This window comes from Cupressus sempervirens, chromosome 6, assembly GCF_028749045.1.
Source record: "Cupressus sempervirens isolate cs-2001-9-10 chromosome 6, ASM2874904v1, whole genome shotgun sequence".
Classification (NCBI taxonomy): Eukaryota; Viridiplantae; Streptophyta; class Pinopsida; order Cupressales; family Cupressaceae; genus Cupressus; species Cupressus sempervirens.
In genome coordinates, this window is record NC_143123.1 from 3,547,591 (window position 1) to 3,835,948 (window position 288,358).

Below are 288,358 nucleotides of genomic sequence, written 5' to 3' on the forward strand. Positions count from 1 at the left end.
AGTTTGGTCATTGATATTTAAGTTTGTATTTAAATTGTACACTAAAGTTGTTCGTTTTGTGGATTAATTATCATATTAAAGTTTTTCTACAAAATAAGAATGATGTTTTTTTGCAAAATAAGAATGATATCAACAACATTCTTTTTGAAGGAAAAGCATAAGAAGTGCAGTTCAAGATTGTGACAAATGAGCAACCTCGTTCTTTATATAAATTCAACAAGAATCATATTTTATGCCAAGAAGAGGAATAGACAATATGAAGAGCAACCTTTTTTAGCATAGTTAAGCAACAAGCTTTTAATGGTATCATGTCCGAGAATTTTTTAGATATATTAACAAGCATTTTCATTATTATTAGTTCCTATCATAGGATTTTGTTTTTTTCTTCAACCAATCAAAATATAGTATTTTTGTCAATGTTTGTAATTTTATAATATTTCTAGTTTTCATATGTTTAGTGAAATTTATTAAAAATCTTTTATGTGTCTTTGGCCAATACAATAAATAGTCATGGTGGAACAGTTTTTTATATTTACTTATTTCAATGAAATACTTTTTTCCTCGATTTTAGGCTTTTCTATAAACTTCTAAAATTTCTAACATTGATTACTAGTTGTAATTAAATGCATATCTTTGAAAATATCTAATTTCTTTTCCTAAAAAATCATGTCCACATATTTTCTTCCCTTCCATCATATTCATATTTTTGGAATATTCAAGTAATTTAGTATGCACTTTATACTTTGCAGGGTGTTGAGGCAAAATGAGAAGATAATAGAGATGATGGCTTGCAATACCGAAATATTATCCTCCCTCCTCCATCTCTGTAATTTCAAATATCAGAATGCAAATCAAATCTTCTTTGCCTATTCATTCTTCACCCTCCAATCTCTGTTACTTTTTTTAAGAGGTTGATTGTTAGCTCTTGTTGAATTTGATGGCAGGTTTATAGTGTGTGAATTGGATTTTTTGGCTGAAATATTGGCTAACAGAGTTTGTCTGGGGTGTCTGGGTTTTGAGATTGAGTTTTTGTGCAAAACTTTGCCTAAATTTTTGACGGTAGAAGTGATCTGGCAAATGAAATTGGGAAGATCCAAATAAGTGGACAAGTAAAGAGGGAAAATATTTAGCTATTAGAATGAAATTCAGTAAAAATCTGCAGAAGTTGATTGAAGAAGCATTGCCAGAATGGCGGGACAAATTTATTTCATACAAAGACCTGAAGAAGTGTTTGAATGATATAGCTCCCAAAGTCCGAACCGAAGGGGCCTCTCAAGTGTCGCGCTAGCGGCAAAGGACCAAATCCCAGGCAACGAGTCATTCTTCCACCAGTGGGGGTGCTGAGGGTTTAAATTTGACATTCTTAAAGTAAAAATTGACCTCTAAGGAGACCGATTTCATTCGGCTACTGTGCCTCGAGCTTGAAAAGTCCAATCTCTTCTTCATGGAGAAGGAATACTTGTCTCACTGTATCCCCTCTTCTGCAAAACTTTTTTCTTTATTAGTTCCTGTGCACACATGAGATACTATAGCATTCAGTGATGTTTTTTCTTAACTTTTATTCAGGCAATCAAATTCTTGGTTTTTTAATGCTCCTATTCAAATATTATGTTTGTTTATATCAATGTCTATATTTATTTTTATGAAAGTCTATTTATATGTAATTCTATAAGTGTAATGTCCCCATTTTAGCAGTTGACCAAGTGTGTGCGCGTTAGCCTTGTTCTACATGGTCCCGAGGGCTAACGAAGGGTTTAATGGGATCTTGGAGTGTTTTGGCCTAGTCATTTCCAGTTTGGGCCAAAACGAAGTTGATTTACTCAGTTTCAGGCATACTTACTATTTTTAGTAAGTCGGCAGGACACAGTGCAGGTCAATTTTGGGGATTGGATTCGATACTCCTCGGTGAGAGCTTTTCGATGAGCTATCACTCGCATTATTCGGAGTCTGATTGCTAATACATTTTAATGCCTGAAGTTTTATTAAAGTAACGTCTAATTTAATTGTAAAATATTAAAGTGTTACTTTAATATTTATTTTATGGTGATGTGTACCCAAGGGAGACATAAGGGGTATTTTAATATATGTTTTATATTACACATCTTTTATCCCACATTGCCCATATGAGTTGAGGGGACCCGTGGGAATAGAATAAAAGGAAGCATTTGTGGCTTCATTAGACAGGTTGAATATGAGAAGAAATTGGTGTGTGAGTTGCAGCTTTGTTCTTGGCATTTGAGGACGTCTATCCTCTCTTGTAACATTCTAGACGTCATTCCCTTGGGGTTTGGCCTTTGAAATTCTTTCTTATTGGCTTTAGTATCAGGCAGTTTAGTTGCATTTCCGGCTACAGGCAGATTTGATATTTTGCTCATATCTTCTTCACTACTTGTCCGACGCTTATGCCGCTTGGAGGGAATGGTATTATGAAGGTAGTGGACTGATTGGAGGACAAAGTATTGTAGCAGCAAATTCGTAAGCATGGGCTGGAGTATTATGACAATATTTCTGAAGTAATTAGTGAGTTGATAAATCTGCCATGTATTTGGTTTTATGAATTCTGAAAATAACATTTTATTAGCAGCAGTTCATTTCCACTTTGCATATTGTTGTAGTTTCTCTCTTGTTTATGTTGTATGATACCAATTCCATGCACGAAACACAACAAACAAATAAACGTTTGATTTCCAGAGTTATAAGGGGTTTTAAGAGGTTGCATGCAAACTGTTTGACATAATTCCTTTCAGCAATTTGGTTTAGTTTTTGGGACATTCAGGGGTGCCCATTACAATGGTATCAGAGCTATAAGTCCTGCCATCCTGTGGAGGTCTTATAGGGAATTTGGAACAGCCGGATAGAGGGAAAAAGTAAGTAAAAAAAACACAGGCTAAGCATTTATATTTGAGCATGCGACAGGGGTCTTATAATTTCTGCGATACCAGAGCAAGACAAAATAGGATTTCAGACTTTCAAAGCAAACAGTCTAGTACATCCGTGCAGGGGGACATTGAATTCAACCATACAGACACAGAGGAGATATTCTGTGATCAGGACAATAATATGGGTGATCGAGATGACAGGAATACAGGATTAGGCGGAGGCAGAAATGTTGGTCCAGATCAAGGGGAGGTATTGTTCCGACAGTTACTGGATACATTAGAGCAGGGGCAGCGTATGCAGCAGGAGCAGAATAGGCGAATGGACATGATGTTGCAGCTCATGGCTAGACAGATGGGTGTCAATATTAATCCAGGTGATGCCAACATCAGAAACAATAACAACGAGGGAAACAATAACAACGGGGGAAACAATAACCATGAAGGCCAAGGCAACAACAATGGTCCTGAGAATAACATTAATGGTAATAATGGACACGGCAACAATGGAAATGAGGCTGATAACTTTAGACACATTGCACGCCCAGCACGGACTGTGAGCTCGAGACCTCTTCTACCCACTTTTCCACCCAGAGATCCGGTTCATCCAGTAAACGAACCGCAGATTATCGAGTTACAGGATCAGTTCAGGAGGGACTGGGAGGCTAGTGGACCAGAGTTTCAGGCAGATATTTCTCTTAGAGATTATATGGACTTGAGGATGAGACACATGCCTAAAGCAGGAGGGAGGAATCAAAACTTTGAGCTAGGAAGAAAGTTGGAAAACTTTCTTTACCTTATTATGATGCTTCAGGGAAGATGACTGCACGAGCTTGGGTGCAGAAGGTAGATACATACTTGCAGCTTAATCCTATGCCTGAGGAGGAGGCTATCAAGTATGCGGCTATGCACTTGGATGGCGTTGCACATGAATGGTGGCATCATGGCATGGTGACTTTGGGGCATAATCAGATTACATCCTATGAGGAATTCACCGAAACATTGATTGGGAGATTTGACACTAAGGATCCCGAGTTACATTTCAAGGAGCTAGCACAGTTAAAACAGTCAGGTTCTGTGGATGCTTACATTGCCGAGTTTCAGCGCTTGTCTGTACTTGTTACTGATATCTCTCCTAGGAGATTGGTGGTGTTATTTTGTGATGGTCTTGCTGATCCATTACGAGGTTGGGTGAAGGGACATGATCCACTCACGTTAGCTGAAGCAACTAAAAAGGCACGAGATTTAGCCCCTTCGGTATACAAAGGAAAAAACCATTCAACAGATTCTTCCTACCGCAAGGACAAAGACAAAAAATCATTTCAGAAAGAGTATAGCAAACCCAAAGAAGGATCAAAAGGACTAGACAATGAAACCTTGAATGAACTTCGAAAGAAGAAGCTGTGCTTCCATTGTAGAGAGCCTTGGGACTTATCTCATAAATGCTCTCTCAAGGCTAAGGCAAATCAAATGGAGTATTTTTCAGCAGAAGAGCCAGAGTCAGAAGGGGAGGATCAGCATTCCGATTCAGATGAGGGTAACACTATAGAGGAGAGCAACATTCCTAAGGATGATAGATCGTTGGCACGCTTGACAGGGGCCCAAAAGGCAATCACATTTAAGGTCAGGGGTACTATCCAAGGGCAGAAAGTGATATCTCTTATTGACACTAGGGCTACACATAACTTCATAGATGCACAGTTGGTAGCCAGGAGAGGGTTACAGACAGAGGAGCATGATGGGTTTAGAGTCATGGTGGCTAACGGTGATAAGTTATTATGCACTCGGAAGATATCTAATCTTCGCATCAGGTTTGGAGATGGCTACGAGTTGGAAGATGAGTTCTATGTTGTGGACATGGGAGATTATGATGTCATCCTCGGCATGACATCGATGGCTTCACTAGTTGAGTTCACACTCAATCTAGCGAAATTGGAGATGAGATTCCAGCATGAGGGGAGAACTGTGGTACTTAGAGGGCTTTCAGATGGAGGTTGCAGAATAGTGTCCTTGAGGAGAATGCAGAGACTTTTTCGTCATGATGACATAGAGTGGGCAGCAGAGTGCCACATTATGCCAACTTCACCAGAGCCACAAGAAAAGAGTCATCCACTAGATGTCCAGAAGATACTTGATAGACACGCTAAAGTATTTAGCGATATTCCTCATGGGGTTCCTCCTGAAAGAGGGATGGAACATGTTATTGAGCTCAAGGAGGGAGCCAAACCAGTTATGATTACTCCCTATCGTCATCTTAAGAAACACAAGGATGAGATACAGAAGGCGATTAAGGATTTGTTGGAGATGGGGCATATCAGGCCCAGTAAGAGCCCTTTTGCTTCAGCAGTAGTATTGGTAAAGAAGAAGGATGGGACAATGCGCATGTGCATCGATTACAGGGCACTGAATAAGAAAACAATTAAAAATAGGTATCCCATTCCTAGGATTGATGAGCTGATTGATGAGTTGCATGGGGCATGCTTCTTCACCAAAATTGATTTGCGATCCGGATACCATCAGATCAGGATGAGAGCAAAGGACATTGAGAAAACAGCCTTCCGATGTCACTATGGCCACTTTGAGTTCATGGTTATGCCATTTGGTCTAACCAATGCACCTGCTACATTTCAAAGTTGTATGAACCAGGTATTCAGGAAGCAGCTGAGGAGATTTGTCTTGATCTTCTTTGATGACATCTTGGTCTTCAGTAAGACCTGGGAGGAGCACTTACATCATCTGGAGGAGGTGTTATCTATTTTGGAGAGAGAGTCATTGTATGCCAAGGAATCTAAATGTGAGTTTGGCATGACTGAGCTCCTTTACCTGGGGCATATCATTAGTGCAGATGGCGTTCGGGTTGATCCCGAAAAGATTAGAGCTATTGTAGAGTGGCCTACTCCCACAAACCTTACACAGCTTAAGGGATTCTTTGGTTTATGTGGTTTTTATAGAAGGTTTGTTAAGGTATTCTCACAGATTGCTACACCCTTGACAGATCTTACCAGGAAAGGAGCCTTTGTGTGGACAGGGGCAGCACAGAGGTGTTTTGAGCATTTCAAGCAGGTAATGTCTTCATGTCCAGTTCTAGCTCTACCAGATTTCACAAAGCCTTTTGAGCTTCATTGTGATGCATCAGGTGATGGGATTGGAGCAGTATTGATGCAGGAGAAGCATCCCATTGCATTCGAGAGTAGGAAGCTCCGAGGAGTTGAGAAAAGTTATTCTGTCTATGACCGGGAGATGTTGGCCATAATGCATGCATTGGCCAAATTTTGATCATATTTGGTAGGTGGACGTTTTGTGATCAAGACTGATCACAACAGTATTAAATACTTCATGAGCCAGCGTGATCTTAATGACCGGCAACAAAAATGGGTGACTAAATTGCAGGCTTATGACTTTGACATAGAGTTTGTCAAAGGTAAGAAAAATGTGGTGGCTGATGCCTTATCTCAGAGACCTCACTTATGTGCTCTGGCAGAGATTTCAGGAGATTGGAGAGATCGGATTATAGCAGAGTATGTCGGAGATGCTTGGGCTTCTGGATTGATTTCAGGTACCATACAGGATGATCGCTATGAGGTGATAGATGGATTGATCAGAGTTCAGGACAGGGTTTATTTGATTCCGTCATCACATTTGAGAGAGGCGATATTGAAGGCATTTCATGATGCACCCACAGTAGGACATCCGGGGGTCTTCAAGACCTACAGGCAGATCCGAGAGCGATTTTCATGGAAAGGGCTCAAGGATGATGTTCAGAGGTATGTCAGGGAGTGTATGGTTTGTCAACAGAATAAGGGAGAACACACATTTTCTGCAGGCTTATTACAGCCCTTGCCCATTCCTGATAGGAAATGGGAAAGTATTTCGATGGACTTCATCACTGGTTTACCACGAGTGCAGGGAAGGGATTTCATCTATGTGGTGGTGGACCGCTTGACGAAGTTTGCTCACTTCTTTGCTATTCCGTCCACTTACACAGCAGCACAGGTGGAAGATCTTTTCTTTAAAGAGATATTCAGGTTACATGGGCTGCCCAGATTCATTGTCAGCGACTGGGATAGTAAGTTTATGAGTGTTTTTTGGCAAGAGTTGTTTAGGTTGTGTGGTACAGATCTTACACCTAGCACTAGTTATCATCCGCAAATAGATGGGCAAACAGAGATTGTGAATAAATGGGCGGAAGGATATTTGAGGAACTATGTAACTACACAACAAAAGGCTTGGATCAGATGGTTGCATATGGGAGAGTATTGTTATAACACCACCTATCATATGTCCATCAAGATGACTCCTTTCATGGCACTCTATGGTTATGAAGCACCTAGCTTCATGGATTTAGTTTTGGGGGACAGTAGAGTGCCCAAAGCCAAAAACTTATTGCAGGATAGTCAGGACATCCTGAAAGTGCTCAAAGAGAATATACAACAGGCCCAGAATCAACAGAAATTGTATGCTGATCAGCACCGAATAGAGCGTAGCTTCGAGGTAGGGGATATGGTTTACTTGAGGCTACAACCATATAGACAGTCATCGCTCAAGAAGAGCGGAGCTGAAAAGTTGAAACCTTGATTTTATGGTCCCTACAGGGTGATTCGCAAAGTGGGCAAAGTCGCCTATGAGCTTGAGCTTCCAGAGGGCAATCGAGTGCACAATGTGTTTCATGTGTCTAGGCTTAAGAAATCCATTGGTCAGAGTGTAGTGCCTTCTGCAGATTTACCCCCTTTGGATGAGGAGGGGAAGCTTGTGTTAGTACCTGAGGCTATTGTGGATACCAGAGAGAGGAAGCTTAGAAACAGGATAGTGAAGGAGTATTTGGTCAAATGGAAAGACCTGCCGGAGGAAGATTTTACATGGGAGAGTGAGCAGGTTATTCAGCAGGCTGGACTGAGATTGCTTGACGACAAGCAATTTCAAGGGGGGCGGACTGTAATGTCCCCATTTTAGCAGTTGACCAAGTGTGTGCGCGTTAGCCTTGTTCTACATGGTCCCGAGGGCTAACGAAGGGTTTAATGGGATCTTGGAGTGTTTTGGCCTAGTCATTTCCAGTTTGGGCCAAAACGAAGTTGATTTACTCAGTTTCAGGCATACTTACTATTTTTAGTAAGTCGGCAGGACACAGTGCAGGTCAATTTTGGGGATTGGATTCGATACTCCTCGGTGAGAGCTTTCCGATGAGCTATCACTCGCATTATTCGGAGTCCGATTGCTAATACATTTTAATGCCTGAAGTTTTATTAAAGTAACGTCTAATTTAATTGTAAAATATTAAAGTGTTACTTTAATATTTATTTTATGGTGATGTGTACCCAAGGGAGACATAAGGGGTATTTTAATATATGTTTTATATTACACATCTTTTATCCCACATTGCCTATATGAGTTGAGGGGACCCGTGGGAATAGAATAAAAGGAAGCATTTGTGGCTTCATTAGACAGGTTGAATATGAGAAGAAATTGGTGTGTGAGTTGCAGCTTTGTTCTTGGCATTTGAGGACGTCTATCCTCTCTTGTAACATTCTAGACGTCATTCCCTTGGGGTTTGGCCTTTGGAATTCTTTCTTATTGGCTTTAGTATCAGGCAGTTTAGTTGCATTTTCGGCTAGAGGCAGATTTGATATTTTGCTCATATCTTCTTCACTACTTGTCCGACGCTTATGCCGCTTGGAGGGAATGGTATTATGAAGGTAGTGGACTGATTGGAGGACAAAGTATTGTAGCAGCAAGTTCGTAAGCATGGGCTGGAGTATTATGACAATATTGCTGAAGTAATTAGTGAGTTGATAAATCTGCCATGTATTTGGTTTTATGAATTCTGAAAATAACATTTTATTAGCAGCAGTTCATTTCCACTTTGCATATTGTTGTAGTTTCTCTCTTGTTTATGTTGTATGATACCAATTCCATGCACGAAACACAACAAACAAATAAACGTTTGATTTCCAGAGTTATAAGGGGTTTTAAGAGGTTGCATGCAAACTGTTTGACATAATTCCTTTCAGCAATTTGGTTTAGTTTTTGGGACATTTAGGGGTGCCCATTACAAGAAGTTGGTATAGCCAACAATCATTGTTCAAATTTTTTGAAAGCTTTTATTGGTCAGATGATGAAACATTCATGCTTAGTATCTTTACTATTCCCTTCGTAATAATTTCTGACATTTCATAAGGTTTCTTGCTTCTTGCTTTTGAAGAGGTTTTTGGATTTTACTTTGTTCTCTAATAATGATTTTGTTTCAATTGAAACTGATTCCCAGCCACACCATATATAACTATACATCATGGTGTAGGGATAAAATGGTGGTGATTTTACCATCGTTATCCAAATCATCATGAAGGTTTTATTCCATATTCTCATGCTCTATGGAATGTAATTGATTTGTACAATAATGAATTATTCCATTCTTTAACAAAAGTGCTTCCAACAAAATCATGGAAGCTTGGTGATATTAACCTTAGAATGTATCCTCTCTTGATAACCGTATACTATTTACTTAAAAGGTTTTTCAAAAAATAATGTTTTATCTTTTATTTTAATTATAAATTATTTTAAAGAAATTATGTTGGTAATTTTAAACAAAGAAATAAGATTTCTTAATAGGTATAATTGAATTATATAACTATTATTAATATTAATATTCTTATGTTCAATAATTAATATAATAATTTTGATATTTATAATTAAATTGTGTATCATAAATATTATTAAATTAGGATATCTAATGGTTATTTTTAAAAGAGTTTTCCAGGTATGATTGATGAATTATAGAATAAAGGTAACATCAATGTTTTTTTTTTAAAAAAAATTTAAAAACAATAAGATATACTATCCCCTAGATCAAAAAGAATATTTTTTCCTTTAAAAAATTTGAAATTAAAAATATTATATTATCTCATTTTTAAAAACATGCTATTATAAAATTTAAAAAATTATTTTTGCTTACGACTTAAGGAAGAGTATTTGCTCTTAGAACAAATACAATATATCTTTTATAACATACCACTACTCCTCTAACCCTGGGGTCCCATGGGGGGCTTGGGCTCTATATTTTAGGAGCTGGAGGTCCCATGATAATATTTTGGGGGGGCTAAAGCTTAATTTGGAATCTTTTCCTATTAACTAGGAGCCCCTACTTTTTAGTTGAGCAGATGCAAAAGGGGGGGGCGGGGGGGCGCTTGGAAATAGCCCCTATTGTTTAGGGAAGATTTTTGCCACTTGACAAGAACCTACCCTTCATTTTCCCTCCAAATTGAAATCACCCTACCAAAAATTCTAAAAACAACAATTTATATTTTTAATATTTCCTTCAATTTAGGAGCTAATTTTTTAAAGCAGATTTATATGTAATGCCATGAGACCGCTCCCCTTTAAATGTTCCTAAAAAATTTCAGCGGCACCCGCTCTATTTTTAAGCAAGCGGGTGCCCATGGGACCCCAGCCTAAGTATATAACTTTCTACCCAAATACATAGGTAGGAACTAGATGTTATGCTCCTTGTTTTGAGAGGTAGCTTGATAATGTTACATTGTTCTAATCATAAATTCTATTAAACTTTTGTATAACTACGAGTAAGATTTTTGATTATTCAAAAGTTTTAGGCAAGCCATCCTTAATTCTAAAGGGATGCCAACGTTTAATGTAAATTGTAATAATTGGCTAGTATGGTAAGATGACAAATTTTGAAGAAAAAAGAATGTTCTATATAGGTTATTTCAGTAAATCTTATCACACTTAAAAGGATATGAAATTTGATCCTTCTAACAATTTGAATTTTAAATCTTATAATTTGTTTGATTGTTGGGTATTTCCCTATTTGATAACCTTCATTTTGTTATTTTGGAATCAATTTTTTTTTTTTAAAATATTTAGTTGGAATCACAAAGTTTCTAAATACAAAACAATATCTATTGACATAGTAAATCTAAAAAAATAGAAACTTTTATTTAATAACAAATTCTATTAGAAAGAATAAAAAATAGAATTTTTTTATTGAAAAACATTGTATTCGAAAGAATAAAAAGTCAAACTTTCTATTAAAATAAAAACTTGTGATGGACATTAAAAATAATTTCTCCAAGTATAAAACTATTCATATCATAGTTGAACTTCATATATGAAATTATTAGAAACTAAAAAAAAAAAAAGTTTCCTTTTGAAACTAAAACCTTAAATAGAAATATCTAGTAAAAATTGAAGTGAGAAGAGTTTCCATTCGTTAAAAAATGGTCTTATAAGATACAATTGTAACAACCAATGAAATTAGAGATAAATGAAGTTGTTAAAAAAAAAAAAAAACAATTATAAACATTAACTTTTGAGAGAAGTAATTTATCTTACAATAAATAATAAAAAACTATTTTGATTGGTGGAGATTCATTAATTAATTGACTACTAGCCAATACAATAGTATTTCCTTATGGAAAGTACTAATAACATATCGCAAATATAAACATGATCCTACATGGTATTTTGTATTGGGTTGCTCTCCCTGCTCTCCCCGCTCTCTCGCCCAGGCGCTTTTTCAAACTGGAAGATCTGCTATGACTCCCCTGTCTCCATCCTATTCCAGCGTGGCTGCTGGAGTCGCTCTCGCTCCTCCTGCGAGTGGGGCTTCTTTTGTGGGTGGGGCTAAGGCTCTTTCTGCATCTTGCCCGGCCTCTTCAGTGGATGGGGGTAGGGTCTCGTTTGCCCCTTTGTCGGCTTCTGGTTCTCCTGCTCCTGGTTCAGGCTCTTTTGGTTCCGGGGGAAGAACTTTCGCTGACGTTGCCGCCTTTGAGGCTGGGCTTCATGGTGCTTTCCCTCATGTTAACTCATCTGGCCCCTCTCTGGTTTCGCCTGTAAGTGCTTTAAAACCTATTAGGGTCCCTTTGGATCCAGATTTAGTTGAAGACATTTTCCAAACGGTAGATGACCTTTCTTCTTTTGCTGCAATTTTTCGCTTTCGTGGCTATTGGCCCTCCCTTGCTGATCTACATGGCTGGATCTCCAAGAACTGGTTGCCACTGATTGATAATAATGTTCACATATTTCCGTGTGCTAAAAGTTTTTTTATAGCTAAGTTTCAAGATTCTAATGACAGGAAGATTATTTTATGTCACAATTATTTCTCTTGGCAGGGCAGATTTCCACTTATGGCCAAACTGTGGCATATGGATTTTGATCCTCCCTTAGAATCCTTTAATAAGTACCCTATCTGGGTTCGGCTACCTAATCTTCCGATTCATCTTTGGCAGGATTCAATTTTTGAATCTATTGGGAACGCTATTGGGGATTTCTTATTTGTGGATGCTGACACTTCGGATATTTTCCACTCGACTTGTGCTCGCTTCCTTGTTGACTTGGATGTTTCTAAAGGTCTTCCTGAAGCGGTCTGTTTGGATTCCCCGAGGGGGTCTTGGTCTCAAATGTTGGATTTCGAGGGAATCCCTTTTCGTTGCAGGAAATGCCACTTGACGGGTCACGTTGATGCTCATTGTGTAGCTGGGAAATCCAAACCCAGGCGTTCCCCCTCTTAGTGGACTGGGGCCTCCTCTGAGCATTATACAGTGAAACAATCCTTGGTTGCTCCTGTGGTTTCAGAGATTGAGGCTAGTGTTCCTTTCGTGCCGGTGGTTGCGGAGGTTGCTTTGGCATCTCATCCTGTGGATTCAGTGGCTGTGGGCAACGTTCTTTCCAAGCTGGTGGTAAAGGATTTGGTCTCTCCCCCTGCTTCGGTTGACCCTCCTAGGGGTCAATTGTCGACTGTCTCTCATAGGGTTGCTAAGGCCTCTGCGTCCCCTGGGTTCCACGGGTCTTTTTCCTCTGAGGATTGGGTGACCGAGGCAGCGAAGTTTGAGGACGGTTGGATTGCGGTTAAAGGGAAGAAGGCTAAGCCTTCTGCTCCCCCTTTAGATATGACCCTTTGGTCGCGTAAGGGTAACCTCATTTTTAAAGGATAAACTTTTGTTCCCTTATGCTGACTGGTTCTTCTGGGTTGGTGTTATGGTCTTGTCATTGGTTTTCTGGTATCTGGTTTGGATAGCCTTCCTGGCTGCTTTGCTCCAGTCTGTTTGTCCTTTCAGATTCCAGAGTTTTTGGTTAATTTTACTGGTCATATCTGATGGTTTCAGGTCCTTGCAAAACCTGGTTTAGTTGTTTGGTTGGTTTCAGGTCCTTTTAAAACCTGGTTGTGCTTAATGTTTTATCTTTCTCTTTGATGTAATGGGTTTCGGGGCCCCTTCAAAACCTGCTTTTACCTTAATCTAAAACATATCGCAAATATATATTTATCAACTTCCCACTTGCATTAATAAATATATAATCAATTATGCAACTAATAGTTTAACTAGAATTAAGAAAACATTAATACTAACATTCACTTTAAAAATAAATGAGTAATATTTATTTAATTTTTGAAATTAATTTAAAAAAATTTTAAAAATGTATATTTTTTATTTTTTAAATTAATTAATAAAAATAAAAAGATTTAAATCATAAAATTATATTATATATTTTTAAAATACTAATAAGTATGCAATTATTATTTTCATATGTCTACGATCTTCTTAAACATGCAAGCATAATATACTAGTTTTCTATCTTGAATGTATCTATTTTTCACAAAGATTTTCAACTAATAATTTTATTGGTATACGAGACAAATATACGTTTTGTTTGATAAATCTTTACGAGGGTTGTGTTCAAATTTTCTAATAATTTATTTCAAACCCTAGATGATAATAATCATTTGCCTCAAAAATTTAATGCTAAATTTTCACTAGTTGCTCAAATATGGGTTCTCTAATCAATTTTTAGCAACATAATCCTACAGTTTACATTTGACTCATGTTTCCAAATAAGGCATGAATCATAATCTATTTCCTAATTGCAAATCAAAAATTATTTTACATATTCCATTCCATAACTTTCAACAATGTGGCAGACACAAGATAAACAGATATTCTAAAGTAATCTCTACAAGGGAGTTCTCAAACCCTACCTCAGTTTGACTATTGAAATTTTTGAATGATCTGGTGAATACATACAATCCAAATACTCTTAAGCTTTCGACAATTCTTTAACTTCAATTCCTAAATTGCTCCCCCAAAAGTTGTGTGTCCAAAAATGAACTACAAACCTTCTAATAAAGAGTCCTAACCTAAACTAGGGTTTCTATTCCCTAATTTTCTAAAATTCATTTTCTTTATCAAAATATAAATATTTTAGTTTCTTAATTCTTTCATACACACTTAAAGCCCTTGTTAATTAAAATATTTTTTTGTTTTCTTTTCTCCATTTAATTATTCATGCAAAGCACTTTTAAAAACATAAATTATTAATTTAATTTATTATTATTATTTTAAATCCTATTATTTAAATGCAACTCTAATTTAATCATTTTAATTAAATAATCACAATGAAACAATATTGAATCTTTAATATTTTAATTCTCTTCTTCAATTTCTCAAATTATAGACTTTTAAAATTAAAGTACATATTTAATTAATTTCCAATTAATTAAAAAAAATCATATTTTAATATTTTCTTTCTAATCATATAATATTTAGTGATTCTAGTATCATAAGATTAATTTAAGCATCATAATTAAAGAATTTATGAAGCAAATCACATAGTGAAACCCACATAAAAATAACATAAGCAAAATGTACCAAAGTCAAAATCAAACAACACACACAAAGAAAAAACTCACGAGTTTCAAAAAGGGTAGGCAGTCAAATACATGTCCTCCTTCTTAGGACAAGTAATTAGTACTTGGCTAGGATTGAACCTGAGCATTAGTTCTTCATTCTTACCACTGAGTTATTACGATAGGGCATGCTCATCCCGACAATTTAGGGAAGTTGATATTCAGTACCTGCAACTTGCATAAAATATGAGCATGTGTATGTGCATATATATCTAAACTAAATAGATAATGGCAAGGAGTGGTACATTGTGTAGATTCCAACTAGCAGGTGACTACAACTCCCTCTCTCAAGCACATCAGACATAAAAATAAAATAGTCACGCACAACATACAAATGCAAATATGAGGTAAGTATAATTAATAAATCATGAGTACAAGTAGCATTATATTCTAATATAAACAACTCATTATCAACAATTGAAGACATATCATATGACATCATTATAGAAGCAATTACATTTACTAAGTAAGAGTAATTTACTAAGGTAATCATAATCATCGAATAGACTCAAGAAAGTATCATCATTGTGAGTAAGTAACCATTACTATTTGGTGAAATGGTGGCACTTCTTTCCTGTAGGGCCTTTAACCAAGGTTCAAGTCCCCACAGGGCCATTCTCTACTGTGGATGTTAATTGAGAATGCTTTTTCATTGACCCTTGATGAAATAGTGGGGCTTCTTGCCTGTAGTGCTTACAACCAAGGGTTAATTAAAAAATTTTAAGGATGGCTCCCACTTGCATTCCTATTCCTGCCCAAGGGTGATTTCAAAATAGGTTGTCTAGTTTTCTCCTGCCATGGTTTCCTCTTCTGTCATGGATGCTCTTGTGGATGTTGTTGCGCTGGGTGTGGAGGGTGCAGTGGGGGGTGTTGTGTTTCCCTCTCCTTCATCTGTTTTCACTAGGTCTGGTGCAGTCGCTTCTCTTGTGGTGAAGGTTTCTTGTGTTGGGTCTACCTTAGGGATTTTTTTTTGTGTCTCGGGCCAAGGGGGTTGGGGTCTTTTGGTCCTACCTCTTACGTGGACATCATTGCTTTTGAGGCGGACCTTCATAGGTCTATCCCTTCTGTTGGTCATTCTTCATGATCTTCAAAGCAATGCGAGGCTACTCCTATAAGTGTGACTAAACCCCTTCGGGTTTTGTTAGATTTTGATACAGTTGATGAGATTCTCAAAACTATAGAGGTTTTCTCATCCCATGCTACTATTTTTTGATTTAGGGTTTTTTGGCCCTCCTTTCTTGCCCTTCATGATGATTGCCAAGTTCTGGAGGTCAATTTTATCTGTAGATATTCAAATTTACCTTGTTGCTAAGGGCTTTTTTATTGTCAAGTTTGAAAATGCTGAAGATAGAGGACTATCTTGTGTGATTACAACTTCTCTTGGGAGGAACGTTTCCCCTTGATGGCCAAACCTTGGCATAAGGATTTTGACCCACTTACATAATCTTTCGATAAGATCCTTGTTTAGGTTAGGCTTTTGAATCTTCCCATGCATCTCCAGTTGGCTTCTGTATGAAGGTTTCCCCTTTCAATGCAGGAAATGTCATATGATTGGCCATGTGGTGGCTTGATGTTCTTTTGACAAGGCAAGATCAAAGCAAACACCTACCTGGTGGGCGGGTGTTTCTGATAAGCATTACATTGTTACTAAATCTTCTTCTGTTCGAAAGCAAGTTGTTGAGGGGTCTCTTCCTTCTGATGGTTTAGAGGATACTACTCCTAATGTTTTGGATCAACCTATTTTGGAGGAGGCTCTTGCTTCCCAGACTATTGGTCCTGTTGTCTTGAATGCTAAGCCTTTTCAGTCTGTTATCTCTGGACTTGCAATACAAAATATTTTGGATTTGGGTTCACCCAAATTGGCCTTTCCTAGGGAGAGTGTTTTGTTGGATGATACTTCTTCTCCAATCTACCATGTGGATTCCTTTATTTCTTCAAGGGATTGGCAGAACAATGCGACTAAGCTAGAGGATGGATGGACAGCGGTAAAAGGAAAGAAATCTAAGTACTCCATCCCTCCTCTAAATAAGAACTTTTGATCCAAGAAGGGAGGCTCTAAATCTAAATCTAAATCTTAAGCTCCCTTTTTTAGGATTGATGTCTGTTGTGGTGAGAATTTGTTGGTTGTTCCCTATCTTTGTTTGGTGACTTACACTATTGTATTTGGGTCTTATATTGTCATATCTTTAGATTTGATGTACAAGATTTCGGGTCCTTTCAAAACCTATTTTTACCCACTCAAAACCATTACTATATGGTATAATCAATTAACCTATATATCAAAGTATTGTATTTCAAATATTAGTTAAGGGCTAACATGCCCACAAAAGAGTCAAATAGAACTTTAACAATGAAGTCTACAATGATAGTAAATGAGGGGTATTACAAAGCTTTTAAAGGAAGAAAATGTTTTCCTTTTTGCATGTCATGCAAATGGGGAGACAATTTGCAGAGATTTGTCTTTGCACTGATTCCAATGATTAACTTGAGTTGAGGCAATATTTATCTCTTAATAGATGTTTTCTACTACTAATGTGTGTGTACTAAAATATGTCATTTTTATAGGAAATTGACTATATAATACCTTTTGATTGATAACTAAAAATTGAGTAGAATATTTTGTGAAAGTTATTTTTTTCACATTTCCTACATATTGTATTTTGTTGCACTACAAAATACACTAATTTAAAAAGTGTCAAAAGATAGAGAGTCAATATTCATTTGTAAAATAATTTTAGGAGGTTTCAAAGGTTTATAAGGCCCACATTTAAGTGTCTGGTTGACCATACATAATGCATCCTAAAATCGATTTGTTAACTCCACACAATTAAAAAAATAAAGATTCAAAACACAACTTTTTAAGTCTAAATGGTTAATTAGAAACAAATGTGGACTTATCAAAATAAGGTAGATGAGGTAATTTGTATCATAGGTATTCCTATTTCTAATAGCTTTCAACTTCATAGTGATAGTTGTACTACTTCTAATAAAATGTGAGATAGATTTAATGATCTCTTTAGTACACTTGATGAGTTAAAAATATTACAAGGAGATGTTGAATTAACATCATTGTCTCCTAATGCCTTCCCTTCTATCCAAGACTTTTTTGTTGAATTTAAATTTTATTTCTACTCTCAAAGGCCATGGTAAGTTAAAAACTAAAAAGAATGTGTGTTTTTATCAAAGAACAAAAATCGTTATCAATTGTTTGCTTCTTTATTTTACTCTATAATGGATGATCTTGGAACAACTCATGTAATACTTTATTTTCAGTAAATTTTCAATAAATTTAAGAGGAATGCCCAAGTTAATATTTATAGATATTATTGCTTCTAAAAAATGTTAAGAGATCATAACCAAATAATCTATTTCTTTAAAGGGAAATTTTCTAATGAGATGCCCAAATGTACTTATTGTAAGAAACAAGGAAATGTAGAACATCAATTTATGGAAAACAATTGATGACTTGTGGCATTCTTCAATAAAACCAAACTCAATTACATGTAACAAGGAAAGGCAGTTCTTTCTCTTCTCCAACTACATCATCTACATTTTTAGGAACAAATCAAAGTAATTGTGTTTGGACTTATTAGTCGCATTGGCATGAAAAATGGAGACTACTGATGCTTAATCTATAGCATTTGATAGTGTTGTCATTGATTGACAACTGGTATATAGAGGAGGATGAAGATGTGGAGTCATATTTCCCACCAATAGAAACATACACCGATTAGACCAAGAAAAGAGTTAACATCTGTAATGGGCACCCCTGGATGTCCCAAAAAACTAAACCAAATTGCTGAAAGGAATTATGTCAAACAGTTTGCATTCAACTTCTTATTTCTTCGTTTAATGTTTTAAACCCCTTATAATTCCGGAAATCAAACATTTATTGTTTGTTGTGTTTCGTGCATGGAATTGGTATCATACAACATAAACAAGAAAGCAACTACAATGATATGCAAAGTGGAAATGAACTGCTGCTAATAAAATGTTATTTTCAGAATTCATAAAATCAAATACATAGCAGATTTATCAACTCACTAATTACTTCAGCAATATTGTCATAATACTCCAGCCCATGCTTACGAACTTGCTGCTACAATACTTTGTCCTCCAATCAGTCCACTACCTTCATAATACCATTCCCTCCAAGCGGCATAAGCGTCGGACAAGTAGTGAAGAAGATATGAGCAAAATATCAAATCTGCCTGTAGCCGGAAATGCAACTAAACTGCCTGATAATGAAGCCAATAAGAAAGAATTCCAAAGGCCAAACCCCAAGGGAATGACGTCTAGAATGTTACAAGAGAGGATAGACGTCCTCAAATGCCGAAAACAAAGCTGCAACTCACACACCAATTTCTTCTCATATTCAACCTGTCTAATGAAGCCACAACTGCTTCCTTTTATTCTATTCCCACGGGTCCCCTCAACTCATATGGGCAATGTGGGATAAAAGATGTGTAATATAAAACATATATTAAAATACCCCTTATGTCTCCCTTGGGTACACATCACCATAAAATATATATTAAAGTAACACTTTAATATTTTACAATTAAATTAGACGTTACTTTAATAAAACTTCAGGCATTAAAATGTATTAGCAATCAGACTCCGAATAATGCGAGTGATAGCTCATCGGAAAGCTCTCACCGAGGAGTATCGAGTCCAATCACCAAAATTGACCTGCACTATGTCCTGCCGACTTACTAAAAATAGTAAGTATGCCTGAAACTAAGTAAATCAACTTCGTTTTGGCCCAAATTGGAAATGACTAGGCCAAAACACTCCAAGATCCCATTAAACCCTTCGTTAGCCCTCAGGACCATGTAGAACAAGGCTAACGCACACACACTTGGTCAACTGCTAAAATGGGGACATTACAGTCCGCCCCCCTTGAAATTGCTTGTCCTCAAGCAACCTCAGTCCAGCCTGCTGAATAACCTGCTCACTCTCCCATGTAGAATCTTCCTCCGGCAGGTCTTTCCATTTGACCAAATACTCCTTCACTATCCTGTTTCTAAGCTTCCTCTCTCTGGTATCCACAATAGCCTCAGGTACTAACACAAGCTTCCCCTCCTCATCCAAAGGGGGTAAATCTGCAGAAGGCACTACACTCTGACCAATGGCTTTCTTAAGCCTAGACACATGAAACACATTGTGCACTCGATTGCCCTCTGGAAGCTCAAGCTCATAGGCGACTTTGCCCACTTTGCGAATCACCCTGTAGGGACCATAAAATCTAGGTTTCAACTTTTCAGCTCTGCTCTTCTTGAGCGATGACTGTCTATATGGTTGTAGCCTCAAGTAAACCATATCCCCTACCTCGAAGCTACGCTCTATTCGGTGCTGATCAGCATACAATTTCTGTTGATTCTAGGCCTGTTGTATATTCTCTTTGAGCACTTTCAGGATGTCCTGACTATCCTGCAATAAGTTTTTGGCTTTGGGCACTCTACTGTCCCCCAAAACTAAATCCATGAAGCTAGGTGCTTCATAACCATAGAGTGCCATGAAAGGAGTCATCTTGATGGACATATGATAAGTGGTGTTATAACAATACTCTCCCATATGCAACCATCTGATCCAAGCCTTTTGTTGTGTAGTTACATAGTTCCTCAAATATCCTTCCGCCCATTTATTCACAATCTCTGTTTGCCCATCTGTTTGCGGATGATAACTAGTGCTAGGTGTAAGATCTGTACCACACAACCTAAACAACTCTTGCCAAAAAACACTCATAAACTTACTATCTCGGTCGCTGACAATGAATCTGGGCAGCCCATGTAACCTGAATATCTCTTTAAAGAAAAGATCTGCCACCTGTGCTGCTGTGTAAGTGGACGGAATAGCAAAGAAGTGAGCAAACTTCGTCAAGCGGTCCACCACCACATAGATGCAATCCCTTCCCTGCACTCGTGGTAAACCAGTGATGAAGTCCATCGAAATACTTTCCCATTTCCTATCAGGAATGGGCAAGGGCTGTAATAAACCTGCAGGAAATGTGTGTTCTCCCTTATTCTGTTGACAAACCATACACTCCCTAACATACCTCTGAACATCATCCTTGAGCCCTTTCCATGAAAACCGCTCTCGGATCTGCCTGTAGGTCTTGAAGACCCCCGGATGTCCTGCTGTGGGTGCATCATGAAATGCCTTCAATATCGCCTCTCTCAAATGTGATGACGGAATCAAATAAACCCTGTCCTGAACTCTGATCAATCCATCTATCACCTCATAGAGATCATCCTGTATGGTACCTGAAATCAATCCAGAAGCCCAAGCATCTCCGACATACTCTGCTATAATCCGATCTCTCCAATCTCCTGAAATCTCTGCCAGAGCACATAAGTGAGGTCTCCGAGATAAGGCATCAGCCACCACATTTTTCTTACCTTTGACAAACTCTATGTCAAAGTCATAAGCCTGCAATTTAGTCACCCATTTTTGTTGCCGGTCATTAAGATCACGCTGGCTCATGAAGTATTTAATACTGTTGTGATCAGTCTTGATCACAAAACGTCCACCTACCAAATATGATCGAAATTTGGCCAATGCATGCATTATGGCCAACATCTCCCGGTCATAGACAGAATAACTTTTCTCAACTCCTCGGAGCTTCCTACTCTCGAATGCAATGGGATGCTTCTCCTGCATCAATACTGCTCCAATCCCATCACCTGATGCATCACAATGAAGCTCAAAAGGCTTTGTGAAATCCGGTAGAGCTAGAACTGGACATGAAGACATTACCTTCTTGAAATGCTCAAAACACCTCTGTGCTGCCCCTGTCCACACGAAGGCTCCTTTCCTGGTAAGATCTGTCAAGGGTGTAGCAATCTGTGAGAATCCCTTAACAAACTTTCTATAAAAACCACATAAACCAAAGAATCCCTTAAGCTGTGTAAGGTTTGTGGGAGTAGGCCACTCTACAATAGCTCTAATCTTTTCGGGATCAACCCGAACGCCATCTGCACTAATGATATGCCCCAGGTAAAGGAGCTCAGTCATGCCAAACTCACATTTAGATTCCTTGGCATACAATGACTCTCTCTCCAGAATAGATAACACCTCCTCCAAATGATGTAAGTGCTCCTCCCAGGTCTTACTAAAGACCAAGATGTCATCAAAGAAGATCAAGACAAATCTCCTCAGTTGCTTCCTGAATACCTGGTTCATACAACTTTGAAATGTAGCAGGTGCATTGGTTAGACCAAATGGCATAACCATGAACTCAAAGTGGCCATAGTGACATCGGAAGGCTGTTTTCTCAATGTCCTTTGCTCTCATCCTGATCTGATGGTATCCGGATCGCAAATCAATTTTGGTGAAGAAGCATGCCCCATGCAACTCATCAATCAACTCATCAATCCTAGGAATGGGATACCTGTTTTTAATTGTTTTCTTATTCAGTGCCCTGTAATCGATGCACATGCACATTGTCCCATCCTTCTTCTTTACCAATACTACTGCTGAAGCAAAAGGGCTCTTACTGGGCCTGATATGCCCCATCTCCAACAAATCCTTAATTGCCTTCTCTATCTCATCCTTGTGTTTCTTAGGATGATGATAGGGAGTAATCATAACTGGTTTGGCTCCCTCCTCGAGCTCAATAACATGTTCCATCCCTCTGTCAGGAGGAACCCCATGAGGAATATCGCTAAATACTTTAGCGTGTCTATCAAGTATCTTCTGGACATCTAGTGGATGACTCTTTTCTTGTGGCTCTGGTGAAGTTGGCATAATGTGGCACTCTGCCGCCCACTCTATGTCATCATGATGAAAAAGTCTCTGCATTCTCCTCAAGGACACTATTCTGCAACCTCCATCTGAAAGCCCTCTAAGTACCACAGTTCTCCCCTCATGCTGGAATCTCATCTCCAATTTCGCTAGATTGAGTGTGAACTCAACTAGTGAAGCCATCCATGTCATGCCGAGGATGACATCATAATCTCCCATGTCCACAACATAGAACTCATCTTCCAACTCGTAGCCATCTCCAAACCTGATGCGAAGATTAGATATCTTCCGAGTGCATAATAACTTATCACCATTAGCCACCATGACCCTAAACCCATCATGCTCCTCTGTCTGTAACCCTCTCTTGGCTACCAACTGTGCATCTATGAAGTTATGTGTAGCCCCAGTGTCAATAAGAGATATCACTTTCTGCCCCTGGATAGTACCCCTGACCTTAAATGTGATTGCCTTTTGGGCCCCTATCAAGCGTGCCAACGATCTATCATCCTTAGGACTGTTGCTCTCCTCTATAGTGTTACCCTCATCTGAATCGGAGTGTTGATCCTCCCCTTCTGACTCTGGCTCTTCTGCTGAAAAATACTCCATTTGATTTTCCTTAGCCTTGAGAGAACATTTATGAGATAAGTCCCAAGGCTCTCTACAATGGAAGCACAGCTTCTTCTTTCGAAGTTCATTAAAGGTTTCATTGTCTAGTCCTTTTGATCCTTCTTTGGGTTTGCTATACTCTTTCTGAAATGATTTTTTGTCTTTGTCCTTGCGGTAGGAAGAATCTGTTGAATGGTTTTTTCCTTTGTATACCGAAGGGGCTAAATCTCGTGCCTTTTTAGTTGCTTCAGCTAACGTGAGTGGATCATGTCCCTTCACCCAACCTCGTAATGGATCAGCAAGACCATCACAAAATAACACCACCAATCTCCTAGGAGAGATATCAGTAACAAGTACAGACAAGCGCTGAAACTCGGCAATGTAAGCATCCACAAAACCTGACTGTTTTAACTGTGCTAGCTCCTTGAAATGTAACTCGGGATCCTTAGTGTCAAATCTCCCAATCAATGTTTCAGTGAATTCCTCATAAGATGTAATCTGATTATGCCCCAAAGTCACCATGCCATGATGCCACCATTCATGTGCAACACCATCCAAGTGCATAGCCGCATACTTGATAGCCTCCTCCTTAGGCATAGGATTAAGCTGCAAGTATGTATCTACCTTCTGCACCCAAGCTCGTGCAGTCATCTTCCCTGAAGCATCATAATAAGGTAAAGAAAGTTTTCCAACTTTCTTCCTCAGCTCAAAGTTTTGATTCCTCCCTCCTGCTTTAGGCATGTGTCTCTTCCTCAAGTCCATATAATCTCTAAGAGAAATATCCGCCTGAAACTTTGGTCCACTAGCCTCCCAGTCCCTCCTGAACTGATCCTGTAACTCGGTAATCTGCGGTTCGTTTACTGGATGAACCGGATCTCTGGGTGGAAAAGTGGGTAGAAGAGGTCTCGAGCTCACAGTCCGTGCTGGGTGTGCAACGTGTCTAAAGTTATCAGCCTCATTCCCATTGTTGCCGTGTCCATTATTACCATTAATGTTATTCTCAGGACCATTGTTGTTGCCTTGGCCTTCATGGTTATTGTTTCCCCCGTTGTTATTGTTTCCCTCGTTGTTATTGTTTCTGTTGTTGGCATCACCTGGATTAATATTGACACCCATCTGTCTAGCCATGAGCTGCAACATCATGTCCATTCGCCTATTCTGCTCTTGTTGCATACGCTGCGCCTGCTCTAATGTATCCAGTAACTGTCGGAACAGTACCTCCCCTTGATCTGGACCAGCATTTCTGCCTCCGCCTAATCTTGTATTCCTGTCATCTCGATCACCCATATTATTGTCCTGATCACAGAATATCTCCTCTGTGTCTGTATGGTTGAATTCAATGTCCCCCTGCACGGATGTACTAGACTGTTTGCTTTGCAAGTCTGAAATCCTATTTTGTCTTGCTCTGGTATCGCGAAAATTATAAGACCCCTGTCGCATGCTCAAACATAAATGCTTAGCCTATGTTTTTTTTACTTACTTTTTCCCTCTATCCGGCTGTTCCAAATTCCCTATAAGACCTCCACAGGATGGCAGGACTTATAGCTCTGATACCACTGTAATGGGCACCCCTGGATGTCCCAAAAAACTAAACCAAATTGCTGAAAGGAATTATGTCAAACAGTTTGCATTCAACTTCTTATTTCTTCGTTTAATGTTTTAAACCCCTTATAATTCCGAAAATCAAACATTTATTGTTTGTTGTGTTTCGTGCATGGAATTGGTATCATACAACATAAACAAGAAAGCAACTACAATGATATGCAAAGTGGAAATGAACTGCTGCTAATAAAATGTTATTTTCACAATTCATAAAATCAAATACATAGCAGATTTATCAACTCACTAATTACTTCAGCAATATTGTCATAATACTCCAGCCCATGCTTACGAACTTGCTGCTACAATACTTTGTCCTCCAATCAGTCCACTACCTTCATAATACCATTCCCTCCAAGCGGCATAAGCGTCGGACAAGTAGTGAAGAAAATATGAGCAAAATATCAAATCTGCCTGTAGCCGGAAATGCAACTAAACTGCCTGATAATGAAGCCAATAAGAAAGAATTCCAAAGGCCAAACCCCAAGGGAATGACGTCTAGAATGTTACAAGAGAGGATAGACGTCCTCAAATGCCGAAAATAAAGCTGCAACTCACACACCAATTTTTTCTCATATTCAACCTGTCTAATGAAGCCACAAATGCTTCCTTTTATTCTATTCCCACGGGTCCCCTCAACTCATATGGGCAATGTGGGATAAAAGATGTGTAATATAAAACATATATTAAAATACCCCTTATGTCTCCCTTGGGTACACATCACCATAAAATATATATTAAAGTAACACTTTAATATTTTACAATTAAATTAGATGTTACTTTAATAAAACTTCAGGCATTAAAATGTATTAGCAATCAGACTCCGAATAATGCGAGTGATAGCTCATCGAAAAGCTCTCACCGAGGAGTATCGAATCCAATCCCCAAAATTGACCTGCACTGTGTCCTGTCGACTTACTAAAAATAGTAAGTATGCCTGAAACTGAGTAAATCAACTTCGTTTTGGCCCAAACTGGAAATGACTAGGCCAAAACACTCCAAGATCCCATTAAACCCTTCGTTAGCCCTCAGGACCATGTAGAACAAGGCTAACGCGCACACACTTGGTCAACTGCTAAAATGGGGACATTACAACATCAGGTCACACATACAAAACAATGAAGTGAATAGTCATAGGTGGTGATCAAGGAGGATGAATCACCATTAATGTAATAGACATCCAAGAGTGAAGTCTTGCAAATGAAAAGGAAAGAGGCTATTTCATAGTCTCACGGGGAGACTAGCAAGCCTCCTAGTCTAAACCCTTATTCATAGGTAGTCTAAACCCTTATTCATAGGTAGTCTCAAGTATTTTATGACTAGCATGTGTATGATATTCAAAATTTTAAATCTATTAGTTTGAGAAGGATTTTTCAATGTGGTTTTGGTGCGCAAGCATTGGGAAGTGTAAATAGGATTTGCACTTCATTGTTTTTAAGAGTTGAAGTATGAGTTGTGCATGAAGAGAAGTATAACAAAGTTGTAGACTAGAGAGATGAAAAACAAATTGGTGACTGGAGACATTGAAGATTAGGCAAGATAAGATAAGATAAGATAAGATAAATTTATTAATGTCCAACAAAAGACCACAATGTGGGTCTATGGGATTGGAAGCTTACAACAAGGAAAATGCAGACAAACGGAGCACCAAACAGTGTCCAAAAAAGAACAAGCACAACAAAAGAAGAAAGCAGGAAAAAACACGGAAAATATTAGGTATCCATCTTCACAGGGAAAAAGTCCAACAGTAACTGATCTGTGTGGCTACCAGAAGCCCTGTGATGAAGCTGAGTGCCACGAGAGGAGTGTCGCTGGAAAAAAGGTCCCGTGCGGGGTCTCACTAATCTAGAACAACCCGTGTTAGGGAAACTATACAGTTGCTTCACACCCTGAGCTAGAGTTAAGGGCGAGAAGAAGGTCGTAATAAGTTGTGCCTGGGTCTGACTCCTAGGAAATAAAAGCTATAAAGTATGGTCACGAAGCTGTAAGGACTTGCGGAGATAGAGTGCAATGCAACACTGATCGGTGTACCTAAAAAAATCCGAGAGGGATCTGCAATCTCTAAACAGACAGTAAAATCTCCCTCTAATTTCATAGTATATGGGGGATCTGAATAGAAAATGAATCTCAGATTCTACCTCTGCTAAGGTACAAAGTGTACACACTCAATCCTCTCTAGCAATATGGTGATCGACCTGAATCTGAAGTTTGTGCGAGCCCACCCTAAAGGAGCCAAGGGAGATACGCAGGGCGTGAGTCCAGTATCTATGTAAGTACTCAGGGCACACAATAATCCCATCTCGGATAACTAAGAAGTGCTTAGCGTAGAAAGCCATCCTTGGAGGTAGTCGCCCTGGAGGATCCACCCAGGTCTGTGTGATATACTTCTTGTAAATGTCAAGTCTGACATGCTCGTTCAACTCTTGCCGAGAAGGGAGTAGATGAGCAGGGGCATCCAATTAGAACTAGGGGAAAGGAAGATGATCAATGTCGATCCCCACTGAACTCAGTAGGATAGTAGCCTGAGCATACCAATCACAGGCTCTAGTGGCCGGATCGACATCAACAATAGCAACTGAGGAGCAATAGGCTAAATAAGGGTATCTGTGCTGGCCTTCCTCCGAGTCAGCAAAGCCACAAAGACGGTGGAGAAACCAGATCAAGTCAAAAATGGCTGCAAGTCTGAATGGGTGAGCACCGAACTTAGCCAAAATAATACTGTGGGGGGTAGAACCATGACATCTGATAATCCGATGGAGGAGCATAATCTGGGTACGCTCGATCATGGCCCAATCCGAGTCTAAAAGAGAAGGACCCCAAAACACTGAACCATAGAGCACTGTGGGTCTTACTAAGGAATCTAGGAGGGATGCTTAGACGATGTATCCTAAAAGTGGTGTCTAAAGCACTGTCTCTTGAGCATGGCAAGGGAACCCAACCCTTTACTGATCCGAGGCTGAATAGTTGATCTCAAGCTGAAACGAGATCCAGAAAACTTAACCCCAAAGTATGTGTAAGAAGATGTAATCTCAACTTCCTGACCCTGGAAGTGAAAATGGAGATGTGAAGTCTTTAGACCGTTGAAGACCATAACCCGAGTCTTCTCAAGGTTCACAACTAGTTGTCTCATATCACAAAAAGATGCAAGTCTATCTAAAAGCCTCTGAAGACCCTCAAGAGAGGAAGCAAGAAGAACCACATCATCAGCAAAGAGAAGGATGGAGATCAATACCTGGTGCAGATGACAACCATCGCCTAGAAGTGAGGAGTCACTAAGAAAAGCCTCGAGTTCATCAATGTAGATCCCGAACAAGGTGGGCAAGAGAGGGCAGCCCTGCTTCACCCCAATGGTGCTCTGGATAGGATCAGAGAGGCCCTCTGTGGTCCTGAGTCTACCAATCACAGTCTCATATAACCTCATAATAGCCATCAATAAGATCTCAGAAATACCAATATCTCTCAGTCTTTGAAAAAGGGCTGCTCTGGGATGGAATCAAAAGCCTTACGAAAATCCACAAAACAACAATAGACTTTCTTTGAGTGATGTCGAGCCTCCTCGATAATAGCTCGTAGTGTGAAGATATGATCTATTGTTTGGTAGTCTGTCCTGAATCCTACTTGACCCTTAGCCCTGCAATTCCTCCTATTAAGCTCACTGGATAAAATAGTATTCAAAGTTGTAGCATAAAGTTTGGCAAATGTATGCCCAATCATGATGGTCCTATAGTTTCTGGGATCAGAGGTTAGCCTAGACTTATGGGTCACGTGAATAATGTGTCTTGACCAAGAGTCTGGAAACCAAAACAAATCACTCTATTAAAGAGCGTAGAGAGATAAAGGCCCAAGATCGTGGTACCGAGTTTGAAGAGCTCCACTTGAAAACCCTCCTCATCAGCCGCCCTGCTGCATCTCATAAGTTTGATGGCCTCATAAATGCTGGAGGTGGAGAATAAGTGACAATGGGGGAGCGGGCTGGGAAGGGGGGCGAGCTGACCCGAGATGTCATACAACGTGGAGATATGGGAAGCAAGGAGATGAAGGTCGGGGGTGGACTGGGGTTGGCTATGCCTGGGGAACATGATGCGCCAAAACAACTTGGGATACTGAATAAGCATGTCTCAGAGGGATCTTCCCTGTGAAGCAATAAATAATTGCTTCTTATGGAAAAGAAAGCGTTTGTAAGAGAGTCGTAAATTGGTGAAAGCGGGGGAATGAGTATCAAAAGCCAAGCGCAAGGAGTGGTGGAAAGTTTTACATTCATCATCAAACCACTGATTCATGGGACAAGTATTTCGTTGAGCCGATTTGTGAGTGTTGGAAATGGAGTGGTGAGGGATAGAGAGGAGAGCTGACTCCCAAATCGCGGTAGCTAGTGAGTGAAACATGGTGGACACCTGACTCTAATCCGTGCAGAGGAATCTTCTCAAATGGAAAATGAAGAGGTCTTGATCACTATCCTCAAAATAGAAACGAGTGTGGGGGTGGAACTGGGCAGGGTGAGTAGAGACGGGTGATAAAGGGTGGGAAGAAACACAGACCGAAAGGCTAAGAAGGGCATGATCATCCAAGGGAAGACGGGAGATAGTAAAATTTTGGATGGAGGGGAGGAAGGAAGCAACAACGAGGATGTAATCCACCATGCTCGCACCCCCACTATGGGGCCAACTCGTAAAAAGCTCAGAACCCAGGAAACAAGAGAGGCCATTCAAAATCACCAAGTTGGAGGACTCACAGAGCTAGAGAAGGTGGCGACCATAACAAGTTAGAGGTCCACTATGATCCTCGGATAAACGCTGAAGCCCCATACTAGTAAGATCCCTCTCAGTAGTACAAATCAAATCAGACCCACGGTCATATTGGGGGGTCTGGAGATCTTTAGTTCATGCATTAAAATCTCCTAAGATGATGATGTCACCCATAGCCCCAAACTTGGAGATGCTCTCAAATAGGTCTGAAAAAGGGTTCGCATCCTCAACACTATGAATGGCGTAAGGTGAGGTAGTCGGCAGGAAGTAACAAACAGTAATAAAGATATCTTTCTGACGGTGATTGGTACCTCCAACTCGGATCCACATAAATCTGGCATAAGTGTCAGAAAGAACCAATGTGGTATTACTAAACAGATCATCTCTAATCAAACAAGCAACTGCACCGGAACCACACACACCACCCGAAGCTCGGACCTCCTCTCTGCAAACTGAAAGCCATTGATACCTTGTGTAACCTGGAAGGGGCCGAGCAGGACTCTCATGAGTCTCGGTAACAGCTAACAAATCATCATCCCCAATTGCATCATGAAGTAAGCCTGGCAAAGACCACAGGGAACCATTGCCCTTCCAACAGTTGACAAGAAAAGAGCCAATGGAGGGCTTAGACTTGCCAAACTGTTGGTGCTCATACTGTCATTTGGCTTGGGTATGTCTCTCATCCCAACCCTTGGGAGGTGAGTCACGAATAACTGCCTTTAGATTCCTTATAATTGCCCATTTCCCATTACTCCTTGCTTCTACCACAAGACTCCTAGAGTGCTTTAGTTCAGCTACCTGTGATTTTGTGAGGTCCTCATCAAGAAATATCTTTGTGGGAAGAAGGAAGAGCTTCTTCTTTGCCCTGAGAGCTTGTAGTCGATCAGCCAGTGAGAGAAACCTAAGGAAAAGGGTGCCGTCGTGTCCAAACCATGCTCTGTCTAATGTAATATTTGAAATACCCAGTTGCTTGTTGAGAAATGAGTAGCCTGTGGGGAAAGGATCAATGGAGGACAAAGGAAGACCTCTAACCCGAAGGTTGAGTTCCCTGAAGTGCCTAACTCGGTCTTCTACCAACTTCTCTTGGATAATTTTTTCAACCACTAGCAGAGGCGTAGTGCTGGAGTTTTTGCAAGTAGAGGCCCAAGTTTTAATTTGCTGCTCTGTTTTAGTCAAAAGAGATGATTGTTTTTTAACAAGCTCAGTTTGCTTATCCTTGAGGTTTCCAATGTCTCCGAAGTCTTCAATAATGGAGCTGATATCTTTTGTAATGCCTACCGTTTGTGTGGTAAAAGTTTTAGAAAGGTCCTGGATGCGTGAAGAATTAGCTACAACCTGCTGGTTCAAGTCATTTAATGATTGAGATAGGGAGTGAATAGTATCCTGGAGAGTTTAATTCAGTGATTCGAACTTCTGGAGCTACACTAAGAGACCTTGGGAAACTGGTGAGAGGGAAAGAGTTGTGACTTTCAGAGGGTTCAAAGTTCAAGCCAGAGCAAGAAGAGAAGATCACGAGATCTTCAAGATACACATAGTAGATCTACAAGGCAAGTTGTGCCACTCATTAGATAAACCATTATAGTTTGTTTTCTTATCAATGCATCTATTTTGTAATATCTTAACCAAGCATGCTTCAATAGCAAGCATTTGTAAATCCTCTCACAAGGTACGTCCTAGATAGAGTGTTGTAAATAATTTCACAAGGTAGTCTTAATAGACTTTTGTAATCCTCATAGATTATCAACCATCATAACTAGGTGTGTTATCAGAAAGAATAGTTATAGCCTCTAACTGGGCAACCTTTTGGTTGGAATAAAAGGTTAGTGGGTATATTACTCCCACTATGGTTTTCATCCTCTTATTGATTGTTTACACGTACAAAACTCATGTGTCATTGATGTATGCTTTATTGTGTGAGTTTATTTGGTTCTATAATGTTACTTTCATTATTGTTTTGTTGCTTAAACAAATAACAGTTCAAGTAATCAACAAGGTAGTTCAATTAACTAGTTTGATAATCTATATTGATTCACCCCTCCTCTCAGTACTGGTTTGGGACAACAATTGGCATTAGAGCTTAGGCCCTAGTTGCATCGAGCTTGCAAACTTAAGGGATGGTCAAATGGAAAGCTTTTAGACTGCAAAAACAACTAGATGACACCTTTATCACCATTGAGGGTTTAAAGGACAAATTAAGGGTTTTCTTGACTAAGAGAAACAAGCTTGTGAAGAAACTCAATGAGATTCAAGAGCTCATTGAAAATCAAAGACCGCAGTGGTTTAGATGAATCTAATGAAGTCATAATTAATCTCATTGCCAACAATGAGAAGATGTAAAAAACTATTGCATTGAGAAATAAGACACAACAATAGAAATGAGCAAAGCACAAGATGAAGAAGGTAATGTCATTTTGGCCAAGGAAGAAGAAGGTGAATCATTGAGAACAACCCTAGAGGCTAAGAAAAAAACTAAGTAAACAACAAGAAACAAGGATGCATAGATGATGCAGATGGAAGAGGATCACCACTACACAAGACATGAAAACTATGTCTTGCATGAACATGATCATGAGCACAAGGAGCAGATAGCACAACTGACTAAAGAAAATAGACAACCGGTTGAACAAGTACACAAGCTGACTATAGAGATGAAAATTAAAAATGAGAGGAATGGAAAAATGAAGAAGTTCAATGCCAACTCTGAAGAGATAGATGAGCAACTAAGAGCCTAAAGGAGAAATAAGAGCACCATCGGACTAGGATTTGAAGGTGAAAACAAGACTAAAAAAGGTGAGTAATTTGGAATGAAGGACTTGGACTTCAAAAAGAAAGGGAGTAGATCACCTAAAGGTACAAAACCCAACAAACCACACACTAATATAAAATATCATTAACATAGAATAAATTAAATAGACCAAGAATAAATTAAAAGATCATTTATATAAAATAGGATTAAAAACTAGATAAATTCATATATAAAATAATTTAAAAATCTATTTAGATAAAATAATTTTAAAAATCATTCATATAAATGAACTTGAAAAGACATTTGTGTAATTTATGTATATGTGTGTGTGTGTGTTTGCGTGTGCGCGCATGCGAGGAAGGGGGAATTGAATAAATAAAAAGAATTATGTAAAATAATGAAAATCACAAATTTGATAGTTGAACTATATAATACTATTTACATTTTTCATAAATTTAATATTATTGTTTTATCCATATAAAACTAGAAACTTCCAAACGCACTAATTTTGTACCTTTAATAATGCATTTACAAGGGAAGTTGAAAATCATTTATGAGGGAAGTTAAAAAATTATTAATTAAAGTGTTAGGAAATAATTTTTCTCCTAACCAAAAATAGTGGGAACCAATCACCAAATAAATAATTGTTATTATTTCAAATTTTTTAAAATATAAAGAACTATAGTGCACACTAATAAACTTTAAAAATACTTGAATATGTTTGGTTAATAGATTTAAAAAATTGCATCTAATGAATGCAATATTATCATGCCAAGTAAAAATTGAATTTGCCAAAAAGATAGAAGGGGTTGTTTTTCATAGGGAAAAATTTAGTATTACAGTTGGGGATGTTAAATGTTGATAGAGGGTCAAGTTCAAAATGTTCAGAAATCTCTAGAAAATTGATGTGCTCAATGACAATATACCTTTTTCTCCTTTTTAAAAAAATTGGAAAATGAGGCACATTTATATACAACTACCATTTATTAATTATTTTTGCATTTTTCCTAATTTATTAATAAGCCTTAACCTCGAGAAAAATGGAAACGACCAATCATAAATCTACAATTTTTGAAAAGAAATTAATTTATAAATAATTTGTACAATTTAGTTTCTAGGATTAGATTGTGTGAAAATTTTTAGCATCAACCTTTTGGATCATACTCTATATCCATCACCAAAATGAGAGTGCAAGAATGTAAAATGGAATAAGTTGCAAACCACAAACAATAAAAAGAAGAGTGGTGGGACAAAAGGACAGGGAGAACCACCATAAGAACAAATCAATAAAAGAAGAAGAAACAAACTAAAACTAAAATAAAATAGAAGAACTAAGAATTAAAAGAAAATATTATAATAATAATAATAACAAAAAGAGAAATAAGAATAATAAGAATATAAGAAGGGGACACTAGACACATAAGTTGAATCTACAACTTCAATTAACAAAAAGCAACAATAGAAACAACAAAGGCTAAAAATAAACCACCAGTAACTAAAAATAAGACAAAAGAAGAAATAAACACAAAAGAAATATATTTTTTATATAAAATTGAAAAGAAAGAAACAAATAAATATGTGTGTACGTGCACGGGCATGTGCAACAAATAAAACTACAAAAAAATAAAAATAAAGGAGTAAAAACATTGAAGCAAAGATAAGAACTAAGAAAATAACACTACACATTAAAAACACGAATAACCAATAATCAAATAATAATAATAATAATAATAATAATAATAATAATAATAATAAGAACAGAAAAGTAAGTGTGTGTGTGTGTACCAAGAAAATAAACAATACCAACAGGGCTAAAGAAAGGGGGGGGGGGGGGAGCGAGGAGGCGAAACAAAAGCCAAAAGAGAGGTGGTCTACAATACAACCACCACCCAACCAAAAGGAAGAGGGTCAAAGCAATGTGGTGAGGAGACAAGGAGAGAGGACCAAGTTGAAGGGGGAGGATCAACCAAAGAGGGATAAGGAAAGAGAGAACAACACACAAGGGGAGGCAGGCCAACACCAAAACAAGAGAGGAGGAGGAGGGGGAGGCAACAAAAGAGAAGAAGTGAAAACTAGGGGGTGGGGGGTGCGAGGGGTCAGAGAGGAGGTTGACGGTGATGCTTGAGGCAGGATAATAGAGGATACTAGTAAAGGCTAAGAGCTCACCCCTCATCATGGTTGAGATTGGAGGGGTTGATTGAAGATTGCGACAACTTCTTTCACCTTCCTCTTAAAGAAGGTATCCTCTTTGACGAGGATTTGAGTGTTTTCCAAACAAATGTGGTGTTTGGTAGAGGAAGAGTGCTTCGTCAAGGCAGAATTGAGAACCTGCTCATGCTTGATGTTGGCGCTATGCTCCTTGATTCTCGTGACAAAAGATTTTCTTGTTCCACCAATGTAGGGTGAACCACATGAACAAGAAACCATATAGATGCCAAATTCAAAAAAAGTATCCCTAGAGTCTTTAAGAGGGGGTAACTAGGTTGTAAGGGTGGATAAGGACTTAAATGCACATTGAACACCTTTTTAAAGAAGAATTTTAGAGATTTTGTGAGAAATGCCTTTGATGAAAGGGAGGAAAGCAATCTAGTGAGCTAACAACTGGGAGGAGATGAGCCTAGGGGAAGAAAGAAAATTAATAGCTTGCTGAAAGGCTCTAAATATTTGCTTATTGGAATATCCGTTGAGCTTGAAGACACAATGAAGATGGGTCAGCTCTTGGTTGATATTGTCATCATCACCTATATGAAGAGCTCTCAAAGCCAGGGTTTTAAGAATCCCAACTTTTTGGCATGGGTGATGATGTGAAGAGGCGTGAAGATATAAGTTGGTGTGGGTGGCTTTGCAAAACACTTGACAACCAAGCGAGCCATTAGCTTTTTTGAGGAGTGACACATTGAAAAACAATAGACAACCATCAACTTCAAGTTCCTTGTTGAAGGTGATGGAAGGGGACAAGTTATTAATGTGAGCATGAAACTCCTCAAGCTTGTCTAGGCCATGAGGTCAACACACATTGGTATCATCAACATGCACTTCCACCATTTCAACTTGAGGGGGAAGGAGTGCAAAGCCAAGGCTTTGAAGTGCTCCATGTAGAGATTGGCGATGACAAGGGAGACGAGTGAGCCCATTGCCATGCCACCTACCTACTCATCGATAACACCTTCGAAAGAGAAAAAGGTGGATCTTAGGGAGAGCTCCACTAAAGAGGTGATCTCATCAATGACTTTTCGTCTAACAATCTCAATGGAGTTCATAATCGATACTTTGGTGAAAAGAGAAACAACATCAAAGCTGACCAAAATGTCTCTGCTATCTAATTTGACATCATTGATGAAGTCAACAAAGTTGGAAGAATCTTTAATGAAAGAATCACAATTCCCCACTAAAGCCGAAATTAGATTAGCAAGGAAAGAAGCTAACATGTAAGTGGGAGAGCCAATGTTGTCAACGATGGGCTTAAGAGGGCCATTAGCTTTGTGGATCTTCGGAACCCCGTGGATGCAAAGGGTCCTCCTTAGAGGGAAGGAGACGCCTCTTTATGGCCTCGTCGAAAGAGGAACCACAAATGGCCACTTTTACATGCTTTAGGATCCTTATAAATAATTGTATACCAAACCTTATGCCAGGGAATTTTTAGGACACTAAAAATTAATTGCCATGGGGAATACCAGAACATTAGTTCCCTACCTAGTAAGGCAAGGACTAATATATATATATATATATATATATAATTAAAAATAAATATTAACAATTAACTATTATGTTTCTATTCAATAAAATTTAATTCTACGTTTCAAAATTAATTCTAAACTAAACCAATAAACTAATATAAATAAAAGAAAAATCCACAAATAAATATAAAATTGTGAACATAAATGTTAAATTTTTGAATTTTCATTGTATATGTTTACACAAAAAAAATGAATTTTAGGGAAATTTAGAACAAGAGATAAAATTACTACATAGGCAATTGAGTGAGAGTAGACTAGTAAAAACAATGATATGGTCATCTCATACTCTACTATACAGGATTTTCTGGGGTTTCCGACATTAATTTTGTCCTTCTTACCTTGTAGATATTTATAGTTTCATAACTAGCACTTGCATCCAAAGGTGATGCAAGGGGTACGCTGATAGTATCTAAAAAATGTGAAAGTTTATATAAAACGAAACTACATATGTTTTTATTTTTGAAATTTTATCTAACATCATGAATACTTAGTTTACTATAGATATTTTGAAGTCTTGAAAGGATTGAAATCATGCAAGCCATTGATTCTCTTTCTTAGAAACCATAGTCACAAATGGATAATGAAGGATAACGGTTGATTAAGTCAATCATTTGAATGCTAGTGGAAAAAGAGAGACATTTACATTCCATGTTATAGTTTCCATATTCTTTTAGGTTGCCAGTAATTTGGTGGTTGCATCATCAACTACCCTTAATTTGTGCAAGCTATAAGTCATCCATTTGAGGTGAGATTTATTTTGAGTTGTACATTCAAAAGGATTTTCAAGAATATTAAAAGGAGGTCTTCTAGGAGGATTCATTCAACGTTCTGCACATAAATCCCTAAATAAAAGTCTCATTTTGAGAACGTATGACAACATAATTAGGAACCTTTAGATATAATAGTTGTTATTTTGTGGTTAGGCATGATTTTTAAATCCAAACTAATTATATCTAATATGTTCTTGTAGCTATAGACATGGTAAGTTTGATGTTACGCATTGTTTACCTACTTAGAATAACAATCATGGGTATCAACATAACATATTCTTGAGAGTCAACTTGTAGCTTCCTCATGATGCTCCACAAGAAAGTGACACAATTAAATTGAAAATGCCATAAACCTCCCTTTATGAAAAACCATGCACATACCCAGAGAAAAAAGTATTATATGACAAGCTGAATAAATGTAATTCTCGAGCTCATCACGAGAATAAGGAATGGGCTTAGGGGTCCACAAATGACTAATTAATGAAAAAGGGGCATTGCAGGATAGGCATGCCCCAACACATGTTTTTCCAAACAAAGTAGACATTAAATATGTTGGCGCGACAATGGTGAGTGTGAATCTAGGGACATACAATACCCCAAAATTTATCAACATTTGTAAAATTGGTAACCATCAGGATCCAGTGATAGAGGCTGCAACATTCCACTGATACAATGCATATAGGGGAGAGAACCTAGTAGTTGAGCATGTTCCAATGGTTGTGATAGTAGTTGTTAACTTAACACCCATACTTGTTGATTTAATATCCAACATTTTTGACAAGATTGTACCAATAATTGTGATTTTAAAGTTGTTCTTGCTAATGATGACTACCCATAATTGAATGAAAAGTGTCCCTTTTCCCAAAAAGGGGCGAATAGTGTGATGCCACATCAGCTACACAAGTATGGGGGTCTCCAATGCACTATGATTGGTCTCACTTTTTTTTGGGCTGTTTTGGACACCTTGACAAAAAGCATGCTGATGTGGCATCATATTTGATGATGTGGCTCTAAAACCTTAGTTATAAGAAGGGGACTTGCCAAGTAAGCTACTATCAAAAAATGGGAGTGATTTGAAATTTCCAAATGGGATTTGGAGAAGCGTGAAGTTAGCATGCTCAACTATTGGGTCCTCTCCCCTAGCATGTTCTGAACAGTTGACTCCAACTAAAGTGGTACATATAGCCCCAATTTCTAATCCCCACTAGACATGGAATCTTTAAATTGCATAAAATATAGTATCCAACTTGAGGTGAAACTGATGAGTTCATATACATATCCTATGTGACTTTGACAGAAAAGGTGGCACTTCACTGTAGCATCAGGGTAACCTCACACAAGAAATAGAAAAATTAAAAAAGAAACTTTTGGAAATAGCTTAAAGTTGTGACAAAAGTTAATATTTTGAGAAAACTTGGTAGGACATTCCACATCCAACATGCAATGTTTTGAAGGACGTCAAAAATGAGATTACTCCTATAAAAATTTGTTTAAGATTTATCATTGAGAATTTGAGACTGGTTAAAATGACCAAGTTTAGAAGATTGTGCAAATGATAGGAAGAGCATAAATTAAACACATATTTCACTTATTGTAATAAGATTCAATAAATATCATTGGTACTTTTGTCTATACATTAAATGGGGAATGAAAAACAAATAAGATAAATAAAAGGCTTGATTCTTGGTTGTCAAATTAGAGCTTAAAGAAGCAAATATGATCCAAATAAAAAGCATAATTGTGTGCCATTAAATTGAGTTGATGACTCAACAATATCATTAGAAAACATATCATCATCCATAACAATGAATCCGAAAATGAGAATTTTACGAAACAAACTTGCTTATGGAACTCCCTTAAAATGGAGCGTAAGTAGAAATAAATTAAGTCATATGCACCTGTACAATGATTGAACCAGTAGAAAGAAACCAACACAATATTAAAAGGGACAAAGAAACAAATAGCTAGTGGTCAACATCCAGGACATACTCTCACTTCCTCTAGAACATGCCAAACAAGAATCATAAACAAATAAACATTTATCCAAGAAATCATCAAGGTGCATTTTCCAAACCTGCAATATTTTCCCGCTCTTCATGCTTGCCAGAAGTTTCTTGCATCAAACATTCTATAGTAGATTTTGCATTGCAGCAATTCACCCCAAATATGCTTGCATTATGAAACTCCATCTTATTCTCTGTCAGGGTGCCTGTCTTGTCAGAGAATACATACCTAATTTGACCTAAATCTTCATTTTTGTTCAATGAACGACATTGAAACCTTGAGTTTGAATTTCTATCATACATCTCCTGATCCCCAATCATGAAATAAGACTGTCCCAAATGGACTAACTCCATTGATATATACAAAGCTATCGGTATCATTATCTGGAAAACTATTACAGAACTCAGAAATGAAATTAAATCCTCCATTCCAACACCATAATAATTGTATTTTTCTCCACCCTCATTTTCATTTGTAAAAGTTATCTTCCTATAGTATGGAGAATAATCAAGTTCCCCACTGTGCTTGAGAAGCCACATAAGCATTCCAAATGCCACAACAACACACATAATAAATAGAAAGACAGATAACCATATTGTCTCTCTGTTCATGTGCCCTTCCAATCTACTTCATTTTGAAGGTGCTCCTGAGCTATTCAACATTGCTTTGGTCTCTTGACCAACATAAACAACCACACCAACTATCCATGTAGTATTTTTCAGCTGGCAACCTCGAAGCACAATGTTTGATGGCCCAAGGGGAATCATTTGGTCATCAATTTTCATATTTGCACTGAAATCATTTATGTTTCTATTTGGTTGTTCGCAGCAAATAAGTCCTGAAGGGGGCTCCTTCTCATGCCTCTTAACTGCAAATTTCCTATCTGGCATATCTTGTTTTCAAATTTGATTCTCCATCGAGATTAATTATCTGAACATACACAATTCCACTAGGATCACTCGTCTCTAACAAAACAATATCAAATGGAATTGTTTCATTTGCATGTATCTTCAAAACTTCACCTACTCTTATGTTCTTCCATTTCTTAGAGCTGAACAGGGCACCCTGTAACACTTGCACATCCCTTTTATTCTCCTTATCAGATCGATGTCGCCGCCAGTCCTCGTACCCATCCTTGATAGCTGTCACACACAGAAAAAATAGCAAAGGGAAAAGTGATACGGTTCTCCCAAAAATTGCAAGCTGCGAAAGCTGATTCAAGGCAACTACCACCAGGAAATAAATGTAAGCAAGCTGATGAAATTGAACAACCAGATTCTTCGGTAGGAATGTAATGACTGTATTTGCTGGTCCGAATCTCATTTCCAATAACCTTGTATTTGTCATTTGTCAGTTTGGGGTTATTGATATATATGAGCCTATCATTTTGGTTTTCACCATTTGTTGAGGAATGTTCCCCCTCCAAACCTCTAAAACCTTGCCCTTTTGAAGAATCTGTCTATCACCTCACATTCTCTACTTTCTGAGCCAAAGGACTGTCTAGCGTGTTAGAAATCTCAAACGTGTTTACACAATTACAAGTTTCTAAGGAATTAACCATAGAGGCATTCGATGGATACATGTTGTCAGCTGAAAAAGCCACAACCCGCTCTTCAGTCTCACTCTTCAAATTGGTTAATAAAATTTGATTTGAGATTCAATTTGTAAATCTAGTGAAATGATAAAAGATATCCCGCTTCGGATTTGGTAAATCAAATTTGATTTGAAATATGATTTGTAAATAGATTTGTAAATCTAGTGATACAATAAAATTTATTTTGCCTTTATTGCAAAAGATTACAATCGTGCAGAGTACTTGATCTTTCATGATATTGCATTTACTGAAGGAGATACATGACCCATTAATCCAATCTTACTACAAACCACTTCTGCCGGACTGGTTTTAATGAAATGCTCACCTATAATAGCCTATCAGCTAATTAATAATTAAAGTTCATGATATTAGTATGAATGTTCTATGATGTGGACATATCAGATTGATTGCAATCCATGAATCATCTTTCGGGAAAACAAGCATGAAAAGTGTGCAATTCTGTTTCTATGTGAAGTTTTAACATAATGTTTCAGATCATTCTCTCTGATCCATCATCAGGATGAGATCTATGTTATGTTAAAATTTCACACACAATCTTATTCTAGAAACAAAACTGCACATTTCATGGATTGTGAACATTTCCTTCCATCAAGCATGAAAAGATCAATGATATGAAATTTTGGATAAGCCATCATCATTGCTCCTTAAATTATTGGATGGATTCAGGAATTGTTTTCACAGCATTGCTCCCTCCATAGTGTATGCGTTCAGGAAATGCATATATGAAAAGATCAATGATGTGAGATTTTGGATAGCCATCCTCACATTGCTCCTTGAATAGTGGATGCATTCAAATATTTAAACTTATTTCTTCATTGCATTGCTCCTTGGATGGTGGATTCATTCAGGAATGTAAACTTATTTCTTGCAATAGTGAATGCATAGAAGACTGGAGTGTAAGTGATGGGTGTTCAGGAAATTTGTCAAATGCAACTCTATTCTCCAGATCTTATTTCTTTAAAAGCATCCTTTAACGAACTTTAAAAGCATCCCTTAATCAACTCTGTGCATTATCAGATGAAGGTTTCATCATGATGTAGTGTTGTGTCTAGTGGCAGCTTTGCACACCATCTTTTCAATTTTTCTGCCTAAATTGATAATACCAGAAGACTGAAATATCATTCCTATGGAAAAACCAAAACATTTAGGTTATATTGAACCTTAAACCCTAATTGATATATTGAATAATCACTTATGAATAGATTCTAACAGATACTATTGGGAGAAGACATCAACCAGATATAAACACAACTTGAAAAATGTCTGGTCCTCTCTAAAATGTTCTGATTCCGATGCTCAAGCAAGTATATGCTTGAGAAGTCAATTAAGTTACAATTGAGAATTTCTTTAAAACCAAAAATAGACGTATCCATGGCTTCTTCAGTAGATAAAATGTTATGACTCAACTCAGTTGATAAATAGACAAATAAAGCTTGACTCAAAATTAAACTCCAAGAGTACCCATATTTAATTAGAACCTTTGAGGCTTGGGCGAGCTCTTCCAATAAGAACATTCTCAAGAAATTTCAGAACTACTAACGGGTTAGGAATTCATGAAGAGCTTGGTTTCCTGGCAGTTCTTGCCCTCAAACGTTCTGCAATTCCACCTTGTGGATAAGTGTTGCGCCTTGATGGCTTTGTCTGGTTTTTATACTGTTTGGACTCCTGAACAGAAATGATTTCAACATCTCCCCAATCATTCTCTGATGCTGCTTTTGGTGCACCTATCTGGTTTTTATCATGTTTGGGCTTCTCAGTTGAAATGATATCCTCACCTGCATTATCATTCTGTGATACTTCTCCTTTTGTTGACTCTCTCGGGCTTTTATCTTTTTCAGGCTCCTCATTTGAAATGATTAAAACAGCTTTTTTTGAAGATTCTCTCTGGTTTTTATCCTGTTCAAGCTCCTCAAATGAAATGATTCCAACATCTTCATAACCATTCTGTGTTGCTGCTTTTGACAACTCTCTCTGGTTTATATCATTTTCAGGTTCCTCCTTTGAAATGACTTCAGCATCTCCACAATCAGTCTGTGATGCTGCTATTGGTACAATTTTTCCATCTGAATGATGCATTTTGATATCACAAACGTCTGGATCTTCAGCTGGTCCTAAGTCTCTCTTGTCACTCAATAAGTTAAAAGCAAACTCAAGAGATCTTTTTGCACCATTAAGCGATGTATCATCTTTATTATCTTCAATTTGGGAGCTAGAGGAAATAGCATCTGTGATCTCTGATTGTGTAGAAGCACGTCGAGTAAGAATCAAGTAGTGTGCAACTGACTTGAAACCTTGATTTTTTACCTGAACCAGAAAATTATTCATGTAAAACAATTTTGTATAGGTGCTAAAACAATAGTTGTAGTTAACATTGTCATATTTCCACAATCCATAAGAACTTACACAATCAAATCCAGAAATAAAATTACACACAATAATTGTAGATGACAGAATTCATCAGTGTTTTCTTCTAATACTGGACAAATTATTTAAGGATGCTTTTAATTGATAAAGAATAATGGGCAGCTTAAAGATTTGAATTCTGTAATACAGCAAATCAATTCTCTTGGTAAAGAACATACAATTTTTTTGCGTAACCAACTTAGTTCCATGAAAGATGGTTCAAAGTTCAAACTGTCCTACTCATCTCATAAAGCACTCATGATTAATAATTGCATATCACATCCAACTAAAATGAAGTTAGGTATGGTTAAGACAGCTTACCTTTCTATATAGATAACCAGTAGGTGCCCAGCCTTTCTTAATTCTACACAAGCTGCAGTTACAAATACCCCGACAAACCGGGCACACCCATTCTGGATTTTTGTTGACTTCCAAGACATTTTCTCCATATCTGCATTTAAAAAGTATCTGAAAAAAATGATCAGATGCTTGACACTACCATAATTATATGTAATTACTAATTATTAATTGATCAACTCTGAGATAACAAATTAAACACAAGGTTGTTGAGAAAGAGTAGGTTAATGCCCTATCCATCTACATAAGAGGAATAATGAGCAACACAAAACAATCACCAAATTACATTGGAACCGTATATATATTCTTTCCACTGGGGATTCCAAATCAAAGGTAATATTGGTCTAGTCTGATGGTTAAAGTTGTGGTGTGTAAATTTTATTTCTGGATTCGATTGTGTAAGTTTTTTAGCATCAACATTTCGGATCACACTCTGTGATTCCCTCATCAGGATGAGAGAGAGAGAGAGAGAGAGAGCAAAAAAACTTATGATGGATCATGGAAAGTGATTAGAAACGTTAATGCTAAAAAACTTACACAATCGAATCCAGAAATAAAATTTACACATTTCAAATGGATTGTGGAAATCTGATCATGTTAAAGATGTGGTGTTGTTAGTCTTGTCATTAAGGTTCAACCCTCATTGATGTGCTGTTAACTGTTTATATCAGGGATAATGTCCCCTATTTGTGAACTCACTGGTTTATAACTCTACGTCAAAAGTGTTCACCACTAGAAAAAACAATTATAATGAATGTATACACATATGTCCTGGTTCACATCTGTCAGCCAATAAAATTCTCAATTTCTATCTGCAAACCTATTTTCTGAATGGCAAAACATGATCCTCTAAATGAGCGGACCAAAAACCAAGCTCCCAAAAATCACAAGTTTGAAACATATACAATGTGGTGAAAACTAATTATTTCCATAAAGAAAATTTTGTCAAGATTGGAATGTGTAGATCCACCTATGTGTTGTTTCACATTCCCTACCAATTAAATCTTCAATTCCTATCAAAAAACTTATTTATTTTAGGAAAAAATGAATCTCAAAAACAGGGAGAAGGGAGGAGTAACCAAATTCTACGTATATCCCACCATATAAAGATTAACATCTTTTGTGGTTCTTGTACAGAAATAGTTCCAAACATATGCAAGTACAAATAGAAGAACACATATCTTGATTGTTTTCCAGTTTTCTCATCTAGATTAAATACAAGCAAATGGTTGTGGAAGCAGTCAAGGAAACTTATTCTTACATTTTATCTCCTTTGACCATAGCTAAAAGTAACATATCCAATGAAATGATTATGGAACTTAATAACAAGAATAATATATAATTTGTAGTACTGTACTACCATGCATAAAAAGTCAAGATTCCATTCTCCTTTGTTTGTTATAACAGGAAGAATACATTTCTAAATTTACCTCATAAACAGACAATCTCCACAAAACTGTCCTTGAACTAAGTTGCATGTGCTACACTGCGTCCGAAGCCCGAGTGTCTTCTGCCTAAAATCACAATACCAAAAATCAGTCTATGCAAGTTCTTCAAACATATATCTGCCATTAAAACAATTAACTGTAGGTCATAGGAATCCAAGAAGCATATAAAACAAACATTAAATTTTCTAAGCATATAACACAAACATTACATTATCTAAAGCCTCCCACAGTAACTTCAAGTGATGAGAAAACAATCATTCTGTTAACTTTAGTGAAGGTACAAATGTAATAGCCTAGGGGTAAATGGTAATAAAAATAATGTAATTGAAAAAGGTTTAGGCACAAGGGCATAGGTAGATTAAATTTAAACACGTTTGCTTACTTTGTGGAGGTTCAGACTGCCTCCAGAGGTAAATATCCATTATGAGAAATGACATTAAGAAATCACTGGTACCTGCATTGATGACATGTCTTTCCTTTCACAGAGTTGTAAATCCGAGTGCCATCAGATCCATATCCATCTTGAAAGAGAACCCATTCAGATTCACATGATCCAAGAAGCTTCTCGTGCTCTTCAGTATAAATTTCAGGTTTATAAATTGTTTCACTTGTTTCATTCGACTTTGGGATTTCTGAATAGCTGACAGGGGTTGCATTCTGCAGTCTGATTACACCAGAAAAGGGTTGTTATCCAGAAATAAAATTTAAAAATATAAAATTAAAATTCCAACCTCCAAAGACAAGTAATGAGAAGATCATTTTGAAAAGAGCAGGGACAAATTTACAAAAATATACATAAATTATAGGTTGATATTAAAGCTGCTCTGAATAAGCTAGAATATTGAAATAAAATAAATTTTTAGTTATGATTGACATGACATCCAAAACAATTCAAGTTAATATCCAACCCTAGATGATTAAACCTTATTTAAACTTTCATTCTAACAGTTTTATATAACTAACAGAAACTGCATTAAACAACAGGACATCCAAACCATTTGAAGTTAATGTCCACACCTAGATGATTTAAACCTTATCTAATATTTCATTCTAGCAGTTGTATATAAGTAACAGAAACTGCATTCGTTAGGTTGTTAATTGCACAAGAAAAAAGATAAATTTCAGGAAACAAAACCAATCAACACAAGCAAATTCCACCCTTCAAAATGATAATGAGATGTCTTTCACAGAAAAAATAAATCTATTAGCAGAAGATATACCAAAACATTAAGTTCAGACTAAAGCAACTTTTAAACAACCTGGAAAACTTTTCAACAGAAGCAAAATCCACCCTTCAAAATGATGATGGTCTTTATCAGAAAAAAGAGATCTATTAGCAGAAGATATATCAAAATATTAAGTTCACACTAAAGAAACTTTTAAACTAAGTTGCTGGTTCGGATGTAGGTTTGACATTTGGGTTCGAAATTCGATCAAAATTAATTTGGGCTGGGTTCGGGTTAGTTTTGGGTTCGTCTGTACAAGAATTTAAAAATAAAATAAAATAAAATTTATATATGTGTGTGTGTGTGTCTGTGTTTGTGTAAAAATATGCTGCAGCAAACTAGTTCATACACCACTATGCTAATCTATAGCAATTTAGCAAATTCAACCACCACATATATTAATGATTTTGTTTGAATGGCATGACAAAATGTCAAAATATACCACCATATGAATGTTTCAGTTCAAAAACTTTAAAACAACAATGTCAACATTACTAATCAGTAATCAATAATCAGTCATAGACTCATATGTGATCAAATATCAATGTATCATCAAAAATCATCAAAGAATCATCATCATTAGGCAATTGTTGATTAGATGTACAATTAGTGCCACTAGCATCAGCAGGCTCAACCATAGCATCAGGATTAGTTCCATCAGTACTATGTATCTCAGGATCACCATCTTCAATTGCAAGTGCATCAAAGTGGACTTCCAACTCCATGGCCTCTGGTTCAACATCCCGTTGTTTTGCCTCCCCCTTTTTGTATGTATTCTCTTTGTGAGTTGTAAGCCTCAAGTTTGAATGCACAAACACCAAGTTATCTACTTTCTTGGAGTTTAGTCGGTTGTGTTTTATTAAGTGGATGAAGGAGTATGTGCTCCAATTCCTCTCAGATGATGATGAACTAGCAACCTATCAAGATTTGCAAATTTACCAACAAGAAACTAAAAATTAGAATCTTAAGATTAAAAAACTTACCTCTGATAAAATTTTGATAGCAATGGGCTGCAAGTGTTGGTATCTTTGTCCATGGAAGTACCACCATTTATGAGCATTAGCATTGCTCTTGTCTTCAAGAGCATCAAGACCACAATCATCGGTGCTCGCAAAACTCATAAATTCAGACCTCATTGTAGGCCATAGGTGCTCAGGAAAGAGTCTTCGAAGGGCTACCTTGTACTCTTGAGCAACTTCAGGATCTCTGTATGGGGGAACTCTAGTGGTACTCCCCTTGAGGACCGATTGGCTATGGAACCCGGGGCTCAATTCAAAGGCAAGTAGATGCAAAGGGGTAGTCATTTTGTTCCATCTCTCTACCATAATTACCTGTAGCTCCTTGAAGAACATTTCATCAAGATCTTGCTCTTTCTCATTTATGATATTTCTAATGTCCTCAATCATGGAGTTAATGCCATCATATACCTCATCCAAGCAAGGTCTATCCATGTCAGTATCGGATAATGCTCAATATAGGCTCGGTGATCTTCAAAAGGTACTCGACATGATCCCACCAAGATTCATCTAGTATCAATCCCCTTATGGCAGTTGTCTTGGCACTATTAGATTGCCTCCATACGCTCCAATTAGCACTAGTTACCATTCTAGTCAATGTGTATTTATCCTTGATAAGACGCCTCCAAACAATAGTGTTGTTGGCAAAGCAAGTCTCAGCAACCTATTTTAAAATCAAAACAGTAATAGATTCAAAATTTGAAAACATAAAAAGTTTACTAAAGTAACTAGATTTCTAAAACATGTTTAAATTTTAAACAATTCGACTTACCTTCATTTTGAGAATTGTTTGAATATGGCTTGTGTCATATGGTGGTTTGCGAGAAACATTTGGATCTCTTGTGCCTCTTCATACATTTTTTTATCCACTCAACCTTATTGCCAATTATTTGCAGCATTAGGTTGAGTAAGTGCACATCACAAGGTGTCCAAAAAATGTGTTCATACCTTCAAGAGCTCCAATTTCAAGAATTGTCTGAATATGGCTTGTGTCATATGGTGGTTCGTGAAAAACATTTGGATCTCTTGTGCCTCTTCATACATTTTTTTATCCACTCAACCTTATTGCCATTTTTTTGCAGCACTAGGTTGAGTAAGTGCACAACACAAGGTGTCCAAAAAATGTGTTCATACCGCTCCTCAACCGATAATTTTTCACATTGTTGGTTACTACTTGAACAACATTCTAAGGGCCAACTTGCTTGATAGCTTGGATGAGAATGTTTGCAATGAAAGAACTATCCTTTACCTCTCCTTAACAATCCACAACTTTTAGAAACATTGCACCTCTTGTAGACACTGCAGGAACATTCCCCAAAGATCCTTGCATCTTTCCATCCACCTGATACTATTGTCACACATGTTTCGACCCATGAATCCTTGATGGGCAGCATGGCATTCTCTACACAGGCCACCTCATTATCCAATAAAGTGGTATGTACCTTCTCATATGCATGGCCCTTGAACTCGTTTGGAGCCTCATTAATTGCCCTCACCATGATACGGTAAGCGAATAACATCAAATGACAATCCATTTACATAAATGCATCTAGCTATGGCTTGATCAGCAATGCCTCTAGCTTCATTTTGGAATGATGGTTCCAATGGTCCTACTACTCTCTACCAATTTCTTGTTGATTAGGATGCAAGAATACATGGCCCTTTGCAGGTGGCTCACTAGGAGTGGTAGTTGAAGACATAGACGATGCTTTTCCTTTCTTTAAAGGCCTACTAGTTTCCAACAAATGTGAAGAATTTGCCCTCCCAACAACTTCCTCTACTTGCTTCTATCCTTAAATATATCTGTTTACGATGTATTTGGAAGGAAAGTTTTAGACTCTGTTTACTCTTGGCCTCCCAGTACAAAATTTGAAGCCTTTTTGAGGCATAAAGCGCAAACGTGATTTTACTCTACTATTGGAGCTACTAAATTTCTCTCTATAGTGGCTACAAATCCACACATAACATCCTCCGCTTGGCATCAATCGAATCATTTGCACGTGTCTCCAAAGTGGGGAACATCTGTCGATTTTTAAGTTGGGGTTATTGGCAACATATGCACTTGCAGCCATGATAGAAGCTACAAAAAAAATACACAAAAAATAAAACAAAAAATTAAAAATGAATAAAACTAAATATGGACACAAACTGTCAAAACTATAATAGATATTTAGCATATATCAGTAAGTTCAGAATGATCTCAAATTTGATTATCAGTTTAATCTCAATTTAATTAAAGAAATTAGATTGCTATCAAGTTGTAAGATTAAAGAAATAAGAATCTAAGAATGGTATCTACAATCAAATTATGATGTTTTAATAAGATGCATGCAATTTTTCCCTACCTTTTTTAATCTCTAGAGTTGGAGAAGAAACCACTGCCTTCGTTAATTGCTATGATGCTATCACACACAAACTGCTTCCTCGGCCTCGAATAATTGGTGCCTCAAGACTCAGTAGTAAAGGTTGCCTCTGTAATTGTTGCCTTTGAGTCTGGAATGAAGGCGAATGAGTGAACTCAATGAAGTGAAGAACACAAACAACTATAAACACAAACAGTTGCAAAGCTCCAAACATGAACACAAACAACTGTAAACACAAACAGTTGCAAAGCTCCAAACACAAACAACCGACGAATGAGGAAGTGCGAATACAGGTGTAATGAAGAAGTCCAAATACGGGCATAATCAGAAACTGTCGTCGAATGAGGAAGTGCAGGCATCATTTTAGGGTTGGTGTTGTTTTAGAGATAAAATAGATTATAATAGACTAGCAAACACCCTTTTAAAACATTCAACTCTTTTTTGTCGTATGCCCAAATTCGATGGCATTCCACCCAGGCTCTTCTGTCGACTCTTCAATTCGCTCTACATTCTCCAACATTTGTCCAGGGTGCAAAATGAAGAATCTACAATGAATTAATCAAACAATTTACAAATGTGAACAAAATCGAGATCGACTTCAACTTTCCTATGAATCGAATGTCGAATTTACCTATAAAGGAGCAAATATGGTAACTTACCTTTTAAACAACTTGGCAAACTTTTATTGTGTCTGATGAAAATAATTTTAAGGAATATCTAGCTCAGTAATTACATATAAACATAGTTACTGATTTGGATGCAAAAGCGGGAAGCGGATGCACAAATTTTTTTGGGGGGGTGCAAATGTGTGTGTGTACAAAGAAATGACAAAAATATACAAAATTAAAACATTTGATAGTATGATACTTGTAACTTCACTAACACATTCACTTTGAACTTCAAATATTCTATAAGATTATAAACCATATCACATACATATATGCTCATGATTCCAATGCAAATCAGCAAATCATTTCAATTACAAAACCAGAATATAGTTCATCATTCAATGCTCATCAATCCAAATCCAAATCATGTGGATTCGCTATAATCCTCATCATTTCGTTTAGGACCGTTTTAGGGTTTAGGAGCAAAAAAATAGGTTGAAAAATGTATTTCCCCAAGTGCTAATAAAGTGTTTTAAGCAGCAAAAATCAAAATAGGGGCTTTTCAGCTGTCTAGGCCCGCAGAGGCTGCTGGAGGCGTCTGGATGCGTGCGGAAGCTGGCCAGAAGCCACTACCTCCGGCTAGCAGGAAGTGGCTTCCAGCCAGCTTCCACCTGCCTCCGCTCTCAAATCCACCTCTGATTGCATCAGCTTCTGCCTCTGCAGGCAGCAAGCCTGAAACGGTATCCAAGCATATAAATGATAGTATATACCTAATGAAAACTTAACCAATGAGATAGGGCCTTACGACAACCACTTTGAGACATTGGCAATCTTGGTTAGTAGAAGCTTTGTTCATTGGTGTAAATGTATCAGGTAAAGAAGCATTGCAATGACACTGCTTCTAATCCCAAGCCCCGCATTGTATTATTTTTTCTATCCGGTTGGCAATTGAAGGCATAGAAGCATGCACCAAATCCCTCATACTGCAATAACCAATCAGGGAGCCCCAGTAAGTTTTTAATTAACAAACTGGGGGCACTTGACTGTGACACAAATTTAGTGGGTTCAACCATTGTGGTTGAGTTTGCTCCATCAGTAATATGAATATCATCAGAGCAGACTGCATAAGCCAAAAAGAAGAAATAAATCAAATTCATTTAAAACAGTCATAACCAGTTTCAGCTGAAGCAACATAGATACTCTTGTCCACATGCTGAAGGTAATATGATGTAATAGCAATAAGAAGCTCATGTAAGAGTGTAATTTGGATTCTATCCTCCTCACTGTAACAAGGTAACCTGTGAATCTGGCAAAAGATGTAGCCTAACTATGGTAAAACAACAATGTGTGCAATCAAACGTAAACTATGATTTCAAATTAAAAAAATATGGTCCAAGCATATCCTTCGGCTTGTTCATGACAATCAATATCCTCGGACCTCGTCCAAGGCAAATAATGGGATTGATTTGTCCATGACCCTTTTTGACCAATGAAATTCCAAGTTAAAGAGAATTTATGCTGTGAGTACAAGAGTTCAGAAATTGGGACATTAATGTTCTGTTTTAGCTTTGGAGGGAGGTTAGCAATAAAAGAAATAAAATAGTGATCAGGGTTCAATTTTCTTTTAGGCTGGGGTTCAATGGAGGGTGGCTTTCTATAAGATTTCAGTGGATGCTGCTGAGATTTTTTTGAATTATTTTGAATTAGATGGTCCTGTGAATTTTATAGTTGACTTTATGATTAAAAGTTAAGCTCAAAATTTATGGATGTTGATCTCGTGGAATGTGTTATTTAGCATTTGAATACTAATTTTTTTTTTTTTAAATCAGTTAAAAAATTGAAACACTTTATATAAGTGGCAGAAAAAAAAAAGCCCAGTCTAGTGGGCAATTTCAAAACCCCCATCTTCTCAACCCATCTAAAATTTGCAATTCTCAGAAGTGGGGGCAGTTATTTTTCAGAAAAAGATTCTAATTAATTCTGTTTACAAAATTACATTTTTTCTTATATTCAATGTGACCTAATCCTTAAAAATATATCCCAAAGCCCTTCCATAGAACACAAATCATTATTAAAAACCTTATCATCAAACACAAATCATTTTGCATAAACTTTATGCTACATGGATTCATGGAATATTCAGAACTCCAGACATCTTTCAGTGTGATTCAGACCCTGAAACCCCCACTTATGAGCCACATGTCTGCTGAGTACCTCACTATACCGATTGATGCAACCTCGGTGGTTGAAGGATGGCTAGAACATTGAATACAATTAGAGAAATGGATTTCCTAAAAAGGAATTAAATAAATAGCGCTGTTGAAAAAGCAATCACCACAAAGACCTTGGAAACTCACTGGTAGAATGCCAGATAATGTGAGGCGAGAAGTTATAATGCGAGTTGCAGCCTGCCATAGACAATAGATTTACTTAAAATTTTAAAAATTATAAAGAATTCTGAATAGCCAACAGAATTGTTAGTGTATCAGACTGTGATTTGAATAATATTCTGCACAGATCAGATTTAATAATGATGTATTTTATTTAGATGAATATTGAAGAATGCAGAGGAAAGGTGATACGCTGACCAAGGAACAGAAGACTATTTTAATTCTGTGTTAGATGTCTTTGGCAGCGATATTAATTAGTATATGTATAAGGGAGGGATGGACAGTGAGTCACAACTGATAGTTGTGACTCACGCTGGAGTCACGTCTATCGGGCGTGACTCAAAGTCATGCCCGATACCCTTTCAAATACTCTTTCACATATGGGGGCAGGAATAACATTACACTTTGTTAATTGCATACGATCAGTCACAAGGCCGATAGATTATCATTGCGTTTAAATATGTTTGCAAGATTATACATAATCATACACACACACACACACACACATGATTATATTTTGATATCTAAAACACATATGTCAGAAACATAAATAATCGCAAAATTTAGTATTAAATCTTTATAATTTATGTTTTAACTAATCTACACATTAACAGTCCCTCTTAGATTAGTAAGAGAAAAAAAAATACACAAAAGAAGTCTTTGATCAGAAGACTTCTTAATGTCAGATAAGAGTTAATTCATCAATGAAATGATCTTCATCAACTTATATTTGACATTATAATTTATGAGAGTTGGCCTATCAGAATATCTATCAAAGATATTCACCAAACTCTTGAGAGTAATGGCCTATCAGAAACATCAACTAAATGATGATCACCAAGTACTTAGTGTGGTATTGGCCTATCAGAACATTAGGGCAAGATACTCACCAAGTATTGAAAATATATCTATACAAGCAACTTGTAGATAATCAAATTAATGATATCAACCACCTAGTTGTTGATTTATAAGATAAAGCCTTTACATGAAACAATTTCGCAAAAATGAGTCATGCTACAAGTTATTGTAAGGACGTCACTTTACAAAAACTTCTCTTGATACAAGTGAAATCATTTTGAAGTAGTCACTTCTTAATGATTAACACAGGTTTTATAAATTTATAATATATAAAAAAATGTACAATAATCAATTTCTCTGAGACATCCTCAGATTTTACAATCATACCAAGTTCTTTACGAAAATGCTCCACTTTTGTTTTAGCAAGTGGTTTGGTAAGAGTGTCTGCAATTTGATCCTCTGTACTAATATATTCCAACTTGATTACATCCTTCTCAACCATATCTCGAACATAGTGGTATGGTATCTCAATATGTTTTGATCTGTTATGAAACACTGGATTAAGAGATAGCTTGATACAACTTTGGTTATCACAATAAATAATAGTAGGTGGAAGTGGCTTCCCAAATAATCCAAATAGAAGTTTCCTCAACCATACAACTTCTCTTGCTCCCATAGATGCAACTATGTACTCAGCTTTTGTAGAACTCTGTGCTACTGAAGTCTACGTCCGACTAAACTAGGATATCATTGCTGAACCCAAGGTAAAACAACATCCTGAAGTGCTTTTACGATTCTCTGAATTCCCTGCCCAATCAGAATCTGTATATCCTCTTAGATTTAGTTCAGTTTTAGTGTATTTGAAACCATGTCCAATTGTACCACTAAGATACCTGAGAATGTGTTTTGCTGCTACTAAATGAGTTTGTTTAGGTTTGCACATGAATTGACTGAGAACATTTACAGCATAACAGATGTTAAGTCTTGTGTTTACCAAATACATTAAAGAACCAATTATCTATCGATATAGAGTAGGATCAACACTTTCAAAATCTTCAGTTGCTGTTTTCGTTTCTGGAGGTTTGTTTCCATAGGAGTTTACATTGCCTTGTAGTCCAACATGCCAAATCTATTGAGAAGATCCAGAATATACTTCCCTTGATTTAAGAAGATTCCTTTAGAATGTTGCCATAATTCTAGTCCCAAGAAGTAGTGTAGTATTCCTAGATCTTTCATTTCAAATTCAAATATGAGATCTTGCTTACATTTTTCAATTAGATGATCTTCTCCTGTAATCAAAAGACCATCAACATATAGAACCATGATTAACATATCCCCCTGTATTACCTTGTAATATAGATTTGGATTTGCATTGTTTTGAGAGAAATTAAGTTTAGTTAGAGGCTGATCTATTCGTTCATACCAAGCTCGGGGAGCTTGTTTGAATCCATATAGTGCCTTTTTTAATTTGTATATATGAGTTTGTTTATTATGAACTTGAAATCCTTATGGTTGTTCAAGATAAACTTCCTCTTCTATGACACCATTCAAAAATGCAGTCTTTACATCCATTTGATGAATTTTCCATCCCTTGGATGCAACAATGGCTAAAACAGTTCTGACTGAGGTATATCTAGCTATTGGAGCAAAAGTTTTCTCATAGTCTATTCCTTCCTTTTGGGAAAATCCTCTTACTACAAACCTTGCTTTGTACTTGTCAATACTTCCATCTGCAACATGTTTAATTTTAAATAGCCATTTTGAGGAGACAACTAATTTATTTTTGGGTCTAAGAACAATATCCCAAACATCATTTTAAAGTATGGAGTTATATTCTTCTGCCATGGCATCTTTCCAATGTTGATGTTTTATAGCTTCTTTTACATCAAATGGTTCAAATTTGGAGATTTCACTCATTAATGCAATGTAACTTGAGTATATGTTAGTACGTTTTCTTTCCCTAATGAAGTATGAAGGAATGGAATTGTTTTCTTCAATTAGCTTCCTGGCCCATAGTGGTCTTTTCTTTTCCTCGGAGGTGTGAGCAATGTCCATAGGTTTAATTGAATTATCTTCCTCCATTAGGAACTCCCTCTCATTATCAGATTTTTGTTCTTTTAGGGTTTTTCCTGAATTTGATTCATATTCTTCTTTAGATCTTTTGTAGGCCAGATCTTCATCAAATATTACATCTCGACTTAGTTCAATATTTCTTTGTCCAGGGATATAGATACGAAAGCTTTGGAAGTTTCACTATAACCTACAAAGATTCCTTTCTTTGTTGAGGGCTCTAGTTTGGTTCTCTTTTCTTTGGGAATATGTACATAGACAGGGCAACCAAAAATTTTCAGAAATTTAAGATTAGGTTTCTTCCCGATGAATACCTCTTCAGGGGTCTTGAATTCAAGATAAGAGTGAGGACACCTATTTTGAAGGAAAACAGCAGTATTTGAAGCTTCATCCCAAAAAAAAGTTTCAAGATTTTGATCATGAAGCATTGCTTTAGCAAAATGAACTATGGATCTATTCTTTCTCTCAGCTACTCCATTCTGTTGGGGATTATAAGGAACATAACACTCCCTCTTGATCCCAACAGTTTTACAATAATTTATAAAGATATCAAAAATGTAATCTTTACCATTGTCTGTTCTTAATACTTTTATTTTCTTTCCAGAAAGGTTTTCTACAAGGGCTTGAAACTCTTTAAATTTAGTCAAGATTTCTTCAGATTCTTTACTTTTGAGAAAATAGATCCAGGTCTTCCTAGGGAAATCATCCACAAATATGATATAGTATAGAGAACCTCCTAGAGAGGGAACTAACATATGACCACATAAGTTTGAATGAATAAGTTCTAGAATTTCTTTGGATTTGGTTTGACTATTTTGGAATGTAGTTTTAATATTCTTCCCTAGAGCACAACCTTTACAAGTTCCTTCATGGTAAGGATTAAGTTTAGGTATACTTGTTACCATTTTTCCTATGGAAAGTAATCCTCAAAAATGAAGATGACCTAGTTTCATGTGCCAGATTTCATTTCTTTGAAAGAATCATGAATTAGAGCTGAATGAGAGAGAGAGAGAGAGGGAGAGTTAATCTGATAAAGACATCCATGTCTAGAGCCAATGTTTTATGCATTTTTTATGTTAGAATTCTTAGGCCAGCTAAGACCTTTCCTTCCATAAATGTAATTTTGAGTCCTTCATCTTCAAGAGCAGAGATAGAAAGCAAGTTTGTTTTTATGCCAATTACATATAGTACCTTAGTAAGTTCAATTGTTTTCCCTGATTTTAGATGAATAGTACATGTTCCTATTCCCATTATGGGGTAGCTTGCATCATCTCCAATGGTTACTTCATCAACATAGTCTTCTTGTAGAGAGTCTAACTATCCTTTAAATCGTGTGATATGTCGAGAGGCTTTGCTATAAATTACCCAAGTACTTGCTCTGAATGATGCTTCACTGGAGAGTGCTGCATAGAAAGCATTGTGTTCAGAATTTCCATTAGAGTTTTGAGTGGTTGCAAATGAAGCTTGTGGCTTAATTCTATTAGGACATTTAGATGCTGGATGTCCAAATTTATCACACCTATAACAATGCATTTTGGAGAAATCAGTGTGCTTTTCCCTTCCTTTGAATTTTCTCCTCTTCTTATTTACTTGAGTGGAGAGAACTCGTAACTCTTCTTTTGAGGAGGAAACATTTTGACCTCGAGCTACTTGCATACACTCTTCTTGTATACAGTCAGCTTTAAGTCTTTCAAATTTAGGTAATTTTGACCGAGAGCATACCCCTTGTCTAAAGGTATTGCATGATGATGGAAGACCTTTTAGAGCCATTATTGTTAACTCCTTTCCATCACAGATGTGTCCTATGGAAGAAAGTTGATTTTGAAGATCAATTATTCTCATAAAGTAAGAGGAAATTTTCTCTCCTTTATTCATTTTAATATTTGAGATTCTATCCTTTAATGTGATGATCTGAACAGCATTATTTATCTCAGACATATTTCCAAAAGCATTGTACATCTCATGTGCAGTGTCCAGTTCTGAAATTACAGGTAGAAGATGAGTTTTAACACCATCCACAATAAGTTTCATAGCTTTATTGTTGTCACTCTCCCATTTTTCCAGTTCATTAATTCCTTTAGGTGGTGGATCAGAATTTTCAATAAACTTATTTAGACCATGTTCTTTCAGTATAAGCTTCAATCGTAATTTCCAGCCTGCAAAATCTGAATCACCTTCTAATCTATCTTCCAGCCTCATACCGTTCACCATTTTAATCTATATTAAAATATTTTAAAATATTTTAAAAATCTGATGTCAGGATCACTACTTTAAACCTGCTCTGACACCATGTTAGTGTATCAGACTCTGATTTGAATAATATTCTGCACAGATCAGATTTAATAATGATATATTTTGTTTAGATGAATATTGAAGAATGCAGAGGAAAGGTGATACGCTGACCAAGGAACAGAAGACTATTTTAATTCTGTGTTCGATGTCTTTGGCAGCGATATTAATTAGTACATGTATAAGGGAGGGATGGACAGTGAGTCACGTCTATCGGGCGTGACTCAATGTCACCCCAATACCCTTTCAAATACTCTTTCACATACGGCAGCAGGAATAACATTACACTTTGTTAATTGCATACGCTGATAGATTATCACTGTGTTTAAATATGTTTGCAAGATTATATATATATATATATATATTTTTTTTTTTTTTTTTAAATTTTTTTTTGATATCTAAAACACATATGTTAGAAACATAAATAATCGCAAGATTTGTTATTAAATCTTTATAATTTATGTTTTAACTAATCTACACATTAACAAGAATAATTGAATGTGTTCTGTTATGGGAATAAATAGCATAAGATTACTTCAAAAACTATAAATAATAGTTGGTATATTAATGAGAATGAGTAGGTTTTGTCCATGGAAGCCAACATTACTTGCAATATAAAAGCGACCAGAATACTCACCAATAAGCAAGCCATTACAAAACATTGCTTCAAAGGCAATAAGAAATACACAAAATGCGAATGGGAGGTGTGAAGGTGAAAAAAAGATAGAATTACTTACAAGCAACCAGACCACTCATTAATAAAAAGATTCAATTCTGATTGCTCTGTTAACAGAAACATACCATAAAAAGCCAATAGAATATTTACCAATAAAAGTAATACAATAACTAAATGCTAAAAAAGCCATTAATGGCAGCTGGCTCAAACCCTAAACAATCCAGAAAAATATAGTCTTACAAGACTGCAACCAGAATGCTAATATCAAAAAACTCAGCCACTTGCTAATTAGAAGCTACAGATTGAACATCAACTGGTCCATCAAACAATAACAACACATAAAGCAGCCTGGACATTCATTTTAGAGTAATTTTTTTTTTTATGCCATGAGAGTAAAACAATGGTCACCAACTCATTAAAAGAGAAATAAGCTCATGAAAGGGAAAGCATTACTTTAAAATAACCAGAATGGTGAAAATGAAATTAGAAATGGAACATTCTATAAAAGTAACACACCCCACAAAAAGCAAAAGCATACCGAGAACACTGACGAACGAATGAACGTGAGTAAATACAAGTACCTGGAAGAACGTCTGGGAGGTAGCGGGGTCAAATCCCGGGGCGGTAATCTTTGGGCTTCTGGGCGAGGACGCTTCTTTCGAGCTTCTGAGACTTCTTTCGCCAGATTGTGAAGACCCAACTCCTGCATTCGCTTCTTGTTCTCCTCAATGCGCGCATTCCTCACTTGCTCATAATCTATTACCTCTGCATTCATCTCTGTCACGGTTGCCATTGTTATTTTTCTCTTTTTCCCGGGCATAATTGAAGCGAATGAAGTATATATGGCGGAGCTGTTCTGCTAATGGTACCAGTTGATCTGACTGATTGATTTTATTATTCCTATTGGAGAGGGGTGCTAGAGCACCGTGAAGCGACCCTCTCCAGAAGTCCAACGGTTATGTTTGCTTGGCATGCGCCGAGGACAGCCGGCATTGATGGACTTTTCCCTTTTTAATATTTCCAGAAGTGCGGTTTTCTTGGGCAACTCTACAAGGCCATAAAAATGGCGGACCGTATGTTTGTGTTGAAATCCCAAGGAGCGTAATTTATTTACTACAAATCTAAGTATATATTTTTACTCTTGATCTTTATCAAAAGTCGCACTTTATTAGCTCCTCCAATGGGAGAGAGCTATTCCTCCCGGGGCTCTTAAATAATGATTAATATTGAGAATAGGTGTCCAATCACATTGTATATTTTTACCTGTTTTTATTAACACTATACATATTTAGAGAAAAGATGCAAGTTTTTTAAATTTAAAGTTTATTAATAATATTTTTTATTGATTTGATTGGATTAAGTTTGGTGAGAATAGAAGGTCAAACAAAGAGAAGACACATTAATCTAAAATTCTTGTAGTGTGGGGCAAAAGTAGTTAGAATATCGATCGTTTTGTTTGGTTTGATTGGCATTGCAAATGACTCGAATCCATGAGAATGCACAACTCTAGAGGCTTGTGCAAGAGAGGCAATGTCTAAGGCTACCAACATCATTGTAGGCACAACTGGTATTCAGAGTTTTTGTTTTGGCATGTACGTGAGACATGTGCGCATAAGACCTCAAAAGTGTTTATTAGCCCTGCAATGTTTAAACACAAGAATAGGTGCTCAACCTAAGCATTACCCCATTTACTCTTATTTTCTTGGTGGGAGATGCTTGTCTGGTCATTTGCTCGGGCTCTGTAGTTTTAGCAAGTTTCTTCTCTCTCCCAAAGGATTCTCCATAACTTTCAGAAAATTTATTGAAGATGATGGAGTGACTAGAATAGGTTTTGTTATTGTAGTTGTTAGAAGTTTCACCGGGACTAAGTTTTTATTAATGTTTGAAAACTTGCAAACCCTACGAACATTGGAATCAAATTTTGAGTAATCGAGAAAAGTCAATATAATGTTAAGTAATGTTAAACTTAGGGGTTTTGTTGTTGAATGTGTTGAGGGCTTTGTGGGCACTGTAGTGGTAGATTGTCTAGAAAAAACTATGGACATTATAACTTCTTGTAAGATTTTTTTCTAATCTTTAAACCTTCCTCTGACGTTGAGGAATATGAAATAAGTGCTTGAATTGGCAATGATCACAGTTCAATTGGGTAAACTGATGACGAGTCTCAATCTTGGTACTCCAGGCATATATTGTTAGGGTTTGACAGATCCAGAAATATATTCATTTAAGAACACAGCTAACACATAGATTTAACACGGTTCATTGAAAACTTGGGCTACGTACACCTACACAACCTTCAACCTTTCTATTATCCAACAAAAACGTTTACCAACATTACAATGCATTATGCATCTCAATCGCTTATAACAGTGTTTTAGGGCAACCTCTAAAATCGACCATTTTAGGGTTTTTACAATATTTCTTGAAAAAGCACCCAAAAAATTAGTGCTACGTGCCAGTCGGAGGTTCGAGGCTATCGCCCCTCACCTCTAGCAACTACCAAAGAAGGTGCCACAACATATCACAATATCAACAATCTCTCACTTGGAGACTGATCAAGCTCCACACCAAACAATCTCCCACTTGGAGACTAAAACCAGACGACAATGTAGTACATGCAACTCCCACTGGATAAAAGACTTTGTTGTGTATTACCTCCATGATCATTAGTCAAGAAGACCAATAGAAGCTGAGCAAGAAACCAACTTCTCCTTGGGGACTGCCTTTGTGAACATGTCTGTAGGATTTTCACTTGTGTGAATCTTTTGAGGCCACAATTGGCCATCATTCAAAATAGACCTTATAAAATGGCACCTGAGCTATATGTGCTTTGTCCTTGAATGAAAAGCATAATTCTTTACAAGATGAATGACACTCTAGCTATCATTGTACAATGGACAATCTTCCTACTTTTGACCCAATTTCTCCAAAAAAATATTGTAACCAAATCATCTCCTTACTAGTTTTTGTAGCAGCTACATACTCAGCTTCAGTGGTTGAAAGTGCATTAACCTTCTACAATCTAGAAATCCAACTTACTAGAGTAGCCCTTACAGTGAAAACACACCTTATAGTACTCCTCCTTATATCAATATCTCCAGCTAGATCATAGTCAACAAATCCACTCAGAGCATAACTGGATCCTGTGAAACATAATACTTTTGTAGTAGTACCTTTCAAATATTGAAGAATTCATTTCACAACATTCCAATGTTCCATACCCGAATTGCTCATATACCTACTGACAACTCCCACTACATGAGCAATATATGGTTGTGTGCATACCATTGCATATATCAAACAGTCAATCGTTGATGAATACAGGATGTTAGACATCTTATCTACATCTTCATGTGCCTTTGGGCACATTTCCTTAGTCAATTTGAAATGACTACCCAAAGGTGTACTGACTACTTTTGCATCCTGCATATTAAATCTTTTTAACACCTTCTTTATATACTCACTTTGGGACAAATTCAAGGTTTTATTTTTCCTTTCCCATGTAATCCTCATACCAAGGATTTGCTTAGTACCACCCAAATTCTTCATAGCAAATGACCTTGCTAATTTATGTTTAAGTTCATTTATTTGTTGCATATTAGACCCAGCAACAAGCATGTCATCAACATAGAGTAACAAGATAATATAACTCTAATTATCCAATATCTTAAAATATACACAGTGATCAGAATGACATCTATGGTACCCTTGTTCAACCATGAAACTATCAAATTTTAAATACCATTGATGAGGTGCCTGCTTTAGGCCATATAAACTTTTCCTTAACCTGCACACCAAATTATCCTTACCCTTGACCTCATATCCCTTTGGTTGTTGCATGTAAATTTTTTCCTCCAAATTTCCATGGAGAAAAGTTGTCTTGACATCTAGTATAGTTCTAATTGAAGTCATTTTTACAACAAAGGAGAATATTTCATCAAAATCTATACCATTTTTCTGTGCAAAACCCTTTACCACAAGTCTAGTCTTATACCATTTCTTTCCTCCAACTTCATCCTTCAACCTATAAACCCATTTATTAGGCAAGGCTCTTTTTCCTTCTAGTAGAGGGACTAAGTCCCAAGTCTTATTTTTCAACAAGGAGTCCATTTCCTCTTTCATGCCCAGCTTCCATTGTTGTTTGGCATCCACCTACATTAGTTCATATTCTTTTGGTTTACCAGAATCAGTCAATAAAATGAAATACAAAGAAGGAGAAAACCTTTCAGGAGGTCTACTTGACCTTGTAGAACATCTAACACTTACAGGAGTTTGTGGGATAACCTGTTCTTGTTGATCATCAGGTGCTAGTGGCTTTTCAATTTTATGAGTCTCATCCAACACCACATATTCTTGTTTGACTTGTTCATGCTTCTTTTCTTGCAACTATTCTTTGTACATGACCTTCTCATTGAATATAACATCTCTACTTCTGATTATTTTAAGACTTTCAAATTCCCATAAGCGATAACCTTAGTCATCTACTCCATATCCAATGAAGGTACATTTTAGAGATTTAGCATCAAGCTTGGTTCTATTTTCTTTACCAACTTGGACAAAAGCTTCACAACCAAAAGTCTTCAGAAATAAATAATTTACCTTTTTTTTCCAATCCATGCTTCCTCTGGAATACCACCATCCAAAGGGGTTGAAGGTCCTTTTTTAATCAAATAAACAACAATGATTGCAACATCTACCCAGAAATGAAGAGGTAGACCAACATGCAATCTCATGCTCCTTGCACATTCCATGATTGTCATATTCATTCTTTCTGACACCCCATTTTCTTGTGGGGTTCTTGGAACTATCTTTTGCGTTCAAATTCCATTAATAGAATAGTAATCTTCAAAGCCTGTGTTGCAATATTCACCTCCATTATCAGATCTAAGGCACTTCAACTTCTTTCATGTCTCATTCTCAACCAAAGCTTTCCATTTCTTAAATATTTCAAAAACATGAAAAAAAAATTCAAGAAATACACCCATGTTTTCCTAGTTGAATAATCTATAAAAATAACATAATAACAAGAGCCACCAAGAGATGATACCTGAGTTGGCCCCCATACATCTGAATGCACTAGCTCTAACTTCTCACTCCTCTTTTCTTTCCCAACGTTGAAAAATTGGACTCTTTTATGTTTGCTATAAACACAATTTTCACAGAAATCTAAATCAATATTTTTCAGTCCTCGCAATAGATTTTTAGAGTGAAGGATTTTCATTCCTTTCTCACTCATGTGCCCAAGCCTATTGTACCACATTTTTTAATTTGTGCAACATCTATAGTAGTTTTCCCTACATTAACATTATTAGTAGCAGCTAAGGTAAAATAGGTGTTACTAGTACATAGATATAATGTGCCTACCTTTACACCTTTAGCTACTACAAATGAACCTTTAGTGACCTTCTAGATATTGTCTGAAAAAATGACTATGCATCCTTCACTACCTAGTTGTCAAGCATAAATTAAATTTATTCTTAAATTAGGGACATGTCTTACCTCCTGCAATATCTAGTCATTTTCGTTTGGCAACTTGATCTTTATTTTTCCTTTCCCAACAATGGGAAAAGGCTCATCATCGCCCAAATATACCTATCCAAAATCACCTTGAACATAATCTTGAAAATATTTTCTATGTGGTGTAGCATGGAATGAAGCCCCAAAATATATTACCCAAGAATCATTAACATTATCCAAACAGAAGATTAAAGCATCTTGTAAAGTATTACTTGCAACATTAGCTTCCTTACTGTCATCTTCATTTTTGTCTCCTTGTTTATTTTTTCGAGACCAACGGTCTTTCTTTGGGTGACCAGGCTTTCAACAGTAGCAACTATCTTTCTTTCCTTTAGATTGAGAACGTCCTTTCTTTGACTTCCCTCATGACTTGTCATGTGAAGGCCCTTTTCCTTTTTCCCTTGTTCTTCCTCAAAAAGTTTCACCTATGCTTTTATGCCACATTTCGTCGCTTAGGATAACACCAAGAACTTCATCAAATTTCAAAGTATTTGAACCAGAGATAGAGTTACTTACAACCATAACCAAGCTATTCCAGCTTTCTAGCATAGAACATAAGATTAAGAGAGCCCTAACCTCTTCATCGAATGAAATTTGTTTGGATGACAACTGACTGGTAACTATGTTAAATTCATTTAAATGATTTGTTAGAGATCCTCCCTCACCCATTTTCATATTAAGAAAATGCTTCATAAGAAATACCTTATTCGAAGCTAAGGGTTTTTTGTATAAAGTAGCCAATGTCTCCATCATCTCTACTATCATTTTTGCCTTTGATAAGTTGAATGTTACAGATGGTGCAAGGCATTGTTGAATTGATCCCAGTGCCTTCCTATCCAAGATCTCCATGTCTTCATTTGTGATGGTTCCCTATTTCTTGGCTTTTCCTTCTAATGGCTTCCACAGATCCTTTTGATATAGGTAATCTTCCATCTACATTTTCCATAACTAGAAATTTTGGCCATTGAATTTTTCAATCTTGAATCTAGAATCCTCCATTGCTCCCACTCAAATCTGAAAGTCCCGTCAATCTACAACAACAATCCTTGCTCTGATACCAATTGTGAGGGTCTGGCAGATCAAGAACAATATAAGAATAAACAGGTATATGTAGAAACAATAGAAAAAACACAAAGAACACATATAACACATAGATTTAACATGGTTCACCCAAAACCTATGCTACATCCACCTACACAACCTTCAACCTTTCTATTATCCAACAAAAATGTTCACCAACATTACAATGCATTATGCATCTTAGCCACTTATAACAACATTTTAGGGAAACTTCTAAAATCAACCATTTTAGGATTTTTACAATGTTGCTAATCTTCTTTTCCCAAAAAAGCACACAAAAAATTCTGGTGTTGTGCACTAGCTAGAGGTTCAAGGCTACTGCCCCTCACCTCTACCAACTACCGAAGAAGGTGCCACAACATCAACCCCCCACTAATGATCAATCACCATGATATCAACATAGATTGCATACATTTTATATTATAATGTGTTTGCTTACATGTGATGTTGTATCAAAAATGTCATTTTTATCGTTAGGGTAAGTCTTATAAATTATAGGCCAGGGGGTCTGATTCTTGTTCATGCTACCATCTATACTACACATGCCCCAACCCTTCATTCAATTCAGGTATATCGTGGAAGAACCTAAAAAAAATTGAATAGAAGGTAATGTCCACAAGAAAATAATCCCCCCCTTCATATTATTGGGTAGGTTCGAATAGGGGCCCTTCAAATTTGCCAAACAAATAATGGAATAACCATTCATTCTGAATTGGGACAAATCTTGCTTGCCCTTAGAAGAGTAGGGTATTCCATTCATTTTGAATTGGGACAAATCTTAAGGACCCAGCCACCCTTCACGTCAGGTCAAAATGGTTCGACTTCTGAATAATCTCCCCTCCCCTTCCCTCTATTTTAAGGTAAGGTAAGGTAAGGTGGGCCACTCGACTAGATTGAAGGGGGACTAGGGAATGTGCATAATGGATCGTGAGTTCAGTTTAGCTAGGCTAAGTGACCTTTTTCCTAGCTCAACTTTTATCGTCACGGGGAGGGTATCATTCTAGATGTAACATCCCCAACCCCCATCACCTAACCGATGATAACCCATCCCTTGGATTGATCGATATCTATATAGTGGTGATAGTTGCCCTAGCTAGTCAATATAGTATTGATCTGGCCCCCCACTCCTGTAACCATTCCAAGGGAGGGGTAGATTAGATCGATCAAGAATCTAGGTTGAACCCATCAAGGTTCTACTCAGCATGTGTATGAAGATCAGTTCAACTCCAACTTGTACAAAGCAACAACCACGGGGCAATGCAACTATCGTACTAATACCATATGGTATGGTCTTGTCATACTCTATGGTCTCCCCTACTATCTATAGGCAACATATGGGGATGCATACCATATGATCTTGTCTCGCATACTAGACACCAATCTGGGGCAAGTAATTCAACTAGATGATCTGACTTCCCAAAGAGATTGCATACTCCATCAAAGGATAATTTATAGATGGGGAATGGGCGAATCAATTCTATACGTACACATGCCCTCAATATTCCCTACTATTCTAATGGGTGTAGAACCACCCCCCTCACCTTACAATTATATGGGCCCTACCCCATTGTTTCTATAGGTAAGTGGTGGTGCCATAGAATAGTTTTCTTATGTGTGATGTTGTATCAAAAATGTCATTTTTGGTTTGTCTCAAATTTTTGGCTATGTTAAGAATATCAATTTTCCACGATCCATTTTGATTTATGTTAAGTGCTTCTGCTTGTGATTGTATGAGATTTCTTGAATCAACATTTTAGATCACACTCTATCATCCATCATAAGGGTACCACAATAATAGAGCATTAGAAAGTGATAAATGCTTACAAATCAAGCTAGGATAAAAAGAGAAAGAGCAATATAGGGATAGGGTGAATGAAAATCATGGAGGGAAAAGGAGGGAAAGAACCTAAATATGTTGAAGGCAAGAGGGGGCAGAACGCATGGGGATATTTAGTTGTGTTTAGGTGTAAAGTGGCGAGTAGAGATATCCTCTCACTATAAACTTGTAGCAAACCTTTTTCCAATCTCCAATATTGGGCCACTCCTCCATTAGGGAAGAAGGTTTCTCTTCTTTATCGTTCAATATTGGTGGGTGGTTTCTCTTCTCCAACCCCAATTGTTCTCCAACCCTTGCATCAGCCCAATAGCATGTTATCTCTTGTAGCATGTTGTAGAATAGTAGGGGTCACCCTCAACTTTGAGCTCCTATGAACCATCCTTTATTTTTTTCTCAACCAATAATCAGGTGGTTGCCCCTACTATTCTATGGGTCTAGATCGATGAAATATCTAAATAGCTGATAGGCTATCTACCTTGATATCTATTGATCAATTCTCCTACAATAAGGGGAGGGGATGACAATAGGGGCCTAGATCGATTCAAGATCCATTGATCGATCTAATTTTCGAATGGCATCAGTTCATTAAGAAGCTTGCTAGCCTTACAATAGAGAGGAAAGACTAATACATCAACAAAAACCTAATATATATATAGTGCTAAAATGAATATTGATGGTATTCCTATGGCAGAGTATATTAATGTTGTTGGAGACATGATTTAGAGCTTATGTGTTGCATTCATGACAAAGTTTGTTATTGATGTCAACATACTGATTATTCTATGAAGATTGACATAATAACAAAGAGAGTTTGGCTTCATGTAGTTCAAGAATTAAAGATCACCTTATGCACACTTGAGATTATGATCTAGAGTCTATTTAGATACTATAGTTAAGAGTGTGTATAGAAATATGAAGACTAAATAGAGTTATGTAGATTTTCGTGAACACAACTTTCATACAACATTTCTGGAAAGTGATTATTGTTGTTTGGATTTTATCTCTAAACTGAGATGGAAACTGGTTGAGTGAGATGAGATAAACATTTAAGACATGTTGAAGATGACTTGGTTGAGTTAGCATTATTAGATGTTCATCACATGTAAAGTTATGAAGACTATGAGCTGACAAATTGATTGTAATCTTGGTAAAATTGTAAAATTGTAATGTAACATGTATTGTAATATATTAATGTGGTCCTATATTATTATTGTAAATTGGGAAAGATGTTTTCCTTGATTGTAATCACCAGTGAGATCTGCTAGAGTAATAAAGTTTTTTCTTATTAATTAAATCATATTGATTCAATTATCAAGTCACTTATTATCTCTAGTTACTTAAAATAAACTTTGGCCATAGAATAATTAATTATTATCATGCAACCTAAGTTAGTTACCTATTAGGGTTTTGATATCCTTTATAAGGATGATCTCTTTTTATAATTTATTCATTCACTTTGATGATAGCAATTTCTCTTTTTGCTCGTTAAGAATTTCTCATCTCTGGATCTGGGAATTCCAGCCTCCATAATGCCTTTTGCTTCTCTCTTTTTGTGACGTGTTTGCATGTAGGTGATTCTTGGGAGTTATGGGGTTGATCTTTCATCAACTTCAACTTGGTATCAAAGCTCTAGATCTTCATGCCCTTGTTCTCTTCATGAGAGGTTTGGCTTAGTTTTCAAATTTGGATTTTATCTTTTAGAGGGTTTCAGTTTTCAAAAGTGTTTTGTATTGGATCTGGGGGGAACCTATTTTTCATACCACTTTGACCCAAATGGACATCATCGTTGAGCTTAAAGCACTCAAAAACTCCTATTTCCATATAAAATACATCCAACTTGGACGATGTTAAAATCTAAGGCAAAATTTTCTACACCCATGTTGTTCTAACCTAGGCATGCAAATCGAAGCAATTTTTTTTAATTTTCCAAGAAACAAATTTGAGGCTACTTTAAAAATAAAAAAAATTACAAACAAAATATTTTTGACTATTATTGGGGAAAGCGATTTGCTTTGAGAAGGTGCTCTTTTTATTGGATCATAGGCCCTGTGTCAAAATTGAGTGCCTTCATTGAAGGGTGCATACCTTTCATTTGGTCCTCAATTTTTCGAAAAGGCAGATACAGGTTTTGGCAATTTTTGGCTAGTGTATTATTTTTCGCTCCATGAACCCATGCCATATCTTTGAGAACAACGTCTTTGTTTTGGTGCACCTCTCTGCATTGTCTACCCCAAAAAGTTTATGGTTTGTGGACTACTAAAGGCAATTTATCATATGACATGGTGGCCCCACCAATGTTGAATGTAGTAGATGTGTTGATTGCATTTGAAAAATAGATGGAGAACCATTGATTTCATATAGACTAAGGTTTGTGCGTGGACCTCCAAATGGTGCCCAAGGATGCCAAATCAAATTTGTGCATGGTCTCCAAAAGCATGTACAAACTTGGGAGACTTCACGTAGTCTAAGACAAAGTCCTAGCCATGTAACTACACCATTTATTTTAATCAACCCCATGATTGGTGGTTCGAATAGGCCACATTGGACCTTTGGACACTCTAAGACCCATGACATCCTTTTTGTTGATTGTTTTCAAAGCATGATTTTGGCCCACGTGTTTTGAATGCCATGTCTGCTAGCTTTTTCAACCCCTATGCATACTCTTGCGACACAACTTTTTGATTGTTTTGTGGGAATTTATGGTTGACAAATTTGGGTTATGCAAGGTAACACACAATTTCTCATTTTTCCATAGTGGTGTAAATCAAGTAATTCTTGAACCATAATAGGCTTTTATTTTGATTGTTGTTTGGATACTCCAAATGACTTTGTTGGCCCTATACATACAAATGATCTATCTTCCATGAGTGCTTTGGGTGGAGTGACTCATTTTTGGGCCCTATGATTTTGTCTTCATCCCGCACATTGAGTATTTTGTTGGTGATTTTGTTTATATGTCACGCTACCAATGCAATTTGACTCCATGTCATTGTTTACTAGGCCCGAGCCTCTTGTGAAGGACGTTTTGGGAGGCATTTTTTTGGAGAAATGAGCCAATTTTATTTGGCTATGGCTCTTTGTATTGGACCCCATGCTTCATTTATTTGTAGGCTCCTCATACATGGACCATTTGACTTTACCTCTCTTTTCACTTGTTTGGTGGTTTGCCTAAATATTTAGTAGCATTCGAATGGTGGTTTGTCATTTTTTGGCAATATTATCACAATTATTTTTAAACACATGCTAGTTGGCCAGATTTTTCTTCTGGCATTAGCCCTTTGATCCAGCGTGTTTCCAATGATCGAATATTTTTTTGTAGTAGGGCTCATTTTTTTGGCATTTTTTTGCCTAACGATCATTTGACTATCAAATTTATGTTCGTCACTTGCTGACATTAGCATTGCATCAACATATCTTGTCACATCTTCAAGCCTTGTTTGGTCCTACCTTCCAATTTTTGCTCATATCTCAAGCATACAGACTCTGTTTTATGTAAATAAGATATCATCAAAAAGATGGTTTCGAGCCCGTCATAGTGGTATAGGGTTTTTTTTAGTTTTGATGCTTTTTATGGCTTTTTCAGCTATCAAAGTTAAGGGTTCTATTTCACACTCTGGGAGACATATCTTGAGCATATGATCTTTGATTTAAAAATTATTTATATTGTTGGAAAGGTATTTTAAAACTCTTTCTAATGATTTTGGTTTTTTTTAGATTCTTCTCTAGGCACATTCTATATAATCTTTTGCATTTTTTTATTCTAGTGGATATCTTGGTTGTTTCGAGTTTAAGGATTGATTTCATTGCTTTCGATGATTCATCATGGGTTCTACTATCTATTGTATTAGCCTTATGTCTCTTATGGTCTATTTAAACATCATTTGTATTCTTGCAAACACACTAAGATAAAGTGCCATATTTCATCTATATTTTCATTTCAATTGTTTTGCCTTCTTTTGCCTTCTGATTCGAGCAATATCATCTAAGAACATTTGTATAGATTATTGTATTCTTGGGATTCACCATATCTCATGCCTTAATGTACATGCACTACTCTGATCAAAGTTTCATCAAGGGTTGATGTTTTGCCTTTGTTTGTCATCTTCATTTTTCCAATGAGTGTCCCTTTTGTGACATTAGCCACATGACGTATCTGAGATTGATCACCTCAGTACACACATATGTACTTTTTTGTGCATCTTGCTCGTGGTTCCTTGACATGCAATTCTTTTGGCCCACTTTTCCAGTTGCCTGTCACCTCACTCTTGTCTACATTAGGGGGGTTATTCTATTGTTTCTCATGCTTCCTTGGTTCGATGGAGTGAGCTATGTATTTAGTATTTATTCCTATGTATTAGGCACATGTCGTGGCTAGGCACCTATGCATTTTAGTGAGATGGATCATTTACCATATAGACACGTTTCTTTTCATTCCTAGTTTGGTTGCATCCTTTCATGTTCAATTGATAAGCTCTTTAGGTTTTGGTATTTCGTGCAATTTATATCTCTGAATTCGGTAATTTTTCTTTATGTGCCTCCTGATTTGATGTAGATTATAGTCTTCTCTACCTGGACAAGTTCTATTTTAGTGGAGGTTCTTTAGATTAACAATTACTTTTGATAGAGCTTTGAAGCTGCTATATACTTCAGTGGTGTTCTTCATGATTGTCTTGTGTTCCTATCTTTTGGGACATTCCCTAGTTTGGTGGCTTCTCCAGTCTTTCGCTAGTTCTTTTCAGCATTATTTCCATCTCTTTTTGGAGTAGGATTTTTCCCACATGGTTTTCTATATTTCTCCTCTTTTCAGAGATTTGGTCGTGCTTGGGTACCTCATTAGATTTTGTTGTTGGGACCCAGATTTACTTTTAGTAGTAGTTTCTAGGTTTTTAGCTACTTCCTAAGTTTTTCTTAAGGTGTGAAATAGAGTAATAAAGTTTTTTCTTACTAATTAAATTACATTGATTTAATTATTAAGTCACTCATTATCTCCAATTTACTTAAGCTAAACTTTGGGCATATAATAATTAATTCTTGTAGTAATTATTCTCATGCAACCTAGGTTAGTTACATGTTAGGGTTTTGGTCTCCTTTATAAGGACAATCTCTCATTGTAATTTATTCATTCACTTTTGATAATAGTAATTTCTCTTTTTGTTCATTAAGAATGTCTCATCTATGGATCTGGGAATTCTAGACCCCAAAGCTTTTGCTTCTCTCTTTCTGTGACAGGTGTTTGCATGCAGGTGATTCTTGGGAGTTATGGGGTTGATCTTCCATAAACTTCAACAATTTTCATGTTATGCAAACTTGAGAGTGAGATCCAGTGTGGATATTTTGTAATAAGTAAGAATATATTTTCTATACCCTTTTTGCAAGCTTGGTATGCAGAGTTGTGAAGATCAGAGATCATGAATTGTATTCGGCAAGATAAATTGTTGGTTGGACAATTGTTATTTCACAATATATTATTCGAAAGGAATAATACAAAGGTTATTTGGATAGTGGGTTTAGTGGTCTTCGTTTCAACTCCTAACAGGGTTGACACAACTCCTAATAGAGTTGGAATCTCCTAACAAGGACTCATATGTAATGATTATATTGCATTGATTCCTAATAGGGTATATCCTCTTACAAGAAACTTTTATATTAGTACATCATTTTGTGGGTACCATCCCCACATGGTTTTCCCTCTTATCAAGGGTTCCCATAGTTTAACAAATCTGCTGATATTGTGTATGGTTATCTTTCTATGGTTGTTGTGTCTACTGTTACATATTTTTGAATTAATAAGCACATCGAGAGTAGTTTTAATTGCATAAGTGATTCACCTCCCAGAGAAGAAAAAATCTTTAAAAACTAAATGAAGAAGAAAGAAAGAAAGAACGAAAATAAGACACACACAGACAATATATATAATATTTAAAACCAAATAAACGAGCAAGCAGACACATGCTCACAAACAAACTTGATATAAAACCACCAAAATCAAAAATTGAAAAATATAATGAGTGTACTCACAATATAACCAAAATCATATATATATATATATATAAAAGTAAGGAAAAAAATTTAAAAAATATTACGGTAAAAAAAAAAAACAAAATACGACACATAATTATGAAAACAAATAAAACTAAAAATATACATGGGCACAAATTAATGTATATCGTGAAATGATTAGAGTGTTTGTGTGTATTGTCAATATGTGGTATGTATTAATTCAAGTGCACATATTTTTTTAATAAATATAGGCAAAAGAAACAACTAACAAATGGGGGCAAGGGAGCAAAACACAAGAGTTGACAACAAAAGAAAAATGTCCAAAAAACAACAAAGGGAACTAACATAAAGCTCAAAGAAACCAACAAGGAAAATAGATAAAATAAAACACACTAACATCACAGAAGGCACCCACAGGGTCCGACAAGAAGGAAAACTAAAGCCAACTCTAATACAGTCATGGAGCACAGGGAGGGAAACCATAAGAGAAAAGAGAAGAGAGGCCAACACCAGGAGACAAGCTAGGGGAATGGGTTGGAACTCCTAATTAGGAATGATAATAAGGGGATTCATGACAAACTTAACATCCTCCCTTCATTTCAATTGAGATTGGAGCGATGGTTGCTACTTTTGATGGCTTCCTTGATTTTTCACTTGAAAAAGTTATCTTCATTAGACATGATTTGGGTGTTCTCAATACATATGCGATGCTTGGTGGAAAATGAGTTTCTTGCTAAGGCAAACTTGAGGATTTGATCATGCTTAATCTCAACACCATGTTCCTTGATTCTAGTGCTAAATGACCTACCTGTCTTACCAATGTAAGGAACATCACAAGAGCACATGATTTTGTATACTCTAGACTCAAGAAGAATTCCTTTGGGGTCCTTAAAGGAAGGGGTTTGAAGCTTTAGGGTAGCAAAAGGTTTAAAGGTGACTTGAAGACCTTTCCTATGAAGTATCTTAGAAATATTTTGAGATAGACTTTCAATGTAGGGTAAGGTGATGCCACAGGTGGAGGAAGGAGGAGGAGGCTTAGAGTTTGAAAGGAAGTGGAGACAAGAATGGTTGATGGCCCTAGAAATTTGTTTGCTAGAGTAGTCATTTAGTTTCAAGATCTTGCACAAATGGCCAAGCTCTTCATTAATGTAATCTTCATCACATATCCAAAAGGCTCTCACAGAGAGGGATTTGATGACCCTGATCTTTAGACTGGGGTAATGATATGAGGAGGAATGCAAATATCAATCAGCATGGGTGGATTTATGAAACACCTTCCAACCAATAGATACATTTAATTTCCTAATGAGGAAGATATCCAACAAAGGAAGTTGGTTATTGGACTCCATCTTAATGGTAAACTTGATGCAAGGGGATATGTTATTGACGCAGTACAAGGTAGGAGTATCCCCAAAGCAGATGTCCTAGCCCCCAGAAAATAACCATATAGTGAAAACACAACATAAGATACAAGATCTAATACCAATTTACAATACTTGATTCATAAAATAATTAATTACATGCAATGTGTCAGGCTATAAGGACTTCCCAATTATGGCCAAATAAAAAGCAAGTAATAGTTATGCAAGATCCCTTAAGATCCAATCCAAACCCTAGCTATTCCAGATTCACACTCTGGTATAAACCTCCAAGGAAGATCTAAACTTGTGCTCACAAGCCCACCAAGCAATCTCCTTGTTTCCCAAGCCTCAACTACTAGCCCTTCTCAAACTTTACCCAAGATCCAGGTGTAAACTACCTCACATTCAGTGCTTTGTCTACAAACTTAGGAAATATTCACTCACTCAGCTATTGCATCTTCTCCATGTTGAATCCCACACTCAATAATGACTCAAGACTCCACAAGACCCCCTTCTTATACCCAACTAAGCAATAGGTTGGCCTAGTATGTTACAATTTAAATAAACCCTTGCATTAAATGCACACTTAAGCCATAAGTCAGCTTACAATATAAATTAAATATAACCAAATTAAATGCCAAGGTTGTCTCACACTAGAAATTGAATACAAACAACTTGGGAAAAGCCAGAACCAAGACATGATCGAGCATCAGAAAACCACTTCCGAGTATCAACAACTATCATGTTCACTCGGCACATGAAGGAACACTCGGTTAACACTGTGAACTCGGTTAACAAAATAACTCAATTAACATTGTAACTCAATTAACATGACAAGTTAATACTCAGTTAATAAGTTACAACTCGATTAATGTGGTAGGCTAATACTCGATTAACACTACAACTTGGTTAATACTATAGGTTAACATTGCAACTCAATCAACACAACATGTTAATACTCAGTTAACACTGCAACTTGGTTAACACGACAGTTAATACTTGGTTAACACGACAAGTTAATACTTGGTTGATACAACAACCAAGTATCATTGAGCTCCTAGTGCATGTCGAGTGCTTTCGATGACCGAGCACCTCTTTTTTGACCAAGTAACACTCCAAGTACTCTCCAAATCAACTACCAAGCATTCCTCCAAGAACTCCAAAGTAGTTACAGAGAAAACCTACGATGCTCCTACATTAGATTCCCTAGGTAAATAGAAAAGTGTGTCCCACACTTTGATGCCCAAAGAAAGATCTAATCCAATCTTCATCTTCACCAAAGGTTTCCACTCCATTAGGGATAAGAAAACCAATCTATAAATCACCCATATCTACATCATTCTGTCAAATACCAAATCCACATCAACAACATCAACAAAATGCCAAATTCCCAACACCAACAATCTTATTGCTCACAATAAGATCATCCACAATAATCAGATCATCCACAACCAAGTGCTCTATAATTTCCTTGTCAAACTCAACCAACCGATCATGAAAACCAATCTCCATCCCAACATCAACAAGGTTAGGAACCTTTTTAGTAACAACAACAAGTTGCTCTACAGGTTTCAATTCATACTCCACAAACTGATCAACAAAACCAACTTCAACCTTGCCATGCCCTTTTCTCTCTCGAACAAGTCTTCTAACCATCTAGACAACTCTCTTTTGGATTGGTAGACTCCATCTCTATAAACATCTATGAAACTCAACCATCCCTTAACTCGATCGATCAATGTAGCTTCCAACTGAGAAAACATCTTTGAAATTTTCTTCTCCACCACATCATGAAGATTCACAATCAGCACAGGGTCCAATCTTCTCGGAGACATCTTCCAAGATTTTTACAAAGCTCTGCAACAAATCCTTATCGTGCTCCTTATGACAAACTCAAGTTGTTTGCAAGTCAGATCACAACCTACCACCTCACACGAACAACCAAGAACACATCACAAGTCCAAGAATACAAATCTGCAATACACATTACACGAAATCTTTGTGATCATGCCCCAACAAGATCAACCTTCCATCTTTTCATCCATTAATTCATTTGTAAGTCCTCTACAATTGCAAGTTTGAACCATGATCTGCCACCTCACAACAATATATCTAGGACTCAAGAAACAACAATACATCACAATATTAACTAGATCAAGATCTTCTCAAATCAACTTCTCCCAACCCAAGGTCCTAGAGAAAATTGCCTCAACTTCAGCGATCTATCTACATGTTCAAGAACAATTTTGCTTTGTTACCATCTGAAGTAGTGTAAGGCAGGAGAATCCTTAAAGGATATGTCATAGCCCCCAACAAATAACCGCACAATGAAAATAACACAACAATGTAAAATGTGATACCAATTCACAACACTTGATTCATAAAATAACTGATTACATGCAACGTGTCATGTTGTAACACCTTCTCGATTACAACCAAATACAAAGCAACAGTTCTACATGATCCCTCAAGATTCAATCCAAACCCTAGCTAATCTAGATTTACATTCTGGTATAAGCCTCCAAGGAAGATCTGAAATTGTACTTGCAAGCCCACCAAGCAATCTCCTTGTTTCCAAACCTTAGATACTAGCCCTTCTCAAACTTCACCCAAGATCTAGGTGTAAACTGCCTCACGTTTGGTGCTCTATCCACACACTTAGGAAAACTTCGCTCACCTAGCTACTCCATCTTCTCCATGTTGGATCCCACACTCAATAATGACTCGACTCCACAAGACCCCCTACTTATACCCAACTAAACCACAAGTTGGCCTGGTATGTTACAATTTAAATAAACCCTTACATTAAATGCATATTTAAGCCACAAGTTGGCTTACAACAGAAATTAAATGCCAAGGTCGGCTCACACTAGAAATTGAACATAGATCACTTGGGAAAAGCTAGAACCAAGACATGACCAAGCATCAAAAAACCACTTCTGAGTATCAACAACTATCATGTTCACTCAACACATGAAGGAACACTCGGTTAACACTGTGAACTCAGTTAATACTAGAACCTAATTAACATTGCAATTCAGTTAACATGATAGGTCAATACTTGGTTAATGTGGTAGGTTAATACTCGGTTAACACTACAACTCAGTTAACACAATTGGTTAACAATGCAGGTTAACATTGCAAGCAAGGTAAAATGACATATTAATACTCGATTAACATTGTAACTTGGTTAACACAGTAGGTTAATACTTGGTTAACACTACAACTCGATGAACATGACAGGTTAATACTCGGTTAACACTGCAACCAAGCGTCACTGAGCTCCCAGTGCATGTCGAGTGCCTTCGACGACCAAACACCTCTTCTTTGACCAAGTAACACTCCAAGTACTCTCCAAAGCAACTACTAAGCATTCCTCCAAGAACTCCAAAGTAGTTATCGAGCAAGCCCACAATGCTCCTGCATCATTTATTGAGGTGCATAAGGAATTCTTCTCCTTTTTTTTGTCATGGGACCAACAAATATTGGTGTCATCTACATATCTTTTCCACTATTTTGGCTTGAGAGGGAAAGAATGAAGAAATAACTCTTCAAAGTGTTCCATATAAATATTAGCAATGATGGAGGAGAGTTGAGAACCCATAGCCACCTTGTCAACTTTCTTATATATAACCCCTTGAAAAGAAAAGAAAAAGGTAGACCTTTATTATTACTGCACAAGATTGGATACCTCGACACCCGATTTACATCTAAATTGGCTCAATTACATCAGGGATAGGAACCTTGGTGAACAGGGAAACCACATCAAGACACTAAGATATCAGTAGTTTCAAAATATTTTTCACTGACAAATTCCACAAAATGAAAAGAGTTCTCGATGAAACACTCATACTTCCCAATTAATGGGGAAATGATTTTGGCTAAGAAGGCAACTAACTTGTAAGGAGAAGAATCGATGGTGTCAAGAATAAAAGGAATGTTTAATGGAGTTTTCTTTTCTATCATTATTTTTATTTTAACTACAAATATCCTTAAGCACCAAGCATTTCAAGAAGGCGGGCAAGTGTCATACAAGGAAATATTTGAAACAATCATGTATACTTACATCATCTGGACAATAAACTTCCAAATAGCATTTTTCCTTAGTTACTTCACATGGTTACACCATCTATGAATATGGAGCAGTGTTTCCTTCTGGTATTTAATTATTTTTTGCCTGTGGTTCTACAAACCTACATTCTCTACAGCACCATACAAATTTCTTGTTGAAGCTCGTAGTCCTTGTCCTATGTATCGGTTTATCACACTTCCTGGTATAGTTTGTTTGGTTTCTTATTTCTCATGTTCATCTTTCCAAAGGAGATTTTTTTCTTTGTATCATATCATTATTAAATGGGTGAGACATCAGAGAAAAGACAAGGATCCAGATTGAAATGCAATGCTTCGAGCACCACACACGCATACAATTATTTTTGGTTTCATAAAAAGAATTGAATTAGGTAATTAATAGTTAAAGATTAAAAGTATTAAGAAACCAGAAAACATAAGTAGTGTTTCATAATCATACAAATTAAGCATATGTCGATTCTTGATCTTACAAATATATTACTTATTACTAGCAATTTTAAAAGGTTGCAGAATTCAAAAATAAATTGTCAATTTAAAATGACAGTGTCATGTTCAATTGAATCTACTGAAGGGAATAAAATATTAATTGGCAACTTTATTTGTAGTCATTCAATAGGTTTTTTTTGAAACTGGGGAGAAATTTAAAGATTTTATTTTGTCATCCTTGCCAAGTGCAATGACATTTTTTGCAAATAGGAGATACAACTAAATTTGAACCTTTTCATACCATTTTCAGTTCCTTGTTGACTGCAATATATTCATATGGTATTTTTAGCAAAACTCAGTTTGCACTATATTTATATGGCACTTTATTTTTGGCTTTGATGTTATTCTCTCAAAGCGCAATATATTTACAAACACAGAGAGAGAACTTTACGTCAATCCTAAAAATTCAATTGTTCGAGTTGGATGTGACAATATTAAATAGTTAGATTAAAAGGAAATAACAGCGATCTTTAAATCCAGAAGCTAACCAATTTAAATTTGTTTGTAGAATATTATTTCGAATGGTTACACTAAATGTTTCATTTGAGAAGTGATTTGTACATGTGCACATAATGCACAATAAAATCTCTTCTATACAATTAAAAAACTATATCTTTTTATTCCAATTTCAAAAATAATCAATGTCTCATTTCACTCCTATTCAAACAAAATCAAAATATTATCTCAATGTAATATAATTTGAAACGAATCATGATAGAACCATAACAGTTTTAACCAAGCAATGACAATTCTTCCAATCTTAGGCAGGAACTTTGTTACCTTTTGCAGCTCTTGTTTATATTAAGCTCTATAGATGTAAATTCTAACATTTCTACTGTTTTTAATATCAAAATTATTTAAAATAATGTCTTATAATCTAACATAGAGATGTTCGAGAGTACAAGGAGATGTAAATTTGATTTGTATTTCATGAGTAGTGGTTTACAAAAACTGATCTCTTGTGAGAATTAATGGAACATTTAGCACTACATCTAAGTGATGTTCGTAGTGGTGAAACATCAGGATTTCCAAGGAGGTCACCCATCCTAATACTACTTCATTGAAGCACGTTTAACTACAAAGTTAACTCCATTGATAACCTCACTTTGCATGCAAACCCATTTGCAAAAAAAAATCAAGTGTTGCTTCTTATGAACCATTCAGTAAAAAGACCTTAAACTCATTAATTGATAAGTAGAAGATATTCTCCATAAAAAGTCAAATTGTGATATTTCTATCACAATTCAATTATGTAGTGTTTGATTCAAACTCATTGACCCATGTTTCATGAGTAGCGGTTCACAAGAAACCATATCTTATGAAAATGAATGGAACACTTTGCACTCACTACATGTAGGCCATGCTTATAGAGGTGACGCCACAATATTTCATAGGAGTTTGCCCATCCCACTATCAATCTAGATCAAGCACACTTTAACTAGTAGAATTTCCTCTGTGATTAAGCCTACTTTTCTTATAGCCCCGTCTATAAAACCATCAATGAGTGTTGTCTCTTTAATGAACCATTGCATTTGAAAACCCCTTAAGTTCATTGATTGATAAGAAGGAGATATTTTCCATAGCAAATCAAATAGTGATATTGGTATCATGATTCAGTCATATAGTTTTTGTGTCAAAATCATTGACACATATTTCATGATTAGTGGTTCACAAGAATCCATGATCTCTCATGACAACAAACAAAATAGTTAGTGCTTATGCATTTAGGCGATGCTCAAAAAGGTGAAGCATCAAGACTTCCTGAAGGTCACCCATCCTAGTACTACTCCAGCTTAAGCACACTTAACTACAAAAATTCCTCCACAATTAAGCACACTTTGCTTGTAGCCCGATTTACAAAACCTACAAGTGTTATACCTTGTGAAACGTGCATTAGAAAGACTGAGAATACTCATTAATTGACAAATAGGATAAATTTTCAAAGCCAAGTCAAATTCTAACATTGATATTAGGATTCAATTTATAATTTTTGATTGAAACTTACTAATTGACCCATGTTTTATGAGAAGTCATTCAAAAGAGCCCATCTCTCATAAGAATGAATAGAACACATGGAACTTGTTGCATCTAGTTGAAGCAACATGACTTCCTAGGAGGTCACCCATCCTAGTACTACTACTACAACACAAGTGTGCTTAACCATAGAGTTTTCCGCATGGTTAAGTCCACTTTTTTTGCAACCCCATTTGTAAAACTTCCAACAAATGTTGTGCCTTATGAACCATTCATTAGAAATCTCCTTACACTTAAATATTGATAAGTGGGAGATATTTTCTAAAATAAGTCAAATTGTGATATTGCTACTAGAATCCAACTATGTACTTGTTGAGTCAAAAGCATTGACACATGTCTCATGAGTAGTGGTTCACAAGAACCCATATCTCATGAGAATGACTGGAATGTTAAAATTGAGAAAAGCTCAACCCACAACTCCCAATAATCACTTGCATGCTAACACATGTCACATAAAGAGAGAAGCAAAGCTATGGAGGCTTGAATCCAAATATTTGTGATAGATGAGACATTCTTGATGTGCAGAGAAATTGAATCAAAAAGTTTATTAAATTATTGTTAATTACAAAGAGAGATCAATCCTTATAAAAGGAGATCAAAACCCTAAAAGGTAACTAACCTAGGTTGCATTATAATAATAAATTAAAGAACTCATTATATATATGCCTAATGTTTAGCTTAAGTAAAATGAATATAATAAGTGACTTAATAATTAAATCAAAATGATTTAATTAATATGAAAATACCTTATTACTCTAACACACCCCCTTAAGATAAACTTATGAAGTAACTAACAACCTAGAAACTACTACTAAAAGGAAACTTGGGTCCCAAAAACAAGGCTTGATGAGGTACCCAATTACACAATCAAATCTCTATAAAGTGGAGAAATAGAGAAAAACTCATTGGAAAAACTCTACTCCAAGAAGATATGGAAAGAATGTTAAAAGAACTAGTGAAGGATTGCGGAAGCCTCCAAACTAGAGATTGTCCCAGAAGATAGGAACAAAAGGATAATCATAAAGAACACCACTAAAGTATGAAGAAGTTGAAAGCTCTATCATAAATATAATTGTTGATTCGAAGAACCTCCACTGAAATAGAACTTGACCAGGTAGAGAAGACTATAATATGCATGAGTGCCCTCATATGACACTACTCAAATTAGGAGGCACATAAAGGAAAACAATTGAACTTGAAGATACAGATGACATAAAATACCAAAGCCTGAAGAGTTGATCAATTGAACATGGAAGGTTGCATCGAAAAAATAGGAATGAAAAGAAAAGTGTCCATCTAGTAAATGATCTGTCTCACCGAAATGCATAGGTAACCAACCACTACATCTATCTAGTACATAGGAACAAATACTAAATACACAACTCACTTCATCAAACCAAAGAAACATAAGAACCAACAGGGGACCCCCCCCACCCAATGCAGACAAGGGTGAGGTGATAGACAACTATAAAAGTGAGCAACAAGAACTACATGCCAAGGAACCATGATCAAGATGCAAATAAAATACATAATAATGTCATAAGGTGATCAATCTCAGTCACATCATTGGGCTAATGTCATGGAAGGAATACTCACTCACAAAGGTAGATGACAAACATCAAATCCCTCCTACCTCACCCCCCCTCCATGGCACTTAATCAAAGTAGTGCATGTATAATAAGACACAAAATATGTTAGATCCCAAGAATACAATAATATGTATGAGTGCCCTAAGATGACATTTCTCAAATATAAAGGCAAAAAAATTGTAGCAAAAATAAAGATAAAAATATGGAACTTTATCTTAGTGCACTTACAAAAATTCTTACAAAAGATGTCAACAAAGATCAGAAGAAACATAAGGTTAGTACAACCCAAAATGAGTAAATCCCATATAACAAAAATGATCTCTAGACCTAAAATAGCCAAGATATCCACTAGAGTGCAAAAATGCAAAAAACTTAATAAAATGTACCTTGAGCACAATCTAGAAAAATAATCAATGTCACTAGAAAGAGAACACGCCAAGATTTCTAACGATATTTATAGTTTTCCCAAAATGGAGATCAGATGCTCAAGATATGTCTCCCAAAGTGCAAAATAAAACCTTACTTTGACATCAGAAAAAGCTATCAAGAAAGCATCAAAATTAAAAAATACATGTACCATCACACATGCTCGAAACCAACTTTCTAGTGGTATCTCATTTGCAAACAATGGAGTCTGTATGCCTGAGACATGAGAAAAAATTGAAGGTAGGTCCAAACAAAGCTAGAATAGCTAGAAGGCACGTTGATGCAGTCTTGACATCAGTAGATGATGAGCCCAAATTTGATGGTCAAATGGTCATCAAGGAAAAAAAAGTGAGTTTTAGAGAAAAACTCCAATAGCCATAAAATCGCCAACCAATCCAAGAAAGTGACATGAAGTTCCAAGAAATCACTAAAACCATCTTTCATGGGCCAAAAACCACCATAAAAAAGGAAAACCACTTGAGATCCAAAAAATCTAGCAAAAAATGAATAGAAATCATCATCCTTCCTTGATAAATTGCTAATGGTAAAATAAACTGCATGTGTGTCTCAAAAAATTGCCAACGTGAAACGACTTGGAAAATGGTAAACCATTGAAAAAATGTGTGGATCAATGGATACAACATTTCTATTATGTGGTGAGAAGGGTACAAGGGGAGTTGACAAATCACAAGTGGTAGGTGAGAGCGTAGTTGGGTGAGCTCGAATTGAGCTCCCACATACTTCCATGGGTTCTCTTGGACTAAACCTTTGACCTAGTCGATACTTTTAATGAGCCCTTATACAAGACAAGACAAATAATTTCAAAAAACATGGATGCATATGTCAACCCCTGCACATGATAGGATAAACTTGTTAAACAAGAATGCCATGGGGCTCCAAAGGTGGTAGGCAGCGTTGGAGGCTACAAACAATGAATGGAAATTTGATGGGGGCCACATCAGGTGATAGATGTGTCAGGGGGTCAGTTGGTAGCGATTCCAAGGGGCCCTTATGTATGGGGGCTACTAAGAGGTGGACAGATCAGTTGACATGTTTTTAGTGTGGAGCAAGATAGTCCTATACCAACAGAGGGTCCCTTAAAAATTGATCACACTTTACTTTTTAAAGCATGCACTCCTTGAAAAAAATGCATGCACCATTAAATTATTATTACAAAACAAATTATGAGGATGCTTTAAAACAATATTGTATGAAAGAGTTTTGATTATTTACTTTTTTTGAAAAAAGTAATAAAATCGACATCTTGATATTTGAGTGGCCTTGGGCCATTTTTTTGCCACAGATTGCAACGTCATCCAAACTTGACATATTTTATATGGAAATGAGGGATTTTTGGCTGAAATAAATAGATCTGAAGACCAAGGCAAAACCTCTTATGAAGAGAACATGGGTATAGAACTTTTGGGTTCTAATACCATGTTGAAGTTGAGGAAAGATCAACCCACAACTCCAAAGAATCACTTGCAAAAAAGCACATGTCACAAGCAAAGATATGGAGGCTTGAATTTAGAGATCCATGATAAAGGAGACATTCTTGATGTGCAAAAGAAAACTTGCTTAAATTGTTGTAAATTACAAAGAGAGATGAATCCTTATAAAGGAGATCAAAACCCTAAAGGGAAACTAACCTAGATTGCATTCTAACAATTAATAAAAGAATTAATTATTTTATGCCTAAAGTTCAGATTTAGTAAAATGGAGATAAAAAGTGACTTAATAATTAAATGAAAATTATTTAACTAATAAGAATATTAGACTAACATGGAACACTTAGTCCTTATTCAATCTAGGTGATACTCACATAGGCAAGCATTGGGACTTCCTGGGAGGTCACCCATCCTAGTATCACTCCAAATCAAGCGCACTAACTACAAAGTTTCCTCCATGGTTAAGCCTACTTTTGTTCCAATGTTATTTGCAAACCTTTAGCAAGTGTTGTTCTTTATAAATTATTCCCTAGAATGCCCATTAAGATCATCAATTTATAAGTAGGAGATATTTTTTATAGCAAATCAAACTATGTAATTGCTTTTAGAGTTTAATTGTTTACTTTTTGAATCAAGCTCATTGACCCATGTTTCATGAGTAGTGGTTCACAAGAATCCATCTCTCATTAAAATGAATGGAACACTTAGCACTCATTACATCCAGGTGATGCTCACATAGGTGAAGTACTAGAAATTTCTAAAAGGTTACCATCTCAATACTACTCCAACTTAAGCATGCTTAACTACACAGTTTTCTCCATGGTTAAGCCCACTATTCTTGTAGCCCCATGGCCAAAACCTTCAAAAAGTGTTGTGCCTTATGAACCATTCATTAGAAAGCCTCTTAAGCTCATCAATGGACAAGTAAGATATATTTTACACAACATGTCAATTTGTAATAATGTTATAAGGATTCAACTATACAGTTTTTGAGTCAAACTCGTTGATATTTGTAACATGAGTATAGCAATTCACAATAATCCATCTTTCATGAGAATGAATGAAATACTTTGCACTCGGTGCATCTAGGTGATGCTCACAGAGGTGAAGCACTAGGACTTCTTAGGAGGTCACCTGGATCCTAGGACAACTCCATCTCAATTACACTTAACAATGAAGTTTCCTCTATGTTCAATCCCATTGCAACCCAAACCTTTAAAAAGTATTTTTCCTTATGAAGAGTTTATTTGAAAGCCCCTTGAGATCATCAATTGATAAGTAGGAGATGTTTTCCACATAAATTTAAATTGTGGCATTTCTATCAGTGTAATCTTTTAGTCAAACTCATTGACTAAGAACTCATTGCATCTAGGTGATGTTGGTAGAGGTGAAGCATCAAGACTTCCTAGGAGGTTACCCGTTGTAGTACTAAACCACATCAAGGATACTTAACTATAGAGCTTCTTTTGTGGTTAATCTCAATTTTTATGCAACCCTATTTGCAAAGCCTTCTAGATGTGTTGTGCCTTATTAAACATTCATTAGAAATCCCCTTAAGCTTATCAATTGATAAGTAGGAGACATTTTCCACAACAAGTCAAATTAGGTTGCAAGAGAAGTGGGCTTAACCATTGAGGAAACTACGTATTTAAGTGTGCTTGAGATAAAGTAGTACTAGAATGATGACCTTCTAAGAAGTTTTAGTGCTTCACCTTTTTAAGCATAAACTAGATGCAATATGTGCTAAGTATTCCATTCATTCTCACGAGAGATGGATTCTTGTGAACCACAACTCATAAAATATGGGTCAATCAGTTTGATTAAAAAACTACACAATTGGTTCCTAATAGCGATATCCCAACTAGATGATGTCCAATTCAAATCTTCTATACTACAAAAAGAAATATTAAATTTACTTATATGATTATGAAAATTAACATATGTTTAGACATTGTTGGAGCATGATTCTTTTTGTAGGATATTTGAACAATGCTCCAAGCTAAAAATAATATCTTGCTTGAGAGATGTAGAAGTTTAATTATATATTTTTATCAAATTAAATTATAGTTCTAATTAATTAGAATATATTTAATTAAGTAAGATTTAATTAAAATATGACTTTTATGGTATGCTAAGCTTTCAATGTCCTTTCCTCATATCATATGCATGTAAAATATGTATAAACTTTGTTGAGAAATTTAAAGTTTTAAATATTCAACATCCATAAATAACAAAAAAATAGGACACTACTAAAAAAAATGAAAACAAATTATCATCTTGCAATAGCGAAATTGGATGGGGTCTTTGCAATCATGAGAAGCTAGGGCAGGTGTGTCCTAGCTCACTCTTCCAAGTGAATTTCCCTACAAATTCAATTTTTTGTTGACTGACTGTGTTGTGCCTAAGGTCAGTGGTGTCAAGGGTGCATTTGGTGTTTATCCTTCCTTTGCATGCATGTCGTGGTCAAATTTGGTGTGGAAGGGTTACGTGAGGGTTGGTTGGAGGATCAATGTTGTTCTTGACTAGGATTGGTAGTTTTAGATAGTGCACGAGGGTTTGGATAGTTGGTTGAAGGTGGCTGCAATGTTTGGGCCATCTTTGTTTCCTTTTATGGGACAACAGGGCTCCCCCTCCTTGCAACTGCTATTTGGGGACTAGGAGTTTGAGGAATCATCTCAGGCTATGCAAAATATTGCTAAAGTGCATGCTAAGCATTAAGAAAGTGAACAAGTGCCTAGAGAGATTAGAGGATCTAAGTAGTGTTGGTAATCTAACCAAAGAAATTATCTGAAAATGTTGAAGACTGGGGCAAACATGCACTCATTTGTAAGTTTTTAGGCCTCCACCTATCTCTTCCGGTATTGGAATTGTGGGCACATAAGATCTGGAACCCCAAGGGGAATATAGATATCCTCTTAGAAACCAATGATTATTTCATGGTTATTTTCTCAAATATGACAGATAGATATGAGATTTTTGAAGGGGTCCCTACTTCTTCAACCAGGTGGGACTTTTCATCAAGTGTTGGCATATAGGATTTAACTCTGTTGAGGATATCCCTTCACAAATATCTATGTGGGTTCGCCTTCCAATGCTACCACTGTTGTTGCTTGGGAAATCAGTTGGTTCAACTTCAGAGACTCGAGATCATAAGGTAATCTCTTATCCACACATCTATGTTGAGGTAGAATTAAAAAACCCTTTTCCAGATTCTATGAAATTTGTTTGGGTTTTACTTTTTGGATTCAACAATTGGACTACGAGACTCTACCATTTGGATGTAGGATCTGCCATGAATATGGACATTTATAGTGCAAGTGTCTCAAAAACAAATAACCCTCTAGCCCTTTTGTAGCTACTTCTACGGAAACTAAGGGTAAGACCCCTGTGGCTGATGGCCTTGCAAATAAGGAAGGATTTGTCCCAGTGAAGTCTTAGAAGAGAGGCAAAGGGAAAAAGAGAACTTAGATGGACATACAAAATGATGACACTTTTAACAAGTTTAACATTCTTGATGAATTAGTTCAGGACAAAGGTATTCTAGTTGAGTTGGCCACTGGGGGGAGGCTCAATAGGGGGACCAAGAAGAGGAGATAAGGGATCTAGTTCAACCACCACAAGGACAATAGGGGGGCTAAATGATTATGATTGAGTTGCCTCTGGAGCTAGATTGTGGTGTTCTTAGGGGGGAAAAACCCATGGGGGAGGAAAGTAATTCAACTTCTACTCTCCTTTCTCATAAGGTGACAACAGATATTGCAAGAGGTACCAAAGCTTCACCCACTTTAGGATTGTAACATAAGCATTTTAAAAGGGGCCGACAAAAAAGTCATCTAGGAGTGGAAGGAAGATTGATCAGGAGAAGGTCAAGATGATGGGGGAGACATTGTTTGAACCAGGGTTGGTTAAGCCCATTGAATCTCACTTCTCCCATCCCCCTAAATGATTATTCTTTCTTGGAACGTTAGGGGGTTGAATAACATCCCCAGAAAAAAGGGTGTTCACAGATTAGTTGAGTCTCAGTCTCCATATATTATTTTCATTTAGGAAACCAAGTTTACGATTGATGGTTTAGCTAATTGTGTTCCAAAGATGTGGCCCCAAGGTTTCTAGCAGGGAGTGGGTGCTCAAAGAAGCTTCGGTGGGATTGTTTGTCTTTGGAATTCAAAGAAGGTATCACCTTTGTGGTAAATTTCAACGAGGTCTTCTATTTCTCTAATTACATCTAACTTTGAGACTAGAGAAAGGTGCATGTTTTCTAATATTTATGCTCCTACTGATTTTGTGGATAAATCTGTTCTTTGGACCCACATCACTTTTGTTTGTTCCTTTTACCTATTTCTCCCATGGATTGTGGCTAGTGAATTTAATGTGGTTACTAGTTTGGAGGAAAAAAGAGGAGGGGTTTCTCCGTTGGACCCTTCCTCAAGTATGCTTAGGGATAACATCAGTATCTTGAATCTTATTGATGTAAAACCAAGGAACAATATTTTTACTTAGAATAATAGGAGGAGTGGGGCTAAGGCTATTTCTGAAAGGTTGGATAGGTTCTTAGTTTCTTGTTATTGGATGAATATCACGTGCTCTACTAGCTTGGAATTTCTTGATTGGAGGAGTTCCAACCATTGGCCTATTAAGCTATATGTCACTCCTTTCGGGGTTACCAATAATCCTTCCTTCAAATTTCAGTTGATGTGGTTAAGAGATCATTCTTTACGAGATCTTATGCCATTTTGTTGGCATGAAGGTATGACTACACATTGTACTGCCTTGTTCACCTTTGAGAAGAGACTTCAATATGTGAAATTTAGGCTGAAAATGTGGAACAAATAGTGTTTCAAGAATTTGCATATTCAAAGATGGAAGCTCAGTCTAGGTTGGATAGGGTCACCAGGTAGATTTAGGACTAGGGGATGACTTTTGATTTGAGTTCTGCAGACTCTTTGATGCTTAAGGAGTTATAGGAATGGGATCTTTAAGAGGAGATTTTTTGGAAGAAAAAGTCTTGTGTGCATTGTTTATAGGAGGTGGATAGAATATTGCCTTCTTTCATAACTTAGATAAGGCTAATAGGTTTGGGAACTCTATCTCTTCGCTTGTCTTAGCTAATGGAGCACAACTTTCCTCCTAGGAGGCTATCTCTAGGGAGGCCATCAGTTATTTCTCCACTCTTTTTTCCAGGGATGATCCCACTCCTATAATTGAGACAAGGGCTATCTTAGACTATAATCCTTGATTGGTTTTTGACAAGATGAATATGGATCTCCTACATACCATATCTTTACTTGAGCTGGAGAAGGTAGTGTTTGGGATGAAGAAAGGTAATGCCCCTAGCCTAAATGGATTCCCTATTGACTTTATTTAGTAATATTGGGAGATGATTAAATTTGATCTTTTGGAAGTGGTCTAGGAATCCCACAGGAATAAACAAATGCTCAAGTCTCTGAATTCTACCTTTTTGGCCCTTATTCCCAAGATTGATGGAGCCAATAGTTTAGATCAATTTAGACCTATTACTTTATGCAATGTTAGTTATAGAATTATCACCAAATTGATTGTTGAAATACTCAAGCTTCTTTTGGGTACTTTGATCTCTAAAGAATAGGGAGGCTTTGTATATGGTAGACAGATTCTTGACGGTGTTGTAATTACAATGGAAGTTATTCACTCTATGACCATATCCAAGGAAAAGGCTATGTTCATTAAGCTAGATATGGCTAAAGCTTATGACTGAATAAGCTAGAATTTCTTGATTAGAATTCTCTTGCCATTTAGTTTTGATGTGGACTGGGTAAATTTGATACTCATTTGTGTGACCTCTCCCTCCTCTATTCTTATTAATGGAGAACCTACGAAGCTATTTTCTACTTCTTGAGGGCTTCAACAAGGAGATCCTCAATCTCCTTATTTGTTTATCATCATGGTAGAGGGCCTTGGTAAATTTATTAAATCTCAGGTTAAACAAGGGCCCATCCATGGATGGATATGGAACAACAATCTCCCACCTTATTCTCATCTCCAATTTGTGGATGACATTGGATTGATGGGAATGTCTATAATTAGTGAGGCTAGGAATTTTAGGAGGGCCTTAGACACCTATTTGAAAGTATCTAGGCATAAAATTAATGAAGATAAATCATCTATTTATTTATTTAATACTCCTCAGCCCATTTAGCATAGGATTGCTAGGATTCTTAGATGTAGATTGGTTCTCTTCCTCTGATATACCTAGGAGTCCCCTTGGCTCTAGGAGCTCAACACAAGGAATATTGGAAGGATCTTTTGGATAAATTCAGGAGTAAGGTTAGTCATTGTAATTACAGGTGGCTTTCCTCAGCTAGGAGAGTGATCCTCCTCAAGGGAATTTTATAAGCTCTTCCTATTTATGAGTGTTTTGTGCAAGTTCACCCAATCTCTGTTATAAAAGAATTTGATGTTTTGTTACAAAAATTTCTTTGGTTAGGTAACCTTCTCTCTTCTAAGTGGAACTTGGTTAATTTGGAACAATTTTCATGGCGAGGTTGGTTGGCAGTCTGTCTTAGGTGTATGGCTCTTGTTGTCAAGGCTCTGATAGCTAAGTTATACTGGAGATGGTGCAATAATCAAGATCAAGATTGGTCCAAGATTCTTGCTCAAAAGTATTTTCCAGGGGTGACTTTCAGGAGATCCCAATACTTATGGTTGGGACAGGCTCTTGCATTTGGGACACTCTAAAAAAGGGAGATCAACATATAAAGGATGGCCTTTTTTGGATATGTAATGGGGGGCCATGTGTTGTGATATGAAAATACTCCTAGGATGGTTATCCCCCCACTTTTGAGTCATCCCTATCTCCAACCTCTTTGTCAAATTTTCAATGAAGATGGGTGGACTAAGGTGGAACACTTTAAGACTATCAAATATTGTGGACAAGTGGAAGCAACTTTTTGGAAGGATTCACAAGAGTGGCCTTAGGGTGGTTCTATGGAGAGTCAAGCTGAGCTTGCTAGCATCATTGAGGACAGGTTATGTAGTTCAACTAAGGATAAGGATATTCTTGTGTGGGGTTTGTGCCCTAAAGAAAAATTATCGTGGTTTAAGGATATGATTGGTTAGATAGACAAAGGCATGGATTAGTTGAAGTGCCTTGGTGGAAGAAGGTTTGTAATAGCTCTTCTTGGCCTAAGTGCAATTTTCTTTCATGGCTGGTTGTTCAGAAGAAATGGGAAAACCTTCAAAAGAGAGGATTTCAAAGGCCTTCTTTATGCTCCCTATGTAGGCATAATGAAGAGTGTGTCTCTCACTTTTCTTTTCTCTTTCCCCTTTTGAAGAGAAATATGACATATGTGGTGGGAGGCGTGGCATCTTGGGTGCATTCATGTTACTTCTCTAATTGAATTATGGGAAAACCTAGGGATACCTCCTACTAGAACTACTTTCCTCCGTGTGGCTTGGTCTATTGGGCCTATTTTCATTATATGGAACCTTTGGTTGGAATGAAACCGAAGGATTTTTTTTTACTCTAGTTTGGGAGCTACACAACTATAGAAAAAGATTATGGGTAGGCTTCAGGAGACTATCTCTTTCAAGTGTGATATGTCAGAAAATATTGACCCTGGAGATTATGGTATTGCAAGGAACTTGGCTTGGCGAACAAGAAAGTGGATAGGAGTGGTGGCAAGAGTCTCATCAGGTCAAGATAAAGGTTTGTAAAGATGGGAGGTGGTGACCTCCCCCTGTTGGTATCCTAAAAATTAACATTGATGGTTCCTCTCATGGGAATCATGGGCATGCAAGTATTGGTAGTATAGGCAAAAGCAAGGAAGGAGAGGATATCTTTCTTTTCTCTGTCTATAAAGAGGAGCATTCTAATAATTTGATGGAAGCCCTTTCTATTAAGACTTATATTGAGAGGGATTGTTCTTTGGGATGGAAGAGGATATGTGAGTCAAATTCTTAGATTGTGGTTGATATGTTAAATAACCAAAGTGTTATTGATGTTAGCTGGCAATTGGCCTCTGTGGTCAAAGAAATTTAGTATTTATTTAGGTTTGTGGATTTCATCTCCCTCTGTCATGTCCCTAGGGAATGGAATGGAGTGCCTGATATATTGGCAAAATAGGCATTGTGGAATGGAGCTGGTTGGGATATTGCAGGAAAGGATAGGCTTCTTGCTAATTACCTTAAGATCTTAGAGTGATCAGTGTGGGAGGATATGGTTGAATATGTGTTGGGGGTGCTACTCTTGTGTTGTTGGGCCTGGGTGCATTTGCAATTCTAATGTTTTGATTGAATAAATGTTTACCCATCTTTTCTCAAAAAAATTAAAAAATAAATGAAAACTATTAAACATGAGAGGATGGGTTTCAATAGTAAATCATATATATTTTAATTTTTTTTTTCTAAACTTATGGCCCTCAATTTAGATCCCCAACATCTCTCCAAAAGTAATGCTTCATAAACTCCTTCAATTTGGTATAATTTAAAAATATTTTCATACAAAACTAATCACAAACAATTCTTCTTTTGTACCTACCTATTTAAACCACCCTTTAAACCTAAATTATTGAATATCTAAATCCAAAATCCTTGCCTTCTTTTTTTATATAATTCCTCACAAAAAAAATTATACAAGACTATCTAAATATGAAATCTAGATATTTATTTTTTAATAACTTTTTACAAGAAAAATTATACAAGGATAGTTTCATCATATTTTGATGACTCTTTAGTAAAATAGCTCAAATTTGTACATACATAGTAAAACTTCCAACACAACACTTACACATTGTTAGACTCAAATATCTATAAGTTCAATTTCAAAATAATAATATATAGTTTTAGAAAGAAAGAAAATTTAAAAACAGGAACCACTTCATAAAAACTATAATATGCAATCTAAGCAACACAAAAATGGGGACATTACAAATGATATCAAAGCATGTTTTTACCAATCAAAAGAAACTAAAAAGAACGTGAAATTAAATTCCAAAGATTTGTGCATGACAGAAAATTCCTTAACAGAAAATTCCTTATCATATATGAACATTAAGAAACTAAAAAGAAAGTGAAATTGAATTCCAAAGATCTGTGCATAACAGAAATTTCCTTATCATATATGAACATTTTGTTTGGGCCTTCCACAATTTTCACTCAACAAGTACTAGTGTATAACACCCATTTATCCATTTATACCAAACAACAGAAAAACGTAAACCATTCAATGAGCAAGGAAACATTTAAATACTACTTGCCAACAATATTCAATCATGAAGGAGAGTACCTATAAAACTATAAGACAAATTGAGTTACTCTGAGGGTTATTGATTAAGAGAATCCCACTATTCTCTAAAGATTAATACATAGATCATTTCAAATGGCTATGGAAGTATGTGGTTGTTGATGTGTGTTTTATGACCCACCAAACAATAGAACAAAATACAGAATTATCTTATCCTCTGTTGAATAAAGTCTTGTTTATGCTAAGTTTGCTAGAAGATCATACAATGACATCAAGGTTCCTTCAATGTCAGGTCTTGACTGTGGATAAGATTAGTGGTTGATGTGATTTGCTGATGATCACAAGGGGCCTTACATGTTTATTCAGATTTATTTCAAGCCATACTGGATGTGGGAGCTATCTTAAGGTTTTGTAATGAAGTATTTTTGGAATTTTCACAAAATATGTAGAAATTAAATAGGATAGGGTTCATGAATTATATTCTAATCCTAAGGGTAGCAATGAAAATAAATAGTGCTCTACTTCACCAAGTTATACTACAACTATGTGTGAACTAGTGCAATCTTGAAAGGTTATGGCAAAGATTTTCATACCACCACATACACCATCATAAAGAACAATGTATACAAATGATAGAAGTTAAGCATATGCATGAAAGGGGGTTAGGATAAATTTTCACAATGAGTTAGAATCACTAAAACATCAAAAGTATGAACCAGAGGAATTCATCAATACGCCATCATATTCTTCATTGTAATCACCACACATTAACTAGGCTAAACTTAATCTAATTGAAGGAATTTAAGAGAGCAAGCAAGCACTAAGACACAACAAGTATTCACCAAGCTTCAATGAAAACTTTATTATCTCAGTAGCTCATAGCAAAAATCTCATAAAAATCCCCCCTTTACAAATGAGAAATGAGGCCTTGATATAGGTCCTCAATTACAAAAAGCAACCCAGATGATTATAATAACCGATGGCCAAGATCGTGCCACATCAACCCTAATTAGGGTTAGGGAAAAGAAAAGGAATATATATTAATGCAATAAGTAATCCACTACTGTAGTGGGTAATAAATTCCCACTATGCATGCTTGCACATAAAAATCGTGGGGTGCAATAAATATTCACTATGCATGTCCATTACTCGATAAATGCTTAGTCTTCCTTGAATACATTATTCTTGATTCCATTCTTTGAATGCATAGAAGTTTGACTTGGAGACCTTATTTCTTAATCAAAGATAATTGGATGCCATGAAATGATGATGGAGGCCATGTAAGCTTGAGTATTTTCCAACTACATAATTTTAACTAAGATCCAACTTTGATTGACTTTTCTGAAAATCTCTCCTCAAACATTCTCATCTTCCCTGTACTTGCTTGGAAATTTATCTCCCTAAAATGAATTGGAATCCCTTGTTGATGATTATGTTACTCTAGAATTTCTTCATATTGAACTTCCTTCACCATGTTCTTGGATTCTTGGATTTGGACTTCGATCTATGAACCTTGAATATCTAGGACCAGATCATTTAGTACTTTGAGCTTGGTACTAGAATTTTCGATTTGAGTATCTTTCTCTAATTTCTAGAACTAGAGCCTTTCTCCTTCTTTCTCTTCAAATGTTTTAAATTCATTGGTACGTCTTTTCTTACATTTTTGAAGAATTCCCCCTTTTTGTTTATCATCATCAACCATTTTTCTAGTCTTGGGTGCACACTTGAAGAGGGTGAATTTTGAGATATGGAGGAGAAATTTCCAACACTTAATCCTTTTTCATTTTTCATGAAGGATAAATTTCAAACACTTAGCCATTTCTCTTCTACAAAGGCAAAAAATTTCGAAACTTCGCCATTTTTTCTTCCACGGAGGAGAAAGTTCCAACACTTAGCCATTTTATCTTCCGTGAAGGATAAACTTCCAACACTTTGTCATTTTCCTTCCATGAAGGACAAAGTTTCCAACACTTAGAATTTTCTCTTCTATGAAGGAGGAATTTCCAATACTTAGCCATTTTTTCTTCCATGAAGGACAAATTTCCAACACTTAGAATATTTTTTCCAATGAAGGAGAAGTTTCCAACACTTTCCATTTTTCTTCCATGAATGATAAATTTTCAACACTTAGCATTTTTTTTTTCCATGAAGGAGGAATTTCCAACACTTAGCCAATTGTTTTCAAGATTTCTAATTTTCTTGTAGGCAGAAATTTTGAGTGGTCATGGATTTTGTCCATGATGGAAGAATTTTGCAGCAACCTTTTTTCTCCAAGGCGAGATTTTATGAGAGATCATGGATTTTGTCCATGACAAAAGAAATCCGCAACAACCATTTTTCTCCATGGTAGGATTTTTTGAGTGATTATGGATTTTGTCAATGATGGAAGAATTCCACAACAACCATTTTTCTCCAAGGTAGGATTTTCTGAGTGATCATGTATTTTGTCCATGATGGATGAATTCCACAACAACCATTTTTCTTGATGCTTTCATGCCTTTCCACTTTTGGATAATTCAAGGGTAATTCAAGACTTAACCATTTTTTTGATTGACTGTCATGCTTGCTCATTCTTTTGGATATAGAAACAGGTACCCTTTTGGCTCTTTATCAACCAAAGCTCACTGGTTGCCAAAATAGACCTGCCAAAATTAGACTTTCTAAAAATAGTAAGTTGTCCCAAAGTCAAAACAAGGTCAATCCGAGAGGTGTTGGAATTTACTAAAGATAGACTTACTAAAAATAGACTTGCTAAAAATAGTAAGTTGTTCCAAAGTCAAAACAAGGTCAATCTGGGAGGCAGTGAGACTTACTAAAAATAGACTTACCAAAATAGACAAGTTAAAAATAGTATGTCAAGAGGTTCAATTCTCAAACAAGCAAACAAATTCCATTCTAAGAGCCAAATGGACAACACTTTCCAGATTTGGCCGATTTTACCAATTCTCATTTGAAAGAGGGGACCTTAAAAGACCAAGCCCAATACTACCAAGGTCTAAAGCTAAAAGAACAAGACCAAGAGACAAAAGGGGGGCCCCATTTGTAATGAGGTGATGGTGTGAAAACCCCACAACATCTAGTACCCGCCCAAAGAAATGTTTTTTGAAAATTTCAAGGATAAAACTTGTGTAGAACCAAGAACCTATGACAGACTCCACTTATACCGATCCAAAAACTAGGAAATGCACTCAAAATGGAAGAAACCACAAATTGGGCTAAACACTTTCATCCTCGATTACATATGTGTGTGTAAGTGTATTCATTCCCCGCTCGAAAAGAACCTAGAAAGCCTCTCAGATCCATTGAACTTAGCTATTTTGATATGCTTACTTCAAAAGAATCTTGGATAGAGCCTTGTTGCTAGTCAAGCATTCATAGCCCCAATGAGGTTTTTGTTGTAGTTAACCACAAACATTGCTCTACCTTTGTGATTATTTTTATAGCATCAATAGAGATATCCACACACCCGGAGCCAAACAGCTTCATTTTAAAAAAATTTCCTTCTTTTTCTTTGTTTTCAACCCTTTGTTTGGCTTATGAGTAGTGAACTGCATAAAGGGATTGGAAAACCATAGTGGCACTGAAGCAGATGTATGATTTTCATTAATCCCAATTTCACCTTGAGAGCTCTCGAATCACTCAAAGCAATTAAGTGTGAGTAAAATGTTGTAATAGAAAACTTGAATGCCTCAAACCCAATGTGAATTCAATCCAAATTTAGTAAAAATCCTTTTTGAAAGATAAGATTATTAGGAATCCAATCTCCAATTCAAGGAACTCGACAAAGAGATATCCAAGAAATACACAAAACAAATTCACTTGGATAAATACCATAGTGTGTTGTCTAACACCCGACCTTTCTCACAAATTTGGATTCCCCTCACTAAACTAACCAAGAAGGAAACTGAACTAAAGGAGGCCAAACAACTAAAGAAAACAACAAGAAAACCACTTAAAGAAATCTCAAGTCAAATAACTTGGGGCAAATTAACTTCCTAGCTGGACAAGAAAACAACTATTCTAACCAACATAAAGGAAACCTTCTCTAACCCTCTTGAGCCAAGTGGTTCAAGACAAACCTACTCTAACTATGTACAAGAATCTTGAAGGGATGACACAAACCAAACTAATGTATACACCTGATTTAGCATGACTTCTCAAGATGTTCAAGAGTAGCAAGGATTGGGTAAGGGTTCTTAGTTTAGCATTTTTATCCTTGTACAATGAGAAAATATTTATCACCCAATTTTCAAAATTAGGAAAATTATCATGCAAGACCAGCAATTGAGGCAATTCATGTGGTCTATGGTCAATCTATGGTCAATCAAAATGCAAGTTTTATATCCTAAACCTCCATTATCAAAATAATAATTTTCAAAATTTTCAACATTAGAAGCAAGGAAAGAAATAACTTGGCATGTCTCAAGTGGAAATTCATGTTGAAACCCTTGTTGATTATTCACATCTTTAGGAGGACGCAGCTGGTGGTGGATTCCCCCTCTAGTGGCAACATCAAACTCATGGGTGTTCAAGATAGGGTACCTCTCAATTAATCCCTTGGAATACTACATTTGGTGGCTTTTCCTTATATAGTATGAACGACACATCCTTGTGCATATTACTAAGTGCATCCTCAAAAATCAAGGATTCTTTAATGAGGTCTCCTTCATATATGTTCCCAACTTGTTTGAATGTAATATCCAATTGTGACATCAACTCAAATTGTGCTTCATCATCCTCACCCATGGTGTTGTTTGTAGATTTCTCTTTAGGAACATCTTGCAATTCTTTATGTAGAATCTTATCAAGCATAAAATTCTCATGACTGAAAGGAAGATCATCTAATGACTTCATAAATTCATCATCAAATTCAATAACAGGTGGTAATGTTTCAAGAGGTCAAAGTTGATGGTGAACCATGCCAGTTGTAGTAACTTGATCATCTTGAAATACATTTGGAAATGAATCAACTTCCTTCATGATATTATTTAGCACCCCCTCAAAGGTTGTAGTATCTCTGATGGATTTTTCAACTTGTTCCCTATACCTTGATTCATCTATGATAACTTGTAATTTCTCGTTCATTGTGTCCACCTGATTGCCTTCTATTTCATGGTTATGTGAAATTTCTTTCAAGTCATCCTCAAGAATTTGACTTTGTAGCATGTGGGATAGTTCACCAAGGACCACATCCTCAAACTTGGGGTGATTATTTTCTAGTTCTTCATTATGTTGATCTTTTTCTTCTATGTCCCCCCTTCCTTTGATGAAATTGATTGTGTCCTTGATTTTGTTTTCAACAACTTATTGTGAAGTGATGTGTGAAATTTTTTCCTCTTGATTTTCATCGTCATTATACTCATCCATGCTTCCTTGATGCAATTGATTTCTTTCTTCAACATTTAATTCCCAACATGAGTGATGACTACTACCTTCCTTTGACATCCAACTTGGAATTTGGAAGAAATCCTTGTCACCCCCAAAAGATATCTCCTTGTACCAACCCATTTGGAACTTGATCAAGTCAATTATATCTTGGCAAGATGGATATCTAAATTCTGAATGTCAAAGACTATGCACACTACACCAAGTATCTCCTCCATATTCACTTCTTGGTTTCTTATTGATATCTTCTTTGAACTCAATGAGGTCTTCTTCTAAATTGACAAGCACCACAAGATCATACACTTGTGCAAAAGAAATCCTTCCTCGTAATGCCAAGTCTACCCTCAAAAGGAACACTAAACAATGCATCTCCTCATGCTCTGTGGTACCATGTATCCTACATTGTCCTGATGCTACAAGTTGAGATAAATTACGAGTATGCAGTCATTTGTTCAACTCAAACCAAATTGGGAGAAAATCAATCCGCTTATCCATTAAGAAATACTTTCTTCTTTTCTCAAGTTTTCTAATTTTTCACTCTTCTAGTTTTTTAAAATTTTCACATTTTTTGAATTTTTTCCTTTAAAGAGATCTCCTATCTCAGACATACTTGAAAGCTCACTACTATTGAAAATTCCATGAATACACTTTGTTCAGCCCTCCCTCTAGCACTAGTTTTTGTTGATGTGTGTTTTATGACCCTCCAAACAACTATGTGCGAACTGGTGCAATCTTCAAAGTTCATGCTAAAGATTTTCATACCACCACATATACCATCATAAAGAACAATGTATAGGAATGATATAAGTTAAGCATATGCATGAAAGGGGTTTAGGCTAACTTTGTGTAACATCCACTTTTTCTAGAGTCTTAATTAACAACTAACATACTCAAAGAAATACAATTATTACTTCATTTTCATAGGAAGACAGTTAAATCAGTTTGGTTCATATGAAAGAGATTGAGTGTCAAAATTAGTTAAACAAAATTTCTTAAATAAGAACTTAAAACACCTCAATGAATTTACTATAGAAATTAAAATCCACACACCATGGAATTTGAACCAAGAAGTCATTATAGGGATGCTTTTGCAACCACCCAGATTAATCCACAAATACCTCTACAACAATATCAAATAACAACTACCATCCAATACCGCTATATCAAAATCAAAAGATGATTATCATTAAATACCACTATATAAAATTAGGGCATCGATAAACATTGGATCATTTAGGGCTTCAGATACCACTGTATCACTTAGGGCTTCAATTACCATTGGATCATTTAGGGCATCAGATACCACTATTTCAATTAGGGCTTCATATACCACTGAATCAATTAGGGCTTCAGATACCACTATATCATTCCTTTCCTCCTGATTTCTTAACTGTAGCAATAACTCAACATTAGAAGATATGCTCATATTTGTTACTCATATAAATGGAAGATTGATATAAGAATCCATTAGATAAATCTATCTCTCACAACTAAATGTAAAATAACTGTAATGATGATATAAATTAATTAATCTTACCTTCGTCTTGCATATACATCATAAAAGTAAAAATACCTATTTCCGACAAACAATTAAATGTATAGATTATCTTTGTCTATAATACGTCTGACAACTTGGGGAGAGGTGAAACATTATCAAGGGCTTAACCACCCAACCTTAGACCATAACTTATCCCCACACAATCTTCAACAAGAAAGACCCTCCCTACCCAAAATATACAAGGATCATCTTCTCATTCACTGAACATCTTGGTATTTAACCATACCACTTGACTTGACAACAAAAGATTACAATAACAGGATCTTGCATGAGCTATTACATAATTCATATTAAAAAAATGATAAACATTGTTATGTCACTGATTCAGATTCATGTTATTGCAGATTTCTTTCTCTCACCTCTTCACACTTTTCCTTGGTTATATAGCCAGGTGAGTCCCAAGTGTTCGGAATTCTCAGAGCAATTGGTTCTTTCTGTTGATTCTCAATTGTTTCATTATTAACATATATTCTAGTTTATCCCAATCTATGATTTAAGAGATCATATTCTTTAAAGATTGTAGAATTGATTGTTTAATTCTAATATCTATTGGCATAATGATTTATGGATCCATACTATGGTTACTTGGTTATCACTTGCCATGAAGAAGGCTAAATTAAAAGTTCAATTTGTAATTTCAAACAAGATATCAAAGAAGATATCATTATGATAAATGTTGAAACTAGTTGCTATGAAATTCAATGTTATTGTACTTTTTATTTCAGGGTTTATTATTTTTGGAAAGTTCTCCCATAAAAGATACTATTCGACTCTTTAAATGATGATTCTGGAAACTATGAAAGTTAAAGAAGAGGACTGATAACAAAGGACATGGAATATGCAGCAAACTCATATTGTAACTTTGAAATAAATCTGGAAGGAAAAGAGTCGTGTGAGCCTAACTGGTTGCTTTAGTAATTGAATTAAACATTGGAATATCATAATCTAAAATGATAACTCATGACCTCATAAGAATTCAAAGTTGCCTGAAAAATTACATATTGATTTGAAATTAGTTTCCCTCTAGTTGCTTGAAGATGTTACCATAATGCATATGATCTTTTATTCTTAGCTAGAAATACTTGTACGACAAGGTGTATAAAATGAGTTGCTTCAACAGAGAGGAGTTTGGGTGTGAATATATAATATCTGTCTACTACACACGACTTCAAATATCACTCACGAATCTCTAGCAGAATGTCTGATTGGTATCAAATTGTGAGAAGATGAGTGTAGATTCATATTAGCAAAGAAAGTTGGCACATGAAATATAAGAACGGGTATTATGGCAAGGCATAAATGAATACTGGAAGACGTAGCCAAAATAGAGTAGTTTGTTATTTTGAAAAAGATCCATGCCTTCTTCTCAGGACTTCAATTTAAAGAATAAGTCAAGACTTCTTGGCTTCTGTAACACAAAAGATTTTTTGTCAATTCAAATTGCCAAGTGTTAAATCGGTTTCAAACAAAGAAAGGAATAAAAGATGGAAAAAGAGTTGGAAGGTTATAATTCGAATGTTATTATATTTTGAATATTATTATAATTTTAAATTTATATAAGTACATGTAAATATATTAATGGGGTGAAATCACTTTATTAAATTATTATAATATAATGGTGTCATTTCATTTTTATATCTAAATGTACGTATATAGATATATCTATTATAATAATAAGGTGAAAGATCATATTAAATCTTTTGAGGTACATTTTATAATCCAATTAAATTATTTTACGTTTTAAATTATTTATTTAATAGCTCATGTGTTTTCATCGATTGTATCCTAATGTTCAAGTCGCTAGGTCCTCAACCCATTTGCCCAGTGATGGTGATGCTCATGTGCCTAATTCTTTTTTGACCATGCTTCTGCCCCTTTGACGTGCTTCCTACAAGAAAATTCTCCACAATTAAATCATATTATCATAACAAGTTATTTAATCATAAATAATCATAACGACTAACCACCTATTCAATTCCATGAATTCGTGATAAATAATTATAAAAACTATCTTACCTTTTCGCAGGATTATAACAAATTTAACTAACAACTGACTTCATCTATACCTCAATGACTATATTTTAAATTAGGTCAAAAATTGGGATGTAACACTTTGCGCAACAAGTTAGAATCACTAAAATGTCAAAAGTATGAACCAAAGGAATTCATCAATACACCATCATATTCTTCATCGTAATCACCACACATTAACTAGGCTAAACTTAATCTAATTGATGGAATTTAAGAGAACAAGTAAGCACTAAGACACATCAAGTATGCACCAAGCTTCAATGAAAACTTTATTATCTCAGTAGCTCATAGCAACAATCTCATAAAAATCTCTCGTTTACAAATGAGAAATGAGGCCTTTATATAGGTCCTCAGTTACAACAGACAACCTAGATGATTACAATAACTAATGGCCAAGATCGTGCCACATCAGCCCTAATTGGGGTTAGAGCAAAGAAAAGGAATCTATATTAATGCAATAAGGAATCATCTACTGTATTGGGTAATAAATGCCCACTATGCATGCTTGCACATAAAGAGAGTGGGGTGCAATAAATATTTACTATGCATGTCCATTACTCGATAAATGCTCAGTGTTCCTTGAATACATTATTCTTGATTCCATTCTTTGAATGCATAAAAGTTTGACTTGGAGACCTTATTTCTTCATCAAAGATAATTGGATGCCATGAAATGATGATGGAGGCCATTTAAGCTCGAGTATTTTCTAATTGCATAATTTTAACTAAGATCCAACTTTGATTGACTTTTCTAAAAATCTCTCCTCGAACATTCTCCTCTTCCCTGTACTTGCTTGGAAATTTATCTCCCTAAAATAGATTGGAATCCCTTGCTAATGATTATGTTACTCTAGAATTTCTTCATATTGAACTTCCCTCACCATGTTCTTGGATTCTTGGATTTGAACTTTGATCTTTGAACCTTGAATATCTTGGACTAGATCACTTAGTACTTTGAGCTTGGTACTAGAATTTTCGATTTGAGTGTCTTTCTTGAATTTCTAGAACTAGAGTCTTTCTCCTTCTTTCTCTTCAAATGTTTTAAATTCACTGTTATGTCTTTTCTTACATTTTTGAAGAATTCCCGCTTTTTGTTTATCGTCATCAATCATTTTTCTAGTCTTGGGTGCACACTTGAAGAGGGTGAATTTTGAGATCTGGAGGAGAAATTTCCAACACTTAATCCTTTTTCATTTTTCATGAAGGAGAAATTTCAAACACTTAGCCATTTCTCTTCCACGAATTTCAAAAATTTTCGAAACTTTGCCATTTTTTCTTCCGTGAAAGATAAACTTCCAACACTTGTCATTTTTCTTCCATGAAGGAGAAAGTTTCCAACACTTTGAATTTTTTCTTCCATGAAGGAGGAATTTCCAACACTTGCCATTTTTTCTTCCATGAAGGACAAATTTCCAACACTTCAAATTTTCTTTTTTCCATGAAGGAGAATTTTCCAACACTAAGCATTTTTTTTTCCATGGAGAAGGAATTTCCAACACTCAGCAATTTTTTCCAAGACTTCTAATTTTCTTGCAGGTGGAAATTTTGAGTGGTCATGGATTTTGTCCATGATGGAAGAATTCCGCAGCAACCATTTTTCTCCAAGGTGGAATTTTATGAGAGATCATGGATTTTGTCCATGACGAAAGAATTCTGCAACAACCATTTTTCTCCATGGCAAGATTTTTTGAGTGATTATGGATTTTGTCCATTATGGAAGAATTTTGCAACAACCATTTTTCTCCAAGGTAGGATTGTTTGAGTGATCATGAATTTTGTCCACGATGGATGAATTTTGCAACAACCATTTTTCCTAATGTTTTCATGCCTTTCCACTTTTGGATATTTCAAGGGTGATTCCAGACTTAACCATTTTTTTGATTGACTGTCGTACTTGCTCATTCTTTTGGATATAGAAACAGGTACCCTTTTGACTCTTTATCAACTAGAGCTCATTGGTTGTTGAAATAGACCTTCCAAGATTAGACTTTCTAAAAATAGTAAGTTGTTCCAAAATCAAAACGAGATCAATCCAAGAGGTAGTGGAATTTACAAAAAATAGATTTTTCTAAAAATGGTAATTGTTCCAAAGTCAAAACAAGGTCAATCTAGGAGAACCTGAGACTTACTAAAAATAGACAAGCTAAAAATAGTATGTCAAGATGTTCAATTCTCAAACAAGCAAACAATTTCCATTCTCACAGCCAAATGGACAACACTTTCTAGATTTGGCCTATTTTACCAATTCTCATTTGAAAGAGGGGACCTTAAAAGACTGAGCCCAATACTACCAAGGACTGAAGCCCAAAGGACAAGACTAAGAGACAAAAGGGGCCCCCCTTTGCAATGGGGCGATGGTGAAAACCCCACAACAGTGGTAGCATAGGAAGACAAGAACTGCAGATATGCAAAACCTTCACCAAGTGGAGTTACAAGCAGAGTGGGTCAAACCATTGAGGAAACTCTATAGTTAAGTGCACTGAAGTTGGAGTATTATTGGGATAGGTGACCTCCCAGGAAGTCTTCGTGCTTCACCTATGTGAGCATCACCTAGATCCAATGAGTGCCAAGTGTTCGATTTATTCTCATGAGGGATGGGTTTGAGTGAATCACTACTCATGAAACATGGGTCAATGATTTTGACACAAAAACTACATTGTCAAATCCTAATAGCAATACCATGAACTAAATTTAGTAAATCATTTCTCTCACCCTAACTCATTACAAATTTGTAAGTTGTAGGTTTTAATCAAGGAATTGAATAATGAGTTAATTTTGTGTATAAGTCTTGTATACCTTGTGTCTGCATGCATTTATGTGTCTTCTCTATGTCTTCATGCATTCATGTGTCTACTTTGTGTTTTTATGCATCAACATATCTGCTTCATGTATGCTTTGTGTTTTCTTACATCATATATTTGTATATATTAACCTTACATGGAAAAATTTGTTTAAATTGTCATAACTTAAGGAAAGGCAATTTTGGGAGAGGAGGATAGTCATGTCCCCCACTTATCTGACCCTAATTATATTGTTCCCCTCTTAAGAAAAAGATTTAATAAATAATAAAAATAAATTAATGATATAAAAAAATTCAATATGATTATTATTAAATCCAATATATTTATATATATACACAAATATTCAAATATTATATAATATAATATACATATGTAATGATAATATTGATATAAGATATAATATATATCAATATAGATTATAAAATATAAATTAATTAAATATTATTATAGCTTAACTATAATAATTAGATTCATTATTACCTAAAGGTATGTGATCATTGGCAACCATTCACAAAGGATGAAAGATGGTATGGAGTAATGGTCATTTTGGAAAACTAGGGGAAAAAAACTTTAAATAAGCAACATGAGAATGGGGACATTACAAAAAATGAAGTTCAAATTAAGAAAAATGTAAACTGTCAAAAATTATATTCAACTTCAGTCCCTCCTCAAACCTTATGTCAAGGATCATCATCAAACTAGACTCACAGTAATTCTAGGAGTCTAGAAAAAAAAATAACAAAGTTTAACCTTTTGGTTTTTTTGTGAGAGCTAGATTGGTCATTGCAATCTTACCAAAGGAGGAGAAGTGGTTTATACGTAACATAAGGAGATAATGACTTGGGATTGACATCATATACCCAATTCCTTTGAAAGGTAAGTTGGTAGACATTAATTTATCAAACAATTTTAGACGAAATAATACTAAGAGAACTAGATTTAAGAATCACTTTACACTCTTAAAGGTAGAGAGCTTTCTAAAGTTTATTCCAAACCTATATAGAAATGTTTTTTTAGAAGGTACTTATGAGGATTCTTTTTTCATTCAAAATGAAGACAAGTATAGGTGTTAAATTAATATCCTTACCCAAGCTAGGTATGGAAAATGATTTAATATCAAGGAGGAAAGGTGAATTAAGAAGCATAAAAATGATATGAGAACCCACCATTCACTTAATTATAAATGAGGTGAAAAAGAAGATTTGTCTTAAGTAGGATATTCTTGAGAAATGGCATTCAAATAATGAAAAAACTATTCAAAGTGTTGCCAATGGGAAATTAATCGTTGGTATGGAGTTAATGTCAATTTTAGAAAAGGCAAATATTGAAGTTCAAAGTAGTGTTCTTATGGAAGAAATGGAGTATTTTTTGTCCAAATATGTTATGAGGAAGTTCAAGATAATCTTTTAGAGGAAATTAAAAATTATATGTTAGCTAGATAATAAAATAATGAAGATATATCAACCTATCCTTAGATGGTAATAGTAGGGAACTTGGTCTTAACTCCTACTAAGTTAGAGAGGGGAAGGTCAACAAGAAGTTCCAAAAGGAAAATCTTATAAATTAATTTTCTATAGAAAAAAATCAATTTTCAAAAGCTAGGCCTCAATCTAAGATGGAGGAATCCATTAGACTCACAAAGAAGGGAAATCTAAAAGGCTTGCAATCAATACCAATAAGGAAAGAGAAAAGGTTGGTATCTTCTCAAAATGAAGGTAAAAACAAAGCATATGCTAGATAATACTTTGAAGTAAATTTTAGTAAAGGAAAAAGAGTAAGGACCATTCTTCTCCTAAGAGTTTATACCAAAACAAATATAGAAAGTTAAATATAATAGAGGATGGCAATCCAATCTTGATGGAATTAGAAGTAGTGTGTGATATTTTAGGTAGCTCAAAATTACACATGGAGACAAATGAGGATGCTTAGAATGCAAAACAAGAATCCACACATTTACAATTTTAGAGGAAGAGCATGTGTTGATTCTTAGAGAATCCAATGATCATGAGATTAATGAGAGAATAGAAGAAAAAGTGACTCTGAGAATATTTAGGCTTCAAGCTAATCAAGACAAACCTAATAGAGGAAAAGTTATAGGAATAAAGAGAGGTAGGAAGTCATTAACTGGTCAATTAAAAATAGTGACACTACAGAAATCATTAGGGGAATGAATGCCCCTAATAAAGAACATTTGGTGAAACATTGTATTAAAGACAACAAGAATATTGATCCAAGAAAATAAGTTAGGCACAAAATAAATGTTATCTTTCAATAGAAAAGTTGGTTTGTGGAAGTAGAGATAGTAGGAGCTTTAGGAGGACCATCTATTCGTTGGAATCCAAAGAGAGTGACTTTTGATCCATTAACAAGTAGGAATCACTAGTAAGGTGACCTTGTGAAGATCATTATTAGAGACTAACATTCATGTTAGTGAATGTGTATGAGTACACCCCTAATAATGATAAAATTAGTTGTGTAGAGTGAAATAGATAACTTCCTACAGGATCATCAAAGTGAAAACATCTTTTTAGGGGAGATCCCAATAAAACCCTTCATTCATAAAAAAAAAAAGTGGGGCTATACAAAGGGAGCTTCATTCTCAAGTGGACTTTAGGAATTTGATTAGTAGGAGTTAGTTAAAGAAGGGAATATTCACTTAGAAAAATAAGAGACTAGGCTTTAGCTACATTGTTGAAAGGCTAGACACATTCTTTTATAAAGGATATCTTTCTACATCCCCCTTTGTATTTAAAGACTCAGTTAAGACTTTCTTAGAGCCATATCATTTCTAGTGTTGCTTGATATTTTGTGGGAGAAGAATCCTCAAAACTACCCGATTAAGTTTGAAAAAATGTGGATGAAGACCAAGGATTGTTTGAGACGATAGAGAGGTGGTGGAAAGAAGAATAATTTGAGGGCTGCAAGTCATTTTTCTTTGTATCAAAGCTGAAATCAATTAAGCAAAAGGTATTAAAATGGAACAGAGAACATTTTCCAATATCGTTTCAATCAATCCATGATAGAAGAAGCCCTGGAAATATTAAATTTAGAAAGCTTAAAAAATGAATGAATCGAAATAAATTTTTAAAATAGAAATAATTCCCAAAAGAATATGAAGAGGCGCTCACCTAGGAAGATATACTTTAGAGAAAGAAATCTAGGGAAATTTGGTTAACAAAAGGAAACATGAATTCAAAAAATAATAATACTTAGTACTAAGTAGAGCAAGTCCTTCAATAGAACTTATAAACTTCGAGATGAGTATAGAAACATAATAAAGGGTTCAAAGGAAATTGCATGAGTCAATTCTTTTATTTACCAAAATCCTAAACAATTAGGAATGATCAACCTATAAGAATCAAGATTCACCATTGCAAAATATTCCAAGATTGATTTTAAGAGTCACAAAATAAATTGGTGGTGAAATTTTTAGATTTGGAGATTGGAAAAGTGATGGAATCTTTTAACTAGATAAAGCTCTATGTTCGGATGGGTTCCCAGCAAGCTTCTTCCAAAACTGATGATATATTATTGAGAAGGAAATGAGTGCAGCTTTAAAATTATCAAAGAAATTCTTAAAGAGGTTTTTGTGAGAAATAAATAACACCTTCATAACTCTTATTTCTGAAAAAGAAAAAGCCTTGATCTAGATAAATTCAAACCTTTTGTAATACTATATATAAAATCTTGGCCAAAACTTTATCAAATAGATTGGAAAAGGCTCTCTCTACCATTATTTCATAGGATAAAACAGGTTTTTGCCACGAAAATCAATTCTAGATGAGTGTTTGTAGCTCAACAAATAATACATTCTATTCAGAACAATAAAAGGTCGAACATGATAACTAAGCTAGATGGATTTGAGGTTTTTATGCAAGTGTTTTGAGGCATGTGGATTTTTTAACATAATATATAGACTTGATCTTTTAACCAATAAAGGCCGGAACTAATAATAATAGTATACTGTAGAGAAGCAAAGACTTCAGCTTTTCCTATTCTTCTCCGTGGATCATTTATATTTTGCTGAATAATATACTGCAAAGAAGCCATGACTTCCAGGTTTTTCTATCCTTCTCCGTGGACCATTTAAATTTTGCTGTAAGGTAAAAGAAATCTCTTTGCAATTTAAAAGATAATTTGGACCAAGAAACTTTCATGGAAAAAGATGTGACTTTTTAATGTCAGCAAATGTAGTATAAAAGGCATTGGAAGCGTTTTTAAAATTCTCTACAAATAAGCTGCTGAAGAAATTCTTCACGGCATCATTCAGAATGACAGTGTCTTACTGATTTGATAGCTCAGTTCCAATTATAAGTCATATCTTGTTTGACCTTCAAGATATCAATTAATGGAGCATACCAAAATGGATTCCATGAAAAAGGTTTTGAATAGAAGGAAGATCATTATCAAATGTGATGTAAACTTCAATACCCACTCAATTTCTGCTAAAGAACATTTATGGTACTAAAATCTTGTGAACATGGCACATCTATATAAGACAGCAATACTTCTAAAGAAGAGAGATTCCTCGTAACCCCGTTGTTAGAATGTCTAAATCCTGTTCCGCGGGAAAATCTATGATGATCTGTTGCAAAACATTACAATACAAAATCACAGCAGTAGATTCAGCCATATGTGAACTTCCAGAGCAAAACCCTTAAGCAGAATGTAAATTAATTAAAACATAGGATATATCATTGCAAGAAATTGTAAAAGTAAGAATTTCAATTGCCCCATTTTACATTTCCACTTTAGGCACTTTCAAAACTGCATCTCTTGTGACTGCCGGCGACCCGTGGTTTGCTTGGACTCCATGTGATTCAGTTTTAAAATCCAATTTCCGGACTGGCTTGGAGGTTTTTTTCTCTCTAGTGTTATCATCAGTGGATTTTGGCTTTTTTGAGCTCACGCTGTTTTTTTCAGATTCCTCGATTTTTCGGCCTGTCCCTTCTACCTTCTTTGGGGGTATGCAGTCTTCTACAACCCTGTATATATGTACCTTCAAAATGAAATTTTTCTCATCTAGCAGTTCAAACACGCACACATCTCCCTCCTCTATATTATTAGCAAGTGAAAAACCCTTCCATCCACCACTAAGTCCGGGATTTGGACGGTCTCCGAGGAATTGCACAGGCCATTTCTTTCCACCGGGTCCCAAAAGAGTAATTAAAGTTCTATGAGCTGGTAGCCATCGTTTTGAGAAGTCCGTTTGCAAGCTCTGAAACATAGCATGAAGACTGTGAGGATGAATTGAGTCCTGACTAATTCAGACTATAACATGTTCTTTATGATGCAACCAAAAATAAACACGTTGTGCCAGATTAATGAAAAAATGGAGATACAATTGTTTAAATTCGGATATAATTAAAAAAACTATAAATGATATGATCTTTCAGCTGTGGACCTCAGAAGTTACCTTCACACATGCTTGGAAACGTATTAGAGAGTACGAATATTAAAAAAATCACATATTGCAGCTAGTTGTCATAAGTGAACTCCCATTTTAAAGAGTCTACATCAGAATAGGGACCTCAATCGATGATGTCCCATGTCTACATTAGAATAGGTATGGAATAGAACCCTTACTGTTATCAATCACCATGAGCTGACAGAAGGCCTAATAATGCCGATAGGTAGGTCGCCTAGGCTAAATGAGCTTGATTAGGCAATCCTGGGAGGGAGGACACCCAATCCTTTTTTATTGAAAGAAGAATTCATAGCTTACATGAGACAATTCAAGGTACATATACAAATAACAGATTGGGCAATCCTGGGAGGGAGCACAACGCATCTTTCAAGTGCAATTTTATTTTTTATCCAAAAACACACAAAAAGCTGATATCGAATACCATTCAAGATCACATGTACTTCTAGTGAGGTGGGATGGTTAGCTTTTTCAGCTAAAGAACAAGTAATCTACTAAGTTGCACAGGTATCTCCCCCCGCCCCACTGGCCCCCGACCTGCAGAAGTTTGAACCGGTTCGAAGTTTGAGTCCAGTTCGAACTCGGTTCAACCAGGGTTGCAATTTTTGCCTGCTGGTTCAATCTGGTTTGAATGAAGTTCAAACCCAAGTGAACCAGGCCAAAAAAATTAAACAAAGTTCGAACCCAGTTAGAACAACATGCTTTCTGAGCCCCACGGATGGCAAAAAAGTGTTTTTTTTGCAAAATTTATTAACTTGTTGGCATTCACAACCCTAAAAGGTTGTTATGAAATGCTTTTGGTGGCCTCTCATTGTCATTTTTTGAAGAATTTGATGCCAACGGCATTGTTGCTGCTGCTGATCCCATTGATCTTAACTCTATTGCTGAGTCAACTAATGCCAAAAAAGAAGAAAATGAAGAAGGAGAAGAAGATGAATATGAAGAAGATTGAAGAACTTAGAATAATTAGATTTTTATTCCATTAGTTGAACAATGAATGTGAAACAATGATACTTGAACTTGATGCTACCATTTATTTTTAATGTTTTGAAACTTTAATGTTTAACCATATGATGGTATGAGCACTATGACTATATGATGGTAAGATCACTATGATTACAAGTTTATGGTGTTTTTGTTATTTAAATGTGTTTATGCTACTATGCTACATTCTAATTCTAACTATACTTCATAAATATGTATATATACATATATTTTTTTAATAATTTTTATATGTTTTGTACTAACGAACCCAAACCCCTTTCAAAATTTTGACGAACTTGCAAACCGGTTCTCAAACTTCAAACTTGGAACCCAACCCGAACCGGTAACTTAGGTAATCTACTATGCTTTGCTCTAGGATATTAAAATGGTTGGGGTAATCTATCAAACTCTGTGCAAACAAGTGTAACTTCTGACAGAGGAATAAAGATCATTGATTTAATGCTCGTGGTGGGCCATAAAAACTAAAAAGCCTTGGAGGAACTTTTCCTAGGAGCTCGAAACATATCAAACAAAGGTAGTCCTATAAGCAGAGAGCAGACATTGACCATTAAAGTCATATAGAGTTAATTTGCAAATTAGGGATGTGGCCAGATGACATTTACTGTTTATCTGGAGACAAAAGATCCATCTTGTTGAGTGAAGATGCTTCAAATCCCTGCCCATTGATTCCACCACAATGATGAATATCAATTTTTATTTTTATCCAAAAACACACAAAAAGCTGATATTGAATACCATTCAAGATCACATGTACTTATAGTGAGGTGAGATGGTTGGCTTTTTCAGCTAAAGAACAAGAAATCTACTATGCTTTGCTCTAGGATAATATTAAAATGGTTGGGGTAATCTATCAAACTCTGTGCAAACAAGTGTAATTTCCGACAGAGGAATGAAGGTCATTGATTTAATGCTCGTGATGGGCCATAAAAATTAAACAAACCTTGGAGGAACTTTCCCCAGTACATATTGATCATTTACTACTGCAAAGTCCAATTTCCTAGGACCTCGAAACATATCAAACAAAGGTAGTCCTATAAGCAGAGAGCATACATTTGACCATTAAAGTCGTTTAGAGTTAATTTGCAAATCAGGAATGTTGCCGGATGACATTTACTGTTTATCTGGAGACAAAAGATCCACCTTGTTGAGTGAAGATGCTTCAAACCCCTGCTCATTGATTCCACCTAGAACTTCTATAGAAGCCGCTTTGATGCAGGGTCATCTCATGTGTAAGACTAAAGTTGCACCACCCAAAATCATTTTATTTTTACTCTCATTTGTTATTTGCATGTTTAATGTTCCAGTCATCACAAGATGATTGATCACCACAATTTGTGACTATCACAGCGAAAGCATAGCAAAGTTCCAAACTCGATGACACACATACCAAATACCACTGTTTTAGCCATGTGACAACTATATAAGCTTTGCAGCAACACTATTTTACATTTCTAAGTTCATCAGTCCGAGGAGGTTCATAATGTGAACCAGATTGAAGCCCATTGCATAATCTTACCTCACCCATTTAAAAAGGCTCCAAGGAGGTTCATAATGTGAACCAGATCAAAGCCCATTAGATATTCTTGCCTCACTCATATAAGAAGGATCCCAGCTATGTGTTACTAAGATAAACACTTTGTCTAGCATAGAGTTTTGCACTGCTTTGCAAAGCCCCACTATAAAAGTATCACTCATGATCATTCTAAGCTAATCAATTTTATTAGCAGATGAGGAATCAGATATTGATTAGAATCAGACACAAACAAAACCTTCATCGAATTCTATTGTTTGTCTTCACTTCAACCTTAATCCTAAAATGGGCATTGGTCCTAGGGTTATCAGTAGTCAGTTTGTGCCTACCTTCTTTCTTAATTAAGTTATATAATCATTAGTGTAGTCTTAATTAGTGTCATGTCCCCTTTTCAAAAATAGCCACTCACTTTTTACTTTAAGCTATCTACCCAGAAATGGTACACCAAAGCATTTGACAGTTTGAGAAATACTGATAAACTTGTGTTAAATAATGAAATACTAATAAACTTGTGTTAAATAATGAAGGATCTCTACAAATATAATGGATCTCTGCAGATGATAATGAATATAGAATGCATATAAATTAATTCAATACTAAAAACTGTTTGCCAGGTCTGAAATTATGATTTGATCACTGATTAGAAATCCCAACTGAAGAGATAGATCATTTATGAATTTTTTATAATAATATCTTTTGTTTGGATCCTTATTTATATTTGCTCCAAGGGACACAACATAGACAGTCAAGTCTATTCACCATTCATTAAGAGACGATTATATATAGAGTATTATTAAAGGACCAGATCCTAATTGGGTATGATTAGGTTAAACTAATCATTAGCAAACTTCAATCTGGAATAAATAATAATCATAACCACGATTTATTTACTTAATCGAACATGATCCAAGAGAATATATAATCTGAATGCTTCAGAATTCATACTTAGTTTGATAATGATGATTTGGTCAATTGCAAGGGTTTTCTGATGATAATGGCAAGGTTATATTACTGTCTATGTATATGTGTGTATGCATGTATATTAGTTCACATGGTGAACTGGTATACATACATGCACACACATAGGCATACAGATGCCAGGTCTTGTCCTTGACCTCTGACCAACGCTATCATATCTTTTAACACTCCCTCTTAGCTAGGGAAGATAACTAGGTATGAAGTGGTTTAGATATCACAAACTCGTGATATTGAAGGGTATACAAAACATCAAGTCTCATGACATTCATATATCCTAGTCATGGTATGTGCACTAACATCACGTTGCATGATGTCTACCATAAAATATCATGGCATGTCCATAAATATTACATCACATAATATCCAGCATGATTATCTTATAAAGAACATATTCATATACAGCCGATATCAAGTCCGCATGATATCTATCAATAAGGCCAAGAGATATTAACTATCAAAACATTTCCATGAATATCAAGTTAGTATGATATTCATCATGATAGTGAACATTGTAAAGTCGTCACCTTATGTAATGTTCCCTTCATAAAATAAATAATTAATCAAACCTTTGTTAATTTGTCGATTGATTTAGTATATCTCAAACCCATTTTATTTAATTGTTTCCGTAGGTAGGTATGGCCATCAGCTATCTTTGTACACCCTCAAAAAGGTTTCCCTGACGGGTATTTAAGCACGGCATGTAGGTAGTAATTGGTATGTGATTTTGGATTATTTCTTTGTATTGCGAATTCCTATTGGAGTTCTCTGTTGTTTGCCATTTCGGAAGTGAGAGATCTTCCCTATTTGGCTATTCCGCTTTCGGTGGGATTCAACCCTCACCCTATTCCATTTGTGTACTTCTTGGCTCGGATCTGGCAAATTGGAGCATCATTTGTATGTTGGAAATATCGTTACTATTCGGTAACAAGTGTGTATCTATTTGGTCTCTGGCTTCTACAAGTTATTTGTGTTTAACTATCAACTCAAAACATTTCCATGTATATCAAGTCAGCATGATATTCATCATGATAGTGAACATTGTAAACTCGTCACCTTATGTAATGTTCTTGTCATAATATAAATAATTAATCAAACCCTTGTTAATGTGTTGATTGATTTAGTATATCTCAAACCTATTTTATTTAATTGTTTTCATAGGTAAGTATGGCCGTTCGCTATCTTTGTACACCCTCAAAAAAGTTACCCCGATGGGTATTTAAGCACGACATGTAGGTAGTAATTGGTATGCGATTTTGGATTATTTCTTTGTACAATGAATTCCTATTGAAGTTCTCTGTTGTTCGCCATTTTGGAAGTGAGAGATCTTCCCTATTTGGCTATTCCAATTTTGGTGGGATTCAACCCTCACCCTATTCCGTTTGTGTACTTCATGGCTCAAATCTAGCAAATCGGAGCATCATTTGTATGTGGAAATATCATTACTATTTGGTAACATGTGTATCTATTTGGTCTCTGGCTTTTGCAAGCTATTTGTGTTTAATATATTGCATTTGCATTTCAAACGGCATTGCCGAATTACTCTGCATTCCCCCTTATCGTCATCACCTTAATCTTTCCGTACAACCTCTTGCTTGTACCACCATAGGGACGTACAACATCTTCCATCATCTTCACACCTTCGTACTACTCTTTCAGCCTCCATCTTGTCCTATCGTATAGACTGCACATATCATATCGCCTTCCTAGGCCATATCGTACAGACACCTACCCACACTGTATGACATAACCAGTCCGCTCCCAAATCACCATCGTACGGCCATACAAACATCTTTCTCCCCATACTGTGCGGTCATCTTCCTAGTCCATACGGTCATTGCACGAAGCTCTGTAGGATTCATAACTGTGCCCCATATCACCTTACAACTTCCATTAGGTTCCCTACCTGTCAAGAGCTAACGTACGAACTTTCATTGGTGCTCTTGGTGAACTATTGATAATCATTTCTGGTAGGAACATGACGGAGGTGGATCGAAACATTACAATGGTATCAAAGCTAACCATCCTACTAGCATGTGGACAGTGAATGAGAGTTTATAGCCACAAGAGAAGAAGACGTCATTCAATTGATAGAATGGTGGAGCAAGAACCTACTGCTGCCAAACTCATGGCACTACTAAGAGAACTTTCAAGGAATTAGACGTAGATCAATGATACTCAACGACTCATGGAAGAAACTCTCAAGAAATTGGAAGACAATAGAATATCTAGTGAACAAAATGGTCATAGCGCAGACTCGATGTCGAGTAAGGCAAACCCTCATCTAGCACACTCTCGACCTTTCAGGTTGTCTTTCCCTCCATAGACGGAGGTACCACACGGAGGAAAGCAAACAACCTTTGAGGAAGTTCAAGAATAGTTGAGAGAATACTGGAAGAATGCAAATTTGGAGGAGGATATATCCTACAAAGATTACGTAGAATTGAGAATGAGATATTTGGGAGGTGAAAACCAAGGATATTTTAACAATGATCTCCAAAAGAAGTTGAGTAAGGTAAATTTGTCATCATTTGACAGATCCAGATCCATATCTACTCAAGCGTGGGTAATGAAGGCCAATACTTACTTCCAACTTAATCCAATGCCAGAAGAAGAAGCAATCAAATTTGCAGCACTACACTTGGAGGGAGTGGCGTATGAATGGTGGCATCACGACACCATCACATTAGGGCATGACCAAATAAATACTTATGCAAAATTCATCGAAAGATTGATAACTTGATTTGATAGTAAAGATCCGAAACTTAATTTCAAAGAATTGGCACAATTGGATCGGTCAACTAGTACATCACAGAATTTCAAAAACTCTTTGTTTTGGTCATAGACATTTCCGAAAGGAGGTGGATAGTGCTCTTCATGGACGAACTAACAGAACCATTGAAAGGTTGGGTAAAAGGTTTCAATCCTGCCACCCTTTCGGAGGCTATAAATAAGGCACAGAGCATGGCATCATCATCGACATCATCTTCTCGAGGTTACTCACATTCCAAACCGTCGGTATTTCCTGAAGACAAAGATAACAAACCTCTACTGAAGAAACTTAAGTTGGACAAAGCCACTAGACAAGAGCTACAAAGGGAAAAATTATGCTTCAATTGCAAGGGACCAAGGAACCTTGGGATCCTGAGCACATATGCCTTGGGAAAGGAAAAATTCACTACATTGAAGTCGTATCCGATGATGAGGACAAACAGGAAGATCTACTTGTTAGAAAAATAGTCCACCAAGATAACTAAGAGAGGGGGGGTGAATCAGTTATCTAATTAAAGCAATTATCAAACTTAATTAATCTTAACCATTCAATCAAAATAAACAACAACCATAATAAGATGCACATACACAATTACACCAGATTTGTTAACTAGGGAAACCCTTGATCAGAGGGAAAACCCTGATGGGAATGACGCCCACAAAGATATATATATATATATTCCTTGTTAGAGGATGGACCTTGTTAGGAGTCTATAAACACATTCAATACATAATAGTCCTTGTTAGGAAACTTTCAATCCCTATTAGGGGATTCCAATGTTGTTAAGAGTTGTAGAAGACAGAAGGACCCACTGTTTAAACAGCTTCTGGGGCAAGACTACTAAGCTCACTGTCCAACTGATCTCTCAACTATTTCTTGCAGAATAATTGTTCATACTGTGCCTTAACCCCTATCAACCAGACCAATCACTGTCAAACCTTGTAGACCAGGTCACGAACCTTGGATCCAAATATCAATCCTTGGATCTCACAATAAAACCTCGGTAATGAAGTTCTCTCCAACTTCATTGTACTCTGCTTATTTTTGCATTCTGCTCTTCGTGCTTCTTGCAATTGTTCATACATTCATACATAACAAAGGAAAATGTCCTTCCTTTATACCAAATCCATAAAACAATTCCCTAAGTCGGCCATTACACTTTCTCAATTAATTATTATAGGACTTCATTAAGAACACGTTACACTTAGCGATAACATTAATCTGTCACCTTGTAACTTGAATAACTTTCCATACATGTACTATCATGGCGAGCAAGCTTAGCCACATCATCTCCAACATGTCTTCTACACACTTTAACCTTGCTTCTCAGAATAACAACTCTGTTAAGAGATATAACAAGTTTACCAAAACATGCTTCTGTAAACTCTATCTCAGAACAATCATCACCAAAACTTGCATAACTTCTTCCAGACTTAATATCTTATGCTTCCGAAGTTAGCTACATATACTAGACACTTAACAGTAGCTCCCTTTAACCTTGTTTAATGAAAGTACTCAATGATCTGTCCGTACCAACTTGATCTGTCCGCTGTTCTTTTGTCAGATACTAGAGAAAACTACTATGTTGACATTAATGACAAACACAGTCATGAATGTAACATATCACTATAATAATGATCTAATCATGTTTCTACAATACTACCCCATAGAAGTATCATCAACATTCATGCTTCCAACAATATCCCCCTTTGGCATTAATGGCAACATAGATGAAAAACATCTAGTTCCAAGAATACCAACATTAAAAGATTGTTATCCTTTCTTTTCAAATCCTCTTCATCAATCATTCTCCCCTATTGATATATCTCAATGTGTTCTATATCGATTGTAATCACTCCCTTCAATGTATTCTATATCAAACTGTTTTTCATGTTGTAATCTCTCCCCATTGACATCAATGTCAAAGGTTTCAGCAACCATTTATCTCTACAACAACTGTCTCTGACTTGCTCAAATGTCCAAAGACATTGTTCCAAACAACATCTATCAAAAGTTCTAGATGACTTTGTCCATCCCAGATACTCCCCCATACAGGAAACATTAGCATTCAGTCTAGACAAACAATAGTGCTCTGTAACACTAGACTGATGCACTCTTGCATCTTCTACTCTAATGTAGGTAGGGGCATAACCCCTAGCATACCTCACGAATACTCAAAAGTCACTTTAGGAAGAGGTTTGGTGAAAATATCTGCAATTTGCTCTTTAGTGCTTACATACTCCAATTTGATTTCCTTTTCTATAACTTTCTCTCTCAACATGTGATATTTGATAGAAATGTGCTTAGTCTTAGAATGCAATACTGGATTCTTTGACATAATCATTGTGCTTGTGTTATCACAATGTATGAGAACAGGTTCACTGTATTCTATCCTTATATCCTTCAACATTTGCTTCATTCAAACAACTTGATTACAATTGTTTGTTGCTGCAACATATTTTGCCTCTGCTATACTTTGTGAGGTATAGTCCTGCTTCTTTCTTAACCAAGAAACCAATCTTCCTCCAAGAAAGAAGGCTCCACCACTAGTGCTCTTTCTGTCATCCATATTGCCTACCCAATCAACATCAGTATAAGCATATAAAGTGAAATCATTAAATCTGTCATACCACAATCCAAACTTTGTTGTTCCCTTCAGATATCTAAATATCCTTTTAACTGCTGCATAATGTGCTTCTCTAGGATTTCTTTTGCTATATTTGGCTTTTTGTGAATTAAATATTGCAATCCTCCAATCATAGATCTGTACTTCTTTTGCTCAACAGTAGGTGTCTCATCCTTTGTAGATAACTTGTGTCCAGTTCCCGTAGGTGTTCCAACTAGTTTACATGTTTCCAAACCAACCTTTTCAATGGATCTTTCAAATACTTAGTCTGAGAAATAAAGGTTCCTTTTTTATCCTGCACAATCTGTAATCCTAAGAAGTATTTCATCTCTCCTATCATACTCATTTCAAATTCCTCTTCATTTCTTCTGCAAATTTGTAACTTTAATCATCATTTCCTCCAAATATGATATCATCAACAAATATTACCAAAATCATTAATCCATCATCTATCTCTTTCCAGTATAGATTACTGTTTGCTAAATCTAAGCTTTGTCAAATGCTTGTCCAACCTTGCATACCAAGTTTTGGGTGCTTGTTTTAAGCCATACAATGCTTTCTTCAATCTGCATACCATGTCCTTGTCATCTGTTAAAGAAAAACCTTCAAGTTGTTCTATGTATACCTCTTCTTCAAGTTCTCCATTCATAAATGCTAACTTGACATCCATCTGATACACTTTGAATTTCTTGAGTGTTGCATAGGCTAAGAATAACCTTACTGCTTCTATTCTTGCCACAGGAGCGTAGGTTTCGTCATAGTCTATTCCTTCTTGTTGTGAGTAACCTTTAAATACCAATCTTGCATTGTTCCTTACAACTTCACCTTGTTCATTCATCTTGTTCCTGAATACCCATTTTGTTCCTATTACATTCTTGTCTGCTAGTCTAGTGTGATATCCCAAATCTCAGAGATCAAATTAGTTAAAACAATGACACAATGATATTTAAATATAACAATTATTACTACAATAAAATAAGTAAATATAATAGTCAAATAATTAAATAATAATATTGCTACATAATATCATATGTAGTTAAAACAATACAATACAATCTATTACTAATATAATATTAAAGCCTTTATCACTTCTAAGAAAGAAACTATTTAAGATTCTTATATCTCTACAACTACTATATGATGTGACATGGTTCACGTATACACCAAATGAAATTATATTGCTAGCAAGTGAATTAAATCCCCATGCTGAACTAAGATCTAATAATAAATAATAATAAAGATAGATAAACAAATAACAATAAACTAATGATAGAAAATGTAACCAACCCATAATAATAATATGTCAACAATTTACAAACAAGATGATGAAATCGAATCAGCAATCTGTCCATTACACACAGATATCAGGAATAAACAAGTTGAAGGCAATTACATTGGTCACTAAAACTACTCACAGCCATATCTATGACAGAGAGCGCTTATGGCAAATGGTGACCCTCACCAATATCCACTACTAACTTACAAGGTTATCGATATTGTTACCAACCGCGAGAACTACTGAAAAGTCAATACTTCAACATAGGAACCCAATAGAGTCATGCCATCAGGCATCATTAATTAACTATTAGTGAGACATAACAAATTATAATAAGGACAATGATAAGGTTGGGTTAGCATATGAAAAGATATGTCTCTAACACCGTGAAAGATATAAGACAAAGGAAGAATATTAATTACAAGAAAGAGAATAGAAAAGAACTTTAGGTAGATAGAGAAAGTCTCAAAGCAACAAGGCATTGAGCAATTTCTTCCTTATTTCTTGTGGACGCCTGGAGAGCACAAATAGAAAAAAATATTTATGGAGCGATAAGCCAGTAGAAAGTTATAGATTTTGTGGATTGCCTTTCTCCATTCGTCAGCAATAATCATTAAACAACTAAGGAAGAAGATATTGATTCAAACGGGAAAGAAGATAATTGGAGAAGTCAAGGAAATCATTCCGAGATAAATAGCATCCAGACACAACGCTCAAGCAACACAAGCTACTAACTAGTGTCACTAAGGCAAGCATTGAATCTAAGTATTGGAAAGCTCACATCAGCAGATAAAAACCTATATAATCATATGAAAGCCAATATTCGAAAATTAAGAACTCTTCAGCGACTATAGGGAAAAAAATAAGACAGTTTCTCTCCAACGAACAAGGAAAGAGAATTAATTGGAGGGTGTTTTACAAACATCCCTATTACTACCGAAAGGAAGTGCTCGATAGATTGAAGAGCTCATGCACATGGATTAGCATTTATGTATTGAAATTATTATATTAAATAAGCATTTAGAAGAAGATACAAAAAAAAGCCCAATATATTAAGATTGCATCCTCCAAATCTACATATTGCTCACATGTTATTATAAGGCCCATGGAGATAAGATCATTCCCCTATATATTCATCATTGCAATTATAACATTTATCAATATAATTTTTGGGTCTATAATTACATTTTATATACATACGAAACCAGCAAGTCAAGGCTTATATTGTTTACTATCTACTTAATATCAAAACAACTATTAAGAATAGGAGTGTTAATAGGAAGAAGTCTCTCAAAATTGTGGTGGTCTAAACATGGACTCCATATTACAAATTTGATTTGACAAGGGGCATTACATCTGGGGATCAATTCCCATGTCTCATTCTTCACTATCTAATCCAATTCCTCTTTCATAGCTTGCTTCCAATAGTCATCTTTGAGATATCAGACATAATTCTTTATTGATTCTACTTCTTGTCATCACACCTTTTCTCTACTGCCAATGATCTGCTCGGGTGGATGATTCTTTGGCATATTCTTACCAAAAGTAGGAGTTGTTATCTCAACTCTTAGCTCAGTTCTAGGTTTCGAACTTTGTTTCTGCGTTAGCTCTCCTTCATTTTGCAAATCATTGTTAATCTCAAAGAATAATTCATCATTCCTTGGTTTAGTAACAACAACATTCTCATTGTCAGAATTGTAGTCAACTATTCCTTCTTGTATCCTGAATTTCTCATCAACTCTTACATTTGCACTTTCAAAAATAGTCTTAGATCTCAAATTATAACATCTATAAGCTCTATTTTTCAATGAATAACCAAGAAACATACCTTCATCACTTCTAGCATCAAATTTACCAACATCATCATCTCTTTTGATATAACATTTGCTACCAAAAATTCTGAAATACTTAATTCTAGGTGAGTGACCAAACCACAGTTCAGAAGGGGTCTTGTTTGTGTCTTTTCTGACTTGCACTTTGTTCGTAGTGTAGACTGTTGTATTCACAACTTCTCTCCAAAACATCTTGGATACATCATTCTCGGCTAACATAGTTCTTGTTGCTTCTCTTACTGACCTGTTTCTTCTCTCTGCAATGCCATTTTGTTCAAGGGTTCTTGGAGCTGATAGCTGTCTTTTGATTCCATTAGCTTCACGAAAGATGTTAAACTCATTTGAAGTAAACTCTCCTCCTCTATCTGATCTTTAATCTTCATACCTGATTCATTCTCAACTCTATTCTTGAATATCTTGAACTTGTCAAATGCCTCAGATTTTTCTTTAAGAAATGCAACCCACATCATTCTAGAAACGTCATCAACAATAATCATGAAATACCTTTCACCATATAATCCTTTAGTCTTCGTAGGACCGTTAAGATCTTTGTGTACAATCTCCAACTTTGTTGTAGTAGCAAACTTCTTGTTGGGAAAAGAAGTTTTGTTATGCTTTGCCAATACACACTCCTTGCAAATTGTGTTAGTAGGCTTTACAATCTTTGGAAAATCTCTAACTGCAAACATACTACTAGTTTTCACAATGTTGTCAAAGTTTATATGACAAAATCTCTTATGCCATAACCAACTGTCATCTACATTTGCAACGAAACATGTCATTTTAATGGGATTCAACTAAAATACATTATCTCTAGATCTGGTTTTTGTTCCAATTACCTTCCCATCTTTGTCTCTGATCATGCATGTCTTCTCTGTAAACTATAATTGATAACCTTTATCCGCTAGTTGTCCAACACTCAAAAGATTGTGTTTTAAACCATCAACAAAATATACATCCTCAGTGTTAGTCTTACCATCAAGAGTTATAGATTCAATACCTTTCACATGGCAAGCTGAATTGTTTCCAACTCTGGAAATGCCTCCATCATAACTTTTGAAGTCAACAAACTTGTTCATATCACCAGTCATATGATGTGAACAACCACTGTCAATTATCCAATCAAATTTCTTTTCAACCTGTGATACCAAAGCCATTTTCTCTGGACTTTCTTCTTTAATAGCTACAAATCCTATTTCATCATCACTACCACTTGCTACTTGTTCATCAGTATCATCTTCTTCATTTGCATATAAACAATCTCTATCTCTTATAGGTTTGAACTTTCCTTCTACTTTTTCTCTATTTTAGGACACTTAGATGCATAATGACCAAACTCATTACAAGTCCAACATTTAAAGATTTTCTTACCATCTTTTTCTCTTCTTACCAGAAGGGCTACTCCTTCTTCTATCTTTCTGTCCTCATCAGATCTACTACTACTAGCAAAATCTCCTCTAGCACTTGTGCTTCTTGATAAACTAGGTGGAGTGTTTAGGGCACTAAAAGTTGTTTCTGTTTTGGTCAATTCTCCAGACTATCTAAGCTCATTTTCAACTACTTCAAGTCTCCCAAGTAATGTTTCCTTTGTAAAATCTTTGGTACAAGAGATCAACAACTGTATCATTTGAACTACTTACTTAAATGGTGGTGTTAAGCTCTTCGATATCTTCCAGATCACCTCATCATCTTCCTTGGTTCCTCCTTGAGATCTGATGCCTGCAGTAATTTTTGATATTCTACCTACATATGTTCTTATAGATTCATCTTCCATCATTTTAGCATCTTGAAATGCACAAATCTAACTTTGTTGCCTCAATTTCTTAAAATGTTCATCACCTTCAAAACTATTTTGCAAAGCTTTCCAAATCTTATAAGAAGTATCAAGTGTTTTTACCTGGTTGTACTCAATTTCAAGAAGTGCAAACAATAGTGCTTCTCTAGCTCTCATGTCACACATGAAAGGTTCTCCCTCATCCTTGGTGCAAGTCTCCAAAGCACTTTCAACAATAATTCTCTTTTCTGATTTTGTCAAGATCCAATATCTTGGACCCATACACAACAAATGTGTCTTCATCTTTTCCTTCCAGCTGCCATAATTTGTTCCATCAAACATCGGACTATCTTTTATGAACATGTTCACCATGGATCTCCCAAAGTTGTTAAACTTTATCTTCAAGGACTTGATGCTCTAATACCAATTGTCAGAAACAACAGTCCAACAAGATAATTGGGGGAGGAGGAAGGGATGAATAAGTTATCTAATTAAAACAATTATCAACCTTAATTAATCTTACCAATTCAATCAAAGTAAACAACAACCATAACAAGATGCACATACACAATTACACCAGATTTGTTAACTAGGGAAACCCTTGATCAGAAGGAAAACCCTGGTGGGAATGATGCTGTAATATCCTCCCCTGATTTGAACTTTGACTTGTAGAAATTTAACTTAAAGAATATTGTCAAACACTTTGTATGCAAACTCATAAAGCTGATTTCCTCAATAAATTGCTTTCCAATGAGTAGATTTACGAACAACTATGAAGTGACACTAAAATGCATAATACACATCATAACATTTTCACAAACACTTGGCACACATTCAATAGTATATGAAAAATCTGGAAACTCTTTCAATCTGTTGATAAAGGGTGATTTTTAAATGTAAATGTGCACTTACAGCTGCCTTAAAGGCTGCAACAACTATTCAGACTTGTATTCAACAATTATTATGCAAAGTATCAAAATTTGACAGAAGAAACCTGGAATTAATTGCCGTAGTATTTTGCAAATGTAGTCAGCAGCGCTCCAAACTTCTAATCAGCCGGAAAAACAAGTAAACTTGATACCAACACTGTTCACGCCGTACTGTAGCAAAATACTGTTCATGCCAACTGTAGCAAAATACTGTTCATGCGGCACTATAGCAATAACTAACTTCAGATCTGCATCTCAAACCCTTGTAAATTTCTTTATGCGAACGCCCCAAATGAAACCCAGTGTGTTTCCTGAAGTGAAAACACCCTTGATCCTCCTGACTGTGTCTTCCAACAGCGAAGGGAATGCTAGCAAAGAGGGATTCCGTCCTCCAAGCCCGATAATCAGATATCCAACAACATAACATTAATCTTCATCTAAGCATACAAAAAAAAAGCTCTTCCATTTCTTTTATAGTGTTCTCACAAGAGCTCAATCCTTCGTTTTCTCAATGTGGGACAAAACATAACTCCCTTTATGTACCTTATGTCTCCAATGTGTTATAAAAATAAAAGGAACTCTTTTAATTTAAATATTTCCCACAAACTATAGTCTATGAATTAATAAAGTTAAATATCTAAATTTAACTTTATAAAATGGCTTTATCAATGCATAACAAATCTTATCAATGATAAATAAGTTTTCCTGTCGATTTTAAACAATTACCATCGACATACCACTATGACTGAATGTCCGGCCATGTCCAAGATGACTTACTATAAATAGTAAGTATGCCCAAAGTTGCCCCAGAACCCCTCAGAAAGACCTGCAACTGAAACTGTCTAGGCCAAATGGCCTCTAAGCCCCTTTAATGTCCTAGTTAGCCTACGGGACTGTGGGGAAATAGGCTAACGACAACATCATGCTATGAAGGCTAGAAAGGGGACATTACAGTCCGCCCTTCCCAAAATTGCTTGTCCTCAAGCAATTTCAGCTCTGGATGCTACAATATCTGCTCATTTTCCCAAGTAGCATCCTCGACAGGTAGGTTCCTCCACTTCACTATATACTCCTTGATAGTCCTCCTGCGAAGCACCCTCTCCCTGGAGTCAAGTATGGCCTCGGGAACCAAGATAAGCTTTCCCTCATCATCAAGAGGTGGCAATACTACTGAAGGCACCACATTGTGACCCAATGCCTTCTTAAGGCGTGACACATGGAACACATTATGCACTTTACTGTCTGCAGGCAACTCCAACTCATAAGCTACTTCGCCCACTCTCCTGATTACTTTGAACGGTCCATAGTAGCATGGTTTCAATTTCTCTGCTCCACTCTTCTTGAGAGAGGATTGTCTATACGGCTGTAACATGAGGTACACCATATCTCCCACCTCAAAAGACCTCTCAACCCTGTGCTGATCAGCATATTGCTTTTGCTAATTTTGTGCTTTTTGCAAATTTTCCTTCAAGGATCGCATAATGTCCTGGCACTCCTGCAAAGTATCTTTGGCCTTAGGCACCCTGCTGTCCCCAAATAACAAATCCAAAAAATTAGGAGCATCATACCCGTACAGTGCCATAAAAGGGGACATTTGAATAGACATATGGAAAGAGGTATTATAGCAGTACTCCCCTAGATGTAGCCACTTCACCCAAGCCTTCTGCTCTCCTGCAATGTAGTTTCGAAGGTACCCCTCAACCCATTTGTTCACTATCTCTGTCTGCCCATCAGTTTGGGGGTGGTAGCTGGTACTCGGAGTGAGCTCTGTTCCACATAACCTGAACAACTCCTGCCAAAAGTGGCTCATAAATCTGATGTCTCTGTCACTGACTATGCTCCGTGGTATCCCATGTAGTCTGAATACCTCTCGAAAAAATAGTTCTGCTATTTGTGCTGCTGAATATGTAGACGAAATTGCAAAGAAATGTGCAAATTTTGTCAATCTATCTACCACAACAAAGATACAATCTCGACCCTGTGCCTTGGGGAGGCCTGTGATAAAATCCATGAAAATGCTATCCCACTTCTTCTCTGGTATGGGTAGGGGCTGTAGTAAACCACCCGAAAAAGAATGTTCCTATTTGTTCTGCTGACACACAGGGCATTCCCTCACAAACTGAAGCACCTCTGATTTGAGTCCTTTCCAAGTGAAGCGCTCTCTCACTTGCCGATATGTCTTAAAGAATCTGGGATGTCTTGCCATTGGTGAATCATGAAATGCCCTCAAAATCTTCTGCTTCATAGCAGACCCGGGTACTAAATAAATCCTTTCCTTGTAGATGATCAGATCATTTACGACAGTGTATCGACTATCTTGAATAGCTCCCTCAATAATGCTAGATGCCCAACTATCCTTAGCATATTCTACCAAGATCATCTCTCTCCAATCATCCATGACTATCCCAACAGCAAGCAAATGAGGCCTTCTAGATAAAGCATCTGCAACAATATTTTTCTTCCCTTTGACATAGGCTATGTCGAAATCATAGGCCTGTAATTTACTCACCCATTTCTGTTGCCTGTCATTAAGGTCCTTCTGTCCAAGGAAATGTTTCAAGCTATTATGATCTATTTTTACTGTGAACCGGCTTCCCACTAAGTACTGCCTGAACTTAGCTAGCACGTGCATGATTGCTAGCATCTCTTTGTCGTAGATGCTATAGGTTCTCTCCACACCTAGTAATTTTCTACTCTCATATGCGATGGGATGTTTGTCTTGCATGAGAACAGCTCCTATGCCCTCTCCCGAGGCATCACACTACAGCTCAAAGGGCCTGGTGAAATCTGGAATGGCTAAAATAGGACATGTACTCATCAGCTCCTTAAACCTGTCAAAACAATCCTGAGCCCTCTCTGACCACTTGAAACTATTCCTTGCAGAATAATTGTTCATATTGTGCTTTAACCTCTTTTCTTTGTCCTTTCAATTGGACCAATCATTGTCAAACCTTGTAGACTAGGTAACGAACCTCAGATCCAAATTATCAAACCTCGGATCTCACAATAGTACCTCGGCAACAAAGTTCTCTCCAACTTCGCTCTGCCCTACTTATCTTTCCATTCCGCTCTTTGTGCTTCTTGCAATTGTTCATACATTCATATATAACAATGGAAAATGTCCTTCCTCTATACTGAATCCATAAAAAAATTCCCTAAGTCGACTATTACACCTCAATTAATTATTATAGGACCTCATTAAGAACACGTTACACTTAGTGATAACATTAATCTGTCGTCTTATAATTTGAATAACTTTCCGTACGTGTACTATCATGACGAGCGAGCTTAGCCACATCATCTCCAACATGTCTTCTACGCACCTTTAACCTTGCTTCTCAGAATAAAACTCTACTAAAAGATATAACAAGTTTACCAGAACATGGTTCTATAAACTTTATCTTAGAACAGTCATCATCAAAACTTGCATAACTTCTTCCAGACTTAATGTCTTATGCTTCTAAGGTTAGCGACATATACTAGACACTTAGCAGTATCTCCTTTTAACCTCGCTTAGTGAAAGTACTCAATGATCTATCCGGACCAACTTGACCTTTCCACTGTTCTTCTGTTAGAAAAAACAGAAAACTACTATGTTGACATCAATGACAAACACAGTCATGAATGTGACATATCATTATGATAATGATCTAATCATGTTTCTACAATACTCCCCCATAGAAGTATCATCAAAATTCATGCTTCCAACACTACCTTCTGAAAACAGCCATCCCTACAAGGACACAAAAATTGGTACGACGTGCAAGAACTATCGCCTTAGCCAAGAGCCCGAGGTGTACGGTGTTTCGTGTATAGGGAGTCGTTCAAGGACAAAGGGTCATAGTGATGCTCAATAGTAGAGCCACTCTAAACTTCATAAACTCATCTTTGGTGAAACGAAGAGGTCTACCTATTAAGACACATGCAAGATTCCAGGTCAAGGTCACAGAAGGGACCCTTCTGCCCTGTACACACCTTGTTCCCCAACTAAGTATCACCATGGCTAACCAAACTGTGACAAAGGATTTCTTTATAGTGGACCTAAATGATATGGAGGTTATTTTGGGCATACAGTGGATGCAAACACTTGATGAACACACTTAGAGCTTCAAACGAATGGACTTCACTTTTGTTGTCGATGGGAAGAAGGTTGTTCTTCGTGGAATGACCAATAAGGGACCAAAGGAAGTTTCAGCACATCAAATGAAGGCAATCTTCCAGCATGATGAAATTGCATGGGTTGCACCCTGTTTTGTTTTAGCAGAACCCATAAAAGGACAATGGACACCTCACCAGGATGACGATCTTTGGAATACCTTGAGTGCTCATGATAAAGTTTTTATAGACATTCCTCTTGGCATACCTCCCCATCGGAGGTTTGAACATACTATCAAGTTGGAAGCAGACGCCAAGCCAGTCATAACCACACCCTACCGCCATCCCAAGAAATTCAAAGATGAGATCGAAAAGACAATTCAGGACCTGTTTGAGAAAGGATGGATTTGTCCCAGTTCTAGCCCTTTTGCATCCTCAATAGTATTGGTTAAAAAGAATGGAACAATATGCATGTGTGTGGACAACCGTGTGTTGAACAAAAAGACAATAAAGAATAGATATCCTATTCCCAGGATCAATGAATTGTTGGATGAATTACATGGTGCGGTTTATTTTTTAAAAATAGATCTTCGTTCCTGATACCATCAAATCCACACGAGGGAAGAAGACGTAGAGAAGATGGCTTTTTGTTGTCACTACGGGCATTTTGAGTTTCCAATCATGCTATTCAAATTAACGAATGCCTCTGCTACGTTCCAGTCTTCAACAAACAATTGTGTAAGTAATTACTGATATTCTTCGATGATATCCTTATTTTTAGTAAGACATGGGAAGAGCACCTGAAGCATCTGGATGAGGTCCTAGGGATCGTGAAGGCTCAATCTTTGTTCGACAAGTGATCCAAGTGTGAAATTGGTATCACAAGAATATTGTACTTGGGGCACATTGTCAGTAAATATGGAGTACAGGTTCATTAGGAGAAGATTCAGGCTATCCTTGATTGCTCCCCCCCAAAATCTCTCTCTAAGTTGCAAGGGTTTTTTGGACTGTGCAGTTATTATCGGAGGTTTGTAAAAGGATTCACTCAGCTCAACAAACCATTAACAGATCTAATAAAAAAGGCCCCTGCAAATGGAATGAAAAGGTGCAACACATTTTTGATAAGTTGAAAGAAGTAATGAGCACTTGCCCAGTACTCGCCTTACTTGACTTCACTCAACCATTCATTCTGGGGTGTGATGCATCCAGAGAAGGCTTTGGTGCAGTACTAATGCAAGATTGACACCCCATAGCCTATGAGAATCAGAAGTTTACATAAGCAGAGCATCTATATTCTATTTATGACATAGAAATGTTGGCCATCATACATGCACTGACCAAGTTCTGATAGTATCTGGTGGGTGCCAAATTTGTCGTCCATACTGATCATAATAGTTTGAGATATTTTCTAGAGCAACAAGACTTGAACAAGAGGCAACAAAAATAGGTAAGCAAGATTCAGGCTTTTGATTTTGACATTGAATATGTGAAGAGAAAGAACAATGTGGTTGCAGATGTCTTGTCCAAGAATCATGTCATTTGCGTACTAACTCAAATTTCAGCTGACTAGAAAGCACATTTATTGGTGGAATATTCCAAAAACACATTTGCCTGTGAGCTAATGGATGACAACACTCAGGATGATCCGTACAAAATGGTGGATAACATCATTTACTATAAGAATCAGATATACTTAGTGCTTGAATCCAAACTGAAGCAGAAAATCTTGAAGGAGATACATGCCTCACCCTTGGCTAGACACCTAGGTTTCCTCAAAATGTATAAACAACTCAAGGAGAGGTTTTCATGGAAAGGTCTTAAAGTAGACGTATTGCAGTATGTACAGAGTGTGCAATCCGCCAGCAAAACAAATCTGAACATACTCTCTACCCGCAAGGTTACTACAACCTTTGCCTATACCAGAACACAAGTGGTAAAGTATCTCCGACTTCATTACTGGACTTCCCAAGGTGAACGGAAATGATTATATCTTCGTGGTGGTTGACAGACTGATAGAGTATGCACACCTCTTGGCCATCTCTTTAGATTTCCAGGCTACATAGGTAGCCAAATTATTTTTTAGAGAAGTCTTTCATCTACACGAATTACCCCAAAACATTGTTAGTGACCAAGATGGTCGATTTATCAGTATTTTATGGACAAAATTGATCCGGTTGGCAGGAACAAAATTGTTGCCAAGTACTAGCTACCACCCTCAAACAGACAGTCAGAGATTGTAAACAAGTGGCTAGAAGGCTACCTTCGAAACTACGTTTCGGCAAAACAACAAGCATGGGTCAAATGGATGCATCTGGGAGAATACTTTACAACACCACTTACCACATGTCGATCAAGATGGCACCCTTCAAAGCTCTATACAGGTGTGAACCTCTTTCATTTGTCGACATTGTGTTGGGTGACAGTTGTGCACCAAGGGCCAAGGACTAGCCTCAGGATGGGCAAGACACCTGAGATGTTTGAAAGAGAACTTACAAAGGGCGCAAAATCAACAAAAGATGTACGCCGACAGACACCGAATTGAGAGAAGTTTCGAAGTGGGAGACTTGGTCTATCTCAGGGTCTAGCCATACAAGCAATCCCCATTGAAGGCAAAGGGGAAAGAAAAACTAAAGCCACAATTTTATGGCTCCTTCATAAAGAAAGCTATGGGACAAAACATCACGGTAATTGCAGACCTTCCACCACTCAATGAAAAAGGGAAGCTCATTTTGGAACTAGCCGAGATCATTGATGTACACAAGAAGACCCTGCGGATCCGTACTTTGAAGGAATACTTGTTACATTGGAAACACTTGCCAATGGACGACGCAATTCTGTAGCATCCAGCATTGCATTTGCTTGAGGACAAGCAAAGTTTGGGATAGGAGGATTTTAATGTTCCCGTCATAAAATAAATAATTAATCAAACCTTTGTTAATGGGCCGATTGATTTAGTATATCTTGAACCCATTTTATTTAATTGTTTTCGTAGGTAGGTATAGCTGTCGGCTATCTTTGTACACACTCGGAAAGGTTTCCCTGACCTGACGGGTATTTAAACAGATGTAGATAGTAATTGGAATGCGATTTTGGATTATTTCTTTGTATTGCGAATTCCTGTTGGAGTTCTCTGTTGTTCACCATTTTGAAAGTGAGAGATCTTCCCTATTTGGCTATTCCGATTTCGGTGGGATTCAACCCTCACCCTATTCCATTTGTGTACTTCTCAGCTCAGATCTAGCAAATCGGAGCATCATTTGTATGTGGAAATATCATTATTATTCGATAACAAGTTTGTATCTCTTTGATCTCTAGCTTCTGCAAGTTATTTGTGTTTAATATATTGCATTTGCATTTCAAATGACATTGCCAAATTCCTCTGCATTCCCCCTTGCCATGATCACCTTAACCTTTCCATACAACCTCTTGCCTATATCATACGGACGTACAACATCTTCCATCATCTTCACCCCTTCGTACTACTCTTTCGGCCAACTCTACACACCATACAACCTTCCTAGGCCATACCGTATGGACACCTACCCACATAGTACAACATAACCAGTCTGCTCCCAAATCACCACTGTACGGCCGTATGGACATCTTTCTCCCGCATACCGTGCAGTCATCTTCCTAGTTCGTACGGTCATTGCAAGAAGCTCTATAGGATTCATAACTATGCCCCCATATCACCATATGGCTTCCATTAGGTTCCCTGCCTGTCAGAGACTAACATACAGACTTTTATTTGTGCTTTTGGCAAACTATTGATAACCATTTCCAGTAGGAACGTGACGGAGGCAGATTGGAACATTACACCTTACAATGTTGAATACAAGTGTATATTATCAAAAAGATTGTCACCTTTCAATAATGTAAAAAGGGGGGCCCATAAAGTCATGGAATCACCTTTCAATAACGTAAATAGAGGGGCCCATAAAGTCATGGAGTTGCACACATGACAATAAAAGATTTTACACAAAGTTACCACGGATTCTCTCACATGGTGTTGTCATATCATCACACGCACAACACGCACCATGAACCATATCAGAGGGTGGATTCACTATGGCTCAATTCATAGGGTGAAAATAATGACTTTCACCTCAAACTTCTCTCTCAAAAGAAAGAATATGCAAGGATACAAGTAATAGATCATTGATGTTGAAGTTCCCTTTCAATTAAGGCTTCATTCACCTACATATCAAGCTTGTTTCAAAAGTACACAACTTCTCTGTAGCACGAGGCTTGGTGAGAATGTCAACCATCTATTCTTCAATGATAATTTACCTCAACTAAAAGTAAGAAAAAAACATCTCATCATGGTCTATTCCCTCTAATTCAATATCATTGGATGCCAACAGATGTAGACCCTTAAGCTGCTCCTTGTCACAAAGGCATGTTCTATTCATATACTCCAATCATGGAAAATATCTTGTTCCAAAGGGCTCATCGTTAGGCACATTTATTACTTTTAATAAACACCACATTGTTCACAAGAGAAACTTTCCATACACAGATGTACTTGTCTGATTCTACAGTAACATGAGTGACTGTAATTATCTAAGGATTTATCCCCTAATTTTGCTACATCAGGCATTCATGATAATTTTGCTTCCTTCTAGAACTCCAACTACATTTATCAATCTCTTGACCTCTTCATCCAAGGTTCCTTCTAATGTAATGTTATTTTTCTTCTCCTTCAAAAATGTTTCAGCCATCAACTTAGTCACGTGACTGTAAGCATTTAAGTATCCATCTATCCCCAAAGATCAATTTAATCAGATCCTCTAATTGCTTCCTCTTGTCATAGAAAGATATCCAATCATAGAAGATAAATCACATCAAAAGTCTCACTCTATCTAGCATGATCATTAGATGACTAATAATTCTAGATTAAAGCTTCTTTGGAGCTACTGGCATAAGATTGAGTTTGGGACATTTGGTAGCCTGTGTAAAGTAGCAACCTTCTTTTCCTGCAAGACCAACCTCAAAGACAAAGGAAAAGATTAAAGCAAATGGCTCTTTATGGTACATATAGAAATATAATTAATAGAAAGAATACTTAAAGATGAGAAATACTTATTTGCACATGAGTGGAACATCTCCCCTTTAATGATGTTTCAAGTGGTAATGGAACATTGTTTATTATTCTGCCCCACAATGTGAAGTTCCCGATCTTATATTGTCGAACAATTTTGCATCATATTTAAGTATTGCAAACTTAGTTATTTTTACAGAGCACAATAAATTCATCTCAAAATTACTTATACATATGTAGTCATTGTTTGAGGTTTCACTATTATCATTATAGATGATTATGGTTCACTAATAGTGACTCTGAATCTGATTGCATTTCTGAGCATTAACTCCTGCAACAAACACATATAGGTCCCCAAACTATTTCCACAGTATTCCATCTATGTTACTTCTATCAATTTGTTTTAACTCCTATCAGTTCCTTATCTGCACTTAATAAGGTCACGATAGTTTCCTTGGAATACCAATGATCCACCCACTCCATTTGATGTGATCTTCTATCTCAATTAATATGAACAATGTGTTGCTTGGTCAGCATATGTGTTCTATTATGTTTCTAAAGCTAATGAGGCATCCCTATACAAGAGGTGATTGGATTATTTAAAACAAACACCATTGATTCCAAGTTCATTGACATATACCATTGGTTCCAAGTTTACTAACATGTCCCTATGTATTCTCATAATCGACCCTACTAGCAATTCCAGATGCCATTTCTATGTGTGTGATGATTTCCACAAATGCTGAATATTAGTTGTGAGGTATCTTATGCAAGCATAGCATTTTTTATATTTGAACTTTGTAGTTCTTTAGTGACTACATTACTTAAAATTTGTTGGACCTTTAGATATATTTATGTGGCTTTGTTTGGCTCGTCTTCGTGTATTTGTTGAATCTCTTAATGCTAGATGTCTACTCATAATAATTCTATACTCCACATATGTTGGAGTTTTCCTTCTTTGCTAATGTGTATATAGCAGCCCTTTTCAATGGACATCTTCCTCTACATGGTAATTGTATTTATTATATGTTTGTATGAATCTGTATGTATGCATAAAATTGAGGGAAAAACACCTCTACACAAGTAGCTCTTCAATCTTTTAATTATCATAACACCAAACTCTCTGCCATTACTAGAGCTGACAAGACTGCCTATATCAAAGGAATGGATTGAGAGACAATGCTTAGCACATGAAGACAAATCGATGGTAGTTGCTCACTTAGTCATTTTGAATACCCATTAACTTCTGAGCCACATAGTCTCCATTTGAAACTTCATCAATAAAAACAGAGTGGACAATCAATAGCGCCAAGTCATTGACTCAAGCACAATTTGAATCGATCATCACAAGCACATGATTTATCAAAAGTAATGCTCAATGTCACTTCAATAGCCGAAGTCAAGGAGCTCAAGAACGACACCCATAATGCTCTAGTGAACCATCGACAATGATAACACACATTGTATCTAGTCCACCAAAGATTACACAGGTTATGCAAATTATAACTCTCAACATAAGAAATAAACACGGTCACCAACTTCTTCATCTAAAACCCTTTCTGAAGAAAGGATGTGCAATAATAATATCCTATGGTAATAAAAAATTATCTACAATGCACATGGTAAATTCGATCTAATATCTATGTTCGATAACTCAACCTTTGGTTAGAGTTGGAGTTGAATTAATGGATCCACCAGCACGTCCTTCCCAAACACATGCAATTTGTGTCATTTCTATTCCACGTCCTCTTGCTCTTTCCTGAATGTTCTCCTTAGGTGATGACTAGGGTTGTTTTGAAACCGTGTAACTCCCTTACTGTAGTGGTTCGATAAGGAATTCTGCCTTCTGTTCTTACAGTGCTTGTTGACATATATATATATATATATATATATATATATATATATATATATATATATATATATATATATATATATATATATATATATTTATTTATTTATTTATTTATTTATTTATTTATTTATTGATGCCGGTGAGAATATGATGTTGGAGACTCGTTGTGGTTGTAATGAATGTATTGATAATACTATGATTTGACATCCTGCATTGTCACAGATGTCTGGCCCAAAACAATATTTCTTCAAGCAATTATTTTGTCTGGAATGGACTCAATTAATTGATAAGCCATATCATTTTAGGAAAGGGGACAACTTATTGTTGTCTGTGGTCATTAAGTGAATATGAACCGTGCCTCATAAGTTGTAGGCTATAAGTCTACGTCTTAGCGTCTCAAGTGCGAATTGATGCTACTGAACATTGTCCTCAGCTTATTCTCTAGCATAGTGCTCATAAAAGCATTTTCTATTATCCACTACCGCATCACATAGAGAGGGTTCTTTGCTCTCACTTAACAATACTCCGTCTGATGTTCTAATAATCCAGCATTTCCAAATTTGATGTTGTCTCCACTTATATTTGTATGATTGTTCAACGTCTTTTCTCTTTCTATTTTCTACATTTGCAGCCTAGCACAATGATACCATTTTAAATAATGAAGGGTCTCTACAAATATAATGGATCTCTACAAATGATAATTAATATAGAATGGATATGAATTAATTCAATACTAAAAACTGTTTTCCAGGTTTGAATATATAATCCGATCACTGATTAGAAGTCCCAACTAAAGAGATAGAATCATTTATGAATTTTTGATAATCATATCTCTTGTTCGGATCCTTTTCTCTATTTGTTCCAAGAGACACAACATAGACAATCAAGTCTATTCACCATAGGTCTCTTCATGAAGAGACACAATTATATATAGAGTATTATTAAAGGACTCGATTCTAATCGGGTATAATTAGGTTAAACTAATCATTACCAAACTTCAATCTGGAATAAATAACATATTACGGAAGTAATTGGTAAAATACTTGCTTGTTATTAATAGAGACCAAGAGGTCAATTTATACAAAAGAATAAAGCGATGTTTCCTTAGGAAACTATCAAAAAGAATAGAAATATTCTATTCTAACAGAGAAAGCTAAAAAAGTGAAAGCTAACTAAAGCTAACTAGATATTTACAATAGATAACCATTAACTAATAATAGACGACTTATCTATTATTGTAATATAACAATCATAACCACGATTTAGTTACTTGATCTAATTTGATCCAAGAGAATATATAATCTGAATGCTTCAGAATTCATATTTAGTTTGATAATGATGATTTGGTCAATTGCACGGATTTTTTGATGATAATGGCAAGGTTAATATTACTGTCAATGTATGTGTGTGTATGCATGTATATTAGTTCACATGGTGAATTGGTATATATACATGCACACACACAGGCATACATATGTCAAGTCTTGTCCTTGAATTCTAACGGACCCTATCATATCTTTTAACAACTTGGAATCTGATTTCTTCAAAAGAGGATATTTAATTAAATATTTTTATTCTTTGGGTGTGGGAGTTTGGGAAGTTACTCATGGCTCCTTAAATAACTTTTTGGTGGCATTTGACCATTGAAGAATTGCCAAATCATTGCTTGTGTAAAGATGTGCTATGACAATTGTCTTGGGAGTTACATGTATCTTTCAAGCTTGGCTCTTCGTCTTCCAAGGCATGGGATTTGGGCACCCAAGCTTGGTTGCTATGGTTTTCTTTGAGTAGGAGGTTTTGTCTTCCAAGCTCCAACGTTCCCTTTTTAGATTTTGATCAAGCTTTGCCTATTTTTCAGTGGTTGACAAACCAGTTGAGGATACTCTTTGAAGGAGATGCTCCTGGTTTCCAAATTAACATCGGGAAGCCAAGGCTCGTCAAAGTTATCTCACACAAGGATTACCTATAGGCTGATCAGTTACCTACGGTTTGTTTGCAAGAGGGGTTGTAATGTCCCCAATCCCTCTTGTTAAATATAAAAATTGTTCCTGCATCCATAGAAGATTGCATCCTCATATGCCTAGTTGATATGGTGAAAGCAACCATTGATTAGAGGCCCACCCCATCATCAACATTGTCTTACATTCTTTGAGTTGGATACGATTTCTAAACCCTTTTCCTTTGGAAGTCATTTATTTGGTTGGAAGTTATTGCAGTTGTTAAAGTAGTTGAATGAACATCATAAGTCCCTTTGTGATCACTAGCATATCACATCATAAAACTAAGTGAAAGTCGATGATTAAGAAGGAACATTGAGGTTGTCTCATTTGATCACACGATTCATTTACATTATTTAGCATATGAGCATCCTTATTCAAAAAAAAGTTGGAAATATGCTATTTCATCTTGGAATATCAAGTATTCGATTTTGTCTGTTGTAGTGGATTGAAACTCACATCAGCACGTCCACATTAGTTAAACGGAGAGAAAGCTTAATAGAATAGAAAAAGTTCTATAATGCATACAAGAATAATATACACTAAAATGGGCACTCTATAAGCATGGAATTGGACAAACTTAAGTAGTGCATACAATTTACAATACTATATTTACCCACCCACCCCCTAATAATTTGGAAGTCATTGGAGAAGCCAACCTTCCAACTCATATTGTTTCAGGAGTTAGGGAAGATACTTTCCAGGAAGCATTATGGAGGCCCCATGCCTCCTAGCATGTCATGTGCAACATTTGATTTTTTGCAACTTTGCACCTAGTTTATTGGTTGATTTTGTACGAAGTTAAGAACTAAATTGCAATTAACATTTTGACATTTGTTTCCATCCATGCTATTGCGATATATTTTGTGCATTGCAATCTATGTCACAAGGTTCGAGTTCAAGTTCATGTTCGGATACTATGAAATTCGGATAAAATTCGACAATGCAAAAAACATCGAAAAAAGTTCGACATGAAATTCGCTTATATAAAAAAAAAATTAAATATAAGTAATAAATTACAAAATAAATAAATATTATATAGAACAATCTTGTAATTTAAATAGATAAATTATATCTACTATTATTTATCTTATAACATAATATTATCTAAATATAAAAACACTATAAATAATAATAATTTTGAAAACATTAAAATTTGAAAAGACAAAACAACACAACGAATATCACCATATGAATTAAACAAATATTATTAACATATAAATTAATATTATCTAAACATTTTAAAATGCAATATAAATAAATATTATTTAGCACTAAAAATATTAATCAATGAATGGATTAACCCTATTTTGAAGTGCGCTAATTGGGAATAGACTTCAAAATTTGGCTGCCGGTCGACCCTGCTCAAGCTAGTGAATTTCCCAGAAGGGTTGTGTGTCTGTGAATGTGCAAAAGCACTTTGCATTTGGTGTACACGATCTGCGGTTGCACCTTACGATCTTCTCAGAGATGTTGACAATGACAAAAGACGCCTTTAGATTCGACCACAACGACCACCTCAAAATCTCGTGCGATCATTCGGAAAGCTCAAAGAGGCGTTTGAGTTAGACGAGTACACTGAACGACTGCTTCCCTTTTGTTCTTGCACGAATCCTAGACGAATTTCAACAAATTTTTTATGCTGTTTTGGAGTTCGCCAAATTTCGAACCTCATGGCCAAAATTTGGCGAACCCTGTGACTCAGATTGCAATCAACCATATGAATAAACACACAATGGAAATCTATTGTCTACAATTAATGGGTTGAACTCTATATTATTTTCTCTCAATAAATCTATGATATGGATGCCCTTTAATATTTTAATAAAAAAGTTTTCAATTGTTTCTCACTTTTTCTTCAACTTTTTAAATTTTTTTTGTAAAGCTATGTTTTCCCAATTTTTTCAAAAAATCCTACTACTTTGTGGTTTGTCAATTTACTCCCCAAACAATTTATGCTTCTATGATCTTATGTATTACAAATATGTGCATAAAATGACTGATACTTATATAGTTCTAATTTTATTAATATTAATCCAAGATACTTAACTACTATAAAGTGCCTTGAAATTTGATTTTGGTTTTCTTCTAGTTCCAATTCCTTTTGGATTCTTGATGACAAAGATCCATAATGCTTGTAGATTTCCACAACCCATGAAATATATGTTCATTTCTTTTGGATGCAATTATATGTGAGTTTTTTGCGTCGATGTGTCATATCACTGTTAGAGAACTAATAGTGGGGGAGTGAATCAATTATAACAAGTTATCCTACATGCCTTAAAAACACTTTTCACCAACTTAACCTTGACAAACTTTCAAATCACTTTGCATCAAACCGTCAACCCTTTGTTCCTTAATATACTAAGGATTAGAGCAAATATCTAGCTCATACCAAGTTGCAACATTAAACAGTTAACTTGAAATAAACATGCAACACAATAAGCATTTACACATTTTGACACAATGTGGCAACCCTATACAAGGAAAAACCAATGTGGCAACCCTGTACGGGGAAAAACCACATGAGAATCGACAACCCAAATATTTTCACTCTTTTAAAGTGAGCTTTGTTATATAGGGAAAAACCATCTGAGAGTCGGCAACCAAATATTTTCACTCTTCTGAAGTGAAATCTATTAGGAGCCAACCTTGTTAAAGGTTACATCCACATTATTAATGTGACCTTGTTAGAGGATTTACACCAAAGATCCTCTAGACCTTATCACTCCTTAACATTTCTAAAGAGTGGCTTGCTCTAAAGAGCTTACGAACATTACTATTGAATGTTACCATATAGGATTTCAAAAGTCAGTTAGGTCCACTTGGTTAAGAAATTTTTTTTGCTACAATGGTAAGAAAGCAACTATGAAATGATTTGTTAGATTCTAGCTCTACACCTTACTTGTTCAAATCTCTGCTTCGCTCAATCTCTTTCTTCTGATCCCTTTCTGGCTAACACACTTCACATTTCAACTTAGCACTTCCTCTTCTTGATCTTTCCAATACTGTTCTACTCGATTCACCTTAATCTTTCTTCTTCAACAACTTGATCAACAATACCATCATCAACAACAAAAAACATCTTGTTTATCCCTTTAAATAGAAAACTTTTTCTGTTCCAAAATCTTCCAAGTTTTGTTGCTTAATCACAATCAAAGATCTCCATCAAATTCAAATTCGTTGAATCTATACGCTTGGGAAATAGACTTCCATCTTGAACTTTGTGCTCTATTCCAACTTTGACCACACTACAATAAAACTGAAGTAATAAGATGATGATTAGAGCCAACTTGATGACTCACTAAACATAGTCAAGCATACATTTAAGGTACATAGACATCTTTTTTTAATTAATAATATACTTAAGTCCTCAAGTTAATTATAAACATTAGAAACCTAAATGAATATCTAAAATAATTTCATTTGAGTTGTGGAAAGCACTACTAATGTTGGAATCTAACTTTGACAACACCACAATGAAACTGAAGAAATAAGATGATGATTGAAGCCAACTTGATGTCTTACTAAAAATAGTCGAGCTCTCCAAGAACTGTGAAGAACATCCCAAGAGCCAAAAAACACTCTTAAGAGTGTCATTGCGGTCCAAACTACCAATTAGGCTCATTGCCTAAATAGACATCCTAAAATGTAGAATCTACATCCTCCACAAACATGGAATTAAAAAAAAGGAATTGCCATAGGTCAGCCTTTTGGAATTTTTTATCGGAGGGTTATAAATAAAGAGGTATTGAGGTCATTTGATCATAATTCACATATCATTTTTCTTCTGAGTTTATCTATTTTGGCTGCAATATCACTAGCTCATTTAAGGACAAAAACCCTCAAGAATTTGGTGATGTTGAGACAAATAGCTTTGGTTCAGAAAATTGCACTGATCTCATGAGACCGTACTCATGTATACATGTCGATATGCAAAATATCGATATGTATATGTACATGAATATCGTCTAAATAGCATTCAGAACTGCCGATGCATATTATTATTGAAGTAATATCTCAAATTTGAATTTAGGAAACAGTTGCATTTATACTAATTGTTATCAATTGCAAATAGACTTTGTTAAAATCTTAATGGCATTAGTTCTTGTTATGACTAATCATCAGGTGTGACCATTCCACCGAACAGGCACATTGGTGAATGGACATCTCTGCAAATGGAGACATATCCATTCACCCATCTACCTGTCCACATCATACTTAATGTATATGCCGCCCAATATTGCAAAATAGTAATTGATTAATGTGTGCAGATCAAAGGCTATACAGATGCCAATCTTGAATAAATATGTATCATCATTTGCATTGAGTTTTATATATACTGTGCAACACTTGTATACTTCATTGGCATTGACTGTACCTGCAGGAAATATACATAATTCAGCAGCAAAAAGGAAATCTATGAGTATATCAAAGCTTGGCTAAGGAAAGATCACACTAAGTTTATTGAATCAAATTTTTACTTTGAGACAAACAAACCTCTATCCCTTGAAGGTTATGTGTTCTCTACACGTATCATCAAAAAGGCAACTTCGATATCGTGTCACAAAAAATTGGTCTCACTTCAACCTCTCTGCTATCAGTATCTAGGTGTCTCTGGTTTTTTGTTCGCTCTGTAATATGGGGGGTGAACCGAGGAAGCAGGAACCCAAAAAATGTGATGATTGGAAGGCTAGGCAAGACATTTGGAAGATTCTCCAGAAAGGGAAGGTGGTCAGCTACCTGGAGCGGTTGCATGGATTCAAACCCCATGTCACCACCGCCTTCTTCAAAAACTGGGTGGACGACAAAGTTACTTTACATGGAATCTCTATAAAGCTTACTAAGGAATTCATTGCCAAGGTCACTGGTCTCCCCATGAAAGGTATCAAATTCTCAAAGCAGACCAGTATTTCGAATGCGGCCTACAAAAAATTCTCGAAGACGGATGAAGAGGAGATGCAATTGGAGAAGAATGGAGACTTCTTTGATGTGCAACAGATTAAAGGTATTTGGCGTGATGTGCTTGGTCGTATTCGTGAGTATTTTATCCTTGATGGAAGGAATAAAAGGGTGCACAAATTCCACTTTGTCTTTTTTAACCATTTCAGGTACAAGGACAGAATTTCCTTCCCTTTCTATTTGCAGTTTTCTTTGCTCCAAAGTTTGAATGCCCATAGAAAGAAACAATCTCGACCCATCTTACATGAAGGTCTGATTTTGCTCATTGAGGGTTTTTGTAAAAATAAATCCATTGCTTCGTCTCCTCCCACTGGCAAGCATAAGAATCCTAAACCCTGAAAAGGTAAAACTGATGAGAATGTTAAAGAGAAAGTTAAGGCTAAACTAAAACCCTCCAACTCTCGAAGACAAATTGTGGAAGAGGATACGGAGGTGGAGAGTACTGAAGGCTCAGATAAGGATGTCCCTGAGGAAGAGGAAGGGACGGATGCTGGGGAGTTTAGCTCTAACTTGGATAGTTATCCGGATACGAAAGACAAAAATGAGGAAGGGAGAAAGGAAGATACTACTGAGGATAACTCGAAACAGAGCAAGTCTGATAATGAGGGTACTCATATTGTGTCTGGGGGAGGTGATAAAGAGAAAGAAAATTTAATCGATGATCCAGCCATTTTGAGTGAGGAGGAAAACATGGGGATAGCTTCCACTCCTGTAAAGGAGATTGAGGGATAAGATAAGGAGGTCCCGAGCCATCATATCCCTACGGAGTCTGCTGAGGAGGAGCCGTTGGATGGGGAGGTACAAATTGATAAAGTTGGCCCCTTACCACACACCACTACTGATGATGCGGGTGACTCCTCGGTGAGGAAAACCAAACTTTCCTTCCTTCACTCTGCCAAACAAAAAGCTGACTCTTTCCTTCAGGTCGACTCCTGGATTTATAATGAAATAATGGGGCTGAAGAAGAAGGTGGAAACCTTGCAACATAACCAGGAGGCTGACCGGGCTATTATTCAACACATGGAGGTGCAAATGGGAGATATCCCAAAAAAACTTAAGGATTATGAGCAGAATCTTAGAATGCTCATCAAGTAAAGTGGAACAAAAATGGAGCAACCTCAAGCATCTGTGCAGCTATGGCGACATTGGGCAAAAGAGCAAATGAAGGAACCATATCTTCGGAGAGCCCTAGCAAGAGGACAAGACAGAGTTCGAGGAAGAAAGCTTTGATTGTTGTTGCTTCTTCGGCTGCTAACTCCATCCAGGACACAGCTCAAATTGGTAAGGAGGCAGTTAAGATGATTACGGAACTGCAATAGTTTCCTGGGTCTTCTTTTCTGGTTGGGTTCCTGTTCAGGTCCTGTTTGCTGGTTGTTACTTCTGGTTCCTGTGTTTGGTCCTGTTTTCTGGCTTTTAGTTTTTAAACTGTACTAATGGTTCCAGGTCCTTGTAAAACCTGGGTACTTTATTTGGACTTTGTTAGTGGTTTTAGGTCCCTATAAAACCTAATTTTGGTACTGCTTCTAGTAGGTATAAGGACTCTTTCCTAATGGATGGCTTGTTTTCTCCTTTTTTGAGGATGTGAAAGGGTTTTGAGGTCCCTTCAAAACCTGTTTTTACCATAATCTAAAACAAACCTCCCTCCCTCCAAAATGACAAGCACAAGGAGATTCGAATCCTGGAAACTTTGAGTAATGATGTTGTTAAAAGAAAACAAATTGGAATCATTTATAAAAGAGGACAAAGAGGAACCTAAAGATGATCCTGAAAAATCAGAATGGATTGAGAAAGTGAGAAGGCAATGAAGATAATTGTAGATACTATTTGAGACCATAAAGTACCTGTTGTGACAAAACATACCACAACTTATTGTATGTTTCGAGCTCTTGAAAATGCATTTATAATCAACAATACTGGCAGAAAACTTTCTCTTAAAAGGCAGATGAATAGTATAAGCATGAATAAAGGAGAAACTGCAAATTCTTTCTTTATGAGAATCATGGACTTAAGAGATCAATTATCTACACTTGGTTATGAGATTGAAAATCAAGAGTTATCCTTAATAACATTAGGAGGACTTCCAAACTCATGAGAATCCTTTGTACAAGGCATAAGTGCTAGGTCTAAAATCCCTAAAATGGATTGTTTAAGATTTGATTGTTTTCAATTAGAATCGAGATTAATGATTAAGGGAAAACACAAAACCCTAGAGGAAGATGTTCAAGTTCTTGATACAAATGCTCATAAGAAAGGAAAGAAGAAAAACAACAAAAGAAAAAGAAATTTTCATGAAAAAGGACAAACCAAACAGAAGAAAGATTTTTCCAAAATCCAATGCTTCAGATGTAATCTATATGGACATTATGCAAAAAATTGTCCCGATAGATCTAAACGTCAAGCATCTTTTGCAAAATTTGAGAAGTCAAATGAAGGAAATGAACATGAGAAATATGCTTTCTATTCTACATTATCCAGCCAAATATCAACTAAAAGGAATACATGGATAGTTGACAGCGGGTCTTCCAGACACATCACTAGATATCAGGATAACCTAGAAAGCATGGAAATACAAACAGATGAAGAAGTTACAATTGGTGATGACTCTGCACACTTAGTAAAAGTAATTGGGACCTGGACCATAAAATTGAAATCTGGAAATTCTATTCAACTTTCTAGTGTTCTCTATGTGAAAGATCCCTAATAGATGCCCTTGCTGATCTGCTGTAGTTTTTAAATTAATAAACTATATTTTCCTGTGATTTCTTTGATGGTCTTTGAGAATAGACAGAAGTTGCAGAAGGTTTTGTTTTTGTTTTGTGTTTTTTGATAGTTTTCACAACAGTAATGAATAATGAACAATAAACATGAGAGGAGACTGAAAATAAATAAGAACATAGAGCAAATCAGAATTGCTATAAATCGTACCAGGTAGATTTCTGATTTATAAAGCCAAATAATAAATCCAATGCAGTTCCAAGGAGCTTACATCCAACAATGATGCCAAACTGCTACAAATGGCAGTCGTAAGACGACAAGGAATCACGTCCCAGCTGAAAGAATCAATCTGTAACGCTGAAACCATAAATCTACAACCTGAATCCACAATAAAGAATGGTGTACTCTATCCCTGATAGCAACGCACACTATCTGAAGAATCCAATGCCAATAACTGTTGAGGGCTACGTCCCAGCCAATCCAAAACCTAAGGTTTGCGTCTCGGATGAAGAATTGCTCTCTCAGAGCCAATTCACAAAAACAAGTTTTTCAATATGCAAAAGATGATCTTAGAATGAAGCTTCCATCTCCTTATAACCCCCTCTCAATTGCAAATTGAACCCTAAGTGTCTCCAAGTGGCATTGTGTAGTGAAAATGTTATAATTTCTTATTTTAAAGTGGTCATGTTACTAGAAAATGACCTTTTTCCTCATAGATAGAATTTCATTCACTGAAATGCCCTGAGACCAAAGAGAAAGATTTAGAGAATTTTGAGACCTTTCCAACGAGCTATCACACCATAGGATGCACATCCAGATGAGGCCAAAAAACACCTTATTACTCCAAATGGCTAAAACTTAACCTTATTTAATTTATTTAATCACCAACTTAGGAAATATTTAAATATATTAAAATATTTCCCATATGGTCCCAAAAGGCCCAAAATGACCAATCAAACATGAATCTGATCTTGTCACCTATCTGTGACTGATGCCGAACAAGATGGGTCAACTGGCAGTCCATCCCTAAAATTTAGGGATGCTCCTAAAAAGTAGGAGATTGCCCCAATCAACCAAAATTGAGTCCCAATGAATCTCCCCTACTGTGTGCACCTCTGAGAGAACTGTCACTGTACTGGGAGTTCCTCCTAAAAAATAGGAATGCCTCCTAAAAAAATAGGAGATGCACTCTAAGTCTCCAAAACGTTCGCCGAGGTCTCCAAATGCCTCCTAGACCACTCCTAGTCAATCCCTACAAATTAAGAATCCCTCCTAAATTGTAGGAAACTGTTGTCTACTGCTCCAAAGTACTTGGGAATCTCACGCATGACTCTCAAAGCCCTTGGGTTGGTTCCCTCTATGCTCTATTGGCCTATGGGAACCAAATAATAGACCAACCTTGCTAGAAATGTTGTCACTAAGGAGGGGCAAAAATTGGGTACATGACAGTCCTCCCTTCCCAAAGATTGCTTGTCCTCAAGCAATGTCAATCCAACTCCACAAACATTAGGCAAGTCCATACCATAACCAAGAATGATCCCAGGGTCCCAAGCCATTTTGGAAGGTTTGTAGTTCCATCTTCTAGAAACACTGTCCTGCACTGCACCCAAACAAGTAACCTCATGAAAACCCCCTGTAGGAAGAGCAATCAAATACTGTACCAACTCTGTCAACTCCTCAATGAACTGCTCTCCGAAAGAACCAAACTGGAACACTAAAGGCAGAAACTCTAATAAGCCTACATTGGCTTCCACATCCTCAACTATTGAACTGCAAATCCAAGTGATTCCAGGATTCCAAATCTGCCTCAAAAGGGAACCACCATTCTGACGCTTCGTCACTCTGATATAAATATTAGTGAACCACAAGTTGTGAAGCAATTCATTAGGACCCTGAAGCACCAATGTATCAATGAGACCAAGGCCCGGATCCCAAACCAAAATACCAAATGTGCTGAATGAGATGAAGAAGTATCTCAACCGCACTCCATGAAACATACATACAATGAAGCAGACTAGCAAGGTGTGAAAGTGAACTCTCATAAACCAGTATTCCAACCCAAATGACACCTAACAATGCTGCTATAATTCTGACCAGCAACTTGAATGATATCATAAACGTCATCATACCAATGCCAAACAACAAATGTCCCAAAGAAACATTCCTCAATGCCCTCATACTGAATCATGGATGTAGTCAATGCCAAGTCAAGTAGTAAATGATTCCAGCTTGGACAGCCACTAGTCCATAAGGAATCGAAGACTATGGAGTCACCAATCAACAAGGATGCCACTGCCATATCAATGGATGTAGATGACAAACTCGAAGATGAAGTATGTATGCCATCATGAGAAAAACCAAAGCATGTGTCATTTGTACCCAACATTGTAGGATTATCAATTCTTGAATCCCATATCGATCTAAGAAATGTTGCTTCACCCAACCACTGCGCTACTCTGATGTAAACATCTGTATACCAAAAGTGAAGCAACTCAACATGAATCCACTGAAGAAATACCCAACACATGTTGATACCAAGATCCCAAATCTTTGCACTGACACATCCCTCCGGCATGTTGATACTCATTATGTTGTTGTTGTGAAACTGTACCTCATCTAACCAACTAAGAACTTCACTCCAAATGAAGTCACAATTACTACCAACGACCAATGCTGTTAGGAATTCACATATAAGCCAATCATCGGCAAGGAAAGTTTGTTGAATACTTTTCCAAGTCCTCCAAACAGCTGCTGCAACTTTACCTATATTTCCACAAATTAGTGTGCCTTCATTAAAGGTTGTTAAGTAAATGTTTTGTTTAACCATGTAACCAACGAAGTCCCTTATATTCTGATCTTGAAAGCCCAATGTAATATTTAAAAAGTCTGAATCTTCAATCAAAAGGTACATCTCTGCCCTATCATATGGAAGAGGTGATAAACCCATTGATGAATGAGAGTTGTTTCTAATTCTCAACAAAGACAGGCTCTTTGTGGCTGGTCCACTAGGTATGCAACTTAATATATCATCAACTCTTGGTAGGGAAGGATCAACTTCACACTTGAACACCCCAACTTGAATGTAAACAACCCAAGGTTCAAAGTTTGACTCATGAGATGAAAGAGAATTGTTGTTCAAAGTCAGAAAATCAGAAGTATGTTCATAACTTTCCACAATGTTTTTGCAATCTTCTCTTGCCTCTCTTTCCAAGGTAGGTGACTCCTCTAAAGGTGCTGGTCCATGGGGTGTGTTCAAACGAATATAACATGTCCCATTAACTGCCTTAGCTGCCCAAAATCTGATCCATACCTCTATCTCCATAACTGATAAGTTTTCCATTACTAACAAACTCCAAGGTGTAGTATGCAAAACAAACCAAACATTATCAAAATGCAATATCTTCTTAGTAAGCAGCCTCTTAGTCTCCCTAATCATCTCTTTAAGACAAGATGTTTCGTATGATCTTAACAATTGTCCTTCCATTGTAGATGATGCATGACTAACCAAATCAGAATCAATAATGTTCCATTCCACACAAATGAAAATAACACTTGTCGCTGGTCCATCAAGTGTGACACTAATATCATCATTGTTTGGAGCCTTTAAGGGGCTCTTTAAAAGAGGAACGTCATAAACTTCATGATGCAAACTAGACCAAACTGAGTTTTCTAAATCATAACTCTTTTCCTCTTCACACATCTCAACATGCTCTTCTTGTGGACTTACCTCAAGAAGCTCTTCCCTTGTATGCTCAACATCCTCACTTTCTTCCCTTAGAAGAAATAAGGATCTAATGTATGACTCTCTTTGTCTTCTTGCATTATCAAGCTGATTGCATCTTTCCTTGACCTTTTGTAAGTGTTCTCTTGCTTGGGCAGCAAGCATCTTGGCCTTCTTAGCTCTATGTGACCATCCATTGCACGTCTCTTGAGCCTTTTTCACATCTTCCAAGGTGGGGTAAACGCAATCAAAACCTTTGTGGTTTGAATCCACAATATAAATCTCATGTGCAACACACTTAACCTGAGTACCATCATAGGAAGACTCAACAACCTCATTACCTTCATGTGAAATGGATGATACCACATGATTAGAGCTACTATTGCAAAAATTAGAATAGGTATCAGACCTTGGAGACATGCTTTCAGCATCCCTAGTGGACTGATCCATGATTGTAATCTCTTCCATTTTGTGATCAACTTGATGAATCAATGGTGTGCTATGTGTCTCCTCCTGATCTAGAGTTATTTCTTCTTTAGGAATCCCACATGATGACTGATTTTTGTTTTCAATAGGCTGCAACTCAAATGATAACAAATCTTCATGCCTTTCTTTTGCATACCCTGCAAGTGACTGATCCATTATGGTGTTTTTATCATGAACATGGATAGGTTGACACAAATCTTCTTTCTCACTTGAAAACGTATCATCAACTATGGCATGGTATTCCTTTTTTGCAAGCTTAACCTTATGACAAATTTTTGGATGCATGTCAATGTAATCTTTGAAATGAAAGTTCTCCCTAACATATTGAGGAAGAGTATTATACTCCTCAAGTATGCTAATTACTTCCGTTTTCCTGTCTAGTGGCAATGAATTCTTTCTAGAAGAAGATGATGATCCACTAGCATGTCCAAATTTCCTTGACATAAAATCATTGAACTACTGCAATTGAAGCTTGAATTTTTGTTGTGATTGTTCCCATTCTTTCCACAGGGTTATATCTCTTAACAATTTTGCCATAATGAACTACCACGCTGACCAACTGAAACTAACATGTCAGAGCAAAAATCGACCCTGTACTGCTAATATGAATTATCAAAACTTTTGATCCAGTACCCAGATGCCAAAATGAATTATCACAATTTTTTAGCCAGTACCCAGATGCTGAAATGAATTATCAAAACCTTTTATCCAATACCCAGATGCCAAAATGAATTATCAAAACTTTTTAGCTAGTACCCAAACGCTGAAATGAATTATCAAAACTTTTTATCCAATACCCAAATGCCAAAATCTGTTGTGACAATTTCTCACAAACCCTACAGGCTGGCAAGATGTAGGCTCTGATACCACTGAAAGATCCCTAATAGATGCCCTTGCTAATCTGCTGTAGTTTTTAAATTAATAAACTATATTTTCCTGTGATTTCTTTGACGGTCCTTGAGAATAGACAGAAGTTGCAGAAGGTTTTGTTTTTGTTTTATGTTTTTTGATAGTTTTCACAATAGTAATGAATAATGAACAATAAAAATGAGAGGAGACTGAAAATAAATAAGAACATAGAGCCAAATCAGAATTGCTATAAATCGTACCAGGTAGATTTCTAATTTATAAAGCCAAATAATAAATCCAATGCAGTTCCAAGGAGCTTACATCCAACAATGATGCCAAAGTGCTACAAATGGCAGCCGTAAGACTGCAAGGAATCACATCCCAGCTAAAAGAATCAATCTTAACGCTGAAACCATAAATTTACAACCTGAATCCACAATAAAGAATGGTGTACTCTATCCCTGATAGCAACGCACACTGTCTGAAGAATCCAATGCCAATAACTGCTAAGGGCTACGTCCCAACCAATCCAAAATCTAGGGTTTGCGTCCCAGATGAAGAATTGCTCTCTCAGAGCCAATTCACAAAAACGAGTTTTTCAATATGCAAAAGATGATCTTAGAATGAAGCTTTCATCTCCTTATAACCCCCTCTCAATTGCAAATTGAACCCTAAGTGTCTCCAAGTGGCATTGTGTAGTGAAAATGTTATAATTTCTTATTTTAAAATGGTCATGTTACTAGAAAATGACCTTTTTCCTCATAGATAGAATTCCATTCACTGAAATGCCCTGAGACCAAAGAGAAAGATTTAGAGAATTTTGAGACCTTTCCAACGAGCTATCACACCATAGGATGCGCATCCAAATGAGGCCAAAAAACACCTTATTACTCCAAAATGGCTAAAACTTAACCATATTTAATTTATTTAATCACCAACTTAGGAAATATTTAAATATATTAAAATATTCCCAAATGGTCCCAAAAGGCCCAAAATGACCAATCAAACATGAATCTGACCTTGTCACCTGTCTATGACTGATGCCGAACAAGATGGGTCAACTGACAGTCCATCCTTAAAATCTAGGGATGCTCCTAAAAAGTAGGAGATTGCCCCAATCAACCAAAATTGAGTCCCAATGAATCTCCCCTACTGTGTGCACCTCTGAGAGAACTGTCATTGTACTGGGAGTTCCTCCTAAAAAATAGGAATGCCTCCTAAAAAAATAGGAGATGCACTCTAAGTCTCCAAAACGTTCGCCGAGGTCTCCAAATGCCTCCTAGACCACTCCTAGTCAATCCCTACAAATTAGGAATCCCTCCTAAATTGTAGGAAACTGTTGTCTGCTGCTCCAAAGTACTTGGGAATCTCATGCATGACTCTCAAAGCCCTTGGGTTGGTTCCCTCTATGCTCTGCTGGCCTATAGGAACCAAATAATAGACCAACCTTGCTAGAAATGTTGTCACTAAGGAGGGGCAAAAATTGGGGACATGACACTATGTACCAGGTATTAAGAGGAATTTAATATCTATATCCACTCTTGAAGATGATGGTTATAAAATTGCTTTCATGGAAGGGAAAGTACTAGCATGGCTTAAAAATTCAACCATTAAAAGGGCTCTAAGAATAGGCGTATGACAAGGGCTCCTATATGAGCTATGTGCTAAGACAAACCTTGCTCTTGTACATGAGACCTCTAATTCAAATGAAATATGGCACCGAAGACTAGGTCATATCAACTTCCATGCCCTAACATCAATGGAGAAGATAGTAACTGGAATGCCCAAGTTAAAACATATTCACAATGAATCATGTAAAGGTTGTGCTTTAAGGAAAAACACTAAAAGGCCATTTCCCCATAGTTTGAGCAAAACTAATGAAGTGTTGGAACTAGTACATTCTAATCTACGTGGGCCCATGTCTATACCATCTATAGGAGGATATTTGTACTATTTGATATTTGTTGATGATTTTTCAAGGAAGACATGGATATACTTCCTTAAATGCAAAGAATCTGAAGAAATTCTCTCTAAATTTAAAGAATTCAAAACAATCACTGAGAACTCCTCCGGTAAGAACATTAAAATTCTAAGAATAGGTAATTGGAAGAAGTATACTTCTGAAATATTTAAAGAGTTCTGCAAACTCGCTGGGATTCAGAGGGAGTTCACAATCCCTTACAATCCTCAACAAAATGGTGTTGCTGAAAGAAAGAACATAACTATTGTAGAAGCTGCTTGGGCCATGATTTTTTATCAAAACTTGAGTATGTCTTTCTGGACTGAAGCATCCAACACTGCAGTCTATATTCAAAATAGATGTCCTCACTCACATTTGGACAATAAGACTCCTAAAAAAGCATTTCAATAAGACTCCTAAAAAAGCATTCTCTGGAAAGAAACCTAACATCAATCACCTAAGGATATTTGGATGTCCTATATATGTGCATGTACCTAAGGAGAAAAGGACTAAGTTAGAACCTTCTGGAAGAAAGGGTATTCTCGTTGGTTTTAGTGAAACGGTTAAAAGATACAGAGTCTGCATTCCTAGATAGAAACAAATAGAACTAAGCAGAGATGTCATCTTTGAGGAAGACACATTGCTTTCAGAATAGCCAAAACCACCGATGAACTAGATACATTTGATATATCTCCAGAAGAGACCCTTGCTCCTGAGATTCAGAGAAAGTTTCCTAAAGAGACTACAACTGAAACTAAAATCCTTCCAGAGACTCGACAAGAGTCTTGATCACTCTAAAAGCCCACTTTGGGCAAGGAAAATTCCCACTTTGGGCATGGAAAATTACTCTAGAAGGAGATGGATTTGCAGCGCCTTCAGGAACCTTTCGAGAAAGCAAGAGACCTAGAAATTTGACATATAATGCTTTCAAATGTGAGAGCTTGAATCCTAAACCTTCTAGCACTTCCAAAGCACTTAACATCAAGTTTGGAAAGACACCATGTGGAAGAATACCAGTCTATACTGAAAAATGATGTTCGCGACATAGTTCTGAGACCTAAGGAAAAATCTGTTGTGTCTTTAAAATGGCTCTTCAAAGTCAAGTATGCTGCAGATGACAGCATTGAAAAACATAAAGCTCATTTTGTGGCTAGAGGTTTTTCTCAAAAGGAAGGAATTGATTTTGAAGAAACTTTTGCACCATTTGCCAATTACACTTCTGTTAGAGCTATAATAGCCATTGCAGTGGCCAAAAGTTGGAAAATCCATCAAATGGATGTAAAAACTGCTTTTCTTAATGGAAAGATAGAGGAAGAAGTATACCTGTAACAGCCAGAAGGATTTGTAACTCATGATGTTGTTTCTTATGTGTGTAAATTGAAGAAGACTCTATATGGACTTAAACAAGCTCCCTGAGCCTGGTATGAAAGGATTGTCAAATACCTCTTAAGTCTTGGATTCACCAAGAACGTGGCTGATCCAAATCTCTACTTCAAAGTAACTAAAGGTGATATGTTAATTCTAATTCTTTATGTTGATGATCTTCTAATTGCAGGGGAAGAACACCTTATTGATCAATGTATGAAAGATTTGGCTTCTAAATTCGAAATGAAAGATTTAGGAATTCTCCATTACTTTCTTGATTTGGAAGTACGTTAGAAGTCTGGTAATATTTTTCTACATCAAAAGAAGTACACTATTGACATTTTGAAAAGATTTGGAATGTGGGACTGTCAACCCATGTCTACACCTATGGAAACCAATCTTCACAAGCTAAAGGAAGCAAGTGTTGAATCCAGAGTAGTTGATCCCACATTATACGGACAAATAATTGGGTCCTTGATGTATCTTGTAAATACTTGACCTGATATCTGCTATGCAGTGAATGCATTAAGCCAGTTCATGTGTGAACCTCGTGAGATTCATCTTGTAGCTTTGAAGCACATATTGAGGTATCTTCAAGGTACTATTGGGTATGAACTTAAATATGAGAATACCAGCTTGGAATTACATGAATATACTAATTCTGATTGGGCCGGAAGTGTAAAAGAACAGAAAAGCACATCAGGATGTTGCTTCAGTTTAGGATCAGCGATCATCTCCTAGATATGTAGAAAGCAAGCTTTTGTTGCTCAAAGTTCTACTGAGGCAAAGTATATTGCAGAAGCTATGGGAGCTTGAGAAGCAGTGTGGCTTCGGAAGTTGCTTTCGAACTTGTTTGGTGAACCTTTGAAACCTACTACGATTCATTGTGATAATCAAAGTTGGATCAAGTTATCTGTGAATCTGATATTTCATGATAGATCCAAGCATATAGAGATCCCTTACCACTACGTGAGAGACATGGTGGAAAGAAGAGCTATTCAATTAGAATATATTAATATAGGTGATCAAACTACTGACATTCTCACCAAGGCTCTCCCTAAAGTGAAAGTTAATGTAAGTTTATGAGATTGAGTCTCAACTTTGTAAAATTTGTTTAATTAAATAAAGACGTTTAAAGTGTAAACTCTTTTGTCATATGTGTGACTCTATGACTCATGGACCTACCTTATGTTCATTACTTAAGGAGATAATCTTTTATAATGAAATATTGATTCTGATAATATAAGGTGACAACTTTTTTAGTTTTAGATTACTATCATGATGAATATCATGCGACTTGATATTCAAGGAAAGATCATGTTAGTTAAAAGAGCATGTTGATAGATATCTGTTGAAGATCCATATATTCAAATTCGTGGTGGATATTATGTGACTTAATATCTATGGATGTACCGTGAATTGGTATGATATATATCATGTGACTTGATATCTTTATATCACCATAACTGAAAGAATATCATGAGACTTGATTTTCTTATATATATCTTGAGGATATTACTTCTTATTATGAGAATATTCATATTTTGTCTTCCCTAGCTAAGAGGGCGTGTTGAGGCAAATAGCTTTGGTTCAGAAAATTGCACTGATCTCATGAGACCATACTCATGTATATACATGTCAATATGCAAAATATCAATATGTATTTGTACATGAATATCGTCTGAATATTTTTAATGAAGATTGCAACATTCAGAATTGCCAATGCATATTATTATTGAAGTAATATCTCAGATTTGAATTCAGGAAACAATCGCATTTATAGTAATTGTTATCAATTGCAAATAGACTTTGCTAAAATCTTAATGGCATTAGTTCTTGTTATGACTAATCATCGGGTGTGACCATTCCCCCATGTACCCATCCACATCATACTTAATGTATATGCTGCTCGATATTGCAAAATAGTAATTGATTAATGTGTGCAGATCGAAGGCTATACAACACCAATCTTGAATAAATATTTATCATCATTTGCATTGAGTTTTATATATACTGTGCAACACTTGTATATTTCATTGGCATTGACTGTACCTGCAGGAAATATACATAATTCAGCAGCAAAAAGGAAATCTGCAAGTAAACTTTACAGGTGAGATGGGCAAAACCCTAGTTCATCTTTGTTGAGGTTTCATCACGGAGACCTAATTGTGCTTCATTGGTATCATTTAGAGGAGAATAACTGTTGCATGTTCATATTTTTGCAGGATATATTTGGGGAGCAGCACCTTAAAAACTTCATGAAAATTGATGCATTTGATTTCACCCTACCTTGAGCTCTGCACTGGGGCAGATTTGGAATGCCCATTTTTAGGGCCCTTGTACTTGTTTGAAGGCGATTCGAATAAACGTAAGTGATTGATTATGGTTTGACAACTATTCTGAACCAATCTGATATTTTGGTATTATAAATCTGCAAATATATCTCTGTTCTATCTTGGATAATGTAAAGGAAATCGTAGTATCTCAGTTCTGAAACTTTTGAGTAAGGAGTTTTGGTTGCATTTTCCTAAGCTCAGGAATAATCTGAAATCTATATCTTTTAAGTACAAAAACCAGATCTAAAATTTGATCAGAATCTCAGGTTTGTAATGAAAATATCTGTGTTTGTCTGGGGTGTTTGACATCTTTCTCCCTTGATTGGTACCTTGTGCATTCTGGAAGCTAAGTGGGTCAACTATTCCTCCGTGCCCCCCTGGCTGGAAACTAAGTGGGTTGGCTATTCCTCTATGCTCCTGGTGGTTCTCTAGTACCATCTGACTAGCATGAGTCTTACCTTCTCTAACCTTCGTTGTATATACCTTGGTGCTACTGATACTCCCTCCTCCCTAGGGTCTCCAACTCTATTTTCCCTATTCTTACTTCGTTGGTTATGGCCATCCCTCTTATACAACATACCAAATTCTTGAGTAGGTCTGCTACCTCTGCTTCCAAACTTCTTTCTTCATCACTAGCTTCTGTGCAGTACTCTGATGGCTCTATTGCATCAAACCCACTTTCCCAACTATCTATGCCCCCCTTGTTTTGGGTGGTACCTAATAGCAACTTTGCCTTGGTAGTAGTGCCAAATGGCAACATTGCAACCTTCGTTGTCTTTCTATTTGTTAGATTCGAGGGATCATCTCACTCCTGTTTTGTTTTCCTACAATTGTGTCTCCTTATGTCATTATTCAGCAAGGACATTAATTGTTGGGGTTACCTAATTTGCAATGCCTATTTGCATCGCAAGGTTCCTCCTCTCGTCTGTTCCTTTCTTGATATCATTGTAGTATTTGGTGTCTTCGTTGTTCTTTTTAGGTTGCTTCCCGATATCCTACTTCCACCAGCCTGCATGCCAACAACCCCAAAAGGCTTCCCAAGAGATTGTACACCACCTTGTTCACCATGAGTTCGGCTCATACTGTACTAGTGGGGAGAGCCCTTTGCTCTACCTCTTGCCATACAAACTAGTCTATTGCTACGTCCCACGCCTAAACAAGATCCAATGTCAATTGATCCTCCCTGAACACTTCCTCCTCAACATCAATGTTTGTTATCAGTACTTGCTAGTTGAAAGTATGACCCATTATGCCTCTATCCTTGTACTTGTCTTCTCGAGACCTCCAGGTTCGTGCTAAGCAACAACGTCGAAAATATTATGTACTAAATATGGAAGCAATATTGCCACAATAAACATTAATAGTATTACATTCAAATAATAGAATATCTTTCTCATTAATTGTAATAGAGTCTTACATTATAGCACAAGCATAATAGTTCCAACATTCACCACCCCCTCACTTGTTCTTGATTCCATATAAATAGACTTGACACTGTTGGTTAAGTCTCCAGCCGTCACCAAATGACAACACAACTAGCACTCCTTCGGAACAATATTTATTAACTAACAAAAGTCTTATTAACTATTCATGGCATAATTGCCACCTACAACTAATATGGCATATGACGTGGAGTATGGATCTCATTGTAATGTACAAAGGTCCGAAGACAAGTGGCAAGTGATATGATTCTTTGGGCAATGTGATGCTATACATTTGAGACTACAGTGGAAGTTGTTTTGGTTATCGCGGATTTGGTATGGAGTTGTATAGGTTTCATGGTTCCTCTCTCTTGGAGTAGATCATGCTTCATACTTTTAGTCTAGCTATCGCTTTTGATGATTATCTCTTATCCAAATGGATTCATGTTATGTGTAACCTATAATATATTTACTACTTATCTCTTATCTAGATGGGTTCATATTGTGTGTGACCTATGTTTTGGTCTAGATGCTCTAGAGGCATGAATCTTGTTGTAATTTGTAGTTGACATGAGAGACTTGTAATTTTCTTTTAGTTTCCTTTTGGGATGAGCTTGTTGTAATTCTAGACCTATCTTGTATTTAAGTACAATGTGTAATTTGGCAATAGTAAGTGAGTGGTGTGCAAGCAAGTGAATATCTATGAGCAAAGTTTGGAAGAGCAAAACTCATTTTGTGTTATAGTTGTTTAAGATTGTGGTAGTTAAGTAAATGTAGTGATACTGTGTTATTGAGCTTGTGAGAGTTGTGTGTGCAAGACAACTGCATTATCATGAAAACTTCTTATCTATTGAAAAGAGTTATACGTAAATTGTCCCTAGGATAGTGAGTCTTGGGTGCACAAGTTCTTTTATGTATATTGCTACTTTGGTAGTGAGCCTTTGTTTGCAAGTTTGAAGCAGTGAGCCTCTGGTTGCAAGTCCAAAGTAGTGAGCTCCTACTATCTTTGTAATTAGACTATTGTATATCAGTGATTTATCTTTGCGAGCAAGTGGTCACTTTGAGTTTTCCTAGTTTGGTTTTCGACATAAAAATCTTGGTGTTCATTTTTCGCTTGATGTTTGTTTTATATGGTGACTATTCAAAGGAGTTTGATTACTTAAGTGGTTTTTGGTTTATGTTGATTCACCCCCCTCCCCCAGCATCTGGTGTGAGTTCAACATCATATAGAGAGATTTTATGATAGCGACTATCATCTATTCGCTAAGATTATATTTGAATCTTTCTTATCATAGCTCATCACCTCATTCTTCGCTCCTAGGTCCTCAGCCTGGGGAGCAAAGTGGCCCCTTTGCCACTCTTAGGGTCACACCAAGTGTGTGAGACCCTGCAAAGGTACACTCAACAGCATCAGTTGACTTCCACCGGCTCTTCAAGACAGTGTGGGGTTCACCCTCTCGTGGAACAATATGTAATATCCCTTTCGAATATTTTACCAAAAACTGTGATATATATTTGCAAATTTAAATCCGACCAGTGAACCAATATTTGATACAAATTCCAGAATCTTAATCCGACTTGTAACCCACAGATTTGCATACAAGGAAACTCAAAAAACTTTGTTTTATTTCATCAATATTCAGAAAGTACATATATAAACCAGGAATTAACACAAATAACCACAAATGCGTTACTGTATTATACAACAGCAATACAATAACATGTAACAATTCAAGTAATCCAATCTTATAAACAGAAATGACAGTCAGATTGGCAATGTAGATGAAACCTGTAAGAAGGCTAGGTTTGTGTCCAACCTTCAAATGCTTCTTCAAGGTTTTGCATCCTAGAAGAAATAACCAGCAATTGTTTCCAGCTCCTAGATTAATATTTGTTTTGAATATTATAATCTTCATATATGCTCTCATGTGGAGCTTGTTGTACCTTTATCACTTTTTCCAATGTAATGCATGCTCATTCAAGCAATGTGGGATAAAGCACCTTTTTTGTCTTTTAGTCACTTAAGTGAACATAGTACCTTTTTAAATAAAGTCACAAGTTAAATGAGCTTTAATAGTCAATCAGTAAACCATATAGTCATTAGGCATTAAAATAACTGGCCAAATAAACTTTGATAAGCATTTGCAATAGCTCGTTGGAAAGCTCTCGGCGAGACATTTCCAACCCAACACTAAGGTACCAAAAATACTGAGCTCTGATTACTTACTAAAAATAGTAAACATCTAAACAACCTGCCAAAACTGCTCTGATGGGTCTGGAATTGGAAATGTTTAGGCCAAATCTCGAACTGAACCCTGTAACGAACCTTTTCACCCCCGAAACCTAGGCGAAGCAAGCTGGCAACACAGAATTATAATGTCCCAAAAAAAGGGGACATTACAAAGCCTCCCTTCTCAAAGACTGCTTGCTCTCAAGCAATCCGCTCATACCTGCTAAAACCAAATGCCAAGATCCCATACTCGCCTCGAGAATGAGGTTCTACTCCTTAGCCGATGAACCCCAGCATGCATCTTCCCAAACTCAAAATGGTGAAACAGTACAATAGGAATCAATGTGCCAAATAATTGAATGCCAGGATCCCAAGTCTCACCATAAAGGGACACCAACTGCCATGTGTTGCTACCCTGTGTGCCACTACCCTCAGTCAGAATGAATGCCTCACTCCAAGAGTGACCCTGCAAGTCTACTATCAAGTGATGATGGGAGTTTGGCAATACACCAATATACACCCCAAGATGATAATGACCAAACTCTCCTCCTAGCTCCCCGATAAAAGGCAATGCTTAAGGATGCTCCCCCTCGATCCCAAGTGAGAACTCGTGCGCTAAGATACCAGCTCCCGTGATATCTGTACCACTGTACCACTCCTACAGTAACTGTGCCAATGACAATGACAGATCCAGCCAATCTGACTCCACCTCCATATCACTCTGGTGAAAAGGGAGTAATCCTAATCTCTGGAACTCTGACATGTGAAAAGGCTGAAACACACAGATCATAATCCTGTGACTGTGTAACAACATAGCATAATCCACAAGATATAAGATACTATTAACACCTAGATTCCTGATTACCCAATCAACATAATCCTGGGTAAAAGAAAGAGTGGTTGGTGGATCACCAACATCATGAATGCTAACACTGTCTCCAGTATACTGTTGGATAAGAAATGGAAACACCTCATGTGGTATGTAGGGTAATGTATGCTCTTCCCACTCATCTGCAAGTAACTCATTGACCAACGAAGGCCAAACAAAATCAGCGAATATACTACTAACATACACAAGCAAATCACTGATAGATGGTATGTACCAACAAGAAAGATCACCAATCAACAAGTAGGCCATAGCCACCTCGTAAGAGATGGGTGATAAATCTCTGGGTAAGTTGAACAACCTCTCAGAACAAGCCAAGGATAAATCCGAACTTCCTACTCCACCATAAGTATCCTCGCTCATGTCAAAGTCTTTGTAAAAGGAAGGTTCAACATTAATTGAAATTTCTGAATTATCCTCACTTGTGGGTATCACTAACCATGTGCTCATGTGAAAATGTACAGCTATTGTCACAAAATTCAGAATTTTCAAACTCGTCAACTTGTTGGTCCATACAATTTTTCTCATCATGAAAAGTCTCAAACGGAAAACATGTGATTAAATTACATTTTTTGCCTTCATATCTACCCACTTTATGAATTTCTTCAATGATTTGTGTGATTTCTTGTGCCCTTGAACCACGGTTGTCTTCTTCATAAGTGGCTGCCCCACTCATTTGATTTTCAGCTTTGTGGATGGAATAATGTGTTAAGCTCAATTGAAGACATAGCGCATTTATCTCACTCTCCTTGTCCCTTCCAAATTTTATTGCTAGATCTCTATCCATTAATAGTTTCAAGTACTCATATTTCATCATTTTTAGAGTTTCAAAAATAGTGTGTAAAAGAGGACTTGTGACACTGCATACATTCCCATGCCTCTCTTCTATCACAATCTTCCGCATGAGATCCTCAATCAAATTAGAAGAGTCATCCATCCTCATCAACACTCGGACAATCTTGTCCTCTTTGACCAAAACCATATCCAATAAGTCAAGGAGTGATAATGGTTTTTGACCATCTCCTTCAAACACAAGTGGGCTATTCTCCATAGAATTCTTTGATTTTTCATCACTCAAGGGAACAACATTTCCAGATATATCCTCTAACTCAACGTGTGCTAGATCATCTATTCTACCAACATTGCAGTCCATTTGCTCCTCAAAATTTGACATAATTTCCAACCTAGCATCATCATAAAATTCATCCAAGTTAATTTCCATGTCCCCAAACAAGATGCTGGTGTTTTCCCTGTCTAAATAAGATGGGAAGTTGCCAACATTGGCAGTTTGGTCAACTCTTCTACCTAGGCCATCAATATGCTCGTCAAAAGGACTAGTGTAAACAGCTCCATAAGACCACCAATTACCTGGTAGTATACGTGTGCCATTATTAGTATTTTGCATATTATCATGCAAAGGTTGCTCTTCTTTTTCAGTACTACTATCAAGTTGATTAATATCTCCCTTATACAAATTTCTGTAACTATCCTCTGCAAGGAGATCTCGAGCTTTGCAGTTCTAGCTGGAGGTCTACGTAATCAATGAAAGGAAATTCTTTTTGAAGCTTTGACGAAAATTTGTTATAATCATCGTATAGTCTCCTTACTTTAGTTTTAATATCGAGTTGAAAATCTCGTCCCACTTCCTTTGCCATGTAGCTTTACTAAATCTGACCACTGAATTCTGAGCCAAAATTTAATACAAATACAAGTTCTTTGCAAGAGTATTCCGTCAAACATATGCATGAGAATAGCAATCTGTGATAGCTACTTGAAGTGCAGAGATGCAAACACAAACACTAGGCAAACTAAATCAATCTTCACCAATTAAACTACAACTTCTTGGAGCAGTCTATCAAGCAGTTATTCTAAAAAACAAGAACCCATGATTGCAAGGAGTATTTTCACCACTGTAAGATGCAACCACCTTTTTGGCCAAAATAAATTTGTAGGGTATGAATGAAGTGTTCACTGTTTTTTCCTTAGTTTGAATACTTGGAATTTGACCCAATTTGTATTTCTGCAGCCACACATGAATTCGTTTATCTTCACAGTCTTAACAAATGACCAAAACTCATTCTATAGAAGTTGCTTTCTCTAGTCACATATAAGACAAATTGTAAACATAATATGTCCCACTGTTTCCATTGAAAGTTTCTACACTACTTCCACCAACTGTAATTTTGACCATTGATGTAAAAATTGCCTGAGGAGATTAATCGCCTAGGCCTGAAAAAGTTTAATCGGGAAAAATTGGGAAAAATTGGCAAAAAATCGAGGAAGAAATCGAGAACTCAAAAACCACTAAATTTTAATTAAAAAATTCACATTTTTTACAAAATTCAATTTTTTTTGCATCTAATGACTTTATTACTAACAATACATAAGAAACAATCATGTTTAGATATATATCAATGCAAAAAGAGTTATTAATCGGTAAATTACTAACAAGTAAGTAGTGACAAGTTGTAAATTACTAACAACTAACAAGTTCACAACACATGAGAAGTTGTATTCTCATAAATAAAGTGTCAAATGTAAAGAGTTCAAATAAGTACAAATGTCAAATACAGGACTACATCTTCCTCTTCCCAGTCGCTTTACTAGCGAGTGTGGGAGAGGGTAAAGCTCTAGAACTAGAACCCCGCAGGGTCTGTACCTGTGTTTGTGCCAATGCAGGAGATGGTGTAGCTATAGAACTAGATGTCAGTAGCTCCACATTCGCTGCGCGCAAGATGTCAAGGTCCTCTACAGTAAGCTCAATGTCATCATCCTCATCATCGCCCTCCTCGATGTCATCCAAATCGATGTCATATCCAGTTCCACCCCCTTCCTCCTCCGCAGCCTCCTCCGCGGCCTCCCTCTCCAAATTGGAGATGTCCTCTTGTGTAAATAAGGGAGCCTGCTCTTGTGCCGTCCAATCATAATAGGGATCTATCTCATCCAAATCGATTGGCCCAGGAGGATCTTGTTGTGCCCTTTTCATGCGCAATTTAAGATTATATTGCACATAGACCATGTCATTCATCCTCTTTTGGGACAACCTGTTTCTCTTTTTTGTGTGGATGGCCTCAAACAAACTCTAGCTGCACTCACAATGTGATGCGTTGCAAGGCTGTGATAGGATTCTAAGAGCAAACTTTGCAAGGTTTGGAGTGCTTGCACCCCAAGTGGTCCACCAAGCCACTGCATCACAAAAATTGTACATGTTAGAAAATACTAATGGACAACAAAAAGTGAAACATAAATGTTAATTTAGCGTTTGAGATTCAGAAGTTTGCAAATGTATTACCTGGGGTTTGTGTAAGCCTTGCTCTCTTGTAGAGAGGAGTGGAGAACACCTTGCCCCCTGCTGAAGTGAAGATCTCCTGCTCAGCAATGATTTTATCTCTTGTTTCCTCGCTAGTTACCATCTTTTGGATGCACTCACTTAGGTCTCTGATGACCTCTCCATCAGGATCTGCATATGTACCATCAGCCCTAAAACCAAAAACCAAAAACAAATAAGTCTTGCAATTTTAGTACACACCCAACACCCTACGAAAGAAAAATGAACTCAAGTCTTCGTTAACTTAAATTTGAGTAAGAATGAGCTTACGGTATACCTAAAACGTGGGTTGAGGAAATATCCTGCTGCATGAATGGGTTGGTGGAGCTGATTATTCCACCTTCTATCAATGATCTGCCAAATGGGTTCATATTTGATGCTTTCCCCCTTGTAGTAATTTTTGACAGATTCTTTGGCCTTGTCCATGGCCTCATATAGTTCACCCATTAACGTTTGGTCTCCATCAACCAAACGCAGAACTCTGACTAAAGGCTCAGACACCTGCAATATAAATTTGAAATTAGTTGACAAGTTACAAAATTATTATTTACTTGAGTTACAAACTTAGTATGTTATAAAGTTGTAAAGTGTAAACTAAAACTTAAAGTTTTGTAGTTACGTTTACTATTTCATCGGCCTTATCTGCAAAATATTTATCAAACACAATCCGCACAAAATTCTCTCCTTCACTCTTCTTTGAAAATGTGGAATCAAGCCATTTTTTGGAAACAAACATTTGCTTCAAAGAAACCAGATTATTGAGAATGCTTTGCAATGTCAAGAAAATCGTTGCAAACCTTGTGACGGTAGGCCTGACAATTTCTTTGCCATAAGTGTGCTCTCTCATCAGGCTAAGGACCCATGGGTGATTATCTATGTATTTTGTCACCCGCCTTGCATCCTCCACAATTGGAGTGACCCACTCAAGTTTGCCCATGTCCTCCAAAAGAAGGTCAAGGACATGTGCTGCACACGGGGTCCAAGAGAGAGTGGGGTGCCTCTGTTGTAGGAGTTTTCCTGCCAATTGTAAAAGCAAATACTAATTAGTTTCCAACTTTTCAAATATATCAAACTATTTTAAATTCTTGCTGTGAAATTCACAAGGCACATGCAACATAAAATTACGGTTTACCTGCTGATACATATGTAGCAGCATTGTCTGTGATGATTTGCACCACATTTTCAATGCCAATCTCTAAGACCATGTTCTCCAACATCAATGCCAATGTCTGAGCATTTTTTACCTTGCTAGAGGCATCGATTGATTTCAGGAACACCACATTATCATTACAGTAGGCCAAAAAATTAATTATGGTCCTGCTCTTCCCATCCGTCCACCCATCAGAAAGAATGGTGCAACCAAATTTTGTCCATTCTTGTTTCTGTTCCACAACAAATGCTTTGGCCCTCTCAACAGCAGTTCCAATAAGCCTACAAAAACAAATTTTAGTTATGTCTTAGATTCTTAGTAATTTTAAATTGATTTAGACTTTAGTAATCAGCATTCTAATTTCTAGATAAATTAATTAAAATTTAGAACTAAGTAAAAAGTTAAAAATTAAAAGCAAATAGAGTGTAATAAAATTATTCGCTTACCTGCCACCCAACACAAAATGAGAAAGGGGACTTGTACCCCTTTCCTGCAATTGTCAACCCTGTGGCCAAAGCCTCCCAATAGGGACTGTCAACAACACTAATAGGAAGGTTGTTGGAAACCCAAAAATCTACTAGTGCATTGTCCACCTGGTCATGGACCTCCTTATTCCATCTAGTGGCCTCTAATGAAGGTTGTGCACTAGGTGTGTGCCTCGGCACAAAATAGCTCCCTATCCCAGAAGCACCTGTTGATCCTGATGGTGCGAAAGTGCTAGGAGGTGTAGGAGTGGGAGTGGGAGTGGAACTCATGAAAGAAAAACCACCCTGTTTGCAGACACGCAGCCCACGATAAGAGCCGGCCATGCTCTCAATGACTGCCTCCTCCTCCTGAACATCAACGAAACTACCCTGGGTCTCTGCTATGGCTGCCCTGACATGCAATTTATTCCGCTCTCTTTGCAATTTTTGTTGCTCTCCAGCTGCGAGCAAGACATTTGCAAACCTTTGTATTTCTTCTGTTGTACTCTCACAAGGATTTGTATCATGTTTTGAGATCCCTGCAATGTGATATTTGAACCGGTAAATGCCCCCGAATATTACTTTTTCACATCAAATGCAAATCACTTTGGTTGGTTCATCGGGTGCTTCATAGGCATATTTCCATGCCTGATCTCTCGCATTCTTTGGCTTGGTGCCAATGTAGCCTGAAGGGCATGGAGTCAATGGCCATTTGTCTGCCATCTAAAACTACTGCGGGCTGCCTTACGCATACAAATTTTTTTTTTTAAAAACTATAAATAAATTATAACAAGATCAAAGTTAATAGTTAAACAAAGAATTCAAGCAACATTCCAATAACAGTGCCAATAAATTGAAATCCAAATAACATTAAAACAAACTAGCTGCTAGGGTTTCAAATTTTTCAAAAAAGTGCAAATGTCTAACATAAATTCGATCTAGAATGGAAAAAATGCAAATGAATGCATTTAATCTTGCTTACATTCATCAAATGCGTTCCTAACTAATTAGGAATGTATTTTTATCCATTTACATGCAAGAAAAAAGAATACAATCTCTTGCAAAAATAAAAAACAAAGATTCAAATCACTTACCTAGTAACGAAGAAATCAAATCAAAAGGCCTCCAAATGCACTCAATTCCACCTCTTGCTTGCCAAGAACTCCTCCTCTATCCTCTCCTCTCCAAAATGCCCTAAGCAATTTAAAAACCGAATGAAAGAAATATGTTTTTTCGTCACTTTATGTGACTGCAGGGCACGAGCGATTTTTTTCCAAGAAATCACGATTTTTAGGCGATTAATCGCCTATTAATCTACAATTTTTTTGAAAAAATCTGCAAATAAAATCACGATTTTTGGGGCGACTAAATCGCTGGCCCCAAAAAATCACAATTTTTTCTAGTATCGGCGATACTTACATCTATGATTTTGACAAACAGTTGCCTGCAATGTTGGATGTTATTTTGTAGAGTTTGTAGAGATTTTGAAAATTCTTTGCCTGAGATTCCTCAGTACAGTTTGATAGTCAAATATCAATATCAACTATACAAATAATCAAATGAAGATATCTACTGAAACCTTGAAAACTCATACAAGTTTTTGTGGCAGAGCAGGAATACACGTCTGTACACAAGCTTTGGAACCAACAAATTGTGTTTCTTTCTCGTAAAACATGAAAAGACTGCACACAAAGATGAGATATGAACCGAATTCCAAACTCTCAAGTTACTCTCAGTGGTTTTCCATGCACAATGAAATACAATTTGTTGGAGCTAAGACACAACCATTTATACGAAAAGGATTATGACCACAATCACCACCACCACACCTAAGATTACAAGCGGCAGCTAGCAACTCAGGCATTTTCTGTTGGACTTCTGACTTTTAGATGCTTTAACAAGGTGACTTTTAGCTTGTACAGTCACAGCATGTGAGCTTTCAATATGACCACCAATGTCATCAATCATCACGCCCGGTTCATTAACCAGAATAGCAAGATACTTAAAAATTTCATTGACTTCTACAATTTGATCTTGAATCTCCTTGATTCCTTGATCTCTTTCTTCAATGATAGCTTCATTGAAGACTACTTCATTTTCTAATTGGAAAAAACTCTTGCCTCCTCTGTACTTGAAGGCGATTATGCCGCTCCTGATCAACTTGCGTATTAAAATCAATCTCACTTATAGTGGAGCTAGATTCGGCAGGTTGGGGAACTGTTGGATATGTTGTCTCGCACTCAGCAGCAAGTTGCTAAGTTTCCTGAAAGTCTCTCAGTACAGCTTGGAAATCTTTAGTAAGCTTCGCATCTACTATCTTTTTACTTGCCCTTTCATGCGCATTGTCAATGCTGTCACTCCTGGGTTCATTCTCGGTTCATCCTTTTGTATTGCACTGTGGCTCCCTTCCCACGCGAGCTATGACCTGTAGACACCCAAGTATAGGTGTGGAGTTAGGGTGCACCAACGGTCACTCCGGTATCAGACAGGTGGTCCTTCCACTGGTATTTTTGAATCTACACAGGGCTCTCCCTTGATTGCTACGTTCAGACACCGAAATACATGGATGAAGTGTTGTAGCAGTAAACGTTAATCCGTAGGTATTGTGCCTTTCCAAACTCCCGACTATCCCTCAACGCGGCTACAGTCGTCTAAAGAGTATCTCGATTGGTGGACGGATTCCTCCTTATCTATGCCAGCCACGACCAACACCCTATGTCCGCTCCTTTCTCATGCATTAAAGAGTCTAACAAAACATTTCTAGCAGCTACAGTAACTTGGATTGCCGTCTATGTTGGGTTGTGATCTCCTTCTTTATGCTCGTACTGTCTCCCGATAGCGGTGAATGAGGGCTCGACCTTCCAATGCTTCCCACAAAACACTATACACCCACTATTACCTATGGAGTTCACACTCTCCCGTTCCAGTAAACCTTATTCTTACGCCTGGCCCGTAAGCTCCCTTTTTCTTCTTGCAACTTCCAATACTGAAGTGAGAGTTCGTAATAACACCTGGTGGACGTCTACTATCATGAAAAAAAAGCACCTCACATTCACATTTTCCAGGTCGCGGTGTTCTCTTATTCCTTTCGAGCAGACACGGTTCTTGAATGCCAAAGTTCTACTGCCATATTTCAAGGATGAGATTCAACTATAGTTTGCTAACCTGCTCAAATACAAATTACCTCCACATTGTTGATTTGTAGGTCCTTCCCATTGCCAAATTTCTACCCAACTAGTACAATACTGAAGAAGGAAGATGGGGTAACGTCCACTACCTTAGACTCTCCAGACTTGAGAGGTTTTGTCCTCCCAGTCTCACCAATCACACTAAAGCAACCAAAACTTGCAATATTGATTCATAAGTTCTTGTGTGTTGCATGATTCCACAGGATGGCAGGATTCTTGGCTCTGATACCACTGTAATATCCCTTCTAGATATTTTACCAAAAACTATGATATATATATTTGCAGATTTAAATCTGAACAGTGAACCAATATTTGATACAAATTCTAGAACCTTAATCCGACTTGTAACCTGCAGATTTGCATACAAGAAAATTCAAAAAACTTTGTTTTATTTCACCAATATTCAAAAAGTACATATAAACCAAGAATTAACAGAAATAACCACAAATGCGTTATTGTATTATACAACAGCAATACAATAACGTGCAACAATTCAAGTAATCCAATCTTATAAACAAAAATGAAAGTCAGATTGGCAATGTAGATGAAACCTGTAAGAAGGCTAGGTTTGTGCCCAACCTTCAAATGCTTCTTCAAGGGTTTGCGTCCTAGAAGAAATAACCAATAACTGTTTCCAGCTCCTAGATTAATATTTGTTTTGAATATTGTAATCTTCATATATGCTCTCATGTGGAGCTTGTTGTACCTTTATCACTTTTTCCAATGTAATGCATGCTCATTCAAGCAATGTGGGATAAAGCACCTTTTTTGTCCTTTAGTCATTTAAGTGAACATAGTACCTTTTTAAATAAAGTGACAAGTTAAATGAGCTTTAATAGTCAGTCAATAAACCATAAGGTCATCAAGTATTAAAATAACTGACCAAATAAACTCTGATAAGCATGTGCAATAGCTCATTGGAAAGCTCTTGGCGAGACCCTTCCAACCCAGCGCTAAGGTACCAAAAATACTGAGCTCTGATTACTTGCTAAAAATAGTAAGCATCTGGACAACCTACCAAAACTGCTCTAATGGGGCTAGAACTAGAAATGTTTAGGCCAAATCTCGAATTGAACCCCGTAATGAACCTTTTCGCCCCTGAAACCTAGGCGAAGCGAGTTGGCAACACAGAGTTATAATGTCCCAGAAAGAGGGTACATTACACAATACCCCTCGAATCTTGACTACTTCCCACCTGTGAGGAGTAGCTGTTTTTTCTCCCTTTGGTTCTTGTTTGTTTGTTTTCTTCTCTTGTTCTTCTCGTGGATACCATTTGGTGCTCCAACTATTGGCAAATTTCTATTTGTATGCTTTACGGTCCCTTAGATCCTCATGGTCTCTTGTTGGACTTAATAAATTTATCTTATCTTATCTATGCTGATTAGTCTAAATAACGCATTGATTTGGACACTCAAATTGAAGAAAGAAAACAAATAAATATTCAAGCAAAGGCAGCTTATTTCAAGACAATTTGAATTGTCTATTGCTTTTTTCATAACTATGGTGATAGGATTGATTTTTTAAGCAACTTCCAAAACATAAGTTTATTTCTATTTTTTCATAGAAGTTGTTTTTAGAGAACTTATAAGTTTGTTCCCTATGCACATAGAATGAATGAAATTTTGTGGTTAGGTTTCTATTTTCAGGGATTCAAATTCAGCTTTGAAGATAGTTTATTGTACTAAGATTAAAGAAGACAATAATTAGATTGTGTTCAACTTTTCTTATCACTCTCTATTCACTTTATGTGCTATTAAGGATTATTGTCCTTGATCTCACAATCATGTTTAGTAATAATTTGTGGAATGTTTCTTTTGTCAAATCAATCCTATTGCAAATGCTATTTCATAGGTCTCTGCTCCCAGCATTGAATAATATTATGTTTCTAATTCATGTTTTATTCAACTACAAAACAAAAATCTCACAGACATAGGTACTTTGTCTTTAAATCCTACCTCTAAGATCAAAAGGCTCAATCTATATTGTTTTCAAGAATTTTGTTTATATACAAAACCTTTAAAAAATAATGTGTAAGATGTGCATAACCAACAATCTAGATTGTATGTTTTAGATTTGTGAAGTAGATTAAATCAGAGAATCTCCCTGTTGATTTGAAGAGAGTACTTCCTCACGCAACATTCCTTATCACGAAAGTGACAAAATTAGAATGCAAACATTGCTTTCAATGAAGAGCACTATGAAGAAAAATGGTTATAATTTCGTATTAATTTGACATTAAATTATAAATAGTTGTTATCACTATCAATTGTATTTTGAACCATGTATGTGTAATCAATGACCTAAGCCTCAAATAGTTGCAGTTAAGTAGTTTTAGATTACGACAAACTAAAAATTATCGAGAGCTTTTATAAAAATTATTTCAAGAAAGACCTCAAGAAACAAACTAAAAATGTGAACAAATTTATTTAGTTTTAAAATAAATATTGTTAACAGGCATAATGTGACTCTTTCAGACAATAACACCACATTGACATATGTATATTAATGTATGCCTTTAGCATGTTAATTGAGAAACACACAAACAATAAATGATAGATAACTTACAAGCCAAAATCCTTGATATACTTGTGATTGCTTCATGACTATCAAGTTAAATGGTTTGTCTGTCTGAAATGATTGTGCATCCTCAAGAGCCTTTTTCCTTTCTTCTTGTGTTACTTCACGCCTACAAGAGACATAATGTGAACTGACATACTGCTTAACTCCATCCTTTGGCATTTGATGATCCGACAGTATAATCTTTGTTTTCTTGACTGGTTAAACAGCAGCAACCATGTTTGCATTGTTACATGTAGTGCAACACAATTGCAATGTTAGAATCTCATAAACTCACATTTTCTTTTACTTGGGAAAATACTGGATTTAGGTAAGATCTAACAAGCTAATTGACACTGAAAACGTCTATATGGAAGGTACAACATTTGCAAAGTGGTTTTGGAACTAAAAATATTGAGACAAACCTCTTTGCAAGTATCTTGATTCATAACTACCATTCAGAATCCCTAAAATCTCTAACAGGAATACCAAAAATGTTCAATCATGAGGTCATAAGTTCTCTAAATAAAAACATACAGACATCATATAGAACAATCATACGCAACAAAAAACTGCCTTCCATATATGGCTTCCTCAAGTATTGGCATTTTAATGGGAAAAAACTGACAAAGACATTTGAGCAGAAGCTATAAACAGCAGCTTTAATTTTAAGATTAAATTATCCCTCTGTAATATACTTAACTATAAGACAGCTCTACACAACTTTGGGTTTGTTCACATCATGTTAAGGTCAAAATAAATAAACTAATTTGATGGCCTAACTGGAACTTATAACACTAGTTCTTTTTGCATATACAAGTTCTCTATCTTAAAAAATGTACTAATTCCATATTGCAGCTACAGTGTTGAAATAATTTCAAAACACTGTGTACTTACCACTACATGAGGGGTTGTCCTGATTTGGAATGTGAGATCGACAAGCATGTGCTCCAACCATATTTTTCTTCAAATTATTTTTGGTCAATCCCTCAGAATCTAAGACAAAATCCTTCCCTAAAGAAATTCCAGCTTTCTTTCCTTGATCCACAGAGGGAGTTGTTTCCTCTTTGATTATATCTTCCTCGAGACTGACTGAATCTTTTGACTTGGTACATGGCTTTCTTTTTCTTGAATTGTCAATCTGTGCAGTGCTGCTCCTGTTAAAAGTAGCACCTCTGGGTAATTTGCAAACTTGACAATCTCCATTCCTAATATTTTTTTCTCTACAACTCTGTGGCGCCTCTTTTTTACAATTAGGAGTGTGTGGTTCATATTTTCTGACATTGAATGCATCCCACTTTTCACAACCACTTCTCCCAAATATTCTAACTGTGAAGTACGATTCACCAACATATTTAAAAACAAGAAAGTCTCCAAGATCTAGTGAATGGTCAGATACAAAAGTTTCCCAGCCTTTTTCAAAAGTCATTCGTTCACTTGTGCAGCAGACTGTCACTATCCAAATTTGACCACTCGGCCCTTGAAGAAAAGCATTTTGAAGACTCTGATACTGGAAACGCTCCACAAATGCTGGTGGGATCCGCTGCCATAAGACTAGAGTTATGTTTTGATCTCAAACAGGAAATGGCATTTTTGGAAAATTAGAGCAAAGAAACTCTAGACACCACAATATCATCATACTCAAATAGGAGAAACAAATAATATAAATTGATCAAGAACATCTAACACTAGTAATAGGAACAAAAACATCCAACCTTACAAGAGAAATTCATAGCAAATTACTTGCTTATACAATGTGTCAGACATAGTTGAGTGTGTTTGTTTAATGTCTCATTTCAAACTTAAGCCAAGCTGAAACCCAAAATGCTCGTGGTATGTTTTTCCAGTTTGGGGATTTAAACTATAATAAATAGGGCCTCACCTATAGTCAAAGTACATTATATGAAAGTGTCTTGTAATTAAAATTTATTTTTATATAATTCCTATAAAATATCGATAAAAGGGTTATTTGAAGACTGTCTTTTGGAGAAAAACTTGTTTTAAGAAACACACATTGATAAACCATACCGATTTCTAATTTCCGATCCTTCCATTGAACGTTGATCAGTTAACCCTTGAAATAGAAACCATCTAGGACAAAAACCCACAATTCCTTGAAGTGATTTCATATAGGGATCAATATTGCATTGGACCCTTGAAATCTCAGATTGATATTTACATTACACTTGCATTTAAGAAGCGTTGTGATTGCTGGGTTAAGCTTTCATTCTTTTCGGGCAGAAATATATCGTGTATGGTTTTAACCTGCATATAAAGAATGTTTTACTTCTAACAGCTAGGTATCATCAACCATATAAATTATTGCCATTAGAACATGATAACAGTTTCCTTATGATCTGTGGTTGATATTGATACATTACTTCATAGTTGCACCAATGAAGAGGGTTTCATCTGGCTACTCTCTAGGTTTCACTTATGTAAATGACATTTCACTTCCAAGGTACCATTGTAAGTTGAAGCTCAAATATGATCAATCCGTATGGTATTTGTGATTCTTGTAACACTATCATAAAAATAATGTGGGTTTCGATTGTAGTGTCCATACATGTACTACTGGCAGAGTGCTCTCCGAGTAGCAAAAACCGGCTGAGTTTTTTGGCCTGGCAAGTTTTAACAAGTTTTACTGATGCCCAAAACTTGCTGAATTTTTAGCAAAACCTTTCTGAGTACTTGCCGCAAATTTTTGTTAAAGACTCGGTCGTAGTTTTATATCAGAACTTAAAGGAAAAAATGACCCAAGTTAATTTCATTTCTCATTTCTTCAATTGTATTTTGCTGTTAGGGGAAAGATAGCCTTCCAAACACTCGCAAACTGATTTGTATCGATTTGAAGAAGATTTGAGGCAGGCTTGAAGCGGGTTTCACATTGGATGACATGGAGTTGAATGAGTAGTCATTGCTAGTGCCAGGAGAAGCTAGAGGTAGAGCTACATTTAGGATGGGGATGAGCCATAGACTTAGTCAGACATACCAAGTAAGGAGGCACAATCATGCCCAGTGCAGACTTCTAAGACTAGACCCTAAAGTTCTACCTCTCCCTCAGTTATTTACTAGATCTGGGAAGGGGAAGATGTAATTAGCATGATGAATTTAGTTTTTAGTTTTACATAAGCTATTTACTATTTTGAGAATGTGATTTTGTACCCAGTTCGTGTTTAAATATATCTAGACTAAGCTTGGTTCTTGTGTGTTCTCATTTATTAACACATTGGATGCACATTCTCATTGAATTTTGCAAAAAAATGATTTTTTGATTAAATATAAGCAATTTTCCAATTCTCGAGTTTTTGCCGAAAATTGGTCAAGTTTTCCCCGAATTTATTTTTCAGTCCGTGGCAAGTTTTTCGCTTTGGCAAGTTTTCCAACTATGATAGTGTGTATTATTCCCAATTTTCCAAAATTCTTGTTTCTCCTCTATTTTATGATTTTCAAAATCTGTTCAAACCCTAATTCTGATCATTCTGATTTATTATTTTCAAACTGTTTAGACACTTATAACAGCCAATATATAATATCAAAACATCAAATTATTATGCCAAAAGGCGAACCTAAGAATGATGCCAAGTTTAGCTGATGAAACCCTAATGCAAAGTGAACAGAAACCAGCAAGAATGCTGCTCCAAATTTGGTCATCAGATTTAAAGGATGTTACAAATTAGGGTTACAGGAACCCTAGACAGCGAAGAAATCGTCTACAAAAGTACCAAATTCCTTTTCCAGTGGAATGCAATCCAGCTCTAGATGATGATATCTTTAAACCCCTAGACCAATGCTTGTCAGGATATGATAATAACCCTTCTGAAAGTGCAGTGGTCCTTCTCCAAAAAATGGCAATTCTCCACAAAAGCCACAGCTGGGATATAGCTGAATAAATATAAACTTTTCACACAGACCCAGCAAGTCATAAACTGATCAGCCACACGTATCTTTCTTTTTCCTTTACAGACTGGAGCCAAAAATGATGACAAATGATGAGCAATAAAACCTTATGAGACCTACACAAAGTTTGCATCAAAACCTCCAAACCCACATTGAGATTTAACTTAAATCCTTTAATTTGATGTTGCATACCCAGACCTGGAATAAAATGCCTCTTGAACCCTTTCTCAAACATACTAGAACCTCCATAGTTTCTGAATTCTTCACAAAATTTGTCTTCAAAGGAGACTTCTCACTTCATATATTTGCACATAGTGTTTGCTACCTTGCAAACACTCCACCAGAAGGGATGGATTTTCATCGTTACCTTCAACTACAAATAACTTCAACCTCAGAAGTCACTTGAAGGAAATAGATAATATATCAATTTCAATAAAACATTTGAACATGCCAAACACATTGCAAACCCTTCCTTGTACGGAATTCGAAGAACCATCTAGAAGATTAGGCTAGGCTGACTTTAATAATCAAAGAACTTTTATTTAATAAAGTGACTTGTTATTTTTTACTTTATTTTATGATTAAAATAATTAGTTAAAGACGTCCCTTTTATTATAATATTAATTTTTCGACAAAATGAATCTAAATCACTTAATAAAAATTTGGGGACATTACAATTCTTTCTGCCAACATGGCTTGTTCCCAAGCTATTCATTCTTGCACCGCCAAGACCCCAAACCGGCCAATTGACCAACACTTTATCACTTTGCTGCTTCATTCCGCTGCAATCACCACTCTGAAACCTTCAGCTCTATCATGTTCAAGCGTTCCCACTATCATATTGATTAATGGATATAAAGTGACTTATTTTATTATATGATTAAATTAATTAGTTAAAAGTCATCCCTTTTATAATAATGTTAATTTTTGGACAAAATGAATTCAGATCACTTCATAAAAATTTAGGGGCATTACAATCCATTCTGCCCAACATTGCTTGTTCCCAAGCTATTCATTATTGCACCACCAAGATCCCAAACCAGCCAATTGACCAACACTATATCACTTTGTTGCTTCATTCTAAAGCAATCACCTTTTCTAAAACCTTCAACTCTATCATTTCAAGCATTCCCTCTATCATATTGATTAATAGATCCCCCAGTTTTAAAACTATCATGTCTCCTCATGAGAAAGTATTCCCCACTTCCACAACTCCATAATAACCAGTGTAACACTAGCATTGGGGTACGTTGGGACAAGTTTCAGTATAGGGGAACAATAGGCCTCAATTTCCAAATGGTGGGGGGGCTGGCCAAGGGACAATAGGGAGGGGATGATGCGGCAAAGAGGGGTGTTGTATACTATACATATAGGACAGTTATGAAATGATGTTTCAATATAACATACCAAATTGAAATACTTGAACATCAAAAACTTGCAACACAACTAGAACCATTGAACATTCAACATAGTACATACCCAATAGTAACATTCAAAAATCAAAATTCAAATAGAATCTTCAAGCACCCATCGAAGAGGTGGGAGTACTCAAAAACCTAGTGCAAGGACATCTCGAAATGGGTAATTCGAGGGTTTTTTTTTCTCTATTTGTTGGGGGGGGGGGGGGGGGGGAAGGGTTGATAATCACATAAAAAATTTGAAATTCATATTCAAGAAGCTGCGTAATTGTCCATTCTACATAATCCCAAATCCCAACTATCCACAATAGATGATGCATCAATATCATATAGACTCCTCATATAATCAATTGGTAATGCTACCCACACAGCCATATCATTATTGTTCATAGCTGTCATGATTAATTGATTTTTTTAATCTTCCTGCTAGACTTTTTCAGAGATGATGAATTACTATCATTAGACAAACCAAAATCAGAAATTTCTTCATATCTTCCAATGTTGTCATTAGAAGAGCCATTAGTTTGACAGACTTTACTGCATTGGTCTGAAATTGTTGATAAATTTGCTGCTGTGAAATTCCCATTATTTTTATACCTACAAATTTTTCAATTAAAATCATTTTGGAACTTGGTGGTGCATGCCTTTTGAAATAAGCCATCTTCTTGGGCCTCATCATATCATTCTGATTGTTCTTCGTACTCTCTCATCAGAATTGCTTTTTATTTAAGTTCTGAAATTTGTTGCCGAAAAGCTTGCTTTACATGGTCAACGGTAGCAACCATTGCCTTAATTTCCTATATGTGTTCTATTGTGTGAGTGGCTATCAACTTAGCTTCCTGGGCCCTTCTTAGCCATTCATCACACATGTTAAGGTTCCTTATTACATCTCTCTTGTTTTTTGAAAGTGATTAATGATGCAGAGCCTCACCTTGGAAAACTTAGGAGGAAATTAATCACTCAACTAAGTTACATCAAGGGGCACATGCACCTTCCAGGATCAATTTTTTACCTATTTCAGATTTTTAGACAACTAATTTTCTCAATACCCACTGAAAACTGACATGCACCATGAACTTTCTTGACCTCCTGTCGCCACATTTTGGTTTCCTACAACAACTTAAATACAAAACCGACCTGACTTTTCTACACTGAAATTGAAATACCTAGATAATTTGGTCATTTCCCGAATGTAAAACTGAATACCCACATTGACCAAAATATAACTATCAAACAACATTTATTTGATTCCTACTTATATCACTGTTATACATGCATGGATTAACAACCCGATAACAAACAAGCCCATTGACATGAAACCTTTTTTTCATTAACCAAATCTGAAAGTTCAATATTCAACCCAAACATTTCCCATATCACATTCAGATATGCAATTCCAGTACTCCAGTGAATACATGGACATATTCACCCGATTAAAATCTGGATTCCACGTGATTGCAAATTGAGATAACTGAAGAAATAAAAATAAAAATAAATGCAAACAAAACACTATAATACATGGCTCCCTACAATCCCAGAAAATAGATCGCAGAGAGTCTAATAAACTACCATACACTGATGTGACTCTCAAAACCAGTAAAGTTTACACTCACAGTTCAAGAAAATTGTGCTTCCTTCAACAACTTTCAAAACAGAAAATTAATTTTTGATTTCAAAACTCCATTGATACATTGCTCTTCCAAAACAAAAACATTGATATGTTCTTGGAGTTTAGAATATCGATTTAGGAAAGAAACAAATGAAATCACACATTCAAAATCATAAACTCACAAAAATCAAAAAAAACTCCAAAACTTCCTATTTCTCTTGCCATATCTGATCTCTCCCAATAACATTCAAAAATCTGCCTTTTAAAATACTTTCCCATCTTTTTCGACTGGGAATCTGAAACATCCATACTAAAAACAAGAAATTGAAACCCATTTTGGAACCATGAAAGATCAATTTTTTCTAGTTGTTTTAAGATTTCTATAGCTATCGATTTCTAGTTGGCTTAATTGTTCAACACACTTTAAAGAAAACTGACTTAAATTGAAATGAAAACTCACTTTGTCCTTAGTGGCTATAATTGGAGAGCTTATATGATCGCTATTCCATTTATGCCACCACATCATAGGACTTTATCACAAACATTAAAACTGAAAACATTTAAAACATAACATTAAATTTCTGCATAACTTCCTATAGCATTTTTAATCCTGTTAGTTCTTGTAGCAGAAACTGGCTGGTTTGCCACTGCAGCAATTAATTTCTTTCCTACCATAGGGTCTCCATTTATTTCTTTTGCATATGAAGGTGGTTCTTTAACCACCACAAATGCAATACAAGAGTCAAGTAATATTGGTGTGCGCTCAATAATCTACTTTTGACATCTCTTTTTCCTTAAATGATGACTCTTCAACTTTGTTTTCAACTCATAAATAGGATTTCCAAAGCTAGGGATGCTTTAACAACTTTGTTAGATTCTTTTGACATCCCAAATTTTGCCCTAACTTTTTTTTATATTATTTAAACATAACTATTAACGAATTATTTCTTTTCATGATCATGTGAAGTGAGTTAGTTATTTATAGACATTGTACCAACTGTTAACGAATTATTTCTTTTCATGATCATGTGAACTTAGTTAGTTATTTATATACATTGTACCAACTGTTAACAAATTATTTCTTTTCATGATCATGTGAAATGAGTTAGTTATTTATAGACGTTGATGAAATGACCAGTAATCTATAATTTTTATTAGATGATTAGAAAATGTTTGATTTGAATTAACAATCAATATATTTTGTTGGAATTAATGTTTTGGCAAGAATGTTTCAATTGAGTGATTGCAGGGCAAGACTAAAGAGAGGGGAAGCATTGCTAAACAAGATCATCGGAATGGGATGGTCGTTTGGTTCAGTCATCAAGATCGGCAGGTAAGACCTAAGACTCCCTCAAAAAAGATACGAAGACTTGTCCATAGGTTACATTATGGGACCGCATGAGCTATTAAGGAAAACAATATAATAAAAACATAAAAATAATCTAAATTAAAATATAATACATACCTTTAGAGATTGATTATTAAATTTTTATCTTATCATTATAATAAACACTTAAGTACGAACACAAATATAAAAATGAAATGGCACCAATAAATTATAATAATATAATCTAATGATGTCACCTCATCAATATGCTTATGTGAACGTATATAAGAGCATATTATAATAATAAAATAAAGTTTATAACTCTTCAACTCCTTATTTCTTTTCCCTCTTTATTTCTCTTCCTTTCAAATCAAATTTATGTTGGTTTTCGAATGGTCATCTTGAAAACTGATAGAAGCCAAGAAGTCTCGGCTAACCTTTAAAAGAAGCCATGAATCGATTTAGCGGATCATTCCTTCCTCCAATCTTTCTTTCCTCTCTTTCTCTATCTTCCGCGAATCATACCAGGCCGAGTTTGGATGTTCACAGCCGAACAACCTTCCAATATTTCACACCCCCAACTTCCCATCCTTTCCTCAATTCTACCAACGACGAAAGTTTGAGAAAAGTATCATTTAGCATTCTGACTAAGGCAAGAAAAGCCATATTTTAATCACAAGGTCATGTGTCTTACTTCTACCTTTTTCTCTGCTAAGTCTAAGCCCAACTGTAGTCAGCTACCTTTTTCAATGCTACCGAAATGTTATAGAAGCAAAGTAATTCATAGTTTGATTTCCACCAAATATATGTTTGTTGACAATCAGTATAAATAAATAGGCTGAGATTAAATGTGGTTTCAAGAGCATAACTCCCTTCTAATCTGATTTGAGTATCCATCCATAGTTGGCTTATGGTACTTTGCTATTGGTTCCCCCTGCATTACATTGAGACCCTTTAAGATCTTTATCGAGTATTACAACATTTATGAATTCAAATGGTAGCTATAGAAAACTTGATTGATTGTATGAATCAACATCAATGCACATGCTATCACAATTTTCCAAACAAATTCAAAAAACTTGTAACACAGAGGAATTCACTGAGAAGATGCCATAGAAGATGCCATAGAATTGGTGAAGAGGTGTAAATAATATCAGAATGCTCATAATCTTACGAACATCAAGGAATTCACCGGCAAAGAAGCCATGGAATGGTGAAGAGGTGTATATAATAACAAGGTGATCATAATCTTTCAGACACCTAGGATTCACGTGGGCGTAGAAGCCATAGAAGGGTAAAGAGGTGGAATTAACTTGCAAAAATCAATCATGAAATCAGATTTGAATAATGAATAATTAATAGCTCATGCATGTCTCGGAAATGGAATTTGTTGTCAAGTCAAGTGGTGGAGATCGGTTGTTCATGAACCCAACTGAAATCCTTGGCCAAGGTAGGTTTAGGCATATGTGCCAATCTTAAGATCGTTTGTTTGTCCTTAGATGTCAGTTATATAGGTATAACTGATTGGGCACTCAAACCACCCAATAGCTCGGATGGCTAGATTGAAGAACATCCCAAGCTCGATCTTGAGGTAGGGAGGGTCGTTCTAATAAGTTAGGATGTGTGGGGATAAGTAATGTCCGAGGTTGGGAGGTTAAGCCTATGTCAATGCTTCTCCTCTCACCAATGCCAAAGCTTGAACAACAAGATAAAGGGATTCTTCCGTTATTACTCTATGTTTCTTTTACACTTTTACTTTTAGAAGAATAATTAGACAATTTAGTTTTCTAGTATTGACATTTACATTGAATAAATATTTCAGTTGGTATAATTCATTTAAGAAAGTTAGTCGTTATTTTATTTTCAGCTGGATATGTTATCAATTTGAAATGGTTAAATTGTTAGCAATGTATATAAATTTATTTATTCCTTTTGATCTCGTTACATCAGCTGAACATGAAATACAGTTAGATTAGAAACAATTACTTCATTTATAGTTAGTAGAAGTCATTGTCATGTGAATGGAATCAGTTACTTATTAAATCAAATGATTAAGAGTTTTAAATTGGTTATGAAAATTCGATTGTTACAGATATCCTTGTAAAGCTTTCAAAAGCTCTGTCATAAGTTCCTAATTTGTATTCATCTTTGAAATTAGACCAACAATTTGGTGAAACTACTATAAATTAGTATTGGTCACTTATTAGAAGCAATTTGAAAATGATTCTGTTCATGTTAACCTCTTAGGATGGCAATTGCATGGTTCTGATACCACTCTAATATTCTCAACAGGATATCATCTAATATTCTGGTTTCTCCTCTAATTTCAAATTTTCAAATTTTCTTCAAACCATTATTTCTGATTTTTCTCATTTATTATTTTCAGACTGATTAGACAGTTATGATAGTCAATATATAATATCGAAGCACGTCAAATTATTATTCCAAAAAGTTCTACCCAATGTAAGATATGAAATACAATGTGAGATACAGAACATATGAACAACAATGCACACCCCAAGACTTAAAAACAAGAGATAACTCTGCTGCCATAAATCAGAATATATCAGTCTGAAAGTACATCCAAACATGGGCAAAAACATGACAATCATGTCCAGAAATGATGCAGTTCCAAACCAGTTATGCTTTATGCATACCAAAACATGGAAATTGGACAATAAATGATGAGCTCATCCTTCTAGGAGTAGCACGAAGTTTAGGGCCTCAAATCCTAATGCAAAGTGAACACAAACTACCTAGAATGCTGCTCCAAATGTGGTGTCGCATCTGCTCAAAAGGCTGCTACCAGTAAGGGTTAAAGGAACACTAGACAGTAAAGAAATCATCTTTTGCAAAAATACCAAACCACTCCTCTCGGGTGGGCACTCTGATTAAGGCAATGCCTAATACAAAGATGAACTTCAAAGGCCTCCAATGGAATACAATCCAGCCCTAGATGATGATATCTTTCGATCCTGAGGCCAATACTCATCCAAATATGATTATAACCCTTCCTACAGAGATCCCTCTTCAAAAAATGGCAATCCTCCACAAATACAATACCTAGGATAAGATAGATATAGGTTTTTCCTGTTGGCAATGGATTAGCATCCCTCGTTGGATTCGTTACATGGCTTAACTGCCTCCTATGTCTTCTATAAGTTTAGTGGTTGTATCAAGCATTAAAAGTTCGATCTTTTGGTGCAACGACAACCCTAGTTTGTAACATGTGGTATCAAGCCTGGTCAAAGGTTCAAATCTACTTGGGCCGCAGCGAATGACGCTGGGAGGGGGGTTGTTAGCAATGGGTCAGCATCCATTGTAAGATTTGTGACATGGCTTAACCACCTCCTATGTCTTCTATAAGTCTAGTGGTTGTTTTGGGCATTAAAATGTCTCTCTTTTAGTGCAACAACAACCCTAGCTTGTAACATTTCCTTTACAAAATTTCGCCAACAATGATGACAAATGATGACCAATAAAACCCTAGGCAACCTTCATAAAGTTTACAGCAAAAGAACCAAACCCAAATTAAGATTGAATTCAAATCATGATCCAAACCCTAGTTTCAGACTTGCAATGAAATGCCTTTTGAACCTTGCTCAAACTTTGTAAAACCTCTATATGGATTTCCATCCACACTTCAAACTCCAAGCATTTTTGTCTTTAGAAATTCACTCAAAAAAATATATATATATCATGTATCAATTTCAATAAAACATCTGAACATGTCAAATACATTGGAAACACTTCATTTTAAAAAAACACTCCCAAACATCCAAAAGATGTCCTGAAAAAATTATTTAATAAAAATACTTATTTATTATTTCATTGCTTTCAATTTATTAATTAAAATTATTATACTACTTTTATTAAATTAATTAATTTAAGTCACTCCTATAATAGTTTTTTTTTTTTAAACAACGTAACTAATTTAATAGTCACTTTCTAAATTTTTTTGTGAATAGTCCATGGTATGCAACCCATCAAAATCACTCATAGCTAGCGTAATGATCATTACAGCGACTTCATTATTGGTCCAAATGCACTTCAAATTGAGCAAGGGGTTCAAGGGATAGTTGTGTTCAAGTGCAACGTTTAATTTTCTCGTGGCACTACCAATTGTGGAAGCGATAATTCAACTCTGCAGTTCATTGAATGACAAAGGGTGTAAACAAGTTAAGGTTTCAAGACGTTAATAATTATGTCATAATATTCCGAAGAGATTTTCAGTGCCCTCGTGTCAGATTTATTTCAGAATCTAGCAACGTAGAGGCATACATTCAACCCAAAATGAGCTGTATAATCGGTTATTTTCTGCCGGTCGCTATATGTAAGCTCACCGAATAAAATAATATCAAATTTATATTTCACAGGATTTCCAACGCAAGGTACGGTGAAACTGCAGGAGACATATTTGGAGAAGAATCTCTGAGGATCACTTTTGGGAATGGTGAGAATATATATATATATATATATATATATATATATATCCTCAAATTTCTCTAAGTTAATGGACAGCAACAAACAGCATGTTGCTATTAAAATAATGTTGGAGGATGTTTGTAGAAGCTCATATTCAAAACAAAGTTTATCATCATTTTTCTCACAATACTCCATTGTATCAGACCATGGCCAGTGCATCTTCAATATCATATTAAGAATTTTGAAGTTAATAAAAAAAATTCAAATGTTTTTTATTTAACTATATATTATATTGAATAATTGTGAATATTGTGTTGACTTTTTGTCTCCACTCAATATGAACAAGCTCTTCAACTAAGTGGAAGCAGAATATTAAGAATTTTGAAGTTATTAGAAAAATTTCAAATGTTTTTTATTTAACTATACATTATATTGATTAATTGTGAATATTTCTGTTGACTTTTCTCCACTCAACAATAAACAAGCTCTTCAACTAAATGGCAGTATATTTATATACTGGGGTTAAATGTAATTATTTTGGCTCCTAAAAAGGTAAGGAGTTGATCTATATATGTTTTTGAAGTTTAACCTCCAATCATATAAGCAAATCAATACAATGAGGTGATAAAAGCGGGGATGTAACGTTAAACGTCTAGCCTATCTAGCCTGTGTGATAACCTCTTTTTGAAATAGGATTTAATAACAAGTAAATAATATTATTAAAAATATAAAAAGAATATAAGCCAAATTAAAATTAAAATTTTAATAAGTTTAATGGATAATCATAAAGAATGAAATAAAAATATGTGGCTTTATCATATATGAGATATGAAAGGGAGAATAAGACTTCATTATGAAGGGGAGAAGGGTAATAAGAGGAAAGAAAAGTAACAAGGACTAAGGAAGGAATAATGGAAGAAGATTGGAATGGGAAGAATTGATGAAAAAGCAAAAAGGATGAAAGGATTTGACCCTCTTGAAGGGTTGCAATAGTGAAAGGTGGTCAATCTTGCATCATGAAGATATAAATAGGAGGGAAAATCATTTGTTGAAGGCATGAAAGAAGGGATTATCATAAGGAAAGTAATCATAGTAAGTTATGTTCTCAGAATAAAGGGAACATAGGAATTAAGGAAGGATTAATGAAAGAACAAGGAACTCACTCTCAAACAGGCAACAATTATGGAGGGTTGTGACCCTTCAAAAGTGTGAGGTGGCAGTTGTTAAAGGTGTGATTGGTCATTGAAAAGGAATACATGATGAATAAGTGTGAGCCTTCCTCACAAAATATACAAGGGGGGAAAAAGGATCAATGGGGAGGAATAGAGGTTATAAAATATATTTGATATGCTTCACAAGAAAGATATATTAAAAGCATTGTGTGACAAAGAAAAGACATGGAGCAAAACCTCATAATGTAGGAGGGAAGTCCCAAGATGGGAAAGGACGTATATCACAATACCTTGACATAGAAGTCTCGAAATAGATATAAATATGTGTTGTGTAAAACTTGAGAGAGCCTATCTATAGATTGGTGTCCAAGTGCCCATCCTTCTTAAGGTTATTTATTAGAAGAGAAATTAGGGCTTAAGCACTATTATAAATCATTAACAGTTTGTCAATTTAATCCAACTTAAATGCATGGTGATGTATGTTAATCATTGAGAATTGGCAAACCTTTGTAGGGAGCATTACAAATTGCAATTTTCAGGTTCAATCCAGACCCTTGTTGGGAATTTTAGGATAAATTAAATAAAGTCCTAGCTTCTATTGGCTTTTTGTAGTCTCTTTAGCAAAGGAGGATCCTACTTAAGACTAAGACTTACATGGTGTAGCTAGCAAGAGTGACCTCAAGGCTGCTTTTATGTGAGGGCATTCAAACTCTCAATGAAAAGCAATATGAAGATTATTGGTTGTAATTTTGTATTCATTTTAAATTTGACATTGAAATATCAATGCTGTATTCATTATATAAAGTTATAAACATACTAAAGTCATAATAATAAAAAATCATGATGATGACAAACTCATGAAGTAGTTGCCCCTCTATAGTTGCCCCCTCTACAGATTAATTCTGTCAATTTATATTGTGAAAAGCTGACTTATGACAAAGCTTCTTTTGTTAAATTGACCAAGAAAACATAAATGCAAAATGCTGCCAAAAGTAAAAGGAATATAATAAAAAATTTGCATCTATATTCTGAAGTGTTAAAGTCTAATGGTCATCTGACCACCTTTGTATAGATAATGACTGCAGACTATTTTATTACAATGAATAGAAAATAATTTTATTTTTCGCATGGATGTAACCTTTAATGATGGTCATGAACCACATAATTCACTATGTAGTATTTATTTTTTGTGTGACAATTATTTGTTTAAATTTTAAATTTGTATTTCTTTATATAACTAAGGGCAAGGCCTCATCTAGTTGCTTTGCTTATTTTGGCTTGCAATCGTGTTTTAGAAGTTGGTGGTATTATGGAGCTGTTTGTTTTTTATTATTCATTTGCCACATAAAATTTAGAGGTAAAAATGGCAAAACATAAAATGTAGTGACAATTAAAACACGGAAAGAAATCTAGGAAGACAGGCAGAATTTATTTCAAGCCTTCCTCCCCCAACATTTTATCACAGCTTATTTTTATTTTCTAAACAATAGTTACTCCACAAGAATAAGAAAAGATTCTATATCATTCTTCTACCGAAACATGTATCTGCTTAAATTGAAGTAAAAAATATATTTAAGCAGCAGCATAATTAGAGCATGTTCCCATGCCACCACTTAGCTTATTTTGGCTAGCAGTGGCTGCTCAACTTTTTAAGATAATAACTGTGGAGCTAGTCGCCCCGTGAATATATATTTTGCTGCTTATTTTTAGGCAGGAAATTTGAAATGTAAATTAATTCATTGAATCATAATTTTACAGACAAATAGAAATCAAATCTCAAAAAATAGGAGGAAAAATAGCTAAAGATTCTAAATTTTCAGCCCCTCCTCTTTTCCTCTAGCTTAATTTCAATCGCTAAATAATAGTTGTTCCACCAAAATAGCTAAAGATTCTAACCTAACTGCTTAAATTTAAAATGTTCATGGGAACACTTAACTGCTTAAATTTAAGTACAGAACCCACTTAAGCAGCTGCATGGGAACACAAGGTTATATAACCTCATGTCCTCATGTGACCGCTTAACAACAAATTCTCCTCAATTTTAAGCAATGAGAGTGTTCCCATGCAAATATTTAATTAACAGGAAAGGATAATTTGAAAATCACACACGGCAACCACAAATTAGTTTTCCTCTTATTTTTCCTCCAATTTTATCTTTAAACTTTAATTTTAAAGCTTATTACGAATAATTTAATCTGAATATTTTATTTATCAAATATAATGACCATGGGGTCATTAGCTCCACAATTTCATCCTAAAAAGTTTGAGCAACGACTGCTAGTCAAAATAAGCTTAGCAGCTGCATGGGGACCTAAGAGTAGGTTCCCATGTTGCTGCTTAGAATAGGTCCCAGCTCTAAGGGTAGGTTCTCATGTTGCTGCTTAGAGCAGCCGCTAAGCTTATTTTGACTAGCGTTGTTGCTCCATATTTTTAGCAATAATGTGTGGAGCCCTGTGAAGCAAATTTTTTTACAAATTTAAGTTTGGAAAACAAAATTTAGGCAGATTAAAAAGTGGAAAAAAATATTGGAAACATCTCTCATTTTTACAATAAGAATCTGCTTGTTCAAAATTTAATTTTGAAGTTTTTAGCAGCTGCTGCTCCACTATCATAAGAAAAGATTCCAAACTTTCCTTTCTTCTTAATTTATAAGTTTTATTGGAACACTCTAACCCCATGTCATTGTGTGGCTGCTTATCTCTAATTTCTGCTTAATTTTAAGTAGCCAAACTTTTCCCATGCATATTTTGAGTGACAGAGAATGGATAAATCAAAATCATCACCTATTTTAGTGGAGCAGCTTTATAAATGAAAATAAACATTGGGAAAAAACGGGGAGATGGAAATAAGGATTCATGGCTAACTCTAACCGGAAAAAATATCACTTGACTCCACAATTTGTTTTCCCTCCATTTATTTGTCTCTAATTTTTTCTTCAAATCATTTTTAATTACTGATTTTATTTTAAAATAGTTTTTAAGATAGTTGCTAAGAAAATAAGCAACTAAAATTTATAAACACAGGACAGCAGCTCCACAAATAACAACAAAAAATATGGAGCAGGGGCTGCTAGCTAAAATAAGCCTAGCACTGCCCTGCCCTAAGTGCTTAAATTTAAAAGTTCTATAGGAACAATTTGTAAAATTGATATTTGAGTGGATAATAATTTTTAATGTTTAATTTTAAACAGTATAGTAAATATATTTTTTAAATTAAATTTTTATTATATAAACATTAAATTGTAGACAAATAAAAAGAAAATTAAAAAAATGATGAAAACAAGAGTGCTTTTCTACAATTTATCTAGGATTTAGAGCTGTTAAAATGTGTCTAAATGAGCCGAAAATATGAAAATATTTTAGAAATTTCTTGCCTTAAGCTCCCAAAGGTTTCCAGGGAATCATTCCGAGGTTTTGTTTAGGTCAGCACAAAAAGTCGCAAAAAATGTGTTTTAATTTCGGATATATGTCTGAAAACAACGAATTCGCGGTACGGTAGAGTCCAGGTTTATGCAGTTCAAATGCAGGAAAGCTACAACGTTAGCAACTCATAGTATTTGTCCAACGTTGAGGGGTGGAGCTTCTAAGGTCCTATAGGTATTTATTTAATAGCTTACAGAAAATCTTAGAGAGTTTTCCCCGAAAATAGGCTTTGCTAGAGTTTAGCTGGGCAACCCCAGTTATGACAAAGATGAGGCTTAAATTGTGCAATCATTATTAGTTTATATTTTCGGGATAGATGAAAATCAGATCTGCCTCTTAAAACTTTTTCTCTATGTACTTTTTTCCTACATTTTCTCTTTAAAAATTTTGTATCTAAACACAAAAACGAACAGTAATAAAAATTCATGACCACGCCCGGAAAAAAAAAACGTCTAAATTTTTCAAGCAGAAGCTATATACATAAAATATATAAGAAACTCCATGAATAGAACTTTGTGGTAACGGCAGGCTCCCAGTGAGGGAACTCAAACACCAATTGTATTGTACAGTTGGTCCCGGGAAGCATAAAATTTATTATGAAAAAAAAGTCACATTCCTCTACGGTTGTAATATCATTTTAAATAACCATAAAACAGTATCAGTATGCGGTATGAGTTTCGCACAGTCCATGAAACAGTTAATTAAAAATATACGTAGTTTAATCTAAAATTTCAGAGCCTAACAATACTATAATACCTTCTTTTTTGTGGGGTATAAACATATAATATAGTATATTTTCTGCATACAACAGTAGACATTAATAATGCATTTTAGCTTCTATCTGAACTCCTGTGCACAGTCCATGAAACAGTTAATTAAAAATATACGTAGTTTAATCTAAAAGTTCAGAGCCTAACAATACTATAATACCTTCTTTTTTGTGGGGTATAAACATATAATATAGTATATTATATTTTCTGCATACAACAGTAGACATTAATAATGCATTTTAGCTTCTATCTGAACTCCTGTGCAACCAGATTCTATGTTTTAGATGCAAAATCCAGAAAAGAGTACCTTACTTCTTGGTTCAGATTGTCAATTTCCACTTCTGATCTTTCCTTTTCAGCAAAGATATATCTTTGAAATGTTTCTTATTCCATTTCAGCATTCTTTGTTTAATTATTTTGTGTTGAAACATACATCACAGACTTGTTCTTCATTGCACCATTGTTCTGCTTAACTCAAATCTCCATATTGCAGCTACATCTCAAATTTGAATGGCCAATTTCTTGGTTTCACTTCTTTTTCAATTTCTAATAAAACAGAGAAATGATCTGACCCCCCATTTGCAACGATAGATCAGTTCAGATATTTCCGAAATGAAATCAGGTTTCCTTTGAAGAACTACCTGTCCAATTTTTTTTGCTATATTACTAAAACCTGTTCTCCTATTATTCCATGTAAAACAATCAATGTTTGTGGCAATATGCAGTAGATTGACATTTTGTCCCCACTCTTCGATTTCTTTTTGTGATTGTAATTCTATTAACACGCCACTTCTTTTTTCTGAGCTGCTGAGAAATACATTGAAATCTCCACCCAAAATACAGTTCATGTATGTATTTTGATTAAAAAGAATTTTAATTTATGACCAAACTTTTCTTACGTGTCGTTCTTGGTCCATAGACATTAATAAGAAACAAATATGTGTTATTGCTTACACTTCTTGCATACCCTCCTTGCCAAGTTGAATTATTAATCACATTTTCATAGATCATCTTCCTTAATAGCTAATCTTCCAGAGGTTCCCTTCACAGGCTTGTTATAGATTTTCTAAGTTTCCCAATCTCTTGCTGAAATTAATTCGTTCTTCATTGTTTAATTCAGTATATTGTATCATAATGAATTCTGCTCTGGAAAAAGACAAACCGTGATTTATCAAGCACTTCTATTAAGGGCATTCATGCCCCTAACCTTCCATGTTATGACGACTATTGGGCCTTGGGAAGGACCTTCCCCTTCCTTGCATGAAATATGAATGTTAATTTAGCTTGATCTTCAGCAGACCTGATAAATTGATTAACTCACGGATATATTTCCTGACCCACTTTTGGAATTTTACCACAATTCAGGCTATCTTTTGTTCAGATAACAAAGGACTAGTCCCAATTTATCAGGAATACCTATGTTCGTGTTTATGTCTGCACAGTCTCTTTACCAATTCGAATTATTAATCACATTTTCATAAACCACCTTACTTGGATCCCAAATAATAGCTAATCCTCTAGAGCTTCTCTTCGCAGGCTTGTTATAGATTTTCCAGTATTCCCAATCTCTTGCTGAAATTATCATAATGAATTCGGCTCCAAAAATAGACAGACTGTGCTTTATCAAGCGCTTCTGTTAGGGGCACCTTGTCATGTTACGACCTTCATTGGGCCTTGGGAAGCACCTTTCCCTTCCTTGCATGAAATATGGATGTTAGTTTAGCTTGATCTTCAGCAGCACCTGTTCAATTGATTAACTCGTTGATAGATTTCCTGCCCCTCTCTTTTGGAGTTTTACCACAATTTGGGCTATCTTTGTTCAGACAACAAGGGACTAGTCCCAATTTATCAGGATTACCTATGTTGTGTTTATATCTGCACGCCTTCCCCTAACCTTTCATGTTATGACCTTCATTGGGCCTTGGGAAGCACCTTCCCCTTCCTTGCATGAAATATGGATGTTAGTTTAGCTTGATCTTCAGCAGCACCTGCTCAATTGATTAACTCGTTATTTGGGCTATCTTTGTTCAGACAACAAGGGACTAGTCCCAATTTATCAAGATTACCTATGTTGTGTTTATATCTGCACACCCTCCTTGCCAATTCGAATTATTAATCACATTTTCATAAATCACCTTCTTTGGATCCCAAATAATAGCTAATCCTCTAGATCTTCCCTTCACAGGCTTGTTATAAATTTTCTAGTATTCCCAATCTCTTGCTGAAATTAATAACTTCTTAATTGTTTGATTTTGCTTCTTGTATCATAATGAATTCTGCTCCGAAAACAGACAGATTTTGTTCATGCCCGTAACCTTCCATGTTATGACCTTCATTGGGCCTTGGGAAGGAACTTCCCCTTCCTTGCATGAAATATGGATGTTAGTTTAGTTTGATCTTCAGCAACACCTTCTCAATTGATTAACTTATTGATAGATTTATTGCCCCTGTTTTGGAATTTTACCACAATTCGGGCTATCTTTGTTCAGATAACAAGGGACTAGTTCCAATTTATGTTTGTGTCGGTCTCCAACTTCTTCTCAATACCAAATAAGGCTTCATTCTCTTCAAATTCCTTGGCATCATATTCCAAAATCTTATCTATTAACCATTTCTTCTCCACATCTTCTCTACTCGCCCTTGCAATTTTACAATTTTACAGTCCTCACCCGTGGTCTGTTAATACCCATCATTTCATAAATGGATTGTAATTCCATGAGTATTTGCTCTTCTTCCCCTTCTTCGCTAAGCTCACCTACCTCAAATGTTTCTTGATCCTTCTCCAATCCATTATTATTGTTTGAATAGGAGATAACTCCTAGAGCCTTATCAATGACCTCCATTTGACTCTTTAACTTTCTCTTGGCAAGAATTTTCTTCCATCATTAGCTTGTTTAATATTAATTTATTTTCAAGGGAGGTCTTCCACAATTCTTCCTCAAATCAATTAGGAAAGTTAACATTTAATAGTTCAATTTGATTTTCTATGATGAACCCTTCTAAATGTAGTGTTAAATCGAATATTAATCCCTTCTAGAAGACTTGGATATGTTCCAGATACCCGTCATGGTTGCCCTATTGATTCTCTGCTTACCTCTTTAAGAGGGTTGACCTTATTATCCTTTATAGGTTTTGAGAACTTAAGGTCCTTGCTAGGATTTTGTTTACTATTTGTCTAAGATATTTATAGTCTTTCTTTCAGAAAAACCCTAGAGTCTTTAAGAGGACCCATTTTTCTTTCAAATCTTGCATTATTTGGATATAACAATCTATTTCCTATTTTGGATGAAACTTCAACTTCATTTAGGGTCTATTTGGTTCATGGAATTGTAGAAACCTCGATTTAGCCAAATCAAGGTTTTGCAAATCTTCATTCCTATTTTTGGGATTTTACTTGAACCATTTGTTTCACTTGGAAGATGAGTGTGAAGACACTTTTTTATGTGTAAGCTTGGATTTGCAGGCAGGCTCCAAAAAGTAGTCCAATCTATTATTTTTACACTCCTCAAAAAACATTACCATGTTTTGATTTTCAATTCCTACTTGCTAGTAGGAAGTCGGAAAACTTCGTTTTGAGACAAAATTAGAAATCTGGTATTCTAATTCCATTTTGCCGATTTTGAAACAAATGCAAAAAAAATTCAAATCCGGATTTTGAAAAAGCCAATTCTTGTCATCTTCCACGAACCAAATGGACCCTTGAGGTTTTAGACTTGGTGTCAAGTTCTACTAGAATCTTGATTTTGGCAATATTGAAGGCCGTCTTTACATAACCTAAATATTTACCTATCTTATTGCCAATGATTTCAAGAATATTATCATCAATGAGCTCTATTGGAAGATAACCTAATGTTAGAAGTGGGCCAATGTCCCTTGTAGGGTTTGCAACATGGCTTAACCACCTCCTATGGTTCTACAAGACTATTGGTTGTGTCGAGCATTGATAGGTCGATCTTTTGGTGCAACAACCACCCTGACCATTCTGACAAGTGATATCAAAGCTTGATCACAAGTTTGAAACCACACATGTTGCAACGAGTGACGCTAAGAGGGGGATTGTTAACAATGGCCAGCATCCCTCAAGGGGTTTATGGCATGGCTTAAGCACCTCCTATGGTTCTATAAGACTATTGGTTTTATCAAGTATTGACAAATCGAACTTTTGGTGCAACAACAACCCTAACCATTCTAACGCCTAAGCTAACCCATCTTGGCATGCCAAGAAGATTATAAGTTCTAACTAATTAAAATTATGAAAAACATAACCTTTAAACAATAATGATTTTCCATACAGTAATTTATTTTTTATTTCTATTTTTTTCATCGTAAAATGAGAAATTTGTCTTCAACGTGGATTATACATACCTCTCAAGAGAGAAATCTCTCCCATGATTGCTTCAGATCCTAATTATGCATGATTGGGCCACCCTGATAAGCCATAATCCTGAATTGTAATGTCCCCATCTTTTTAGCAACTCAAGGGAGTTCTTAGCCTTTATGTTCTCCAAAGGTTAAGTGGATAAATAAGAAATTGATTAAATTAATTTCTTATAAAGTCATTAAATAAATTAAAATTAAAAGGTGACTTTACATTTAATTAATTTAATTAATTATTATATTGCAAGGAGAAGCTTCTAGACAATGCATTAATTATTGGAAAGGAGGAAGCCTCTAGTAATTTAACTTTTTAAGAGCACAATTAATTATTGTATTGCGAGGGAGGAGTTTCTAGAGAGTGCATTTGTTACATCCCAATTTTTGACCTAGCTTGAAATATAGTCGTTGAGGTTCACATGAGGTCAGTTGTCAATTTAATTTGATATTTAGTCGTTATGATTTCAAAAGAAGATGACATGTTAGTTGATCATTAATCACGAATTCATGGAATTAAGATGAAAGGTTAACTGTTATAGTTATTTATGAATAAATAATTTAATTACTGAAAAATTCCTTGCAAAAGCATGTTGAAGGGGTGGAAGCATTGTCAAAAAAGAATTAGGCAGGGCGTCACCATCACTGAGCAAACAGATAGAGGACCTAGCGACTTGGAACAGAATACATCTATGGAATCGCATGAGTTATTTCAATAAATGGTTTAAATTAAAATAATTGAGTTATTTAATTAATAATTAAATTATTTTAAAGGATTTTAATTTATCTTTCATCATAATTATTATTGTAAATATTTAAATTTGTGCATTTAAATATTATAATGATTTGGCATCATTATACCTAAATAAATTAATAGAATGATGTTTAGTTGTACATTATAATAGTAATGTTGGAATTATAATAATTGAATTATTATTTTCAAATGTAATGTTCCAATTATTCTTTTCAACTTCTTTTTTTTTCCTTATATTTGTTTAGGCAGTCGAAAAGATTCTTGTAACTGATGGGGAGCCGTATAGTCACGATTGGTCCCTTATATGGAAGTCATGGGATATATTTTCATTCACCCGATTATTATTTTTCTGGACTACATTTTTCTCTTTCTTTCCAATTTCTCATCTTCTAATTACCCTGTGAGTCGAGTTAGGGGAAAAACAAGAACTCTCATATTCGATTTTCTTTAAAAACATTCCTTGCATTTTGGCGGATTCATACCTAGTCGATATCCTGTAATTAGTTTGTTGTACATGGTTAAACTGACGGAAGTCGTGAGGGAGAGAGAGTTTGGTTACGATGAATTAGGAGAGACAATCTAACGTCATCTGAAACAATCGTTTTGGGGAGAAACGTCTGCTAAGCTCGGTTCAGATACCAGGATATGCAGAGAACGCAGGTTCATTGTGGAACATTGCCCACCGCCCTTTTTCAAGTTAGAGCTTGGGGGCTCATTATTATCTGAAGTCATTCCAAGAGGTAATGCAGGAGACTATTTAAATATGGAATCCATGCATCATGTAGTCTTCACTTGCCAACCATGGCCCTTAGAAGAACGAACTCCAACACTACTAATGCCATTACACATTGTTGTCAAGATTCAAGAAGTCTTGATTGCATGAGAATCAATACTGATGCCAGTCTAATACAGACCGAATCAGGTAGACTTAAAATAGATTTTTAGTTCACAAAGTCTCTCTTTATTTTATCATTGATGTTCTTAAATTATAATCGTGTATCACCCATATAGATATAGGATGGAAATACAATGATAACCATGATTTAATAAATCTATCTGAATGCATTGTTTGCGGTTGTATTTCATAGTTCTTCTTTCACTCACGTTTTCTTGCCTTTTCTGGGTCGGGTTGATACAAGATGTAAGAGTTGTGTGCACAGAATAGAGTCCTAATGTCTACCTTGTGCTCAGAATATTAGAAATGCCAACAGAGCTTGTTTACATAATTACTAATAAAGTAGTTGATGCTTATGATAGAAGCCAATAAAATAAGTAATAAAACTTTATGTTCTCATCTTATTCATCGTTTGATATTACCGATTGCCATCACTTAATTCAAAAATACTTTTGAATATACACTATATCTTTATCAAACCACATATGTCTTAAATCTGTAGATTTTGTCATGAAAAGCTATGTTCTCAAACAAACAAACAGTAATAATGATCAACTCTGAATACCAAGGAAATTCTGAGAATGTAGAGTCTTAATTTTATGAATAGGTATAAGATGTAACGGTTCGGGCACCGAGGAGACACCGATCTAAAGATCTGTTGATGTTTAGTGAGTGCAATGAGTTGTTCTTTTCTAGTTTGCAAATTGAATATAATATGAGTTCATCCGCTGTATCTGTGCGTATTGAGAATTTGTTTTTCAAGGATATAGATATTGAAAATTGGTTGAAGATATAAGCATAGGAGATAAGTAAGAATGTTGCCAAATTTAGAATGGCCAATCGTGTTTTTCTTTCTAATGCAACTGCTGAATCAAGAATGTTCAATGTGTCTCTTTTTCATTAATATGATTGCAGACTAAATCGGGGTGGTCAGTAAAAGAATTCTAGTTCTTGGAAACTGCTTTAAACCATAAATGTTTCTTTATTCATAAGAGAGTATTAAACATGTATAAAAGATAAGGATATGCAATGAAAAACTGTGATTAACTAATTCAGTTCAGAATGTATTACAAACATTCATAACCTGCAAGAGTGAATTTATTAATATTAAACAAGCACCTGGAAAGCATGAGCTTGGAGGCCTGATGAGGTTGAGGGAGCGTGAGGAAAGATTCATCAACAATAAGAACCAGTAATATCAGTTATGACATTTTAATATATATCATTTAATATGAATTAATAATAGCCCATGCATATTCCTGTTATGATGATCTCCTACTGCCAAGTCGTATGGCGTGATGTATATCATGATGCCCAATGAATGGTAAGATGTTCCTTGTCAATTCCGGGTAGGGAGGGCCTTTCTCATTAGAGAACATGTGGGGATATATATACTGTGGTCCGAGGTTGGGTGGTAAAGCCCCTGGCAAAGTTTCACCTCTTTCAAGATGTCAGATATGCGTCAAACAGAGATAAGCCATGAAATCAATTGTTTATCAGAAACAGGTATTATCATTTTTGTTTATGAGAAGGTAAGATTAAATTGAGGTATTTCATTGTTATCATCATTTTACTTCATATAAATGAATATTGAATATAAGTAATTATCTAATCTTGAGAAATTGTCACAGAAATCAAACGGAAGGAAAAGAAATCCGAAGGCCTAATTGATTGCGTGACAGTTGGAACCTCAATTGATATGGTGGTATTGGAAGCCCTAACTGAATCCGTGGTATTGAAAACCCTACTTGAATCCGTGGTTGCGAAAGCCCTAAATTGAATCTGTCGTCGCGAAAACCTTAGATAAAATTCGTTGTTGCGGAAGCCCTAAATTGAATCCGTGGTCGCGGAAGCCCTAAGTGGTAAAGCAGTACCAGATGCCCTAAATAAACCAATGGTAATTGATGCCCTAATTGATAAGATGATATGTGATGCCCTAATTTAAGTTATATTGGTATTTAGTGGCATTCATAAAAAAAATTTGAGATAGCAGTCGATTTGAGAAATTGTTATAGTATATTTGTGGACTAACCCGGGTGGTTGCAGAAGCATACTTAAATGAATTTCAGTCTCAGTTTTTCCCTAGGTAGGTGATTTCAATTTCTGAAGTAATTTCATTAAAAGGTATTTCAAGTATTTAGTTAAGAAATTTTGTTTAACTAACTTTAATGGTAATCTTCTTCACATGAACATGAATGATGTAACTGCCTTCTTAAGTAGTCGAAGTTAAAACTGTATTCTATGCTTATGATAGATGTTAAAATTTGACCCGGGAAAACCGGTTGTTACAGCATTAATTATTGGAAGGGGGAAGCTTTTAGTAAATGCAATTAATTAATATTCTATTTCCTTTTAGAAGGGTGAAGGAAAAGTATAAATAGATGAGGGAGCTTCATTGTTTAGCATCAAATTATTGTGAATTGCATTTGATAAGAACTTGGATGTGTGAGTTCCAAATTTGTTCTTGGCATTAGAGGATGTTTGTCCTCTCTTGTGACATTCTAGATGTCATTCCCTTGGGGTTTGGCCTTTGGAATTCATTGCTATGTATTTGATTTTATTAGTTTGAGAACTAATATTATTTCAGCAGTGGTATAATCTTCAATTTGCATAAATTCCTTCTTGTTCATGCATCTATGCAAAGATATTAAAATCTCTTATCAGCAGTTGGTTCAGTTCTTGGGCATTTCCAAGGTGCCCATTACAATGGTATCAAAGCTTGCTTGCAAAGTGTTTGACGAAATGTCAAACAACTGAAGTATAAAAGATTTTGGTGTTTGAAGAAGTTATAACCTGTTGGGGTCATTATAGTGGTATCGAAGCTATAAGTCCTACCATCCTGTGGAGATCTTATAAAGAATTTGGAATAGCCGGATAGAGGGATAAGTGTTTGACAAAATGCATATTTGTCCAAATCAGGATGTGATATTTAGACGGTTACTAGGTACATTAGAGGAAGGGTAGCATATGCAATAGGAGCAGAACAGGCGAATGGATATGGTGTTGCAACTTATGGCTAGACAGATGGGCATCAATATTAATCTAGGTGATGCCAACAATGGAGGAAATGACAACAATAGGGGCAATAATAATGGGATCGAGGCATGTATAGAGCCACCCAGCTATGATGTTGGTGATGTGGGTGTTTCAACAGAATCAGTAGATGTGGGCTTATGCTCTAGTATTATTGATTTGCAATCTAGTGTTGAGTCATGTCTGCAGAGTCAGGAGTCCACATATGAAGCTTTGTCAGGGGATCATGATGCAGCAATAGTGGGATTAGGAGAATGCGAGGATACTGTCATATCAGCAGCCACTTCTGTGTCAGTTGAACCATCCAACGAGGAGTTTAGCAGTATGCATGTAGTTGTTGATGTGTGTTCTAATGATGGAACACATGTTGATGATTATGAGTTTTCATCAACTATAGATTCAGTTCAGTTTTCTGTTGCGGCAGTTAGTGTTGTTTCTATGTCCATATATTTTGATGTGGCTACACCTATTGTTGATACAATTAGCATGAGCGCATATGGTTTGCCTGTAGCTACATCTTTTTCAATGCATGTTGGTGATGATCAGGATTCCAGTCCAATATATATTGTGGGTGGATACAAGGAAGAAGAGGTTTCATAGATCTTCTACGGAGTTGCCTTCTAGTGACATTATGACTTCTACATCATCAACACAAGTTTTGGGTGCTAGGTTGCAAGACATGTGGTTGGTCCTGATGATGCTGATTTGTCGTTAGTTTAATGTCCACAGGGATGTCACAAACTACTTCAATTGGGATCTGGGTGGAGGTTGGAGTTCATTGTGTTGCTAGATTGCTTGAGGACAAACAATTTCAAGGAGGGCGGCCTGTAATGTCTATGATTATGAGTTTTCATCAACTACAAATTCGGTTCAGTTTTCTGTTGCAGCAATTAGTGTTGTTTCTATGTCCATATATTTTGATGTGGCTACACCTATTGTTGATACAATTAGCATGAGTGCATATGGTTTGCCTGTAGCTACATCTTTTTCAATGCATGTTGGTGATGATCAAGATTCCAGTCCAATATATATTGTGGGTGGATACAAGGAAGAAGAGGTTTCATAGATCTTCTACGGAGTTGCCTTCTGGTGACATTCTGACTTCTACATCATCAACACAAGTTTTTGGTGCTAGGCTGCAGAACATGTGGTTGGTCCTGATGATGCTGGTTTGTCATTGGTTTAATGTCCACAAGGGTGTCACAAACTACTTCAATTGGGATCCGGGTGGAGGTTGGAGTTCATTGTCTTGCTAGATTGCTTGAGGACAAGCAATTTCAAAGAGGGTGACCTATAATGTCCCCATCTTTTTAGCAACTCAGTGGAGTTCTTAGCCTTTACATTCTCCAAAGGCTAAGTGGAGAAATAAGAAATTGATTAAATTAATTTCTTATAAAGTCATTAAATAAATTAAGGTGACTTTATATTTAATTAATTTAATTATTTATTGTATTGCAAGGAGAAGCTTCTAGACAGTGCATTAATTATTGGAAAGGGGGAAGCCTCTATTTATTTAATTTTCTAGAAGCACAATCAATTATTGTATTACAAGGGAGGAGTTTCTAGAAAGTGCATTAATTATTGGAAGGGGGAAGCTTTTACTAAATGCAATTAATTAATATTTTATTTCCTTCTAGAAGGGTGAAGGATAGAGGTGGGAGCTTCATTGTTTAGCATCGGATTATTGTGAATTGCATTTGATAAGAACTTGGATGTGTGGATTTCAAATTTGTTCTTGGCATTAGAGGATGTCTATCCTCTCTTGTGACATTCTAAATGCCATTCCCTTGCTGTTGGCCTTTGGAATTCATTGCTATGTATTTGATTTTATTAGTTTGAGAACTAATATTATTTCAGTAGTGGTACAATCTTCAGTTTGCATAAATTCATTCTTGTTCATGTTCTATGGTTTTAAATCTATACAAAGACATTAAAATCTCTTATCAGCAGTTGGTTCAGTTCTTGAACATTTCCAAGGTGCCCATTACACGAATCTTTCAAGTTTTTCATATATTGACTCCATGATTTCAGAAGTGATGTTTACATTTCTTCTAATGTGAAGATGATTCCTTATTGCTCTTGGTGGGAATTTCTTTGTCTATCTTTGTATGCCCAAGTTTGGGTGCACAGGTCTTTCCACTAAGTTTTGAGTTCTTGCTCATTAGAGCCTCCTGAGGGCTAAGGTCACAGCCCAGATTCTTTTCTTTGTAGTTGGTGCTTGAATTTTCTCACCCAAATTAATGTAGTCAGCACCAGTTGCAAATGCAAGTATTGAGGAAGGCGGAGGAACTACCCAAAATTTCCAAAGGGTTTTCTTGTTAAACGTAGATATAGTGTCGTTCTTGGGAGCCAAAGCCCTAGATTCATGTTCATGTTGCTTAATCCTTTGTTGACTCTGACTTCTTCTTAAAACCCCTGGAGAAAACATGTTTGTTTGCCTCTTGGCTCCCATGAACTTTTGTTTATTGATATTAAAAGAATTCCTAGATTGGTCCCGATACCTTAGAACATTGATACTTGAGTGGCCAACGAGGAGATGTGCTTTCATAACAATCATCGGGATCCATTACCCTTCTCAAAACCATTCGACATTGGTTTAAAAAATATATTTCGATTTATCCTTGTATTAGAATTTAGGATCAAAAGTTTGTATAGGTACACTTCAAATATTTCAGCAGAAATCACAAATTGGTTTAGAATTGCTGGGAAGGTCTCCATGTGGTTGCTAGACTTTAGCCAAAACTTTTGAGTTTCATAGTGTATCCATCTAATGCATTAATGTAATTTATACCACCCAACTGAAAAAGAAAACCATTCGACATTGGTTTTTTTAAAAAAATTCAATTTATCCTTCTATTAGAATTTAGGATCAAAAGTTTGTATAGGTACACTTCAAATATTTAAGCAGAAATCACAAATTGGTTTAGAATTGCTGGGTAGGTCTCCATGTGGTTGCTAGACTTTAGCCAAAACTTCTGAGTTTCATAGTGTATCCATCCAATGCATTAATGTAATTTATACCACCGAACTAAAAAAGAAAACTCTTTCAGAAATTTCTTTCATTATTTACAAACTCCATAAATTTCTTTCATTATTTACAGACTCCATAAACATCTTGCATGATGAAGAAGACAACATTTTAAGTAATTTTTATTTACTTGAAAAGACATTTATATTTCTACAGCTCTTTTTTTTCTAGAGCACAAACTTAGTTCTTCTCCCAACAAAAATATACACATTCACTAACTTCCACGCGTTGTGAAGAATGGTATTTTACAAATTTCAGTAGATTTAAGTGAATATAATTTGATCAACTAACATAGTTTTTCACTTTATCCTCCACGACTTTTATCTTGACAATTCCTTCCTTGGACTCGAGAAACCGTATTTCTGAGATGTACATAACAAGGTGAATTAAGGTAACTCAGCGGCGACTTCTTCAGAAAGGTGCAGATTTAAACAGGGGCATGACATAAAAGGCAGATTCAAGCCAATTTAAACCTCAGCAGAGGCATGAAATCAATGGAGAGGATTGATGCCTCTTGTAAACGCAATAAGAAACGACTACACAGCCCTACAACTACCCACCCCCTTTATAGAATCCACAATTTCTATCATGATCAGTCACACAGATTTCAATAACAACCTCATAAGCTATGAACAATTATGAATGGTGTTCACTGTAATCAAAATTATTTTATCGTTTAAATAAAAAATTAAATTTCAACATTTCAATAAATAGATTTAGTGTGGAAAGAGGTTTTTCAAAAGATAGAGAAAATAAAAACAGATGATCTACATACCCTCCAAATTTAAAGTCTTTGAAATAGTTTTCACCAAGTGTGCAGCACCCATGCAGCTGCTAGGCTTACACCATATTTCTAGGTTGCTGCTTATTAGTGTTTATTAGTGTTTTCTGCTTTAAAAAATTAAGCAGTTACATGTTCTTATGGAACATTAATAGGCAGTCCCTGCTTATTACAATAATCGTCATGTCTTCGTAAAATTATTTCCCTCCTTTTTTAAACATTTAGGTTAAAATTAATGAGCAGCTGCATAAATTTAAGCATAAATCACTCTGCCACTGAGACTTTTTAGAGTGGGTGCTGCTCTAACAAATTGCACTTCAATAGCCCCATAAAGACATGGGTAAACCATGTTTCCATGCGGCTGCTTAACTCTGTTTAATGCTTAAATTTAAGCAGCAGATTGTTCCTATGGAAAATTAGAATTGTGTTCCTTAAAAATAGAGTGGGTGCCGCTGAGACTTTTTAGCAATATTTATACAGAAGCGGTCCCATGAATTTTATATTTTATTTTGAATCCTCTTTGAAAAAATTAGCTCCTAAAATAAAGGAATCTATTTGTCTCATAAGTTTTTTAAATAAAGAGATTCTTTCATTTTTGTGGGAAGTTGAAGAGCTTGTTGACAAATGGCAAAATCCTTCCCTAAACTGGTGGGGCTATTTTCAGCCCCACCAGTTTAGGGAAGGATTTTGCTATTTCCAACCCCACCCCATTTTCCACCCCTTAGGCTAGGGTCCCATGGGCACCCGCTTCCTTAAAAATAGAGCAGGTACTGCTGAGATTTTTTTAGAATATTTAAAGGGAAGGGGTCCCATGAATTTTTTAATTGAATCTTCTTTTAAAAAACCAGCTTCTAAAATAAAGAAATCTAGTTGTCTATTAATTTTAAAAATAAAGAAATAAATTCATTTTGGTGGGAAGTTGAAGAGCATTTTGACAAATGGCAAAATTCTTCCCTAAGCCCACCCCATTTTCACCCCCTTAAACGGAGAGGGTTAAAAAGTCAAAGCTCCTATTTTATAGGAAAAAATTCTAAATAAACCTTTAGTCCTCTTAAAATGTTATCATAAGGTTACCTGTTCCACAAAAATAGAGCCCAAGCCCCTCCCATCGGCCCCTGCCTTAAATTGAGAGGGCTAAAAAGTCGAGGCTCCCATTTTATTGGAAAAGATTCCAAATAAACCTTTAGGCCCCCTTAAAAAGTTATAATGGGGTCCTGCGCTCCACAAAAATAGAGCCCAAGCCCCTCCTATGAGACCCCTACCTAAGTAGTGGCATGAGAACATGCTATAAAATTTGCCTACCAGCCACTGCTTAGTATTTTTAAGAGTATTTTGGGCAGCTTATAGTCCTATGCAACTGCTAATATTATTGCTAATTATTTTAATATTAATTATTTTTATAAAAATTGGATAAAAAATTTAGTGATTAAAAAACTAAAAAAAACAATTTTTTTAAAAGGACAAAAGTAAATTTATGGTGACAAATGGAACTTTTTCAATAAACATCCACTATTTATTTTGAGCCATCTTTTTCTTCATAGCTTATTTTCATTCCCTAAATAATTGTGGCTCCATAAAAATAGGAAAAATTCAATATTATTTCTTTTCTGAACACTCCGAACATGGTTTACATGTCTTTATGGGGCTGTTGAAATGCAATTTGTGAAGCTTGTGTGTTCTCATGAGGGAAAAGGATAATTTGGAATTTATAAGCAGACGTCATTTATTGGAAAAAATGACATGGTTTCACAAGATATTTTCTTCTCTTTTATTATCTCTTATTTTTTTACATTTTTTGTCTAAATTTTTTTATTAGAATTCTTATTAGAAAGACCAATTCCATTAATTGTTGTTAGATTCAACAAGTGTTATCCAAAATAAGCTTAACAACTGCATGAGAACGTAACCTTAGTCATATTTTTTTGGTATGCTATCACTGTATAAATATAATTTTAATTGTGAAGTAGCAGGGGGTCCATGCAGATAGGAGAAGAGGAGATTTAAATTATTATTTTTGTATTAATTAAGAAGTACATTAAGGCACCTTAACTAACTATTTTGAACCCAAATTACCGATCAAAAAAAACTATTTTGAACCCAAATTAGATGTACCTGGTAACATAAGATTAAAATGTATTTGAATGAGAGAAATTTCACCTTTTTATAAAGGCTCCAAAAGGGTTTCCGGAACAGGGAAGCATTCCGAAGTTTTGTTTAGAAGGGCAGCACCGGAAGTCGCAAAAGAAATGGGTTTATTAACGATCAGTTATTTTTGGATATGTCTCAAAGCAACGAATTCGCGGTATGGTAGAGTCCAGTCTTATACAGTTCAAAATGCAGGAGAGCTACAACATTAACAACTCATAGCAATTGTCCCACGTTGAGGGGTGCAGCTTCCAAGTGAGGTCCTATACGTATTTCTTTGCTTACAGAAAATCTAGAGCCTTTTCCCCGAGAAATAGGCGTTGATACAGTTTAGCTGGGGAACCCAGTAATGAACAAAAATAAGGGGTTAAATTATGCAATCATTATTTGTCAATTTTTTCCAAATAGATGAAAATCGCACCTTCCATCTTAAACTTTTTCTCAATGTTTTCTTTCTAAAAAAAATTTAATCCAAATGCTAAAAACTAACAGGAATAAAAATTCATGGGTCCGACTAGAATAAAACATGTCTAATTTAAGCAGAAGCTAATATAAGAAACTCAATGTATAGCTTTGTGGTAGCGGCAGGCTCCCAGAGAGGGAACTGAAATACCAATTTGTATTCAAGCATAAAATTTATTATAATTACAAAATTTCGCAGTCGTCTACATTTGTTCTATCATTTTCACTGATATAAACCATAAAACAGTAACAGCACGCGGTATTAGTTTCGTACAGTTCATGAAATATTTCATGAAAAATATACACAGATTAATCTAGAAGCTCCAGGTCTAACAATACCGTCCTACATTTTTTGGGTATAAAAGTAAAATATGCTACATTTTCCCGGATACAAAAGCACACATGTATTCGGCATTTTAAATTTTCCTAAACTCAACTTTGTAACCAGATTCTATGTTGTAGATACTAATTTAGAAACAAAAGTCAGAGAACATTCTCCTGGACTTAACTTTGTAACCAGATTCTATGCTTTAAATACTAACTCCAGAAAAGAGTCACCTGAAATCTAAAATTATAAGTCAAAGGTAAAGATGCTTACCAGAACATTAGCGAAATCACCAAGCAAAACTTTGAAAAAGTGACGAGGGGGGCTAATCAAATCTTCATCACCATCATTGCTGTTCCTTTCTGAGTGAATGCTGATGCAGTTTTTGGTGCATTCCACGCAGGCCTCGAATTTCCGATTTGTTTCTTGTAAACTTGTAATATCTTTCAATACCGCCATTATTACCACTTGACACTCCTTGGCCGAGCTGCAGAGGAGAAATATAACACTATTCCAGAGACATTTTTAGGCTTATAATTGGCGAGGAAGGTCTGACAAGTAGTGGGAAGGGAAGGGGAATGTTGCGCAGACAAAAATACAGCCGTTGCGAACAGGGAGTTAATCTGCGCCGTTCGTATGGTTTCGAGGTAACCGTTGATTCTGTTTCCCGAGAAATATGGGCCGCAATTTCCCGCCTTCACATCAGCATCGGATGCCTTCGGGGCTGAAACAGTTTAGAGGGTTTTCATCATTCTTTGTCAAATTACTATTTGAGCTATGGTGTCGGAACATTTTAGACAGTTCTACTTTCTATTTGTAGGAGGAAATTTTAGTTTAGAGATGTTAATTTATTAAATTTAGGGGAAGTGAGGTCTAAAGGGGTTATAACTATTAGTGGGTTTAATAATAGCTATCTTTTGTCAAGTTTACCTTTTAATTATTATTAGGGGAAAGGATTCACTATTTGAACACCTTAACTTTTTGTTTATCAAAATCTTATTTAAAATTTTCAAATCTCTATCAATTTTTTGCAACAGCTTACTTGGTGAATCGTCTACTTATAACTAAGGTTTCAAGTCCACATCACCCGTTATGATGTCACATTAGCATGCTTTTTGCCAAGTTGTCCAAAACAACCTAAAAAAAAAGTGAGACCAATGGTCATGCATAAAGGGTACCCATAGTTGAACAGCTGATGTGGCATCACATCATTGGTTAATTTTTATAACTAAAAGTACATTTTATTCAATTTTGGTACAACTTTAAAGTCACAAGTATTGGTACAATATTGTCAAAAAAATTGGGCATTAAGTCAATAAGTCTAGGTATCAAGTGAACAACTCCTATCACAACTATTGGAATGCATTCAAGTACTAGGTCCTCTCCCCTATTTAAAGAGTATCAAAAATAAAAATAGATGTATTACGCCCATCACATATGTACTAATAGTTTATTATTTTTTAGTTTTTAAGGAAATTTCAGTTTAGAGATGTTAATTTAATAATTTAGAGAAAGTGAGGTTTAAAGGGGTCTAATAACTTAGTGGGTTCAATAATTGCCATCTTTTGTCATGTTTATCTTTCAATTATTATTATTAAAGGAGTCTTCAAAATGAAAACACACATATTACTAGCCCATCACATATGTACTAATAGTTGATCATTTTTAAGTTTTTGTGGTTAGTGATTGGTTCATTAGTGCATTATTATTGGGACATTTCATAAAAATTAATGAGACATTTGGCCACAAGTATTTGCATTTTTTAGTGAACTAGTAGGTATCAAGTACAGGTGACACTTTTCAAATGTCACTTTTGACCACTTTGTGTTCGATGATATCGTGAATACCCAAAAGTCAAAACCTTAGCTTTAAGCTCTTAGCACACCTACCGAGATACACCCAAAAAATTGGCAAAATTTTACTTATGGTTTAGGAGTTCTATGTGTGCAAAGTTAGCATGGATGACTATTAGGTCACCTCCCCTATAGGAAAAGAAACCAATAACAAATCGGTGTTTGATCACTTTTCGGTATAATGGCCCCCCAAAACAAATAATCTCATAAGTTAGCACACATTTAATTAATCCAAAAAAATAACTATTTGACCCCAATACATGTTCATTCATGAATAACTGGTTGATCGTAAAACAAATGAAACCCTAGTAGTTTGCATACAATTAACATACAATTCTAATTGCACAAATAAATTTAATTAATCTTTACTTCAAAACTTAAATAATAAAAACCACTTTATGCAAATGGTTCCTAAATACAAATGTAGTCAAATTACACATACATGTGCACATATATTGGTCCTTGAAATGCCAATATAAAAATCATAGATGGACTTTATGGGTCATCATATGCACTTCCTCTCAAACTTCTTTGCATTTCCATATGCACTTCCTCTCGAACTTGTTTTCATTTCCATATGCATTAACTCCATGGACAAATAGTACTAGCATTTTCAACAAGTGGTGTAAGGCTCCCTAATAGATACAAAAATTAAAAATTAAAAAAATTATAAGACCAAATCAACATATATCAAAATTAAATTTGATATTCAAGTATGAAATTATATGCAATATGAATTCACCTTGCATTGCATATTACTGAGGGGAGACACCCAATAGTCAATCAGGGTTCAGTAACTATTCACTTTTCGCTATAAGTAGTTGACAGAAAAAATTGTACCGCAAGTGGTCCTCATTTGATTGACACACATTGTCATTTGAAAAAATAAACTTTACTATTTATCTAAAAAGTAAATGATTACAAAAAAATCTTCTTCTTCTTTTTTATCAGTAAACGGTCGAAACCTTGTATTATATTGTATTATATTGAATAAATTTAATTTAATTTATAGAATTATTCGTTCAAGCAGGCACTGGTAAGAAAGAACGGAGCAAGAAAACCTTTAGTCTTGTTGGGGATCAAAGTCCTATATTATACCGTATAAAAGGGGCATACCCCAATTTATATGAAGCTTCATGCAGGTTAATACAAATTTTGATGAAGCAAGTAATAACATATAGGCATCCTTTGAAAAGGGGAGATAAAACTGGAGAGAGGCAAGGTTCCAAACAAAATTTAGCAAGGATCCTGCCATGAAGAATTAATCCATCTGCCATCTGCATGACAAAATACAACTATCTTCCAATATGGGATTAGTACCAATTCAATGTGATCATAAAAATGGGAGGAGTAAAGAGACCAATCAACATACTAAGAGACTCCTCGTACAATAAGAATCCTAAATTGTACCAATAGAATTAATCAGAAGATTTTATAATATGCTTTGTGTGAATCTTTATCTAGAATCTCATCTCATTACCTCATCAGTTTACAATTTATACTTAGAGTGGATTAGATATTTAGGGTCCTTATCTAGTTTGAATGAATAGATTAATAAAAATTATATTTAACTAAATTCAATAATTTTATATGTTCATTGATTCTTCTTATTCTTATTTTATACTTATGAGTTTAAGAGGAGAGTAATTAAACAACCTCTCCCCAATTGCCCAGGAGATTACAGACCTAGAAACGTCATCTATCAGGTTAAGGATCATATTCCACCTCTCCTATTTGATAGCCCCTCTGAATGTCATTGTCCTCACTTCCAATGCGTGAAAGAGGGCAATAGCAGACTCCATGCTCACAGAGAAACAATGGGGTTTGATAAGAAAGAATAGCCATAAAAATATTTAGTATTCTGAGCCTTAAATAACAGATGGCAATTCACGGGTTGTTAAGCATTGATTGATGCCTACTCATATATGTGTGGAATTATTGAGATACACTAAAAGAGACTATGTTTAATGTTTCATGATTGTTTCTCAAATGTCTTATAAATGTAAGTAGATTTTCTTGCTACGAATGTCTGTCTAATAATTACTTCTAATAAAGGTGTGTCATATTTTTACTAAATTGTCATTTGCTCTAATCTTAGTATTCTACTTAACTTGATTCTGTTATGCTAAATATATAAAGTCTTCTCCCTCCATTCTTTTATTTGTCAATATATCAACTTCAAAATTTCCTTCACAATAAATGTGTCGTATTCTAATCTCCTCAAATTGACCTATAAGATTAAGTACACTTCATAGTTTAGCATTTAATATCCAATTCAGTGTTTGTCACTTTCTAATTGCATTTAAGATAATTTGTGAATCACCTTCAATAATTAACTTTTTAATATTATTTTTTATGCTTAATTTTAATCTTTTTTTTAATGCTTCCAATTCAACTATATTATTAGTTACATTACCTAATGGTTTAGCTCATTTTAATATCCAATCTTTGTTTTCTAATCTAACTATACAGCCCAATCTTGCTTTCCCAGGATTCCCTCTAGAAGCTCCATCCTGTCGGAGGTGCTACCCATTTACATTCTTTCCTAGTTATATTATCCTTTTTCAAATAAACTAATGAATGATTAATCAAATGAAGCCAATTTTTCCTCATATTCTCATCCCATGCTAAGAATGTACCTTCCGCCTTGGGTGTGTTCCTGAGATGGCAATTCATAACTTCTATGATGGCTAGCTCAATTTTATTAAAAAAAGTTATCTTACTAAGTTGTAAATTTTGAAATATTCGTCTATTTCTTTCCTTCCATATTTTTCACATAATGATTACAGGTGTAATATTCTATAATTTCTTATATATGCTTATCCTATTCTTAATTGGCCAACCCCTAAGAAATCCCTTGATATCTTGAGGTAAAGGGGAAGTCCAATTCAATTTATTCTTAACCCGATACCAACAATCTTGCACAAAGGGGCACTTAAACAAAATATGCTCCATATCTTCATAATCATTTTTGCATAGGCTGCATCTGGATGGTCCTTCAAATCCCATTTTAGAGAATCTATCGGTTGTAAGAATCCAATTTTGAATTGCTGCCTAAAGAAAGATACCAACCTTAGGTAGGCATGTTGAATCTCAACATAGATCCAAGGGTATAGCTATATTATCCCATCTTTGCGAGTTAATTATAAGATCATATCCCAGCTTAACTTTGTATATTCCATCATTAGATGCTCCCCAGATGAGTTTATCTGCTCGATTATTATGAGTCACAGATCTACCCCTTAAGGATATTTTCAAGGATAGCTTTATCTATACTTGGAATATTAATATTATCCAAAGATTTCCATACCCAAGTCTCGATCTTATCAATCTTGATAAGTGTTTTAGCATCAAAAACCTTGGGTCCCCAAATATTAGTAATGACATTGCTATTGTTTTTGGATATTCCAGAATTAATAATCCCATGAATCATCCCATAATAATGCCTCATCACCTCTGCCTAAATCCCAAGTAAGATATTTGTTGACCAGAGGTCTGCATTTCATCATAAAATTCTAATTTTCTGAACCTCTTGGTGGATTTCTGATTCTAAAGAGAGAGGAAGGATCTAATGGATAAGATATTTATTATAAAGTATTTTTGCCCATTTTTTTATCTTTGTCCTTATATAAGCATCATACTAGCTTTGCTTCTAATGCCTCATTCTGCCAACTGAGATTTTTTATGCCCACTCATTTATTCCTAGGCCTACATATTTTATTCCATTTTATTAGTGCTTGTTTCTTTTTCTCTTCTGTTCCACCCCAAAAAAAATTTCTAAGTTTTCCTTCTAATTTTTTATTAACATTATTCAGTAGTCGAAGGAAATATAGAGGATAAGTAGGAATAGCTGACAAAACATATTTAGTTTTTGTTACTCTCCCAACTTTAGTTAGCCATTTTCCTTTCCATGATCTGTTTGTTTTTCTACTCTTTCTAATATATTGTCCCAACCTTTTTTACTCCTAACTCCTTTTTCTAAGTATATCCCTAAATATTTACATAGAAAGTTACTCTTTTTGTATCCCATATAATTGCATATATATTCCTCCATGTTCCTTGGTGTGTTTAAAAAGAAAATTTTTGCTTTTTCTTCATTAACCTTTTGTCCCAATGCTGCTGAATAATCCAATATAATTTGTTTAAAAGCTTTGATTTCTTCCTTTGTACTACTTCATGGAAGAATGGTATCATTAGCAAATTGCTAATGGATAATGTTTGGAACATTCTCAGTGATAGTAATGTCTTTAATTAATCCTACACCTTGTGCCTTTTGAATAGCTCTACCAAATGCTTCTGCCATAATTATAAAAAGAAAAGGTGGCATGGGGTCTCGTTGTTGGATACCACTTGAAATCTTGAAGAAGCCTTTAGGAGTACCATTAATAAGCAATGAGATTTTTGGAGTAGATATATAGTTTAAAATTATATTTATCCATTGTTTGGAAAATCCAAACTTTTTTAGGCATTTACATAAAAACCTCCAATCTATTGTGTCATATGCTTCTTGCATATCTAATTTCATAAACATACAGGCTTCTTTGTTTTTAACCATTGAATGTATAGTTTCCTGAACAATGGATATTCCATCGATAATTGATTTACCAGGTACAAACCCAGTTTGTTCTTCTAAGATAATTTTTGGAAGCAACGTTTTAATCCTATTTGCTATTGCTTTAGAATAAATTTTATATATTGTATTACATAATGCTATGGGGCAAAAATCTGTTGGTGACTCTATTGCAGCTTTTTTTGGTATTAATGCTAAAAAGGTATGATTAATTTCAGTTAAGATTGATCCCCCATTTCTAGTTGCATCTATTGCTTTCCATAATTCTTCCCCTAAGATTTCCCAGCATTTTTGGAAGAAAAAAGCTTGGAAACCATTAGGCCCTAGAGATTTATATGGGCTAAGCTTTAAAAGAGCTAATTTGATTTCTTCTTTTGTAAAAGGTTTATTGAGCTCCTTGTTGTCAAATTTTGTGATAACTCTGGGTATATTGTTTAGGATAATTTTTTGTTTGGTTAAATTGGATGAGTCATAATTGCTTAATAGATTCCCATAATATGTGATGAATGTCTGACCAATTTCTATTGGATTATCAATAGTACTACCATTATTATCTTTAATTTAAGTAATAGTTTTAAAAGCTCTGTTGTGTATTGTACTATTGTGAAAGAATTTTGTGTTTCTATCTCCTTCTGCTAACCATTTTTCCCTCGACTTTTGTCTCCAAAAGACTTCTTCTTTTGGTAAAATGTCTTCTTGTATGATTAATAGTTATTTTTCTTTAATGTATTTTTCATTGTCCATACCATTTTTAATGATTTCATTATTTTATTTTTTAAGATCTTCTTCATTATTCAGTTTTTCTTGGAATATATTATTGAAATGTGTTTTATTCCATTTTTATATGTTTTCTTTGAGCATTTTAAGTTTTGATAGAAAACAATACATCTTTCATCCTATAAACTTGCCTTCATCCCACCATTGTTTAATATTCTCCATGAATGTTTTATCTAAGAACCACATCTTTTCACATTTGAAAGGATTCCTATTAGGTTTTATAGGTTCTATTAGTTCAATTTTAACAGGATAATGATCTAATCCTACAATAGGTTGAATTGAGGCAATGATTGTGAAATCCACTTTTGCTAGTTCTCCTTTGAAAAAGAATTTGTCCAATTTTTGTGCAATATAAATGAAGTTTTTTCTTTTATTATTCCATGTGAATACTCCGTCATTGGTTGGTATTTCTATCAATTTATTAACTTTGACCCATTCTCTGAATTCTACTATGTTTCTTGTTAAAATCGAAGAACCTCCAAATTTTTCTTTGAGGTCAAATATGGTATTAAAGTCACCACCTATGATCATGTTTGCCATAAGATATAGCTCCATAAAGGCAGATATATCATTCCAAACTTCCTGTTTGTCTAAAGTTTGTATTGGGCCATAAACATTAATTAGAATGAATTGGACATTATGCTTAATGCTTGAAACCATACTCCTCTTCTAGCTACTTTTAGATATTATATTTTTAATGTGTGTTGTCCTGGCATTCCAAATGATTCCCATTCCACTTGATGCTTCTTCTGATTCCTTCAATTCTGCATTCCATCTACCTAGTCTTTTTCTTATTTTTTCCCCTCTTTTTTGTTAAGCTTGGTTTCTTGTATCATAATTATATCTATTTCAAAGAGTGTTAGGTTACGTTTTAACACTCTTTGTTTACTAAGAGCATTCAAACCCCTAGTATTCTATGTTATGATCCTCATTGCTCTTCAGAAAGGCACTTCCCCTTCCTAAAGTTAAGAACCTCAAATATTTTCTTTTGTTCCTTGGCTTGATCGTCTGCTTCTCTTAATTCCTTAAGTGATTTTCTTCCTCTTTTCAATTTTGATTTACCACATTTTGGAGTTCTAAATCCTTCCTGGTTGATTGAAATACCCAATTATCTATGCTTATATGGTTATTATTTTCTTTTATAGTTCCTTCTTTATCTTCTTCCTCATTAATTAGATCTTCTAATATTTGCTCTATTATTTCATTTTCTTCTACATCTGTATCTATATCCTTTTCTAAATTTTCCTTTTATAATGTTTTTGGGGTCTCGTTCAGTACCCCAAATTTCTCCCAGTTCTATGATACTTCAATAAGTTCAGTTTCTATGATAGGATCTTCCTGATTATACATTTCAGACTCCTTTGAGAATGCTTCAACTTCTGGAGAGATAATATATTCCTCTGTTTTATCCTTCACCTCTATGGATTTAATTCTAAATATATCTTTCCCATCTGTTGGTGTTTGCCAAAATTTATAACTTTTCTTTTTTGACCTTTTCCTAATTGTTATATTACTCCATTATTCTGAGTTTGTTGTTGGAATTATATATTCTTCTTCCTGATCTTTTATATACTCTATTGGCTTTAAACTTTCTTCTTCTATGGTTTCCTTTGCCAAGTATGTTTGTTGGTTCATATCTTTATTAATCATCATATCTTCACCATCCCAATCTATCTGACTTGTGTCATCATCAATATAGTTTATATCTAATCTTTTTACCATCCTATTGTTCATATTGATCCCAATTTCTATCTTAGTATTATAATTCTCCTTCTCTTTTCTTTGGTCTGTAGGTTGTTGTCTTACCTCATGTCCTAATGAAATTGTTCTCCTAGCATAACCTAATCTTCAATATCCGCCTATAATAGTTTAATCTCATGTGTCATTTTATACCATTCTTTAATGCTTCTTTCTATTTCTTTCAAATTGTCATTCTCCTTGTGAATAATTTTGCATTCTTTCAACGCTGCTATTGTTGCCATTTCCTTGTGTATACCTTGGGTTTATGTTCTGGTATTTCTCAACATTCCAATTGACCTTTTTCTTTACTCTTTTTTACTATAGATGTATTTTTTGTCTGTGTGCTTTGCTCAATATTTTTCCTTTCATCTATTTTTTCTATCTTCTTATATTTGTCCCTATTATTTGTCTTAATCTTTTGTTCCCTCTTCTTTATTTTGGTATTTCTAAAGGATTCCTCTATGGTTGATATATTATGATCAGTTTCTAGATTTGCTTTAATAATGCCTATAATTTTCCCTTCATATTTCTTAAATTCAATCTCATAAATAGAACTATTTGTTATAAAAAAAAATTCTCGTAATCATTTTTTGATTTGGTTCCTCATCTATTAGAAATTTAACATTACTGGTTTTGTCATACTATGAGTCTATACCTATAAGTTTACCAATTGATTTACCTATTCTGAATAATATATATAAATGTTTAATTTCTACTAGAAGATTATTGCATTCATACCAAGTTGGTTAGATATGTTTTTTTCATCATTCCAATTAGGTATTCAAGTTTGAAATTTAACTACATGCCCTTTATAATAGCATTTTGATATATAAATTATTTTATTTCTAATCTCTTTATTTTTGTAGTGAAGATAAATTGATGAATTTGAGGAAGTACTAATACTTACCTGTTGTTTGTAGATCTTTTCTAATTTCTTTGTCAATTTTGACAAATGCTTGTTTGGTCCACTCTAGTGTACATATACTCCTAGCTTTGAACATTGCTTCCAATTTTCTTCTATATACATGTCGCTAATGATTAATATATGAGAGCAATTATAGCAATTAGTTTCTTTTACCTTATCTAGTGGTAGAGTTGTCATATTGCCTTTTTGTATTGGCAACTTTGCATTATCTGAAATACCTTTCTCCCTTTTATGTGGTGGTATATAGATTTTATGATTTTTCTCTGAAACCCTAAGTACTTTTTCAGAGTCTACTTGCTATTGTTTTTGCCCTATCAGAATACAGTTAGCTTTAGAAATTTTGACAGGTTTATATATTGCTAGCTTACTATTTTTGTCCATTTTTGTTGGAAAAGTAACTAATTTTGCCATTCACTTTTCTTCCTCTACTGGTTTGATAATTTGGGTAGACTATTTCTAAGAATATTTATTTTCTTCCATCATTGGCTTCTTTTTTTGTGATGCATTTCTTCTTTGATTCCTGTTTGAAAGTACAACTTGCCACCCATCGATATTTTTGGATGGATTTTTATTTAGCTTTATCATCTTCCTATCATTGACTTCATGTTGTTTAACTAGATCACTAAATGTGTTCGACTTTAAATGATCATTGTTTAAAGCTTCAAATCTATTGTTGATTGGAATATAGGGGATCACTTGTTTTGCTTTCAATCTATCTCCTTTGACTGGGAAAAAGGCAAACCCTTATTAGGGCAAAAAAATTTGCCACTAATTGTTGATATCAATGTTGTCTAGAAAAGGAATGATTTACAAATTTGAGAAATACTGATTTATTCGCTTGATTCGCTACTTCTGTAATTCTTGTCATTTTTCAAAGCAGTCCCTGATTGGAAAAACCCTCTTCTTTTAAATAGAAAAACAACTATAATGTGGAAGACATGGAAGGTCTCTATTCAAATTTGAATCCAAACCTTAAAAATTGTTGTCCAAAATCAAATCCAAATCATAGAAAACGTCAATGAATATGCTATAATCAGTGGGTATATAGGCCACAAACACAACAAAGGTTGTACGAATCTTGGACCTCTGGAGGCTAATAAATAAATCCGCTAGATTGACAATCAAGGCATAATAACTAAATCGCAGTGTCTTGAGAAAAGAACTCTCGTGTCAAACAAATGATGTTCGAACCCTAATTTTTTCCCACTTCAACTTGAACCATGCCTTTACCTATTTCAAAATTGAATCTTTTTTTTTTACTTGCTCCTCAGAATCCCACTTTAATGGCAAAAAAGTTCAATCACGTTTGAGGGAAAAATCCATAAAAAAATACTTGGTTGCTATGGAAGATTTGAAATTAAAATGTGGATTAGTTCCTTCTCTTCCAATGGAGGAATGGTACCGACAGAGATAACAGATGAAGCAAAATTGACTAACAAATTAAAGTTTTTTAACTGTAAATCTTTCCATTTCTCTGATGGATTGCAATTTTTTTCGATAATCATGGGTGCAGAATAGAAACTTTGTTTTAATAACATACTTTTTATGCAATATGATTACAAAAAAACTCTTACTTCCATACTTCTTTGGGTTTTTAAATGCATTAACTTGAACTCCTATAAATATCTACAATAGATAGAAAGAATTTAAGAAATGACACAAACCCATAGAAATAAAAATTAAATTGAAAATGCAAGTACTAAAGAAGTTATTGTCACTGTAACTCAATCCTATATATACATATCCATAAACTCGAATCCAAAAAGCTCAATTAAAAAGTGAATTAAACTCCAAAAATATAATTTTACTTACATGTACATACATATACACATTTATGCATTTTACTAAAATAGTAATTTAATTGAGCATGAAAATCACCAATTTAACAAAAGAAAGTAAATGTGTTTAAAAAAAGTTTAGTCTACTAGGCTATTGCCAAAGTAAGGCCATTAAACTTTACATGTATCTTTAAAAGTTGTAATATGTATCCTCAAAGCTAGTAAAACATATTTCATGTGTAACCCTAATCATCATATCAAATAGCATTAAACCAACTTGATACAAATACAAAAAAAATTAAAATATATGAACATTATTAGATAGCCACATTTCCCGAAAGACTGATTGTGTTGACAAACACAATTTCATTGTATTATGAATTGTATCCAGTCCAACTCTCATACTCATCCCCCAAAAAAACAATTAGGGGCAGCGTAACATTCTCATAACCAATCATCCTTAGAAAACTACAATCACAACAACTTCCATCTCATTTCAAATAGTCATCATAATGTGAAGCTTGTGAATCAAATTCAATGCATGTTTATACGTAATAAATTCATCAAAATGTGCAACTAATTTGCATTCATTTGTGAATATTGATTTTTAAAGTTTAATATTGGTGAGAGACAATCAGTAATTTCATACTTAATAAGGAGATGTGCATCACAAGCTGAATTATCATTGTCTACAAATATTCAATCATTTCATACTTGCATATCCAATTTAATTCTCATTTGTTAGATGCATTCATGCACACACATACTTACACATATAGATACCTATATATACATGTGTGCCTCTATGATTGTATATACCTAAAGGCGTAATTAATTAAAAATCCATTTTCAAATTAGTAAAGTACATAAAATAAAGTGACTAACTTTATATTTCAAATCATAATAAAACTAAGGGTGTTATGAATGGGGGGGCACACATCCACATACATTAAATTTTATAATAACAATTATATCAAAATGTTGTAGCCATGTTTGCACAATTACAATACGATTTAACCGGTTTCTTTTGAAATAGAGAAACCCCACATACAAGGGGATATTACCCCAAAAAACTTATGCAATGAGTTTAAGTAGGAAAAATTGCATACCTCCAAGTCTATAAATGTTTTATTTTTGACAAAAAGGGGAACTCCATAGAAGTAGTCTAGAATAAGACCTTTTTACAAGTTGTGAAAAATCTTCATGCTTGGCATTGAAGATTGCAACAGAATTGTAGTCATCAATAGAACATGACTAGGCAAAGAGCTCCCATGTTTCCACTACAAGTTCTTGACAACCCTCTTTCACAAATTAGATATTTTGCTAAGTCTTCCACATATGATGTATGGATCAATATTTTGAATGCACTTAGCAACTTTTTCCAGGTTGCATGGTAGCACAACATGGTTACAAGACTCAAATGTTGGATACAACTAATTAATTGTGTATTGTCTTTGATTTTATACAAAATGTCATATCATTATTAGTCAGTGTATGCCTAGCTCACTCGGGTAGTGAAGACAATTTTCTATGTCTACCAAGCATTCTTGTGTTTGCCTAGTTTAGAAGACAGTGTCTACCAAGTTCACTTGGGCATCGAAGGAAAGTCAGTAGAAAGTGAGTGATAACCAAGCTCACTCAATTAATGAAGGAAATATTGGATGGAACTAGTGCTAACCGAGCTCACTCAGTTATCAAAGGAATTTTCTAATTTGTAGTGTTAACCAAACTTCTGTTGGTTAACACAAGGAAATCATTTCTAAGTTAGTGTCTACCGAGCTAGGTCAACTAACGAAGGATTTTCCTATTTTGACATATTAAGCTTAATTGATTTATCTATTGATTCTAGCTGACTGAGATGATTACTCTAAGTTGTATTCTAGCCAACTTGACAATGTGAATGATATAAGTAGAAGGTCAAGTTGTGGGATAGACTATGTGATGTGGTATGTGAATCCATTGAAGATCTCATAAAGCTTAGAGGAAGCGAATATAGAGATAAGAAGGATGTGTTTGAGGAGCTAAAAAGATACATTCAATTAGGAAGGATCATGTACAAGCCAAAATAGAGATCTATAATTTGCAATTCAGTTGCATCAAAAAATAAGGCCATTTCATTGTTACTCTCTAACCATTGTAGCAGTGTTCTAAATCTCTTAATAATGTTGGCTTAACAACTATTTGTAAATCCTCTAACAAGGTGGCAGTTCTATTGAATTGTCTAAAGACCTCTAAAAAGGTAACTCCTAATAGGGTGATTAAATCCTTTAACAAGGTCACACCTAATAGTTTGTTTTGTAATCTTTAACAGGATTGGCTCCTAATAGGGCTCACTTCAAAAGAGTGAAAATTAGTAACTAGTTGCAATTGATGATTTTTCCAAAATTGGGTTTCCACGTTAAATCTTGGTGTCAAATGTGTTCATGCTATTTCTTTTATGCTTGCAATCAAGTTAAACTAATGATAAACACTGATAACATCTTAAGATCTACAAAGCTAATTTATTATCGAGTATATTCAGTATTTACTGAGTTAAAGTATTAAATGTGTGTACGTCGAGCATCATCAATTCAGTTTTCAAAGTTTTTTTTGTACTGACATCTAAGGGATTTGGAATTTATTTTGTAGTAAATGATTCACCCCTCCCCTCTTAGTTACTCCTCTTATATTTCCAACAATTGGTATCAGAGTTGTTGGTGCTTGTAGAGAAGGTTTCAATGACCTAAGCTAAAGATTAGGATGTCTTACAAAAGAGAGATTCCCAAGTTGAACAAAGACAATTCTGCAGCATGGCAAGGACTTATGAAGTTACATCTAGCTACTGTTAGTGAATCAGGCTACAAATATCTTGATACTAAATACAAAACTCCCACTAGAACATTATCAGTTGAAGATACTGTTAAAAAGAATAATCAAAACATCATGATGATTGATATTGCACTTGCTCTTAGTTATGCTGAATTTGATGAGGTAAAAGACTATAAAATTGCTCATGAAATGTGGACCAAACTGAAGGATATCTATGGAGGAGATGACAATGTAAGAAGAGCCAAAGCAAAAAGTCTCAGAGGACAATTTGATCAAATGAGAATGAGAGAAGATGAAAACATTGCAAAATATGTGGAAATAATCAAAGCAAGTGTAAGTGCGATCAAAGCATCTGGAGGAGACATTGATGACACGACTATTATAAGCAAGGTACTCAGAACTCTTCTTCCTATATATGCAATTGGAGTGTCTACTATTCAAGAAATGAGATGTGATCCAAATAACAAAATAATCTTGGATGCTCTAGTTAGAAGACTGACAACTTTTAAATTAAACGACTATGATAACTATGTTCCTATTTTCAAAAATATTGAGTTTGCATTTGAAGCCAAACTCTCACTTAAGGAAAAGAGCAAAAAATCAAAGGCTAATCAATTAGGAAGTGAAGAAGAAACTGAAGAAAGTTCTAACAATGATCTTGAAATTGTTGAAGCCCTACTCGCAAAGAAATATTCAAAGGGCAGAGGAAAGTACAAAGGTAAAGTTCCTTTAATATGCTTTTCTTGTGAAAAAGTTGGTCATATTGCTACTAGGTGTCCAAACAGAGAAAGCAAGGATGAGAATAAAAGCAACACACACAAAGGCAAGAAAGAATTCAACAATCGCAAGGACTACAATGACAAAGGTAAGAAATCTTGTTTTATGGCTAAAGATTCTGATAACAATGAAGATGAAATGGTGTATATTGTTGCAAAAGATAAATTTGATGATGGAGATAAGATGGCACTTATCTCTCATGTTAGCAAAAATGATACATGGATTATTGACAATGAATGTTCACACCATATGACTGGAGATTTAAAAAAAATTGAACATTTTGAACATTATGATGGTGGTAGTGTAAGATTTGGAAACAATGAACCTTGTTGCATAAAAGAAAAAGGTTATATCTCATTAACCAATGAACTTATATGTGATAATGTCTATTGGGTTGAAGGACTAAAGCATAATCTATCTAGTGTGGTACAATTGAACAACATTGGATTCAAAGTAGAACTCATGAATGGCAAGGCAAAACTACTAGATGAAAAAGGAAATCTACTTGGATCTAGCAAGCAAACAAAAGGTAATCTATTTTATCTTGATCTCAATGAATGTTCATGTTTTATTACTCAAGTAAAAGAAAGCTGATCATGGAACAAAAGGCTATGTCATGTAAACTTTGATATTTTGGTTAAGATAAGCAAACATAGAAGAGTAAGAGGTATTCCTAGTTTGAAGAAACCTGATATGGGTTTATGCAAGAATTGGCAAATTGGTAAGATGGGAAAGACTAGTTTCAAAAGCGAAAACTATCAGTTAGAAGAAGTCTTAGAAATTGTGCATACTGACTTATGTGGACCTATTGGAATAGAGAGTTATAGTGGATAAATTTTTTTTCATTCTTTTTGTTGATGATTATTCTAGAATGATGACTGTAATGTATCTAAAAGAAAAATTAGAAGTTTTGAAAAATTCAAATGGTATTTGGCAAGAGTAGAAAAAGAAACTGGAAAGAGATTGAAATGTTTAAGATCAGATAGAGGTGGTGAATTCATCTCTAATGAATTCAATAATTTTTTTATTGAAAGAGGAATTAAAAGGCAAGTATCAACCCCTGGTACACCTCAACAGAATGGTATAGCTGAAAGAAGAAACAGATCCATATGGATTGTGCAAGAACATTGATGATTAAAAAGAATTTTGCAATCAAATACTGGAAGGAAGCTATCAACACCATAGTTCATACTTTGAATAGAGTTCAGTTGAATAAAGGCTCAAACCAATCTCCCTATGAACTATGATATAGCTACAAACCTAATGTGAGTTATTTGAAAGTATTTGGTAGCAAATGTTATATCTTGAAAGAATCTAGAAAAGGAAAATTTTATTAAAAGGTGATGAAGACATTTTTCTAGGATACTCCTACGGAAGTAAAGCATACAAATATTTGAATTTGTTTACTCATAAAACCATAGAAAGTGCACATGTAAGAATTGATGATTTTGTAGAAAAGAGTGAAGAAGAAAGCAACAAAGAGCCAGAGGATTACAGAAGATTTGTTTACCATGAACTTGATACCTTTTCCCAATATATCTAAAAGAAAGGAGACTTCACCTCCCAAGTCTCCAAAATCTCCAATAGTTACTTAGTTGCAGATAGTGCAACTTGAGTCACAGTCTGAATAACTTGAGTCATAGTCAGAAGCTACTAAGCTAGTTCAAACCGAGTCTAAAGGACTTGAGTCATGACAGTGGGACCCGAACTTGATACTAAAGTTCATGATGAAAATAGTCGAACTCATACTAAATCTAGAGAACCCATGTCAGCAAGATATGTCAGAAGACATCATGCACCTAATCAGATCATTGGAGACAAATACGATGGAACAATGACAAGAAGCAAATTGAAAGGTACATGATTACTTGTTGAATTTGAACCAAGAAATATTAAAGGTGCATTAGATAATAAAATTTGGGTTGAAGCAATGAATGAAGAAATAGAATAGATAGAAAATAACAAAACTTAGACTCTTATTCCTAGAACCGAGGATACAAATGTAATTGGCACAAAGTGGGTATTCAGAACTAGGCTGAATGAAGATGGAAAAGTATCTAGAAATAAAGCAAGATTGGTATGTAAAGGTTATTCTCAAGAAGAAGGTATTGATTATGGTGAAACTTTTTCCCTTGTTGCAAGATAGAAGGTGTTAGAACTTTACTTGCATATGCAACTCACAGAGGATTTAAAGTTTATCAAATGGATGCTAAATCTAAATTTTTGAATAGAATCCTTGATGAAGAATTCTATATTGAATAGCCATAAGGTTTTGTAGATCCTACCAAAAAGGACATGGTCTGCAAATTACATAAAGCATTATATGGTCTCAAGCAAGCTCCCAAAGCTTGGTATGAAAGAGTACATAACTATTTGATACAAATTGGCTTTCAAAGAATAAATGATAATGGTAGTCTATATATAAAAGAAGGACTAGCCAAGAAGATTGTGTTGGCTAAAATATTCATTGATGACACTTTATTCACAGGAAATGATGGCTTGTGCAAGGCATTTTTAAAAGAAATGAGCAAGGAATTTGAGATGTCTATGTTTGGAGAGATAAAATTCTTTGTTGGATTATAAATTCAATAGAAGAATGATGGTATCTGCATCATTGAATCCAAATACATCAAGGAGACACTAAAGAAATTTGGAATGGAAGATTCAAGACCAATTAGAACCCCTATGTCTACTGGACATAAGCTTTCTAGAATGGTGATTCCAAAGAAGTAGATCAGACCACATATAGATCAATGATTGAAAAATTGTAGTATGTAGTGCATACAAGGCATGACATTACATTAGTAGTTGGTATGGTGGCAAGATTGTTAGCAAATTCTAGAGAAAATCACATGATGGCAATCAAGAGAATCATGAGATATCTGAAAGGCATTGAAGATTATGGCTTATGGTACAAACTAAGAGACAATTTGGACTTGAAGGTGTTTATTGATGTTGATTGGGTAGGAAGTCTTGAGGACAAGAAAAACACTAGTGACAGAGTATTCTTTCTTGGTAAAAGACTAGTGTCTTGGACAACCAAGAAACAAATTTATATCTCTCAATTTGCAATAGAGGCAAAATATGTGGCAGCAACAATTAATTGTTCTAACATTGTTTGGATCAAACAATTTGTTGGAAGGAATGAAAATAGAGATCAAGGATCCAATAGTCATGTATTGTGACAATACCAATGCAATCAATATACCAAAGAACCTAATGATGCATACCAAAACAAAGCACACTGCTATAAAATATCACTTCTTAAGAGAATTGGTGTAGGATAAAGAAGTCAAATTGGAATATGTAAATACAAAAGAAAAGATTATCGACATTCACCAAGCCATTACCTAAGGATGCATTTCTATATCTAAGAGGTAAGTTAGGGCTCATTCCCCTATTTGAAGCTCACTAAATGAAGTTTAGTGATGCATTAACTAGAGCAAGTTGAAGACCAATTAGTTGATATAGTATTGACAGAGACATGTTGAAAATGAATCAGTAATTAAGGTACGTTGATATTATCAGAGTTATTGTCTTTGGCATGTGTTTTCAAACAATAAGAAGCTTATTGTCATATCTCATATAATTTTTTGTTATTACAAAGAGGGAAAAGTTTGGTATCATAGAAACTTTATGAAGAGATATCAAAGAGGGAGAATGAACTTGGCAGAAGTTGTTTTTTGACAGAGGGAGTTCTCAGAATGAAACTAGGGATATGTTCCTTACTTTATTCTTGTTCCAAAATTTTATTCTGTTATGACATGTTGTGGTCCCATCAATGCCAAAGAGGGATATTACTGGATACAATTGATTGTGTATTTTCTTTGATGTTACACAAAATGTAATATCATTATCAGTCAGTGTATGCCTAGCTCACTCAGGTAGTGAATATAGTTTTCTATGTCTATCGAGCATTCCTGTGTTTGCCTAGTTTAGAAGATAGTATCTACCAAATTCACTCGGGCATTGAAGAAAAGTCTATAGAAGATGAGTGATAACCAACCTCACTTAATTAATGAAGGAAATACTGGATGGAACCAGTGCTAACCAAGCTCACTTGGTTACCAAAAGAATTTTCCAGTTTGTAGTGTTAACTGAACTTCTATTGGTTAACACAAGAAAATCATTTATGAGTTAGTGTCTACCAAGTTGGGTCAACTATCATAGGATTTTCCTATTTTGGCATATTAAGCTTAATTGATTTATCTATTGGTTCTAGCCGACTGAGATGATTACTCTAAGTTGTATTCTAGCCGACTTGACAATGTGAATGATATAAGTAGAAGGTCAAGTTGTGGGATAGAGCATGTGATGTGGTATGTGAATCTTTTGAAGATCTCATAAATGCTCAAAGGAAGCAAATTTGAAGATAAGAAGCATGTGTTTGAGGAGCTAAAAGGATACATTTGACCTGGAAGGATCATGTACAAGCTAGAATAGAGACCTATAATTTGCAATTTAGTTGCATCAAAATTAGGTTATTTCACTATTACTCCCTAACCATTGTAACAGTGATCTAAATCTCTTAACAGAGTTGGCTTAATAGCTATTTATAAATCCTCTAACAAGGTGGAAGTTCTATTGAATTTTTTAAAGACCTCTAACAAGGCCACAACTAACACGGTGATTAAATCCTTTAATGGGATCAAACCTAACAGTGTGTTTTGTAACCTTTAACAGGGTTGGCTCTTAATAGGGCTTACTTCAAAAGAGTGAAAATTAATAATTAGTTTCAATTGGTGGCTTTTCCCAAATTGGTTTTCCACGTTAAATCTTGGTTTCAAATATGTTTATGCTATTTTGTTTATGCTTGCAACCAAGTTAAAGTAATAATAAACATTGATAACATCTTAAGATTTGCAAAGCTAATTCATTACCGAGTATATTTAGTATTTACTGAGTTACAATATTAAATATGTGTATGCCAAGCATCAATAATTCAGTTTTCAAAGTTTATTTTGTCCTGTCATCTAAGAGATCTGAAATTTATTTTGTAGTAACTAATTCAACCCTCCGCTCTCAGTTACTCCTCTTATATTTCCAACATCCAAAACCTACTCATGTCTACTAGTAACTTGAATGAGGGTAGAAAATGCAAGGTCATATATGATTCCATCATATAGATGCAAGCCTCCTACATTGTGTACACAAGATAAACAATAACATCCTTCAAATTGTCATCTTGTACAATAAATAATCCAGAGCATTGTTGTTCTAATAGCTGCTAACAAGATACCAAATATTTGGTCCATTAACAACACCTAAAACAAAATAACATATATGAAAATAATTTATATATGTATGCCAATAATAAATGTGAACTTAAAATCATACATATATAATTGTGCTAACATGGATGGTGGTGAGATAATCATTATTTGATTGTATTTATGCAAACATACACGTTCATTATTTCAACTGAAGCATGGCCAATGCACAACATGTTGGAAATGGAAAGGAGCAACTGAGAGGAGAGGGATGAATTAGTTACTACAAAAAAAAATCCAAAGACCCTTTTGAGATTTCAACACAATATAAAACCAAATATTATTATAACTTGATTGACACTAAATATTCTATTGTAACTCGGTTAACAATGAATATATTATTGTTACTCTATTGGCACAAATCTATTAGCACAAAGATAATTAGATCTTAAGATATTAATGTGATTAACCTTTATTAAATTAGTTTCAAAAATATAAAGGAAATAACATGAACACAAGAGAAACTAAGATTTAACGTGGAAACCCAATTTGGGAAAACCACCAATTGCAACTAGTTACTGTTTTCACTCTTCTGAAGTGAGCCTTATTAGGAGCCAACCCTGTTAAAGCCTACAAAACACACTGTTAGGTGTGACCCTATTAGAACATTTAATTCACATTTTTAGGAGTGGCCTTGTTAGAGGTCTTCAAACACTTCAATCTAAAAATGCCACCTCGTTAGTGGATTTGTTGAATAGTTGTTAGGCTAACTCCATTAGGAGATTTGAATCACTACTACAATTATTAAAGAATAAAAATGAATTGACATGATTGTTGATGCAATTGACTTTGCTAATTCAGATCTTAGTTCTAGCTTGATTACTTGATCCTCCTTGATTAGAATGTTCTTTGCAGCTAGATCAACTTGGATGCTCTACCCTTTACAAATATCCTTCAATTTTTCTTCCTCAATTCATCCTCTTCAATTTCATACTTCAATCCTCAACTTGACCTTTCATATACATGATTCACCTTGTCAAGTCGGCTTGAATACTCTTTTATAAAAAAAATTATCATCCCTTAAGTTGGCTTATATTAACCAATAAATTTATCAAACTTGATATGTTGACAGTTGGCTAATACATAATTGAGTACTCAGTCAACACAGAGGATCACTTCATTAACTAACTCAACTTGGTCAACATTGACTTCATGCCGACTTTCCTTTGATAGCCAACTCAGTTTGGTCAATACTGTCTCTGAACTAAATGCTCAACATATACAAGAAATTACCTTCAATGCCCGAATGAGCTTGACTATCACTGATTTTTCAATTAAGGCTTGACATTTTGTGTCACATCAAAGACAACATACAATTGAATAATTATTTTCAACAATCTCCCTCTTTGGCATTAATAAAAACACAACATGTCATAATATAAGGAAATTTTAGAGAAAAATAGAAGTAAGGATAACATCCTTAGTTACTTGATTCTTGTCCATGAGAACTCCCTCTATCAGTGGGAACTCCCTTTGACATCAATCTCTCCTTCTAGAATGATTTTCTCTGACTAAAATCTCTCCCTCTGACTTACTGATTTTTTCTTATGCAAAATGAACTTGTTGATACAAAATTTCTCTGATACGACAACAAACTCTCCCTCTGTGACATCTCATACCAAAGACAACAATTAATGTATTTTCCATGTACCTGATGTACTAATTCACATGCAATCTGCTCTGACAATACTGCATCAACTTGGCTGATCTTCAAAATGCTTGGTTGATGCATCACTAAACTTTGTTTAGGGAGCTTCAGATAGGGGAATGACCCCTAACTTACCTCTTAGATACAAAAATGCATCCTTAGGTAATGGCTTGGTGAATATGTTTACAATTTGTTCCTTTGTATTCTCATATTCCAATCTAACCTCTTTGTCTTACACTAATTCTCTCAGAAAATGATACTTTATTGCTATGTATTTTGTCTTAGTATGCATCAATAGATTCTTGGATATATTAATTGCATTGGTGTTATCACAAAATGTAACTATTGGATCCTTGATTTCTTCCTTCGTACCTATCAACAGTTGTTTGAACCAAATGACGTTGGAACAATTAACTATTTCTCCAATATATCCTACTTTTGTTGTAGAGTGAGAGATCCAATTTTGTTTCTTGCTTGTCCAAGTCACTAGCCTCTTTCTAAGAAAGAATGCTCCACCACTAGTTATTTTCTTGTCATCAATACTTCTTGCCCAATCAACATCAGTGAAGGCCTTCAATTCAAACTTGCCTCCTTTCTTATACCACTATAGACACCCAAAATTTGGCAAAGACTTAAATTATGCAATCCCGATCAATCAAGACCGAATTAAAGAGAAAATCAAAAGAAGCACAACAAACTTTTAATTCAAAAATTGCATCAGGACATTAATCAAATTTTAAATCAACAAGACCTAAATCAACTTTAAAAGAGGAAGAAAACAATTCAAATTCATAAATAAAATGCAAAAAGGGAGGAAGAAAAAGACAAAGTGTTGAAAATAAATCATTTAGTAAATCAATCAAATCACTTTATCCTCACAAGATGAAAATCTCCCTTTTACCATTTAAAAGAATTTGAAAAATCCTCATATTATCCCCAAAACCAAGTCTATTGGATTCTTCCTCCTAGCTTTTTATAAGATATTTTGAGTTTCACTTTCACCCCTAATCAAAAGTGAAAATCTTGGTTCTTACCCCAACCCCTTTTGAAATCCTATAAATAGAAGGGAAATCTAAGAGACAAGAGACCCAAGTTTTTATGCATCTACACTATAGGTATATTTAGACTAATTGTTTTAGCATTGTCATTATAGCAATTTCATAGCATTGTTAGTATCATTTTATGTCATTTAGCATCATTTTGTATCATTTAACTTCATTTATTGCATAATTAGCTCATGGCATGATAATTTCAAGAGCATTTCTAGGAGTTGCATCACACACATAATCCACCTTATAGTCATAGATCTTGCATTCTTCATCATAGATCTGCATTTTTAGCAATATCCCATTCTAGATCTGAAAGGCTGGTCTGGGAGCTATTTTAGCGGTTGTAGTTGGGGAGACATGAGACATTTGTAGAGATTACTTGTTGCTGGTGATATCTTGGGTTTAGCATAGTTTGTCATCAGTCCATTTGCTTTCCACGTTAAAGTCTCATGAATATGCATTCTTTTATCATGTACAAAATGGTGCCCACCATGGAGCTGAACTAAAAGCCTCTCTACTTTTAAGTTTTTCAATCTAATCCTTCTTTTTTTAGTATGGATCTGTGTTTTTCTTGCTATCTTTTGTGCAGATCTGGTCAAATACAGGTTTTAATGTGTCTGGGAGGCCTCGTGTTAGCAAGAACAACATTCCAAAGTCTTTCCTGAGCATAGAAGAGTTAGATCTGGGTCTTTTGACGCTTTTGCACTTCGTTTTGATGCTTCCAAGCAATATTCTAATGCTTCTGAACTCTATTTTTGCACATTTAATCTTACTACAATGCTTATACATCATTTTGTAACAAATTTGCTTTATTCTGTAATGCATCTGCATATTCTTATAGCTCTTTTAAATGGTTCTGTAACACATTTATTCATCTTTGTAGAGCATCTGAAGCATCTTATAGCGCATTTGATATTCTTATAGCGCATTTGCATGATAAAATAGAGCATTTGCATGATAAAATAGTGCATTTGCATGATAAAATAGAGTATTTGCATGCTAAAATAAAGCATTTGCATGATAAGATAGCGCATTTGCAGGATAAAATAACGCATTTGCACGATAAAATAGAGCATTTGCATGATAAAATAGAGCATTTGCATGATAAAACAACGCATTTTATTACTTAAAAAGTGCATCTGAACATTCATATGACGCATATGAGCAAATCTGTAGCGCAATTGATAAAAGTTGCAGTTTTCAATGTCTAACTTCTAGATCCGAATATTTTTTGCTTATAGGTCTCTTCTACATCAAAAAACAAGCCTTCAAGCTATAGAAAACATGCAATAGGAATGAAGACCCTCATAAATGCACCTAGCCCTCACTAGCTTCAAATTAGGTAGGTGGACCACTGCTCTTGTCAATTAAAAGTGTGGCATTTCTGAGCTTTCAAACATATTTTAATTAGATCGTTCAAGCTTGCTAATCTGATAAAGAAGTAGGCCTATGCTCTCAACTCTTTTGAGTTGATCAGAATGCCTGACCTTCTATAAAGATCAGTTATAGTAGAACGAGGAAAAGAACCTACACATAGTCTAATTAGGAGCCCCCCTATTTTCCATAGTAGAATGGCTAGAAATAAATCCTTTGTGTTTGACGTGTTTGGGGAGCCAAAGCAGCAAGGATATGCTCTCACTCTCTCGAGTGATTAGATTCCCAAACTAGTCTATTAACTTCCATTTCTCATTTTTCACTAGGTAGAATAATCTTGCCATAGAAGGGCTACCTCCTGAGTTGCCTTAGTAGGGCCAGTGAGAGGGATTGCCCCCAATCTTACATTCCTAATCGAATGTAAGCCACCCATGTTCGGCGCATAGCCTTCCTCTAGTAGTCCTACAAGGGATTATGCCAAACCTCCTTGGCGTTGGTGGGAAGCTCTTTGTTACAGGAGAGGTAAATTCAAACACAATTGGAACACTAAGACCTACTAGTCACTAGCTTTAGATAACCTTGTTAGGAAGCCATCTTTTTCTTTTTCTAAGTGCGTGTGATTTTTCATTTTGTTTTGATCTCACTGCTATTGTGCTTGAGTGCTTTAAAACTTAATAATGAACACCAGTGTGAATCACAAACTTTCCAGAAGGACAAACCTCAAATCGGTATTAAGAAACCAAGAGTAAAATGAAGACATTACTAGACAATCCTTGAAATTGTGCATACACTGCATAAAATAGTGCTTCTAAATATTCTTGTAATGCTTCTAACTGCTATTATGATGCATATACCTATGAAACAATGCATCTGAGACTTAAAACAATGCATCTGATTCATGAAACAACGCATACAAGAATTATACTAGCACATTAGAGCATTAAAATAGTGCATATTAACAACAAAACAACACATTTTGATTACTAAAATAGCGCATCTGAACATTCCTATGATGCATCTGAGCAAAAACATGAAACAAAGGCTATCTGCAAACACAATACTTGCAAATAAATTGCAAATTTGGATACCCTTTTCCTTGCTAGTATTTTACAAAGTCTGAAAAATTTTCATATTTAATCGAAAAAAACATCTTTCAAAAACCAGCAAAATTACATCATCATCAACCCAACAATTACCTCACTTTGCACATCAAGCCAGGAACATTAAAAAACACACATATGTACCTAACTTCATAAAAGTGGACCTCGTCCTATCAACATCGACAATCACCTTATGCAAATTAGCTTGTCGCTATGAACAAATCACGGTCAATAGAAAATTTTGCTTCTTGAGAAATGCTTAAACACTAAAAGGATCCTACCCACTTTTCATGCCACCACGCAAAAAAAGTGTACCAACAAAACCAAAATGGTCGCCCATACAAGTAAGTTCTAGAATAGCAAGTAAAACTACCAAATGCACAGAACCTTTAAACCTCTCAAAATTTGCTACAGCATTGGATTGCGTGCAGAACGAAGTTACTCCCGAGTCACCCTTATTTGATCAAAATTTAGAATCCCTAGCCACAATGGGCTCATTTCACACATGGGATGATAGAAGCATTGAATCTAAGATCGAGGATTTTCAGCAAAATCCTAAACTTGTTGACATCATGGACAAGATTCTAGAAAAACACAAAGAACAATACATACTCGCATTAGCACAAGAAGGTGCAAAACTGCAATCTGATTTTGATGTGACCAATTTGAAATGAGATCAAGAAGAATCACCCTTAGATGTGGTCACACAAAAATTGCAAGACCTACAATTAGAAATTGAAAAAATGAAGAGAGGAAAAGCACAACCCGTAGAGTTTAGCCTTGAAAAAGTGCGTCCCCTACCATTTGACAAAAACATCACCTTCACACCTTTTCCTCCAAATGTGCAAATACCAAAGTATGACAAATATTTTGGCATGCCAAATCCACAAGATTACTTGAGGCAATTTTACACGCTAAGTATGGAGTTTGTCCATGACACAACATACTTGATGTGTCTATTTCCTAAGAGCCTTGGGGGGCAAGCCATGGAGTGGTTTTCCAAATTACCCTCCAATATTAAAACTTTCAACCAATTGGCCTCCATTTTTATCACCCAATACTCTTACAACATTGAAAGAGAGGTTATGATGATCAATCTATGCAACACAAAACAACTCCTAGGAGAATCGTTCAAGACCTTCTTACAACGGTGGAGGCACATGTTCGCTAAGTACCATAGAGATATACCGGATAAGGAAAAGACAGATATTTTTACAATAGTCTCTCCAAACCGATGAATTATTGGCTCCAACTTCAAGGGCCTAAATATTTCAAGACCACTTTAGAAAACGTAGCCAAGGTGGAAGAAACCTTGGTAAACAATGACATAATCAAATTATCTAAAGATGGTAAAGGCTTCTCCAACAATTCCACACACACACACACAACTCCTCTGATCGGTCCACAGACAAATAGAAATTGTGTTGGAGAAACAATAACAAAAATTTCACAAATGAGGGGGTAGTTGAAGCTAATCATGTCAAAACACACACTCAACCCCTTTTAAATCAATTGAGTCCCAATGTTGCACCTCAACAAAACAATACTGGCCCATTTTACTGACATAGCACAAAGACTGCCTCAACATCCAACCAGCAAGTCGCTTACAATCAAGCTCCTCCACCACGAAGATATCAGTCTTCTGATATACCTAAGGAGTATACACCCATCAGGGTGTCCTATGAGAGTGCTTTACAAACACTCTTGGCCGACGACCTCATTTTATTACATGAGGCTAAACCATATGAACTCCAAGTCAAGCCAAAATGGTGGAACAAGAAACACACTTGTGCCTATCATTACAACCGAGGTCATCTAACGAACAATTCCCTCGCCCTCAAGGGAATCATTCAAAAATTAATAAATGATGGAACCATTGAAGTAAATAATCTCAATAATAACGAAGATCATACAGCTTTTAAGAACCCCTTTGCGAGTCATGAAAAGGGGGAGTCCTCTAAGGCTAATCAAAATGTGCCTCCGCAAACTAAAGTTAATTATGCGCACCACTACGACAATATCATCGGCATGATTTCTGGATTTGATGACACTGTAAATGTCATCATAATCAAAGATAAAAATAAAAATAGTCGTCAAATGCCATCACCTGAGGTCAAGCCTCCAAAATTACCCTACCAGGACTAATGACAAATCCTGACCGAGCAACTCCAAATTCCTCTGTGCCCAAATATGACTTGGTTAACCAATTGCTTAAGACTTCGGCCCACATCTCCATTTTTGAACTACTGAAAATCTCCCCAAAGCATAAAGAGATACTTGCTAAATCCTTAGTCCCGAATGACCTAGACGTGAGTGGATTCCAAAACATGGTCAGCAATTTAGTTGCTCCTCATTGTGTATCATTTTCAGTGTGAGGTGACATGTTTTTCATATAGCCACAAAACTCTCCTTTGCATATAGAAGTATTCATCCATAGGAACTGAGTTAAAAGGGCATTGGTTAATGGTGGGGCTAGTCTGAATATTTGCACACTCAGTTCAGTGAAAGCCCTTGGGTAAGCAGAGGATGTTGTTGACCCAAGAAAAAAGATCACCATCAAGGCCTATGATGATGAAGAAAGGTCCTCCAAAGTCATGGTCATATTACCAATGAGAGTAGGGTTGGTCATGAAAGAAACCATCTGTCAGGTCTTAGATTTGAAATTAACTTACAACATTCTACTGGGAAGACCATGGATCCGTGACATGCAAGTTGTTCCCTCCACCTACCACCAGTGCCTCAAATTTCCATACATGGGTTAAGAGATAACCATGCATGGAGATCAGCATTTTGCACAGTATTGTAACTCACTTGTCCCTCATAATAGAGAAGAAGCTGATATACCAACATATGCCAATAGTCAGCCCACAGTTACAGGCACTTCACACTCAACTAACCAAAAAAGTAACTACTTATCAACATTAGCTAAGGGTAAAGAGAAAGTGGTTTGTTCTAGTCCTTCTATTCCTTCACCGCCATCACCATCAACAGATCCCAAACAAATACACTATGGAGAAATGGATAAATTGATGAAGGAATTTGATAGAAAATGTAAGTTGCATCGCAAAGGGGTAGGTGAGTACCTAGTCTCCCTATTTGATCCCCTACTTTCTTTGAGGTCTCATGGAAAATTGACTTCCACCAAACCATATCATGCACATTTTGTCAAGGCAAGTGGCACACCTCCAAACTTAGTGGAAGACATTAGTCAACTGAACATTGACATCTCCTCCCACCTACATGGGAAAGGCTTTGATCTAATGAAAAAGATGGGATACACAAGAGATGGTCCCTTAGGGAAAGGGAATGGAATCATAGAACCCTTGATGGCATAGTTCAGTTCTAATAAATCTAAAATAGGGGTAGGGTATGACGGGCAAGACAAGGCACAAACCTCCTCTACCTTGGTATGGGTACCCAAACCAAAGGATAGTTATACCTTGGTAACTACTGATGACATACATAAGAATTTGGTCCTCTCTAGTTCACATTCTGTAGAAGAACCACCCCTAAATACCTCCAATAACGAAGACGATAACGATTCCACTAAGTAGGAATTTGAGTTACTATCTGAGGAATCTCTCCACGACAAAGAATGTGATGTTGTCCACATACCCACCCCGTACAATTTGGCCACACAAAGAACAATTCAAAGTCTAAGAACCACTTCTCCAAGAAACAAAACATATCAGGCAGCTTAGAAGATGATGAACACATTGAAGGATTTCACTTTCAAAATTTATTCCCATACTTCTTTCTAGTGGAAGTTGAACATGATTACTATGAGCATCTCGCAAGCTCTACTTTCCTCGACACTCTAGAAGAAGCCCATGTCATAGATCTGATGGATAAAACGTATGAGCCATCTAACGAAGCTATGTCTTTAAACGCCATTGAACCCTTCCCATGTTACGAATCACTTTCCCTAGTCCATCCTGAGCTCATTAACTGGGATACAACTGAACCCTATCACCTCCCTCATTTTGACATCGACCGTGAAGCTTCCATTTACCTTAACGTGGTTGAACCATCTCATCGACAACGAATGGAAGAAGAACATATGGTTGGGTTGGGTATCAATCACCTCAGTCACACTAGGATAGGGCAAGTGTACTCAACTATGGCACCCACAGATGGGGTAATTGATACCTTACTTGAACATTCCGAGGAGTGATTTTCTATTTTGATTGAGCCTATAGAACCAGTCAACATTAGCACAAAACAAGAAGCAAAGGTCATTTATTGAGCACAACCTTTGAGTCTAGAAGAAAGCAGGACATTCATTGACTTCTTCGAAGAAAGACAGATCAACTTCACATGATCTTATGCAGACATGCTTGGCTTAGACCCAAATTTAATCCTCCACCATCTTAACATCTCTCCAGAGGTTAAGCTGGTCAAACAGAAACTCAGAAAGCTGGACCCGCATATAGCTCTGTTAGTGAAAGTAGAATTGGAAAAATTAATCAGTACCAATTTCATCTGACCTTTAGCATATGCATCACGGATCTCCAACATTGTCCCAATATCAAACAAGAATGGCAACATATGCATCTGTATTGACTTTCGAGATTTAAACAAAGCATGCCCTAAAAATGACTTTCTTCTCCCTAATATTGACACCATAGTCGATCTCACAACAGGCCATTCCATGTTTTCCCTTATGGATGGATTTTCAGGATATAATCAAATCATAATAGCACTATAAGATCAAGAGAAAACAACTTTTACTTGTGCATGGGGCACATTTTGTTGGAATGTAATGCCCTTTGGGTTAAAGAACACTAGAGAAACCTATCAACAGGCCATGACCACTATTTTCCATGATATGATACATATAATGTGGATGACATTCTTACCAAATCCTATAATCGGGAAGAACATCTTCCCATATTGGCCAAAATATTCACCCACCTAGAAGCATTTAAGGTCAGGCTCAATCCCAAGAAATGTGCTTTTGGTATCAAATCAGGCAAGCTCCTTAGATATATTGTCTTAGCTAAAGGGATAGAAGTTGACCTCGAGAAGGTGCAAGCCATAGTTAGTATGCAACCTCCAAAGAATTTGAATTAGTTATGTTCCCTTCAAGGTAGGCTTCAATCAGTGCGCCGGTTCATTTCTCAGTTGGCATAAAAGTGCATACCGTTCACACACCTATTACATAAAGACATAAATTTTAAGTGGGATGATCAATGTTAGAAGGCCTTTGAAATGCTTAAAACCTATTTGATGAATCTACCTATGTTGGTACCCCCAGTATCACACAAGCCATTGCTATTGTATATTTCTGTAATGGATAAGTTAATTGGAGCCTTCCTGGCGCAAGAAAATGACCAAGGAAAAGAACAAGCCATTTACTACATCAGTCACACCTTAGTCAACTATGAGCTTAATTATTCTTTCATTGAAAAGGCTTGCTTGGCCGTAGTTTTTGTCTCCCAAAAACTACATCATTACCTCCTGACGCACAAAGTTAAGCTCATATCCAAGATTGATCCTCTCAAATACCTTCTCAGCAAGACAACATTAATAGGTAGACTAGCTAAATGGGTAATGATCTTAAGCGAGTTTGACATTGAGTATGTGGATAGGAAGGCAATAAAAGGATAGGTCATTGCCAATCAATTGGTAGATGTGCCTATAGAAAGTTCCAATCCTATCTTAGTTGACTTCTCTGATATGCACATCCTTCGAGCAAAGCCAATCACATGGAAATTTTATTTTGATGGTTCCTACACACACCATGGGTCAGGTGTAGGTATTTTGTTCATCACGCCACTCAATGTTACCATCCCCAAACAATACAAGCTACTCTTCCCTTGCACCAACAACATGGCCGAATATGAAGCTTTGGTCTTGGGTCTCAAGCTAGCTTTAAAATGGAAACAAGTTAATCATCAATCAAGTTAATGATACTTATCAGACAAAAGATGAAAAATTGTTGCCTTATAAACATATAGTTGATGCACTCAAGGCATGTTTTGTTCACATTACTTTCAAACAAATTCCTAGAGACAAGAATAGAGCAGCAGATGCTATGGCCACCTTGGCCTACTTACTTCAGCTCCTGGAACAGCACAAGCGGTATGAGTTCCTAGTGGAAGAGATGGTTCAACCCACATTTACTCAACCTGATTCCCTTATCATTTGCCATCTAAACACCCTCGATTCCCTTTGGTATGATCCCATTATCACTTACCTTCATGACAACACCCTTCCATCTGACCTCTCATGTAACCAAAAATGAAACTTCATTCGCCAAGCCTCCTGTTATGCCTTGGTGGCTGATACACTATATAGGAAAGGCCTTGACGGTACTTTATTTAGGTGTCTTGAAAAGGATGAGTCTAGAGTCGCTCTACAAGAAGTCCATAGAGGGATTTGTGAGTCATACTCTAATGGGTTCACATTAGCCAAGAAGATTATGAGAATGGGCTACTTTTGGCCAACCATGGAAAAGGATTCTATTGATTTTGTCAAAACCTGTAAAAAATTCCAAATCCATGGCAACCTTCTTCACGCACTAGCCCAAGAGCTAAATCCTTTAGCTACACCATGGCCTTTTTATCAATGGGGTTTTGATTTAATTGGAGCCATCCATCCACCCTCCTCCAATGGGCATAAGTGGATTATCACCACCACTGAATACTTCACTAAGTGGGTCGAAGCGGCACCACTTGCAGACTCTATGGGAAAATAGATCTCCTCTTTCATTCTCAATCATATCATTTGTTGGTTTGGCATACCTCATGCAATTCTCACAGATAATGCCTTGTATTTTAAAGACCAAATAGTTGATGAATTATGTGAAAAATTCCACATTATACACCGTTCTTCATCTATTTATTATCCCCAAGGCAATGGCCAAGCGGAAGATACCAACAAAACTATCATCAACATCCTCAAGAAAATAGTCAATGATGCTGGAAGGGATTGGCACTTATAGTTAAACCCTGCCCTTTGGGCCTATAGGAAAAGTGTCAATATGCCTACCGACATGACACCTTTCTCTCTGGTTTATGGCTGTGAGGTTATTCTCCCTTTAGAAGTTGAGATCCCATCCTTAAGAGTTACTCTTCAAGATGTCCTATTAGATGAGGATTATATAGTGGCCCATCTAGAATAGCTAGAGTTGTTAGAGGAACATCAGTGTATGGCCCATGACAACCTCAAAGTGTATTAGAACAAATTATCAAGGCATTATAACAAAAAGGTCAAACCTTGTGTTTTTTAAACTGGTGACCTAGTGCTTTGAGAAAACCCCAAGAACCAAGTAACAAGAGAAAAGAAAGGGAAATGGGAGCCTAATTGGATTGGTCCTTACCTCATCACAAAATCCTTTGGGAGTGGTACCTATCGAATTTCAAATTGTGATGGTACTGAATTAGCAAAACCTATCAATAACATCCATCTTAAATGGTTTTATGTCTAAAAGCTTTGCAAAACATCAAAAATACCAAAAAAAAAAAAAACAAAAAATTTGAAATTTGGTGAAAAAGAAGTGAGAACATCACTTTTGGTTTGAAAAGGGCCAAGAGATAACACTTTTAGGCTTCCAACATAGGGCCTTCAATGTTGCAAAAGGGCTACAGTTGAATGGTTGATTTACTATCTCTGAGACACATTTTGGTTCTTTGCGGCTCCCCATTGCAATTAATAGAAGATGGGAATAAGTGAAAGGGGTAGCATTAATAGTTGAATTATTGGGAGGTATTTGGTACCAAATTATCTGTTTATCTGGGGTTGAGAAGCTAGCATAATCTATCAGGCTAGTATTTGATCTAGAATTAATTTCACACATACCCCCTTGAGAACCATTTGTGGGTTACAATTCTGAGATTTGTTGGCATCAAGAGAGGATTCATACCAGCGAAAATAACCAGTATGGCAGCAATAGTAAGCCGAGGGAAATAGAGCTCATAATGGCAATAATAATAACAAGAACAAGAGCAAATCAAAGCCCTTTTCCTAGAGTGATTTTGCACAATAGTGGAAACAAATAGTATGGCAACCCTAATGGGGAGCACCACAAATTCAGTAACATAGAGAGTTTGATTGATACCATAGACATGAATTGTAGGAAAATCAATGCACATCTCCACCATCCACCTCGCCCAATGATCCCCCATACTTGTCATAGCCCTTAGTCAACCCATTCAGCGTCATAAACTCCTTCATTGCCTCTTTAGGTACCTCACATGGTCCTGGTCACCCCCATATTCCACCAAATCTCGCTCACATCCTCCATTTCGCCCCCCCAAATCCAATCATTGTCCAAAAATGTCAAAAAAATCCAAAAATAGCTCAAAAATACCAAAATTTTCCAAAAATGTTAAAAAAATTTCAAAAATAGCTTTAAAATACCAAAAAAATCCATTTTTTTTTGAAAAATGTCAAAAATATATATTAAAAAATAGCTTAAAAATACCAAAATCTTTCCAAAAATTTCAAAAAAAAAAAGAAGCTTAAAAATACCAAAAAAATCCAATTTTTTTTCACAAAATGTCAAAAAAAGAAGAAGCCCAAAAATACCAAACAAATCTAGAAATTTATCAAAAATGTCAAAAATAATCAAAAAATCATCAAAAAATTCACAGCTAGCCCAAAACATTCCAAATGGGTGCAATTTGTGTCAACAACACCCCAAAATTCCTCTCAATCTCTCAATTTGGATACACAACAAGACAATAGCTCCCAACACGCCCTGTTAATATTAAGAAGCATGGTAATGTCCTGAAACATAATTCTAAGCTTAGGAAAATCCAGCACAACTCGAATAGTGGAAAAGATGCTGCAAAGCCGATCGTTTCCTTCCTTCCATGTGGCCATTATTCAAGTAAATCAATAAGTATTTTTTTAGTTTTATTTAAGTTGCAGTGGCCACGATTAGTTTAGCCTCCTTCAACAAATATGTCAATGCTATCTTGAAAGCCCAGATATCAGTCAAACTCTTTCACCCTCACTTAACTAGAGGCACAGAATAAGTAGGCGTAAGCGTGTGAGCTTGGCCTTCCCCTCTAGCACCTTTTTCAAGGCCCAAGCGTCCTTTTTGGACACCTCCAGTGCCTTTTTAGGCCCCTCTAGCGCCTTTTTCAAGGCCCAAGCATCCTTTTTGGACCCCCCCAGTGCCTTTTTAAGCCCAAAGCACCTTTTTTAGGCCCCTCTAGCACCTTTTTCAAGGCCCATGTGTCCTTTTTGGACCCCTCCAGTACCTTTTTAGGCCCAAAGTGCTTTTTTTAGGTCCCTCTCGCGCCTTTTCCAAGACCCAAGCGTTCTTTTGGACCCCTCTAGCACCTTTTTCAAGGCCCATGCATCCTTTTTGGACCCCTCTAGTGCCTCTTTAGGCCCACAACATTTTTTTTAGGCCCCTCAAATGCCTTTTTCGGCCCAAATGCCTTTTTATAGGCCCCGTTTCATCATTTTTCAAAACCTTTGATGTCCTTTGGGTCCCCAACATGCCTTTCTTAGGTTTAAAATGTCTTTTCAAGGCTCTATTTTGCATACTTGAGACCCACATGTCCTCTTTTGGGCCCCAACCCCTTTTTGTAGGCCTCAAGAATTCTCGTCTCGTCACACCCCTAGAGAAACATCCTCCTATTGGCATTATTATTGTCTGTACTAGTTCTCCATATGCACATAGACATTATTGCTAGCCTGTCACAGTTATCCTCACTATACAGATGATTTTGTTCCTATTTTTATGAGGGTTAAACCGTTCCAACATTTATCTAAAAAAATACAAAAACATCCAAATATTTGTTGAACGAATCACAAAAATATTTATATATTCGAGAAAATTACAAAAACATTTAAATATTTGCAAAAATTGTAAAAATATCCAAATATATTTTTAAAATACCAAATATATACATGACAATGCATTACAATCAACATCAGTTTCCACAGCAACAAACATCAACTTTTTATTCCACTATGACAACATTAACTGTGTTACATCCAAAAATGTCTAGTGGATTATTTATTCTGGCTCCTCGGAGGAGGTGGCATCACAGGATGTCCAATTAATGGTGTCTCTTTTGGCCTAGCTCTAGATGAAGAAGCTCCCAGTGTCAACCCTCGATGTGTCCATACCGCTTCCATAGGAATTGGAAACCTTTTTCCATGTAATTTGTGTTTAACAAAGCTGTAAATTCTTTATCTATAAACTACGTCTCTCATCGGTCCTCATGTGGGAATGCCTGATAATAACATCCCATCCAATAAGCGGCTTCCTGGTGTACCTTGGTCATTCGATGCATTTCCATGAACACATTCTCCACCAACTTGCTTACCCCCTTTGTAGTGATCGCTCATTGGGCTGCATCCCGTTCCTATTGCATTTGACTAGTCATCATTTGCCAATGCTCTACGTCTGCTTTTGCCTCACCCAAACGCTATTGTATTTGCCTCACCTTCCCCTTACTTAATGCTAACCATTCTTGCAACTTCAATCCCAAGGTGTTCACCTTCACAATTGCTTCCCTAAACAACTCAGATTGCGACTGCAATAACACTAGCTCATTATGTGTGCTTTCCAAACCTACTTGCGCCATCTTCATTGATTCTTGCAACTGCTGCAACTTCGATCGTTCAACCCATATTTCTGCATCGCTTCCCTCTACTTGTGCATGTTCCACACACAACTCCATCTCTAGTGATTGCACTGGCGCCCACTCTGCATCTATCATTGTGTGCAGTCGCTTTGCCTCTATTTGTGCTCCATCCTCTCGAGCCTTCTCCATCAATCCTAGCAAAAATGCAACCTCCTATTTTGCATTTTCCACTTGTGCTCTCTCTATCACCAATAGTTTCCATAATCCTTCCACATCTCGTGATGCTTGGTCACTATCCCCCACCTCTAGCTGTAGGTCCCCTGTATTTACAATGCTCGCTCCCCCTTCTATTGAACCTCTTCCTGGTGTCCCGAGACTAATCCACTGTATCATTCCACTCAGTACTTCACCACCACTAACACCTCCCACATCCTTCATGGTCTCTCCCACAGAATTTTCAAGAGACTTTATTTCCCCCGCTTCTCCTCAGCTCCTGACATACTCTTCATCTTTTAAGATGGACTATCCTCCACCTGCATCTTTGACCCATCATCTACTATCTCCTGTAGTGCTTGTTGTGCTGTAGTCCCGGATAGCATCATTAAAGCCAACAAAGGCATGTCGTCTATCTCCATCCCCACCCCTTCAGGTTGTGTAGGCTTTTTCCCGAGTTGGCTTGTCTCACCTAGACTAGAAATCACCACCTGGAGTTCTGGTTGCTCCACCCCATCCTTGAAAGGTCGCTTAATGCATTTTTCTCTCCACCCTTGCCTCATCCACCTCCCTTGGTTAGCGTCACTCTCTTGTTGCGACTAATTTGGTGAGCCCGACATACTTTCACTTGCACGATTCCCACAACTTCTCACTGTCCCCAATAAACGTGTTCTACTCTCCGCTTTACCTTGATTCATTATCACACTATCCACCTCCTTATAGCCATCATTCACTTGAGCCTCATTCTGCACTAGTCTTCCTCATATCCACTCTCTGTACCCTGCTACACTGGTACCTGATACATTTGACCTTGAGCTCTAACATTTCATCGCCCAAATTTTTGCTGAAGCACACTGCCCACCGGATCCTGTTGCTAGACCACTGCTGACACATCCCACACCTTTTCATCTACCTAATGCAATAAAGTTACTCCCTGATAGACCTAAACGAAACAAATAAAACAACATGATACTATTACACACAACTGGAAGCACACCTAGTTCACACATAATGGTTTTCTATGCTATCATGCGCTTTTAGTATCTTGATGATGTGTTCGACTAGAGGTACCGGGATAAAGTCATGATATTTTCTTGGTTTTTCATTGCTTACTTCCTATGATCCTTTAGTTCTACACATTACTAGTGTCCACTTATAAGAGCCTCCTCTTCGATGGAACACCATGTGTACCTCGACCAATTTTGTGCGGTACCTTAGGTGAGGTCTTTTATCTGACATGTGACTGGTTGGTGTGCCTTTTTTTTGATTTTTTGCAGCTATAGCTTTTGTTTCTTCATGATTGTCATGTTTTCTTGTACATTGTTCCTCTTTTTTGGTACTTCTCAGTGTGACAAAGTATTCATATCCCCATAGTTGAGCTAGTGGTGGTTGTACTCAGTCACTTTTATCACATGCTCTGTGATGACAATTAGTTTGCTTTTCTTTAAAAGAGTGACAGTTAGTTGCATTCATCTAGTTTGCATTTTTCATCTTGGGTTCCTTGTGACACAAATGGTTGGTACACAATTAGGTTACAATTCCCTGACATCACTCAGCAATTTCACGACTGGTTATAAACAACATGTGCAACACCATCAACAAGCATATGAGCACTCATGGACTTTGTTTCTTTCACCTCATCCACACTAGCATTACATGTCATAAATTCATCATTAGATTGTAGCACCTTAGTTGCTACCTTGCATGACTTTTGAATCTCAAACAATCTCATTTAAGCACCTTCCATTTTCATCTGATTCATTGCATCCCCTTTACTGATTTCCCCCCCTTTTCCTTTCCCCATTTCATCCATTCATTCAGTGGCTTTTGAATCACAAATATTGACATATCACCTCACAACCTTTGAATCTCAAACAATTGCATTTCAGATTTCATTTTATTTCCTATCATTTCATTTCATTATTGACTCCTTTGCATTCTCCATTTCATCATCCATTTCCTTTTCACTTCCTATCCCATGTCATCTCATTTCATTCCATCTTCCATCTCGTTTCATTTCGTTACTTATCTCCTTTCCATCTCCTTTCATCTTCATTTCACTATTATATCATTTCCCTACATTTCATATCATTCCATTTCATTACATCTTCACTCCATTTCACTACATTTCATATCATTCCATTTCATTACATTTTCACTTGTCATTCCCTTACATTTTCATTTCATTTCATTTCGTCACATTCATCTTTTCATTACATTTCATATCATATTGTTCCATTTCCTTACATTTCACATCGTTTCATTCCATTACATGTTCACTTTCGTTTCCTTTCATTGCATAATCCATTGCATTTTCATTTCATTACTCATTGCATTTCATTGCATAATCCATTTCATTTCATTTCATTTTCTATTTTCATTTCAAATATCATACAATTTCGTCTTCATCTCATTTCATTTCTATTGCCTAATCCTTCTCATTTCAATTCATTTCGTTATGTATCACATTTCAATCCACCTCATTTCATTTTATCTCGTTATATATTACATTTTGTTTCATTGCTCATTTCATTGCATTTTCATCTCATTTCATTACATTATCCTTACTCATTCCATCACATTATCATTGCTCATTCCTTTGCATTTTCATTACATTCCATTTCATTACACATTTTATGGCATTTCCATCATTACAATTCATTTCTAGTGTCATCCCATTATATTGCATTACAAATCATTTTTTCATCATCTCGTATTACTTTTCATTATATCCCATCCCATTATTTCATTTCATTGTATTTTCATTACTGATGTCATTGCATTGCATTACATGTCATGATATCACATCTCATTTCATTTTAGGTCATTTCATTTCTTTTTCTTACGCTCATGTTACCACATCACATTTTCATTACATCATCAGTAACCTACCATCTACTCTAAAGAATGATTCATCTACATTAATCATTCACATTTATATACACATCCGCATCCACTGTTGACATCATCATCACATCAACCAATCGCACGATAACATAAGTCCATGACATCATAAGTGCACACATCTAAAACATCAAAGAAGCTTAGATATCTCATAAAGCAACATAACAATCAAATGGTCCTACAGAAAGCTACAATCACATGACCAACAGATAACATATGACAAGCACATGATCATATAACATGCAAATGCCCCAATCGCGGATCAAATAAGTACATCAGCATAAATATCCAGCAAACATCCCAAGAATAATCATACACAATGAAACATGAGGCCATAGTATAATCACATAACTCATCTCTGAGAGGGGTGCTTGATTTGATGGTCCCTGCTCACTGGGGACACTCATATCCTCTCGCTGTGACTGCTTTGTCACATCTATTGATGGTGCAATGGGTACAACCACAACTATCTAACTTAATGACACCCCATCTATCCTTGGTGGTGGCGGCAGCGGTCTAGGTGCAATGAATACTATGAGTGTCTGCAAGGTACTCAACACCTCACCCATCCGAGCCTCTATAGCACTCACCCAAGTCTCTAAATTAATCGATCCCTTGGACCTCTCTAGTGGCTGTGCCTCTGGTGGTACCTACTGCTGTACCTATGGCTGTGCCCCTGGTAGATCTCTCATAGGCCCCTGTACTCATGGTCTCTATTGGCAGACAAACTGAACATCCTCTGGCAATCTTGCCCTCATCTGCTCCACTCCATCACACTGACCAACCATCCCTCCTCTCACGTGTACACCACCTCGGCCATGGACATCCCTAGCTCTCCCTACACCCATTGGTCCCTACACTGGGCCTCGAGCCACTCCCCTCTGTGGTAACACCATAGTTACTCGACCTCGTCTCCCTCGCACTCTTCCCACTCTGATCCTAGCTCGTCGCCTCCCTCTACCTCTCCCTGGACCACCCTCATCATCATCATCCTCTCCCCCACTCGATGGCTCATCAATACCAGGAATTGGCTCGACTGGATCTGTGTACCTCGAGAAGGGATGATATTGAAACCACCGTGCATAATCTCCCTCCATCTTGACATCTACCAATCCATCTCATAATACCCATGGTTGTCGTGTCTCTATCATCTATAAAAAAGCCTCGAGACAAGCCTCATACTCTAGCATTGGCCCCCACATTGGTCTCTCTAACTGCACCTAGGCATACTGTGTAGTCCCCTGTGGCATGCCCTGTCGTCGACCAAACTACCTCACCACCTGCCTAAAGCAAAACTGCTCTAGTACTAACAGAATCTGACCAAGCAAACACCTCAGACTAAAAAAATACACCATCTCATCATCATCCTCTGCACATGGCTCTGTAAACTTGTAAGGTCTCCATACGACCTCATCAATATCATCCAGTATCCAACGCCAAAAATCTATCTTGCCCAAATGGGGCAGCATAATAGGACCTGAATAAGTATACATATATGGCATGCCCTGTAGCTATTGTTGTACACACATTGGACATGTAATGGGTAGACGCTCCCATGTCCATACTTGTAGCAAAATAACCCCTATTGATAATGATGAGGCCCTCAAATATACAACCTAGTGTAGATCATGATACAAATGAGCCAAAATATAGCTACCCCATGCAAATCTCTATGGCTCATCAATCATCTCCTAAATCAACCGACCCCATCCAACTGGACACCCTTGCCCTCGATGATCTAGCAACATAAATCCACCTATTAGTCCTGCCAATACTGCTAGTAATGCATCATATTGCAACATCTGAAACTAGGGCACACTGTCATCACAAATATTGTCATCCCCGAACAAGTCTCAGAATGCAGCCCCACCAATAGTTTGATCATAGTACACCAAATCCCCTACAGTTAGGATTTGAAGAATCCTATACACATCCTCGAGAGTCACTATCATCTTCCCCATCAGTAAATGAAATGTGTTGTAGTCTGAGTGCCACTGCTCAGCCACAACTGTCAATAATCCCCTGTTCACTCAAAATTGGGGCATCTGCAATAAATATGTAAAGCCACATCAGTCTATCACCTGCTTGTCTGCATCTGACAATCGACCCACTGACTCTAAGGGCCACGGATAAAGTCCTCGCACCATGAGCTTTCACCCATGCACCTGTTATTCATCATGCAAACACAATGTGTCAGTCTTCATCACAAAGTGACCATCACAAATCAATCTCATAATCATATCTAGCCACCTAGCTAATGGTTCTATCTTGGACCTATTGCTTGTCTTTCTCTATCTTGAGTTGGATTGGTTTGGCTTCCCTACTCTATATCCTAAGTTGGGACATCATCTATCTATCATCAACTTGATCCTGCACACATCATTGCATGACTACCTAATTTCTAATATTTTCTTGTTATGCCTATCCCCGGTTGACCACATATGGACCCTAAAATTTGGTAGTATCTTATGCTCGATAGAGAATCTACACCCTGTCAAACACGTTATGCAATTTAGTTGTCTTACTCTGATATTCAAAAGTGCTATTATATATATCATATGCGCTATTCAATCACATATGCACTGATCTATCCTGCGAATGCGCTGTAAAATTATATAATGCGCAAAATTAACTTGCGTATGTGCCATTTCATTGTATGCGCTACAATATTTTTTATATGCACTGATTTATTCACCACATGTGCTACTATATGCAAACGTGCTACTACATTATGTGTATGCACTTTTTCATTGTTTATATGAGTTTTTTTTATTAATATGCACTATTATATTCCTTGAATGCACTAATCTAACCAAAACTCGAGTTTCCAAATGTGCTTAAAGGCCCTACGTATGCGCTAATTTCCTACTTGTATGCACTACAAAAATTCAAATACGCTAAAATAATATGCATATGCACTGAAATACTAAATTCAACACATCTACCCTACAAATCAATGCAAAAACCCTCAAAATACAGGCAACAAAAGCTAAATCTCCAACAAATTAGATCTTAACAACATACCGAGACACTATAGTCTGCTGGGCACTCATATCGCGGGCCCCTCTTGAATTTATGCTCATGTAATGGCACCACCATCTTCACTGGATCAGAGCTCCAAATCACCAAATGCCAAAGAGGAAAGTGGAAATGACAAGAGTAAAAGGTCTTTTTGACCTATTTAACCCCCCCAAGTGGCATTTACATCAATTTTTCACATTATTGACCCCCTTTTGGCACCTTTTTGATGCCCCAAGCCGACTTGAGTATTAATTCAAACCTTCCTCCCAATCTACTCCCTTATCAGAAATCAAATCGAGACATCCAAGCTGGGGTATTAAATTTTTTTGAAACATCAAAATGATCTACCCCAACCAAAAATTTGCAAACATCAAAACCAAGGTATCCAAGCAAAACCATTGCAATCAAATCATCGAATCAACATTGTAATCCAACCATCAAATCAATGACAATCAAAACATCATCAATGATCAAATATCAAATCATCAACGATCAGACATCAAGCCATCAATAGACAGAGATCACGACAACAAAAAAATGATAGAATATCATCGAACAGGTATCTAGCCATCAGAATTTGACCTAAAATCAAAAAACCAAGACAGTCTTTGAACCAATATGCTTTGCATATTTGCTCAAAGAGGGGCATTTGTAGACACCCAAAATTTGGCAAAGACTTAAATTATGCAATCTCGATCAATCAGGACTGAATTAAAGAGAAAATCAGAAGAAGCACAACAAATTTTTAAAACAAAAATCACATCAGGTCATTAATCACCTTTTAAATCAACAAGACCTAAATCAACTTTAAAAGAGGAAGAAAACAATTCAAATTCATAAATAAAATGCAAAAAGGGAGGAAGAAAAAGACAAAGTGTTGAAAATAAATCATTTAGTAAATCAATAAAATCACTTTATCCTCACAAGATGAAAATCTCCCTTTTAGCATTTAAAAGAATTTGAAAAATCCTCATATTATCCCCAAAACCAAGTCTGTTCGACTCTTCCTCCTAGCCTTTTATGAGATATTTTGAGTTTCACTTTCTCCCCTAGTCAAAAGTGAAAATCTTGGTTCTTACCCCAACCCCTTCCAAAATCCTATAAATAGGAGGGAAATCTAAGAGACAAGGGACCCAAGTTTTTATGCATCTACACTATAGGCATATTTAGAATCATTGTTTTAGCATTGTCATTATAGCGATTTCATAGCATTGTTAGTATTATTTTATGTCATTTAGCATCATTTTGTATCATTTAACTTCATTTATTACATATTTAACTCATGACATGATCATTTCAAGAGCATTTCTAGGAGTTGCATCACACACATAATCTGCATTATAGTCATAGATCTTGCATTCTTCATCATAGATTTGCATTTTTAGCAATATCCCATTCTAGAACTATCACTAAAAGGCTAGTTTGAGAGCTATTTTAGTGGTTGTAGTTAGGGATACATGAGACATTTGTAGAGATTACTTGTTGCTGGTAATATCTTGGGTTTAGCATAGTTTGTCATCAGTCTATTTGCTTTGTGCGTTAAAGTCTCATGAATACATGTTCTTTTATCGTGTACAACCACAAACCACAATCTTCAGTATCTTTTAGATACCTCATAATTCTTTTTATTGTCATCATATGATTTTCCTTTTGATTAGCAGAAAATCTTGCCACCATATCAACTGCTAATGCAATATCAGGTCTTGTGTTTACTACATACTGAAGTTTTTCATTCATTCATCTATATGCAGTTTGATCTACCTCTTTGAAATCATCATTTTTGGAAAGCTTATGTCCAGTAGACACAGGTATTCCAATTGGTCTAGAATCCCCCATTCCAAATTTCTTCAATATCTCCTTGATGTACTTTGATTGAGTAATGTAGATACCATCTTTCTTTTATTGAATTTGCAAGCCAACAAAGAATTGAATCTCTCCAAACATTGACATTTCAAATTCTTTACTCATTTCCTTAGAAAAAGATTTACATAAGTCATCATGTCCAGTGAATAATGTATCATCTACATAGATTTCTGCCAGCACTATCTTCTTATCTAGTCCTTCCTTGATGTATAGACTAATGTTGTCATTTGTCCTTTGAAAACCAATTTTTAATAGATGATTGTACAAACTTTCATACTAGGCTTTGGGGGCTTTCTTGAGACCATATAAATCTTTGTCTAATTTGCAAGCCATATTCCTTTTGTTATGATCTATGAAACCTTCAAGTTACTCAACTTAGACTTCTTCTTCTAGGATTCCATTCAAGAAAGCTGACTTTACATCCATCTGATATACTTTGAATCCTTTATGTGAAGCATAAGCAAGTAGTGTTCTAACACCTTATAGTCTTGCAATAGGAGCAAAAGTTTCTCCATAATCAATACTTTCTTCTTGAGCATAACCTTTGCATACTAACCTTGTCTTGTTCCTTGAAACTTCTCCATTTCTATTCAACTTATTTCTAAATACCCATTTTTGTGTCAATTAAATTTTTTTCCTTGGTTCTAGGAACAAGAGTCCAAGCTTTGTTCCTTTCAATTTGATCAATCTCTTCATTCATTGCCTCAATCCAACTTTCATTGTCTAATGCATCTTTAATAGTTCTAGGTTAAACCTAGTAAGAAAACATGTACCTTTTAGTTTGTTCCTTGTCATTGTGTCTTTTAACTGATCTCCAATGATTTTATTAGGTGCATGATGCCTTCTGACATATCTAGCAAGTATAGGTACCTTCTCTTTGGATTTAGAAATTGTTTCACTCTATTCACCATGCTCAAGATGATCAAATGAATCATGCTAGGGTCTCACTATATGTAACTTGAGTCTTTCAAGCTGCAACTTAGTTTGTACTAGCTAAAACTCAGGTCCTTCTAATTGAGACTCGGATCCTTCTGATTGAGAATCAGGTTGCACTAGCTACAACTTAGGTTGAACTGGAGATTTAGGGGACTTGAGTGGTGAATACTATTGATTTCCAATTGCATTTTCTTGAATTTTAGGTAAAGTATCAAGTTCAAAGTAGACAATTTTTCTGTAGTTTTTAGGTTATTTTATGCTTTGTTCTTCACTCTTTTCTACAAACTCATCAATTTTTACATGTGCACTTTCTATGACCTTGTGAGTAGTAAGATTCATAAATTTATATGCTTTGCTTTTGTTGGAGTATCCTAAGAATATGCCTTCATCACTTTTCACATCAATTTTTTCTTTCCTTGTTTCTTTCAAGATATAAAATTTGCTTCCAAATACTTTGAAATAATAGACATTGAGGTTTATACTCATACCATAATTCATAAGGTGTTTGATATGAGTCCTTCTTCCATTGAACTTGGTTTAAGGTATGAACTGTTGTATTGATTTCTTCTGTTGGTGTTTGAAAATGTTACCTATTTCCAATTACCCTGATGAGAAAAAAATGCATCTAGGGGCAGCTAACTCCCATTATTAACACATCCATTCAGACACTAGGCCAACTATAAGGCATGACCGTTCTTCTTCTTCAGGCTCTGCAAAACCTAGGCAGGTGAACCTCTTTAGATCTGACCATGTGACCAGTGTAATAACCATATTTAGGATCTATAAAAGTAGATGAAACCCCTAATTCTTCTATGCTTAACCAAGAGATCACAAGCATGAAATAGCTAAGGACATGACTAATGAAATTGGAAAGCTAAGTGTAGGTTATACTTTGAATATCTTTCAACATAAAAGGGAAAATTGACTGAATTATTGAGGAAAGACAACATATTCAATATGCAGCAAAACTTTAATGATCCTATAAGCGACCAGTGCCTTATCCATTAGGGCAACCCTACACTCCAGAATTATGCATCCTTGAACATCAATCAACATATAACATATGTTAAGACATTCATGTTCAGTCTATTCACCTTATGAATTAGACAACAATATCCAATATAACCCAAACTTTCTCATATTCTTTTTAATTGAATCTGCAACCTTGTCTGAAATCACAAGCACTTATATGACTCCTTGAATCAAAGGCAAGCAAATGTCAAACATACAACCGGGAAATTGCAAATAGGTTCAAGATCTTTGTTCTTGAACATATAACATTACAAACTCAATAAGAAAGGAAATGGAATTATATTGAAATTCAAAAGAACTTCTGCACATTGTATTTATCTCCTTGAAATAAGTACATTAGGAATGCATAAAACAAGATACAAGATCACACTAGTGTATCAGAACTATCTATGAAATCCATATGTTGTTCATACAAGACATGCTAGGTACGTGGTTTTCACAGCCTGAGCAGAGCTCCAAGAGCTAAAAAACTTTGGAAAACCAACCAATAACCCCCTCCCCTTTCTAGCCTTGGGATCTCACTTAAATACTGTGAGATGCAACAAGCTTCAGGCATAGAGAACTGACAAGTGTCCCTTACAAAAGATATCTTAAGTTTGTAACGGCAGAAAGAAGAAAAAATGATTAATAGAACATTATGTAGATCAAATATTCTCCTGTAAGCTCCTTTTCTGTTACCACTTTTTGTTGATTCGGCTTTACCACTGATTTTTTGTATGCGCAAATGCTAAGACCACCCTATTAATGAAAAAATCAACTTTGAAGAATATGCACCAACCTAGGCCTGTGGGTTTTGTCAAGATGACTGCTGAATGAGAATCATCTTTACTTCCCACTCTTTACTGATCATGCCAGGCTTTAGAAATAATAGAATCATTGCTTAGCATGCAGTACAGAAGCTAGAAAACAATGTGGTTATAAAAAATAACAAAATAGGGATGCTCTGATCCCCAACCACATCTGTTTCCTTAACCAACTTCTTGCCAAAAACTGCCATCCACTGACACAAAAAGGGGGAACACGCACAAAAACTGAAGAAGACTATACCCAAAGGTATAAAATCTTCCTCACGCTCTTCCAAAACTATGCACAGGGTCTCAAATATTTCTGCTACCCTGGCATCAAATTAAGATACTTTGAAAATTTGTTTAAAAGATGATGTTTCTGCTAAAAAGGTTGTTAGCTTACAAAGTCTATTCCTTTTTCTTCTTACCACCTTGGTGTCTTGACTACGACACCTGATTACTGGCTTTCCTCTATCAAAAAACCATACATAGGCATATGAAGCTAACCGTTTTTCTTTTATGAACCATCCTCTAAAAATAAATAAATCATTTGTCAAAGTATTAGTGTCCCAAAACCAACTGCTCGCAACAAAAAATCCTTCCACTATCCATACCCTCAGACTTAGTGAAATCTTTAGAAACATCTTTTGAAAAGCAAACAACAGGACTGAGAAATGCAGAGACTATGGTATACAATTTTTACCTGAAGCCTTTCCTTTTATCTCTGTAACTTCTGCATTTTATCCTTGAGCCAACTACTTGACACTCGTGCCAAATCTACCTCAATCTCAGCAATAACTTTTTTCGTTCAGAGATGACTCACGAATTTCTACTCGCACAAGTTGATATTGGGCAAATCTCACTTGTTACACCCTGTTCTTTACTTTCACATGTGAAGGTTTTCACGTCTCATTAATATGCATGATAATATCACCTTCAATAGTAAAATATGCACCGTTGATCTTGAAAATCGTATTAGTTGATACTGTGAGCATGACAGCTTCGAAATCCACTGGGCAAGCTGGTCCAGAAAAACCTAATCAAAATTAGCCATGTGTGCAATTTATCTTTTAATGGGCACTTCGCGCGAGAACTGCAGATCTGAATTGAATCAACGACCTAAGTCCGCCCTACATGTCACTTATGCGCTTGCTCGCATTTTGTAAGCTCCTCGCATTTTGAAAATGCGGGCTAGCGCCCTCCGTTGATCTAAAGAAGATCAACGGTTGATGAAGAAAATCCTGAACAACCATTGCACTATGTCTTTATCACAAAACACGTGACATTTCAAAAATGGCATGATTTGGTTAAATGCGATACGGTCCACAATCCTTTCACCCGCATTATAAAATCATACGAAAATAAAACAATGCGGGCAAATGCTAGCCATTGATGCTGGCTTAGATCGACGGTGATTCAGAATTTCAATAATAGGCGGCCCATCACAATGATCCTGACCAATGAGAAAATACCTTTTATTGCACATGTTCTGACAAAACTGATCGCGACACTCAAAACTTCGGCGCCCGTGAGATCATTACTTCTTCGCACTTTGGTCCCACTGTGCCACGCATCACAAAGTGGCATGCTCGCAATATTTATCTGCCTCTCATCTTGAAAATGCGGGTATGCCTCATTCGTCGATCTCACATAGATCGACAATGTTCATAACTTGTCCTCTTTGCTCGTACGAAATCTCCTTGCGTCTTCATAAGGGACAAACATTGCTTATGCGCTTGCTCGCATTTTGTAAGTTCCTCGCATTTTGAAAATGTGGGAATGCATGGTCCATCGATCTGAACAAGATCTACGATCACCGAGACTTGCATGGTAAGTTTGAACAACAACCTTTTGGATTTAAAAAAGGTGTAAACCCTGATTACCTTAAAATTAAAGCAGATTTAACTTAAACATTATTTCAAGTTTGCCTAAGGTTTAAAAGGCATGCCCTAAGCAAGAAAATGAGAAAGGGCTAAAAGATTTCAAAGGATGTGTGGATTAGTATACTGTAGTAGGTTCTTGACTGAGTTCTGCATATTAAATGGGGTAGAAAGCAGATTTAGGATCTTAAGGATCTTAAAAGGATAGCCGAGTGCACATTCAATTATGGGCATTCATAGGGCTTAACTTTCTCAAAATTTCAAATGGATGCTCAAAATGGGAATGCAATTTTGAGTGCCAACATCTTCCTTCCAATATTTTATTGCAACATTTTCCTCTATCATCAGTGCTCTCACACAATCCATAATGGATCTATTTCTTCTTTCTACTATGGCATTCTACTGAGGTGTACCAAGTGTAGAAAGTTGTCTTTTGATCCTCTTTCATTGCTGAATTTATCAAATTCATTTGAGATGAATTCTCTTCATCTATTTGACCTTAGACATTTTAGTTTCTTTCTTGTTTCTTTCTCCACTCTAGCCAAATACCACTTGAATTTTTGAAAGGCTTTAGATTTGTCTTTTAGGTACAACACTATTATCATCCTAGAATAATCATCAACAAATAACATGAAATACTTGTCTCCATAGTAGCTTTCTATGCTAATAGATCCACAAAAGTCTGTATGAATCAACTCTAAAACTTCTTCTGAATGACAATTCTTGCTTTTGAAACTTGTCTTTCCTATCTTCCCAATTTGACAATTTTTGCACATCCCCATATTTGGTTTCTTTAGAGTAGGAATGCCTCTCACTCTTTTATTCTTGCTTATGTTGACTAGGTTATCAAAATTCACATGACACAACCTTTAATTCCATAACCAACTTTCATCTACTTGAGCTAGTAAACATGAACTTTCAATTAGATCTAGATATAATAGATTATCCTTTGTTTGATTGTCAGTCCCAACTATATTTCCTCTCTCATCCAACAGTTTGGCCTTTCTATTCATGAATTCTACCTTGAATCCAATGTTGTTCAACTATGCCACACTAAGTAGCTTGTGTTTCAGTCCTTCAACCTAGTAATAATTATTACATTTGAGTTCATCAGTCAATGTAATGCAACCTTTTCCTTTTACATAAGAAGGTTCATCATTTCCAAATCTGAAACTCCCACCATCATAGTGTTCCAAGTGCTAAAATTTTGATTTATCACTAGTCATGTGGTGAGAACAACCACTATTAATAATCCATTTTTAATTCTTGCTAATATGACAAATGAGGGCCATCTTATCATTTTCATCATCTGATTCATCTTTAATAGCAATGTAAACCATTTCATCTTCATCAATACTATCAGAGTCTTTAGCCATGTAACAAGATTTCTTACCTTTATCCTTGTACTCTTTGTAGCTTTTGAAATCTTTCTTGCCTTTGTACTTTTCATGTTTCCTTTCTTCTTTGCCTTCTTTGTTTGGACACCTTGCAACAAATTGACGAAATTCTTCACAAGAAAAATAAATTAGAGGTATTTTACCTTTGTACTTTCCTTTTCTCGTAGGAATTGTCTTGCAAGCAAGACTTCAATGACTTCAAGGTCGTCATCATAATTATCTTCATATCCATTGTCATATTTTTTGCCTTTATATTTTCCACCTTTCTTCTTGAGTGATAATTTAGCTTAAAATCCAAACTCAATGTTACCAGATTTAGGAACATAGTTATAAAAGTTATCTAACTCAAAGGTTGTCAAACTTCCAATTACTGCATCCAAAGTTATATCATTTTTGGGATCACATCTCATTTCTTGAATAGCTAAAACTCTAATTGCATAAACTAGAAGAAGAGTTCTGAGTACCTTGCTGACTACTATCACATCATCTATTTTCCCTCTTGAGCCTCTGAGTGCACTCACCCTTGATTCGATTCTTTCATTGTATTATGCAATGTTTTCATCTTTTGTCATCTTCATCTAATCAAACTGACCTCTTCTAGACTTTTTTCCTTAGCTCTCCTCACATTTTCATCTCCTCCACATATATCTTTTAGCTTGATCCATATTTCATGAGCAAGAGGGCAATCTTTGACTTCATCAAGTTCAACGTAATTAAGAGTAGAGGTGATATTGTTCATCATTATGTTGTGATTCTTCTTTTCCATAATTTGATCCACAAACAAAGGTCCAATAGGTGCCACATACTTATTCTCTAGGTACTTTAGGCATGTGTCTCCAGTGGTTGCCAAATACAGCTTCATGAGTTCCTTCCATGCTTGGAAGTTATCTATGTTCAACTTAAGACTTTCCCTTTTGTTATACATCTTGATCTTTAGCTTAGGTCCTTGGAACCTTATTTGCAAGCACCAATAGCTCTAATACCAATTGTTGGAAATGGAAAGGAGTAACTAAGAGGGGAGGGGTGAATCAATTACTATAAAAACAAATCCAAAGTCCCCTTTAAGATGTTAACACAATATAAAACCATATCCTATTGTAATTCGGTTAACACTGAATATTCTATTGTAACTTGGTTAACACTAAATATATTATTGTTACTTGGATGTAGATATTAATGTGATTAGCCTTTATTAACTTAGTTGTAGAAACATAAAAGAAATAACATGAACATAAGTGACACCAAGATTTAACATGGAAACCCAATTTGGGAAAACCACCAATTGCAACTAGTTACTATTTTTCACTCTCTAAAGTGATCCCTACTAGGAGCCAACCTTGTTAAAGGTCACAAAACACATTGTTAGGTGTGACCCTGTTAGAGGATTTAATTCACCCTTTTAGGAGTGGCCTTTTTAGAGGTCTTTAGACACTTTAATCTAGAAATGTCACCTTGTTAGAGGATTTTTTGAATAGCTGTTAGGCTAACTCCCTTAGGAGATTTCAATCACTTGTATAATTATTGAAAAGTAACAATGACTTGACCTGATTGCTAATGCAATTGAATTTGCTAATTTAGATCTTAGTTCTAGGTTGATTACTTGATCCTCCTTGATCAAAATATTCTTTGCAACTCGATCAACTCGAATGCTCTGCCCTTTACATATATCCTTCAAATTTGCTTCCTTAATTCATCTTCTTCAATTCCACACTTCAATTCTGAACTAGACCTTTCATATATATGATTTACCTTGTCAATTCGATTTGAATACTCTTTTAAACAAACAATTATCATCCCTTAAGTCATCTTGTATTAATCAATAAATTTATCAAACTTAATATGTTGATTATTAGCTAATACAAAATTGACTACTCAGTCAACGCAGAGGATCACTTTACTAACCAACCCAACTCGGTCAACATTAACTTCATGTTGAATTTCCTTTGATAACCAAATGAGCTCAGTCAATACAAAGTTCACTTCATTAATTGACTGAGCTCGATCAATACTATCTCTGAATTGAACGCTTGACATATACTAGAAATTGCCTTCAATGCTAGAGTGAGCTCAACTATCACTGACTACTCGGTAAAGGCTTGACATTTTGTGTAACATCAAAGACAACATACAATTGAATAATTTTTTTCAATAAACATTACTTGAAGGTTGCAAAGTAGAGCAAGAATGGTTAAGGAGCTAAGATGGAGAACCAAGTTGTAGACCAAAATGGTAAGAGAAGAGTTACATGACCAAAATAGTAAAAAAGCTTTGAAAACATTGTTATTAGAGCTCCCAAATGAACCAACATTCCTCCAAACAATCCTCTTTCATATGTATACAAAATTATGTATGTATCTACCGAATAACACATATCCATACATAATTATGCATATATATACACAATTGAGCTTATGTATACATAATCTTAAAACTCTCAACAATATTTACGAAATAATAAATATTTGTATAGAAAACAAAATGCTTTCGAAAAAATGATGACATAAAATACCAAAATGCATGAACTATGAAGGAAGAAACTATCATTTTATTATAGAATTGTGTGTGTGTGTGTGTGTGTACATCTCTTATGCATCATGAAGTGGCTATAGACAAACATTATGCTTATAGCCCCTCAAGTAGTATACATCATTTAACTTTAACCCTTTATGAACATGGATAATCATTTTATTAATTTTTATGTTAATTATGAAGTTGATTATTTTGAATACTATTTAAAATGAGATAGTTTGCAATTTTGTAAGGATGATGGAGATGTGAGAACATTGTGTCACCCCCCATTGTTGTTATATTTTAGCAAGTATGGGATATGTATATGCATACATACATACACACACACACACATGCATGCCTCTATGTGTGTGTGTCTATACATACATACATACATATATATATATATATATATATATATATATATATATATATATATATATATATATATATATATATATGTATGTATGTATATATATACATTTATATATATGTATATATATATATATATATATATATATATATATATATATATATATATATGTATGTATGTATATATATACATTTATATATATGTATATATATATACATATATATATCTATATATACATATGTATATATATATGTATATATAAATATATATACATATATATATATATAATATGTATATATATATACATATATATATGTATATATATATACACATATATATGTATATATATATATACACACACACATATATATATGTATATATACATATATACATATGTATATATGTATATATATACATATATATACATACATATATACATATATATATATATATACATATATCTGTATATGTATATATACATATATATGTATGTATGTATATATATACATACATGCATGTATGCATACATACATGCATGTATGCATGTATACATGCATGTATAGATACATGCATGCATGTATGTATACATACATGCATGCATGTATGTATACATACATGCATGTATATATATATATATATATGTACACACACACACAACAACAACAACAAATATTTTGAGTAAATGAAATTTATTTGAATAAAAGATAATAGAAATTTGAATGCATTAGAATCTATTTTATTTGGATTAAAATTGAAGGATTTGATAAGAACAAATCCATAGATCCTATAGAACACATGTGTGCAAGAACCTGTCACAGAAGAAAAAGACAAGTGAAAGCAAGGTTTGGCTTTGAAAATATGCAATAATATAATGTCATAGAAAAAAGAATAAGTAAAATATATAATGGATCAATCCTTATAGAAGGAGATTATAAAACCTAAAAGGGAAACTCTAAAAGGTAAATGCCATTTGATAATTAATATTTAATTATTAAATGAAAACACATGTGCATAAAGTGAAATATTGAGTAGGGAGTAAAGGTAACTTAATAAATGTAATTAAATTAATCATTTACTCTAACACCCCCCCTTAAGATGAGCAAAAATGCATGAAAAAACAAGGAAACTACAATGTTGAAAGCATAAATGGGTCTCGACAACATGGCCTGATGAGGCACTCGACACAACCAAATCTCTAAAAAATGGAGAAATAGGAAAAATCATGTGGAAAAACCCTACACCAAAAAGAGATAGAATAATGCTAAAACAAAAAGAAGGAAGGACTCATCACTACTTCCTTCACCCCAAGCATAAATCACAACTAAAGATATAATGGGGGTGCAAAACGTTTAGTGAAGATGTTTACAAATTTCTCAGTAGTGGGAATATACTCCAAGATAAGAGAGACATCCTAAACCAAATGCCTAATGAAGTGCATATGAAGCACAATGTGCTTGTTTAGTTGATGCTCAATTAGGTTGTGGGAAATGTGTATAACACTATGATTGTCACACTAAAGAAAGGTAGAACTATCAAGGAGAAATCCATACTCTATCATCAACTGTTGAAGCCATAAAACCTCATGACTAGCTAACACTGATGCCTTATTTTTTGCCTCTGTAGATGATAATGTGTGAGCATGCTACTTCTTGAAAGACCATGTGATAGGACCAAAATTAAGACAAAAAATAAAGGTAGAAGTAGACCTTTGATCATCAATATCACCAACCCAATTTGAGCTATATAACCAACAGTGTGAGGGTCCCCAGATGTATAATGAATGTCAAAACATGTAGTACGTTGAATGTACCTCAAAATATGTTTGGCAGCTTGCCAATGACTCTCATGAAGATCATGTGAGAATCTAGAGACAAGGCCAACCACAAAGAAAAGATCAAGATGTGTGTGTGTCAAGTACAATAAACCACCCACAAGTTGTCTATGTAAAGTGAAATCCATTGTAGGAGTAGAGAAAGTGGTAGATAAAACAACACCCAACTGAAAAGGTGTAAGAGCAGGCTTGCAATCAAGCATGTTGAATCTTTAAAGCATATCGAGAGCATACTTTTGTTGGAGTATGACTATCCCATCTGAAGATTGAATAGCCTGCAAGCCCAAAAATTAGTGTAGAAGTCCAAGGTCTATCATCTCAAATTTCTCTCTCAAAGCTTGTTGAATACTCTAAATCATAGAGGGTGAGCTACTTGTAATAATTTAGATCATCAACATATAACACAAGTATCAATAGATCAATCCCATGACATTGAATGTATACTATAGGATTGATATGATAGTGTGTGAAGTGTGATGCAAGAAAGAAGGAATCCATCTTTTCATACCAAGCTCCTTGCATTGTTGCCCTGTATTCTACCTCTATAGATGATAATGTGTGAGCATGTTGCTTTTTTCAAGACCATGTGATAGGACCAAAACTAAGAAAAAAGAAGAAGTTAGAAGTAGACCTCTGATTATCAATATCACTTGCCCAATCTAAGTATGTATAACCAACAATGTGAGGGTCCCCTCATGTATAATGAATGTCATACCATGCAATACCCTAAATGTACCTCAAAATATGCTTGGAAGCTTGCCAATGACTCTCATGAGGATCATGTGAGAATCTAGAGACAAGGCTGAGTTCCACAAAGAAAAGATCAAGACGTGTGTGCATCAGGTACAAAAAACCACCCATAAGTTGACTATATAAAGTGGAATCCATTGTAGGAGTAGGGCAAGTGGTAGATAAAACAACACCTAATTGAAAAGGTGTGGGAGCAAGCTTAAAATAAAGCATGTTGAATCTTTGAAGCATATCAAGAGAATACTTTTGTAGGAGTGTGGCTGTCTTATTTGAAGACTAAATAAACTATAAGCCCAAAAAATAGTGCAAAAGTCCAAGGTTTGTCATCTCAAATTACTCTCTCAAATCTTGCTAAACACTTTGAATCATAGAGGGTGAGCTACTTGTAATAATAAGTGTTGAAGTTGATGAAAGATCAACCCCATAGCTCCCAAGAATCACCTGCATGCAAACATCTGTCACAGAAAGAGAGAAGCAAAAGGCTATGGAGGCCAGATTTCCCAAATCCATAGATGAGACATTCTTGATGAGCAAAAAGAGAGTTGCTATTATCAAAAGTGAATGAATAAAATTACAAAGAGATCAATACTTATAAAAGGAGATCAAAACCCAAAAAGGGTAAAACCTAGGTTGCATGATAATAATTAACAAAAGAATTAATTATTATATGTCTAAAGTTTAGCTTAAGTAAAATAGAGATGATAAGTGACTTAATAATTTAATCAAAAAGATTGAATTAATAAGACAATATGTTATTACTCTAACAACCCCTTTAAGATAAACTTAGGGAGTAGCTAAAAACTTAGAAAGTACTACCAAAAGTAAATTAGGTCTCGACAACAAGGCCTAATGAGGTACCTAAGAACAACCAAATCTCTTGAAAGAGGAGAAATAGAGAAAACCACATGGGAAAAACCCTACTCCAAAAAGAGATGGAAAGAATGTTCCAAAAGATAAGAACAAAAGGATGATCATGAAGAACATCATTGAAGCATGAAGTTGCAAACATTGTCAAATTGTTTGTTACTCTTGTATTTTTCTTCATCCTTGAAATCAATTGTTTAAGTCATGGGAGTGCCTAAGTTGAAATTGAACTTGAACCTTCAAGTCAGTTCAAGTTCAAGTTCAAAATCTATTACTAGAGTGAAATGTTAAAAGCAACTCAGTCATTCTCCTAGTCATCAGCCTTCCTATTTGCATATGGGAAAATTGAACTTGAACTTAAACCTTTGGGTTAGTTCAAGTTCAAGTTCAAGTTCAAATTCAAAGTTCGAGTTTGAACTTCAAAGTTCATTGGTTCCAAAGTGCTAGTGCAAAGTGCAGTTTGAGTTCAAAAGTTCAAAGATTTGATTGGTATAGTAATCCACAAATGTTTTTCAAAGTTCAAGTAAGAAATGTCATCAAGTTGAACTTGAACCTTGAACCACAAAGTTCAACTTCTACTTCAAGTTCAAAGTCCAAAATTAGGCCAACAAGTTCAAAGTCAAAGTTCTAGGTTTTGGCATGCAACATGAAATTTAGATCTTCGAGGTTCAAGCTTTGTCACCAGTAAGAAATGTTAAAAGTGGATGGTTGGCCTCTAGTAATTTGATCTATCTATTCACATATGCCAGAGCTGAACTTGAACCTTGGACCACAAAGTTCAAGCTCGAGTTCAGAGTTCGAAAGGTCACTTTGTTATGCATAAAAAGAAGATGTGATGTTATAAGTTGCTTGAGAGTCCAAGATCCGAGGCTAGAAGGTGGTGGTGAATAATGGGTCATGTTCTTTAATGCAAAAATTTCAAAGCAAGAAGTAAAAAAACTTCATTACAAGATGGGTTAAGACAATGTCAAGCATACCAAAGTTGGAAAAATTCTTTCATATAATAATCATTATACTAAACTCATATTTACACCAACTTTAGAATATTCAAATCCAAAAATAGGTACAATCGTGAAGCATTTAGAAAATTAAATTGTTCATTCTATTGTGGAAGGCAGACAATGTTGCAAGGAACTGTCGAACTTGAACTTGAACCATATAGTTCAAGTTCAAAAGCACAAGCTTGTTAGTTCAAAATCACAATTGTTTCAGGTGAATCTTCAGGATTTCAGACCTTAATGACTCTGAATATCATGATAATGGATCAGTTGATCATGCTTGATAATATGTTCACCATCTATTGGTTTATAAAGATAGAGCAACATAAATCAATTTTACTGACTAAAAGATAATCACAAACTTTCTATAGTCAAAAAAATAGTCACAATGTAGAGGGCATAACTCTCAGCTCCACCAGTGGATTTATTGAATTTTTGACATGTTGTCCCAAATCAAGTTTTCTAAATCTTCATTAGAGCGATCTTCAAAATATGGCCAAGGTCAATAGTTATAATGGACTATATGCAGGTCTGTCAAACATAGTAGCAACTACAAATGTGTTGCAGTTATAAAAATAGTCATGTTGTAGGGGCCATAACTTTTAATATTACCATTGGTTTGAGCTAAATTTTGGACATGTTTAAGTAAAACTAATTGTCTAATTTATCTCCAAGCCATTTTGTAAAAATTTTCATGGATCAAAAGTTATGACTGTTTAAGTGTAGTAGTATATAAACTACCAATGATAGTCACAAGATCATGACGACAATTTGTTACCAGCATATGCCATTTCTCCAAGAACGTATAGGGGATTCATTTTAAATTTGGTAAATATATTTGTTATAATCTATGAAAATTTAAAATGGCTCAACTATTAAATATTCTAAAGTGATAAGAAGAAGATTATTCACTAGAATGATTAAAATGAATTTCAAGAAATGGTTACAAAATTGAAATGCAAGTGAAAGTTGTTATTTGTTGTGAAGATTTCTACACGATGAGGATTATTTTGTAATGACAGAGATAAAATGATATTGTTATTATTTTGTTATGCATCTGAAATAAAAGAGAGTTTCATATATCAGATTCTAAAGTCTAAATACGATTTTCTTGGATTGAAAATGGTTATTTAGTCATTTCTTTCATGTTTTAGGTATAGTTCTACATTATCATTCATAGTCAGTAGAATAAAACAATGTTTCTTTGCACTTACCTTGTGATGTGAAAGACTGGATAGATGGTCTTGTGGTTGTTTGTTCATTTTCTTTCCTCATTTTCTAGTTTATAAATCTTATAATCACATTTCTTTCATAGTGATGGGAAGATGCTAGAAAGCCTTTGTGTCTTCTGGTAAAAGACATAATCAGCTATTTAAATTCTTTAAATATCTTTCTAAGAGGGATCTATACCTCTCAATTCAGAGGAAAGCTATCATTCTCATGATGGTATTACCTATAAGAATTTGGTATAGCTATGAGACCATGAAGAATTTTCCTTAGGGAAAAATAACGCCAAGATTGAGAAGCACAAGACTAGCACAATATGGACCAAATAATGTATGATCATAATAATATGAGAATGAATACCTGATTATCTTTGGATATCAGACTATTCAATGATAGATAATTAATGTACAAATACACTAGAAGTACCTATATATAAAGGCCTCTAGAATGCTTCTAGAATGACTAGGAGTTAGCAATGTGATAAGCCTCACAACTAAGCACATGTCCACTAAGAGTGGATTATCCTCCATTGAGCACAGGAGTTAGTGTGATTATGAAGGGACAAGCCTACATAGGTGTGTCACATAAAATTATGTTGTAGACACCATGTGCTTAATTAGAGTGCGAACAACTATGTTGTCTACATGATGACTCGGTTGATTATGCAAACTCCAATGTTGAAGAAACCATGTGCTAAAATAGAGTTTCTAACTCTTGTGTTTTCAATCATGACAACTCATATCAGCACACATACTCCTAGGTGTCTAACCTAATAAATAATAAAATAATGCATTTATCCTAAGTAAACTTAAGTAAAGTGTAAATAATAATTATTTACACTAACGTCCCCTCTTAAGTGCAACTTAAAAGAATGTTCTTAAGCTCACAAAAGCTATGATGAAAATGCATGATGGGTCCCAACTACTAGGCGATGTTAGGTACCCAAGTACAAATACAATGCTCTATATACAATGCAATGAATAAAATCTTTATGAAAATGGAGAAAGAGGGAAAACCTCATGGGAAAAACCCTCCCCAAAAAGAGAGATATGCACAATAAAGAAAGATGCATGTATGGATAGAGTAATCAAGACTCCCCCATTATGACACACATCATGCATATACAATAGAGAATCCCTCCATGAAATCCCCCCCTTAGTGAAGGATCTCGTGATGATGAGTGCTTGAAGACAAAAGAGAATCCAATGCCTACAAACAACATTTTTCCCTTTAGAAAGAAGATGCACCAAGTATAGGTGCAAGAATGCTTTCCACTGTGGATAGGAAGATGTAAGAGGGATCCATATGTAGTATGATGTGTATGCTTCCTATGAAGTCTGCTCATATGTCGACAAGTCCTTGATGAATGTAGGTGCCACGAACCAATTTGGTGAATTCCCAAAAGAAGGTGGCAAACAAGGTAACATGTCCATGTATGAAACTGAATCAACCTCCAAAGATGATGAAGCATCTTGATAGGAAGATTTAGGAAGAGAAAAAATGTTGCCTCCCCTCAATGATGTATACACACCCTTAAAAGAAGCTCCTTGATAGCTGAAGAAGCTGTACCATGAAAGCTAAATAATGTTCTTCCTTGTAGGAAGAAATGGTGCCATAGGTGTTGTAGAGAATGCTCCCCAACTAGTAGGAAGAATCCTCAAAAAATATGATGTCTAAGGAAACTGTAATACAATCTCCAAAGACTGATATGGCTCCTCTGAAGTGAAAGAGGTCTCCTCCAACTACTATAAAGAAATGTCCACAATCATGTTAGTCTCGAAAGACAACTCAAGTGGTTGAGGGTCAGAGTATTCCCTCACAACAAGTGAAGAAGAAGTCTTCTCAAAAGAGATAAGATTGATGTCATCAATGATGTCTCCCACATCTTCAATGTAAGACTCCACAAATAGCCTTGCAATGTTTGGAAGGAAGTCATCCCATGAAACTGAAGTAGGAAGACATGGTATATCCTCCTGCACTGAATCAGAAGCATTTGTGGTTGGAACTTGATCGGTAGAAGCAACGAGAACATCAGGAGGTAGGATCTCATATAGAGTTATAGGTACCATAACTAGAGTGACTGAAGATAGAATGTCTTCTGGAAATGGAGGAACTATTGGATCTCCATATGCTTTCCAAAGAGCCATCCAAATGTCATAAGGATCAGTGAACTTGTCAATGACATCAAAGCAATAAACATTGACACTTAAATAAATGTCTGACATAATTATTTTGACAGGTGTCGGATCATTAGAGGGCAGTCCTTTGGAACATAGATAAGGAAATACTTGTGATATTGCTATCAGGATTTAACTGTGTGATTTTTGAATCAAACTCATTGACCCATGTTTCACGAGTAGTGATTCAACATGAATCCATCTCTCATGAGAATAAATGGAACACTTAACACTCATTGGATCTAGGTGATGCTCATAGGGGTGAAGCACCAGGACTTCCCGGGAGGTCACCCATCCTAGTACTACTCCAGCCTGAGCGCGCTTAACTACAGAGTTTCCTCCATGGTTAAACCAAAAGCTTGCAATCCCATTTGAAAAACCTTCACCAAGTGTTGTGCTTTATGAACCATTCATTAGAAAGCCCGTTAAGCTCATCAATTGATAAGTAGGAGATAATTTCCATAACAAGTCAATTTGTGATATTGCTATCAGGATTTAACTGTGTGATTTTTGAGTCAAACTCATTAACCCATGTTTCATGAGTAGTGATTCAACATGAATCCATCTCTCATGAGAATAAATGGAACACTTAGCACTATCGGATCTAGGTGATGCTCACAGGGGTGAAGCACCGAGACTTCTTGGGAGGTCACCCATCCTAGTACAACTCCAGCCTGAGCACGCTTAACTATGGAGTTTCCTCCATGGTTAAAGCAAAAGTGTGCAATCCCATTTGCAAAACCTTCACCAAGTGTTGTGCCTTATGGGTCAATGAGTTTGACTCAAAAATCACACAGTTAAATCCTAATAGCAATATCGCAATTTGACTTGCTGTGGAAATTATCTCCTACTTATCAATTGATGAGCTTGAGGGGCTTTCTAATGAATGGTTCATATGGCACAACACTTGGTGAAGGTTTTGCAAATGGGATTGAAAGCTTTGGGTTTAACCATGGAGGAAACTCCGTAGTTAAGCGCGCTCAGGCTGGAGTAGTACTGGGATGGGTGACCTCTCGGGAAGTCCCAATGCTTCACCCCTGTGAGCATCACCTAGATCCAATGAGTGCTAAGTGTTCCATTTATTCTCATGAGAGATGTATTCATGTTGAATCATTACTCATGAAACCTGGGTCAATGAGTTTGACTCAAATCACACAGTTAAATCCTGATAGAAATATCACAATGATATCACAATTTGACTTGCTGTGGAAATTATCTCCTACTTATCAATTAATGAGCTTAAGGGGCTTTCTAATGAATGGTTCATAAGGCACAAAATGGTGAAGTTTTTTCAAATGGGATTGCAAGCTTTGGGTTTAACCATGGAGGAAACTTCGTAGTTAAATGCGCTCAGGCTAGAGTAGTACTGTGATGGGTGACCTCCTCGGAAGTCCCGGTGCTTCACCCCTGTGAGCATCACCTATATCCAATGAGTGCTAAGTGTTCCATTTATTATCATGAAAGATGGATTCATGTTAAATCACTACTCATGAAACATGGGTCAATGAGTTTGACTCAAAAATCACACAGTTAAATCCTGATAGCAATATCACAATTTAACTTGCTGTGGAAATTATCTCCTACTTATCAAGGAAATACTTCTTTATGCTCTCTTCTTAGATTATCAATTATAAAGGCACTCCATTTTTGATAGTTCCTCTTTGTTTACCTTGCTCTTATACCAAATTGACATGTGAAACAAAACTCCATGAGATAAATGTATGCACCCCCAAAATGCAAAAATAATCAATCAATCCCCCCTAATGCATGATTTGGCACTTTATACTTAGTGTGATTACAATAGGCCACTTTGTCAAAATGGGCTTAGTGGACTTCTAATTTTTCTATTTACAACCTCCTCTTATAGTTCAAAGCTAGAATTTTACAATGTAGCTAAAAAATACAACAATTTTGAAGCAATACAACATAAAGAAAGAATCTATTTCTAAAAGTGGTATTTCTATCCACACTAGCCTATAATCTAATTGTAGATATGGAAAGTAGATGAAAAATTATTCACTTTCAAAAAATTTGAAACATAAAAATGTGTCCAACTGAGCCCGTACGAAGAAAGTGAAGTTGCAAAATGCAGGATTAGACAAGTACAATAGCCAAAAACTGCAATTTCTGACAAATCCATCCACCAAAACCAAAAAATAATAGCACCACTAAAAAATTCAAAAAATTCTAGCCAAAATAAAAAAACATTGCACCTGATTTGGAGTCTGGATGACTGGAATATGGCCTCCCAATGTCTTACTGTCAAATCAAAACTAAATATGGTGAGGGGTCTGATCAGCAAATTGTGAGATTAAATTTGACGTCCAAATGGCCATTGTGACAATGCAATCTAGCCTGCTGGTGATGGTTAAATGATCATCAAATTTAATGTCGTGAAATGCTTATGTCAGCAAAAAATAGGCCCATCAGATGATGTGGCAGGCCATACAGCTGTACGAATAGGTGATGTGGCATACAAATATGCTGATGTGGCTTGTATGAAATTCATGCATGGCATTAATGTGGATCTATGATGTGTATGTTAACTAGGATGGATCCGAGGATGTTGTTGGTCTTAGAATAGTTTTGACAATTGAGTGTCAACACACTTAACCACTTTTTTTATTGAAGCTGAGTACACTATGTATGTCGAGCCACAGTGTGTGCCAAGTCAAATTTTCAATAGGTGCCAAGTGACTTCAGGTGTCGAGAAGTATATAAGTGCAGAGTGACACGGTCAGATATCAGATCTCAGAGGATCAAGATCAGAAAGAGTAGATCAAGTGCTTGAAAATAGCAATTGAAGATTGTAAGCAATCAGGTCAAAGATTCTTAATACTTTCTAGCCATTGTATTAGATAAGTGAAAATCCTATGTTGATGGGTTAGCTTAACAACTACTTTGTAGATCCTTTGAAGAGGTGACTAAATCCTTTAACAAGGTGACACTTCATGTAAAGTGTTTGTAAATGCTCTAACTAGGTCACTATTGACACAATGTAAAGCCTTTAATAGGGCAGGCCTTTCACAGGGCTGACCATAAGAAGTGGTCAAACATTTATTGCTATAGTGATTTTTGTGGGTATCATCCCCACCTCAGTTTTACCTTCTTATTCCTGGAGGGTTTCTGCGTTACCAAATTTGGTGTTATATGTGTTATTGCATGTGTTTACTTTATGTTCATTTATATGTTTACATGCATGAAGTTTACTTTTCAGTGATTCGATTTAAAGGATTAGAAAAGGTTAAAAGTGTGATACTTTTGATTCGCCCCCTTCTCAAAAGTACTCTTCCCATTTTGAACGTTCCAAAAATTGGTATTAGAGACAAGTTTCTCACAAGGAGAAGCCTAACAACTTAGAGAAAAGGTCTGAAGATGGAAGTCTTCAAACTTAGGAAGATCATAGACAATCAGGTGATTGATGTGAACCTTGCTCTACACAAATTGGAAGAAGCTAGAGAAGAGTTGAGAAAATCCTTAAAAAGAAGGAAGGATATAGCCATAGCTAAAAATGACATACACTACAAGGAGATTGATACCACACAAGTATTCTAAAATGGAGATTCCAAGGAATTCGATGCAGCAATAGTAGAACTGATGGAGAAAAATAGAGCACAAGCTGAAGAAATCAAATTACTCAAGCTTGAACAAGAATCACAAGCCATGATGCTTTGTGAAGTGACTAAAAAAAAGAAGAGAGCCATTGAAGACACGACCATGATAGAAGATGACAAGAGAAATCTTACCAATCGACTAGAGGAGAAGACAATTGAGTTTGAAAGGATCTCAAACATGCAACTTGACACCTTAAGTCAGATGATGAATGCTCATCATGAGCTAAACATGAAGTACATTGAGATTTTTACCTTGAGAATGCAGAATGAAAAATTGCATAATGAGTTGAAGAGAGAAAAAGAGATAGAAAAGAGTTTCAGCAAATCAAGTGAAGCCATCAAGTACTTTGAGCAACCACTAAAATCACCAAGGGTTAGTAATGATACTTCAGGACTTGCTCACATTAGCATTGAATAAGAAGAATCATCCAAGACTGCAGAAGAAAGAAGTAACAAGGGTATGAACACTAAACCTACTTGTCATTTCTGTGGTAAAAAGGGACATACCTCTAATGTGTGCAGGAGCAAGAATAGTCATCAGCACGATAAGCCTACCAATGCTAGCTTTTGTCATGAGTGCAAAAAACAAGGACATCAAGCACATGAATGTAGAACCAAGACCATGAGGACACCAAGATTTGAAGGTCACTGCTGCAACTACAAAAAATATGGACATAGAGCATTTGAATGCAGATCAAAGCCTATGTGGACACCTAATCAGCCTACAAGAGGAAACAACCATGGTCATCGCTACAATTGGGATTACAATACTAGGTATAGCTATCACTATTGTTAGGAGTATGGACACATTCCCAAAAATTTTATAAGGACACATTTTATAGGGAATTATAGTAAATGGTTGAGTCAAACTACATGTTTCAGTTGCTTGAAGACTGGTCATATTAGCAGGAACTACCCAACAAAGTTAAAAGCACCCAAGATAGAAGTCAACAAAGGAAAAGAGAAGGTTGATGTTGAAGAAACAAGAGGGCAAATGAACAAGACTTGGAAGAAGAAAGATGAGTGCAGCACATCAAATGGAGAGATCACTTCACCTAAGAGGTTAGGTGATCATGCTTCATCCAACTAAGCAAAAGAAAGGTGTACGAGATTGATATACAAAGTTATATCATACATCAGTCCTAGAGAACAAAGGAATGTTGCAAAGAAGAAATTAACATGAGAAAAGATGCCAAGTAAAATTTTGAAGAAGCTGTCGAGTTAGCCTTGGATGCTGAAAAAAGCTCCAATGGATGTTGAGTTTCTAATCGCGATCGAGTTGATGGTTGGAGCCGAGTAAAGTGGTGAACTAGTTGAAGCCGAGTAAATGAAATACAATATGAGTCGAGTCGTGGTGAATCCTTCAAGTGCCGAGTTTACAACTGTATGCATGAAGCATTTAATGCTAGGTCTTTGACAAATATAAGGTCATTTTTTGTTCATTTTCACACCATTTGAACATAGAGCAAAGACTAGAAGAGCAAAGAAGTGATCAAGCAACAACTAAATAGTTATTTGCATGGATTTCAATAGTAATTCAACACAAATTTATCAATTCAAAGGTATTTATCAAGGACCGTGCTATGTAGAAGTTAAAGTTTTAATACATTTGAACCCTAGTTTGGTAAAATGGCCTCTAGTTCAAGAAACCCCAAAGAAAAGGAAGGTCATGAGATTCAGTTAGTTATCAATGAGGTCAAACAACCTGAATTTAGGCCAATCCCTGAAGTTGCCTACAAAAATGACCCAACTGGCACATTGTCCATTATCCCACCTAAAGTTGTCATGGTTCAAGATGTAAGAAAATGATGTAACTAAAAAATTGGTGCCATAGGTGATCTTGAAATCTTCCATGCCTATGAAAAGTTATGTGACAATGGGATATTGAAAGATGAATTCTAGATTGTTGAGAAAAAGGGTTTGACAAAAACCCTAGTTTTTCCTATAGTGTTTAAGACTAAATGGATTCACATTGTTTTGAGTCAAATTCATGATGGATGTCCATGGCTGGAGACAGGACCTATAAAGATTACAAAAGGGATAGTGCATAGGGTTATAAGACTCCCAACCCTAGATCGACCAAAGACCTTGAGAAGCGATAGAAAGGAGGTCATTGAGAAAAATACAGGACCCAAATGGAACAATAGGGAATGACCATAGATATTGTAACTAAACCCCTACTTGACTTTGCTGTGAGAATAATTTCACATAAATTCTACCAATCACGTAGACTAAATAGTGTACCCTATATAGCTGTTGATGTAGCTTACAAGTTGGTAAAGAAAGATCATACCTATGATCTGGTAGAACTAATGCTTCAACAAATAAATGAAATTTGAGAGCTATAAGAAGATCCAAGGGAGTGCAATGTAAATTTGGATCAGTATTAGTCTACATATTCTTTTATGTGATGGAAGAATTCCCTTCAATTGGAAAGGTAAATTGGGATTCCAACAAGCCTGCAATTACACAAATCAATGAGTTCATTGATCAGATGGGAGATAATTTTGAGGCTTCGATGACTAGTTATTTTGAGGACTTTAAGAAGTCCATGAAGCAAAGAATGAGAATACCAATTTCATTGGTAGAGAAACATGTCAATGACATATGCTTCTTGGTTGACATTGACTACACCTACATTCAAGCATCAATACCAAGAGTAAGATGGCTAAGGCCATTGGGATATGAGTTTGATGTAGATGAAACCTCAATAGCAATCACAACATTGCTAGCAGAAGAGATAGACAAGAAGACTCCTCACTTTGGAACATATGATGTTGTCAAGTCCAAAGTTGAAATTGAATTGAAGATAATTTTTGCTATCAAGAAGAAAGACAAAATAGTGAAAAAGATAAAGAAGCAATTTTGAGCAAGCATTGAAGGTGAAATAGGTGAAGAAGAAGAAGAAGTAGAAGGAGATAGTGAAGAAGAAGAGCAAAGGCAAGGCCCAATAGAGTTGACACAAGGCTTAGGAGAAGACAAGGAGGAAGGCGTCGAGGGAGAAGAAGCCAAGGAAGCACCTACACCTATCAAGCGAAGGAAAAGAAAGGCAAAAACTCAGCCTGTAGCTCAACCCAAGCCTAAGAAGGTCACTAAGCCAACTCTAGCAACAAGGGCTACTATAAGAGCATCCACTAAAAAGGCTAAATAGGCATCAAAAGAGAAGAAGAAAGCCATTGAATAGCCTACTGAAGAGCCAAAGAAGAGAAGGAAGTATGTGGCACAACCAGATACAGATGATGAAGAAATAATAGAATCAGAGGTTATCAACCAATTTAGAGTGGTAAGTCATCCTCCAAAATTTGCCTTAGACAAACTATGTAAAAAGATTAGAAGTGAAAATTTAAATGAATTAAAGACTCTTGATTTTAATAAGATCAGTAGAGAAGAGAAAAATAAAGTAGAGGAATCTATGTATGCCATGATGGTAGAATTTAAAAACACACCTCTAGAACTTGATAATACCATGCCTAGGAACTATATGAGATAATTGAGAATAAATGGCATTATTGTCTAAAAATGGAAAGGGAGATCAGAGAATCTACCTTGGCTCAAGTAAAGCCTAACATTACAATGGGTCAAATAACTAAGGCAAATAAGAAACATGGTGGAAAATTTGCACCAAAGTATAGATCCTTCAACATCCTTCAAAACAAGATTGAGGATGTAGTACATAAATCCAAACAATTGTCAAAAACAATTTATAAGATAACCGATGACAAGGTAAAGGAAAAAAATAAGGCAGAGACTAGTGCCAAGGAAAAGATAGAGGAAAAGAAAATAGAGGAGAAGAAGGGAGAGGAAGAGAAGAAAGAGGAGGAGAGGGAAGCAACAACAAGAGCTGAAGAAGAAAACAAGAAAGAAGAAGAAGAAAAGAAAGTTGAGGAGGATAAAGAAAAAGGTGAGGAGGAAGAAACACAGAAGAAATAAACTATGGTAACAGCTGAACAACAACAAGAAGAAGAATAGAGTATGCAAGACACACAAATGCCACCTCCTAGTCCACCTCATGTAACCATTACACCTACAGAGACAATAATTATCAAGGATGTTCCTAAGAACTCAACTCAGAACATCAATCCCCTAACTACAGAGGATCTCTCCAAGATCCTTCACCAATCCACTCTATAGGCATAGTTATGCACAAGCCTTGTATTGGTGAGTGTTGATGAGTTACAAAAGGCAGTAGCAACATCACAAAGAGAAAATGTGAAAACACAAGAACCACCTTTCACCTATAAAGCTACTAGAAGTAAAATTTTGATGCTTCCACCACCTCCAGCAGCAGGTGACAACACACAGAAGCCAAGCATAGAAGAAGGGAAATCAGATGAGAAGGAGGATACCTCAAAGGAAAAGGAGCACATTGCCATACAGACATTGGTGGAACTACCAAAGATTGACACTCCTACAAAGACCCTTCACAAGCCGAGAAATGAAGTCACACCTTTGCAAATTTCAACTCTAGGCTCGAGTTCAACTAGAGTGGAAAGGGTACTTCACTATGGAGACCTTGAATTAGATGAAGATATTGTAATACCCTCCTATGATTCTAAGACCATCACAATGGTGCAAATAAATGAAATGCAAAATGCATTAGACAGAAGGATGAGGTAGGAAATACTTAGGAAGGAGTTCAAACACAAGCAAGCACGACATGACATTAAGGACATCTTTATGGATGCCTTCAGCTTGCAGTCACCAAATGAAGCAAAGCTAATAATAGAGCAACTATTAGATATAGTTGACTAGGTGACCAATGAAGACCAGGATACTAATGTTAAACTCATGGAATGGTCAAAAAGAAAATTTCAAGGAAAAGTAAATGAAAAGATATCAAGTGGAGTAACACTTGAACAGGTAGAGTTGGCAAAGAAAATAGACAAGGTCAAAGTTGTACTTGAGAACATTTTCTCATTGTATAGGAAGTTGTGTGATTTTTCCAATTTCACCCAAGAAAAAAATTAGAGAGTAATGAGCTTGGACATAAATTTGAAAATTTCTAGCATGCAACTGCCAAAGGATCCAGCTCAAAGTGAGAAGCATTTTCCACAATCACTTCACACTCAAAGGGAGTTAGTTGTAATAATAGCAGAGGAAGCCAATATAAAGGCTAAATTGATGCAAATTCAATCCTCTATAACCCCACATTTATAAGTCCTCCACAAGGAGAAAGTATATACTGAAAGAGTTCTAAACAAAGATCCTAATCTTTCTACACTTGATGGACTTGTACACCTTGCTGCAGAGACTGCCATCCAGCACAAGTCACTTGACATTGCTTTGGATAATTGGGATGAAGCTTTGAAAACAATAATGAAGGTAAATAGTAATTTTTTGGCTAAGTATGATATTACTCCTTAGAACCCTTTGACATTAGTGTCAAAAAAGGGGGAGATATATGTTTTAAGGGAGATATAAGGGAGATATAATATTTTGGTTACATTCTTCCATTCATTTTGAGAATAAAAAGGAAAGTTTTTAGATAGCCAAAAGGGGGAGATAAGTAATAAGATAGGGTGAGGGGGAGATACAAAATTTTGACAATTATATGGAAGATCAAATACAGAACACAGGTGCAGAATGCAGGAACAAGACAAAAAGATAAAGAGTATCAGGCACATCAGAACAAAATTTTTGGTTGCAAAGAATGTCAAGGCACAATCAGCTTAGGGTGAGTAACAAGGTATTTTAAATAAATTTTGAACAAATTTTGAATTTTTTTGGATAAGGTACTCATAAGGATTGATTAGTAATGATTAGCTAAGTGTTTTTAAAACTCATGTCAAAGGGGGAGATTATTGGTCTTAGAATAGTTTTGACAATTGAGTGTCAACACACTTAACCACTTTTTTGTATTGAAGTTGAGTACACTATGTATACCGAGCCATAGTGTGTGCTGAGTTAGATTTTCAATAGGTGTCAAGTGACTTCAAGCGCTGAGCAGTATATAAGTGCCGAGTGACATATAGGTGCCGAGTCATAGTTAATGCCGAGCAATCTAGAACTATATATGTGCCAAGAAATCTAGGATCTTACATGTGTTGAGCAAGATAGAATGTAATAGGTGCCGAGCAAGCTGGGATAGTATATGTGTCGAGCACCAGTATTTCAGTATGTGTCGAGTAGCACTGAATCAACATATGAGTTTGTGCCCTCACAAACTCAGATGTAAACCATTTTTGGAGCTGATAAAAAAGGATTTCAAAGGAGAAAAAGGATACGGATGAATCTTTTACATTTCTTATGCAATCAACATGCATCCAATTAGAAAAATGGAGAAGGCATGCAACCAATGAGGAAAATGCAAGGAATGAGCGAGAACTCAAGATTCAATACGGATCGTAGATCCATACCTAACCCTAAGTCTTCACAATCTTTAAAGGAGGTTGAAAACCCCATTGCATGTGTAGAAGAGAGCAATGTATGGGTAAACTATAGAAAAATTCAATGTGAAAGAGAGAAAGACTTAGAGGAATAGAGTAGCAACTACATATCCAGTTGATCAGAATAGCACAAAGGAAAAGGGACATGATCAGATATCAGATCTCAGAGGATCAAGATTAGTAGGAGCAGATCAAGTGCCTAAAATCAACAATTGAAGATTGTAAGCAATTAGGTCAAAGATTCCTAATACTTTCTAGCCATTGTATTAGATAAGTGAAAATACTATGTTGATGGGTTAGCTTAACAACTACTTTGTAGATCCTTTGAAAAGGTGACTAAATCCTTTCACAAGGTGACACTTCATGTAAAGTGTTTGTAAATCCTCTAACCAGGTCACTATTGACACAGTGTAAAGCCTTTAACAAGGCAGACCATCAAAAGTGGCCAAACATTTATTGCTACAGTGATTTTTGTGGGTATCACCCCCACCCTAGTTTCACCTTCTTATTCCTGGAGGGTTTTTGGGTTACCAAATCTGGTGCTATATGTGTTATTGCATGTGTTTACTTTATGTTCATTTATATGTTTACATGCATGAAGTTTACTTTTTAGTGATTTGATTTAAAGGATTAGAAAAGGTTAAAAGTGTGATACTTCTGATTCACACCCCCCCCCCCCCCCTTAGAAGTACTCTTCCCATTTTGAACATTTCAACAAATGTGTCATTCGTACGCATGAGATGACAGAATCCTGGGGTGGCAAACATGTGGGCGTTGTGTTGTCGAGGTGTAGGGATCCACGTGGCAGATTGGGGTGTAACTTGGCCTATCGTGGCCATGTGTGCACTAATGGCTAGAAGATTTTTGCTGGTAGGTGTGTTTTGGCTAGCGGCGAGTTTAACAACGCCATGGGGAAGTGGGGTTGCTAGAGTATTTGTGCCATAGCAGGGGCCAAATTTAAATGTACTGCCGATAGGGAGGATGGATGTCAATCGGTAGGTGTGGGATTTTAATCCCACATCCACTGTGTGAGTGATGTGTATGTGTATAAAAATACAAATTGCCGACATTTAAAACAAATGTGTGAGCCATTGGGATTTGTTGGCTTGGCTGGATTATGTATGTAATTGTCAAAATTCATAGTCGATAGTTATGTGTTGAATGCACCCAAAAAAATGGATTAAACCATTGATGTAATGTGATTCGGCTTGTAATGGAACATGCCAAAATTTTAGAGAATATTCCATAGTAGGGATCAGGATTTGATCACTCAGTTCCTACAAAAAAATTCTCTACAGACCTGATAGGCCAATTTTTTTCTAAAAAATATAATTTAAAAACAAAAATAAATGTAGAGAAAATACATATCTAAAAAATAAAATTGCAGATCTAATAGATCATACCAAATTCGCAGATCAAGCCTTCGGGTGTCAATTTGCAAAAAAAAATTTGCCTCAATTTTGACTATTGCCCAAAATAGACAAATTTATAATGAATCGACACTCCGAATGCAATGGTGAGGTCCACTTTGGCTCTAAATGCTCCCAATAGCTACGGATACTCCAGATCTAAATTGATGTGTCCTCAGAGAGGTAAAGCAAAATATTCTCCAATGGCTATGAAATGATGCTCCTATGGCTCTGATACCATGTAAGAACTTGGTATTGCTATGATACCATGAAGAATTTTCCTTAGGGAAAAATAACACCAAGATCAAGAAGCACAAGACTAGTACAATATGGACCAAATAATGTATGATCATAACAATATGAGAATGAATATTTGATTATATTTAGATATCAAACTATTCAATGATAGATAATTAATGTACAAGTACACTAGAAGTGCCTATATATAAAGACCTCTAGAATGCTTCTAGAATGACTAGGAGTTAGCAATTTGATAAGCCTCACAACTAAGCACATGTCCACCAAGAGTGGATTATCCTCCATTGAGCACGGGAGTTAGTGCGATGATGAGAAAATAAGCCTATATAGGTGTGTCACATAAAATTATGTTATTAGAGACCATATGCTTAATTAGAGTGAGAACAACTATGTTGTCTACATGCCAAATTAGTTGATTATGCAAAATTTAGTGTTGTAAACACCATGTGCTAAAATAGAATTGCTAACTCTTGTGTCACATTTATCCTGAGTAAACTTAAGTAAAGTGTAAATAATAATTATTTACACTAACATTTCCAATTGTTAGTGGCAGTTGTCCTTCTATTCGAGCATTTTGAGTCATTCATTGTATTTAATTTTAGAAGGGAAAATCTGTTTACTAACATTGTTGATCTGAAGAACCTCTACTATATAGAACATAACTAGGTAGAGAAGACTAAGTATAGAGAGTTAATCAATCAAATATGGAAGTTTTCTCCATGGCCTCCAAAAATAGGAATGAAAGAATGTCTATATGGTAAATGATCCATCTCACTGAAATGCATAGGTATCCAGCCACTGCAATCGCTTAGTACATAGGATCAAATAATAAATACATAGCTCACTCCATCGAACCAAGAAAGAAATAGAACCAACATAACCCCCCATAATGTTGAGAGGTAATACATTAACACTAAAATTGAATACAATATCTCTTGCAAAAACAAGAACTAGGAACATCGAGAGTGCAAAAGAAGTACAAGCACCTATAATGGTACATGTCATTGACACATCATGAGGCTAATTTCATGGAAAGAACACTCACTTGACAAAGGAAGATGGAAAATATGGCCAACATGAAACCCCCTAACGCACTTTATAATGTAGTGCGAGTACAACAAAACATAAAGATATGCAAGATCTTGAAATGCAATAGAGTGGCACTTTATCTTAGTGTGTTTGAAAAAATATTACAAAAAGATGTCAAAAAAGATCAAAAGAGTCAAAAGGCTGATACAATAGATAGTATAACCCATGAAAAATCATCTGAAACAACAAAATCAATCCTCAGACATGAAACAACCAAGATATCCATCAAAATGCAGAAAAATAAAAAAATTGAATGGGATATGCCTAGAGTAGAATCAAGAAAATGAAATGTCTCAAAATATGTCTCTCAGAGTGCAAAAAATAACTTTTGACTTTGACATCCAAAAAAGGCCACCAAGTAGCATAAAAAATCCAAATAAACTGCACCATCATGATGGGCTCAAAATTATCTTTTTGACACTTCTTTCAAATTGAAAAATAGAGTTCGGATGAGCAAGTTATGGCCAAAAAACTCCATGTAGCTCAAAAAAGCATTGAAAAAGCAAAACAAAATAAAATTTGTTGCCTCAAAAAATGTGCTAGTTTCATACCAAATCAATCTCGATTTGCATGCAAAAAAAACTTGATTTTTGTACCAAAAATCACAAAAGCGTTGCCTCAGGAAATGTGCCAAAAAACTCAATTTTTGCAAAAATATTGATTTGCACAAAATTTAGAAAAATCACCACCTTGAGAAATGTGCCAAAAATCTTTATTTTCATGAAAAAATCATAAAATCACCACCTCAAGAAATGTGCCAAATCTAGGAGCAATATTTTGCCTCAAATTTCAACTATGTTTGAATTTGACAAATTTTATATGAAAATAGAGGTTTTTGGGCACTCTGAGCTCAACGGTGATGTTCATTTGGACTCAAAGTGACCCAAAATTAGTGACCCCCCAAATTCAATACAAAATAACTCTAAAAATTGAAACCCTCTAAAAGAAAAAGCATAGATCAGAAAGGCAAGACACACTTCTCATAAACAACATAGAGGCATGAAGATTTGGAGCTCTGATACCACATTGAAGTTGATAAAAGATCGACCCCATAACCTCCAAGAATCACCTGCATGCAAACACCTGTCACAAAAAGAGAGAAGCAAAAGGTTATGGAGGCTGGAATTCCCAGATCCATAGATGAGACATTCTTGATGAGCAAAAAGAGACATTTCTATTATCAAAAGTGAATGAATAAAATTACAAAGAGATCAATCCTTATAAAAGAAGATCAAAACCCTAACAGGGTAAAATCTAGGTTGCATGATGATAATTAATAAAAGAATTAATTATTATATGCCTAAAGTTTAGCTCAAGTAAAATAGAGATAATAAGTGACTTAATAATTAAATAAAAATGATTTAATTAATAAGGCAATATCTTATTACTCTAACAATAATGTCATCAACTATAGAACAGGTATTAATAGATCAACCCCATGAAGTTAAATGTACATTGTAGGATCAAAAGGATAGTGTTTGAAGTTTGATGCAAGCAAGAAGGAATCCATGATCTTATACCAAGCCTGAGGAGCTTGTTTGAGACCATACAAGGACCTCTAAAGTCTGTACACCATAGAAGAGTCTTGCAAAAAACCCTGAAGTTGCTCCATATAGATCTCCTCATGTAGGTCTCCATGAAAAAAACACTCTTTACATCAATCTAAAATAATGTCCATCCTTGAAAAGCTACAAGAGAGAGGACAAGACAAATAGAATTCATCTTGGTAGCAGGGGCAAAGGTCTTAGAATAATCAATACCCTCCACATGTGAAAATCCCTTCACAACAAGACGTGCCTTGTACCTATCAATAGAACCATCTGCAACATAATTGGTGTGGTACAACCATATGCATTTGACCAACTTTCTTCTTTTTGGAGGAGGGCAAAGATCCTAAGTGTGGTTCTTCATCAAGAAGAGTACTCCTCATCTATAGCCCTATTCTAATCTAAGTGTCCTGTCGCCTATGAAAACTTATGTAGATCATTTGAAATGGCATGAATCAATAGTCTAGAACAAGATATTTGAGCATGAGTATGATGAGAATTTGAAGGATCTCCTACCATAGGTCTAGCTGCATCAAGAGTATCACGATCCCACTTGGGCACTCATATAACATTAGAGGGAGGAGGTGAAGGTGGGTCATCATTAAGATCTTCCTCAGAGGATAAATAAACTTATAGAGAAGAAGAGGAAATACTTGGTAGTGAGGGAGAAGCTGGTGATGGAGATTTCATCAGAGGATAATGCTCATCAAATTGTACATCTCATCAAAACAAGACCTATTTGGAATCAGGATCAAACAACTTGTACGCCTTCATATCCTCACAATAGCCAACAAATTTGAGTGGTCATCTCTTCCTCTCCATAGCATTCCTCTAATCATATGGAATAAATTCCTAAGCCTCACTAACAAAAATAAAAAATGTAGAAACATTAGGCTTGACACGAGTCCAAGCCACCTTAGAAGCCAAATGTCGCAATGCCTTGTGAGGCATCCGATTCTAAATATAGTTTGCACAATTGATAGCCTCAGCCCAAAAAGGACTCATATCTTAAGACTATATCATACAATTGGCCATCTCTCATACCATGTTATGTTCTTTCTCCTAGTAACCCCATTTTACTGAGGGATATAAGGAATTGTGAACTGATGATGTAAACCATGCTCAATGTGAAAATCTCTTAAAGAATGATTCACATATTCTTTGCCATTGTCAGTGTGTATACGACTGATAGAAAGACTAGACTGCTTCTCTACAAATGTCTTAAAGATTCAAAATGAATCAAAGACATCAGACTTGTACTTCAAAAAGCACACCCATGTGCATATAGAGAAGTCATTTATGAAGGTAAGCACATATCGAGCACTTGAAAAAGATGGAGTGGGGAATGACATAAGATCACTATGTATCAACTCCAATGGTGCCTTAGCACATATGGATCTACACATTGGAAAAAAAAGAATCTCTATGATGTGCACCAAGTGCACAACCTTGACAGATGCTTTTAGTACAAGAGATCTAAAGTAGTCTAGTCACTAGCTCTTGTGTACTCATCTATTGTAGATATCTATAGTTGACATGGCTAAAAAACTCATGCCAAAGTTTGCTCAATGTGTTTACATGAGAAAGAAGAAAAAAAATTGTAGAATTAGAGATCTTGAAGTCATCAAATTGATATAGGTGAGACTGTAAATCAACACTCTCAGTAGCAATAACCAAATCAAGATCATGGAGGTCTTGAATAACCACATCGTGTGGTGAGAACTCAATTGTCTTACCAAAGCAAAAATCACAAATCTAATAGATAGACAAGAGTTTCATAGAAAGAATAGGAACCAATATAACATCTTGCAGGGAACCTCCCTCCAAAGAGATAGTGCTAGAACCTGAAACTAAAAGTTGTGCAGAGTCATCGAGTGCAATCTGTATAGTAACAATATGAGCAAGTGAGGTAACCAAATCAGGTGAGTGTGTCAGATGGTGTGAAGCACCTGAATCAATGATCCAAGTAGTAGGAGAAGACAAATCTCATGTAGAAAGAACATGTCCTTTTCTTAGAGAAGGAGTTGGTGGATTTAGAGAAGCAATACAGTAATGTTGCTTAGCCTCCTCTAAAGCCCCAAGACATTTCCAACACCTAAAAAATGGATGTCCTTCCTTGCTACAAAAATTGCAAGGATCACATGTAAACTTCTTAATCTTGGAGGAAGACTTGCCAGACTTAGAAGGTTTACCCTTTGGAGTGGATTTTTGTGTATCTAGTCTAGGACATTGATTGGAGGAACTCTCATTGTTAGCTAAATCTACTTTGGGCATCATTTTTTGTTTTAGATTATTTTTAGATGTCTAAGCAACCTATGCCTAGTTTTTTGATCCTGTTAGAGAGTCCAAATGTGTAAGCTTGGTCTGCTCTCTAGTCAACTGATCACATAATACCTCAAATGTGGGCATGGTAAATCTAGGACCCAAAGCATCCATAGTGGAATGGAAGGTAGAAGAAAAAATCTAAAAGTTTCCTTGAAGCTTTAACAAAATCAAGTAGATGCACTATGTATTAGTCTTGTTCTTCCCACAAACCTGCAACAATGATCTCTATTGTTTAAATCTCATCAAAAATTCCTCAATGGAGGGAAACTAATTGTGTACAAGTTATGGAAGCTCTGCCTCAATTTGAAGTGCTCTAAACTCATTCATGGTACACCAAACAAGTTCTTGAATGTGGCCCACATCTCTCGGGGAGAATCACACTCATCAAGATGAAACTATAAGCTGTATGAAACACTCAATAAAATCAAACACATGGCCTCATCTATCTTATTCTTGTGCTGCAAAGTTTGATAGGTACTCTAAATTACCAATTGCACTTTATCTAAACAAGACCACAAACCTTTTGAACAAAGAAGTCATGTCATGGTAGCTATCCATGTGTGATAGTTATGTGGGTTTAGAGGAACTAGATAAGAAGAGGTCTTAGCCATTTTTATAGAAGGTGTTTGTTTTTATATAGTTCTAGTTTACTGATGTAAATGATAGAAATAAGAATAAAAAATACCCCCGATAATGCAAAAACTTGAACCCCAGATGTTAGAAGGAATGTGTAGACAAGTAAAGAGAAAAATAGCTTTAGTTGAGTATCACGTGTACCTTTGAAAAATATTGATGTAAATAATAGAGAATTTGAAGAGATCTTGAAGAGACATTTCTGACACTTCTTCTTAATCAAAAAATAGAGCAAGTTATGCCCCCAAAATGTAAAAAGGATCATCAGATTTCAATAGTAAAAAAAAGTACCATACTAAAAATAAACCTACACTAACATGTCTGTCTTAGAATTATCTTTCAAACGGTATCTCGTTTGCCCCAAAATGACATTATATGCTCAAGATATTGCAAAAAAACTATAGGTGCCTTGTTATACCAAAACAAACATCGTGTAGGGCCAAAAAATAAGTCCCACGAACCACAATATGACCACAAGAAGGCAGAATGGGGGCTAGTGGTGGAGCATCAGTGGTAGGAGCAGGCAGAGGTGGTGCACGAGTCGAGTGGTTGCAATAGTGGTGACGACGGCACTGGGAGTGAGCAGAGTGCATGCTATGTATTGGTGGCACATCGTTTATAACTGGTCACGCTTCCTATTTTTTGTTTTTTGATTTTTTTAATAAAAATTGCTTTGATAAGTGCATTAAGGGTTGTATGACCCTTATATGCAAATTTTTTCCTACCAAGTCAACGACATCCAAAATCGAAGTGCTTTATTTGAAAATAGGGATTTTGACATGCTTTGAATCCAACAATGATGTCTGTTTGGACTCAAAGTGCTCCTAATTTCAGAGGCCCCTCTATTTCAACAAAAAAACTAGAAAAATATCATATATGTTCTATCAAACCCTCGTTCCTCTTTTCCTTCAAACATGAACAAGCTACAACAGATATGACTCTAATGCCACAAAGGATTTGATAAGAACAAATCCATAGATCTTGTAGAACACCTACATGAAAGAACCTGTCATGGAGAAGTAAGATATAAGAGAAGGCAAGAGTTTGGCTTTGAAAATTTTCAACAATATATTATCAAATAAAAAAGAATAAGTAAAATATACAATGGATCAATCCTTATAGAAGGAGATCGTAAAACCTAAATGAGAAATCCTAAGAGGTAAATGACATTTAGATGTAACCCAGAACACTTTAAAGAATAAATCAGAAAACAACACAACATAGAAGTAATAGAACACCATAATTCTTCATTAAACTTTTGCAACTCTACTCTGCCTCTACAATAAAAGAAAACAACTACTTATTACAATTCCAAAAATTACCATATTTGACAGATTTTTGGGAAAAATAGATTTTACATTTTTGGTAATTTTGAAAACCCATCCTATGAATCCTAATTTTTCCCAAGAAAAGCCCCCAACTAAGTCAAGATGAATTGCCAACTAATCAATGAAGTCAAAAACATGATTTCAAATTTATTATAATAACAACTTTCTAAAAAAATAGGAAATAAAAAATATAAAAAGCTAATTTCGAAGGCCAATATGACATTTCAGGCTCCCAAAAAAATGTTGAAATGGTCACCTATTGAGCCAAGCTCAATTGGCAATCCAAATAACTCCTCACGCAACTGCCTATAAAATTTCAATCAAAACCCACATCCGAGTCAAAAGTTATGACCCCCAGAAGTAACTCTCGACCAAAACCCTCATCTAAGTCAACAACCTTGACCCTCGAATGCCCCTGCATCAAATTTAATAATTAATATTTAATTATTAAATTTTAATGCATGTACATAAATATGGAATCCTAACTAGGGAGTAAAGGTAATTTATTAATTGCAATTAAATTAATCCTTTACTCTAAAAAAAATAACTATGAGAATAAGAAACATTTCAGTTAACTCAACTAACAATGCGTATACATACATTTAGATAAAAATTTAAATAAATGATGGCATAAAAAATCAAAGTACATGATCAAAGAAGGAAATTTCATCATTTAATTGTAACTGTCTATGCATGCAAACATCAATTTAGAGAAAGAAATATGAAAACCCTCAATGACATTTGTAAAACAATATAAATATTGAGGTAATGGAATGCATTTGAATAAAAGATGATAGAAAAATAAATGCATTGGAATCGATTTGAGTTAAGTGCATTAAGCACTTAACTCAAATCGATTCCAATGCATTTATTTTTCTATCATCTTTTATTCAAATGCATTCCATTACCTCAATATTTATATTGTTTTACAAATGTCATTGAGGGTTTTCATATTTCTTTCTCTAAATTGATGTTTGCATGCATAGACAGTTACAATTAAATGATGAAATTTCCTTCTTTGATCATGTATTTTGATTTTTTATGCCATCATTTATTTAAATTTTTATCTAAATGTATGTATACGCATTGTTAGAAAGTACACACATTTATTGGTACATATAATATTATGTTTGTAACTCTAGAAGTAACACTGATCATTTCATTATAATCCTTAAATGCACATGGATAACCATTTTAGAGAAATCTGAGAACCCTCAATGACATATGCAAAATAATATACATTTTACAAGAAATGCAATGCATTTGAATAAATGATTGCAAAAGAAACCAAAATGCATGAATGGTGAATGAAAATCCATCATTTATTGTAACCCTTAATGTAAATGGATAATCATTTTAGATATTTCTAAAAACCGCAATGATATTTACAAAATGACAAATATAATTGATGAAATAGAATGCATGTGAATAAATAATTGCAAAAAAAATCAAAATGCATAAAGGGGAAGGAAAATCCATCATTTCATTGTAACCCTTCATGTAGACAAATAAACATTTTAGAAAATTTTGAAAGCCCCTAGTGACAATTGCAAAATAATATATATAATTGAGGAAACAAAGTACATTTGAATAAATGATTGCAGAAATAAAAACAAAACCATGAATGAGGAAGGGAAAATCATAATTTTATTACAATCCTTTATGTAGATAAATTGTCATTTTTGAAAAACTAGAAAACCCCAAAGATATTTGCAAAATGCCAAAAATAATTGAGGAAATGAAATGCATTCAAATAAATGATTTTACACAAAAATAAACTACATGAATGAGGAAGGAGAATCCATCATTTTATGGTAACCCTTTATGTAGACAATTAATCATTTTTGAGAAATTTGAAAATGCCCAATGACACTTGCAAAAATTCCAATCAATGGAATGTATTCGATGAAATGATTGTAGCAAAAAACCAAAATGCATGAATGGGAAAAGAAAATCATCATTTAGTCATAACCCTTTATGTAGATAGATAATCATTTTAGAGGAATTTGAAAACTTCTATTAACATTCTCAAAAAATGAATGTTTTTGCAAATGGAATGCATTTGACAAAATGATTGAAATAAAATGTATGAATGAGAAAGGAAAATCATCATTTTATTGTATTCCTTTACATAGACGAATAATCATTTTAGAGAAATTTGAAAACCCCCATTGACATTCATAAATTAATAAGATATGTTGCTAAGCAGAGCAACAACGATTAAGGAGATATGTTGGAGAGCCAAGTTGTAGACTAGAATGGAGGGAGAAGGGTTATGTGGCCAAAATAGTAAAAAAAAAGGTTGTGAAAATATTGTTTTTAGGGTTCCCAAGTGAATCGACATTCCTCCTACAGCTACCACTTATGTGGCAAGGGAGTGACTTTAATGGGGACACATTTAATTTTGTGGTTCCTCATTTGTAACGCCTTTAGTTTTATTATTTTTTCAAATGTGAAATTGGTCAATTTATTTTATGTACTTGATTAATTTGGAATTGGAACTTTTTAAATATATTATTGGTTTTTAAATTAACTAGTATTGGGGCTCCTAGTGTCTAGCATTGGGTGACATTTTTTTTGGCCACTTTTTGACCTTTATGCATGTAACGACTTCTACGGAGTTGATCATTATTCATGAGAAGTTCAGACCTTAGCTTTAAGCAGTTAAGTCACATGCAACAACAACAAAAAAAATTGGGAAATTTTGACATCTTTGATACCTCAATTGAATGCGTGAAGTTAGCTATAGTCACTACTAGTATCTTCCTCTAATAGTGTATGAAACGATTGAAAGTTTCCAACCACTATTCAAATTTGAAATTCAAGTAAAAAAAATGAAGGCATTCACCTTCAAACTTGAATGAATTTATAAAGAGAATTTTCAATTTCATTTTCATTACTACAAATATTACTTATCTCTGTTTTGTTTGAATTTTTTTTGCTTAGTTCAGAGGTGAAGGAGAAACTTTCTACACATTCTTGATCAAAGAGACCTTGTTCAAGTTTGTACACTATTCTAAATTGTTTTAAAATGATTTCATAGATTAATATGTTATAAAATTATTGTTTTATATATCACTTTTATGTAATCTTAGAGTCTAAAACATATATATACTATTTTTAGTTAGTGTAAGAATAGAAGTTTACTGCATCCATACTATTTTCTTTCATTCTAAGTAAACAAATTTACTTATTTTTGTGAAGTAAAAATGGAGATGAAAACAAAGAATGTATGGATGGATGGGGGACTCGAGACCCCCCAAGACTACATACATCATGTATATACAAGAAATTATCCCCCATAAGAAGAAAACAAGGAAATATGGTATCACCCCTATAATGAAGAAGCTCAATTGTTGATGTAGTGTACCTATAATAAAAGTTAATCCAACACTTAAAAAAAACATTTATCCCCTTCGTAAGAAGATATACCAAGTACAGATGCATGAATGTTTCCCATGTTGACAATAACCAGGAATTGGAATCCAAATTAAGTACGTTGATATTGCCACAAAGTAGTCCATACCTAAATGAAAGGAAGAGGAAAGGTCTCCAACTATACAAA

At 35.6% G+C, this 288,358-nt stretch overlaps 3 protein-coding genes, 1 long non-coding RNA gene and 2 pseudogenes across 5 annotated transcripts; 1 reads left to right on the forward strand and 5 right to left on the reverse strand.

Annotated features, from left to right (window-relative positions):
• Positions 1–38,452: 38,452 nt before the first annotated feature.
• LOC149550693 (phospholipid-transporting ATPase 1 pseudogene) lies at positions 38,453–40,381 on the reverse strand (annotated as a pseudogene).
• A 1,004-nt stretch (positions 40,382–41,385) lies between these two features.
• On the reverse strand, positions 41,386–58,898 carry LOC149550694 (uncharacterized). Its single transcript, XM_089786261.1, has 5 exons — positions 58,359–58,898; positions 44,796–45,005; positions 44,324–44,407; positions 42,858–42,987; positions 41,386–42,437 (listed from the first exon to the last, which is right to left on the reverse strand). The coding sequence occupies exons 1-5, from the start codon at positions 58,595–58,597 to the stop codon at positions 41,685–41,687; spliced, it is 1,416 nt and encodes a 471-aa protein (XP_089642387.1). The 5' UTR covers positions 58,598–58,898; the 3' UTR covers positions 41,386–41,684.
• Positions 58,899–108,604: 49,706 nt separating this feature from the next.
• On the forward strand, positions 108,605–174,599 carry LOC149550695 (uncharacterized). The gene is made up of 2 exons (XR_016352565.1): positions 108,605–108,741; positions 174,244–174,599. It is a non-coding gene; the product is annotated as an uncharacterized LOC149550695 (long non-coding RNA).
• Positions 108,790–205,945, reverse strand: LOC149550696 (B3 domain-containing protein Os01g0723500-like). 2 transcript variants are annotated; one of them, XM_089786262.1, is made up of 5 exons: positions 205,497–205,945; positions 172,284–172,929; positions 171,396–171,604; positions 109,381–109,856; positions 108,790–109,223 (listed from the first exon to the last, which is right to left on the reverse strand). In XM_089786262.1, exons 1-5 carry the CDS (start codon positions 205,680–205,682, stop codon positions 109,214–109,216), a joined length of 1,527 nt encoding a protein of 508 aa, XP_089642388.1. In that variant the 5' UTR covers positions 205,683–205,945; the 3' UTR covers positions 108,790–109,213. The 2 variants fall into 2 exon arrangements, with proteins under 2 accessions (XP_089642388.1, XP_089642389.1); XM_089786263.1 differs by having other exon boundaries at positions 108,790–109,856.
• LOC149550697 (uncharacterized) lies at positions 163,783–164,754 on the reverse strand. Its single transcript, XM_089789511.1, has 3 exons — positions 164,306–164,754; positions 163,993–164,180; positions 163,783–163,886 (listed from the first exon to the last, which is right to left on the reverse strand). The coding sequence occupies exons 1-3, from the start codon at positions 164,473–164,475 to the stop codon at positions 163,783–163,785; spliced, it is 462 nt and encodes a 153-aa protein (XP_089645637.1). The 5' UTR covers positions 164,476–164,754.
• LOC149550698 (syntaxin-23-like) lies at positions 164,653–168,834 on the reverse strand (annotated as a pseudogene).
• Positions 205,946–288,358: the final 82,413 nt, after the last annotated feature.

Bases quoted from the DNA above. Each gene is read 5' to 3' on its own strand.
- LOC149550694 (XM_089786261.1), bottom strand. From the start codon at position 58,597: ATGCCCGGGAAAAAGAGAAAAATAACAATGGCAACCGTGACAGAGATG. The intron at 45,006-58,358 runs GTACTTGTATTT...TGGTGTAATCAG, and splicing joins CCTCCCAGACGTTCTTCCAG to ACTGCAGAATGCAACCCCTG. The intron at 42,988-44,323 runs GTAAATTTAGAA...TTTTAAATGCAG, and splicing joins GGAGATTGTCTGTTTATGAG to ATATGGAGAAAATGTCTTGG.
- LOC149550696 (XM_089786262.1), bottom strand. From the start codon at position 205,682: ATGGCGGTATTGAAAGATATTACAAGTTTACAAGAAACAAATCGGAAA. The intron at 172,930-205,496 runs GTAAGCATCTTT...GTCTTATGGCAG, and splicing joins GTGATTTCGCTAATGTTCTG to CGGATCCCACCAGCATTTGT. The intron at 109,857-171,395 runs GTAAGTTATCTA...GCTATGTTTCAG, and splicing joins TATATCAAGGATTTTGGCTT to AGCTTGCAAACGGACTTCTC.
- LOC149550697 (XM_089789511.1), bottom strand. From the start codon at position 164,475: ATGGGTGAACTATATGAGGCCATGGACAAGGCCAAAGAATCTGTCAAA. The intron at 164,181-164,305 runs GTATACCGTAAG...TTTTGGTTTTAG, and splicing joins TTCCTCAACCCACGTTTTAG to GGCTGATGGTACATATGCAG. The intron at 163,887-163,992 runs GTAATACATTTG...TTTGTGATGCAG, and splicing joins AAGGCTTACACAAACCCCAG to TGGCTTGGTGGACCACTTGG.